At 41.5% G+C, this 288,358-nt stretch overlaps 7 protein-coding genes, 2 long non-coding RNA genes and 1 pseudogene across 15 annotated transcripts in view; 6 read left to right on the top strand and 4 right to left on the bottom strand.

Annotated features, from left to right (window-relative positions):
- The window catches only part of sugct (succinyl-CoA:glutarate-CoA transferase), a 158,314-nt gene extending 123,475 nt beyond the window's left edge, over positions 1 to 34,839 (top strand). For both annotated transcript variants that reach the window (XM_077244130.1, XM_077244131.1), the window contains 2 exons: positions 6,869 to 6,932; positions 33,885 to 34,839. In XM_077244130.1, the coding sequence (XP_077100245.1) occupies positions 6,869 to 6,932; positions 33,885 to 34,048 (228 nt within the window). In that variant the 3' untranslated portion in view covers positions 34,049 to 34,839. The remainder of the gene's footprint in view (positions 1 to 6,868; positions 6,933 to 33,884) is intronic.
- A 33,676-nt stretch (positions 34,840 to 68,515) lies between these two features.
- On the bottom strand, positions 68,516 to 235,058 carry LOC143751565 (uncharacterized). 3 transcript variants are annotated; one of them, XR_013207269.1, is made up of 4 exons: positions 233,106 to 233,360; positions 232,755 to 232,973; positions 231,561 to 232,022; positions 68,516 to 68,531 (listed from the first exon to the last, which is right to left on the bottom strand). XR_013207269.1 is itself a non-coding variant. In XM_077244142.1 (4 exons), exons 2-4 carry the CDS (start codon positions 233,242 to 233,244, stop codon positions 231,712 to 231,714), a joined length of 669 nt encoding a protein of 222 aa, XP_077100257.1. In that variant the 5' UTR covers positions 233,245 to 233,252; positions 234,801 to 235,058; the 3' UTR covers positions 231,559 to 231,711. The 3 variants fall into 3 exon arrangements, 2 of the variants coding, with proteins under 2 accessions (XP_077100257.1, XP_077100256.1); XM_077244142.1 differs by lacking the exon at positions 68,516 to 68,531 and adding an exon at positions 234,801 to 235,058 and having other exon boundaries at positions 231,559 to 232,022; positions 233,106 to 233,252; XM_077244141.1 differs by lacking the exon at positions 68,516 to 68,531 and having other exon boundaries at positions 231,559 to 232,022.
- On the bottom strand, positions 112,880 to 129,000 carry inhbaa (inhibin subunit beta Aa). The gene is made up of 2 exons (XM_077244098.1): positions 128,166 to 129,000; positions 112,880 to 115,322 (listed from the first exon to the last, which is right to left on the bottom strand). The coding sequence occupies exons 1-2, from the start codon at positions 128,554 to 128,556 to the stop codon at positions 114,550 to 114,552; spliced, it is 1,164 nt and encodes a 387-aa protein (XP_077100213.1). The 5' UTR covers positions 128,557 to 129,000; the 3' UTR covers positions 112,880 to 114,549.
- LOC143752286 (uncharacterized) lies at positions 158,119 to 159,693 on the bottom strand. Its single transcript, XR_013207365.1, has 2 exons — positions 159,386 to 159,693; positions 158,119 to 158,284 (listed from the first exon to the last, which is right to left on the bottom strand). It is a non-coding gene; the product is annotated as an uncharacterized LOC143752286 (long non-coding RNA).
- On the bottom strand, positions 169,584 to 183,385 carry eci2 (enoyl-CoA delta isomerase 2). The gene is made up of 10 exons (XM_077244133.1): positions 183,245 to 183,385; positions 182,729 to 182,891; positions 179,560 to 179,658; positions 176,380 to 176,562; positions 175,496 to 175,565; positions 175,305 to 175,407; positions 175,086 to 175,206; positions 174,893 to 174,982; positions 173,615 to 173,758; positions 169,584 to 171,096 (listed from the first exon to the last, which is right to left on the bottom strand). The coding sequence occupies exons 1-10, from the start codon at positions 183,295 to 183,297 to the stop codon at positions 170,941 to 170,943; spliced, it is 1,182 nt and encodes a 393-aa protein (XP_077100248.1). The 5' UTR covers positions 183,298 to 183,385; the 3' UTR covers positions 169,584 to 170,940.
- Positions 189,430 to 193,879, top strand: cidea (cell death inducing DFFA like effector a). Its single transcript, XM_077245421.1, has 5 exons — positions 189,430 to 189,485; positions 190,412 to 190,547; positions 191,746 to 191,901; positions 192,840 to 193,012; positions 193,749 to 193,879. The coding sequence occupies exons 1-5, from the start codon at positions 189,445 to 189,447 to the stop codon at positions 193,855 to 193,857; spliced, it is 615 nt and encodes a 204-aa protein (XP_077101536.1). The 5' UTR covers positions 189,430 to 189,444; the 3' UTR covers positions 193,858 to 193,879.
- On the top strand, positions 194,499 to 200,414 carry tubb6 (tubulin, beta 6 class V). Of its 3 annotated transcripts, XM_077244127.1 has the most exons (4): positions 194,499 to 194,752; positions 195,770 to 195,878; positions 196,236 to 196,346; positions 199,236 to 200,414. In XM_077244127.1, exons 1-4 carry the CDS (start codon positions 194,696 to 194,698, stop codon positions 200,297 to 200,299), a joined length of 1,341 nt encoding a protein of 446 aa, XP_077100242.1. In that variant the 5' UTR covers positions 194,499 to 194,695; the 3' UTR covers positions 200,300 to 200,414. The 3 variants fall into 3 exon arrangements, with proteins under 3 accessions (XP_077100242.1, XP_077100244.1, XP_077100243.1); XM_077244129.1 differs by lacking the exon at positions 194,499 to 194,752 and having other exon boundaries at positions 195,791 to 195,878; positions 196,255 to 196,346; XM_077244128.1 differs by lacking the exons at positions 194,499 to 194,752; positions 195,770 to 195,878 and adding an exon at positions 195,938 to 196,193.
- LOC143752266 (CUB and zona pellucida-like domain-containing protein 1) lies at positions 226,995 to 230,786 on the top strand (annotated as a pseudogene). The gene is made up of 8 exons (XR_013207360.1): positions 226,995 to 227,023; positions 227,258 to 227,401; positions 227,687 to 227,742; positions 227,864 to 228,045; positions 228,136 to 228,535; positions 228,769 to 228,865; positions 228,964 to 229,153; positions 230,573 to 230,786. The product of XR_013207360.1 is annotated as a CUB and zona pellucida-like domain-containing protein 1 (transcript).
- A 1,784-nt stretch (positions 235,059 to 236,842) lies between the features above and the next one.
- Positions 236,843 to 237,603, top strand: LOC143752284 (uncharacterized). Its single transcript, XR_013207364.1, has 3 exons — positions 236,843 to 236,957; positions 237,121 to 237,328; positions 237,435 to 237,603. It is a non-coding gene; the product is annotated as an uncharacterized LOC143752284 (long non-coding RNA).
- A 21,538-nt stretch (positions 237,604 to 259,141) lies between these two features.
- Positions 259,142 to 279,615, top strand: LOC143751543 (uncharacterized). The gene is made up of 13 exons (XM_077244097.1): positions 259,142 to 259,326; positions 259,807 to 260,006; positions 267,034 to 267,171; positions 267,351 to 267,465; positions 269,206 to 269,404; positions 271,481 to 271,622; positions 275,001 to 275,156; positions 275,248 to 275,303; positions 275,956 to 276,131; positions 276,754 to 277,154; positions 278,336 to 278,432; positions 278,514 to 278,694; positions 278,794 to 279,615. The coding sequence occupies exons 1-13, from the start codon at positions 259,204 to 259,206 to the stop codon at positions 278,946 to 278,948; spliced, it is 2,139 nt and encodes a 712-aa protein (XP_077100212.1). The 5' UTR covers positions 259,142 to 259,203; the 3' UTR covers positions 278,949 to 279,615.
- The last annotated feature ends 8,743 nt before the right edge of the window (positions 279,616 to 288,358 follow it).

Raw genomic sequence — 288,358 nt, 5'->3', positions numbered from 1 at the left:
CTGCCTCCCTCAGACACAAATACTTGTATACTCGTAGTCGTGGACAGGTTCTCTAAGTCCTGTAAGTCAATGTTACTCTTCGGACTTCCCACCGCATTCAAGGCTGCCGAGTTACTGTTCTCAGGGATATTCCGTTACTTTGGGATTCCGGAGACATTGTGTCAGATCGGGGACCTCAATTTATCTCTCACATTTAAACTCTTGGGAGTGTCGGTCAGTCTGACGTCGGGGTACCATCCCCAATCTAAAGGTATCTGCGAACTCACTGCCATGAAGCACAAGATCACTGGCATCAGTACCTTCCATGGGCGGAGTATGCCCAGAATTCACTTTGTCAGTCCTCGACAGGTTTAACTCCGTTCCAGGTTGTCCTGGGATATCAGCCACTTCTGTTTCCCTGGACAGGGGAACCATCTGACGTTCCGGCGGTCCAACACTGGTTCATTGAACGTGAAAGAGTCTGGGATTCAGCCCATGTCCATCTCCAAAGGGCTGTCCGAAGACATCAGCAACAAGCAGATGTTCATTGCAGAGCCACTCCCCGCTATACTCCGGGCCAGCTTGTCTGGCTTTCGACCCGGGACATACGGGACATGCAGAGGAACGCTGCTGGGTCCATCGGGATGACATTCTGGACCCCACACTCCTCCAAGAGTTTCATCAAGCTCACCGGAGCGTCTGGACCCTCGTCCACGGGGCCGTCGTCGGAGTCTACGGCCCTCAGGAGCTGGCCGTGGAGGGGGGTATACTGTCACAGGTCCTATCAGCAACGACACATCTCAACCTAACTCAACTCAGCGCACCTGGTCTCGTTCATCATCTCCGGAGTTCTGATCAGTTACACCTGCATGTCATCATCACTCACCTCTGTCGCTCACTGCTTATAAGGCCCTGTCACTTTACACTCAGCGTCCGGTCTCGTCTATACGATACCCATGACTCTCTGGTTCCTAACCCTCATGGTCTGGTTCTAGAACACTCTTCTCGCAAATTATTGTCAGTCTCATGCTAACCTCCTATCTGTGTCTCCTGAACAGCTTCAACGTGGAGATCGCCCTTGAATCTCCCAGCTCCATTCACCTGTACTTCCTTGATCTGGGAACGTCACAAATCATCTGGTGACCGATTGCTACCAAGGACTGTTCCAGTAAAAGTATATCTTGTGTGCGGAGTACCCCTTATTGGATCTTGTATCTCCTGTTGTCTTGGAGCTTGCCTTACGTGTCAAATAAATATTGCTGTAGTCAATCTTAGTGTGGGTGGGTGAAGGAAGAAGAAGACAGGGTCGGCGAATTTGGGACTCGCACTTTATTCAATAAAATAAAAGAACAAAAGAAAGGTGCGCTCGTGCGCCTTCACCGTAGTAAACCACTACAGCACATGTATAAGAAATACTCTGCCCGCTGTACCAGCTCTCGCTGTATGTCTCCAGCTCTCAAGGTTCAGTCAAACGACCACTCTTCCCATTTCATAAATAACTCAGTCCATTCAGTCCAAAACTCTTTCCACTCCTGCTGGTATCTGCTGCGGGTCGCGTGCGAGTCCCAAGCCACTCTCTCCTCGCTCACTCATTCCTGGCAGCTTATATGCGGTCTCCACGCCAATCACTGCAATCAGACACAGGTGTTCATCATCTGCACTTGACCTACTTACTCACCGCACAGCTCGCTGACTCGTCTCTCGCTATAGACTTCGCGAGACCAAGCCCCCCTCGCACAATTGCATATTCTACTTCCGTATTCACGTCCTTCAGTAGACTGTGACAGTATCATGTTTTTGTCATTTTTTTTAACATAGTAGGCTAATTGGAAGAAGAAGAAAACAATAAGCACGACGTAGCTACAGTCCGTTTTTGCATCGCCCAATCAGATGCTCGTTAGATCAAAAAATAATGTCATATGTCATAATGATTTTATGTGAATCTGCCTTTACCGGCAATAGCCTCCTCCTTTTTCAACAAATTAGTTTTCAATCAGTGTGAACTATTCGTGTGACTATGCCCCTGCGCAATACACACACATTACCGCGGTATGGCGGATGTTCATTTCATAAACTGTATACAATGGTAGCTTATTTAACTTGTAAACCAATAAATTAATGTATATGTCCAAAAAACGGATTAATGTCATACTTTTTAGTAGTGCTATCGTGGCGTAATAATCTGTTTGGTTGTAATGTATTACCTGAACGAAATGAAATCGAAATCCTGTGGAATCATTCATTCACAGACAGCTTACGAAGATGTTCAACTAATAAAGATCTTCATCGCTGGCAAAAATATGATGCATTTGCAGATTTGCTTTCACTAGACTGTAAGTCCACGGCCACTTCATCCAACGCTCTTGATGTTCTTAAATCTTCCTGTTACGAATCCGAGTCGAGTGTGATTGAACGCGCTTCAGACGATTCAGTGCGTGAGGAACTGAACAGATCATTCAGACTGATTCGCGAACCGATTTAGACAGATCTGCCAACTTGTTTGATGAAGTCTTTGAACAGAATCGACTCAAAAGAGCGATTCATTTTTAAATTGAGAATCGCTCATGCCCATAAAAAGATGCACTTGGAATAAACTCATTTAACATCATGTAATTGCATTAAAATAAAGTAACGAGAGGAACGTCGCCCAACGTAACATGTAAAAGTATACACCTTGTGTCCCTGACAGGAAAATACTCTGCTTCGCGATCTGAAAGTAGGAACGGCGTCAATTATGTCAAATATACTAGGCTACACATGGAATTGCCGGAAAATATAAAGATATTCGAAAAAGCTATTTTATGATCCCAACCCAACTTTGAGAATAGATTAACGGCAAACTTTTTTTAATCGCCCGATAAGAGTCTCACGTTAACGCAGCACGTTAAAGCCGATAACGGCCCACCACTAGTTAACACACACCTGAAACTGCCAAAACTTCTGCTTTTATTGAGTTGGTCACGCTTTCTGATGTTCTATTAGACAAAGAAGTTTGATTAGCAGAGCCTGACTGATACTAACCCTCTTCATTCCTATAAAAGCAGTGAGTGTGTATTTAGTTTGTCACACATGATGGCTTCTCCATGTTGGCCTAGTTTTTGTTAAATAAACAATGACATAGTGTAATATGTCATGTGTTGTTGTTCATCTGAGGTTATATTTACCTAAGTTTAAGACCTGCCAAGGACCAGATGATGTTTTATTATGCCATGATGCGCACAGTATATGTACATAAATACATACATACATGTCCTAATAATAGAGAGAGAATAGAGAGAGTTTCGAGAGCTTGATGCGTTCAAGCACTGTATGGTCACCTTCATCAGTTTGGCACTGTGGAGAATCTTCTTTCCTGAAAGGAGTCATTCCACCAGATCCATTACTAAGTTTTCCCTGGAAAACACATCATCATCTTGTTCTCTTCTTTTTTGACTCTATGCTTCCCCCCATTATCTCTCCTTCCAGTTGTGTAACAGAGCCGTCTGTGTCCATTCTGTGCATCATCCAAGCGCCCCACAAAATAGCTCTGCTGCCGTGTGTCTACTCCACTTCTCTTTCCTTACTTCACCAATTTGCATTTCAAAGGCAAACTGCGGATATTTTGGCTGATGCACACACACTGACTGAGGTAGATGAATGTATGGCGGGTGGCTGGACGCTCAGAGCCAAGAGCCCAATGATTCAGCTTGATTTAACTGTTCCCATATTACAGCTTTTAAACGAAAAATGAGCAAACCCTTTCTCAGAACCCAGGGCCTTTTGTGATGAATATGATCAGGCTGACTAAAGCATTATGCACACATGTTGGACTTTTTTAGTGAGTCTTGCCATCTGAGACTAAATTTGTAGATCTTTGAGATTTGTTTTCAAAAGCAAAATTGGAAGTCTTGGATTGTTTTAGGGTGGCATGCTCATCGACGGCAGGTTAACGGACTTTGAAGGACATGAAGGTCACATTGAAAGTTACTTTTTTATCATCAATAATTTTAGTAATTAAGTTTAGATTTCATTACATTATTTCCCAGTATTTCAATCTTAACTATGAAACTATGAAAATCCATCATAAAAATACGCACGTTACATTTTAAAAACTAGTGTTATATTGTCATTTCCACCACGCCGAACAAGTTTGTACTTTAATTTTGTATTTATTTTTTTGCCAAATTATGCAAAAAAATTGTGTATTTAGGATACATAAAATACTCACCATAAGACAAAAAAAATCTGCCAAAGTATCTATTAAACACAGATTTGAGATGGTGAAAATGGACAATGTGGTGGGATTTTTACTTGATTTTTGGGGAAAATTACAAAAATGAATTCTACTATAATTCATGAACAGTACTGTATATCAAGTGTTAGACATTGTTAGTGATCAAAGAAAAATAAATGCATGAAAGTGTGAAAAGTGTGTTTTAAAAGGGCTAAAAGTGCCCAATAGTGGCTGCCACAAAAGTTGGTTTATAAAAACATCTTTGCCAGGAAAATCATTTACTAAAAAAGCACAAGGACATACTTTTGTTTACAGAACACCATTTTAGTTTTATGCATACGTGCGCAAAACTGAAATCAATGCAAACATGTCCCACAGTCTGTCATGTGCTTTACCCAAACTCATTGGTGTCGTTACAATCTTGACAAGCAAAAATCATAACTGACATCAAAAAATTATTTAGTGTACAGCCGGCTCAAGAGGCATTGAAGAAAGGAAGGTTGGAGGAAAAATATGAGAGAGGAGAAGACGCTCCAATCAAAAGCCACATCATCAACATTCCCATTACCAATGAACATACACCCAAACGGCCTCTAAATAAAGCATGACATGATGCAGAGCTTCTATCTCTCACTTTCTGGAACTTTCCCCAGAAGGGTCAGAGAAGTACGCAGAGCATTGAGGGAAAACATTGTGGAGGAGAAAAGAAAAGAGTGAGGGAGGAAGAGCACAAGGGTGTCATCCACGTCTGGTGGTCTGGACATCATCTTACATAACTGTCTGGCTTCAGCTCAGTGACATGAGAACCTATAGCACTAATGACGCTAATGCGCTTTGACAGAGTACATAGAGCCTGGGATTCTGTTGGGACACATGCCACACTTTGAGTGGCATTTGGAGTCTCATGAGCGGAACCGAACAACAAAGAAAGATGCCAACTCAGGCACATCATCTGTTTTCATATACATTTCCTTTCATCTTCAACCACTCATAATTCAGTAGATTAAAAGAATAGTTTTCCAAAAATGAAATGACTGTCATCATGTACTCACCCTCGTGTCATTCCAAACCTGTATGACTTTGTTTTTCCGTGGAGCCCAAGACTGAAATTTGAGAATACCCTGGCCACTGTTTGTCTCATAATGAAAATTAAATGGGACGTCTGCAAACTGACAAAAAAAAAAAAACATGCACAACATTATCCATATGACTTGTGTACACTATTTAAAAGTATTCTGAAGCATTACGGTAGTTTCAATTGATGATGTGTGGTCACGGGACAATGACTTTTGATGGGTTTTGTTGTTGATGTTTTGACAGATACTGCAGAATTTCAGGATTATAATGGCATTATTTGTATTTTTGTATGGCTTAATAAGACTCAGTGTATTGTGTGAGTTGCATGTCTGCTTTGAAACAATCTATTTTGTTTAAAGCGCTGTACTAGAAATATGGTTGAATAAAAGCTTTGTGGCACTTTTATGGAGTTTTTTGTCCTTTGTAAGCTTGACAGCCCCAGTCCCCTTTATATTCATTATATGGAAAAGAATATTCTTCACAAATTCACTGTTTGCATTTCTCAGAAGAAAAAACATCTGCTTGGATCGATGAGAATGAGTAAATAAAGGCATACACTACTGTTCAAAAATCCCGTATGCTTACTGAGGCTGCACTTATTTGAAATATTATTGAAATAGTTTTACAACTTAAAGGGACAGTTCGCCCAAAAATAAAAATTCTCTCATCATTTACTCACCCTCATGCACCATCTATGACAAACGAAGATTTTTAGGAAAATAATCCATCTCTGTGAGTCCAATGAATTAATGATGTCTTCTAAATGTCTTCAAAATCAATACTTTCTGTCTACTGTTATCACAAGGGTGACGTTGTGGTGGAAGTGCGTTGTGAAGAAATCGCTGTCCTCTGTGCTTTCACGTTACTTCTCACTCGAACTTCACAATGTACTTGCGTCACGTGCCACATCGTCTACCTCATGATTACTCATATGAACGAGACATTGATTCATCCACTAGGGTCATGTGGACTGTAACCGTTGTCGTTGTTTGTGATTTTTCAAGCGTCAAACGAGCGGCAGCCATTCCAGGCATTATATGGACTCAAAGACATAGATTATTTTCCTGAAAATCTAATTTGTGTTCATATGAAGATAGAAAGTCATGTACTTTGGGAATGGCATGAGGGTGAAGTAAATGATGAGAGATTTTCATTTTTGGGTGAACTATCCCTATAACCATGTTCTATTGAAATATATTTTTAAAGCAGAATTTTCAGCATCATTACTCCAGTCTTCAGTGTCACATGATCCATCAGCAATCATGCTAAAATACTTATTTTCTGCTCAGGAAACATTGTTTCAATTAACTAAGCTATTCAATTAAAATAAGCTATTATCAATGTTGAAAGCAGTTGCACTGCTTCATATTTCTGTGTTTTCAAGCTTCGTAAATCTTGAGTCATCGTGTCTGTCAGTTTAACCTTGTTTTTGTTGGGTAAAGTCAAAGATGTCTCGATGTTAAAAGGAAAGTCAAAGGTACGATGGTAAATTTGTGTGGTCTTTGAGAAGACAGTAAGTTAATAGCTTCAAGAAAAGGAGTGTAAAATTATGGCTTGAGTAATTGTCTCTGGCTCACGTTCTTTTGTCTCCATTCCCAGGTTGCTCACAATGGCCTTATTCTGGAAATGGACCACCCAACATCAGGAAGGATAGCAGTGCCAGGTTTGTATAGAATTTGCTGTCGCTGAAGTTCAAAACATTCCCTGCAGTCCTTCATTCAGATCACTTTTTTAAAGCACCTATTTCCGAGGTGCAACTGGGATGTGGTATTCTTGCATATCGGGAACGCGTCCAGTTTCTGGAATAATTTGTGCAAAAATTTCAATTATTTTATCATTATTCAAAACATGTATGCAACTTCTTTACAGCAACACAAAAGGAAAATCTTTAGAAGAACCTTTAAAAAATTCAACGACTAGAAGAAAGGGTTCTATATAGAATCTTAAAGGGTTCATGGGATCATTTTATGGATTTAGTTTTAATAAATTTAGATATTTAATTTGAATTACATTTTATGAATAAAACAGCTCATAAACATACTTTATCACTAGAAAAAAAAAAGACCTGTGAAACATGAAAGTATTTTGCAATGCAAGACATTTCTCCTGACATAGAACCTTTTTGGCATAAAGCATTCTTTAAAATTGAGTCAAGAGCCCTAGAATTCTATTTAGAACCCCATTGAACCTTTTTTGTATATTCCAAGTCTTCTGAACCAAACGGGTTTAGAACAACATAAGGTTGATGTAAATAAAGGCATAATTTTCATTTTTGAGTGAACTCTTTCCTTAACCTCTTTACACTTGAACTTTCAATTGCTTTTCTATACTATTTCACCAGTCATCTCTAGACACACTCATCATCTTTGAAGACTTTGAAGAGGTCTACTTCCCTTGCGACTCTCTTGTATCGAACATTTATTTTTATGTTTTGTTTTGACTTGTATTTGTCCGTTCAATGAAGTACAGGTTTCTCTGGTGACTTAAAAATCACCCCACGCTCTTTCATTCTTCGGTGTGAGAGTCCCAGAGAGATACTTTCCGAACTCGTCTTTTCGTTTTATTGTCCACATATTTAAAACAAGCCATCATTGATCCCCAAAATGGACAGGTCTGCGGTCTGGTGAGCTTTTTGGCCCTAGAAAACAATGTTGAACGGAGAAACAACATTTTAGAAAGGTTAAATGCAGATGTTGGCTGTCGCCAAGACAATGTACAGTCATTTTTCTCTCAATGACTCGATTCCCGCTGTTTTCGTGGTGCTTCAAATGTCATATCCTGATGGACTCACTCCAGACAGGTGGTTTTACTAACAGTAAATTTAGTTGCGGTTTGCAGCTCTGTAAACACACAAGTACGTAGACACCACGACCCCTGCTAATGATCTATGCTTTGTCCCTTCAGTGACTAAAAAGCAAAAATTGGCAGGAAAGGACCGCTAATGCTTTTGTCATGGCTAGTTGTTTAATCCGTTTGTCTATGTATACAAAGAGTCCTTAAAGTTCCATCCTCACCGCCCACCCAATTCTATCTTTTTCACGTGCGCCAAAAACGTTTTTGAATGAAAAGCTCTCCAGCGAATTCTACATGCTTCCACAAAACAAATGCATTCCTCGTCAACTGTCTCTGGAGTGATACCGGGATATTCAGGCGGGTGCTTTGATGCCTCAAACGGTTGTTTACCAGTTCATTGTTAGCATGTTTGTTGTCTCCATCCGAACCAAATCAAGGATGATTGTCAAGAATTTCTCAGAAAAGAAGGGCCAGAAACCACAACAAACACCTTTTTCCATTCCGCATTCCTCGTCCCTGACCCATAAATTTGCTGTAACACCACAACGCATACTCGTGGCCTCTAATCTTGCACAGCTATTTACATAACATCACTGTCTGTCCATGTTTTCAGATGTTTTTTCTCACCAGCAGCTGCACATGTGGAGCGTTTCCCGCCTTTGGTGACTTTGTGATGTTATCAAACAGTTCGCAGTAGATAAGCTGTTCGTTTTTGAGCACAGCAGTCTGTACCTCACTATTTATTCCCTCTAAACCCCAATGTGGTTCTTCACATCAAATGTGAGGCACTAAAGAACCCAGAATGGAGCCCCGGACAACATACAGAAATTGGCCATTAGCCGCCGTCGACTGTAAGCAAGTATTATGTAATGGATGTCAGGGGTGCATGTATCAGAGCTGAATGAGACCAAAATGGCTTTTTACTAAACAATCGGACAGCAATGAGGGTTATCAGATTACATAATCGGCAAATTGCTAATGACCAGGCATTCACAGGGATGCCTGTGTGGGCGAAAATACAGGAATCCATGTTAAGAAACATCGTCCGGCTTTTTTTAAGGCACCAGAGAGCGAGAACGAAAAGGGCTCAGAGGATGTTTTTGTGCCGCTGATTACGAGAAACTGCCTCATTAGCGATTGTGCAGGACAGTGTATTGTGAGGCACTTCCCAAAATAAACCCCTTTATTTAAACCAAAGGCCCTTGGCAGAAGCTTCTTGTTAGCTGAGTTTGCGGTTCTCTGGAATCTGACCAGCTAAGGTGAACATTTGATGATGTGGGAACGTTAAGCGAGTATTTCTGCTTCTTTAGAAGAGTTAAAGCATAAATCAGTCCGATATTGCTAAAGACTCTTTGTGTGACTTCCTCCCACACTGAAAAAAAAAACATTTTAGATCAGAAGTTTTGTTTTCCAGTAAGAAATATGTAAACGTCCTTAAATAAATGTACTTATTTAACTTATATAACTTGTATAAGATGCACTTAATTCATAATATATTCTCTAAAAACAGGTCTTAATATCTGAGGCCATTGATAAATGTATTTTGTTTTCAAGGATGTTTAAGTAATAAAACAAAACATAGTAATTAGGAATATAATTTGAATCTATTCCTGTTAATGGTCATTAAAATATCCGTAGGAAAGCTATAGGAAATGTTTTTTTAAATTTCATATTAATATTTAATAAATCATTTAATTTCATAAAAGTTTGGTTACACTATATTTTGATGGTCCACTTTAGACATTCTGTTGTAACGTTGCACCTACATGTCAACTAACTCTCATTAGAGTATTAATTGAGTATTAGTAGACTGTTAGGTTTGGGTTAGTAGAATAAGTTGACATGTACTAGCAAAGTTACTTATAGTCAGTAGAATGTCTGTTGGAGAACAATGAAAATAAAGTGTTGGCAGATATTAAGCAGACAGACTCTAATGAGAGTTAGTTAACATGTAAAAGTAATGTTACTTATAGTCAACAGAATATCTAAAGAAGACCATCAAAATAAAGTTTTATAAAAGTGGTCTATGACTTGTACTATATTGCAAGTCATGCTTTAAGTGAGGAAATTTGAGTGAATCCCCCAAAGATGCAAAGAAAATGTCTAGCCCATGTTCTCATCCAGTATTAAAGAATTTAAGTAAATACATATTTGAACGGTAACACTTTATTTCGATAGTCCACTTTAGACATTCTACTAACTATAAGTAACTTTGTAGCTACATGTCAACTAACTGTTAGTGGAGGATTAGTAGACTGTCTGCTTAATATCTGCTTAGACTGTATTGTGTTGGTCCCCCAACAGATATTCTACTGACTATAAATAACTTGGCAACTACAAGTCAACTTATTCTCCTAACCCGAACCCTAACACCTAACCTAACAGTCTACTGTCAGTCTACTACAGTCTACTAATACTCTAATGAGAGTTAGTTGACATGCAGTTGAAAAGTTACTTATAGTTAGTAGAATGTCTAAATAGGATTATCGAAATAAAGTGTAACCATTTGAACTAATGCCGTTTTGCCATTAACTGCGTCTAGACATTGTTTTGGAATCTGGATGAGGGATAGAATCTGTCCTTGCTGGAGGTGTGCGATATCTTAAACTTCCACTTTACTCAGAGTTACAACGATTTTCAAGTTTATGTTCATAGTTATCATTTTAATGATCACGCTTTGAGCGAACAGGCTTTTATTGTGTTGGCCAGAGCTGTGTAACAAAATTTTCCACAAAAAACCCCCCAGACAACAGCAGCATATGGGTTTGGACTGGCATGGGCGAGTAAATAATGTCCAAAAAAGAACTATTTTGATTTAAAAAGTCTTAAGCACTTAAGCTATAGTAACAGTCAGCAAATAATACAAATGGTTAGGATTCATGACCAATTAAAGTTAACCATCTGTAATTCTATTATCAGAGTAATTGCTACAATAGTTCTTGGCGTGTGGTTTTATAGAGCGGTTCAGTGAATCACCCCGTAGAGTTTCTCACTGCTGTGAATTGTTCTTTTCCTGACGTTAGAGGGTTTGATGTGTTCCATAATAACACATTGATTTTTACCATCTTCTAGAACATTATGTAATTGTCTATGTATTCTGCAAGAACACATAAACGCTAATGTACATAATGTGCTTTTTAGGTGTCAATCCCATAGAACTACACCAGCTCTGAACGCTACATCTAAACTTTCTAAAGTTTTAAGAGACTTTGCAGTGAAACTGTTTTAGGTTCTGTTCATTTAAAAGTAATGAATTCTTAAAAAGAATAAAGTAGAGAATAATTTCAGATCAAATCAATATTCCATGTCCATTTATTTATTTATTTGGTAAATAGTTGTGTAATAAGTCTCCATAATATACAGTCAGTCATTCATTTATCACAAAATAAACCATACAATCACTCTGTTAAGAGTTTGTTTAACAAAAATGACAATCTGACTGTTCATTATTCTACTGCAGTCAATACTAACATGTATCCTTTTTAAAAAATCATTGCCATATAAAAATAGGCTTCATTAAAATAAATGTACTAAATAATACTTTCAAAAGATGGACACACAAATGAATGTGACTGTATGCATTAAAGAGTAAATTCAGAACTCCTGAAGTAAAGTAGCACATTAAGGTATAAACTCTTTTTTAAGAGATATCAGAGGTCCTGAAAGCAATACTATAAACCCCTACAGTCGTTTGCACATCTTATGCTGTGAGGTTGGTTAGTTTGGTTAAGATGTGAGCTTCAGATGATTTTTGTGGCTTATTGAAAGATATACTACATACTTGCTTCCCCCATACTTCCCCATAGTTCCCCCGTCCTCCATCTCGGAGCCGGGCAGGATGTAGGAATGTAGTCCTGAGGGAAATTTTATGAATGAGAAGGTACGGACATGAGATGGTGAGAAAGGCTGTAGGCAAAGTACATCTCCTCTGACGTCAGATTCCCAAACTCCCGCAGCAGTCTCCTCTGGTCAACACTTAAATGTGATATGAATTGACAGGTGAAGTTTTCTCCCCAGAAAGTCTCAAAAAGGAGTCGTTTTTTGTCATTGTGATGTTTACCAAACAGACATTCTTCTGACTATAACTAACTTTTCTGTCTACAGGGATTAAAGTTCTCCGTCGCTACGACGGATTTCCGTTAATTGCAGCGAGCCTATGACGGATTTCCGTCAATTGCAGGGTTCCCGTCTGTCCTTAATGTCTTAAATTCACTTTTCATAATGTTAAGGCCGTAAATAGGCTTTCATTTCTCAAATAGTGTGATAAATGTCTTAATTTTAGTTTGAATAGGTCTTAAATTAAGGCAAGACGAGGTGTATTCACCCTGCTGAGGGGGATGTGATAAAGCCTGGATCGGAGCGAAAGCACGTTCCTCTCTCCACTCTAACATTCTGTAATCACTTCGCTTATGGTCCAGTCCGGGTTTTCAATTCCCGCTCACGGAAAAACTGCTCCGTGTTCACTCAATTAATCTTAGTTTTGGAGAAGTGCATGTCAGGCTACAGCTGGTTTGCTGCGGTCCGAATCCGAGCGAGTTTGTTCCCTGCGCCCCCCGCAGCGTTGGTCTGGTTTCACGTTCAACTTAATTCTATCGAACCCTGGTGCGTTTGCGTGCATATTACGTCAACGCAAACGTGCACGGCGCATGATAGAAAACAGAACGCGGGTCAATATTGGCCGTTTCTCAATACCAATAGGCTACGCAAACCTCGGACTTGCGTCCTTGATAGTTCGGACTTGGCAAGTTCGACTCGGGAGAACGAACTCCCGAGGACGCGAGTCCGGTTATTCTGCAAACGGATCCGCGCCGATCTTGGTTTCGTCACTCATCTCGCTCTGGCTACTCCGGTTATCTCTTTATGTATATTTTAGGCAACAATAAAATGAAATATGGTATAAAATACAACTCTGCCTCTTTTCATCAACAATAAAACGAAATATATACAAAACACCTCTTTTCATTTATAAATGAACATATTATCATAAACATATTAGGCCTATATGGCCACACAAATGTGGTTCAGACAACGCACATTGATTATCTTCACTCCATATATTTATAACAACACGCAATATAAAACACAACCCTGCTTCTTTTTGTTTTCATTTTAAAAATATGAAACATTATTGATCATTAAAACTGACAAACTTAACAAACAGAGACAGGGTTGTATCATTTTATTTTATTATGCATGTACACATACAAGAGAATGCATAGTAAAATATATAAAGAATATTTTATATATTTTAGAATATATAACATTACACAACCCTGTTGCTTTTTGTTAAATGTCAGTTTTAATTATCAATAATATCCATAAAAGTATAAGTAGCCTAATATGTAGGCTATAAGAAGCTATACAATGAGAAATAAAGCAAACAATTCAGTCAAACATTAGTCAGCTCTCTAATAGGCTACACAGTTAAAGTTAAATAGCCTAAATATATAAAGTTATGAAACTTCACTTTGCCCTCGACCAAAACAATTTGCCATTAAACAAACTATATATTAATATAATTTAGCATTGTTTGGTCTTATAAGATAAATAAAAACATGCACTGAAAAGTTATGTAGATGGTTGATTATTTGTCAAGCTAAGTAATTTTTTTTCATAGATTAAAATAGCTTTTAAAATATGCAAACTGGCAATATTAAAGCGGTTTAAAACATCTCCCCTTAAAACGATATTGGTCTCGACTATTTAAATAAAGTTAAAGGAATATGACTTGGCCAGAAAAAAAATTTCAGTCAGAAGAATTTTTTTCACTTTAATCCCTGTGTCTACTAACACTAACCCTAACCTAACAGAGTTAGTTGACATGTTGTTGAAAAGTTACTTAAATGTCTAAAGTGAACTATTAAAATAAAGTATTAAGTAAACCCATAAATAAAGTAAACCCATTGTGCTTCGTGCTCTGATCAGCTATTCTGCGTTTGTTGTGAAATTGCAATCTTTATTAGTTGAAGGCAACATGAACCAGTTTACAATGTGTTTACTGGCGTGAGGGCCGAACAACCTGTCAATCACTTGAGATCGACCAATAGAAAATCACAACCATCCAGTCAATTCCATACGGACAAAATTAAGTCCTGAGAGTTTTTCTTGAAGCCATTTCACTCAGATATACGTAACAACAGACTACTGCAACTTCTGTCTCAATTACACTTTGCAATATTCCCATTTGGATGAAAAAGGTATAGTATTTATATCGGGTCTGTGACAAAATATATTGTTGTCCTTCTCCGTACGATACGAGAATCGATACATTGGCGCCAAATATCTATAATTTAATTATTAAAAGAAGGCGCTCAGATTTCCCTGCTCACAGAATCGCTACAGTACTTCATGGCTCCTCGAGGTGGCGCTCGACACATGAATGAGGGAAATGTGTAAAAAACTTTTAAAGTTAGCTAGCCTAAGTAAAAGAGTTTTTTGACGGGATCCCTAATATATCCGCTGATAGACGCCTTCTTTCAAACACTCTCGTGTGCATCTGTGTTAGTGCTCGGTGAAGAGCGTTAAAGACGTCTATTTGCAACATGTTTTTGAAGCGTTGATCATTGTAGCCAATCACAGACAAATATGTTGAGTGCATGAACACAATGGCCAATCGGAGGTGTTTACAAATCCACTCAACAGCGCTCAAATGTTATAGGGAAATGCTGTTTTTTTTTTTAAATTTTAAAATACCAAAGTCAGTATATTTGACAACACTATTCCCAGGGTTATTTTACGGAAGCTGGTAAACATTGAGATGATGTAAAAGTTGATAAGCAGTTAAATGTGTTAGTTTACACACAAAGAACTTTTAAAAAGTATAAGCTTAAAACTTTTTGTGCTGTCTTCTAACAGTTTGGGCTTGAATAAAGAGAGAAAACCTGCACTTAACATTTTCACAGGCATTGTGTTTTCATAATTAGACAGATATCGTGATTTATCATTATAAGATTGTCTAGCAATATATCGATTATATCAGAATTGCTGTATTGTGATATTATCGGTATTGTGAGCCATGTATCGTATGGTGAGGTACCCTGTGATTCCCACCCCTAATTGATATTTTAAACTTTCCATATACCCATACTTAAATGTGTGTGTGACCATGAAATAATTCATAATTTTTTTTATGAAGATAAAAGCAATCGTTTCTTCAATTTAGCGTAGCTTTATGTACATTAATGGCCTATTCGCACAGCTAGAACACACAAACTTACTCTACAGAAAGAATTCAAGAGGGAAACGCCGCTTCGGACACGAAGGCTTCCTGACAAGATGACAGGTAGATCAGTAAAGCTGCAGATGATCTTTTTCACATCAAAGATATGTTTCAGATGTCTCTGGGGCCTGAGTTTGTGTGAATGAGAGCGTTTATGTTCACAGTCTGTCAGATCCCGTTGAAACACAGAGCTGCTTTGACGTCACCCTGTGCCAGCTATCTTGGGTTGTTTAGAGCTGATATTGCCGTAATTCTCCCTGTAGACTTAGTGAAGTATGCACTATAAACATCTATGATGCAGCAGGGACTGCTCTCAAATCATAAGCCTTGGTATTTCTTTTTCAGAAGCTTAGTTTTCCCTCAGGCTGTTTTGATTTCAGGAGCATTCAGGTCACCTTCCAATTCTCATAGAGAGTGTGTGTCGTGTGGCAAGGTCTCACAGGTCTGATGATACACATTATCTTACATTTGTATTCAGTTTAGCATCTCTCTGGGCTTTTCCACAAGGTTCACATCAATGCATTTTACACAGCAATTATATTCTTTGATTTTTGGGGCTGAAATGGGTCAAAGCAGACATCATTTAGCGACTGACTTTTTTGCTGTTTTAAAACGAGCTTTGCATTTCTGTTGGCCTCATAATCTCCCCATTGTAAGTGCACTGTTGCAACCACTTTTTTTTCAAAGAAAAAGATAAATTGGGGACAAAATGCCACAAATGCTATAGATGGAGCTTAACTTGTATTGAACCTGAAACAGGGCTTAGATGTCTTCTTGTGCCAGTTTGTAGTTTTATGTCGGAAATGTGTTTTGGGACGTTAGGTTTCTCTGGATGTGGACTTGGACAGTGATGGGGCTCATAATGTTTTATGAATGATTTTACCACAGATTTTTTTTAACATATTCTCTTATTTGGTCGTTGCATACAAACCCAGCCAGAATGAGTTCAAGTTTATGTCTGCCTTTTTAAAGAAGAATCAACTGTGACTCACTGTTTCCAGGGATTTTGAATGAATTGATCAGCTTCTAACTTTACCCTCTCTTTGCCATCTCTGTGTACAAAGGCAGCACCTCTCGTACATTATTTTATTCATATTTAAGTAGGAGTACTTGCCAGCTAGTCTCAATTCCTTGCTCTTTTCCCTCATGCTATAGTATAATGAGGTTTCCCACTCTTATGTATGTTTCACATTCGGCTCTTTTATCCGACACCGCTTCTGTTTTTTTTCTTCAGTCATCATCTCTCTCCCTCGCCCATTAAAGATTCAGTGAGTAGTTAAAAAGAAGCTGAAAGGTTTAATAAAAGGACTGAGAGGTGCTACTTGTCGCGTGGGCTCAAAGCACTGGAGATGAAGATGTTCATCTCCGCTTGACAGCTCGAGCCTGCCGTTCCGGGACGCTGGAGAATTCACACTCAATCTCACCCACTCTTTTTCTGTCTTCCTCTCCCTCTCTTCATTTCAAACTAGAAACAGCATGGGAAGAGACATAAATGTGGATGTTTTAGCATGAGAGATGATTTTCATAAATAAATATTTGGATGTATTGGCTTGTTTACAGGTCACTTAGAGTGTGTGTGCTTGCATTGTGAATTATAAAATTGATTGTTTAGATCTTGGATACGGATTCAAACAATTAAGAGGGGTTTAGCAATGCTTCTTACTTTGGGATTCAAAACCCTTCTCCCAGGATAGACCTGAACTGTGATGGGAGTCGATTGTTTTATTTGTGATAATGCAATGAAACATGCCAAATTGTACATTTTGGCCAGGCTGTCATACAAAGAAATTATGAACATATGCAAAGAATAAATCTGCATAGGAAAACAAATCTGTTGCCAAATAATTTTGTCAGATTAGAACATTTTAGTTTTTTGTTCTTACCTCATATTTAACATATTTATAGTATATAACTAATTTCCTCATCTTTTGATGGTTTAATCAAACTTGTAGGGTCATTATGTACACGTGTACATAATGACCCTACAAGTTTGATCAATAGATAGATAGATAGATAGATAGATAGATAGATGATAGATAGATAGATAGATAGATAGATAGATAGATAGATAGATAGATAGATAGATAGATAGATAGATAGATAGATAGATAGATAGATAGATAGATAATAAACGCAACACATTTCTGTGGCTTATTTATATGATTTTGAGCACTTTTCTTATGCTTTTGGGTCAGTATCAACAAACCTAGCCAGTTCAGATATTTCATGTGTTCTAGCTCAAGCACACCTGATGCCACTAATGAACCCCTTGATTAGTTGCATCACGTGTACTTTAGACAACACCTGTTTTGCAGATTTGTGCGTTTGTGGGGGATTCTCTTCAGTAGAAGTCATTAAAAGTTAAAGTTTTAGTTGAATTTTGGGAAACCACTTGAAACATTTGTTGTGTTGAGCTACTTCAATTACTTTTGTTTGATTTGTCCATTGCAAACAGCTGAAAGTCTGTCAAATGTTCTAATAAACCTGATTTGCTATGGGGGCTTAATTATTTCGATTACAACTGTACATTGAAACGTATTTATTTAGTTTAAAAAAAGAAATGTAAATGCTTGACTTAAAGGAAGTACACTTAGAGAACTGTTTATGTGTTATAGCTTTGCCTGTAGAAATCCCATCACTCTTTTACAATACTCAGGATAAATGATCTGTACTCTTTCTCAAGTCCCCACTGCAGTTGAGACCTGTTTCTCTTCACTTCACTCAGCGCCGTAGATATCCACTGGGAAATTCTCTTTCTTCTCTTCCCCTCTTTTCCTCTGCTTTGTCAACCATGCAGAACGTCTCGGCTACGTATGTAACCCTCGTTCCCTGAGTAGGGAACGGAGACGTTACGTCGGATGACGACGAATGGGGTTTCGCTTAGAACACCTATCGACTTCGAGTATTACAAAACGAGCCAATGGCAAAGAAGCGCCATGGGTCTGCAGAATTTGCATGACGTAACTCCGCCCCACCTCGTCGGTATAAAAGGAGGACGCCGGCAACAGGCAGATATGTTTCTTCGCTGAGGAGCCAAGACTGAGCTCAGGCGATCCCCGCGGTACAGCGGAAATTGGCAGGCAGACGTAACGTCTCCGTTCCCTACTCAGGGAACGAGGGTTACATACGTAACCGAGACGTTCCCTTTCGTTGTCACTCCGAGTTACGTCGGATGACGACGAATGGGGTTACCAGTTTAATCACACCACCTTCTCAGCTGTCTTCCAGTGCCCTGCGTAAATCTGAGATCCCTGTCGTGAGACTGGCACAGACGAAGGACTCCTATTTAGCACAGGAATACCAAGGTACACTGGGGAGCATATCCCAAGTTCAGGGGAAATAAGCAATTACTGCCAACCCAGAGGGGGAGACTTAGAAAATACACAAGTGACCCGAAAGAGACATGGAGAACACTGGGGTGTCCAGCCGCAGGTGGAATATTTCAACCCCAGGGGTGGCAAGGTGGCTTGCCAAGGGAAAGACACATGCTCAAGAGGCTTACAGTGGAAATACGCATGTGGGGGTCGCTCAGGGGAGGGACCATGCACACGGGAGGCACCTAGCCGACGCACAGGCAATAGACACTGGCGCCAACGTCAGGAGTGCTGGAGGAACTCAGGGCTTTCGGGGAAGCTCACCTGAGGAGAATATCGCACGTATCCAGTCCGTGGAGTGGAATGGCGAGCAAGCGAAGACACCTGAGCGGGTCCAGTACTAGCCGGTTGAAGCGAGTACATGAGAGGACACTGGCTCCACTCGGAGATTGTAGAATCTGGCGAATGTGTTAGGTGTCGCCCAGCCTGCAGCTCTGCAGATGTCTGTTAGCGAGGCGCCATGCGCTAGAGCCCAAGAGGATGCCACACTCCGGGTGGAGTGGGCAGTCGCACCAAGGGGGCACGGTCGACCTTGCTGCTGGTATGCCAAAGCAATGGCGTCCACTATCCAGTGAGACAACCTTTGCTTGGAGAGAGCGTTTCCCTTCAGCTTCCCACCATAACAGACAAAGAGCTGGTCTGAGGTCCTGAAACACTGCGTCCTGTCTACATAGGCGCGGAGGGCGCGTACTGGACAGAGCAGTGCCAAGGCTGGGTCTGCCTCCTCCGGGGGCAGCGCTTGCAGGTTCACCACCTGGTCCCGGAAGGGAGTGGTAGGAACCTTGGGCACATATCCAGTCCGGGGTCTCAGGATCACGTGAGAGTAAGCCGGCCCAAATTCCAGGCACGCTTCGTCAACGGAGAATGCGTGCAGGTCCCCCACCCTCTTGATGGAGGCCAATGCAACCAGGAGCGCTGTCTTCATAGACAGGAACTTAAGCTCCACTGATTGCAACGGCTCAAAGGGAGCACTCCGCAGGGCAGTTAGGACCACTGAGAGGTCCCAAGAGGGAACGAGAGGAGGCGAGGAGGATTCAGTCTCCTCGCTCCACTCAGGAACCTGATGATCAGGTCGTGCCTTCCAACAGACTTACCTTCGACCGGGTCATGGTGTGCGGCAATAGCGGCAACATAGACTTTCAGGGTGGAGGGAGACAGCCCTCGCTCCAGCCTATCTTGAAGGAAGGAAAGCTTGACACTAATCGAACATCTCCGGGGGTCTTCTCGGTGAGAAGAGCACCAGTTGACGAAGAGGTTCCACTTCAACGCATAGACGTGTCTCGTGGACGACGCTCTAGCGGAAGTGATGGTAGCCGCCACCGCTAGTTCGAAGAACCAGGTCCGGGCGGGCCAGTATGGCGCGACCAGAATGACCTGCTCCTCGTCCTCCCTGACCTTGCGCAGGGTCTGCGCAAGAAGGCTCACTGGGGGAAACGCATATTTGCGGCCCCGCGGCCAGCTGTGCGCCAGTGCATCCGTGCCAAGCGTGCCCTCGGTCAGGGAATAATACAGGTCGCAATGGGTCGAGTCGTGAGAGGCAAACAGATCTAACTGTGCGTCCCCGAACTGGTCCCAAATCAGTTGAACCGACTGGGGATGGAGTCGCCAATCTCCCGGGAGGGGCTGAAGCCGTGAGAGCTCGTCGGCTGCACAGTTCAGGGCTCCGGGGATATAAATGGCATGAAGCGACCTCAGATGCTTCTGACTCCATATGAGGAGGTGGCGGGCGAGTTGCGACATACGGCGGGAGCGTAGACCACCTTAATGGTTGATGTACGCTACAGTGGCGGTATTGTCTGAACGGACTAGTACGTGTTGGTTCTTGAGCACGGCCCGGAAGCGGCGCAAAGCAATACGTACGGCCAGCAACTCGAGGCAATTGGCTTGCCAGAGGCGTCGGGGTCCTGTCCAGGAGCCCGCGGCAGCACGTCCATTGCACATGGCACCCCAGCCCGTGGAGGAGGCATCTGTCGTTACATCAACATGCCGCGAAGCTCGTTCCAGGGGCACTCCGGCCCGTAGAAAACTGAGGTTCGACCACGGGGTGAAGGTCTGACGGCAGGTCGGAGTAACTGGTACTCGGAGGGTGCCGTGTTGCCATGCCCACCTCGGGACTCGGCCAAAGCTGAAGCGGTCTCATATGAAGCAATCTGAGCGGCGAACCGCGGCTGCAGATGCCATATGCCCCAGGAGCCTCTGAAGAAACTTCAGTGGAACCGCACTCTTGCGCTTGATAGTCTCAGGCAAGTCAGCAATGGGTGAGTGGAGAAGGCGACCAAGTCCATACCGAGAAAAGAGCTCCTCTGCACGGGGCAAAGTTTACTCCTTCCCCGGTTGACCCGAAGGCCCAGACGAGCTAGGTGCCGGAGCACTGGGTCCCTGTATTCGCAAACCTGGTCTCAGGAGTGAGCTTAAGACAGCCAGTCACCGAGATAGTTCAGGATGCGAACCCCGTGTTCCCATGGAGGAACAAAGGCAGCCTCAACAACCTTGTGAAGGCGCGAAGAGACAGGGCTAGCCCGAATGGGAAAACAGCATACTGATATGCACGCGCCCTGACAGCAAACTGTAGGTATGTTCTGAGTCGAGGGAGAACGGAGACATAAAAGTAGGCGTCCTTCAGGTCGATCACTGCAAACCAATCCTGTGGCCGCACACATCCAGAAATGCGTTTGGCCAGGAGCATCTTGAACGGCAGCCTGTGAAGGGAGCGGTTCGGACCAGGATTGGCCGTAACCCACCAGACTTCTCCGGGACAATGAGGTAGGGGCTGTAGACCCGGACCTCCTTTCGGCTGGAGGGACAGTCTCAATCGCACCCTTCGCCAGTAGGGTAGCAACCTCCGCTCTCATGATAGGGCATAGCCATCAACCAAAGTGGACCGGACTCCCCTGAAGTGGGGAGGAGACCGTGCGAACTGAATCGCATAGCCGAGCCGATGGTTCGCGCGACCCAGCGGAACAGATAGGGAAGCTCTAGGCAGGCTCCCAACTGTGCCAGCGGCGTCGAGAACCACAGACGACCCCCCGGTGGTGCAGCGAAGCGGAATGACCGGCCCAGACGTGGACGGCATAGCGGCCCGGAGTGGGGGCAAGGTCAAAACCGCACCCTGACAGAGGAGGCCAGGGAAGGACCAGCGTTCCACGGGGGCCTGCTCTGTCAAGGGTCTGGCGACAGAGGGGGACAGGGGCGAAGCGGTCGTGGACGGCACGCCGTGTCAACCACCTCCGGGACAGAGGGGGACGAGGAGAGCACGGCATGTGGGCGGCGCTCTGTGACGTCCGAACTCTCTGTGCTCAGAGACGGGAGAGTCAGTTCTTTGGAGAATAAGGATTCTTCCCCGGCCCTCACCCGGGGAAAGGAGTGGTCCTGCTACCAGCTCCTGGAAAGAACTGAGTCCCATCTCTGAGGAGCCCATCCCAAGAGTGCCGCTTAACCCGGCGTGTAGCGGGGGGCGGGGCTGGATAGGACTGTTTTGGCGTCCGACCGCGGCCTCCAGAGCCGGCCCGGCTGAGCGGGCGGGGTGGGAGCCGCGGGGGGGCGCCTTTGGCGGTGGGCAGACCGAGGGACCTGGGCGGACGGCGGGGCCGTCGGGACAGAATCAACGTCAGTCTGCTCATGAGCGGCTGAGAGCTGTTGGTCAAGCCCTCAACCGCACCACCGGAGAGGCCGACCTGAGATATGGGAATGTCGGACAGACGGGTCCGCGCGACATCCAGCACATCAGACAGGTTCAGCCACAGAATGGTGAGCATCACCTGACCCAGGGAGCGTACGGCCACTTTCGTCGGTCGGAGAGCAAGGTCAGTGACGGCGCGCAGCTCAGTGAAGAGCCCTGGGTCAGTCCCGCCCTCGTGCAGGTCCATGAGCATCTGGGTCAGGTGGACCAGCAGAATGACCATGGCATGCAGTGAGGCGGCTGCCAATCCCGTGGCACTATAGGATCTCGCCACAAGCGTAGACGAAAAACTACAGGCCACGGGCGGGTGCTTAGGATTGCGCCGAGAAGAAGCACTCTGAGGACACATAGCATCGCAACAGAGCGTTCAGCCGGGGGAACCCCAGTGTACCCAAGGGCAGCGTCCCCATCGAGGGGAGGAAAGGCGGATGAGATCAGCGAGCGGTCCTGAGAAGACAAGGGGGTCTTCTAGGACTTCGAGATCTCATCATGCACTTCCGGGAAGAGAGGTATTGGGGTTTGCCGCGGACGAGGGTCGGCGGCCTTACCCAAAACAATCGTCCCAGGAAAGCATGGCCGTCATCTCCGGATCAGACTCAGGCACAGCCGTATGCACACCGGAAGGTGGCAGCTGTGACGAGCCCTCACTTCCAGAAGACTCAAGCCCACCTAGTGATGCTGCAACAGACATGGCATCTTCCTCTGTAGCTTCAACTGAAACACGCGGGCCACCAGAGGGTAGACTCGCGGGAATCAGCAGTTCACTAGCGGGCACCGTCATTGAAGAGGGGGGCTGGGGTCACGGACACATAGGTCACCCTGGCCACCAGCCGAAGATCGGGGGGTGGATCAGGGGACTCTCACTCTTGCGAGTTCACCGAGTCTCGACCTATATTTGACGCGATGATCACGTTCCCTTGCGAGAACATGAGTCACCCACGAGCGCTGTTCAAGCATGATCAAACACACTAGACAGCGCTCGTGCCCATCAGAGTCCGATACCAGTCCGCTGCAACCAGAAATGCACGGGCGAGCCGTCTTTAAAAAGACGTGCCGCGTGCGAGCTCTTTTATGAGAGGAGAGAAAAAACTCTGCGATGTTGAAGCGCACAGGGAGACACACACACACTGGCAGATTACTGCACAGATCAGCAGGCACTGTGAGCTCGCTGCAGATCGCCGTCACACCAACACCGGAGAGAGAAGCTCGTCTCGTAGAGCGAAGTCAGAGATGACTGTGGAGTGAAGAAATACTCTTGGCTCCGAAGCGAAAACATATCTGCCTGTTGCCGGCGTCCTCCTTTTATACCCACGAGGTGGGGCGGAGTTACGTCATGCAAATTCCGCAGACCCATGGCATTTCTTTGCCATTGGCTCGTTTTGTAATACTCGAAGTCGATAGGTGTTCTAAGCGAAACCCCATTCGTCGTCATCCGACGTAACTCGGAGTGACAACGAAAGGGAACTGGAGATGCTCTTCACATACACATTACATACAGAAAGTTAAAACAAACCTGTAGACCCTGAACACATTTGCGATAAATTGGACTGCTGTAAATTTAAGTTTCCAACACTAAGTTTTTTGAAAAGTGCGCATTTGCTAAGGTGGTTTTACTGACTGTGATTTAGTGGTTCACTTTATATTTTCTTACCTGAATATTACTGTTTACAAGGTTACATGGGTCAAAAACAGTAAAAACAATAGCTTATTTATTTATTTATTTAATTTTTAATAATAATAATAATAATAATAACTTCAATTTATATAGCGCCTTTCAAAGTACCCAAGGACGCTTAACAATCAACATGAGAAAGGGAAGGATAGAATTAAGATAGGGGCAAAGGCCAGGGGAGCTAGAGTCCATAGGCCTCATTGAAAAGGTGTGTTTTGAGCTGGCATTTAAAGGTTAAAAGTGAGGAGGCAGAGCGGATCTCATGGGGAAGCTTGTTCCAAAGTGACGGAGCACCAACACAGAAAGCTCTATCACCAAATGTCTTAAGCCTGGACTTAGGAACAGCAAGCAGATCCTTGTCAGAGGAACGCAGGGACCGTGACTGAGTGTAGGGATGGAGAAGATCAGTAATGTACTGGGGTGCAAGTCCATGAAGGGACTTGTACGTCAGGAGGAGGATTTTATATTTGATGCGGGACTTAACTGGCAGCCAATGAAGCTTCATCAGGATGGGAGTAATGTGAAGACCAAGTTTTGTGTGTGTGAGCATCCTAGCCGCAGAGTTCTGCACATACTGTAGTCTGTCAGTGGCTTTGCTGGGTAGACCGAACAGGATGCCATTGCAATAGTCAAGTCTGGAGGTGATGAATGAGTGGATGAGGGCCTCAGCTACAGAGTTGGAGAGGCACTGTCGGAGTCTGGAGATGTTCTTGAGATGATAGAAAGCAATTTTAGTGACGTTTTTGATGTGTTGTTGGAAGGAGAGAGTGGAGTCCATGATGACGCCCAGGTTGCGTACTTGAGGAGATGCAGAGATTGAGCAGCCATCCACATCCAGTATGATGTCATCAACTTTTTTAAGAAGTGACAGCGGGGCAAACACCATGAGTTCTGTTTTGTCTTTGTTCAGTTTGAGAAGGTTACTGTCCAACCAGTGCTTTATGTCCTTCAGGCAGTTGATAAGTGCCACTGGTGGAAGAGAAGTAGAAGGCTTGGTACTGATGTAGAGCTGAGTGTCGTCAGCATAGCAGTGGAAGTGTAATCCATGCTTCCGGACAATCATCCCAAGTGGCAACATGTAAATATTAAATAGCAGTGGGCCAAGTACAGATCCTTGTGGCACGCCATGCAGGACTGGCGCCAATTTAGAGCAAGTCCCCTTGAAGGTGACATATTGTTGCCTGTCGGTGAGATAGGATTTAAACCAGGAATACACTGTATCAGTAAGGCCAATGAGTTCAGAGAGACGTGTGAGAAGAATGGAATGGGAAACTGTATCGAAGGCTGCAGAGAGGTCAAGAAGTATTAGAATGCTGACATGGCCAGAGTCAGCTGCCATGTGGAGGTCATTCGTGATTTTGATGAGGGCAGTTTCTGTGCTATGATGTGTCCTGAAACCAGATTGAAAAGGCTCGTAGAGGTTGTGCTGTAACATGTGATGGTTGAGTTGGGAAGCCACAGCCCTTTCCAATAACTTAGAGATGAAAGGTAGATTTGAGATAGGGCGGTAATGGTTTAAATCGTCTTGGTTCAGGCCTGGTTTTTTAAGTGTAGGGATCACCACAGCAGTTTTAAAGCTGGTGGGGACCACCCCAGAAGACAGTGAAGTGTTAATGATGTTAACCAGTGTTGGACCCAAAGTTGGAAGACATGCCTTAACCAAGGCTGTCGGCATAGGATCCTGTTTGCTGGTTATGGCCTTTGCTTTTGATACTAGCTCAAGGACTTGAGCTGTGTTGAGCGGGGAGAAGGAGGAGAGGCAGTCCTGCGGCGCGAGAGCGGTTGAAGAGTTTGTGTCAGACAATGGTAGTACGGTTGATTGAGATAAGCTGGACAGCTGCAGTTGTTGGTGGATGGTTTCAACCTTTTCCCGGAAATGAACCAGGAATTTAGAACATAAGCCAGCAGCATCAGAAGGTTGAGGAGGGTCAGGTGGGCAGAGTAAGCGGTTGATAATGGAAAAAAGCTGTCTAGGATGGTGTTGTTGTTTGCCAATGAGTGTAGAGTAGTAGTTATTTTTCACCTTGGATAGGGCATCTTTGTAGCTCTTAACGTGGTTCTTATAGGCTAGCTGGTGGACAGTAAGGCTAGATTTTTTATAGTACCTTTCCAGCCTCCGCCCTGTAGCCTTCATTGCGCGGAGTTCAGCATTGAACCAGGGAGCAGGAGAGGAGAATGAGACAGATCGCGTAATGAGGGGGGCAACAGAGTCCAGACTATGTGACAGGGCCAAGTTGTAGTGAGTAACCAAGTCATCAACTGTACAGGATGGAGGACAGCTGATAAGATGGCCTGCAAGAGTGTATGATAATTTGTGAATGCACACTTGTTTGATGTTTCGATATGCAATGGTCCTTTTCACACACTTCTTGTGTGTGTGTACAGAAACAGAGAACATAACGGCAAGGTGATCAGAAATAGCTAGGTCGATAGTTTGTAGATGGGTTGGGGTTATACCCAAGGAGCATACCAGATCCAGTGTATGACCTTTAGCATGAGTTGGGCCGTTGACATCTTGTGAAAAATTAAAACAGTCCAGTAGTGACAAAAATTCTGCAGTGTAGACATTACTGGAGTCAACATGGATGTTAAAGTCACCAAGTAAGATCGTAGCTGGAAAGGTGGGACAGATTAGAGAAAGGAGGTCAGAGAGCTCCGGCAGGAAACTAGCAGATGCCTTAGGCGGACGATAGACAAGGACCATTTGTAGCTGCATTGGCCCGATCAAAGCAAAATGAATGCACTCAAATGAAGAGGTGTGTACTGGAAATTCTTTTATATGGAAATCTGCATGATGTATGACAGCCAGTCCCCCACCCCGTCCAGAACTACGTGGCTTTTGAATGTAACTATAGCCTTGGGGGGTAGCTTGGTTAAGCGTAAGAAAGTCCATTTGGTTCTGCCAAGTTTCAGTTAGACAAAGAAAATCCAGTTTCCTGTCAGTTATAATGTCATGTATGAGTGGTGCTTTATTATTTAGCGATCGAGTGTTCAGCAGCATGAATGAAACAGATTTCAGGACAGATGAGTTGGCATGAGAAGTGACGTCAACAGCCTGTTCAACGGGCCGTAGATTCAAAAGGTGTATACGCGGCTCATTCTGATGACGTCGTCGCTGGGAAGTGATAGACCGAACAACAGGAATAGCCTGGGATGTCTCCGTGTAAACAAGCTTATGCCGAACAGCCCTGTGCACATAGGGGGCACGACGTAAGAGATGGAGAGATTTAATCACCTCAAGGCTACCGTTGCCCGGTACGATGTGCGAGTTGAAATTCTTGAGTTCCAGAGCGCAGTATCTTAGGAATGCCATGATGCCAGAGGAAAACGTTAGTTTGCCCAACACTAGCTAGCAGCTTACAAGCCGCAGATCATCACGACCAAGCTTCAACAGAGAATACTGTGGAGGATCAAGCCGTTGACAGAGGTAATTACAATGTTCACAGTTTGGAAATCGTCCGATTGCAAAGAAGCGTAGCAGCTGGAAAAAACCACAGGTTTGAAAAAAAAAAAAATTTTTGCCAGGGTAAGGAAAAATCTAAAACCGGCTTAACAGGGTCAGTAGAAAAAAGTCTTGAGCCCTGCTTTATAGAGTGCATTAATCCCATAGGGATTTCAAAAAAGTCTTTGTAAAAGCTTTTTAAGCCATGAACCAAAGGTATATATATATATATATATATATTAAAAAATATATTTTAATATATTAATATATATTAATATATATATATTAAACAATATATTTTAGGTTTATTGCAAAATATGCATATATATATATATATATATATATTCAAATAGTTAAGTATTTTGAAAGGCCGACTCTATTATATCCAGAGCCTGACTGTTGCACTCTATTATATGGGTTAATGTGAAGTTTGGATTAAGTTCACTTAACATTAAAAGTTTTTATATTATTTAAAGCCTATTCAAAATTATGACTTTCAATTATACTGTAATGTTGAATTGCTATAATTAATAGCTAAAATTGCGGGGGGGGGGGGGGGGGGGTATATTTAATAATAACATCAAGATACTGGCTTTCATTCATAGTTCTTATTATAAAGATGCCATTAAACATATTTAAATGAAACCGTATTTATGTTGTTAATTTGGAGATATTATTAAAAATATCATATGGCATTATAAAAACATTTAATGTAAGTTGCGAATAATCGCTATTATTTATAGAAAATGTGCATTTAGTTTTTTTTGTATTGATTGACAGCACTAGTATATAAATATGCATTTTGCAATTTGCATTTTTTATTATCAATGTTAAACAGTTGCGCTGCTTAAAATATTTTCTTTTAGAACAATCACATTTATTTGAAATAGAAATTTTGTATAACATTATATATTTTCCACTGATCCATTTAATGCATCTTTGCTGAATAAAAGTGTTAGTCTTTTAAAAAAATACTGTCTGCGAGGTTTTGAACAGTTGTGTGTATATTGTGTGTTTTCCACTAAGGTTTGTAAGCTAAACTAATAAACAGTTTGCGCACCAAATGCATTAGCCTACCTGTAGGTCGTTTACAGTTGCTAAGCAACTTGCTGCATTCATTTAGTACTCATTTGATGTGTGCGGTCACAGGTGTGTGAATCTCGGCTTCGAATGTGACTCATCCCATCAGACCTTATAGCCGAAACTATCTGTGTTCTACATTTCCGTTTATTTGTCAGATAAAGTGGTGTAGATTAGATATAGATTGCTGTGACTAATCTGAACCGGACAGAAGTATCTAGTTTTAACAGGTTTGTCTTTCCTGAAGCAAGGAAACGGTTATCTGTGAGGGAATGGAAATTAGGTGACCACGACACAGTCCGATTGTCGCTGACATTTGCTGTATGAAATGAAGTTCGGCTCAGGGGAATCATCATGGAAATGCCGGAAAACGAAGTTCAATCTTTTTTCAATCAGGAAGGAAAATGCGCTTTATGGTTGGATGATGATATTTACATGCAATCAGAGGCCCACAGGATGCATGCATCATATCTCTCGGAAAACGTCAGAAGCAATTTAGCTCAGCAATACAATTGTATATTTAGCATGTCAGTGTGGTTTACCGTAATCTTTCAATCCTGTCTCCCCGAGAGAATCTGAACTGTCTAAGATCTCTCTGAACTGTGTACTGATGTTCACAACTATCTTACTTTAAGCTGTTCCAGCCAAACATGTGTCATGATGTTTACGTGCTTTACAGATTAAGAAAAGGGCATTCAAAATTAAAAGAAAAACAAAAAAATGTTTACACTCTTAAAAATAAAGGTTCCTTATTGGCATTGATAGTTCCATGAAGAGCCTTTAACAATCATAGAATCTTTCCATTGCACAAAACGTTCTTTTTAGTGGAAAACGGTTATTTTCTATTTTTAGAAATGTTATTCACACTAAGAAAAGAAGAAAAGGTTAAGAACTGTTGACTGAAAGGTCCTTCTATGGCATCACTGTGAAAACCCCCTTTTGGAAAATTTCTTTTTCAGAGTGTATATCATTGTTTATTCCCAAACACACTCTAAACATGCTGAATGCAATTTGAGTAGAAACCCAATACGAACTGAACTGAGAAGTGCTTTTACTTTCCAGTTCAGCTCCTGGTTTTGAAACAGGATCCAGAATTACTATTAAAATTTGAATCGGAAGAAGTGTACTTAAAATGAATTGAAATGGCTATGCTGTCTTGTTTTACTGTTTATAGGTCATAGATACCATTCAAAACTTTGGGGTCAGTAAGATTGTATTATAATTTGTAAAGAAGTCTCTTCTGCTCACCAAGGCGTTATAATAAAAAATACAGTAAAAACTTTAACATTGAGACATATTGATATAAAATAAAATTTTATGCAAAGCTGCATTTTCAACATCATTACTCCAGTCTTTAGTGTCATATGATCCTTCAGAAATCATTCTAATATGATGTTTGCTGATCAAGAAACATTTCTGATTATTATCATTGTTGGAAACAGTTGTGCAGCTTCAGATTTGTGTATCAATTAAATGCATCCCTGCTTAATTAAAAGTATTAAAGTCATCATGTAACAGAAGTTGCGCAAGTCTTTTTTTCTCTATTGTGACGTATATCTGAGTGAAACGTCTTCTGGAACAAGAAAAAAATGTAGGGCGGGACTTGATTTTGTCCATGTGGAATTCATTGGATGATTAAATGGTTGTGGTTTGCTATTGGCTGATCTCATGTGAGTGACAGGTTGCCCCGCCCTCGTCATCAGAGAAGAGAAGAGGGAGGGGAAATCTTTATTTTGCTGAAAGATTATGAGGCACATTTAAAAGAAAAGATCTGCACCGATTAAACATTTATAATAAACACTGCAATATTCCGTCCATTTTACTTGCTGACCCCAAATTTTTTAACAGTGTTTTGGATGAAACACTTCCTTTCTCTTCCAATTCCAATTTAAGTTCCACTGTGGTGTGGCCAATTCACTTTAAATATACACCCATTATTTAAAAGGAAACCCTGGAACAATCCATAGGTGTCACTTAATAATAACAATCAATTTAAATAAACAACTGTATTACATCATTAGATTAAATTTGTCTAAAGAACCCAGATTTCATTGTAAATGACTTGTGGCTGATTAGCGACGGGGTTTTGCCTCGAAATCCCATCCACAAAAGAGTCTAAACTGAATTGGGCCCTAAGTTTTTTGTAGGGTAGCACCAGTGTGTCTATCCGGTCAGCCCTCTGGAGTGTGCAGTAGAGAGCAGGAGTAGTGAATGGATAAAGTTCAAAATGGGAGGAAAGAACACAGCGGGCTTTGTTGCGGTAGAGCGGGAGGAAAACCTTGGACCATGCCTGCGGAGGAGAGTGTCCCGCTCCCTCGTTCGCCTCGGTACCGGCTGAGGAGAAGCAGATGTGGGAGCCTGTGGCCAGGCCATCAGAAGCGAGGGAGGGGGAAAGAGGATGTGGTGAAGGCTTTGCTGAGGCTGCGAAACCACACACACGCACACAATCGTGTTGGAGATCTGGTGTTCCCTCCTTTTTTGGATGTTTCTTTTATTTAAATGCCCGTTTGACTCTCATCTTCATGATGGCACATTTCCTGTGCAGAGTTTTCCCTACGACTGACTGGAATGTCTTTAGTTACTGTATAATGTCTTATCGCCAATACCTGTCTGCATTGTTTTTAGGGGTGGGCGATATGACAAAAAATCTTATATCATGATGTGAATAATATTATTTCACGATGACTATATATATACCACAATTCTTATTTTTGCTTCAAACAAAGTTTTTAGGATAAAGAACATTTAATTGAAATATCATAAATCTCATTACCAAAAAAAAAAAAAAAAAAACTAGTACTAGCCTAACTAACATAAGTAAAAAAAAAAAAAAAACCTCAAACTCACTGAAGACAAGTAAACAGCCAGTGATAAAATAGGAGCAAAGAAAATAATTACAATCAATAGGACAAAAAAAATACAATAGAACGAAGACACAAAAGAAATAGACCTACCATAAAAAACTTTAAGCACTAGAAATAAAAAACTATGATAGAGCAAAGCAGGTTTATTAGGCTGCTGTCACTTTAAGAGTGAATGTACTGATCTAATATACTGATACACATGCGCTTTCTTTCTCAACCATTGACGTTCACTTAAACATAAACGACTGTGTTTATGAGATACGCACAAAGACGGGCAATTTGACATATAAGTGTGTGTAGTTGACTGTTCAAGTTCAAGCTTTTTCAGTATCCTCCAATAATAATCTTATTTAATTTCAACCATTCTTAACCAAATAATCTGAGTCATCCACATTCATTTTATAACTTTCATTTGTCTTGGTTTTACCAATTATTATTTCTCCAAAAGAACTTTATTTATTATTATATTAATATTTTCCGAGACTGTGAAATACATAAAAATACAGTGGCATTTGATAACCAAGCCTTTTTAAAACAATAAACGGCAGCACAAAAACATATTTGGAGTATTAAAGTAATGCATTTTGGAATTTAAAAAAATTAGTTCTCAAAAAAGCACAAGCACACTTTTCAAGCAAAGGCTAAAAAGAAAGACGTTCATTGACTTTTAAGTTGTAAAGGAATAGATATACTGTTGAAAATGAAGAAATATTTGGACATTTGGTAGTTCCTCTGCTTGGACGTCTGTGTGAGCTTGAGGAGATCGGACTTCGTACAGTACATCCACTAAAACACTGATTCAGAAAAGTTAAGTTAGTTCATGCCGCATTTGTTTGCAAATGCCACTTTTATATATTGTTATCCATTAATAAAGTGCATCTTCAGCATTCAAATATGTATTAGGCTCACTATATTTATCGCTGACACTCCAGAAATTACACTTTTAAACATCAGGCTGTCTCGTGCTCATCTTTGTCACATCAGGAGCACACCGAAATTAAAGAGAACATATTGAAATGGTTGTGTACTGTATAGCCTGACTAGAGACAGAATCGTACAGAAAGAAAGTAATTTCGTCCCCTCACTCGGGCTTCTGTTGCCCAAGTTATCCATGCCGTCTCTTGCATGTCTTTCTCCAGTCCGTTTGAAGAACGAGACTTTCCAAAGTGCCATTAATAACAAGCGTCAGGCCTCGCCTCTGGTCGACACGCACCGTCTCTGTTTTTAAAACCGCATGTCTTTTGTGTGAGGCCCTTGAAAACATGTGAAAAAGCTCTGGATGTTGGAGGTTAAGCAATCAAGACACTTTTATGGGATGCGTTTGGCTTCGCCACTCGTGGGGAATGTGACCTGTGGCTGCGTAGGAGACGCAACGAGGAACAAACGTGTGAAGTGTGTAGGTGCGTGTCCCTTATTGCATAAAACAATGTATGAATGTTAATGTCTCTTTCCTTTTTTCATGGAACCAGCATCGGTTAAATTGTCGTAGAATCACGGGGGAGGAAAAACAATTCGTTTCAGTGAACTGTAGTTGGAAGAAGAGAACAGAAGCCAGAAAAGGGAAGGATATGCTAATACTGCCTAATGATAGCAATATCTGAGGTTTTTGAGGAAGTGACTCACCCGGATGACCTACTCATCCATTTTGACATCATCTTTCTGTAAATGCCACATTTGGATATGTAGGCTGTGTTTATATTCCACAATGATTGTAAGTCGGTAGCCTTATGGACTTTCCTGCGGGTTTGACGTATATGAGTAAAAGCTTTTAGCCGTTTCCTCAAAGGCCCCTCCTACACTTCACTTAGTTGTCTTTGTTTAAAATTCATTGTAAATGTTTTGCATTCTGACTATCATGCTGTTTCGGGGGTAAATTGGGCTAGAACGATCCGCAATGAATTTTCGCCACATTCCAGCTCCATTTCACTTATTTTATGCCAGATTGTGGCATAGGCCAGGAGTTTTCAAACTTAAAATTGAAAAAAAAACTCAAAAAGTATTTTTTAGGGCTGTCATCCCCATGTTTATTGGTATGCCGAGTTTAAAGAAATGAAAATCAAATCTTCATACAGTCTTGTATCAAATAATAATAATAATAATAATATGGACTACATATACAGTACACTTTCAATATTGATGTTTTTTTTGGGAGCAGCAAATCATATTATACTGATTTCTGAAGGATCATGTGACACTGAAGACTGGAGTAATGACGCTGATCAGCTTTGATCACAGGAATAAATATATAAACATGGAAAAGGTTTAAATTGTTATAATATTTCACAATATTACTGTTTTTACTGTACTCAAATGAATGCAGCCTTTGTGAGCAGAAGAGACTTCTTTCAAAAATGTTACACAATCTACAAACCCCCAGAACTTTTGAACAGTGGTGTCTGTTTATTGTGTTGCATTCTTGGAGATCATTATATTTGGAGGTTTTTGGTAACAAAAAGTAACCTTTTTTAATTTAATTTACTGTTCCCACACAGGCCCTGCTGTGCGCTTCAGTAGTTTTGAGTCCCGCAGCACGGATCCCCCGCCTGTGATCGGCCAGCACACGGTCCAGGTTCTCCGAGACACCCTGGGGTACAGCGATGATGTCATCAGCCAACTGCTAGCCTCACGGGCCGTCACTCAGAACAAGGTGCAGTGAGAGACGTCTCGTTGAACGGGAGAACTCCTCATGCTGGGATAAAAATCTCTGAACAATCCTGCCAGGATCAGCCAGGCAGGAAAAGAAAAATACTCCCCTTCTTCTCGGCTCAGTGGAAATAATGGTTGTGATTAAACTGATGAATGTCCATCAGAGAGGAAACTGCAAATGTAAAAATAATGACGACATGACGCATTCAGTTCACACGTAAGATTGTGCGCTGCCAAATGATTTCCTTCTTTAAATGATCAATAACGTGCTGATATCCGTATACCTACTGCTCTCGAAAACTCATGCCATATTTAACCCAAAAATGAAAAGATATTGTGTAAAATTATTGCATAAATGCAGTGTTATATAATAAAGTATATCATGGTAAGCATTTGTACAGTACAGTACAACACAGAATTTGTGAAAATGTGGTAAACTCCCATGGAAAATAACTTTGTATTCATTATGAGGTGAAATAAGACCGAGACATTTATTTGTGAGATTCACTCATATCGTTACTGTAATAATTATTCAGCCATCTTTTCATTCGCTTAACAACTTGCAATCTCAAACGTTTCATTACAGCATATTTTTTACATTTCATGAAACGGCACCTTTTCCAATTTGACGAGGTGATTCTTTTTTTTTTAACATTAGAGACAAAGACGACAACAAACAAACTAATTCTCATTGCTTTACAGCATCTTCAATCTTGGGCCTTCTGGAAAGGTTTGAATAATGCAACATATAACAAAGTACATTTTCCATGTTCAATAAAATCACAATGTGTCCATCTGAAATGATCCAGAAGTGCCATTATCGTCCATCGAGGATGTTATTCCCGTTTATTGGCCTTTGTGAGCCGTCGCAGGTGTGAGTTCAAGGCACAAGGTCACTTCACAGTCACTATTAAGGCTTTTAGCTCTGGACTCATGCGTGGTGGAGTTGTTTAGCTGAGCAGAGGAATAAGCACCCTTTCTGATGTCTAACTGCCAAATCTTTCATGTCCGATTGCCTGCGACTTGGGACACTGACTCATAGCAGAACAACGCAATGAGAGTGAACGCAGAGGAGAAGGTTCAACATAGCCATGCAAGTTTAATTTTTTAACCTTGTTTTCCCCAATCATTTAGTCCGCCTAAATCCCACCTCTTTATTACAACTGACTGCAAGCTCACATTCAGATCTACTTCCATCTAATCAACAACCGATGCATGAAACCGACACATCTTTTTTGATGATCTGTTGTCACAATATTGAAGAAATTGATCCGTCGCTACTTGAGTTTCATCGCAACTTGAATGTATATATATCTGCATTCTGAGCCTTCTGAGTATTTAGCAGTCTTAGGGCCAGGTTTACTTACAACTTGCGTCAGTGTAAACCCACTTTTGGCGTTAAAAAAAAACCTACTGTCAGGAATTACTAAAGACACAGTGAAAAATTAGTGATGAAAAGGCGCGGACAGGGTTATTTTTGCGGCTGACTTTATTGCATATGCATTTAGAGTAGTATTTAAATGAATCACACAAGGTGATTTACAAAGGTTTGCTCTAGTCAATGTACTGGTGTTTGGGCCATTATTTGTCACTCAAAAAAACATTTCTTAAACCAGACGCTAATCTGCACTGCTCTTGTTAGATTGTGTTGTTCATTATGGAAATGATCCGGCTGTGTTTGTGTTCATTAATTTGCGCATTAGACCATGTGCAAAACTTTCCACTCCCATCGGCGCTGTTTTGGAATTACGCTCTCATGCTAATTTGCCCTGTTTAGTAAATCTGGCCCTTAGACTGTAACGAACTATAACAGTCAATGCTACTAACTTAACCACACTCAGTAGCATGACAGTTGTGTTTAACTGTCTTTAAACAGTACTAGCGTCTTGTATTTTATCAGGTGTATTCAAGTTCAAAATGGTCACCCTATTTAAGACGCATTCAACAACAAAAAAATAATTTAGCCAGAAAAATAAATGACAATTGAAATGGTTATTTTTCAAGCTTTTAGAGTCTGATGGATCCCACAAGATTGTGGGATACCAAATCTGTCAGCTGGATGCGCACAAAGAATCTCAACAGATGCAGTACGTAACGTCACCTAATACTTTCTGTCTCCAGTTACATAAATCCTACTCGGGCAGGTACGCGTTTAGGGTGCAGGGAATGTGTTTTTGATGGCAATGTTTTGCTCAGGTTGGAAAGCATTGAGGTCCTGAGCCTCGTTCTGACGTCATGTTGAGAAAGCTGCCCGGCTCAGTCCAGAGTTAAAGAGAGTTTTCCTGAATGAGTCATCTGTTTATTCTGTTCCAGTTCATTTCACCCGAGACTTTTTTTAAATAAGTCCCTTGGATGATATAACGCTCAAATCATATGCACAAGGTCGTGTACTCAGCCCTAAGGTCCTTCCATTTAGTTAGAATGGACAATTAAGACTCAAACCAATAACCTTTTGCTGACATAATTATGGTGTGATCAAATCCCAGAGTGTCTATGAAGAAACAGATGTCAGCTCTCCAAGGCTTCGCTGGGGAAGACTTTCCAGCTTAAGTTGGCAGTCTTAATGACAGCCACGGAGAGTGTCGGTAATGGTAAAGGTCAGAACTTGGCAAAGGTCAGCCATCTTCCAACGGCGTCCCTGGAGAGCCCTGGAAAAACTCGAACGAGTTTGTCTTTTAGAAGTGTAGCATCACGAAGAGGCCAATTACTCCCCATGAAAGCGGGTGGAGGTGTGAAGGTTACGATAACCGTGCTCAATCTCTTCTGCTATCGCCACGAAACCATTGTTTGTTTATGTTTGACGTCGCTCTGCACGGCGAATTTCAGGATGCCCGGATATGAAGTCCAGGGAGAGCTCTGGGAAGTGCTTTCCTGTTTTCAGTTTGTGTTCCGCTGACACGTTCGGAGAAGGAAACGGGTTATCCAGCCCGGCCAGCTGCACATGACATTAGCCTCCTCCTGCATCCCACGCTGCACCTCTCTGTCCTCAGCCAATGGGAGGAACCCATGCCGCCGTCACTTCCAGTTTTGCGTGTGTAGGCCGTTGCCATGCCGACGGATGGTTTCCGGAGTAGCCGGAGAGCAATGAAATGAACTAAGCAGACCTGGAGTGAACCTGTGGTTTTAGAGATGGGAAAAAGTAAAGGAGGACAAAGAAATTGAAGTGAAGGATTGGAAAACCATCTGCACTGCAGCCTGGAGCAGGCGTGAACGTGTTCCTCGGAGCGTTGAGATTCCTTGAGCACTTGAGATCAGAGGTACCAGGTTGGGAGTCTCAGTCTGAAGTTGGTAGAACTTGCTGCCATGATATTGGATTTGACATGATTTTGTGGTGCCCAGATATGGCTGGAGTTCAGAGTCAGAAAATTGTGTAAAAAGTGTTCAGTTCACTTACTTACACAAAACACAAACTTAATGCTTAATTGAAAAAAGTAAGTTATGTGAACTTGACAATTCCACATAACAATTTTTTTTTTCGATTAAGCATGCATTTTATTGACTTAATAATTTTAAGGCAACGGGATTCCAAAAAAAAAAAAAAGTTAACTCAACTGATCACTTTTGGGGTTTCTCAAATCTGGACTTTGAGTTTAGCTCAAACCCTTGTAAATCTCACCTAGCTGTAATTACTCTAGATCAAGATTGTCCTCATGAAAGCCTTCACCTCTCATTTGCACAAATTCAGAAAGCTCTTACCTCCAATCCCCTCCCCTGACGTTGATACATACCATTGATACGTATCCTTAGAATTGGCAGAATTTATGTTTTTACTAGACTCAATAGACTATCAGCAATATTAAAACAGTATTGAGGAAGTGTGAAAGAAACAAAATCCCTACAATAATATTTTTGTTTTTAAACGTCAAATGGTCTATGAATCCTACAGCCTTTAATCTCATGAGAGAAAGTGAGTGTGAGAATGTGAGTAACCTTGAGGATCAGAAGATGATGAGTGTCTGGTGGGAGTGTGTCTGTGTGTGATTTCAAATGAAGAGTGTGGGAGTGCTGGGAGGAAATAGCTGTGGTCGAACTCTGATGACAATCTCACACACGGCAGAAGATTTTTGGAAAAGTCCATTTTTGGAAAAGTCCATTCTTTATTCAAGACTGAAGTTTTTAAAATAATTTAAATATTATATATATATATATATATATATATATATATATATATATATATATATACATATAATTTTTATCTACCCATTTATCTATCTATAGAAAAATAATATACTGTATATTTTTAAATAATTTAAGTGTGTGTGTGTGTGTGTGTGTGTGTGTGTGTGTGTGTGTGTGTGTGTGTGTGTGTGTGTGTGTGTGTGTGTGTGTGTGTGTGTGTGTGTGTGTGTGTGTGTGTGTACACACACACACACACACATATATATATTGATACATTTTTATACATATAATTATTTATAGATAGTACATAAATAATAAATGTATATTTAATATATAATTATATCATATTGTTTAATAATTTACATATTTTATTTATATAAAAAAGCCCTGACTCTTATGAAATTATTTAGCTCTTTTTCTTTTCATATTTGTGGTTGTCTACCTTCAGGTGAGCTTGTTCTCCATCTCTCACACCTGGTATTAAGATACATTTTCATCAATCGGATCACAAAGGATGACGCTAAATACAGGTGTAAATGGGATGTGAAACGTTTTGAGCTTGTCCACTTTTGACCACTTTCAGAGGTTTTTGAAAACGGATTGGACCGGATTGCTCTCATAGTGTAGAGGCGCATGTGGTCGAAAGCGTTCGAAAAGACGCCTACTGCGTAAACATTACAGGAAGAGTGCTAGCCACACGGGAGTGAAACTTTGTCGGCATTAAGACCCAAGTTTGGTTTAAAGACGAAAAATGTACCAGGCACAATGTTCTCTCATCATTCCTGATTTCTAACACACACTCACAGTTTTCGGCTGATCTTGAGACTGTTAGAGCAGAAACTAAAGCTGATGCTCTCCGTATGTTTTTCCGTTTAGGGGTGCATTCATATGTAAATTACAAGAGCTTATTTCATCCATTAGATCAAAAGATCTGAAAAAGTCCATACATTTACCCGCCCATAGCCCACACCCTCCCCTCGAAGAAATCAGGACAGAAGTGATTGAAAATGGACAAAGGAGTAATTAAAACACCAGGTGTAACGGTTATGTGTCTCTCTCGTCTACTTGTGGTCCGATCAACCATAACGCATCTTAATACCTAAACACGGCCTTGTTTTAACAGACCCTGTCACAAAAAAAGGGTAAAGCTTTAGATTACAGCCCGGAAAATACTGCGTAATTAAAACGATTTTACAGTGTAACTTTCGGTAACTATAGTGTACCTATAAAGTACTTACATGTAAGTATAAGGAAACATTATGTAACATTTTTGGAAAAAAGGGGGTAACAATCAGGAGAGTTAACAAATTATTTATACTGTAAATATTTTAGAACTAAGGGGTAGAACTATCTTATTCTACTATTATGATACAACAATCTTACATTTGGGAGCAATTTAGCAAGAACATACACTGCGTACCTTTCTGTAATAATGGTCTACCAATACATACTGTATAGGCTTTTTTATTATTATTGGGTACATATATACAGTTGTCTTTTTAACAAAAGTGCACTGAACTGAAAACTAAAACTATTGCAACTTTTGCTTTAATATTGGGGAAAGATATTCTTGTTTCATGCAGTTACAGTAGTTACAGGGTAAAAGTGACATTGCGGGCCGTAAATTAAAGTGGCCCGTATTAGAGTAACCCTCTTGTTCCGTGTAGTTACAGGGTAAATCTTATATCACTGACTCAGGAAACCTTTATTTGAAAAACAACTTGATTCAAAACTGATTTACAACACTTTTATTTAACAATTAATGTCGAATGCTTAAGTCTTCACAGAAAGTATCACGTGTTGTCCCCCTTTTTTCTCTTGCTTGGCTTCTTCCTTTTGTTCCTCTACTTCTTTTTCTTTCTTTCCACTGATGAATCTGAAGATGAAATCATGTTTCTTGCTATTCTGTATTCTGTATTAAAAGAAAATGCAGTACACACAGAAACGAGTCCTCACCATTTACTCATCTTTTACCATCATGCCATCCGAGATGTATATGACTTTGGTTCTTCAGATTATCACAAATGAAGGTTTTTAGACAAATAAAAAATATATCTCTGGGAATACATATAATGCAAGCTCATGTGTTCCTAAAAGTTGGAGGATCAAACAGCACATACTGCAATAACTACAGTAATCCATACGACCCTAATGGATGGACCCTAATGTATTCTGAAGGGAAATTAGGTATTTTTAAGAAAAATTGCAATATTTTAAACTTTTGCCTATCACTTCAGACCAACTGTTGTTTTTCAAATAAAGGTTTCTGAGTTAGTGATGTTAGATTGTGTTTATGTATTTCTATTGTACTTACCCTGTAACTAAATGGAACAAGAGTACATTTCCCAGTATTAAAAAAAAAAAAAATTGCAATTGTTTTAGCTTTACTTGCCTTGAAACATGTAAGCCCAAACTAAAACATCTGCACTTTTGCAATAAAAAATAAATAACAAAAACTGTATAAATGCACAGATATGTACCCTGTGACTTTTAAAAAGCCTATACAGTATGTATTGGTACACTATTATTACAGAAAGGTGCGCAGTGTATGTTCTTGCTAAATTGCTCTCAAATAGGATTGTTCTATCATAATAGTAGAATAATACTTTGAAAATACTTTAAAATAATTTGTTAACTCTCCTGATTGTTACCCCCTTTATTCCCCAAACTTTACAGATTGTTCCCTTATACTGACGTCTTAATTACACAGTACTTTGCGTTACCAAAAAATTACATGATTTTGTTCCTTATATTTTCATGTTGGTGGCCTGTTTCCTTTTATGAATTGCACACATTTTTTTTTTCTGACAGTTTGACTCGTTTAACCATGTTGCGATTCCTAATGTTTTGGCCGTTTCATTTGCTCACTGAAGCCAATTTTTACCTGCATTGTCCATTGGACAGGTGTAAATTTTGAACCTTGTGTACTCTTTTCCAGAAAGTTTATGGGAAGCAGCTGGAATGATTCAATTATTAGATATGGTCAGAGTCAATTCAGATATCAAGCGATTATTTGGACATTATCTACAAAGCAAAGATCCTCGCTTGTGTCATCAGTGTCAACATGTAACTTTAGAGATTCCAGGTGCTTAAAATCAGTGAAACTCTTTGTCTGTCTCGCTTAGTGGTTGTGATATTTGACATTTGAGTCAAGTTGAGTGAATTAACTCACAACAAGATTATGTCAGTCTTCATGAGGTTTCCACTTGAGCTAGTCAGATTATGTCAGCGTTACTAATGTTTCCACTTGAGCTAATCAGAGAACCGCCGGCCTTGTCTTATAAACATGTAACCTTTGACAGGTTCAAGTGCAGTTAAAATCGTTTCTCCTCTTCAAGACTACCACCCTTGCTGATGAAAAGAATTTAAAGAAACCCAAACAACCTCAATTTCGTTTTTCAAAGCATACGTGATCAATGATCGGCATGATTCATCCACTGTGACAGTTTCCATGATACCTGGCGCTTCCAAGGACTCCAACAATCATCTTCCATTTAAGTTAGTGTACTTTAAAACTATTGCCTGCCAGAGATGCGTAGCAAATAAGGATTTTGCCTTCATGGCTTGCCAGTTAAATTATGTATTTTTCATTCCCTTTCAATCCATTCCGTCCTTATTGTGGCTTCTCCCTTCATCGTGTAATGAAACAGGCATGTTGTTTTGCGCCGGCTTTTGCACGCTGTCCCAGAATGCGTATTCGCGTCCTCCCTTGCACTGGTCACTCTGAACTCAGACAAATACCACAACATTCCCCTCCAATAAAAAGGTCCCCCGTCCCCTGAGCCTCTGCGGCGAGGCTTTTTCCTGCTTGTCTGGTTATGGGGTCATCACTTGGTTTGGCAAGCAAAAGAACTTGACTTCTGACCTTTCTGTTCACCCTGGGGGGCTGTGTGTCTGGGTGAGCAAAGGAGAAAATGTTTTAGGGAAGAACACTGGCTAAACCATGCCTATTATCATTTTAAAAACTGATTTTGCAGTAAAGACCAAGCACAACCAAACTAAGGCAATAATAAAACCCAGCCTCAGAGCTTTTGGGGATCGATTAATTCGGATGGTTTGTTTTAAGTAATGAGTTCTTTCACATCGCTCATTTCAAATTAAATGACGGAAAATTCTGTCAAAGTTAAAATAACTTCTGTTCGATCACAGTAAAATCACATTCATGGAATAGAATGTAATTCACACTCATGTCCACAGCTTTGTTTATCACTCAGAAATGTATACCCTTTTGCCTTTCCCCAAAATGCATGGCACGCCAAAAGTACGCCCAAAACTCCTCTGCACACAGATCATTTGAAAGACCCTGGCATGAACATCTGGTCACAACTCTGACATATACATAAAAGACTTGAAGAAAAACAGACTCCTTGTACATTTTCCCAGCTGTACTTGATCATCCAATGCCACAATGTTGTCACACATGGAGAAAGTGGATATGACTGAATCAGTGTTATTTCAGAATGGAATTGTACACAGGTGCTCCCATGAGCTCTTGGCTGATTCTAAATGGCCCTGGGTCCCCAGAAGAGGAATTTGTCTTGCAGACAAACTTTGGTAATGCTTAACCCTTCCTTGCCAACACCTCCAAGACCTTTTCCGATATTTAACTAAAGACATAAGAGGCAAATCCAAAGCATTTGAAGAGTTCAAGCCAGGAAACATTTCCTTCCTCTTTTATACGTGAACAAATCTCATTTCAATATAATTATACTTGATATACAACAGTTTTCATTAAATGCATAGTTTTTTAAAATATACTTTTAATTTTTTTTTTATTTAACTTATCGTGTTCTTTTATTTTAGTCTTATTCTGACTAAAATTGCATCGTATATGCCAAGAAATTAAACCAATTCTCATTATTTTGTGTTATGTTGTACATATATGTTTTAATCTCATATGAATATGATGCATTTGTGTGAGTTATCCTGTTTTACTGGTTTATTCACTGTTCAGCTTTAGTTCAATTGTGTCAATCCACAACATTATTGATTCTGAGTGGATTATTTAAAACAATCACAGTCTTTCTTTAGTTTTCTTCTTTGAATAACATTGTTAGGTAATTGTTAATATCTTGCTGTTACTTTTTTGTATCATATTTTTGTGATTGTTTTAATTAAACTTGTTTATTGTCGTGATGGTCATTTTCCAACAAAATCAAGAAATCCTCTGTTAATGTTTATGTCATTAGTTTTACTAACAAGATTAACAATGGATGAAACCTTTTCAAATTTAAAAATAAATAATAGCCTTGTGATAGCCAGTTGTCACTTTGCCTATCAGATGTCTTTATTTTTGTTTTTATAGTTCTCAGTCCTCGATGTCAGCTCTTTCCCTACTCGTTTCTTAGTGTTCCTTTATATGCAGTTTGTATCTCCTAAATACCATCTAAAAATAAAACCGAGTATTTATTTTATATACATACTGAAGAGACAGATGACATGGAAAGTGTCCAGTGTAAAAGGGTAATTTATTTCTTTATTCAAAAAATGTTTGCACATGTTGGGCTGCACCTCCAGCAAGCAGGGAGTTGGCGCTGGGGCCGGGTGGGAATGACAGATTGTTTTAGGGAGTTCAAATCCACAGCCCAAAACATTGTCTGTCATGTTCTGCACTCTTCCTTAGACCCTCTCATATCCATCATGGCGTGGGCCCCTGGATGAGACACTTAACTTAGTCCACACATGTCGTGTTACCTGTATGTCATCATTCATTTAGATGACGACTGCTTGAGCTGGGTGGTCTCCGTGACTGACATGACTTACTCCACGTGTGATGTTCCTCTTAGAGGGAGTAGTTCATCAGTAGTTCATTCACCTGTCGACTTCAAGGTAGGAATTCATCACGTAGTGCAGCATGGTTCATTGGAAATGCTACACAATGGATTAGGTTTAGGGATAATTTGGATGGAACTACAGAAGGTGCTGAACACTTTCATGTGGTGTTGGGGAAAAGGCTATAAAACAAATCCTACACGTTCACCTTTCTCATCTCTCACCAACTCCCAAAGACTCTCTCTGAAGGTGGCTCCATAAAAATTCCTCTAGCATGTTCTGTAAACGTTGTAAATTCCCTACTGTCTACACTAATGGATAAGATCTCCCATACTTACATTAGTTTAAAAGTGCTGTAGCTTTGGCGGAAGATAAACTGCCCGGCACCCTAGTAGTTACTCCTTTCGGGTGCTGAGGAAAGATAGACAGTTTTTCTAGCACAATCCGTGTCCGAACAGACCTCACACTGCAGCTATCACTGTCACGTGTGTGTGTGTGTGTGTGTGTGTGTGTGTGTGTGTGTGTGTGTGTGTGTGTGTGTGTGTGTGTGTGTGTGTGTGTGTGTGTGTGTGTGTGTGTGTGTGTGTGTATATACACATGTCCTTGAGCCAGGCCTGGAAGTTCGGCTGTCTGTTCGCTGTGTCTGAAGTCCTGCCATGGGTGTGTTCTGTTTACTGGGAGCTGTGGGAAATGAGGGGTGGAACCGGAGTGGGAAATTGTTCTTGGAGGAGGGGGGAGGCTTCAGTCTAAACACCCAGTCCAGCTGCTTTGGCCTGTTGCACGGGCCAGAGAATGTAGCGCTCCCCTCGTTACATCATAGTCAGAGGTCCCAGGTCCCACCGGCGCACATGTTGACACTTCTCATTCACTTCAGTGCGTGTAAGAACAGCAGCCATTCAAATATTTGTCTACTGGGTTCGTGAATGATTGGAGGGTGCCAAGATACAGTCATGGAGTCGTTGTCTGGTTTGTTCCCGAGGCCACAAAGCCACTTTGTGGCTGGTGAGGTGATTGTCGAACTCTCGAGGTCACACCCAAAGCAGGAACTAAGAGATAAGTCTGAATTAGCTCTTCAACCTAGTCATATGAAGTCAGAGAAGAAAGGCGGAAAGCTGATACCTGAACCTCCACTGGAGTTAATGAGTAGGGCTTCCTTTGACACAACTGCAAAACACAAAGGGAGTGTGTGTTTTTCCAATCAGAGAGGAAAGACCAGATGGGAAGTATACCAGACACCCCCTGAGAACAGTAACAGAGGAAAAGGCAGCAGGGGCCTAAGTGATTCTGTCAGACACTGACACTTCCTATGAGCAATTTTATTACTTCTGGTACAACGAATGGAACCTATCTCCTGGATCTCTGTGTTTTTACCTTTGCAGTCCTAATGTGTTTGATACATACTGTCCTTGTAGTTTGTTGTCTTTCCTCGAGGTTCACATTTGGCTCCTTTTTTGTTTTCACAAAATACTAATGGTATAACTCAGCAGCAGCCTCTACAACATATATTTTTCTACGAAAACATCAAATGTCAAAGCATGATATGATTTATGGAGAGAGCTTTTTGCACTAATGCTTATTTTTCAAAATACTGACATACACCAGAATGTTTTTCAATCAAGAATAATCTCTCAAGGTTGCTTTTTCAGTTTGGATTTTGATATCTTGACTTAATATCTGAACAACAACTCACCTTGTTTTCCCGGTCGCAGAAGAAACTCAAACACCATTCATAGCTCGATCTATCAAAGCAGTGACACATTATTGACATGGTTTCCTGTGTGTGGTAAAATCCAGTTCCTCCTCGTTATATTTTTGAGAACACAGCGCTAAAAAAGGATAGTGTCGTATCCTGTAGTGGATAAAACTCAGGATCGGTAATTGGGAGTCGCAAGTTTCCCAAAGAAGAAAGCCATGAGATATCACCACTGGACCCTTGAGCAAGGCACTTAACCCCAGGTTACTCCAGTGAGATTACCCCTTGAAAGTCCACTGGAAGAAGCTTTGGATAAACACTTCTACAAAATGACTACATACTGCACAAATATATTCAGGTAAGAGGGACTCACTGGTTTGTTCTTTATCTGCTTACCCGAATATGTTGCAAACTCACCAAAAGTAAATGGCACCTTGTCATCACTGTCATCAAGAGACCAGGTTGTGGAAAATCCAAGCTGAGAAAGGATATAGCCAGGGAAACCATCCTGCTATCCTGATGAGCTGCCGTAAGTTTGGAAGATATCCAAAGTCGTTGTACAGCTATCATATGATCTCTCATCTAGGGACGGACAGTCGGACTGTCAGTGCATAAAATTCAAGGCCTTTTTGCCCAGCATTGAATCCGAAGCTGTCAAAAAGAAACTATGAGTCATCATTAACATACACTTCCATTGAAGTTAGTCCATGGCCCCATGATAAATGGTTCACGGCCCTTACTGGTCAAGGTCGAGTGGCTCCAAGTCACTGTTTGGCAAAGGGGTTAATTAGGCATGACCGCATCTATGTGTGTTATGAATGAAACCCATTTAGCTATGAGCTGCCACGCTCTCTTAGCCTACCTCATTACGCACCATCTTATACTCTTACGCTTATCAGTCACCGTGTCCACAGCGTATGGTATCTAACATACGGAAACCACGCACACAAGCTTTACAGCTCAGCTCTGCAGGATAATTTGCAGCTAGAGCACGTTCTGTGCATAGCCCTTTGTGACAGGCCTATGGAAATGATTCAAATCGGTATGTCCGACCTATGCGACTTGTTTAATTAGCTAATTACCTGGTGAATGGCTGTCATGGAAGAGCTTCCGCAGCGCTGGCTATACAATAGAAGAGAATAGGATGAGTTATGCTTCTTGTCAGTGCAACTAATATAGTGCAAGTACAGAGAGAGAGAGAGAGAGAGAGAGAGAGAGAGAGAGAGAGAGAGAGAGAGAGAGAGAGAGAGAGAGAGAGAGAGTAGGGTGAACGGGTTCATTGGCCGGTATACATCGATACTGGCACGGATGCACACAGCGGCACAGACACGCATGCGTGCGCATAGGAGATCTTTCTAGATGAGTGCATCTCACATGTACACAAAGCACAAACAAACTGCCAGAGCAAAGAGTAGGAGGTGATACTGCAAGGTTATAGGAAGTGCGAAATGTACGAGCGAAAGTGAAAGGTAGATAAAAAGAACTCCTTGATCTCGCTGACTGTAGCGAGGCACAAAGGAAAGACCAAAAAAGCGAGCTCTTCATGTATTGCTGTTCATTTTCCCCTAGTGATTAAAGTGGGCTAAGGGGGAACTGTGACTCATAAAGCTGCAGGATTCAAACCCTTTTGACCTCTCATATGAAGAGAGACCAAAGACAGCATCAAATCAGGTGTGAAGAGCTTTAGACCTTTTCGTTTATTTTGACACACTTCGTCACCAATGGTGATTTTCTTGTTATTTTTAACGAATAGAAGCCTTATTTTCTTTTTCTCTTGGCCTCTTCCTTGCCTACATTTGGCAATACAATTATTATATATTATCATTATTTTTAATACAGCATTTAATTACAGGTCAGCCGCTGGATTCCTCCATGTTTTTGCAAAGTGCACAAAGTATTATTACTTATAAATAAATATTATATGGGATTTGAGGTTATTCATGCATTCTAAAGCTATTGCACACAAGTGGGGACCACAAAGCCAAATACCAATAAACAAAAAGACAGAGTCTGCGATCCACTTCTCTGACCCCAAACCATGTCACTCAAGATTTGCGATATGTTTTATGGCAAAAGTGTTGCCCAACTGTCGACATAAAGCTTCCAGACTTTCTGTGTCTCTACGTCAAAATTCTTCAAAACCGAGACAGAGAGACAGCCAAAATATCAGCACCTGCGTTCATTCCATGGCCAAACAGGACCTGAGGGAGATCATGCCTGCCATGTTCACCATTCATCAACAATGAGACTGCGGTCTTTTGTAGAAAGTGAAAAATGTGGTGCTTGTTGACAGTGCTGCACTTCTGTGGTAGTGTTCCAAAAAAAAAAAAAAGACAGATATCAGATGCATAAAATCAGCATCAAGCAGAATTTAAGCCTACATAAAAGAGCATTATATAAAGACAATTTATTTTACCTTTGTAGGCGATGTTTTGTATAATAATTAGCATCAAAATGTTCATGATATCATCCACTGTTCTACAATAAGTAAGTGTCTTTGAAAAAAAATGTCTTTACAAGGGAAAATGCGTCACAGGATGAAAGTGTTTCTTGGCTGTTATCCTCGCACAGGAACAGGTGCAATTGACTTGTAATTAGATTTCATTGTTCAATTCCATCCAATTGCTTTTGGCTTTGTTTTGCTCATGTGCATCAGGCCGTAGGCTTTCATCTTTGATAAGACACACATTTTATGAAGTATTAAATTAGAAATTTCTTGAAGTTCTCTTGTGTATGTTTCTATGATCTGTATGTCTGTATCTGTGAAGGTGTACGCGAGTTTGCAAACCTTCCACCTGTCAGATCGAATTTTGTCCAAGCTAGAGATTCCAGGAACCGACATCTATATCCACTTTTATACATCCTGAGCTGTAAGAGCATGTGGGAGAATAGAATACTGAGAAATCGCCACAGTCATCCTTCTTCCCACCTGTCGTAACATAGACAGAATAAAAGAATAGATGTGGCTCATATGCTCATCTTGCAGAGGACATTCATCATAGTAGTTTGATATTTATTTAAAATCTACTCTATGTTTTTCTGCATGATATTTACAGAAAGTTCTTCATCTTTGTTTCCTGTACTGTATCTCACTCTATAGTCAATCCATCAATGCGATAGTTAACCTGGCTATTCATTTCTCATGACTGGACTAAAGTATTTTTTTCTGTCCATGTTTAGATCGAATTACCTGTTTCATTGGACACAGCGTTTGATGTCAACAACAAAAAAGTTTTGGGAAGCAATTTGTCTATTGAGAAGACTTTTTTTTGCCATCTTAACTATGCATGATTATACAGTTAGTTATGTTTGGACAGATTATTCTAAAGTCAACTTTAGACATTCAACTGTAAGTAACTTTGCAACTACACGTCCACTAGCAGCCATTAGAGTATTAGTAGACTGTCTGCTTAATATCTACTAACACTATTTTGATGGTCCACTAACAGATATTCTATAACTTACAACTTAACTTTGTAAAGTAACTTTACAACTACGTCAATTTATACTACTAACTAAAACCGTAAAAGTCAACTAATACTCTAATGACTGCTAGTTGACATTTAGTTGTGAAGTTACTTAAAGTTAGTAAAATATCTAAAATGGACTATTGAAATAAAGTGTAACCTTATTATTATGCCCCTCTCTGTAATCCTTTATTCTGATTGGCCAGTCATGGCCTTCTGCAATCAAATATTTTTGTACAATGACTGCCAAACTGTACAATGTTTCATGCAACTGATTTCCTGCATAACTGTGCTAGTTTCGTGTCACTTGGATCGCTCTGAATCACTCTACACTCTCTTTCTTAACACATAATGAGATAATTCCAGTTCCAATCAATATTTCATGTCCATTTAGTTTATTTATTTGGTAGGTAGCCGGGGTGATACAGTCAGGCGTTCATTATCGCAAAATTTAAAACTCTTCAGGGTGTATTTTTCAACATTTAACCCTGATAGTCTCAAGCATCAATCCGTTAATTTTAGGATAACATTACATCACTCCCTGTGAATTATTGAGCACAACAGTGACCGCTCACTTTATCAGTGGTCGTGGTTCAAGTATTTTCCCCATTCATTTTCTCCATAAGCCATGTCGTGAAGCAAAGCAACCAGCTGTGAGATGAATCACAACATTTTAAGCACAAAAAAGGGGGGACTAGATGTCTTAATGTGAACTGAATGTCCTTTATAAAGGACTTGAATTACCCATCCCATGAAGCATTGTGAATCATGTAGTCATTTAAAAAAAAAAAAAACTTACATATTAATACAGAAAACATTCATGTTTTTTAACAGCACAGTGTTATGAAGCTGGTCGCGATTGCTAATAAGAGACAGATATCACACATCAGTCACGCGGATATAAAGGAATAAGGACATTTACAGTAATTCAACCGAACTACCCGCAAGTGCTGGATTACTACTCGCACAGGTCAGTTTATTGGACGAATTAAACTTGTGAGGTAACGCAGCGCTGTTTCACTTGGTCTAACGTTACACTTATCATACTAAACAGAATATAAATGTGTGTTGAAAGTTATAACATTATTCTATGTGTTAGTTTGTTTGCTATATGAAACTAGCAGTAAGCTAGATCAACATTAGAATAACATACTGATCATACTCTAACATTTCATCATGTTGAGCTATATAACATTGATTTGTTTTATGTACATTTGCTCACCTGTCTAATAAAGTATGTGCAAGAGCAGTGTCGCCAAGTCCAAGTTAGTCGCGGACGTGGAGCTCTCGGCATCTCAAAAACGGCACGCCGATATTGATCCTCATCTTAGTTCTCCTTTTTTGTCCCAAAGTCTGTCGCCATGGTTACGTCATGGCTATGGCAGTACGGGCTGAAACCGAGGATAGCGCGGATATTGCGTCATTGACAGACGACATTTTTTTCCGGGACGGACATTTATTTAAAATTGGAATTTTTCTGAAATAAAAAATCTTTTGAGACTTTTGGGATATTGTAAGTACACAACTGCAGGAAATATATCACACTGTGCAAGTGATTTTTGGATATTTTATTACAAAATTCTTACATATTGTACTATTGACAATTTTAGAGCTCACTGGTAGTCTTAAAAAATGCATACATATTCATTTAAAAATCAGTGTCATGCATTTTTACTTCCAGTACTCTTATCTGAATAGTTTGACAGTTCAAGTTGTGCTTTCCAGAGCCACCTAAAAATTTTTTTAGCGATTTATAGCTCCCCTCCCCACCACAAAACACAACTCAACAGCGTCATCTTTTAATTACTAATAGTCTGAGAGTAAATGTACTGTTTGTTCATTCCAGCCCTCAAACAAACAAATAATTCTCTTTGGTTAAAAGATCTTGCTACCTGCCTTGTCCCACGATGTGAAGTGATAAACCATAAACTCTATCCAGACACACTGTAGACTCATACACAAACACGTTCAAGCAATGAAAGCGAAGTTGGCAGCATCATTTCTTGCATTTACTTTAACACAGCACTTGACAATACAAAACGACCCTTCGTCCCTCAGCTGAACCCATTTTATACGTTATTTGGTGAATTAAAAGGGCAATTCTTCCTGTCTGTTTCTTAGAGATGTCTAAGCAGGCTTCACCGAAAGCCTCTCTGAGTTAGCAAATCACTGAGAGACGCCTGTAAGAGACAAGCGAGATTTCAGAAACTGTGTGTTAGTATAAGGTCCGAACTTTGAAGAGGCATGGCAAAGAGTTTGTGAGCTCAAAGTGGTGAAGCAATGTAGTTAAAATAGTTGAATGATCCCTAAACATAATTGTAAATGTTTAAAGGGTTAGTTTAACCAAAAATGAAAATGATGTCATTAATGACTCACCCTCATGTCTCTCCAAGCCCGTAAGACCTCCGTTCATCTTCAGAACACAGTTTAAGATATTTTAGATTTAGTCCGAGAGCTTTCTGTCCCTCCATTGAAAATGTATGAACGGTATACTGTCCTTGTCCAGAAAAGAAATAAAGACATCATCAAAGTAGTCCATGTGACATCAGTGGGTTAGTTAGAATGTTTTGAAGCATCGGAAATACATTTTGGTCCAAAAATAACAAAAACTAGGACTTTATTCAGCATTGTATTGTCTTCCGGTTCTGTTGGGGATCCGCGTTCAGTGACGCTGCTGACGTAACACGCTGCTGACGTGTGTCTGGTGCGCCCGAGCTTCGTTTGCAGTCTGAGGGAGACGCACGCTGGAAACAAAACAATCTTCACAAACATGTCTAAGGATTTCCACACAGAAGAAGACTTGAATTTTTTTGCCCAGCCATATTTATTTGAACCCGAATACACGGACGCAACAGATACACGTCAGCAGCGTCTTACGTCATCAACGTCACTGCGGACTCGTGAACGCGTATCCCCAACAGAACCGGAAGAGAATACAATACTGAATAAAGTCGTAGTTTTTGTTATTTTTGGACCAAAATATATTTCCGATGCTTCAAAACATTCTAACTAACCCACTGATGTCACATGGACTACTTTGATGATGTCTTTATTGCCTTTCTGGACAAGGACAGTATACCGCTCATACATTTTCAATGGAGGGACAGAAAGCTCTCGGACTAAATCTAAAATATCTTAAACTGTGTTCTGAAGATGAACGGTTAACCGGTTCTTGAAACGGTACTTAAGAAAACTAAACCGCACACACTTTGTCAAAAAATAATACCCTTTTATTTACAGGGCCAAACTGGACACAATTTTAACTTAAATCTTTAAACAATATAAATACAAGTAACATATGGTAATAATAAATAATCACATTTACATAATATCAAATAAAACAATATTGTATCAAACAATGTAATAATACTGGAGATTAATAGAGATTACTATCAGGGTAATCCAATCTCGACATGGCTCCAGGTTCCCATGTTTTGTCTACTTGAACCAGTCATGTAAGTTATCTGGTCATTACTAGTTACGCAGCGCTTAGCTTGGCGAGTTTGGTATTTCGTTCCCACTTTGTCTTAGCTATGCAACGTTGAGGGAACCTATGAAAGAGAGCGTCTCTGGTTACTGGTGTAACCTATGTTCTCTGAATAGGGAACGAGATGCTGCGTTCGCTGCCAAGATCCTTGCGCTGCCGACAAGCTTCCTTTTTCGGCAGAGAAATTTGAGGAGCAGATGATGCGCACACTAATATTATATGACGAAGTAAGAGCGTCGAGGTGGCGCCCGCGCCATCATGCCGATTCAGACAATCGGCACACCCAGAGGGCGTTCTGACGCGTAATTTTTGTTCTTATTCGGTCTGGTTACTACCGTTTACGTCGGAACCGGTTCCCTATTGGCACCGCGTTTCGGTACCCAACCCTACATATTACAGTGATTGTATTTGTGATTTTTCAGTCATTTTGAATAAAATAATCTAAAAACATCTTTAATGTTGTGCAAGAACTGTAATTGCAGTTTTTCTGAAGCCCCCAGCCATGCTTGCAAGTCACACTGTCCCTTTTTGTGCTTGGCCCCGATAATTGGTGCTTGCAACTATATTTTAAATTCTGTTTGATAATATTGTTAATTTATTACAAATAATGGAAGACATCAACTAAAAAGTTACTTGCACTGACAAAAAAAATTATATGCTATTTCTGTCAAATAAAAATGGACTAATATAAATGAATATGTAATATTAATGTTTATGTATATTAACATAAACATGTGTTTAAGGGCATATGTAATATTAAACATTAATGTAATGTTAATGAGTAATCACAAGGACTATACAAGTGTGAAGCAAATTTAGGGAATTCATAGTTGGGTTACATTTTATTTTAAGGTATTTTTGCTACACTGTAATTATACATTTAAGCATTGAGTAATATTAAGTAACTACATGTACTTACTATAGGGTTAGGATTAGGGTTTGGTTTAGGGTCCGTTGCATGTAATTATGCTTAATTTATAGTTATTACTAGTAACTACATGTAACATGTGTAACAATGACACTGTAAAATAAAGTGTTACCCATAGTTGATAGTTGATATTTTGCTGTAATATTGCACACTGCATGTCATCATTGATATTTATAGCCCAAAAAGTATGACATCAATTATGTCGATTTTACAATATAGGTTCAATGTAATGTTGATTTTACAATATTGGTTCAATTTAAAGGACATTTACCAAAATCAATTTGATTTGCATGTGAATCATTCATTCCAATTCAAACCAGTTCAATACACCTAATTGGACGAGCCCTTGACAAATCAGCCCGCAACACTCACTCAAGTACTGGAAACTGATAGGGTGTGTCCTGACAACATAACCTTTGTAAATAATAACTATAGGTGTATCCAGTCACATACTACAGCTACAGATCTTTATATCCCCATTTAACTTGAGAAAGGTCGATCTCTTTATTATGAAATGCACACAACTCTTCAATCAATCAATCAATAAAACTTTATTTATAAAGCACTTTAAAACAACCAAAGTGGACCAAAGTGCTGTACATAAAAATACATAAAAGACATAAAATACATACTTTACATAAAGAATATAAAACAAATGGAGAGACATAAAATATAGGAAAAATAACCATACCATAGAAACAGTAAAATAAAAAATAAAAAACGTCAGGTGTCAAAGGCCAAGTAGAAAAGGTGGGTTTTAAGAAGCGATTTAAAAACAGACAGTGAAGAGGCTTATCTAATGGGCAGAGGCAGATCCTTCCACAGTTCAGGAGCTGCCACAGCAAAAGCTTACGCTTTGTTTTGGGCACATTCAGAAGCAGTTGATCAGCTGACCTGACAGAACGAGTGGGTGTAGTAGCTCAGAAATGTAGGGTGGGGCAAGACCGTTTAGGAATTTAAAAGCAAATAAAATCATTTTAAATTGGATCCTAAAATGTACGGGCAGCCAGTTAAGTTAGGCTAACATGGGGGAAATGTGCTTGTGTTTACGTGTTCCAGTTAAAAGATGCGCTGCAAAAAATTCAACTCTTGTCCCAGAAGGATGTGCTCATTGAAAGGACTAACAGAATGAAAACAAATCATCAGTGTGGTTTGCCGACTTCCCTTTTTAAGTCTTGTTTAAATTGTGGATCTTACAACAGCTTACACCATGGAAAGACTGGCTTTGAAGCATCACAACACAATACCATAAGATTTCTAATGAATAATTCCCATCTGACATCTGGTTAATGATAGATGTTTACTCGGATAGTGGTTGGCATGTCATCTTGACAAAGTTACCACTAATAGTTAGCCAACAGCATATTGCATTCAAATGTTGCCTCTAGCAGTTAGGAAACGATTGGTTTTTCAACAATAAAGGACCTTCGATCTGCCAAAGTCTCCCTGACATTTCACGACACTGTGAGTCTCTTTTCATCAAATGAGCTCTGTTTTGTTTACTTGACTCTGTTAGTTTGGGAGTACGAGATTTAGGAAGTCATTCAGTGTGACCAGACCCTGCGGTCTGAAGTCTGAGGAGTTTCTCAGAAGTCGACCCTCATCACAGCTCTTGGCTCCTTGTCTGTGAAGTCTAGACATTTAAAGACCTGGGATTTAGAGCGCAACAAATAAAGGGGTTACAAATGAAAAGGAAAACATCTTGGCCATATCATGTAGCTTACATGCATCACTGGACGTTTAAAGCGATCTGGAAGAGCCAGAGCATCGTAATGCCATCCACCTCATCCTGTTGGTTTACATGTTAATGGGCAAGCGAAAACAGTGGAAAACACTATAAGCAAGTGTGGAATAAGGATTTCCTCATCTATTCATCAGCCAACGGTACAGTCATCTAGAGGCTTCAGTTTTAAGTATCTTTCCAGGGGAAAAGTGTTTACAATTAGTTGTTTGAAAAGAATAATAAATGGAAGTGATTGTCTTATACTTAAAGATATTTCAAAGAACCTGTATGATAAACCTATAGTCTTTCTCTATATGGTCTCCAAAGTAGCATCAGTTATAGATTAGATAACTTTGAGTTTCTTTAGCCAAGATTTTTTACTTAAGGTGTCCTTTATTAAAGAGATCTCTTTTCACAAGAGAAACATTGTTCTGCCTTGGAATGGTGCTGTTTTCTAAACGCTGTTCCTCTTCCAAGAAGGCATCTGAGTTGAGCGTTTATGTTGAATAACTATTCAGTCAGAAGAGTTGCCAAAAACACTGGCACAAATATAAAACACATTTTATGGCCCGTAAATGACACAGTTGATCAGTTATATGTTAAAGTTGGAGCTAAAACCAATCTTGGGTTCAAATCAAGTCTTTTCGATTTTTATTGCTGGTTATTGGTGATTAACCAGAATTATTCATGATATTTGGTTACACTTTATTTCGATAGTCCACTTTAGATATTTTAGTAACTTTGCAAATACATGTCAATCAGCTCTCATTATATTATTAGTAGACTGTTAGCTTAGGGTTTGGGTTAGTAGAATAAGTTATGTACTAACAAAGTTACTTAGTCAGTAGAATGTCTGTTGGGGAGCATCAAAATAAAGTGTTAGCAGATATTAAGCACAGTCTACTAATACTCTAATGACTGATATTTGTCATGTAGTTACTTATAGTTAGTCTAAAGTGGACTATCAAAATTAAGCATTACCTGATATTTAGGGCCAGTGTGTCATAGAGACATACAGTGTGTTTCTCCCTGGACTATGTATGAATATAAAATGATGATAATAAGAAACTCCTGTGCTAGCAGCTGGATTGAGCAGGTAAAGACATGCCACACATGAGCGATCCATGGTTTTATGGTCTGACATGATTGTTTTTGTTTTTTTGCCATGACGACATTAATGATTAATAGTCCGAATCCAGATGTATCCAGTCACATCATGTATGACATTCTGGGGATTCCCTGCCATGATGACTCATCAGCATTATTTCCAACAGTCATGTTATTCATGTAAGTCATGTTATTACATATGTCTTTATAATAACCCTGATGCTGTCACTACAACAACAATTCCCTTGGCATTAGGCATGTTGACCCATGTATTTGGATAGGTTTCAACACAAGGTGGCGTTGTCTCAGAGTCGTTATGCTTTTCTTGGAGCCCAAAGTAAGAATTTGATGCTCAGGGGTTGCTCTTTTACAGGTGAGGAGACGTAATGGACCATTGTGAAAAAGAAGTACACTTTAACATTTTAAAAAGAGTATGTATTACTGAAATAATAGAATGTAAACTAATATACTAAAGTTTAACCTGAATGTAATGTTTTTGGCCACTTAATGACATTTTAATTGCAATTAAATGAAAAATTATAATACATGATTAAATATTTATATTAAATGCAATTAGCTGAACTTTTGACCCACTTAAGTAGAAAATAAGTGCATCTTTATATGTAGTTTCATAATTACTTCTATTGTCTTTGAAATATGGTTTAAGTACACTGCTTATGGCAAATATATTAAATGTAATAGTTAAAATTATCATCAAGAACTTTACATGTGCTTTAGTAGGTTAGTCAACACGTTAAAATAACACATTCAAAGTAAACCTTTTAATTTGAGATTACTAAAAAGTGTACTTAGTCAAGAAAATGTACTCTCTTTCAACTCAACTTCATCTCGGATATTTTTCTAGATAAAACTAGATAAAAATGAGACATCTGTTGACATACAATGGCACAATAAAGTTTATGTGGCTGGCATAAATCATTTATTAATTTAGTCTCTGAAGAATTTGGTGGGAAATGTTCGCATTTATTTAGAAATTTCAGACTTCCGGGTCCAGAAAATTGTGAGCATTTTTTTTTTTTCTTGGACATGTTTATTCATTGTTAGCATGTACAATATACAATGTGTCTTCACGAGGGAAATAGAAATACCTTAACAGAAAAACTTCAAAGTATTGTGACACAGGTTTGGTTTCAAATAAACTACAAAAACACCTCCAAAGCAAAAAAAAAGATAGCGCATAAGTGAGCATTTTTGAAATCTCGTTTGAAACTCTGAAGAACACATTTAAGATCGCTAAAGTAAACTCTATTCTTTCCCATTTAAGCTCATTCCTGTCTAGAGGAAACATTGAAATATTGAAAAGATGTAATTTGTGGCTTTTAGAGAATGCGTAAGTGTCTTTGTTTAAATCCTTAAATGTTATTATGGGATTATTGGGGCGTTCATAACATCAGACATGTCTTTATAGCAATATTTATACAGTGTGTAGATGAGTCATTAAGCACATTACAACAATGCCTCTCGGATGATTTCAGACGAAATGTTTGTTTACATTTGCGAGCATGACTCCATCCGTTTCGTCTATAGCGGATATTTTCATGAACTCTATCACTGCGCTCTTTCTATATTGTGACATTTTAATTTTGGGATGAACTATTCCTAACATCGCTGGCAAAAGGGTTGATTACAAACCAAAAGACATCACATTACGAAGAAATCAAGATGAATATTTGTTTCTCCTTAACTGGGCATAGCTGTGTATTCAGACAGTCGTGGGGTGAATTTTACTGAGTCACAGTGATTACACGCACATGGCGCACCAGGTCTGACGGAAGACACTCCCAAAACAGATCAACAGTATGCCCTAAACTGAGCCCAACCCCACAAACCTACAAATACCCCGTCTGTGTTGCTAAATATAGCTGAGATCAATGTCAGCCTCACTTTATGTCTGACTTCTGAACGCAGCTCAGACTTGTGGATGATTATCTCATTCGCTCCTCGCATATTCACAGCCCCAGGGTCCATGTTTTGATCAGATAGACAGGATGTTTAAGAGGCACGTATGGCTTTTTAATCATCCTATTTTGCACTCAGTCTTTCGGGTGCGGCAAGGTAATTCCAGTTCAGTGTCCAGAAGCTTTTGATTTTCATACTCAACTGATGAACTAGTTTTGATCCATGTATAACAACTCTGTCCACATTAATCAGTGCAAATGTTAACTGAGCAGGGACACCAGAGACAACACGTTCTCATTCCCAACTCGTCACATACGCTTGCCAAGGACCCTTTGTGTCCCTTTTTAGGACACAAAGTACCCCTTTAATGACATTTTTCGATGTGCAGGGTACTCCACTGCTTTCAAAGAGAAACTTTGATCACACTTTAGATAAGGGTCCAATTCTTACTTTTAACAAAGTATGACTTTTGCCTCAATAAACTCCTAATTACTGCTTATTAATAGTTAGTAAGTTTGTTAAAGTTTAGCTATTGGGTAGGATTAAGGGATGTACAGTATATGGTCATGCAGAATAAGGCATTAATATGTGCTTTATAAGTACTAATAAACAGCCAAAATCCTAGTAATATGCATGCTACTCGGAACAAAATTATAAACGCAACACTTTTGTTTTTGCCCCCATTTTTCATGAGCTGAACTCAAAGATCTAAGACTTTTTCTATTTAAATTTCAATTCACCTTTACTTGTCCCCGAGGGGCGATTAGTTTTGCTGCAGTAGCAAAGAAACTAACATACAGTATATGACAACAAAGACGACAACATTAACATCGATTAAAATACAGGGTCAGACAAATGGAAATGAAAATCACAACATTTAAAGTTTAAGTTCAAGTATGCCTTATGTACAGACTTTACCTATTCTTTACAGAGTTAAGCAGAGAGATCGCAGAGGGTACAAAGGAGAATTTAAATCTATTTGTTTTGGCTGGTGGCTAACTGAAGCGAGAACCAGAAGGCAACATCTTAAATTCTGCATGCAAGGGGTGAGAACTATCAGACATGATGGATTCTGCCTTTTTAAGTACATGTCTTTTGTATAGTTCAGTTAGTTTTATCTGCTGAAACCCAATGATTTTGCTGCTAACTTTATTTTCCATTGCTAATGTGTTTTTCCGTTTTAAACTAAGAGAAGCATACCAGAAAATACATGAAAAAGTATAGATGGACTCAATAAAAGATTTATAATTCCTATGTACACAAAATGCCTATTTCTCTCAAATATTGTTCACAAATCTGTCTAAATCTGTGTTAGTGAGCACTTCTCCTTTGCCGAGATAATCCATCCACCTCACAGGTGTGGCATATCAAGATGCTGATTAGACAGCATGATTATTGCACAGGTGTGCCTTAGGCTGGCCACAATGAAAGGCCACTCTATGGCAGTTTTATCACACAGGACAATGCCACAGATGTCACTAGGGTGACCACGCGTCCCGCTTTGCGTTGTACCGCACAGCATTTTCACCCCTTGTCCCGCACATCGTATATTTAGAAAATGTCCCGCATTTTCATCAGTCTGTTGGTAATTAATTATCATATTAAGAAAACGTGCATGCGTTCTTTTGCCTTTTTAAGAAAGCATTTTATTTATTCTTTTTGTGGCGTAGTTTTTCACCTATATTTAACAGCGCTTCGTCAGAAGTACAAATACAACAGCCGTTTTTTTAAATCCTATCCAATGGTTGAAAGGAAAGGAGTAAACACGGTCACTAGTGGGTTGTGACGGCTGTCGATCAAAATGTGGAGCGGTGATTCGTTCCATGTGTTTCCTGTCAGAAAACAAATGGATGATTGGGTAAATTAAATTTTAAATGTAACAGAATTTATCAACTTGTTGCCTGTGGTTGTTTTAATTCACATCCTTTCTAAAAAAAAAAATGAACATTTTGGTTTAATATATTCTTAATATATAAGACTGTCAGTGATCTAAATTCATGTTTTTTTTTTGTTTGTTTTTTTCATTATTTATTTTATTGGATTTTAGTTGGACTTGGTCAGAATTGTTTCAAAAATAGTGATCTGAATGATGCCTGCTGCCTTTGGGCTCAGTGATGTTCAATTTAAATGTCATGTAAAATAAAGACATGTTATGTTACATTGTGATGTAATGGAGTTTTCTGGTAGGGACTAAAGAACAAAGATTTTTTTTATCAGCTGAAAGGCAGATACACAAATGTTTTTTTTAAGTTAGATAAACATTATGTGACAGTTTCAGGATATGTTTTAGTGTTGATAACATGTCCCACACAATCGTCACACATTTTGTTTGTTTGATGCACATCCAGCATCTTCCCCTTCAAGATCGGCTGAGACTAGCCTCCCGGAAAGCTGCTAAAACAATCGATTTGCATAACCAAAGAATTTCTGCACAAACTGTCAGAAACCGTCTCAGGGAAGCTCATCTGCATGCTCGTCGTCCTCATCGGGGTCTCGTCGGAGGAGGAGTTTCCAACGAATTGGGATCACGCTAGGAAGACCAACTGCCTTCGAGTGAACTAAAACGAGCCAATAAACATTGGCATGCAAGATTTGCATTCCGCGCGCCGCCTACCAGTGCGGGTATAAAGCGGAAGCAAGCGCATAAACATTTGCTTTTTGCTTCGGAGCCAACCGGTTGAGTCCTCTGAGTGAATGAGTTTCAAGAATGTGTTTTCTTTGTGCTCAACGAGTCTGCTCTTTTTCTGGATCTCTCTGTGTTGGTGTGAGGGTGCTTCAGTGATCTTCGCGAGCTCCCGGCTGCCGGTGGTGATTCACGCTCTCTACATCTTTCAAAAGAGCTGTTTTCACAGCTGGAATTCGGTTGAGTGCACACAGCGGGCTTGCAGTTTCCCCGCTGTGTTGCCGCGTTGATCCCTGCATGCTTCAGCACAATAAGAGAGCATTCTCTAAAAGAGCAACACGGGTGAAGATCGCGTCCTTTTCAGGATGACGTTTCATCCGTGTGTTTCTGGATGCGGTCGATATCTGCCACCGGTTGATAGTCACGATCGCTGTCTCTCGTGCTTGGGCCTCGCGCACGCTGAGGCAGCGTTCGTGAACGAGTCATGTTCTCACTGCGGGAACATGACCGTTGCGATGCTTAGATCGAGACTAAGATCCCTCAAACGAGGGGGAGTCCCTTTGGAGATTCCCCGATCTAGTTCTTCTTCTGGTTCACTTCAGAAGAAGGCTACTTCGGCTAATCCCATTGGTGGTCTGAGGGTTACAGTGAGGAATGTCCAGCTGGGTGAAAGACCCCCGCAGGCTCCTCACTCCTCCACATCGCTGCCTTTGGAGCCTCCGGAGGAGCGCACTGGGCCATCTTGTGTGGTCCCAGCCGTTTCCTTCGGGGCTCCGCCGGAGGACCAGATGTCGATCGCTGCATCGGAGGGAGAGCGGTCATCTTCTGGAGATGACGACCTGACTGCGTTGCCCCCTTCTGGTGTGGTAGCGTTAGCCGAGCCGGATCCGGAAATGGCCGCTATGCTTTCCCGGGCGGCTGCGAGTGTCGGGCTCGAGTGGAACCCTCCACCGGGTCCCGAACCCTCGCGGCTCGACGATTGGTATCTCGGGGCGGCTCGTGCTGGTTCTCAGCGCCCCGCCCCGGTTCATTTCTTTCCCGGAAGTTGCAGACGAGGTGATGAGGTCGTGGATGGCCCCTCTGGCGGCCAGACACAGATCGACTCCCTCCTCCTCCCTCACCACTCTCGATGGTGGGGCAGTGAAGGGATACGTGGACATCCCCCCAGTGGAACGGTCAGTAGCGATGCAGTTGTGTCCTAAGACTGCGTCCACCTGGCGGGGTACCCCCACGCTCCCCTCCCGCGCCTGTAGGTTCTCTTCCAGTCTGACTGGAAAGGCCTACGAAGCGTGCGGAGAAGCTGCTTCTGCCCTGCATGCCATGGCGCTTCTCCAGGTCCACCAGCCCAAAGTGCTCTCTGACATGCAGGAGGGTGGTACCGAACCAGGCATGCTCCAAGAGCTGCGTACGGCGACGGACCTCGTCCTCCGGGCGACGAAAGTCACCGCACGTTACCTGGTCGAGTCTGGCAGCCAAGGTCTGCCAAGTGCCTCGCCGCTCCCAGTCTCCTCCGTCCAAGAGGGTCAGAATGAGCCTCGCCGCTCTCATTCCCCTCACCCCAGCGCTCGGACGCCAGTGACGCCGCTACGGCCTCGTCGCTCTCGTCTCCCGCTGGGCAAGGAGGTGCGGAAATCGGTATACGACGCCTCCGGGCCTCCCTCCCCGTTTCCCCGCCTTCCTTCGCCTAGGGACAGCCAGCAGCTGAACCCCTCCGGGCCTTCCCTGTTGCCTGCCCCCCGGTGGAAGCAGGTAGGTGTTGCCCCGCACACCCAGACCCCTCTCTCGGCCGCAGTAATGCCTCCGGAGTCCGGTCCCTGCCTTCCACCTCGCTGCCCCTCCGCGGGTACGCCAGTGGTTCGCGTGGGCTCGTTAGTACGGTCTCTCGAAGCCTGGCTAGCGCTTCCGAGACCGTCCCGATGGCTCATTCGTACCATTAGGCTCGGCAATGCAATTCAGTTTGCCCGCCGGCCTCCCAAGTTCAGGGGCATCCGCTTCACCAGTGTGCGGAGTGTCGATGCCCCTGTTTTGAGGAAGGAGATCGACGTCCTGCTGGCGAAGGACGCGATCGAGCCGGTCCCTCCAGCCGAGATGAGGTCTGGGTTCTACAGCCCTTACTTCATTGTACCCAAGAAAGGCGGTGGGTTACGGCCGATCCTGGACCTGCGAGTTTTGAATCGGGCCCTACACAAGCTCCAGTTCAAAATGCTCACGCAGAAAGCATTTTCGAATGCATCCGTCCCCAGGATTGGTTTGCAGCGATCGACCTGAAGGACGCTTACTTTCATGTCTCGATTCTTCCTCGTCACAGACCGTTTCTTCGGTTTGCGTTCGAGGGTCCAGCATATCAGTACAAGGTCCTACCCTTCGGCTTGGCCCTGTCACCCCGTGTCTTCACGAAAGTCGTGGAGGCGGCCATTGTTCCCTTGAGAGAACATGGCGTTCGCGTTCTCAACTATCTCGACGACTGGCTTATAATTGCTCACTTGCGAGATCTGTTGTGCGAACACAGGGACTTTGTGCTCCAGCACCTCAGCCGATTGGGACTTCAGGTCAACTGGGACAAGAGCAAACTCTGCCCGACGCAGAGGATCTCTTATCTCGGTATGGAGTTGGACTCGGTCAGTCAGACTGCGCGCCTCACCATGGAGCGCGTCCAGTGAGTGCTCAATTGCCTCAAGTCTTTTCAAGGCAAGTCTGCGGTCCCACTGAAACAGTTTCAGAGGCTCCTGGGGCATATGGCAGCCGCAGTAACGCCGCTCGGCCTGCTTCATATGAGACCGCTTCAGCGCTGGCTTCACGATCGAGTCCCGAGATGGGCGTGGCAGAGCGGCACGTTCCGGGTCAACATTACCCCGCACTGTCGCCAAACCTTCATTCCTTGGTCGGACCCTGTCAAGTCAAGTCAAGTCATCCTCATTTATATAGCGCTTTTAACAATGTAGATTGTTTCAAAGCAGCTTTACAGAGATAAACATATAATTTAAGGTAACAGAGATTGGTTTGGTTTTATAGTGGCTCTTGAAAAATGTTTTTTCCAGCTAAAGTTAGTTTTGATTGATTCACTTCCGTCTAAATGATCATTTGTTATTAGATTAGGGGCCGCTAAGACGACACCGTTCTCTCTAAACAGACTTTAAACGTGAACCTGTGATAGACGATGATGGCGTTCACATGCGCATTAAGAATTGATTCTATAGTTATGTGCGTTTGAATATATGTGCGCAGGTTTGTAATTCCTTACAAACCATGCCTAAACAAACTACTTGTCTATAAATTTTGATGCAGAATTTTTATTTTATCTTATCACTTTGGGTAGGTACGCGAACCGAAAAATTCCACAACGCTTTATCTGTAGAGTGGTATAGGGATCCTCCATAGGGAGAGGCTAGTTGGCACTTCAGCACTGCATTGTCATCAGGTCCAGGCGAAAGTCCTTCGTCAGATCTGGAAACGGCCTGGATCCACCAGGCTGCGGGAAAACCTCGGGATAAACAAAGACACTAAAATTAGTGTAGATGCCATTCTTCTTATGATGTAACGAGTACATCAGGATTTAAGGGAAGTTTCCCAGTTCCGGCTGACCTAATCTAAGCAGCCTAATATTGAATTATAGAAGTCTATAGAGTGTTATGTGAATGCTAGGTCAAAGAGATGTGTTTTTAGTCTAGCTTTGAACTGACAGACTGTGTCTGCTTCCCGGACAATGTTAGGAAGATTGTTCCAAAGTTTTGGTGCTAAATAGGAAAAGGATCTACCGCCAGCAGTCGATTTATATATTCTAGGTATTTTTACCTGTGTTTCTACGGGCCGGAGTTCCCTTAGCCCAGGTGTCCAGGCTTGCTGTGGTTTTCACAGATGCCTCTGCCAACGGGTGGGGGGCCACGTACAACGGGCATGCAGTTTCAGGTCTGTGGACGGGGCCTCAACTGCATTGGCACATCAACTGCCTAGAGTTGCAAGCAGTACGCTTAGCCTTGTGCCGCCTCAAGGGCCTGCTTCTACACAAGCATGTACTGGTCCGTACGGACAGCACTGCGACCGTTGCGTACATCAACCGTCAAGGTGGTCTACGCTCCCGTCGTATGTCGCAACTCGCCCGCCATCTCCTCCTATGGAGTCAGAAGCATCTGAGGTCGCTTCGGGCCATTCACATCCCTGGTGCGCTCAACCGTGTAGCCGACGAGCTCTCACGGCAGCCGCCTCTTCCAGGAGAATGGCGACTCCATCCCCAGGTGGTCCAGCTGATTTGGGGAATCTTCGGAGCCACTCAGATAGATCTGTTTGCCTCTCCGGACACGACCCACTGCCGGCTGTTTTATTCCCTGACCGAAGGATCCCTCGGCACGGATGCACTGGCACACAGCTGGCCCCGGGGCCTCCAGCAGTGTGATTTCCTAGCTAGCTCCCGCCAAAGACGATAAGAAACTGCCCCGGTGGGTAGCTAAGCTGGGCGCTGGAAGGGGCCAGCACCATGGCGTTTTGTTAGGGATCCCAATCAAGGTTATTATAGTTTTGCATTTTTCATTAGTTTTTATTTTTATTTCGTTTTGAATTTTTGTTTTCAAATTCAGTTTAGTTTTAATTAGTTTTTAAAGTTGGTTTGCTAGTTTAGTTTAGTTTTTATTTTTTGAAAATGCTTAGTTTTAGTTTAGTTTTTATTAGTTTTAATGTTAGTTTTAGTCTTTTTTTGGATTTTGGGTTATTTGTCAGGGGCAAGATTCAAAAAGGTCAGAAAAAGAATTGTGTAATAATAACTCAACGAAAACATCATACAATTTTAGAAATATCTATTCAACAATAAAACCAGTACATAAAATGTACATATGGGCACAAATATGTAAACAGTCTGCACAAGACTCCGCAGTAAAGTGCAAAATGTGTAAGTGACGTGTGCCAGGAAAAAAAGATAAATAGCAAATAGACTAAAGACGACATAAACTGCATTTCTAAATAAGTAAGAAATATTGTGTATTGCCTATCTTGCTAGGTAAGTCTTGCTAGTCGTTGTCCTATTTAAAGTAGGCTAATACTGAACGTGAAACAAAATCTGGAACAAAAAAGTGGATTAACAGTTTTCTAGCAATATTAATTATTAAAATTAAGCACAAAAAAGAGTTCATACCCAAACAGAGTATTAAAAACCTCCTTGCAAGGTAAGTATTGCTAGTCTTTGTCCGATTTAAAGTAATACTGAATATGAAAATAAAAATTAAAAAAATCTGGAACAAAAAAGTAGATTAAAAATGTATTAAAACAAAAATAATACTCAAGAGTATTAAAAAACTCAAAATACATGGAGAAAATCATTGAGCAAATACAGGCTATTTCTCATTAAAGAGCAGTGAATTCTTTTCTCTTTTTATTTTGTTGTTTGATTGATATTAAGTGCACAGACGGCATTAGGTTTATTACGCACTGTCACTTTAAGACCGAGTGCAGATCCAATTGCACTGATGCACATCCGATATTCTCACAACTGTATGTTCTGTAAAGACATAACTGACTGTGTTTGCATGAATACTCTCCAAAACGGACATTTATACATAATGCTGTGTATTTGTCCATTCAGACGCGAAAGAGAGCTCAATTCAGTCCTCGCGCGCTGTATAGCTGTCTATCATTTGTCATATAGTAATAACACCTTGTTTTATTTTATTTTTTATAAGTTATGAGCTATAAATAATTAAATTGTGATATTTAAATTACGCAATTGAAAGTGCGCAGCTCTGAATGCACGAGCTCTGCCTAGCACACACAAACTGACAGCTTTGCCGCTTGTTTCGCTATTTGTTGCGCTTATCAAGTTAATGGTTACATTTCGGAGATATCAAGTAGCTATATAAAGCTACATTAAACATTCCACACACATCGCACTGACGATGATAAATGTTATTTTTTATTAATTGACCCACGGATTATCCAAAGCGTCCGACTCCGCGGTATTAATATAGGCTACATATAAGGCACACTGTCTAACATTCGCACAACCTTTGAACTAAAAATAAAATAAAAAGTGCATTCATCTTTTGCATGACGCGGGCCATAAAAATTAATGTCGGACCGGCTACTCGTCTGTATTGAATAATGACATAACATTAATTAATATTTGAATCACAGCTTATATATTTGACATCGACAACCCAAGTGCATTTTACCTCAAATTTGCGACTAGTTAACTTTCTAAAGAAGGCGCAAACGCTTCTCGGGTCGACATTAACACACAGACAATAATGTATTCAGAATTAAAAATATTTTTGCACCACTTTTTAATGTGTGATTGTGTAAAGGTGTTCACGAGATACCAACCTTTCGCGAACTTGCTTTCAACGTCGAACCCTCGTTTTCATGGAGACGCGGTGTGCACGGAGGGGAGGGGCTGTGTGTGTGTGTGTGTGTGTGTGTGCGCGCGCGTGCATGTGACAGAGAGACGGAGGGAGAGCAGGGAAAGGAAATGCAGCTGAACGAATACACTGCGTGTTTTAAATAGCGTTAAAAATGAAAGACATTGACAAAGACGAAAACTAAGGACATTTACTCTATTATTTTATTTTATTTTAGTTAGTTTTGCCAAACACACATTACAGTTTTAGTTAGTTATCGTTTTTTTGTAATGCCTCGTTTTTATTTTTATTTTAGTTAACGACAATGTTTTTTCCCACCTAGTTTTCGTTTTTTCGTTCGTTTTCGTTAACGATTATAACCTTGATCCCAATTCGTTGGAAACTCCTCCGTCGAGACGTAGGAGTTCCCACGAAAGGGAACGTCTCGGTTACGTATGTAACCCTCGTTCCCTGAGTAGGGAACGGAGATCACTGAAGCGCCCTCACACCAACACAAAGAGATCCAGAAAAAGAGCAGACTTGTTGAGCACAAAGAAAACACTTTCTTGAAACTCATTCACTCAGAGGACACAACCAGTTGGCTCCGAAGCAAAAAGCAAATGTGTATGCGCTTGCTTCCGCTTTATACCCGCACTGGTAGGCGGCGCGCGGAATGCAAATCTTGCATGCCAATGTTTATTGGCTCGTTTTAGTTCACTCGAAGGCAGTTGGTCTCCCTAGCATGATCCCAATTCGTTGGAAACTCCTCCGACGAGACGTCTCCGTTCCCTACTCAGGGAACGAGGGTTACATACGTAACCGAGACGTTTTCACTGTGAAGGGCAGATGGCAGACAGTATGGCGTTGTGTGGGTGAGCGATTTGCTGATGTCAATGTTGTGGTTTGAGTGGCCCATGGTTGGGGTGGGGTTATAGTATGGGCTGGCGTATGTTATGGACACCGAACACAGGTGCTTTTTATTGATGGGATTTTGAATGCACAGAAATACCGTGACGAGATCCTGAGGCCCATTGTTGTGCCATTCATCCACGACCATCACCTCATGTATGCAGCATGATAATGCACGGCCCCATGTTGCAAGGATCTTTACACAATTCCTGGAAGCTGAAAACATCCCAGTTCTTGCATGGCCAGCATACTCACTGGACATGTCACCCATTGAGCATGTTTGGGATGGTCTGGAACAGCATAACCCAGTAACCCAGTAACAAGTGTTCGTCTATTCACAAAAGTGTATTCAAGAAAAAAAAATATTAAAAAAATATATTATTTTAGGTGTAGGCCTACATGCAGTAACTGTGCAAAAATACCAACTGAAGTGGAAAACATCTGCGGATATATAGTGATCGTTACTGACTTTATGGCACCGTTACTTTTGTATTTTTAGAATGATTGTAGCCAAATATCTGTCACCGGAACTATTAACCCAAAATGAACACTAAACATTGGCTTTACTACAGTAGCCAAATCAAACACAAAACCATGTTTAGCATGCCTGTAGATAAACAAGCATGTAGATAAACAATACATAAAAGCTCTAATCAAATAATAATTTACACTAATTCCAAGTTCGCGGTTGAGATTAAAAAAAAGTTTGTAACGTTAGGTGTTTGTCGGATAACGTTAAGTAAAAATGAGCATTTAACAAACTGGTTTGCAGAGCCAAACAGCGTTGTCATTTGTTTACTTCCTTGCTACAAAGTACAATTAACAATACAAACTATTACAGGAAAACACATAGACGAAAAATAAATCATACTTACAGGTTGTGGCCCGTAAACAACAGCTTCTATTCTTAAAGTTGGAACTGCTCCATCTTTCAGGACAAGCCGTTGTGCGAATCCTGCATTGAACTCGCGAAGATTGTGGAAGCTCTCCTCCGGTAAAATGTTCAGCACAGAGAGCGAGATTTGGGTAATAATTATGAGGGCCCGAGTTAAAAATAAATTTTAACCATTGATCCCTAACTCCCCCGACTATAGAAAGGCTGAACAAAGCGAACCTGCAATCCGGATGAAAATAACAGCGTTCTGACCATAGACTGTATGGACATAGTGTCCATGACGTCACCCGTAGGTTTCTGAAGACCGTTTTTGAAGCCTAAAGTGGGCGGAGTCAGCCGTCGCCATCTGGAAGCGCGGCACTCCCGGATAAACAAAAATGAGCAAAAAGGCGGGACGTGGGTGGAGTTTAGGTGCCTGGATGCTGAAACTACGCCCTTCTAGCTCGACGTGATCGAGTTTGCCCAGGCTAAGGAGCTAATGTGCTCCACATTAGCTAAATACAATCCAACGGCGTGGGCGAAGGTATAAGGCATGTATTAAATTGTATGAAATAATCCCGAAAAAAGTACGAACACGGCAGAGATGACAAATTCAGCAGCTGGAATCAGCTGAGGTGACATGATGGCTAACAGAGAGCAGACAAACAGCTAGTAACAGCAGCGGCAATCCACCTGTCACTCAAGTGGCCACGCCCTTGATTATGCAGCATTTTAAGGCTTAATATAATTTAAACGGATGAATTCTAAAATAATTCACCCCCCTCACAGTTGTCATGAAGGGCAAAATAAGCTGTATAGACCAAAACAACTTAAGACACCAGGCTGTAAACATATTTTTTTCTGCGGTAAAGTTGGCCATTTTAACATGGGGGAGATACAGATTTGACTCACTTTTGCTGCCAGCCTCAAGCGGCCAGGCGATGAATTAGAGTTTAATTCACTTCCGTGTTGGTTTCAAGAGAGAGACAGGGAGGTTGCCGCTTGGTTCCGACGGCATTGCGGCAACAACATTCCAGCCTACTATACTACAACAACTCTTTTCCAAAGCAATATAAAATGGCCTCGCCCCCCTTATTTAGTATTCTCGGAGGAGGGGTTTATGTAAATATTGGGGTTAGTGATGTCAGCAACCCTGGAGGAATGTTGTGTAGTCCCTACCGGCCGTTTGCTGTAGTCCTTAGAAATTGATTTCTTTAAAAGCAAATATCTCCCTTTGCTTTTAACTTTGAGCACTGTTACTTTGCATATGTTGTTTGTGCTCAAACAGCAACATTACACACTAGCTAAAGTTAGACAAGTGAAATTGTGTTTTACCACCCCTTTTAAGTTTCACTCTGTGAATTTATGCCAGCAACAAGACTGACCACAAATGAAGAAATGCAAAGGGACGCGAAGGGACATACACAAGTGTATGTGACTAATTGGGAATGAGAACGTGTTGTCTCTGATGTCCCTGCTCAGTTAACATTTGCATTGATTAATATGGACAGAGTAACTGAAAAATTACACTGAAGGTTAGGGTCACATATTACCAAGAGTCCATATGTGATCAGCTGGAAGTGAGAATGTGTTGCCAAAGAAGGTAAATATAATATTTTTTCAGTAGTTGCCATTGTTCAATAACAGGCTAGAACCTGCATGAACATCTGCCAAGTGAAGCCATAATAAATGGCATTGAAGAAACGGTTTGTAAGCTTAACAGGTGAAAATGTTTGAAGTGTTGCCAAGCGAACAGGTTTAGTGTCAGTGATTGTTACCATCTCACCGTAACGACACTTTGATTCCATTAACCCAGATTCGTATACTTCTGCCTGTATGTCACATCTGGATTATGTGATGAAGGTCTTTCATCCCTTTTTTATTTAGAATAAAGGAAAGCTTGTTCTCTTACGAGAGGTTCTCTCGTATTGAGTAAGTTTAGCTTACGCTACGGGAAAGATAAATCTTCTCGAGATACTGAAGCCAAAAAATTATCCTTAATTTTGTATACCTTGTCAACGCAGTGCAGCAGCTAGCAGACCTAGAGCAGGCCATCTCGCGTGCTCATTGGCTGCCCTGCGGGCAACTGCTGCAGCCTACCAGTGAGCCCGGCGTGAAGTCACGCCCAACGAAGGGCGCCCGCGCCTTTATAGCGTCACAGCCCGCCAGATAGGCGTGGCTTAGCGTATAAAATAGGGGCTGTAGGCTGAATTCTCAGATTTTTCGACTCTTCAGCGAGCTCTTCGCATCGCTGGATTTGAGAGAAGCCACCGCCGCCGTCGAACAGCGAACAGCCAGCCTAGGACAGCGCTGAGGAAGCCGGCCGTCTTCGCCACCTTCAGCCATCCGTGCGAGCTACGCTATCCGGCGACGTATCCTTTTTTGCTTATTATTCTAAAAGAGCAGCGAGAGTCTTTTTAAAGATGCCTCGCACTTCCTGTGGCTCGTGTAAAGCCCCGCTCAGCGCCGGAGACCGCCACCTGATCTGCGCTCTCTGCCTGGGCCTGGAACACGCAGAGCTCGCCCTCGCTCGCCTGCAGCGGTGCTCCAGCTGGGCCTACTGCGCATGCGCCCGCTCCAACGCTGGTTGAACGCTCGCGCGCCTCGCCGAGCCTGGGTGTCTGGCGGCCAGAAAATCAGAGTGACTCAGACCTGCATAACAGCTCTGCAGCCCTGGTTAGTGGCCGACTGGTACCAGCAGGGAGTAATGATGGGAACCATCTCTTATCGGAAGGTCATCTCGACAGACGCGTCCAACTCGGGTTGGGGCGCGCTGTTCGAGGGCAGACCGGCCTTTGGCCAGTGGTCAGACCAGGAGAAGGGTTTTCACATAAACTGTCTGGAAATGATAGCGGTCGAGAACGCGCTGAAGTGCTTCCTCCAGTTCATACAGGACCAGCATGTTCTTGTCCGCTCGGACAACACATCTGTGGTATCCTATGTAAACCGTCAGGGCGGTGTCAGATCCAGAAATCTCTGCAATCTGACGGAACGCCTCCTTATTTGGTCACAGATGAACCTGCGCTCGCTGAGGGCGGCGCATGTGCCTGGCCATTTGAACGACGGCCCAGACAAACTGTCCAGGGACAATGTTACCCCAGGGGAATGGTCCCTGCACCCCCAAACGGTCCAGAAACTGTGGCGCCTATTCGGCAGAGCGGAAGTCGACCTGTTTGCGTCAAAAGACAACGCTCAATGCCCGACGTTCTTCTCGAAGGACGAGGATGCGCTGGCCCAGGTTTGGCCCAGCCTCCCGCTATATGCTTTCCCTCCGGTCTCTCAGTTGCCACAGGTGATCAAGAGGATCAGGGAAACGCGCCACTCGGTGCTCCTCATAGCCCCGCGTTGGGAGAATCAGACTTGGTTCCCGGAACTGGCACGGCTGTCACATACAGCTCCGTGGCCGATTCCGGTGAGGGCAGATCTCCTCTCTCAGGCTCGCGGCACGATCTGGCATCCCCATCCAGAGCGCTGGTCTCTGCATGCATGGTTGATCAACGGGTACTCGTTGCCCTGCCAGAAGGAGTGATGAACACGATCACGCAGTCTAGAGCCCCTTCCACGAGAAGGCTCTACGCGTCTAAATGGTCGGTGTTCTCTGGATGGTGCACCGACAGAGGTCTGGACCCGCGGACATGCGGGTGGCGCAGATGCTCACCTTCCTACAAGAGCTGTTGGATAAGGGAAGGTCCCCATCCACGCTCAAAGTATACGTGGCGGCCGTGGCAGCGTTCACGGAATCGACGCACGGCCAGTCACTGGGAAGACATGAGTTGGTCATCCGCTTCCTTAGAGGAGCTAGAAGGATGAATCCGCCGCGCCCGCCGTCGGTTCCCATGTGGGATCTTTCATTGGTCCTCGAGGCCCTGAAAGCTTTTCCATTTGAACCACTAGACTCCGTTGGGTTGAAATATCTATCACTAAAAAACGTTTTTCTGACTGCACTGTCGTCAGTAAAACGTGTAGGGGATCTGCACGCGCTGTCTGTCAGCGCGTCGTGTCTTGGGTTCGGACCAAATGACTCTAAAGTCATCCTCAGACCTAGACATGGTTATGTCCCTAAAGTGATGGGCACTCCATTCAGAGCGCAAGTTATTTCGCTGTCAGCTCTCCCAGCATCTGACAGCGAAAGTGATGTGAATCTCCTCTGCCCTGTCAGAGCGCTGAGATTTTACATTACGCGCTCCGCCTCCTTCAGGCGTTCGGAACAGCTTTTCGTTTCGTTTGGTGGGCGCGCCAAGGGGCTCGCCTCCTCGAAACAGAGCCTGTCCAGATGGATAGTGGACGCTATAGCGGCAGCTTACGCGTCAAAAGGTCTGCAATGCCCTCTGGGCATCAGGGCTCATTCCACGAGAGGCGTGGCCTCGTCGTGGGCATGGTCCAGTGGAATTTCTATCCATGACATATGTGTAGCGGCGGGCTGGAGCTCCCCGTCTACCTTTGTCAGGTTTTATAACCTAGAAGTTCCTGCCTTGCAGGCTAAACTGTTGTCAGTCTGAAAAAGAGGTGTATTCTGCCCAGATCTCCTGCTCAGATCACTTTCATGACTCAGCTCTCCTGGTTGAGCTGCACTAAGTAGGGTATGTGCCATATGACTATACAGACCGGCGCGCTGCTCTGTATTCCCTATGTGTGCTTATGTACAAGTGATGGCCCGCGTGGCTGGCCACCTTATTTTTTCCACTTATGGGGTTCCCCTCAAGCTCGGGGTCTCATGTGGATGCTTGGCGCGCACGGCGTTGACAAAGTGTTCCCGTAGCGTAAGCTAAACTTACGCAATACGAGAGAACCTCTCGTAAGAGAACGATACTCGGTTACTAACGTAACCTCGGTTCTCTCTAGAGAGGGAACGAGTATTGCGTAACCGGCCGTGCTCGCGCCACGAGCGACTTCGCTTCAGTCGTCGAAAAACCAGAGAATTCAGCCTACAGCCCCTATTTTATACGCTAAGCCACGCCTATCTGGCGGGCTGTGACGCTATAAAGGCGCGGGCGCCCTTCATTGGGCGTGACGTCACGCCGGGCTCACTGGTAGACTGCAGCAGTTGCCCGCAGGGCAGCCAATGAGCACGCGAGATGGCCTGCTCTAGGTCTGCTAGCTGCTGCACTCCGTTGACAAGGTATACAAAATTAAGGATAATTTTTTGGTTTCAGTATCTCGAGAAGATGAATCTTTCCCGTAGCGTAAGCTAAACTTACGCAATACTCGTTCCCTCTCTAGAGAGAACCGAGGTTACTTTAGTAACCGAGTATCGATTTGTATGTTTTATTCCGCTATTGGATATGTATATTGGATACATTTAATGCAATGACAATCACACATTATAATTACATCATGACAATGCAATTTTTTTATAGACCATTATAAAGCTGGACACCCTTGTGTACTTTACACAGTAAAATTGTTGAATCAAAAACAATAGTAACATTTAATCTTATCAAGCAAATGTAGTTTAATTCAAGGTGCACTAATGTTTTAAAATGTTTTTTTTTACACATATGTTGTTTTAAGGTCGCCACGGTAAGATCACATGATCTATTCGAATTGTATATCTCTAAACTGTACAGTATCTGACATTTGTGAATACTTTAATCATGGCTGACAAAGACATTTTTAAATATTTGGGTCATTCTCAGAAAACTATGCCATTTGTGCTTTAAAATTTCAGATTTTTTTTTACAAATAACTTATTTTGTAAAGGTTCACAAGTTACAAAAAAGGAAAAGACGGTGTAGTTAGGATATCAACAAACAGGGGGAAACTGGAAAATGCTAACCAGACAATCAATGGGTTATTACTGTTTCATGAGAATCCCTGAGTCATTACTACACAGAGATTGGAACTTCTTTTTTGGCATGATGTTGCCTCAATGTCTCAGGGACAGTTTTTTCAGTTTGTCATTGAAAGTGATTATTTGCTGGTAAGTGTACTTATGTGTTACCGTCTTACTCCCCCCTCCAGGACAAGCATACATGCATATTACCGTATATAAACACCTTTGGACACAGCTGTTATTTCCCAGAAAGTGGTTGCATCATTCTCAAGAGTTTAGGGCCAGTCCTAAGTATGCCTGAAATTCTGTCTTTAAACAAACATGGCTACATCAATAGCAAAAGCTCAGAATCAGATGGTGTGCATGAGTTGGTATTTTTTTAAGCAAATGTTTGTGAATATTACACAGAAGCCATCATCTGTCAAGCAATCTTAAGAGTCTTGAGGCAGGAGTGTTTAGAAACGTGCATTATGCTCTTGAATCAGACTTCCTAGTTCTCCAGATGTTTTGTATGAATCGAGGACTTTTTTTTATTGCATTCCACTTACTCAAAGGTAATTTGTAAGCGCTTTGTCCTTTGGCATTGGGAAATGGCTACATAATACTAAGCTTTGCCATTTGCCAGAGGCATATAAACTGGAGCATTTTTAACATTCCACGGATTTGAACATTTATACTTAGAAGCAAACATTCCCATAAGCATGTCCAAGCATGTGTGGGAAGATGTCCAAACAATTGGTGTAGGTACATGCACTGTTGTATATTTGTTTCAAATGTCCGATTTTCCTGATTGCACACTGTTTAATACATTTGTCGTTAGTCTTGTTGCTGGGATAAACATACAGATTTCTTTATATATATATATATATATATATTAAGTGTGAAAACATACAATTTCAGGTTTCAGTTTGGTTCACTTTAAAAGAAGAGAGATTCAGTCAAAGTGCCTCTAAGCCATTCGTATGTATATCTCTCAGACCCCTGAAATTAACCAACAAAATAGACTAAAAATCCATTCCACTTTCAAGGTCATGGGCAAAGTAATTGCAAAGATAACTGGCTTTATTTCCCTCATGTCACTCCTGGGTTTGAGTTTGGTTCTTTTTAAGAGGACTGAAGTGTGGCAATTCCTTCAAAATCTCTGACTGAAATGAACCAGAGAAGGACAGTGCACTTAAAGTTACTGGGCATTTGTCTCATTAGCAGCTCTCGTTAACATTCTTTCACACACATTTTACATAAAGCAGCTTGAAATGTATATACTTTTCCCATCCTTGGCTTCCTATCTCAGTTTTTCTGACTCACTGCATACCACGTGAAGCATACTGTCACGGGTGTGGTGCGGACAGAAATAGGACAAGGTTCTGAGTTCCAATTCACACGATTTACTAAATATAATTCACACAGGTACTGACAGGCAGGCAGAACGAACACACACTCAAAATAAGACTAACTACAGACAAAGGACCGACTCATCTAAAGGAACTAAATACAAACACCGATGAACTGAAACAGGTGACACAGATGATGATAATTAAAAAGACACAGGTGATTAAGATGAACTAATGAATGGTTAACATGGTAACTGAAGAATGGCGGGAAAACAAGACATGTGACTGAGAATGTAAACAAACTGAAGATCTAAACAGACACAAACTTGACATAACTCCTCCCCTCCATAAGGCGCAACCTCGCGCCGAAGAGGGACCAGGGCGGAGCAGAAAGAGGAAGGAGCCAAGGCGGAGGCGGGGCTGACGAAACCAGGGGGCCGACTGACGGAGGTGCAGCAAGAGGTTGAGACCAGGGTGGAGCCGTAAAGCCGACTGGACAGGACTGATGTGAGGCTTGGCTGGATACAAGGGTTCAGGCAGGGTGTGGAGAATGGGTTGGTCCAGAATGTGAAGATCCTCTAAAGGGGTGGTCTCAGCAGGACGAGACACTGGATGGGCGGTCTCAATGTGACGAGAGTGTGCTCCAGATCGGGACACGACGCTCTCCAGACACCGGATGATGGTGTCTCTCCAGCCTAGACCGGTGGTGAACGAACACACAGGCAGAACGAACACACACTCAAAATAAGACTAACTACAGACAAAGGACCGACTCAACTGAAGGAACTAAATACCAACACTGATGAACTGAAACAGGTGACACAGATGATGATAATTAACAAGACACAGGTGATTAATATTAACTAATGAATGGTTAACATGGTAAATGAAGAATGGCGGAAAACAAGACATGTGACTGAGAATGTAAACAAACTGAAGATCTAAACAGACACAAACGTGACACATACATTGCAATTCACAGGTTTTAGCTCCATTAAATGATGCTTTTTTTTTGCAAGGAAAGCCTTGGTTGAGCTGAGCTGTTTCTTTGTGGTCCTCTTAAAACAAACAAACCAAGGGATTCAGATAACAGTATACTTTTCACTGACATAAACATAACTGCTCCTTAAAAGCCCCACTTGAGCTTTGTGTTATAGTTTAGTTACCTGCACCCTATTATGTTTTCAACAGTGTTTCCTGAAAGAATATTCGTAGAAGCCAAAGCCATGGAAAGCCAAGATGACATGTAAATAATTCCATGGTGACAAAGGCTGACTTTCCTCTATAGAGATGATATGACTTCCTTCACTGCAACTGTTTGTTTGATTATGTTAAAGTTATTTCTGTTGAGGTTAGAAACACAATGTTAGGTTAAAAGGCAGTTCTTGTGAAGGCAAGTGAGGATATTAATCACACACTGACCACAAATCCCATTTGTGTATTAATGTCAGGAAGCACTCCATTACGCACAGCCTTTTTTGTTGTATTTGAAAAAGTAAAACTATTTCATAACTGGATTCTAGGTCACAAACCAATATATCTTAAAAAAAAAGTAATTTTTTCAGCTTAAAGGTACAGTAAACTGTAATATTTTTGTTAAAAATGTACCAAATATATATATATATATAATGAGCGAGTGGACATGAATCCATTATCCAAACAGTGTTTTTGTCTTATCCTGAATCGCTACAGTACGCCTATAATAAGTTTTTATATTCAGACTATTTTAGACCAGGCGGGATGTCAGCTGCGGATTAGCTCAAACCTGTGTGACTCGTCATAGACATTAACAGAGAGAAGTAGCTGTGGCTACTATGTTCTTACGCAATACGCATGCAGGTCTGTGTAATAACCGCTAGAGCGCCAAAAGTTACATAGTGTACATACAGGCTCTGTAACATGCTGTCAATTACCAGATACAATTATTTTGACTCATCTCACCCTCATGTTGTTACAAACCTGAATTTCTTTCCTCTACTGAATATAAAAGTAAATTTAAAAATTATATTCTGCTTCTTTGCGTTATTATGAAGGTGAATGTTCGGGGCTTTCAAGATACAAAAACAAACAAAAAAATCCATAAAAGTCGTCCATTCAATAAAGTCTTCTGAATTTTATTGATTTCAAACTCATACAGCACGTCTGGTGCCATGCATTATTTGAAAGCAACAGATTTACAATGGGTACAATTATTAAACTATTAAAAATGTATATATATATATATATATATATATATATATATATATATATATATATATATAATGAATACTTCAGACGCAAAAGCATCTAACCCATCTAAAGATTTTGTTTAATATTAACATTTGTATCAGGCTCCTACCCACATTTCTGAATGGGCTGTGGCTGGGATTTAGTGAGTTTGAGGTAAAAGTATTTGATGAACGTATACTATGTGTGGAGAGCATACACACACACACACACACACACACACACACACACACACACACACACACACACAACACACACACACACACACACACACACACACACACACACACACACACACACACACACACACACACACACACACACACACACACACACACACACACACACACACACACACACACACACACACATATGCTTAAGACTTCAGAAGTCCTGAATCAATGCTTTAAATTTCTATCTATTTTATCTCTCCAGGCTTTTTGCTCAACTCCCACACTGTCTCTGATCCAAAGCCACCACTAACACGAAACTCCATCAATCATCTTCTCCCTCATCACTTATCTAAAAAAAAAAATAAAAAAAATACCAGAGCCTTGCAAATTGCACACATGCGGAGACCACTCTGGCTCAGCTTCCCTCAGAGTAAACTTGCAGCCATGAGAGAACTCAGTGTGCCGGGCTTGGGAATTGTCCTAAAGATTGATGATGAGGATAGATACAGTGAAGAAGTGGAGGGGAATCTGAGAAGACTGAGACAATTGGACCAGGCCTTGACTGTTGTCTCTTCAACGGCACACAAGCTCATCTCCTTCATCGACCGCTCAGACACAACCTCCTCCGCCGCTTGTGCAAGCTAGCCCACGCTTTTCATCAGCCGCTCTGGCTCTTCTCTCGGTTTTACCTTCACCTATGCTCTCGAGGCATACAGGGACCACAACAATTTAACATGTTTAGTGCCAAACAGAATAACAGTTTAACAGCTAAATCACAGGGCTGTTAGGAGAAACTGTGGAGAGTGTTTCAAAAAGAATCAAAATTTGTAACGTGAGTCAAGACATGTACCTTATCTGTGATTGTCTAGAACTGCCAGTATAGAATGGCATCACTGTATTGTGTACATGGCCTGTGCGAACAATAGCGATTGACATAATGTTACCATAAAATATGTTTCCAACTAAAAACATTCATGTTTTATCATACTTGTAAGTTAAAAACTCTCAATTTTAATAAAGCTTTGTGATTATAGTAATTCCAATGAACCCACTTTGAAAAAAAAATTCAAATCTTAATGACCTCCTACTTCTGGCAAGATTCTGAAGTATCCATTCGATGGACACTTTACTATCCCATGAGGCCACGGGAGAGGATTTGTCAATGGCAGTGACGTTGAAGAATATCATACACTCCCATCTTTGAGCTCACAGGAGAAGTGGCATGTGACTGTTAGCAACATTGTAGATTTTATGACCAAAAAATGATTTTCATGTAAGAAAGTAACATTTTTTAACAAGGTTATTTTTTGCCTACCGTTCATTGTACTGTAGATAGAATTATTTGACTTACATAACGTAAAGTAGCAGTTTCATCAAAATTGAATTTGATGATTTGCGTTCATGCCAGCTTCAAACCCACGTTAGCTATGTTATGACCGCTTGGGGTGGGGAGACTGTAGTTGTAGCAATACATAAAAAAAAATGTCACAACTCCTTATAATGATTCCAATGAGTCCAGTTATCCATCCACTGTTGAGGCAAAGTCATGTGAGTTTTTCTTGTGCATCAACAGATGTATTCAATAAATGTCTTTGTATTTTATTTTATGTGCATGTCTTCTTATCAGTTAACAAATTATCCGCCTCAATTGAGCACAAAAGTATTTTGTGCACATTATTACAATATCTTTGGATATTGGCATTGCCAACAAGAGTTTCTTTTTTTAAACGATATCTCAAAATTCACATAAAAATAAGTGGATGGAAACAGCTAGTGACGATATCTTTATGTGGCAGGAAAACAAATACTCACAAAAACACACAGAAATGGTTTTATGCTGAATTTTAAGTTTTAAACTTTAAATTGTTCAATTCATTCTTTGTACTTCAATGAAGTCCTTGCATAAATTGGATTTAGTGTACAAATGACGTTTCTCCTCTGCTTTGTTCATAAGGCACACTGATAGAAATTTCATAAAGTCTTTTATTAATTTAGTTAATACACATTTTTGGTCCTATTGTGCATGATTCACCTGAGCATGTCATTCCATTATAATGCTTTATCAGAAATGTTTTAACTTTCTCTACCTTTGAAACTACTTTGCTCTTTTGGCTGACGTCACCTAGTCCATGTGGACGAATGGTTACTATTAACAATAGCCAAATAGAAACTTGTACATTGTTTTATGCTGCTGCTGTGAGTAATATAGCCTTTTTAAACTCTTTTACTCGCATGTATTCATACGCATGTATTGCAATGTGTGGCACACAAACAAGAGCATATTTAAGGATTACCTTCAGTGTATAGTATCCTCGTCTCACTGCAGGGCCATGTAAGAGATGTAGTGTTTTACACACGAAGACTTGTGAGCGCAGGTCACGCGAGGCTGTAACAGAAATGAGAATGTGTCATTGTAAGAGGAAACTAGGTTTCTGCACTGGAATATGATTAAGTTACCAATAGCTGAGCACACTTCTCCCATTGACATCTTAATATCCTTCCCAGAACCGTGAAAAAACGCAACAAAAACATTAATATCCTTTGAGCCCTCCACTTTGTCTTCACTTTCAAAGCAGGTGTTTCACTAGTTTTCCAGAGTTTTAATATTGGCTATTCCAAATGGCTTACAGACATTGACTTAATTTTTTCTTTTTTTTCTCAACAGTCACAAATGAAATGGAGAAAACAGTTGTACAATCGCTCTACCTCTTCCTCCTTTTTAGGAACTTACGCTTCCATTTTTAACACACAGGATCAAGCTGTTCCTTTTGTCCCACCCGCAGGAGATTTCCTTTGACACCACACACATGCACACGGACTCGCTCTCTCCCTCTCTTAGATTTCTTCGGGATGTTCGGCTCATGGTTTTCCCTAATAGTCTTCTGGAGGTTAATCTCACCACCCACCTGTGGTCTCTTACAGGAACTCGCACTGTGATTCTGTGGCTCGTCTTGAGGATCTTACACTTAATTACAGCGTGGAAACTTCTTACTGACTTACTGTCAGGAGAGACAATTAAAACAGCTGGAAATGAATGAGGTTTGGACCAGCAGAGCTGCAGGAACATGCAGAGGTCAAACTGTGAATCCAATCCTGGAAGCAAATTAATGTTAGCCTACTATCAATCAGCCATTCAATAAAGTTCAACATTGATGAGTTTCCAGGAGCACAACAATAGCTGTTTTTATACAAGCATGATTACATCCTGAGCACAACAGAGTTCATACTTTTTGAAATGTCTTTTTTGATTCATCCTCCCACGTCCAGTTTGGGAACAGTCCTTAGCTACAGGTTGTTATGTTGCACTAAATATAAGGGTGGTTCCAAAACAAATTGGTCACCCACATCCCTGTTCATAGAATAAAATTTTGAAATGGAGTGAAATTACATTTGTTAGGGAACATTTTCTAAGGATGTTTTTTTTAAAGGATTTGTACTTTTTCTTTTTTTAACAAACAAGCAAAAAGTGTGCAGGATGTTGCTACTGGGTTGCTGAGATTTTTTAGTTGAAGTGACTTTTAGCATTTTGCTATGTGGTTACTTTATTACTGTCCCACGTATATAATATTCAGGTCCCTAGAAACTGAACTTATCAGTAAGTAAGGAAGTAAATGGAGAGGTTTTATTTTAATTTATTCATAAATGTATAGATTAATTTACTAATGTATTCATAAAGGTAATGATTTATTATATTTATTTATTTTACATGTATTTATTAATGTAATTATACACTGATTAATGCATTTATTCTTTTATTTACATTCCACTTATTATCATATTGTAAAAGTAAATATCAGTGGGAAATAAATATAAATATAGAAATAAATATAGAGATAAATACAGATTTAATGATTTTGATCACTTCCATACGTATGTAAGGTCCTTTACAAATACATTTTATTATTATTATATGTATGTGTCTATAATTTATTTTATGCAGTAAACATGCTTTTAATGCATCATTAACCCTTCTTTGTTTATTTATTTATTCATTTATTTATTATTTTTGCAGTTTTCCTTCATATTTCTCTATTTTAGAAAAACAACACACATAATATAAGGTTTTATTCTTGTGTGTAACACAAGCATGTGTGATCTGTATGGTTTGTTCAAGTACAGTATAAGACCAAAAGCAATAGTGAAACTTGATTTAGCAAACACCACCAATAAGTCTGAAAAGTAGCAAGACGTTTAAGAGCTTTTACAAGTCCAACAAACTTCTATTTTTATGTTTAACTTCTTTCGGTCTGTAGGTTTCAAAAATAAGCCATCTGTTGAGGATTTGGCCAAGAAAGCACACATTCGGCCGGCTAGGTAATATATGACGGAAGGCTGTTTGAGGGTCAAGGCTCTGGTCACATTTGTAACTGTGGCCAAATCTTGAATTCAAAGGGATACAATTTAAAGCCTGTCTCAAATCACTTTGCCATCTGGCAGCTTAGCATGATGGGAAGGGGAAATGTCTTGGTTTTAGGGGCAGCCATTGTTCACCGGTTCACTATACTCACTCAAATGAAGACATTTTCTTCCACGTCAAAGCTTGTAGATGACAATTGTTCCTTCTGAGGCTTCAACCAGCACTGCTTCAGAGAGATCTCTGTGGAGAAGAGTATTTCTCTGAACAAAAGGTCTTCTTGATAAAAGTGGTCCTGGAGGACTGTTATTGATTTCACTCGCTGCTTACCTCATTCCTACTGTTTACTTTGACATAAATGCCACCAAAGCTTCCTCTCAGATCATTAGAAGCTAAAACTCCATGAAAGAAATAGCATATGACGCATTTTGGCAGTAATGCTTCTATCCATTGAGAGGGTAGTTGTAGTTGTGCCCACAAATAGATGGAATTATTAAATGGAGTTCATTTGATTCCAATCATTTTTACTTGACATTTCAATAATAATTAGAGAAAGCACACAATGAACCGGGAGCTGTATGGGAGAAAATATGCCACAGTGGGCATTAAATGTCACGCTTCATCCGGATTAGATCAAGGCTGTGAAATTCCATTAAAAAAATTCCATTAAAACAGTCATTGGCACTAATGATGACAGGTGCCCTAAGTGACATATTTCAAAGTGTATAACAGTGAGAAGGCCTCATTTATGCCATTTGACGTCATTGCCGTTTCCAATTCCGTCTCGCAGAGCACATGAGCTTCATTTCAAGCTCTCACCCTACACTGGTGAATAATGGAGAGAACGGTGCTCATCAACATGCTAATGATTAAGTGTCGAACATGTATGAAATCCCATTACACCAATCAATCAGTGCCTGGCAGGAATAGGTGGTAGAGACCACAGGACGGAAGTGAAGATTGCGACTACTGCTTCAAAAGCTTCTTCAAAAGATTGGCTACATGCTGGATGCTGGGGCCGATAGAAGGAACTGTGTCTTTTCATCACCAAGGGTCATTTCCACCGGAGCTCTCACTTTTACCATTTAATTCAAATTTTCTTTGTGTCTTGCCACCTTTGGGGATAATAATGACCCTCTGTAAACTTGTGCTAAGTTATTGACTGCCACGGAAGTAGACGAAGGACATTATTATGCTGCATTATTATGATGCTGATGCTTGTTCATGTTAAAGAAAAACAGCTATTTTATATGCATTTGTATATATTTTTAGTTTTTATATCGCTTGAACCCTTGCACCATTACAAAGACACTGTGTTATAATTCATCCTGACTTTTCAGAATAAGTGAAGTCAATTCCAAGGGCCTCATTTATAAAGCATGCGTACGCACAGATTTGATCTTAAAGTGTGTGTAAAATAAAATCTATATAAAAAAAGTTCATATTTATAGAAACGGTCTTTGACTTGGAAAAGTGATTATCCAAGTCAAATAATCGTCTGTACGTCTGTACGTCGTGTACGTCTGCTGTGTACGCCAGCAGACGTGCACACTTTTTCTTGTGGTAGAGATTCAGAGAACTGCAGGTAATTGAAAATCTAAGCAATTCTTGCGGCTCGCCGTTCTCAAATAAAGGTTTTGGACATTGACTGCTGCTGTTTTATATGTTAATGACATTAATTGGGCAATGTTTACAACGCAGAGAACGGACACCATTCAGCTGCGCACAATTTCAAGATCATTTGCTATTTATAAATTTCACTCCTGGAAGAGTGGCGTACGCAAGTTTTTTGTGCGTACGTTCGTTTTCAAAATCACACGTACGCACATTTGAGAAATGATCATAAGATCAAATGTAGGACAGTTTCTACACAATATTTTATAAATAAGGCCCCAACAGTAGATTCCAGACTATTTTCTCTATTCTTAAGAAAAAAAGGAAGATGAAGTGAATAAGTTGTGCAACATACAGTATCATTCACACTATAGCGATTAGGCCTATTCTTTGTATAGTATGTGTACCCTCTGCCAGATGTAGAAGTTTCTCTAATAATTTGTGACTGGTCATCATCTTTTTCTTTGCCTTAATGGTAAATAAAGGTAAAAATAATTCATAAATGTTAAAATTTTCACTGTTTCAGTAGTGTGAGCATCCGAATCAAAAAATCAATTCCCAGTGCGTAAAAATAAGTCCCAATGTACTGTTAATATGAAGGAATTTTCTGTATGACTTTTCACAGTTGTTTTACTAGTATGTTGAATTGTGCATTGTGTTGTGTTTTAGGTTTGAAGGAAATTTCATTCAACTTAACGGAAAAGGTTGAGGTAATTATCTGCTGGGACCCTTTCTGTTTCCCCTTAAATTTACTTTTTACAATGCACTTTTCATGGTTTGTCTGGTAACCTGCTATTGTCCCCACAAGAACGTGTTGAAGGGTCTCTCATCTCCTCTCGTTCATCTGTTTGTGTCTGTGAATGCTTGAGCTATCCTGTTTCTCAGACAGCTGTTCCAGATCCCACTCTCCGATGGGCAGTGTCAGGCCCTCAATCTTTCACAATCCATAAAGGTTTCCCTATGGCTCTATAAATCTGCCTGGACTTGACATCTTTGTTTATACAGTAACCCAGGGACTCTGTGGTCAAGTTCATGTGAGGCACAGGCCACCCTAATCCATCAGCATCACCTCCTCTAAATCAAGTGCATCCACTTGGAGACGACTAGGAGATGATGTTCGGATTTAAGTCAATCCCACATCTTCTTATTTCCTCGAAAAACCAACAAACATGTCATCAAGAAAACAAGACACTATCTTGGACGTTCACAGTCTAGTGGTTATCAGTCTTTTCACACAGTAGTTCATCTATTTTCCCCAGCTTTATTTTGAATTCAGCTCAGTCAAACCCAAACAAAACTTGGCAATGCCACTCAGGGTTATGTTTATCATATCCCACGAATGTGTCTCAGGCTCGCATAATGCAATAAGCAATACTGGATCGTTTACATGTCTATTGAGCGTGGCAAGAACACACCACATGCTAATTCTTAGTCTAAAATTGGCACTGCCATTGTTTTAGTTCAACGAGAACTATTTGTGGTGGGGTTGCAATACAAACATCCAGTTCTTAGATTTGATCTTTAGAAAGTGCATTCTGTCACTGTCCTCCATGTGCGCCTGATGAAAGAACGGAGGGTAAGGGTTATGTTTTGCTAACAGTTGAAGGAGTACTCCAAACATACCACCATCAGATGGCTGTTAAACATGCTCTAATCAGACTGTGGCTCTTGAGCTTTTACTCTTCAAGGTTTATCTTTGCTCCAACTACCTTCATTTCCTTTCCTCATATTTCTCACTTGTCACACTGCCTGTCCTCTCTGCAATTGCCATTGGTGCATTGTAAATTCCTTTCAATTTCTTTTGTACATGACAAAATGTAGTACTTGTTTTTACTTTACTTACTTAACAGCTTGTGCTGCCGATAAGCTTCCTGCTTTTTTCAGCAGAGAAATATGAGGAGCAGATATTGGTGCACGTGCCAATATAATATGACGACGTAAGGGCATCGAGGCGGCGCCCGCACCATCAGCCAATTAATTGGCGTGTTTCTTTTTGGGCTTCAGACAATCGGCACAGAGAGGGCGTTCTGACGCAAAATTTTACATGTGAAATGCAGCCAAACCTTTGAGCATTTTGCCTTCGGCATCTTCATTAATCCCCTCTCTATCAGTTCAACAAGTGTGTCGAGAAGCGGCACTGACGTCACGCATGTTGACGCCGGAACACCAGGGGGCGGTAAAAAAAAGTCAGGCAATTTTCCCTCTTATTTGGTCTCGTTGCTACCGTTTACATCGGAACCGGTTCCCTATTGGACCGCGTTTCGGTACCCAACCCTAGTCATCATCAACCATCGAAGTTCAATTCCAATACGCAAGAACGCAAAAAAATCGCAGAAGACGCTGCGGGCGGTCGACGTACGGAAGCCTGTAAGCTATAAACTTCTCGTTCTCACTTATGAGATTCCAGCTACAAGCTCGAAATGCATGACAGCTCTTTAAAGTAAAAACATTTGTCCGTCTCTTTTGCCTAATTTAAATAAAGTTATATAGATCTTAAGAAAGTGGCAATACTTTTTGGGAATATTAAAAAGAATCTTAACATTGACAAAGCAGAGGTAACACATAGCTATTCATTTTCATAAATATTCACGGTAAAACAATATATAAAATTACATGAAAACAATGTCTATAATAATGTGAAAGAAAAGTTCAATATATGTGTGATTTTTGTTTGTGATGTTATATTTATTGTGCTTTGGTCTTTAATCGCTATTTGCTGAGATTGTCCTTTAAGCAGCAAGATCGCAGCACATCTCAATTCTCACAAAGATGCTTTTGTGTCCTCGCGTCCTTACGAGTTCGTTCTTTCAAGGTCGTCTAGAAAGAACAGTCAACACGAGAACACAAGTCCGTTATATACGTTCTTGGAATTGAGATACAGCCTTGGTATTGACGCTATGGGGAACGCCATCAGTGAATGGTGACCGAGGCACATGTAAACAAAAGCCAATAATCATTGAATTATTGAAAGCCAATAACCAGAAACGCTTTTTCATTCCTGGTCACGCGCTCCTCAGTTACGAACGAGAGGAATGGCTGCACTAGAGACCTGCGCAGGACTGTTTTCTTCATCCCGCTCCCGCCCGCCGAATTTCTGACCATTACCGCCGGCTCCCGCAACGTATGTGTTACACTCCCGCCCGCTCCCGCAATATGTATGTCCACTCCCGCCCGCACCCGCAAAACTGGTTAGAATTTATTCCCGCACAATAATAGAGATGCATTGATTTTGTGTCTTCTCCCGTCCCGCAGGAAAAAACACGTATTTGTATTGCTATTATTAAAGAGCTTCATGGGGTTGTTTGCTTCGTTTCCCTGGCCTGCATCTGACGCACTGATCATTAAAATATAGTCATATCTTAGGATCAAATACAACCATGTATTTGTATTTATTTAAATCTATTTATCTAAATGTATTTTTATTTAATTGATTTTTTTATTTAAATTTATTTATTTATTTTTTATTTATTTGCTGTTTTTTCTAGCTATTCTTCTACATCTTCTAATACATTTAGATACATAGATTTAAATAAATACATACAAATACATGATTGCAGATCTTTTGAGGGTCCCTCTTCAACTTCTTTCTTAAATGAATGAGCCGTCGTTTTCTGGGAAAACATCTATCTACAATAATTTTAATAATGTAAAGGACAGGTAAAAACGCACTGTTGTGGACCTGTCACAGCAAATATGATGCCGAAATGCAAAACAACACCCCGAGAGGGAAACAAATATAGCCTACCACAAGAAAATATAGTAGCCTATACAAAACATTCAAAAACATCGCTGTAATTGACAAGTCGGAATCGGTGATAATACATCAATTGTCAATGTCAATAGGCCTATATATATCCTATACATTTGTCACAATGAACAAAGTCCAGTTCCTTTCCATCTTGGTCACAAACAATTGAGAAACTTCTCCAAATGTCAGACTTGCCTTGCTTACGTTTTGTGCTGTAAATACCTGTTTGAGGTTCTTTTCCATGTCATTTATTGACATCTCATTCTCCACTAGGCTACCTCCCGATCCCGCAGGGTTTTTTTTAGCCTCCCATTCCCGCCCGCAGCAAAGTTCAAACCGCCTGCTCCCGCGAGATTTGCGTTGGTCCCGCGGGACCCGACGGGACTCAATCCCAATGCAGTCCTCTAGGCTGCACCTCGTCTACTGACCACAATTCAGCCATTTCTTTTTTCCAATTTTTTTTTCTCCAAGGAAGTCGTTTAAAAAAAAACGTGCGAACAAATGATACTGCGGTTAAATCTAGCGGGTTTGGTGTCTCGTGCTTGAAATCCATGACGGTGGTAGCAACAATTCTCTCTGCCCAAAAACGTGATCTGCAGTGTTTACGCGTCACATTTTAGCATTGGTTTAACGGCTAGATTTATTCAACACGACAACAGAACACGAAACAGTGTGCTACGCACAAACAATACCAGACAATGAGTGATTCAAACAGAGGAACTTAAATAGACAGAGATAATGAACTAAATGATAAGCAGCTGTGATGATTAATCAGTGTCCATTGAAACTAATGATTGGCAGGAAACTAACACAAAGGAGAACACGTGACTGAAAATAACAAACTAAAAGTCCATAAAAATGAAACTAAGACGAAAACAGCATCCAAACAAAACAGAAGATGGCCGTGACATCTAGATAATGCACCAATTATGATTATGATGTGTACCCCAGACACTGGAATGATGCGGTAACCGTATCCTTTTGGGCAATGAATGCCTTCACTTTGAAATTTTTAATTTATTAGAATCTTCATCTTATTTTGATTGGTTGTAAAGGGAAATGTGAAAACTGTTGACAAGTTTTGGCTTGCAGAATGGCACTTCCAACACCTGCAGGGTTTATGCAAACATGTTCGACAACTTATCACAAATTTGAAATGTATTTGCGATGTATTTTTTCCAAGGCACATTTAGTAATAACATATCAATTTTTAACATTTGAACAAGATGAAATAAAATTTACCCCAGACCAAATGCCTTTTCAATGAAACGAAGAACTTAATTCCAAGACACGTAGCAGAAGCCAAAGTCCCATTCCCCACAATAAATATTAACCACAGTGAAGTCAAATATTAGACATTAGTTATGGAAGGGAATATTATTTGACTGATTTGTTGATTTTTGACGGGTTTAAGGTTGATCATTTTGTATAAGGTTAGTCAAGGCTCTTAAAGTGCACATGAGGTCTGTAAAATGGAAGTACTTTAATTTAATTATTTGAAAACATTACATTCAGTTGCACTTTTTTAACGTATATTATCAAAGTACTCTTTTTTTAAAAGCATGCTAAAGTGCACTTTTTCATGGGAGATACAGTATGTCATGCTTTCGTGCCTTCTGTCTGTTCATATATCCTGCATGATATTTATACAATAAAAATGCTTTTATTTACTTGTCCTTGGATTGCAATACCAGAGTTGCATGCAAAAAATGCAGAAATGTTTTCATCAGACACAATGATTTTAATCAGACACTTTCTCAGCCATAAAATGTGTTTGGTTTGTGTTGGAGAGGTTGTGGTCCGGATATTTGTATGAACGTATGTACATAACTGGGATTTCTATAACTTCCTAACTGTTTAGAATGAATTATGAATTCAAACTTCATAGATAAACAGATGCATACATAAATATGCGACTGATGTATAAATGCCTTTCTCAACCTTGAAAGCGACACATCGTGTTAAGGGAGGAATCCAGAGCTTTGTGCCACTAAAAACTATCCTCTTTCTCAGCGATTCTCAGTGATGCTTCGGACAAACCTTGGGACATTCTCATATGCGACATGGATTAGCAGATCTTTTCCCAGTGTTTTGGCAAGAGTTGAAAAGACCTACTGACCTCTCTCTAATTTCCCATGATGCTTGTCTGTAGAGAAGCAATACTGCGCCAGGGTCAGGTGCTGACGTGCCTCTGTTGTTGAGTCTTTTTCTCAAACCGGGGCCATTGCCAACTACCTGATAGCAGTGTGCCGAGTGTGTGTCTGCGTGCCAGTAAAAAATGACCCATCAGTCCTGTATTTGTAGAAGACATAAATGGATGGAAAGGAGAATTACAGAGCATGCTGTATTACTGAGAGCGCTTAAAAAAAACTGGAAGAAAAAAAAAAGTGCATCTGTGTTCCCAACATTATTGGGTCCCTAATATTGATTTTTTATTTATTTATTTTGTTCTCAGTGTTGGATGAGTTGCATGGCAAAATTAAATATAGTTGAAGTGTTTGTTAAAATCACTGACACTATGGTTATTTGAGTATTATTTATATACTATTATACCATTATTCATATTTTAAATAAGCTTTTATTTTTATAATTTCATTTCAAATTAAATTTTAGTAATTTTGTTGTGCTTTTGCCATGTTTATTGTCACGGTTTGGGTTTTGTTTCTTGTCCCTGGTTCTTGTCTGTCATGTGATCCCCTGTTCTAGTCATGTGATCTTGCCTTGTGTTCCCCTGTCGGTTGTGTCATTGGTTGATTGTTTAAGTCTTCCCAGGTGTTTCCCGTTAACCACGCCCCCTTGTTATCCTGTTTAGGTCGTTTGCCCCTGTATTTAGCCCTGTGTTTCAGTCCAGTCTTTGTGAGTTCCTGTATTGTTGTAATGCTGTATGCACGCTGTCCTGTTCCTGAGTCTGGTTACCAAGTCTGTTTAGTTTTGAGTTTATTTAAATAAAACACTGCTGCACGTGGATCCTGCTTTTGCCTCTGCTTCAGCTGCATGTAACAGAAGAACTCACCGCACGAGATCCAGCAGAAGCCATGCCAACCCTGAGCCCAGATATCCAAATCTTGCGTCTCTGTCAGGGTGATCGATCCATTGAGGACTAAGTGGCAGATTTTGTCGAACTGGCACATCTCGTGCAAATAAGCACAGAATGCCTGATGATCTTTTTCCGTGGAGGATTATCAGAACCACTCTGGTCTGTGATGCCTGCCCATGATCCACACGGCTCGTTGGAAGAATATATCGACCTGGCTCTTTTGCTGAGCGGTTCTCCGTTTACTGTGGGCGTGGAGGAAAAGGAGCTCCGTGAGCCCGTAGTACCCCCTCAGCCTGTTCTTCTCATCACTTCAGCCATCAAGCTAGCCATGGCATCAGTCTATGGGCGTCCAGGACTGATGTCCACCGTGGCACAGCCACCGCTGATGTCAGTGTTGAGGGCCAAGAGGACCGTCGTTCAAGGGGCCAGTCTTCCAGAGACCGTCCAGCCAGAGACCGTCCAGCCAGAGACCGTCCAGCCAGAGACCGTCCAGCCGGAGCTTCACCGCTGGTCCCGTCCAGCACAGAGCCTTCACCGCTGGTCCCGCCCAGCACAGCGCCCTCACCGCTGGTCCCGCCCAGCACAGCGCCCTCACCGCTGGTCCCGTCCAGCACAGCGCCCTCACCGCTGGTCCCGTCCAGCACAGCGCCCTCACCGCTGGTCCCGTCCAGCACAGCGCCCTCACCGCTGGTCCCGTCCAGCACAGCGCCCTCACCGCTGGTCCCGTCCAGCACAGCGCCCTCACCGCTGGTCCCGTCCAGCACAGCGCCCTCACCGCTGGTCCCGTCCAGCACAGCGCCCTCACCGCTGGTCCCGTCCAGCACAGCGCCCTCACCGCTGGTCCCGTCCAGCACAGCGCCCTCACCGCTGGTCCCGTCCAGCACAGCGCCCTCATCGCTGGTTCCGTCCAGCCTAGCGCCCTCTCGCTCTCGGAGACGGAGGAGGAAGAGGACTTCCCGCGTCCCACAATGCCTGGAAGTCCTCCCTGTACTTTCTGTCAGCCCAGAGTCCTCGCCGCTGGTCCCGTCCGATCCAGAGACTGTTCAAGTCACGTCTGCCGATCCAGAGACTGTTCAAGTCACGTCTGCCGATCCAGAGCGTGTTCAAGTCACGTCTGCCGATCCAGAGACTGTTCAAGTCACGCCTGAACCTGATCGCTCTGTTTGTTTCTGTGTTTACGTCTGTCCTTGTGGCTGTTTCTGTTCTGGTGTCTGTTCCAGAACCGGAGCCAGTGTCTGTTCCCGAGCCAGTGTGTGTGTGGTCTGTTCCCGAGCCCAAGTGTGTGTTGCCTGTTCCCGAGCCCGAGCCAGTGTGTGTGTTGCCTGTTCCCGAGCCAGTGTGTGTGTTGCCTGTTCCCGAGCCAGTGTGTGTGTTGTCTGTTCCCGAGCCAGTGTGTGTGTTGTCTGTTCCCGAGCCAGGTGACAGCTGTTCCATCCTGGCATCGGACAGCGAGGAGTGGGTGAGCTCTCATCACTCCGCCTCCTCTTCGATCCAGGAATCCAGCAGGACTCGGGCTGGCGTGGATGCTGAGGTCATGTGCCTCCTTTCGAAGGTCGTCGACCAACTCGGCCTGGATTGGTCACCGCCTAAGGAGCCCGCGCCCAATAGGCTCAACGCCGCCCCCGCCCATTTCCAGATCTGCGCCATTTCTGCCAGAGCTTCATGCCGAGCTTTCTAAGTCGTGGAACTCACCATTCTCCGCGAGGCTCCACTCACATATCTCCTCGGCGCTCTCCCAAGTGGATGGCGCCGCCGAGAAGGGGTACAGAGCTATCCCCCCAGTGAAACAGGCGGTCGCAGCGCACCTTTGCCCGCCCTCTGCGAGATGGCGCTCAAAATCTGCCCGCCTGTTTAAAGCCTGCAGGACCCCCTCAGCCCGTGTCGGCCGGACGTTCTTTGCCGCCAGACAAGCTGCTTTCGCCCTGCACTCGATGGCTGTGCTGCAGATTCTCCAAGCTGATCTCCTCCGCGAATGGGACAAGAAAAACAAAGACCCAGCGGCCATGACGGATTTGAGGAGCGCAAAGGATCTCTCCCTTCGTTGTTTTGAGGTGTTAGAGGACCGAAACTGAGAGACCCATCGGGTGAGTCCGGGTTGAACAGAATGTACTCAGTCTTTCCTTCATTCAGATGAAGGAACTTCTGGGAAAGCCACTTTTTGATGTCCTGAAGACAGTTATGGAGAGGATCCAGCGCAGAACGATTACTCAGAATCACAGGACGGTACATCTGGAGGTCGTCAGCATAGAAATGGAAATTAACATTGTGATTGGAGATGAGGTGACCAAGTGGAAACATATACAAAGAAAACAGAATTGGACCGAGAATGGAACCTTGAGGCACACCGGAGGACAGAGAAGCAGGTGAGGAGGAAAAGTCATTAAGCATTACTGAAAATGTTCTGTTGGTGAGATATGAAGTAAACCAATTAAGCACTGCTCCCTGCAGACCGACAACATGTTGAAGATGGGAGATGAGAATTATATGATCCACGGTGTCAAATGCAGCGGTCAGGTCCAGTAACACCAAAACCACAGAGCTTTTACAGTCCAGGGCTTCGAGAATGTCATTATGGACCCTCTGTAGTGCCGATTCGGTGCTATGTCTAGATCTGAAACCGGACTGAAATTTGTCACCAATGTCGTGCTGTTGGAGATGAGACTGAAGCTGGGAGAAAACCAGCTTCTCCATCAACTTTGACAGAACGTGGACGTGGGAGCAGGAGGAACAGCACAGATGTCAAAACGTATAAGAGAGTGGGCAGAGATGGGAAAATCCAGGACCTCACAAGTTGACACAGTCACCCCACGAGTAATGATAAGGTCAAGAGTATGACCTAACCTATGAGTGGGACTAGATATGGACTGAGTCAGATCCAATGAGTCTAAAAGAGCATTAAAATCGTTAGCAGGTTTATCAGAGGGGCAACAAACATGAATGTTAAAGTCACCACAGATTAAAATATTGTCAAACGTTGCCAAAAACTCTATCAGAATCTCTGAGAACTCATTTAAGAAATCCCTATTTAATTTAGGCGGCCGATAGATTACTGCACATAAAATAGGACAGGGCAGTGTGAGTACAAATACTTGTAACTCAAAGCTGGAATACCCTCTAGTGAGCAACTGGCGGCACTTCAAGGACTGTCTGTGTGCAGTAGCTATCCCCCCGCCCCTACCTGTTTGCCGTGGAGTGTTTAAGCAAAGATAGCCAGTGGGGAGGAGTTCTGAAAAGTCACTGACGTCACCTGGGGGAAGCCAGGTTTCGGTGAGGAAAAACAAATCCAGATTGTAAGAGGAGATGACATCATTGAGAACAAATGTTTTGTTATTGAGCGATCTGATGTTATAAAGAGCCATGCTGAGCATGGTCGAGTTGACAGGCTTGGGTGTCACACGAGGAATTGAACGGAGGTTTCCTATGACGCAGCCCCGGGTGGATGTATTCAAGCGGTGGGGGCACAAAAATGGAACGCCAGTGTCGGAGCCAACCGGCCGAAGCCACCAATAGAATTCCCACGACACTGCCAAGCCTTGATCGATCTCCACTCCTTGACGATGGAGAATCCAGGTAAGTCCTCAGCCTTACACATAATCCGCCTCTCTGACCGCGTCTTCTGCGGCACTTACCGCTTGGTAGCAAGCAGACAGGGCGTCTCAAGAAAGGAGGAATTGATGTCAATAGTGGCGGCGGTTGTTTGAAGGACTGGGCATTTAGGAGGCGATTAGTTGTAATATGCAATTCCAACAGCGTAGTGCGATCATAAACAATAAACGGCGAGACGATAGCAAAAACAAACATAACAAAACAGAGGAGCAAGTGGCAGGCCAAACACAGCAGCGCCATCTTTTTTTTATATAGCCTCACAGCGGCTAAGTTATGAATGTAAGAAACGTGCCCGCTCACTTCGCCCCAGGCTCCGCACGCACCAAATATCGTCACAAAATGTTCCCCATTCCCAGTAATCGGGTCATCTCAATTGATACAGACAGTCACCGCTGTCAGTGAGCTGCCGTTCCCGAGATCCGAGTGCGTCCGCACCTCGCGCACACCTCCGGTTCAGTTCCCGAGCCCAAGAAGTGCAGCCATCTGAACCCGGAGCCCATTCTGCCGTACATGTAGAAGCATGGAAGGCTATTCCAGGCGTGTCAGAATGGGTGCTGAGCACAATAAGACAGGGCTATTCGCTTCATTTCGCTCGCCGTCCCCTTCGCTTTCGAGCACGGACCGAGACGAAAGTGAAAGCGGATGTAGCGCATCTACTCCGCTCAGAAATAGCCAAACTGCTGTGCAAAGGGGCCATAGAACCAGTACCTCCTTCTCTGAGTGAGTCAGGCTTTTACAGCCGTTATTTTCTCGTACCCAAGAAGGACGGAGCTTGAAGACCTATCTTAGATCTGAGGTATTTGAACAAAGCTCTCATAAGACGGCTGTTCAAAATGCTCACGACCAGACAAATCCTCTCGCAAATTCGCCCGAGGGACTGGTTTATCTCTCTCGATCTGAAAGATGCATACTTTCAGATTCCGATAGTCCCCCGTCACAGGCCATACTTGAGATACGCCTTCGACGGTCGGAGGTCGACAGCACGCGCGCTGTGTTCAACACCTGGCAGGGTCTTTCCAGGAGGGCAGCATCGCCTCTCTGAAGACATTCCAGAGGATGCTAGGCTGTATGGCATCAGCTGCGGCTGTGCTTCAGCTGGACCTGCTGCGCATGTGCCCGCTACAATGCTGGCTAAAGGCCCAAGTGCCTTACCAAGCTTGGGTTTCAGGCTACAGACGAATCAGAGTGACTCAGAGCTGTGTTTTGGCTCTGCAGCCCTGGTTAGCGGCCGACTGGTACCAGCGGGGAGTGACAATGGGGGCTGTCTCACACCGAAAGGTCATCTCGACTGATCCCTCCAACTTAAGTTGGGGTGCCGTTTTCGAGGGCAGACCGGTCTTTGGCCTGTGGCAGGCCAAGAGAGCCGCTTTCACATACATTTTTCTGGAAATGATAGCGGTCGAGAACGCGCTCAAGCGCTTCCTCCCGTTCATACAGGACCACCATGTGCTAGTCCGCTCGGACAACATGTCTGTGGTGTCCTACATAAACTGTTAGGGCGGTGTCAGATCCAGAAGCCTCTGCCATCTGACAGAACGCCTTCTTGTATGGTCTCAGTACCTCCTGCGCTCGCTGAGAGCTGCGCATGTGCCAGGCCACTTGAACGACGGTCCAGACAAACTATCCAGGAACTACGTTCCCCCAGGGGAATGGTCCCTACACCCCAAGACAGTCCAGTTACTGTGTCGCCTTTCGGCAAAGCGAAAGTCAACCTGTTTGTGTCAAAAGACAACGCCCATTGCCTGAGGTTCTTTTCAAAGAACGATGATGCGCTGGCCCAAAGCCACCCCCATTTTGGTGGGCTGTGACGTGTAGAGGGCGCGACGTCACGCGCGAGGCTCAGTGGTAGGCTGCAGCAGTTGCCCCACCGCAGCCAATGAGCACGCAAGATGGCCTCCTCTAGGTCTGCTGGCTGCTGCACTGCGTTGACAATAAATACAAAATTAAGGATAATTTTTGGCTTCAATATCTCAAGAAAAAATGACTTTACCCGTAGCGTAAGCAACTTACGCAATACTCGTTCCCTCTTCTAGAGAGAACCGAGGTTACGTATGTAACCGAGTACGTTTTAAGGGATAACATTTACGTTTTAGTTTTAGCAATTTAGGTAATTATCTAAAATTTATTTTAGTACTTACTTTAGTAGTTATTCTATTCCCCAGTTTCACCCAGGATTTTTTTTCACCCATTTTTTTTATTACAAGCTCTGTCACGTTCTCTTTTTTGCCACCAGACTCTCCTCTGTTCGGTGTTTGTTTAAAACGGGTGATTCTCCGGAGGTTGGAGATTTATCGGCTCCATGTCAACCTTTCTCACTCAAGTGGGTGGAGTGTGGAGGTCTGGTAACCCAAAACACGGCCAGCACCTGAGGGCGGAAAAGACCGACGATGGGGACGATCACGACCTCTTGGTGCTGGACGACTGGGATGAGCAGTGTGGAAGTCTTGAAGGAGAGTGGGATCCAGTATGTCATCCCGGTGGACCCAACACCTCTCTTCAGGATCAAAACCCTCCCAGTCTATGAGGTACTCCAGTTGGCCGCCCCGTCGCTGAGAGTCGAGAATCTCCGGGACTTGATAAATGTTCTCCTCTGCAGGATCTACAGGAGGAGGAGGAGGTATTTCATCAGCACCAGACCCTGTGAAGAAAGGAGACAGAGGGTTAGTGTAGGGTTTCAGCAGGGACACGTGAAATGACGGTGAGATGCGATAGTGTGAGGGTAGTGACAGCCGGTAGGTGACTTTGCTGATCTGCCTCTGTATCGTGAAAGGACCGATGTACCTGGGACTCAGCTTGTTACAGGGCTGTCGGAGACGGATGTCCCTGGTAGGGAGCCAGACCATTTGTCCAGGTTGGTATATGGGATTCGCTGTTCTTCTTGTGTCGGCCTGGCTCTTGTGTCTCCGAACAGCCCTTTGCAGGTGAATGTGTGCTGAGTCCCAGACCCTCTCGCTCTCCTGTAAAAAATGATGGACTGCTGGAACTTCGGACGGCTCTCCTGACCAGGGAAACAGGGGCGGCTGGAAGTTGAGTATGCACTGGAAGGGTGTGAGGCCCGTGGTGGATTGCTGGAGAGAGCTCATACTCGGCCCAGGGTAGATAGCAGTCCTGATGGTTGTGGCAATATGACCGCAGGCAATGTTCCCTCTAATTTTTTTTTTCTTGCTGAGCAAAACTTTTTTCTATTGGGCGGACATTTTTCGCCACCTGAGCAAAAATATTCTTTATACCTGACCTGTACAGCATACGTAGAAACACAATGGTTTCAACATTCAGTTGTAACTTTTAACTTGAATGTGCCATTTCTATTTTATTTGACCCTTGATGTAACTTATTGGTATTAAATCATATTTTTGAAAAACAAGCAGTTAATTAAGAAGTCACTAAATAAGTAGGCACATTTTAGGTAACCTGATTTTTTTTTTTACAGTGCTGTTAACAGTACAGTCTTTACCAAGAAATCCTATGAAAAATAATTTACAAAACATCTTCTGCAGGACTGTTCAATTCTTTACAAAACATAGAATATAGTGAAAGAAAAGTAAGCTGTTGCACTGAGATGGTTTGAGGAAAACCATAAAGTGTTTTTGTACAGTCAATTAATTGTGTACAGGAAGCATTAAACCATCCAAGTTGAATGATTGTTTATTGCTTATGGATTTCCAATATTTTCTTTAGCAGGGTGTTTTCAGACTTTTTAATGGCAATGAGCCCTAAACCATACCCTTGTCAGATTCTTTATTTAGGCTTATAATATAATAAAATATAGACTTAATATAACCTAAACAATACCCTTGTGAAATTCTTTATTTAGACTTATAATATAATAAAATATAGGCCTAATATAATATAATATAAAAAAACGAATTGAAGTATTTGAAGTGATATAATATATCAGTTTAAATGCTTCAGTTTGTTTACATATTATATTATTATAATATGAAAACAAACTGAAGCATTTAAATAGATCTAATAGCTAAATATTTTCAAGAAAAGTGATGTGAACTCTTTTATATAACCATGCCTCTCGTATTGAGATATTTGGTCCGCACACAAGACTCACTGCCAATCACACGTGCTCACATCATTCTCTTTCTATGAAACCTGTTAACTGAATTCACCATTTTTTACTCTATAGAGGTTGACCAGAGCCCTGAAATTATTTCTCACTTAAACTACAATCAAATGGATTTCACACATTTCGCGTCAGTCCTCTGCGTGGTATTTTATTCACTTCTGCATCAGAAGTGCGCGACCGCGCAAGCGCGCAGCTTAGAGGGAACATTGACCGCAGGTATCTCCCGATCTCTTGTATCTTCCTCTCAGTCTGGCCATTGGACTAGGGATGACATCCAGAGGTGAGACTTACTGAAATACTTCGGAATATTTGGGTGAATAGTGTTTCAGCAGTCTCGAAGGCAGTGGATAAACCAGGCAGAGGGATCAGTTTGCATGCTTTTGAAAATCGATCGATGACAACCAGGACACAGGTGTGGGAGTCAGAGGAAGGGAGATCTGTGATGAAGTCCACCCCAAGGTGAGACCATGGTCTTGTGGGTACTGGAAGAGGGACTAGTTTGCCTTCCGGAAGGTGTTGGGGTACCTTGGCCATGGCACAGACTGAGCAGCCTTTTACGTATCGGGAGACAACCTGGGTCATATTGGGCCACCAGTAGCGTTGTTGAATGAGCGAGACGATTTGTTGGCTGCCTGGGTGTCCAAAGCCCGGAGATGTGTGTACTGATTTCATAAGGGACAGACGCAGACGAGATGTAACATAGGTCCGTCCCTCAGGACCTCCCGGCGGAGCAGGTTCAGATCGAGTGGCATCGGCAATGTGATCATCGAGACTCCACTGGATCGGGCTGACAATCATGGCTGGAGGGAGGATGGATTCCGGGTTGGTGGAGATTGTGTCAGGTTGATACAAACGTGATAGTGAGTCGGTTTTGACGTTTTTGTCGCCGGGACGGTATGTTACTTTGAAGTTGAAGCATGTAAAGAAGAGTGACCCGCGGACTTGACGGGTGTTGAGTCGTTTGGCATCTCGAAGGTATTCTAGGTTACGGTGATCCATGATGACGTCAAAGCAGTGTTTCGCTCCCTCCAGCCAGTGTCTCCACTCTTCTAGAGCAAGTTTGATTGCTAGCAGTTCCCCGGTTTCCAATGTCATAATTCTGCTCTGCCGGGGACAGTTTATTGGAGAAAAAGGCACATGGATGGAGTCTGGGAGGCTTCCCCTGCCGTTGCGATAGGACCACTCCTACTCCGATGGTAGATGCGTCAACTTCAACAAGGAAAGGAAGATCAGGATTTGGGTGGACGAGAGTAGGAGCGGAACTGAAGGACGCATTGAGCTTCTCGAAGGCATTGGTGGCTTCTGTGGTCCAGGACAGAGACTTGGCCCCTTTACGCAGCAGTGAGGTGATGTGTGCGCTGATTTGGCTGAAGCCTTTGATGAACCTTCGGTAAAAGTTAGCGAAGCCCAGGAATCGTTGAAGTTCTTTGATGTTAGTGGGTAATGGCCAGTTGGAAACTGTTTCCACCTTTCCTCTGGTCCATGGTGATTCCATGAGGAGTGATCACATAACCCAGGAACTGAATAGACTCTTGATGGAACTCACATTTTTTCAACTTCAGGAAAAGTTGATGATCACGCAGACGTTGGAGGACTTGCTTGACGTGCTGGTGGTGCTCGGGTAAACTGGAAGAATATATCAGGATATCATCAATATAGATGATTACAAAGCGTTGAAGGAAGTCTCTGAAGATCTCGTTCATGAAGCCCTGGAAGACGGAGGGAGCGTTGGACAATCCGAAATGCATGACCTTGTATTCGTAATGGCCAGCAGGGGTGATGAATGCCGTCTTACATTCGTCACCCTTCCGGATTCGCACCAAGTTGTATGCACTACGCAGGTCCAGTTTAGAGAATACCCGAGCACCACGTAGTTGTTCCAGGGCGGCTGGGACCAGAGGAAGGGGATACCGGTATTTGACTGTTGAGTTATTTTGGGTCCGGTAATCTATACAGGGGCACAAGAATCTGTCCTTCTTGCCGACGAAAAAGAAGCTGGAAGCGGCAGGGGCGTAGATGGTCGGATATAGTCTTGACGGAGAGCCTCCTCGATGTACTCCTCCATGGCCTTCTGTTCCGGGATGGACAGTGGGTATATTTTACCGCGTTGTAGAACAGCCCCAGCCAGCAGGTCGATCGCGCAGTCCCATGGCCGATGAGGAGGAAGTTTGTTTGCAAGTTGTTTGTCGAAGACATCCTGTAACGGCCAATAGGTGGCCGGTATTTCGTGTTGTTCGCTGTTGGGTGGACTCTCAACTGAGATGGAGCAGATGGAAACTTCATGGAGCGGAGTAGATGGAGAAGGATTGATCTTCTCGACTGAATACAAACAATGATTAAAGCAATCGGTTCCCCATTGGCATATCTCACCTGTTGACCAGCAGATGTGTGGCGAGTGGAGTTCCGGCCACGGGTGTCCCAGGATGATATCTGCAGTTGAGCCCTCCTCGAGCACCAGAAAGGACAGTTCCTCTTTGTGAAAACAACCTACTCTCATTGAAATTATGGGACTGCAAAAACGGATTTGCCCACGGCCGAGCGGTTTTCCCAGATTGAAGTGGATGTGTACAGTTTGAGGAGTAGTTCTTTTAAGGGCTTGGAGTTTCTGTAAGGTGGTGAGTGAGATTAAAATTGCCACCAGAACCGGAGTCGACTAGCGCTTTCGCTGAAAGAGATCGTTGTTGGTAAGAAATCTGAACTGGAGTATATTTCATATGGGAAAAGGAGACGGAAGTTGTACTATACTCACCGCCGGTCGTGGAGGATGGACAGGACAGGTGATGAGTAGATGACTGGTTGAACCACAATATAAACAGAGATTGTTGAGAATACGGCGTTGTCGTTCGACTGCAGATAGGTGAGGGGAACTCAGATCCATGGGTTCTGGTGCTGAAGGGCAGGCTGAGAGTGCAGGACGAGGAGGAGGCAGTGCAGGTTTATCGAGCTGGCAAGCGGTGCGACGTTGGCCCACTCGGATGGAACGTTGGAGTAAGCTTTTTAGACCAATGACGTCATCGTAGATGGCGAGGTGTAAACGGATCTCATGGTTCAAACCTTGGCGAAAGGCAGTGATGAGTGCCGACTCATTCCATCCGCTGGAGGCTGCCAGTGTTCGGAACTGCAATGCATATGTTGATACAGACGTTGGACCTTGACGTAGGCGAAATAATTGGTCGTGAATGGATAGTGAGTTGGAGGCTTGTGAAAACACCTCACGGAAATGGCCGATGAAATTAATGAGGGTTTGAGCGACAGAACCATTCACGTCCCATAAAGCCCGAGCCCATAACAGGGCTCGTCCAGTAAGTAGAGAGATGATAAAGGCAACCTTAGCTCTTTCTGAAGGGAACTGTGAAGCGTGCATCTCCATATACAGCACGCACTGTAAGAGAAAACTGCTGCACTCCCCCTCCTCGCCAGAGTAGGGCGCTGGTCGGGCCATGGGACTGACAGAGGCAGAGGTAGAAGGACTGATGGCGGGTGTTGGAATGGTGCGCTGTATGTCTCGCAAGACATCGGTGACCATGACAGGGGGTGAAGCTTCCTCTTCGTCGTGAGCCGTTTGTTCTTGTATAGTTGGTCTGGTCTTCTGTCACAGATCAGAAGGACACAAACAGGTGAAGTTTCAACAGGATGTTTTTTAAATGGAATATGAAACAGTCACGGCAGGTAAATTGAAGAGATGGTGGGATTAGTAGATGTAAAGTGGATGAATGGAATATGATCGGGTCTCTTATCTGTTGCAGGCAGGATGGCGAGGTTCGAGGCAGAAGATGGCAGACTGGAATGCAGATCGATGAACTGGGTGGATGAACGGGAAACTCTGGAGAGCAGGTAAGTAGCGAAGCAGGAATTGTAGCGTGCAGGTTTGGGGATCGTCATAAAAGACGAGAGTCAGGAAGTCGATGGTAATCCGACGAGACCAGACACCGGACTGAGGGAACTGGTGGTGTATTTATGGTGAGAGTAATGTGGGTGATGATTGCAGGCAGGTGATGAAGACAGGTGCAGGTGATCAGCACTCAGGGGATGCGGAACAAGTGGGCGAAGTGTGGAGGTCTGGTGCTGACGATTGTGTGTCTGTGACACCACTAACCTCTGCTACTCTCGCACCAGACACACGCCAAAGTAACCGGAGCAACTTCTCTCTATTTACAGATATGACGAGACACACACCGATTTCCTGTGAAAGCCATCTTGACAGGAAAAATATAAACACTTATAATAGGCTTACCATAATGAATCAGGGTAAGACAAATCACATTTTGGAAGAAGGACTTTCTTCCAAACAATGATGTATTGAAATTTTGTTAATATTGAAAAATGAGTTACATTTAACTAGTTTTAGTTTTTTTTAAAAAACAACACAGCATGAGCAAACATGGCTAGCAAGTATAAATTAGCAGCCAGAGCTTCTGAAGGTTAAAGACCTCACTAACATTTATGTGGTAATAGTACTTAAAAAGGTTTGCCAACAATGCTAAAATAATGATTTTGTCTCTGTTGAGTCCCTGTTGAAAATCTCTTCAGCTGTAGCATGTGACATTTTGCTGCATTGCACATGTCGAGGATCATTTTCTAGATTAATAAGAGATGGGATAAGAGATAAGAAAGTCTGCAGTCATGTAGCCACGTGTCTCGCTGAACTGACTTTATAGCGACTGTGCCTCATTATATCTACGGTGGAGCTGAGGGAAAGGTCTGTGCGTTCTCAGCAGATACACTCTAAAAATACGTAGTGACATTTTACTTCATTTGATGTTTAGTTCTGTATCTCTTGAGATTGAGTCATTGCTCTCGAAAAGAAGGAAAAGTGTGCTAATAGAAGGTCATATTGTGAGCACAGGCTTAACTTTTATAATAGGCACTTTTCACAGCAGGGATGACGCATTTCCGCAATAAAATTAACATTGTAAATCTTCCAAGGTTTTTTCAAATTTCTATTTTTTTAATAAATAAATAAATAAATATATATATATATATATATATATATATATATAATTCACATTTGTAACATTTTGTTTTTAACATGGGATTAACTACAAAAAAGAAAACACTGCTGTGACTGAGCTATTAATGTACCTGCTAGATTTGCAATCTTTCTCTCATCTGAACAATGTAATCAATCTCTCTCTATTTTTTCCTTATTAGGAAAGTCATGGAAATGCAATAATGTATTTGTATCTTTTGCATTTAGAGCAAATGGGAATACACAAATTATTTTTGCAATGGTCTCCCATTCACCAATACAGAAGTGTACTCACCTACCATGACTTCTGAGAAGGCCGGAAAAGTTATAAGGATCCATGATGCTATATCAATGTTGTCCATGACATGATGTGACATTTCTTCTTAGCAGACACTCTTCCCAAAGAAGATTTAGATAAGAAAGATAGTTTAATAGACAGAGAGGGAAAAACATGGTCCATCATAATTTCCCCCAGATGTGGGATACATTTGAGGAGAACTATATGATGGAAGACTGTTAGATAATCAAAGACTGCTTGATGGGCTTTAACACCAAGATATATGTAAGATAGCCATGGATTATCCCACTTATACCATGGTCATTTTACACCATTGACAAGTTAAAGCTGTGATTGATGTCTGCAGTGCTAAATTTGACTGGAAGTGTTAAAATGGCGGTTATTTTAGTCAGCTGCCACTTGTTAGTTAGATCTAGTATTCTGCCCGCTTTAAATCAGACAGAGATAAAGTAGTGCGGTAAGGTTACATTTATTTAATTGAATTATAACATTTTTAATGAATTAGAGAGAGAGAGAGAGAGAGAGAGAGAGAGAGAGAGAGAGAGAGATGTGCGTATGAATTACCTGCATTCATTAAATAATAAGGTTTGTTTTTCCAAACAAAATCAAATAACAACTTGCCAAACTGTTTGGTAAATGTCTATTCAATAAAAAATAAAAAAAACGGTAGTAGCGTTTCTCTACTATCAACAAAGAGTTGAATCAAAGTCCCTTTTATTCTATAGTCTTTGGTTGAATTATTTCCTTGGTGAGTAATATTATGTAGCGATTCAGTAGCGAAGTTAATTTATTAATAACAGTCGCAGGACAGCGTTGATGGCCAGTTTCTGTGCTCCTGTTTCTGTGTGTGCTGCACGATTTCTGATCGCTGTGTGTGAGTGACGTTTGTGTGTGCGTGTGTGTGTGTGTGTGTGTGTGTGCTTCAATGAAAACAGTTGAATGAACGAAAATATTTTTTACATAAAGGTTTATAAATTAATGAATTATAAATGAATTATACATGTATAAATTAAATTGTGAATTATAGCAACATTTTAAATAAATTATATTTCTAAAAATATAATAATGAACCCTGACTCATATTTTAATTACATAATAACGGACTGTATAAAGTCAATTCAATTATTTATAAATCTGCCACAATAATGCATCGTTGAGTGATCTTAACTTGGACACTTTTCCAGCAAATATTGATGAATAATGATTTTTGTAAATAATAATATTATTATTGATTAAAATGTTTGTTTTTTTATCATTTTATGCAGAAAGTCCCAAAGACGTTGTAAACTGTTTGGTTGAAAGCTCTGCCACTGTTGCATGTTATCTCAAGTCAAAATATTTAGTATAATATGCATAGTTGTTTGATCACACTGTGTTCACAGTGTTTCAGAGAAGCGTATGTATGTAGTGGATTAGGGTATCTCTCTCACAGAGACCAGGCAGTGTGTAATGGAAAACCTGAAGTAGAGCTAAAAAATCTAATGATCACATTCTTTTGGATCTGTTCTCAGAATCAGTTTGATTGCCCTCGTCACCGAATTGTACTGAAATTCTAAGAGAATGTCGAGGTCTGATATTTTAGACTTTCCAAGAAAAGTCCTGAGATAAAATTGCACACCTATGGATACATAAAATTCCAGGCTGCATCACGTCAAAATGTTTCCTGCGAAAGCATCACTTCCGACGGATGAATGAAAAGTGTTCTTTCTCTGAAGGCTGAGGCCGGTTTCCAAACTGATAAGTGCGTATTGTCTCACGACAGAGCTGAACACAGGCCGATACTTTGTTGGTAATGATCTTAAAGAAAGTGATGCCTCTCTCGTGTTTTCTCTGAACGAAATTCATCAATTATTCAATGAAAAGAACATGTTACTGTGCTGATATCAAGTGATTGAAAAGTTACAGTAAATCTGGCAATCTGGCAAATATAGCACATATAGAAAAGATGTATAAAATATGCAATATAAAATCAATTGTGACGGTCTGTGTTTGAGTCCTAGTCCATCTGTGTGGACAGATTGCATCATCGCAGCGATGCTGTCAGGACTGTGTTGAACTGGATCAGTGAATGTATTCTTCGCATCTGTCTACTCTTCTGCAGGAGTAACATAAGAAGACATGAAAAGCTCTGCAGTGTTGAGTTGGACTGTGGGGAGGCTGATATCTGGATTGAAGATGCATTAAGTGCTTTGACAAATGTGATGTCGATTATTTACTTTTTGGCTGAGAAAACATCTTGGATGTCAAGTGAGGGGATTTCTATAGCGATCCTATTGTTTTGATAATGAATGCCTTTCTTCTATGCTTTCTACTAAATCAGTGGACTGGAAAGGTTAGTTTTAGTGTATGAGATTTATGCATCAATATCTGGGTTAGTTTTGTACCCTGTGTATTCAGCTTCTGCTTCAATTAAATCCAAGATCTCTTCCTCTTCAAAATGAAGTCATGAGTTGTATTTCCAGAGAGCAGAAGAGTCATCTTGAATTAACATAAAGGATGTTTAAAAAAGAAGCTTGTTATATCAGTGATATGCCTCACTCATAAAAACACTGGTATTTGAGCCAAACGTTAACTTCGCTTAAGCATTTCGGCCTTGGCTTGTATTTCTCTCTGAAATAAAGGAACAGTCTGTTCTCAGTCATGTTTGATCAAGGTCATGGTCAGTCCGAGGTTACTTTTGGATGCTGTCATATATTTTGTTCCATATCAAAATGTCCTTTAGATTTTCTTTTAACCTTTGACATCTTCATGAGGTCGCTGGACGGTGACGACTGAATTGTGCCTCATTTCATCAGAGTTTGAATAAAAACGGATTTATTTTGTACAAATATAACTCAAATCAAAAAAACAATCTAATGTTTATGAACACAAAAGATGATGTGTATAAACGATGATGATTTAAGAAACATTACTCAGTGGTGGATAAATAACTGCAGCCATTGTCCAATCATCTCATCCTATTTCATACTGGAAAGCGAGATCAAAAGTCAAGTCAAGTCAAGTCATCCTCATTTATAAAGCGCTTTTAACAATGTAGATTGTTTCAAAGCAGCTTTACAGAGATAAACATATAATTTAAGGTAACAGAGATTGGTTTAGTTTTATAGTAGTTCTTGAAAAATGTTTTTTCCAGCTAAAGTTAGTTTTGATTGATTCACTTCGTCTAAATGATCATTTGTTATTAAATTAGGGGCCGCTAAGACGACACCGTTCTCTCTAAACAGACTTTAAACGCGAACCTGTGATAGACGCTGATGGCGTTCACATGCGCATTAAGAATTGATTCTATAGTTATGTGCGTTTGAATATATGTGCGCAGGTTTGTAATTCCTTACAAACCATGCCTAAACAAACTACTTGTCTTGTCTATAAATTTTGATGCAGAATTTTATTTTATCTTATCAATTTGGGTAGGTACGCGAACCAAAAAAATCCACAACGCTTTATCTGTAGAGTGGTATAGGGATCCTCCATAGGGAGAGGCTAGTTGGCACTTCAGCACTGCATTGTCATCGGGTCCAGGCGAAAGTCCTTCGTTAGATCTGGAAACGGCCTGGATCCGGCAGGCTGCGGGAAAACCTCGGGATAAACAAAGACACTAAAATTAGCGTAGATGCCATTCTTCTTATGATGTAACGAGTACATCAGGATTTAAGGGAAATGTTCCCAGTTCCGGCTGACTTAATCTAAGCAGCCTATTATTGATTTATAGAATTCGATAGAGTGTTATGTGAATGCTAGGTCAAAGAGATGTGTTTTTAGTCTAGCTTTGAACTGACAGACTGTGTCTGCTTCCCGGACAATGTTAGGGAGATTGTTCCAAAGTTTTGGTGCTAAATAGGAAAAGGATCTACCACCAGCAGTCGATTTAGATATTCTAGGTATTATCAACTGGCCAGAACTTTGAGATCGCAATAGACGTGAAGAACTATAATGCTTTAAGAGCTCGCTCAAGTGGAGTTAAACCATTTAGTGCTTTGTAAGTAATCAGCAATATTTTAAAATTTATACGATGTTTAATAGGGAGCCAATGCAGTGTTGACAGAACCGGGCTAATATGGTCGTACTTCCTGGTTCTGGTAAGAACTCTAGCGGCTGCGTTTTGAACTAGCTGTAGTTTGTTTAAGCGTGCAGGGCAACCACCCAGTAGAGCATTACAATAATCTAGCCTTGATGTCATGAACGCATGAACTAGTTGTTCCGCATTTGTCAATGAGAGCATATGACGTAATTTAGATATATTTTTAAGATGGAAAAATGTGGTTTTACAGACACTAGACACGTGACTTTCAAATGAAAGATTGGTATCAAAGAGCACACCCAGGTTCCTAACTGACGACGAAGACTTAACAGAGCAGCCATCAAGTGTTAGACGGTATTCTAGGTTATTACGTGTGGAAGTTTTTTGTCCAATAATTAGAATCTCTGTTTTTTCAGAATTTAGTAGTAGGAAATTAGTAGTCATCCAATTTTTTATATCAACTATGCATTCCGATAATTTTGTGAATTGGTGAGTTTCGTTAGGTTTGGAAGAAATATAGAGCTGAGTATCATCAGCATAACAGTGAAATCTAATTCCATGTTTCCTAATGATATCTCCTAAAGGTAGCATGTACAGAGTGAACAGCAGCGGTCCTAGTACTGAGCCTTGTGGTACGCCATACTGAACTTGTGATCGATAAGACATCTCTTCATTTACTGCTACAAACTGATAGCTGTCAGATAAATATGATTTAAACCATGCTAATGCAATTCCACTAATGCCAACATAGTTTTCTAGTCTATTTAAGAGAATGTTGTGGTCAATGGTGTGAAATGCAGCACTAAGATCAAGTAACACTAATAGAGAGATACAACCACGATCTGATGATAAGAGCAAATCATTTGTGACTCTAATGAGAGCTGTCTCAGTGCTATGGTGCGGTCTAAATCCTGACTGGAAATCCTCGCAGATATCATTTCCTTCAAGAAAGGAAGTTGTGAGGATACTGCCTTTTCTAGTATCTTTGACAGAAAAGGTAGATTTGAGATCGGCCTGTAATTGACTAATTCTGTAGGATCAAGTTTTTTTAACAAGTGGTTTAATCATAGCCAGCTTAAAGGTTTTTGGTACGTATCCTAGAGACAAAGACGAATTAACGATATTGAGAAGAGGATCTATGACTTCTGGAAGCATCTCTTTCAATAGTTTAGTCGGTATAGGGTCTAACATACATGTTGTTGATTTAGATGAATTAACGAGTTTGCAAAATTCTTCCTCTCCTATGGCAGTGAATGGTACAAAAGATAATTTAATAGGCCTACATGGTAAATGCAAACTATTAATAAACAAACTAATGCAAGATTCGGACCTGAACACTATTGTGAATCCAGTCCTGCAGTTCTTGAACAACCTTAATACATATATTTTTTATTAATTATACATTTTCTTTAAATGTCTTCTAATTGAAACAATAACAAATGTTAAATAAAAGGGGAAAAATCTTTATTTTCAAGAGGAACTCACAACCTCAAAGAAGAGGACTCTAAAATAACTGATTAGAGAACATCAATCTGCATGTTAATGCAAATGCGAACTAATGAACCTATAAAGAATACAAAATGTAGGAGAGAGTGAGACAGAGAAACATATCATGTATCATAGCTAAGATTTAAAACATTTAACAAGGTATTCGGCTTCGGGCACATCGCTACTGATTGTGATTGGTCAATAAAGCTATGATGAGTTAAAATAGTTATTTGTATCCATTTAAATGTTAGAATTAATCTAAAATGTAACTTTAATATTTACTTTTAATTTAAAACATTGTTTTTCCCAAACATGCCTACTAAGTGCATGCCTTTGAGTATTTCAGTGTGTTGTACTTTAAGGGGTGGCAATGTTTGCAGATGTTTGTGACCGGCACGTTCCCCCATTAAAGTTAATTAGCACCATTGTCCCGTGTGTGTAGGAATCAGTGTTTCTGTTTGCAGAGCTCAGAAGATATCCTAATCTAGTCTTGGGTCCTAAAACACCTTGCGCAACTAGTTTCTCCCTCCCTCTCAAGCCCTGCGTACACTACACTTATCTATTTAACAAAACAAAGTCACATGCTTATAGAGAGGCCTATTACATGCTTTGTTTTGTCTTAAGCTAATCGAAGATAGTCTAGTCATTTACGCACAACCCACTAAGCACGGTTGTGTACATTATTCCTTCTTCTCATTTTAGAAATGACAATTGCGTGTACACTGACAATTTCCCCAAAATATATATTTTACACAGTTTAATGTATAGCTAAACAATTAATGGTACAATTATAAAATAGCACCATTAAAGGTTCGAATTCAGAAACCCTTGTTATTAGCGACACCGGTGGCTGTTAAGTGAACTGCAGCCAGCATTACCGCTCGTGCTTGAACTCGTGCACACGAGACTGAGCATAATTCAGTGCCCTGATATCAGCCCAGGCTCATAGGAAAAACATACCTGTGGCAACATTTCTCCAAAATCAAAAAGCAAATGTGACAATTGCTGAAGCAACCAATGCCATTTTACCTTGATTCTAGAAGTCTTTGACCTCTTTTGTCGTGACTCGTGTTTTACTGAACTCCGCATTCAAATATCAGAAAAGCCAAACACATGGAGCTGGTTAGTGATGCAAACTCCAAAATATATTCGTTTACAAATCATGCACTGTGGTAAAATGTGTTTTGAGGTTATATTACAAGGAGCCGCTTGAAAATAAATCTTTATTTATCCATAATCTGCCCCTGTAATCAAAATTGTGTGTGAAAAGGATTTAAAGTGCTTGCTGTTTTACTGCCTCCAGTGTTCATTTCTGTTTGAAACTGCAGTGATAGGCTATGTATGTATTGGTATGTATTTTGCGTTTTTCCAATGAGCCTGTGTTGCCCGATATAGCTCTTTTTCGTTCTTCGCTAAGAAGTAAAAACAAGTTGGAAATACCTTTTCTTTTCAGCAATATACTGTTAACGAACATCCTGAGTTTAGAGTTTGTGGAGCTGGAAGTAGGACTACGGTTCCCAGCATCTTCCTGTTTGTGTTTTCCTGTTTACTTTAGTTTGTAGCCAATTAAAACATTTAATAATGCATCTTAACTACGTGTCTTATGTTTTTGAGCAAAGTGGAATTAAATGAAACATCAGAAAATTAATAATTAAATAATTGCAATTAAGTTTTTGCTTAATTTGCTTAAAACAACAACAACAACCATTATTACATTTACGTCTAAATTCGTTCAACCGAATCATGTTGCACATTCCATAAATAATTTGCTTTCCTTTCATGCTAATCAGAAGCTGGACCTATAACTTTAAAACTCAAAAAATAAAAATAAATTCTTTAGTCCTGACTTGAGAAACCAGGACTGGTGCCCCCTCAAAAAAGGTGCATGATACCCCAATGCGTATGCCTTAGCGAGCACTACTATTTAAAATAAAAAAGTGCCTGTTTACAAATGAATGAGTGTCCCCTGGTCTTTTGTCCGCAGACTCTGGCTCTTCATGCGGTCGCTGAAGCTCTTTGATCGCTTGCTACTGAATTATTATCACTGCCAGCCATTCGTTGCTCTCTGTCATTAGTCAGAGACTGCTCTGTTTTAACCAGGAACTCTCTGACACTACTTTATTCTCTCATCTAAACTACCTTTTTCATTTTAGGAGAGAGGAGGTGTGTGAAATTCATCTCAAGTGTCTGAAGTTTGTGAGGCTGTTGATGTTTTCTTGCACGTGTGTTTGCATGGGTCTCAGGGGGAACTGTGGTTATGTGTCATACACCAGTAATGGTTCATGATGGCTGGATCATCTCCTCCAAAACCACCATGATTTAACTGAAACCTCTGCATGCAACATGCTTTATATAGTCGCCATCTGGTTCTCTGTCCCGATAATCATAATTTAACATGCTTTTTTCTTCTAGTCTTCTCTTAGGTTTTGGACATTTCTGAAGTGGGTGTAAGTTATTTTTGAAATGGACAAGGTATAGGCTTTTTTTCCATTTCTCTACATATTTGGTCTTGTAAATTGTTCCCTCTTTGACAATGCCTGTAATACAGTAGGGCTTGTGCTTTGTCAGTACTTTCAAGCACATTTGTATCTTATAATTTCTGCAGTATCTGGTGTGTCTATGTATGTGTATTTATTTAATTATTCTTGGGAGGGCAAAATTAATCAAAGTCTATGCAATGTCCTCACTAATATAGTGAAACAAACTTTTGTATGCCTGTGTGTGTGTGTGTGTGTGTGTGTGTGTGTGTGTGTGTGTGTGTGTGTGTGTGTGTGTGTGTGTGTGTGTGTGTGTGTGTGTGTGTGTGTGTGTGTGTGTGTGTGTGTGTGTGTGTGTGTGTGTGTGTGTGTGTGTGTGTGTGCAAGAAATCACAAACAACAATTTTCTCATCTGATTTAGTGTACAACCTTTTAACTTTAATGGTGAAGCAAAGGACAAAATACTGTAGAATAAATTAGATTAAAAAAAATAGCCACAAGCACATTTTTGATTTGTACAACAAAGCAATGCAACATATTGGTAGATTTCCATATATACAGAATAAAAAATATATTTTTTATTCTTAGTCCACTTATTTCAGTGTCAATTATTTTTTTAATAACAAACAAACAAAAACATATACAACATGTCTTTCTTTTATATTTTTTTTCTGAATTTGTATTTTTCTTTTCCATTTTAATAGTATTTTTCTTTAATGACATTTTTTTTTTTGCATTCCCACCAGGAACATACTGAAAAAAAGTAAACGTTTCTCAGTCCAAATGTAACACAACAGTTCCCTTTTTCTTTTCTTTTTCTTTTCTTTTCTTTTCTTTTTCAAATTGCTTCATTTTATTTTCTCCAACATTGCACAGAGGTAAAATATTTTATGTTGGGAAGCGGAAATATTATCATCTGCAAAACAAAAGCAGTTGTTGTTGTTTTTTTGTATCACAGAAGATCCTTTTAATATTTGGTGAAAATTTTTTTAAATGTCTAAATAATAGTAATTCATCTCCCAAGTCATTAAATATCAATGCTGCACATTCACTTGTGTAACAATTCATAATTAAAAACAAACTTTAAAAGGTTGGTTTAAGTGCTGTATTAACCATTTCGATGGCCAGTCAGGCATGAACTGTGCAGCAGTGCAAAAGCACACACAGGAGTGAGCCGCTGTGGGACACTGAGACACCGTTTTTAAGGTTTGCTAACCTGGACATCTTTGTAGGGAGAACAAAGCAACCTTCTGAAAGACATATTGGTATCTTCTGAACAACTGTTCGTAGACAGCCTAATATGGTAGGCAATGCTAAACTAAATTCTTTGGTGTTGAGTAAAAATCCAAAACACTATTTTGTAAAATGCATGTGTATACATGGTCCTCTGATGTAGTGCTTGTCATCTCTGCCTTCGCCTCAAACCTCCCTGTTTATTTTTAACAATCTCATTTATTAGACTCATGCTATGTAGGTACGCCTGTTCTGAAGTGCTTCTAGTCTTTCTCTATAAACATATTTGTATATGTGGCTACGCTGATCAAAATGTTGATATAGTGCAAAACTGTAAACGTTTTAACGTCTCATTTTAAAATAACAAAAAATGTACAGAAATCAAAACAAAATAATAACATTATCAACAATAGTCAGAATAATTAGAATAATAATATAGAGAAATGTTTGGTTCCAGCAGCCCGTCAAACTTCTTTCAAGTATCTCTCAACAACACACACGAACAGACATGCACACATACGAATACGAATACTCCCATAGGCAGACTGTACATACACACACTTTTGTACACGGACACACACGACAAACATATAACATACGTACAAGGTATAAAAAGTCAACAAATGTTAACTTTTTTTTTTAGTGTGTAAAAGTAAATAGTTAAGAAACAAAACAACACCTTGATGAAAAATATATCATAATACTTGACAAGTTGCATAGTTTTGAGATTTTCTTTTTCAGGCACCTCATCTACGTGATCTCTCTTCCTGCAGCGCATGTTCACACTGCAAAATAGGCCGCATAAATACTCTCTGACCTTGCTCCCTTTGCTTGTAACAAAAATATATTATATTTCTTTTCTCTTTTTGAAAGTGCCACAGAGATTACTCTGAGTTACAGATACCCATTGTAACGTGATACCCATTGGATTCTAAGATGACCACGCACAAGTGGTCGAGAGAAAGAGAGGCCTGTCTACGTGAGAGTTTGTCTTGAGGCAGTGAGATAGAGATAGAGGAGCCCTCCTCTCCTCCCTCTACATCTCTTCTTTTTCATTCGCTTTGGGGCTGAAGTTCTTGCCCCTACCACCCAACCTTGCTGCGCTGTCTCTCCCTTCCTACCCTTCCTCTTCTCGCAGCTGTCTTACGAGCAGCCGCATTCTTCAACAATCATGTTCTGGATGTCCTTTTTGACGATTTTCTGCTCCTCGTTGTAGTAGAGCATGGACATGGCTCGCAGACGAGTCGGGACGCAACAGGACTTGATGTTGGTGAAGGGACTGTACCCTCGCATGCGGTAGTGGTTGATGACCGTGGAGTGGAAGGACAGCGAGTTGCCGGTGATGCTCGCGACATGGCTGGGACAGTCGCCTTCGCAGTAGTTGGCATGATACCCTGAGGGTGCGATGATCCAGTCGTTCCAGCCGATGTCTTTGAAATTTACATAAAATTGCCGCTTGCAGCAGACTCGTACTTTGCCGTCACATTCAAGACCTCTTTTGCGACGTCTCCTTTGGGACAGATCGTCCATCTGTCGCACCACGGCCATGAGGAACGGTCGATGGGATTGCTCTCGTTCGCCGCCTCCCGGAGTCACGAGTACTGGTGTGGCCCGGGCATCGGCACACAGCGGGCAGGAGATGCGCAGACTCAGCGTGCTTCCCCCATTCTGCAGCAACGCCTGAACACTGGCCGACACTGGAAATGTATGCCAGCCGCTACGGCGCGTGTCCAGAGATTTCTCTGCCAGAACCTTCTCCCCCTTTCCCTGTTGCTGGAGCAGCCGGATGGTGACGTTAGCACGGGTGCGGTTGCCCTTTGGCAGTCGCAGAAAGAGCCAGACGTTGGCTTGCTCCACTAAAGACATCTCACCGCCTTCCTTGGAGATGAGAAAGTTGACAAAGCCTGGAGCTTCACCTGTGGGACAGGAAGAGAAAGAAACATCGGAGATTAGTCAAATGTGCTGATCTTTTGCTATTGTACTGGCATTTCACTCTAGCTTGAGGCTCTGGTTGACTTTGGATAAAGCCAAAGCAGACCTGACATTGGGAGTGGTGGCATCAGTGGAACAGTTTAGCTTTGTGCCAACAGTGACCAGTTTTTCAAGGTTTCCGCAAAACAATCTCCTTCTGTTTCGTGCGACTATTAATAAAGTGCAAAGAAGCATGCAGTCATGCATCCTTTTCCTGCACGTCAAATGCATATGTGAATCAGCCGTTCCTATACGCACACTCACAAACAAACACTCCCTCCCATTTGGTTCTTCCTGTACCACCTTGGAATTGAAATAATTGAGGGTTTCAACAAGACTTTAAACCAACTTCATCACCTCTCCTGGTAGTTAGCTAAGCAATTAAGAGTCTGCTCGCCTGGAACAAGATTTTGTTGAACGTAATGGCCATGACAACATACAGCATGCAGCTGGAAGCAGTGATGTGGCATGTGGCTTGCTGTCTCATTGGATTGTAAAAGACTATTCCCTCTGGCTTTGATTCCCAGTGTGTTACAGAGGCAAGGCCTCTGGAAAATTTCAGTTCATGGATCATTTGGGAGCTTCTAAACAAATCCTCTCAATTTACTGACTCAACCCGTTTTTAAGCCACTATACCTTTGTTGGGACATTATTACTGGCTGGTCTAGCTTACTGTTGCTTACTTATACTGAAGCTGAGTTCTTGTAAAAGTGGCCACCTACCAAAGGTTTAGAATACACAATGATTTTTGCATGTCATGGCTGATAATAAGTAATCCTCTTGCAACAAGTATTAAGCAATATACTCCATCTATCACCTACCACAACATATTTACAGGGCTGCGACGTAATAACAAGCTACAAGTGTCAAGCTACAAGTGTGTATGTGTGCGAGAGTGTATTTAAGGATCCCTGGCCCAAACCCATCTGTCCAAACACAGCCGAGCTTCACAAATGCAGGCTTTTTTTTCCCCAGTAGTGGCTAATGCATTGTTTCCCTTTTAATCTGCACCCAGTGAAAGAATCAAGTATCATCAGTATTTGCTAAGCTGAGTAAACCCCTTCAACTGCCCCTCCAGAGACGAGGCCCAGGTCCAAAGAAGAACGATCACTACCGGAGCTTCGCAACTCTGCATGCTTCTGAATATATTTGCCAGAAAGCAAAGAGAAATTTTGAAATTTGAAGAGAAAGACTAAAGAGCCATGCGGTAATCCCTCAACAATAAACACCAATTTTACCGCAAGGGCAGAGTTTGCACAGCTGTCCTGCACACAAAGATGGAGAATAACATTTACACATTCCTCCCCTCCCCCTTTCCCTGTCTTCAAAAGGGGCGGGTGGCTGAAGTATAGAATCACCTGGGAACTTAAGTGTATTTGTTGGGGGGACTGGGGGATGTCCACTCCTCTTTAAACATGGCTTTAGTTAATGTGTTCTGTAATCCCCTTTTCTATCTGGTTTACCTTAGGGGGAATCAGCCTCTTTCATCTCCTTGTTGGCCTCCTGTCATATTGTATAGCTTGCACTGCCCCAGTGCTTGAAGCTAAAAGAATGCTTTTGCAGCAAAGAACTCCACAACCTGAAAGGTTGTTCAAACACGCCTCTTTGGATGAAGTTGTTTTGTACTCCTCCTGGTTAACTGTTATAGAACGCACTATTTATCTTTGGCTAATTTGTTGACAATGCTGATTAAAGGCAACAGTTTTTCCGCACAGAGCACACATGCTAGTTCAAAAAGTACAGCGCTAACAGGTGCTTAATGGATCAAGTGGAACGAAGCATCCATTCACATAACAAAACAAAAGAGAGCGTGATGTATATTCTCTTGGACTTACTGACAACTTGGCAACAGTTATTGTTTCAAGGCCAGGACTCACGTTAAATATCAGAAGGGAACGATTCTAGGTGCTAACATAAAAACACTTCCCGGATCCCTTCGGGAATTAAAGATTCTTGGCCCATGTTCTTCTTTGACCCAACAAGATATTAAATTAGAAATAAAAGTCTGAGGGTGGAAATATGACTCTTTTAATGGCGTGTGGGAGTGAATGATTTGAGTTCCTCGCCTGTTATGCAACATATTTCAAACACAGTCCCGTCAGCAGCAAGAATGGATTTTACAGACTAAACTCTGCACTAGATTGAGCACACTGTGAGCTATAATATCATAAGATATTCATTTTTTTCAAACAATTGTCAGTCATCATCTGAATAATTATCGCTTGCTACTATAATGCATTTAAAGAGAGGCTTAAAACAGTTAAAAATATCAGGAATTTTACATAAGGTTGGATACTAAACCAAATAAAAATGGTCCATAATGAATGCAGCTGAGGTGTTCCAAGAGAAAATATACAACAGAGACCAATACTAAAATCATAAAACGTCTCGGTTACGTATGTAACCCTAGTTCCCTGATAGGGAACGAGACGCTGCGTCAAACGCTGCGGGAACGCCCCTGCGTTGTGCGTCATGAAGCACGTATGGAATCAGCCCAATGGAGAGATGAAACGTCATAGGCGGGTGACGTCATCGACCAGGAAACTATAAAGCACCCCAAAAACACAAGCGCATTAGCTTCTGATAGGCTTGAAGGAAGCGCTAACGGGAGTGCCGGGAGTATGGCGGAGCGACGCAGCGTCTCGTTCCCTATCAGGGAACTAGGGTTACATACGTAACCGAGACGTTCCCTTTCAAGGGAACTTCGAGCTGCGTCAAACGCTGCGGGAACGCGAATACCCACGTCGCCATAGGACCAAATGACCGTCATGTGAGACTAGCGCACAGAGGACGAGAGCACCTGTGCCCCAGGGGTAGAGCTTAAGTCTAGGTCATAGAACTTAATAAAAGTATGCGGTGAAGACCATCCAGCCGCATCACAAACATCACTCAGGGAAACCCCCGACAAAAGAGCTTTAGAAGCAGCCATACTCCTGGTAGAGTGAGCTCGGACAACCAAAGGTGAAGGCTGGCCAGCCGACTCATAAGCAAGTGAGATAGCCTCAACCACCCACTTGCTCATTCTCTGTTTAGACGCCGGACACCCTTTCCTGGGTGGCCCGAAACATACAAAAAGTTGTTCTGATTTCCTCCACAGGGCAGCTCTGTGGACATAAGCGTCTAATGCCCTAACAGGGCAGAGTGAATTAAGTTTCTCCTGGTCCGATGACATAAATGGAGGAGGACAGAAAGCCTGCAGAACCGTAGGTCTAACAATATTAGTAGGAACCTTAGGAACGTAACCTGGTCTAGGATGCAGAAAAGCTTTAACCATGCCAGGTGCAAATTCCAGGCACGAGGGTGAAACCGACAGAGCCTGCAAATCTCCGATTCTTTTTAGTGAAGAGATAGCAAGCAAAAAGATAGTCTTAAAAGTGAGAAACTTCTCGGGAACTTCTTCGATAGGTTCAAAAGGAGCTAGGGAAAGACCTTCTAATACAATGGCCAGATCCCAAGTCGGCACCCTCGTACGAACTGCTGGCCTCAGCCTCAAAGTGCCACGGAGGAAACGAGTTATAAGCGGGTGTCTCCCAAGAGAAACTCCACTGAAAGGGACGTGGTAAGCAGCTAGTGCCGCCACATACACCTTTAGTGTGGAGGGGGATAACCCTGTGGAGAAGCGCTCCTGCAGGAATTCCAGCACTGCACCCACTGGGCAGTTAACTGGGTCCTGCAGGTGTTCTCCACACCAAGAAGTGAAAAGTTTCCACTTCAAGGCATAAAGCTTCCTCGTGGATGGAGCTCTGGAGTTAAGAATGGTCTCAACAACCTCGGTTGAGAGACCGGAGTCTATGAGCTGGGCCCCCTCAGAGGCCAAGCCCACAGTTTCCACAATTCTGGGCGGGGGTGAAGTATCGTGCCCCCCGCCTGGGAGAGTAGATCCCTCCTGACCGGGAGCTCCAAAGGAGAACCGTCCAGGAGAGAAATCAGGTCCGCAAACCATACTCGGGCCGGCCAGAACGGGGCTACTAGTAGTAGACTGACCCCGTCCCGGCGGACCCTCTCCAGAACTCCTGGTAACAGAGCAATCGGGGGAAAGGCGTACAGACGTGACCTCGGCCACGGCTGCACCATAGCATCCAACCCCAGGGGGGCTGGAAGAGTGATGGAGAACCACCGATGACAATGAGTGGTCTCCTTGGAAGCGAATAGGTCCACCTCGGCGCGACCGAAACTCAACCAAAGGAGCTCCACCACCTCGGGGTGGAGTCTCCATTCCCCTGGCCTCGGCCCCTGCCTCGACAGGGAGTCTGCTACCACATTCAAATACCCAGGGAGATACATTGCTCTCAGAGATAGTAGCTTCCCTTGGGACCACAGGAGGATCTGACGGGCCAACTTGTAAAGCCGGCGAGACCGCAGGCCCCCCTGATGATTTATATAAGAGACCACCGACGTGTTGTCTGATTGAACTAACACATGATGGCCTCTCAGGTCTGTTAGGAAGTGTTTCAGAGCCTGAAACACAGCCAACATCTCTAGACAATTTATGTGCCACGAAAGATGATGATCCTGCCACAGACCTTGGGCTGGGCGACCACTCATGACCGCCCCCCACCCTGTGAGGGAAGCATCCGTCGTTAGCGTTATGCGACGACAAAGAGCCCCCAGCACAGGACCTTTGGATAGGAACCAAGTTTCTCTCCACATGACCAGAGCACGAAGGCAGCGCCGCGTGACTTTGAACGTGCGGAGCGGATTTCCCCTCGGGGAGAATCCCTTGGTCCTGAGCCACCACTGTAGCGGTCTCATGTACAACAGGCCGCAAGGTATAACGTTGGACGCTGCTGCCATCAGACCCAACAGTCTCTGAAACTGCTTGACAGTGAGTAGCTGGCCTAGCTTCACTTGTTTCACAGCTGAGAGAATCGAAGCGATGCGGGTCGGAGAGAGTCGCGCCCGCATCGATACCGAATCCCAAACGACACCCAGAAAAGTGGTCTTCTGGGAAGGAGATAATACACTTTTCTTTGCGTTCAGCCTCAACCCCAACTTTCTGATATGAGCGAGGACGACATCTCGATGCCGAACCGCCATCTGCTCGGTCTGAGCTAAAATCAACCAATCGTCGATGTAATTGAGAATACGAATGCCCTGAAGCCTCAGAGGCACTAGTGCTGCATCCATGCATTTCGTGAAAGTGCGGGGAGATAAAGCTAGGCCAAACGGAAGAACCCTGTACTGGTACGCCTCGCCCCCGAAGGCGAACCTCAGGAACTTCCTGTGTTGTGGAAGGATGGACACATGGAAGTATGCGTCCTTCAGATCTATCGTGACAAACCAGTCCTCGGACCTGATTTGAGACACGATCTGCTTGATAGTGAGCATCTTGAATTTTAGCTTCCCTACCGAGCGATTCAATATGCGCAGGTCTAAAATTGGACGCAACCCCCCATCCTTCTTTGGAACGATGAAATATCGGCTGTAATAACCTGACTCCAAACTGGGAGGAGGAACCCGTTCTATAGCCTCTTTTTGAAGGAGCGTTTTCACCTCTTGTTCCAATACCAGAGCCTGCTCGGGGCCCACCACTGTGTGCAGAACCCCTCTGAATTTTGGTGGACGACACCTGAACTGGATAGCATAACCCTTTTCTACTGTCTGCAGGACCCAATGAGATATTTTTGGAAGGCTTTTCCACTCTGCCAGAAATTCTACTAAGGGTACCAGCCTCTCGAGACTGGCCTCTGGTGTAACTTGAGCAGCAGACGCAGCGCCCTGTAACGGCGCACCGGCAGGGAACAACTGGTCTGACCGCTCTGAGACCCTCCTCAGAGGGAGCGAGCGTCCCTCGGGAAAGCGCTCGCTGGGATCGTCTGTGCCCCGGCATAAAGGCGGGGTTGGCAGAACGAGCCCCTGAGGGCACCGAGGAGGAATGGGCACCGTAAAAAGAGGTGAACACCTTTCCGCCTCGGTGGGGACCACCCTCAGCATCCTGAACGGCTTGGCGTCAGGACTTCTTCTTAGCCGAAGCCTTCTTAGCCAATATAACTGTCCTCAGATCAGTTCTACTGGGAGAAGGCTTCGGCTGAGAGTGTCGCGGCTGAGCCCACTGTCCAGCAGGGGGAGCACGAGACGCGACACTCTGCCTCTGCTGCGCTCTATGTGATGAGCTCGAAGACGGCCGGGGCTGCTCCCGCCCAGCAGCCCCAGGGACATGAACTTTAAGGGGAAGAAACTTTTTAAAAGCTGCAGTTTGTTTCTTTTCTTCTTGGAATTTATCGATAACTGAATTCACAGCATCACCAAACAACCCCATGGGAGAAAGAGGAGCATCTAAAAGAAAAGCTTTTTCTCTCTCTTTAATATTAGTCTGATTTAACCACAAATGTCTTTCTGCGGCCACCAGAGCTGCCATAGAACGACCCATTAATTTGGCCGATTCTCTGGTGGCACGCAGGGATAAATCAGCAGCCTGACGCAGTTCGCGAACTACGTCAGTACTGACCTCCTCACTCTCACTCATGTCCCTTAGCAGATCAGCCTGGTATGCCTGCAAGATTGACATAGTATGCAGACATGACGCAGCCTGACCTGCTGCCGAATATGCTTTACCCACCAAAGCCGAAGTGTTTCTTAAAGGCTTGGTGGGTAATGCCGGTGCCTTAAAAGATGATGCTGCTTCGGGGGAGAGATGGCTCGCAAGCGTCTCTTCCACACGAGGCAACGCACCATAACCATGAGCCTTGGCTCCCATAATATTAGCGTATGTTGAAGTCTGGGGACTAAACACTCTATATGACACCGGTTTTCTCCATGATTTCGACACCTCGGTGTGGAGATCATGGAAAAACGGCAGGCACCGGCGTGGAGGCTGCACACGTGACGGCAAAAATCTCTCATCCAACTTTGATTTAGAAACAGACTCCTGTCTAGTCACTGGCCATTCAATATTAAGTTTTTCAACAGCTCTTGTTAACACCTCCATAAGCTCATCACTCTCAGGAGTGTGGGGTGGCGAATCCTCCACATCTCCCTCAACACTAACAACATCAAGTTCCTCAGAACTGGATAGCATTGGTGCCTCAGCCCGAGCGGAAGAAACCGCAGCGCGTGCTTCCGAACCCGGGACTGAGGCACTGGATCTCACAGGTGAAGGGAGAGATAAGGCAGAGCCCGTCTCAAACCCCGCTGTGAGATCCATCTGCGATCCCCACGATAAGCGCCGCCGCTCTGCCTCGGCAGAAGCGGGACCCGAACCGCGGGGAGCGCGCACCGAACCGCTCTCCTCAAAGAGCGACCGGCGGGAGCGGAGCGTCCTTAACGGCAAACGCTCGCAATGCTCACAGTCTGCTCCCTCGAGAGCAAACTGGGCATGCTGAACTCCCAAACAAACAACACAAAGATCATGTGTATCCCCGCTCGTTAAATAACGCGAGCAGGGAGGAACACACTTTCTAAACTGCTGTTCGTCCGCCATAATCTCTCAATATATATATATATAGGGATAAATTGTTTGTGTGGTGCAGGGTATGTAAGACAGACAATATCACACAGGGACAGATTCACATGTAGCACGACTGAAAGCACAGAAGCTAATGCGCTTGTGTTTTTGGGGTGCTTTATAGTTTCCTGGTCGATGACGTCACCCGCCTATGACGTTTCATCTCTCCATTGGGCTGATTCCATACGTGCTTCATGACGCACAACGCAGGGGCGTTCCCGCAGCGTTTGACGCAGCTCGAAGTTCCCTTGAAAGGGAACATCCATTGACTTCATAATGTCACTAAATAGACCACAAACCACTCGAATTCCTTTTAGTGTACAGCATGTTTCTGCAACAGCATTCATGGCCTTTTCTAAATCCAGCAATGAGAAGCAAACAAACAAAAAGTGCAATTAAAGCCTATTTCCAAACCATAACACTGTAGAGTCTTGTATACATTCTCAGGCGAGGGTCCTTAACACTGGCTAGCCGTTTCATGATACCACACCTTGTGCTGTAAAGGCCAAGCATGCCTGTTATGTTCTTCCCCAAATGGCGTTGTAGCCTCTTTATCTGGCCCTCATCACCCACAGGCATTTCAGGCACCAACAGTGGGCCTGATTTACTGCCCCCATCTAAGTCAGGCACCCCATCTAGCGGCAAAGAATCACCAGCTTCAGCCAGCACAGCTCCCATGGAACCAGGAGGGTAAGAAGGAGAGTTACGACTGCCAAACCCCCCCCCCCCCCCCTGCCCCCCACCCACCCACTAACCTTTGTTGTACATGGCCTCAAGGCCATGCTGAATAACTGAAAGACATGGACTTTCAATATGAGTGGAGAGCCAGACAATCTAAGGGGACAATCTAGGTTGAAAGTTGCAATTCATATTTTACATAGTTCATAGTTCATCATTGTTTATCTGATTGATTTTTCAGTATTCAAGGTTGAGATGCTTGCTACCATTCTGCCAAGCATGCGTCTGCAAGTACTAACCCACTCTCACAAACAGGTTTGGATGATGCATCAGCTGTCAGAGTAATAAATGAGCACAGTTGGCATGATGCTGCAGCATCCTTTCTTCATTACAGTACTTTACCTTGAAGCCAAGAAAGCTTTAAGTAGCATATTAGAAAATGTCGTGAGCAGTGAAGTATCCTGCAACCTAAGAAAGTGTTTTTTTGACAACACTAATGCCAAGGGATCCTCGGCTAACAAGGAGGCTTTCTAATGTGGTACTCGAATCTGGATAGTGTTTAAAGGAGAAACTTTGTGGCTTTGTAATATGTAAGGTTTGGTGAGCTGGTCATGTAGCCCCAAAATAAGAAAAATATACTTTGGAATTAGGCTATTTTATTCCCATTGCCTTGATATGGAGATTCTTTATATTCATATTTAAGGAAAGATAACCCAGCTGTCAGGAAGTTAGCTTGTCTTTTCTGCAAATAAATCAATATTTGATCTAGCAAAAATAACTGCTTGCATGAAAAATTGTGACGTCTTCTTTTCTTTGATGTGACCATTATTGCAGCGAGTGCAGAAACTAGGGGTTTTCCAGTGATTAATTACTTTGCAAGTAGGAGGAGATCAAAACAAGGAAAATAAGTAAATATTGAGTCATTGTTTCAGAACATGTCAAGCTTTGCATATGCAACCTGCATGCCTGAATGACATCAAAAAAGGCCAAACACTGACTCAACGCCCACACACATTCACTTCATCCACAGTGATATCATCGACGTGCCTTCTGTTTGAAGATCCTGCACATGGCTTCAGAGGAATTCAACAACCACTTTAAAGAATAGTCAACAGTTTTGTATATTATATTTATAAGTCTCTGCATTAGTCAAATCATTTTATTTTGTTTGGAAGCAAAGGCTATCCTTCCTACAACTTTTAATGGAAAAGTAACTTTTGGAGAACGCTTGGCAGAATTTTATCAATGACCTCTGTTGCAATCTCAAAATTTATTAGTGACATGGTAGGAAAGAGCAAATTCTCTAGATATGGTTGCTTTAAAAAGCATTTGTTCGTCTTTTTATTAGGTAGAAATGCTGTTATTTCTCACCCTTTACTACTGCCTGAAAGTCTGCAGACTAAAAGTGTTTGCAGTCATGCACATACACAAGCACTGATTGCACATGGCTTCAGGCTACACATATAAATCGAGTGCAATCAGTCTTACCATGTAGCATTCGTTCAATCAGCATGCTGTATGTTAGAGATAATGGTTTAAGCAACTATATGTCCTACTATAGAAACAGTATGCCTCAGATTCTGTAGTCCTTGAATCTGCAAACTGATATCTTTATCAAGGTGGTTTCATAAACAGCACTTAAAAGAACAACAGCCACTTACAAAGAAGACTGGAACTATAAACTACCAAGAGACATTTAATTCTATTAAAGATTCTTAAGGTAATATTGTCATAGAACGAATTCTGTGTCTAGTTGCATTGCCAGGCACAAACACTGATTATTATTATTACATCTTATTATTATTAAAATATATTTCAACATATGATCATTAAGAAATGTATTTTCATAAAATATCCCATAGCTTTATAAGATGGCAACTATGAGAGCAGATCCTTGGAAAAGATTCCAGACAGATAGTGTAGAAGTCTAAGACGTACATCATACACATAATTACAGTTGTCTAAACAACCCACTTAACACAACATTACAATAATGCAGTGCAGCAACATGTGTCTTAAAAATCATACCAGTATGAAATAAACACCATGAAGAACTATGCATTATAGTATTTAGTAAGTCAATATAATTACAGTTATGTCTCTGCTTGTGATGCAAAGCCCAAAAATAATACCTGGTGCCACATTGCAGACTAAATGATGCTTGGACACCAACTATAAATTATATTGAAATATTTAGCTACATATATATATATATATATATATATATATATATATATATATATATATATATATATATATATATATATATATATATATATATATATATATGTGTGTGTATGTGTCCGTGTGTGTGTGTGTGTGTGTGTGTTCTAGTCTAGTTAAGCAGTGTGAGTAAGAAATGTGCAGTAACAAATTCAGTAAGAACTTTATAATTAAAGGAAAAAAAATAGCCTGTGCAAAGGGGGGGGGGGGGGGGCGGGGGGTATCACTGTAAATGTGTTCTGTTAGCCTATTTGCATGTGTCTGCAGTAATTTCCCCTTGTGGTGGATTTGGAGAACAGTTATATTTTGGAGACTTTTGAAAGCAGATCAGATGCAACCGAACGAGGTATTTCGCGCCAGACGTGAGAATGGAATTTGAGCGGGAATCCTCAGGAGCTTAACGATTATCGCGAGGTTTCTGGTCAATAACACTGTGATGGTTTGGAGGAAGAAGGTGACTAAATGTTCTGTAAACTTAGGATTTACATTTATTCGAAACCAAAGCCCGAAAGTGGCTTAAGTTAAAAGATAAGAGGAAATGACGTGTCTTTGATGCATTTTGGTTTGCTCAGGTTTTATTTGACTTATAAATATTAATTCGCACAGTCGCACACTCTAACTTCAATTATGCAAAGACTCCACCCACTACTAATAAGACCATCAAATTATCTAGTTTGTAGCCTACTATTTGCTTTCATGATGAGCATGAGGTAAATATTTATTAATGTGTGTTTCTTTAGTTCCTCTGAAATGTCAAATTTGAGTGCAAGAGGTAAACATGACATTGAAAAGTATATCCACAGAAATTGAGCTATGATGTGTTTGGCTTGTTCCATTTCAAGTCAGTAATCTGACATTTTGCAATGTGAGCAAATAAATGAGAGCTTGCGATCCTGATTTATTCATTCAGCCTGAGGGGCTGTCCGTCTCCCTCTCAGTCAATACATCAAGAGCCTATTGAAAACAAATATATGTGTCTAACATTTAGGGAAAAATACTTGCTCTAACAGTCCACATAATAAAAGTTTGATATAGTTTTGATTACTAACAGATTTAGCTCTGTTTCATAACTAGGTTTTTGTCATCACTTAAGCATGATCTGAATTTGTTTTATAATGTGACAAGCTGAAGTCTGGCACCAGAAGATTATCAGGGAATGGTTCTCATAAACAGAGTTCTCACGGTCATAAAAAAATCACGTACATATCAGGGAATTTAAAAAATGTGGATTTCCCAAATGATCTTAAAATATCACAAACATTTCCAGAGTGAATATAAATATTCTAATTGTAAACATGTCATTGATTAGAGCATTGCTCTTTGTAAATGCAGTCTCTATAAATTGATTTTGGAAAATACTTTTGCAGTATTCATGAATGGCTGGGGTGGGGGAAGTCACGCAAATTCATTGGTCAAAAATGTGAGGAACCTTGCATGAAGAATGTCCTTGTTGTGGTGGAAAAATACAGTTTTAAGACTCAAATAGAGTGCTTATTTCATGCAACATCTATATTTACTCTAGTTTACTTCATGCCAACATTTTAAAATGGAATAAAACTGAATTCACATAATATCATTCTGAATATAATCATTCTCTCCACAAGGTTGCAGCAGTGTTAAAGTCTCAGCTCTCTGAAATCATGAAACATTCATCTTTTCAGGCAAGCAATCCAAATGCTCCGTTTGCTGCTTTTTAGGTCTGACACATCTGTTGAGAGCTCCTGCAGGACGCCGTGGCTCGGTGTCACTCGTGACCCGTTTGAGCTGTATGACTCAAAGAAGAACCCAATCTTTCCTCACATCATGGGCTTGACAGCACCTTTGAACAGCTCTCACTGCTGCCGACAATACTCTTTCAACTGCCTTTGAAACCCGACACAAAGGCAGTAACTGAACAGCCTTCTATTTCTCACAATACGGAGAAGCCTTTTTTATTCCTCTGTGTTAAGATTTTTATTTATCTCTCTCAGTCACATAGGGAAGCCACGTACATATGAGTCTGTCAGTCCCGAGGGAAGAGCTCCTGTGCAGAGCTTACGGCTGAAGCCTGGGGGGCCTTTCAGATAATTACTGATTCTCTAAAGCAGCAGGAGGTTTGCAGGAACCTCGAGAGGGGGGAGTGAATTTGCCGCAGCGTAGTCCCGGCTGACTTTGTGCGTTGGCAACAGGTTCCCCTGAACTCTTCAAACTGGTGATATTAAATTGAACAGCTTTATAAAACCACATCCCATGAGGGAGGACCCCTGACCGATTTACTTCAAAGTATTAATGACTAAAGTCTCCCTCAAGACATTTGAACACTGACACTAACCCTTTCCCTGAACTCTTCAAACTGGTGATATTAAGTTGAACAGCTTTGTTCATCCCCATCCCATGAGTTGATTTACTTTAAAGTATTTAAGGACTAAAAGTCTCCCTCAAGACATTAAAAATTCGGACTCACCGGCTTCAGCAAATGTGATGATCTCGGTCTGTTCTGCCTGTTCGGTCTCTGGACGGTTGCTGGCCTCGTCCTCTATCAGAACACTGCCGTCCTTGGCCACGCGTCCCACGTGTACCTTGCGGATGGCATTGAGGAGCGCAGCGCGAGGAACCGGGTGTGTGATGTTAGGGCGTTCTTGCAGGTGCAGCATGTTAAGTATGTGTCTCTTCACAGCCTCGACCACGTCTTGCTGGGCTCCCTCGTCCTCACCTTTCCGAAGCCGTGCCAGCGCACAGGAGGGGCAGTCCGTGGCGGATGCCTGTTCAGATGTTGCCACGCTCCCTTTAGTGACCATGGCATCGGTGTGGATGAGCAGCAGGAAGATCCCGCTCAGCAAAGGGAGAATTGACATCCTTAAATGAGAGGTGTCAGGTGTCTGCTAAATGAAAAAAACTTACTTTCAAAGTTTCTTTCAAAGTGAGACAAGAATCCGTCCAGTCGCCGATAAAGCTGTAAAGTCTGTCTGCCTGTGGTTGAGATTAATCTGACAGGGACAAAAAAGTGAGCTAAACTACTAAGGGAGGAAAAAGTGAGGAAAAAGTGTAATCCTTGCTGGTGAGTTGTGAGAAGAGATGCTGGTTAAAAGGCAGGAATAGTTCTGTCAGTGGATTTCTCCCTCTCCAGGTCCTTGGGAAGTTTGTATGGGATGGGCAGTCGGCTTCTGGATGTGCCCCAGGGAAGCAGTGCGCTCGTAAGAGGTCTGGGACTGCTCACTGTGCAGGAGTTGAATGATTTTGTTGAAGTGGGCTGGACTCTCTCGCTGGCTCTTGCTCCCCTGTCTCTCTGTTTCTACTTCTTCTCCTCTCTCTTACACAGTAATTATACTTCCCTCCCTCCCTCCCCTCTTCCTTGCTCCCTCCCTCCCACTCTTTACGTTATTTTTCTAATTGTTCTATTTGTAGGGCAGAGTAACTTCCCCCTGCAGGGTTTACAAAACCACGTAGTGGAATTTGCTTCAGACAGAGACATGACAAGTGATTTGCTGTTAAGTTTCTGCTGTGATGTTTCCCTCCCCTTTAGGTTCATTCATTTGTAAGTTTTCCCAGTTTTTTAAATGTAAGACACTTCTTTATTCTAAAATATGTATATATTTTAATAGCTGGTTGAAAAAATGCAGGTCTGGCAAGTAATCAAACTGAGGTATTTTGAAGTACTTGAGAGATGTGCAGTGACATAGCAGTTCCTCGTAAAATGTAGTAGCCAATTCTGGTCAACTGGAGATTGCCAGTGGTAATTTTCAGAGAATTACATATTATTTTCTCATTCAAGCAGTTCCCTTATTCTTGAAGAAGCTATTCCATGCTTCTCCTTTACTGCCGTAACACATGTTGTTCGCAGATTCACCAGGAGGTGCCCGGAAGACTAACTTCCTGTTTAATTGGCCGAGGACAGATGTCTGGGATTCTCAGTGAGACAGCCAGCTGGGGTTGTGACATCATCAAAGCCTGGGTTGAGGGCATGCGTGGGTCGACCGTCTGCATATCAGCCAAAACATGCATGAGGGATGCCGTAGTCATGCGGGTCACAGTTTTCTGTGAGTTACGTAGACGTTTTCACCATATAAGACATGGTGATGCACTAATTTGTGATTACTCAAAGTTCTGATTCAGGAGACTCAGCTTTCTCAGTGATGCTGACTGAAGTCAGTGTCTAAAGTCTGCTTGAGAAAGACAGCCTCTGGCCATTTATTTCTCTCTAATATAAGAAAGCCTGAGATGTTTTTATATAATTAAAAATAGTGAATCAGGGTGTCTATAATTCTTTTATTAATTCAGTAAATATTATTATTATTATTATTATAAACATTATTAACATTTGATTTGTATTCCAGAATTTAGTAACTCTATTTGTGCATCTTACTTGATTCAGATAACTAGTTAGAGTAGTCTTTTCTCTGGCAAAAAACATTTGTAAGACTTTGATATTTAATATATCACGGTAAGGAGTCCCTCTTGTGGTGAAACTTGCTTATTGCAGAGAGTCAAGAATTGTTTCTTTCTTGTGGAAGGCAGGCCTGAGTAAAATTGTTTTACATTATTAATACTTTATTTTGAATATTAAAATGTCTATCTCCCCTATTTATATTGACTTAGGCATCAAGTATCCTTATTGTTATTCATGCCATCCTTAGAGAATGTTAATATTTATCATTCCATACACTGCTTGTTTTTCTATTTTTCTATGATTTTCTTTGATGTATTGCTTGACTTGGGGGTTGATATTCTAATTTTCATTTCTAGAAATATCAGAACCTTGACAATCAGCAGAAAAAACTGCTGTAAAACTATCTAGTGCATTTCAAATATGATGTAGAAAAAACAAAACAAAAAAACTATTGTTGTTAATATTGTTCCCCTTTAGTAGTTTAGACTAAAATCTGTGGACAAAAACTGTAAAAGGGAACTAACAGGTAAATCATAATGAGCATTGCATGTGATTTGACGGCAGAGAAGAGGAAGGAAGTCACTGCTGCGTAAAACCATCAAGTCATGACCACATTGAATTCTCACACGACGCTTGCGAAATCTGTCGTTATGTTTCTGTGGTCTGAGAGGCCAAAATTATTGGTTGTTGTAATGACTGTGGTAGTTCCATTTATTTTTTATTTTTTTGTAGTTTTGGTTTTCCGAAATGGCTTCCAGTTTGAAATTCAGCTAGTTGTTCTCAGAGTTAACTGAGAACCGAAACAGCAAGACATCTTTTCTTTTTTCTTCAGGCACTGAATGTTTGTGTGGAGACTAGCTTTTTATTAGGGCAGTTAAAATGAGCCATTGCAGTCTCTGCCTCATACCTAAGACAGGAGAACTGTTACTGCTTTAGTACTGCACTTCAGCCAGAAACACACTTGCAATGACATGGTGTAATACACTGTATCACACGACAATAAACACCCAGCACTTGCTGACTTGTTGAATATACAAAGTAGGGGATAAAAATATCAATGACAATTCTCCAAACATTACAAGTCAAGCAATCCCGAGAGAGTGGACAGTCCTGTCCTAGGGGAAATTATTATAGTACTTTGTAAGTCCTGTTTGAGGAAATGTTCTTGACTTTAGCTGGGCCGTGGCTGAATGTCTCGTGGCGGGACAGTCTGGATGGCTTGCAGCTTAACCGGGCCGCCAGGTGATTGATGGCTTACCTCCACCTCAGTCTTCTCATCAGGGGACACATAAGGGAGAGAGGGATGACTGGTGACACGGAGGTTACATGATTCCTCAACGACACGGCAGGGAGACAAAGTCCCATTAAAAAATGAATGGAGAATATGGAGAGGAAGAAGCAGGGAAAATGTGTTTTTCAACCCTGGAGGAAGAGATTGAGAAAGAGAGAATGAATGAGTAAATCTTTCTCCAGATGTGAGCGTCTCCAGGATTCGAAACGTTCTATCGCACACTACAGTATGTATCCCTCGCTCTCTATCTCCTCCGGGATTTGGGGTTTGGAGGGAGGCTGTAGGTCAGGCTGTCTGACCCGTGCGCTATCTGAAACCGAAATCGACTGTGCCTCCCTGTGTGAGTTTCATTGGATATCACAGGGAAAAGCTCAAATTGAGGTTAGATAGACTAACGTTGACTGCCCTAGTGTCTCTGCTGTTGGAGAAGTGCGAAGAGTCACCAACTCCTGCGAAGACTTCAGATGATGCAAACTCTGAATCAACAAACACCAATGCTATACATTTTTCTAAATGTTATAATCATTTGTTAACAAACAAGTATTCATTACTTAAATGAGCTCATTTTTCTGCATTAAATTATTATATAGTTTAAAATAATACCTTTTTCGCTAACTGTGATTTTTTATGTACATTTCTGAAATACATAACTTAGACAGTTACCTTTGATAACTGATCACTCTAAATTGTAATGTGGACTTATGCATTTTGTGTAAAGCTGCTTTGAATTGATGTGTATTGTGAAAAGCGCCATACAAATAAATGTCAATTGAATTGAATTGAAATTAGAGCCAAAACATTCTCGCACAATCGGACTAACTATTGCATTAGTCTTGTTTATTATCCTGCATTCTCCCATGTGGCCTATACTGTACTTAGCCAATGACTTGGATGCGCATAGCCCTATCTTTTGAGTTGTTTAATCAACAGTAAATCAAATGCCATCATTAAAGCTGAAACGTGCAGCTTCTGTTTCACTGGCATGGCCAGACAGAATTTAAGGTTTACAGAAAGGTTTTGCAAACACTTCCACTGTGTTTTGTTGGTCGGTCAAAAAGATCCAAGCACGCCATTGGTTGAGCTGTTATGTTTTAAAAGCAGCTACAAAAAAAAAGCAAGCTACTATGCTTGATTGTTTTCACGTTTGCTATTGGTTGGCCAAACAGATAGTCCTCTCTTAAAGGCATAGTTCACCCAAAACTGAAAATTCAGTCATCAATTACTCACCCTCAAGTTATTCCAAACCTGTATGAATTTCTTTCTTCTGCTGAACACAAAAGAACACATTTTGAAGAATTTGTGTAACCAGATAGTTGATGGCCCCTTTGACTTCCATATGGAAAAAATACTGGCAACACTTTAGTTTAGGGTCCAATTTTCACTAAGAACTAGTTGCTTATAAGCATATTACTAGGATATTGGCTGTTTATTAGTACATATTAATACCTTATTCTGCATGACCATATTCTCCATCCCTTAATCCTACCCAATACCTAAACTTAACAACCACCTTACTAACTATTGAGACAAATGTCGTAGTTAATTAGTTAGTAGTGAGAATTGGACCCTAATCTAAAGTCAATGGGTGCCATCAACTGTTTGGTTACATTCTTCAAAATATCTTCTTTTGTTTTCAGCAAAAGAAATGCATACATGTTTGGAACAACTTGAGGGTGAGCAAATTATTTAAAAATAATTTTAATTTCCCATTACTGCCTTAGTCTTGCTTTACGGAAGTAAAATAGGCTGTGAATGCCGTTTCATATTGCCTTTAGCTTTCTTTGATTTATTCGTAGAGAATAAACCCTTCTGGCCCCTAAAGCACCCTTGGCCCTTTCATTCCAGATGAAGGCCACGGCCTTGGCGGGATCCAAATCTCTGCCGTGTCAGCATTACATCTGTCATAGACTTTAGCTGAACCTTGGAAGTGAATGTAGAAATCCAGCATTTTGGTAGGTAATGTTTAATCTGACTGTGGGAAGAGGTGTTTTGAGGTGTCTTTTTTTCAATCATTTTTTCACCATCTCCAAGATCCAGATGCACCGGATGGATTCTCCCATTACGTAAATTACATCACAAACAACCTTTCTTTGCCATTGGCTCGTTTTGTTATACTCGAAGTTGATAGGGTTTCTTAGCGAAACCCCATTCGTCGTCATCCGACGTAACTCGGAGTGACAACGAAAGGGAACCAGTTTTTCTCCGATCTGATCACTTTTACAAACATGTGATTTCAATTGAATTTTCAAACCACCTAAGATTGAGGGTTGGAATGCGTTTTCAAAAAAAGATTTTTATGCATTTCATGTGGGTAAACTAAATGGACTGTTGTAGGATATGCCACAAATCAGATTTTTGCTCCCTTTAAGTTTTCAAAATTGGACCAGAGATGTTATGAAAGAATGGTCATCTGGTTCTTAAAACCCATTACGTAAATTACATCACAAACAACCTTTGGAATGAAGATGTATTTGGAATTACACAAACTTTTGATGAGTGGGAACATGACCATCGCAACACTTAGATCGAGACTCAATGATCTCGCAAGAGTGATAGTCCCCTCATCCACACCCCGATCTAGCGCCTCCTCGAGAGGCTCTACTTCGGCTGGTTGCCAGGGTGATCTGAGGGTGACTGTGTGGAACAAAGCGCCGACTATTCGTCCGTGCCCCGCAGCACCTTCTCCAGTGTTGCAACCCGCGAGCGTTCAGGGGATCCCCGCGGGACCGTCCTTTGAGGTCCTGCGGGTGTCCTTTGGCGCTCCAGAGGAAGATGCGATGTCAATCGCAGCATCACAAGGGTCTGATTCGTCTGGAAGTGACGACTCGTCACAGCTGCCACCCTCGGGTGTGAATATGGCTCAGTCCGATCCAGAGATGACGGCCATGCTTTCCCGGGCGGCCGCGAGCATTGGTTTGGAGTGGAACCTTCCACCCTGTCCTGAGCGCTCGCGGCTGGACGATTGGTTTTTGGGTGCAGCTGCGGCTTCCTGTCCTCAGCCTGCCCCAATACCTTTCTTCCCGGACGTGCATGATGAAATCTCGAAGTCCTGGAAGACTCCCATGTCTTCCCGCGACCGCTCGTTGATTTCATCCGCCTTTCCTCCCCTCGATGGGGCAGCCACTCCCCCCGGTTGAGCGCTCTGTTGCGATGCAGCTGTGTCCTCAGAGTGCTTCTTCTCGCGGCGAGCCTAAGCACCCATCCAAGGCCTGTAGGTTCACGAAGGTGACCGCACGCTCCCTGGGTCTGGTGATGTCCACAGCTGTGTTCCAGAAGAGACACTTATGGCTAAACCTGGCTGACATGCGGGATGCTGAGCGCTCTCGCCTGCTCGACTCCCCCATGTCCCAGGCCGGCCTATTCGGCGGTGCGGTGGAGGACTTCGCCCAACAGTTCTCCACCGCCCAGAAACAGACTGAGGCCATCAAGCATATTCTGCCCCGACGGCCCGCTGCTGCCTCCACCCAGCCGACCGGGCAGATCCCTCAGTCTGTTCGCCGCCGAGGGCGCCCTCCTGCGGCTCCCGCCCCTCCCGCCCGGCCCAAGCAGCAGCCTCCACCCGGGCCCGGTCGCGGAGGAAGCTGTAAGAAGGCGCCACAGCCCACTCCAGCCCCGCCCCTGCTAAACGCCGGGCCAAGCGGCGCTCCTGAGACGGGCTGCTCAGGGACGTTGAAGGTTACTTCTCAGGAGATGGTAGCAGGACCAATCCTTCCCCCGGTGGAGGGCCGGGGGAGAATCTTTTGTTCTCCACTCCCCGCTGCTCACCCACGGGTGGGCAGCACCCTAATGTGGTTAAAGAAAGAAGTAACATTTCCATCCCTGAGCACACAGAGTTCTCGGACGACACGGTGCGCCGCCCCTGAGCCGTGCACCCCTCGTCCCCCTCTGTCCCAGAGCCGGTTGACAGTGCGCGCCGTCCCCGGACCGTGCTGCTCTCTTCCGCCTCTGTCGCCAGCCCCCTGGCAGAGCACACCCCCGTGGAACGTTCTTCCTTCCCTGGTCTCCTCTGTCAGGGCGCGGTTAATGACTGTGCCCCCACTCCGGGCCGCTATGCCGTCCACGTCCAGGCCAGTCATTCCGCCCTGCTGTACCATCGGTGGGAAGTCTGTGGTCCGTATGACCCCGCTGGTACAGTTCTTGGGAGCCTGGCTAGAGCTTACCCTCCTGTCCCGATGGGTCGCACGGACGATCAGGCTCGGCTACGCGATTCAGTTCGCGCGGTCTCCTCCCCGCTTCAGGGGAGTCCGCTCCACTTTGGTCGGTGGCAACGCCCATATCATGAGAGCAGAGATCGCCACCCTGCTGGCGAAGGCAGCGATCGAGACCGTCCCTCCGGCCGAGATGAGGACCGGCTTCTACAGCCCGTACTTCATTGTTCCCAAGAAAACCGGTGGGTTACGGCCAATCCTGGACCTGCGTGTGCTGAACCGTTCCCTTCACAGGCTGCCGTTCAAGATGCTCATGTGTGCGTCCCAGGATTGGTTTGCAGCAATCGACCTGAAGGACGCCTACTTTCATGTCTCCATTCTCCCTCGACACAGACCGTTCCTTCGGTTTGCCTTCGAGGGGCAGGCATACCAGTACGCGGTTCTCCCTTTCGGGCTAGCCCTGTCTCCTCGCGTCTTCACGAAGGTCGTCGAGGCAGCCCTTGTTCCCCTTCGGGAACACTGGGTTCGCATCCTGAACTACATCGACGACTGGCTGATCCTAGCTCAGCCCCTCCCGGGAGATTGGCGACTCCATCCCCAGTCGGTTCAGCTGATTTGGGACCAGTTCGGGGACGCACAGATAGATCTGTTTGCCTCTCACGACTCGACCCATTGCGACCTGTATTATTCCCTGACCGAGGGCACGCTCGGCACGGATGCACTGGCGCACTGCTGGCCGCGGGGCCGCAAATATGCGTTTCCCCCAGTGAGCCTTCTTGCGCAGACCCTGCGCAAGGTCAGGGAGGACGAGGAGCAGGTCATTCTGGTCGCACCATACTGGCCTGCCCGGACCTGGTTCTCCGAACTAGTACTCCTCGCGAAAGCACCTCCTTGGCCGATTCCCCTGAGGAAGGACCTCCTTTCTCAGGGACGGGGCACCCTATGGCACCCTCGTCCCGATCTTTGGAACCTCCACGTGTGGCTCCTGGACGGGACGAGGCAGGTTTGAGTACCCTACCACCAGCGGTGGTGGCTACCATCACTTCCGCTAGAGCGTCGTCCACGAGACACGTCTATGCGTTGAAGTGGAACCTCTTCGTCAACTGGTGCTCTTCTCACCGAGAAGACCCCCGGAGATGTTCGATTAGTGTCGTGCTTTCCTTCCTTCAAGATAGGCTGGAGCGAAGGCTGTCTCCCTCCACCCTGAAAGTCTATGTTGCCGCTATTGCCGCACACCATGACCCGGTCGAAGGTAAGTCTGTTGGAAGGCACGACCTGATCATCAGGTTCCTGAGAGGAGCGAGGAGACTGAATCCTCCTCGCCCTCCTCTCGTTCCCTCTTGGGACCTCTCAGTGGTTCTAACTGCCCTGCGGAGTGCTCCCTTTGAGCCGTTGCAATCAGTGGAGCTTAAGTTCCTGTCTATAAAGACAGCGCTCCTGGTTGCATAGGCCTCCATCAAGAAGGTGGGGGACCTGCACGCATTCTCCGTTGACGAAGCGTGCCTGGAATTTGGGCCGGCTTACTCTCACGTGATCCTGAGACCCCGGCCTGGATATGTGCCCAAGGTTCCTACCACTCCCTTCCGGGACCAGGTGGTGAACCTGCAAGCGCTGCCCCCGGAGGAGGCAGACCCAGCCTTGGCACTGCTCTGTCCAGTACGCGCCCTCCGCGCCTATGTAGACAGGACGCAGTGTTTCAGGACCTCAGACCAGCTCTTTGTCTGTTATGGTGGGAAGCTGAAGGGAAAGGCTCTCTCCAAGCAAAGGTTGTCTCACTGGATAGTGGACGCCATTACTTTGACATACCAGCAGCAAGGTCGACCGTGCCCCCTTGGTGTGACTGCCCACTCCACCCGGAGTGTGGCATCCTCTTGGGCTCTAGCGCATGGCGCCTCGCTAACAGACATCTGCAGAGCTGCAGGCTGGGCGACACCTAACACATTCGCCAGATTCTACAATCTCCGAGTGGAGCCAGTGTCCTCTCATGTACTCGCTTCAACCAGCTAGTACTGGACCCGCTCAGGTGTCTTCGCCCGCTCAGGTGTCTTCGCTTACTCCACGGACTGGATACGTGCGATATTCTCCTCAGGTGAGCTTCCCCGAAAGCCCTGAGTTCCTCCAGCACTCCTGACGTTGGCGCCAGTGTCTATTGCCTGTGCGTCGGCTAGGTGCCTCCCGTGTGCATGGTCCCTCCCCTGAGCGACCCCCACATGTGTATTTCTACTGTAAGCCTCTTGGGCATGTGTCTTTCCCTTGGCAAGCCACCTTGCCACCCCTGGGGTTGAAATATTCCACCTGCGGCTGGACACCCCAGTGTTCTCCATGTCTCCTTCGGGTCACATGGGTATTCTCTAAGTCCCCCCCTCTGGGTTGGCAGTAATTGCATATTTCCCCTGAACTTTGGGATATGCTCCCCAGTGTACCTTGCTATTCCTGTGCTAAATAGGAGTCCTTCGTCCGTGCCAGTCTCATGACAGGGATCTCAGATTTACGCAGGGCACTGGAAGACAGCTGAGAAGGTGGTGTGATTAGAGTCGTGGGGCGGAGTTACGTCATGCAAATTCCACAGACCCATGGCATTTCTTTGCCATTGGCTCGTTTTGTAATACTCGAAGTTGATAGGCTTTCTAAGCGAAACCCCATTCGTCGTCATCCGACGTAACGTCTCCGTTCCCTACTCAGGGAACGAGGGTTACATACGTAACCGAGACGTTTTCATCATTCGGGACACGAAGTGTCTGTATCTGTGTCCGAAATTATTCTTTCATTCATATAGCAAGCAACTCGTGTTTTTTTCTTCAACTTTGGGCACTTTTATATCCAAGGGGCTGTAAAATTGGTTGAGTTGTAAATGTAGTAAATGAGTTGGCCACCAGATTGAGTTATTCCAAAAAATGTTTAAAATGTAATTTCTATCACAGGATATTATAAAAACATACATCATTCGAAATGTGGTGGGATTGTCTCAGAAAAAAAGAAAACAAGACATGTGTATATACACTGTTAGACGATGTTATAGTTTAAATTAAATTGAACAGACTAGTAAGAGTGAAAAGTGTGTTTTAAGAGACCACAGGGCCAAAAGTGCCCATAGTTGAAGAAACAACCACATATTGTATGAATCGCTTGATGCTGTTTCCCTTATTACTACAGTAAGGATACTACTAGTATAAATATACATAGACATATATTATTGTATACATCTGCAAACTTGCAAAATTAGAGTATGGACAGCTAGTCCGAAAGACCGGATTTGAGCAAAGCCTAAACCAACTTTAGCTCAACCAGGTCATTGTTCTTCAACAATAATTACTCCATAATTAATATGACTTAAGTTTTCCATATAAACCACCCTGTAGTTGTGGCAGTGACACCCGACTCTATTCACTTTCTATGAGACACCACAGCTGGACTGTCGGCTCATTCACACTTCCGGCTGCCAGACGTACTCTGAGGCGAGACGTATGACTGGACTACCGGCTGAACTGATTCATTGATCAGCTGAATCACCGACCCACCAGTTGGAAATGATCAAGGGTTGATTGGTTTTGTTGGTCGGTGATTCATGAAGACGGGTAAATAAAGAAGTATAGCTCCTGTATGAGTCTTGAGGTGCTGGCTGTACCTCCACTCTCTGTTATAATGCTTATAAAATGAAGAATATGTTTCAAAGGCACTATTTTGTTTTTCTTTCATTTTTAATTAGACCAGTGTGTGAATGTGAGGACTGATATGCTGAGTGCTTGCAGAAATTCTCCTTGCCTCATATTGGCAGGCAGATATGTGTGATGTGAAACAATATTTGGCTGGCAAGTTTGGTGGAGAGCATGGGGTATTTACTTCTTTTCTCTTCCCCAAATGCTCTTGCTGCATGGAAAGATTGTAAGAAAACAAGAGAATAAAGAATAAAATCCATCAACCACATTTCATTAAGTGCTAATTTATCATCCTCTCCTTACTTGAATGTTTTTAAGTGGCCATTCCTGTGGTGTTCTATCGTCTGTTGGTAGAAAATGAAAAACATCCTTATGGTCTGGATATGGAAAACCAAGCTTGTTGTCTAATTTCTCACGAAAAAGGAAGGTTGTCTTTTTGTGACACATTTTTTTCCATAAGACTTTAAATCTGTTTACACCATTGAATCATTATTTTTTCAGTTTTTCCCTGTAAAGCTGCTTTCAAACACTCTGTATTATATAAAGTGCTATAGAAATAAAGGTGACTTGACTTGACTTGCAGGATCTCAGTGGACGTCTTAACAAAGATTCAAACTGTTCTCTGAAATCTCAAAACTGGAAATGAAGAAAATAAGGAAATTAAAGTCTTCATACTGTACGTTCTCTTGCATATTCTGGTCCATTCTCACATTGAGGCCAAGTAATGAGGATGGCCTTCCATTGCAGATGACTTGTTTAAGGAAACAAAACACATAACCTTTGTTACGCCATCTGTGGTTAGTTGTATACACAGGAAATACTGTATAAACAGTGACATTGTGATTCTTACAGTTCAGTTTCCTTTGGAAATATAATCATCATAGATGTTAAATCCTGAGTTTGTGTGTTAAATGACAGCACAGGATTTGAGGTAATATTGAATATCACCATTTAAGGTCATGTGCTTTTGCAATGAGTAATTTGTAGTGAGTACTTCAGAAATGACTCTGATGTATTATTGTGAAACACTGGTTTTCACTGTCAGTTGGATCTGGTGGAATGACTGGTTTTTTAAAAAGCTATATGGGAAAATATTCATATTACAGAGAACACCTTTATTTATATGACTATAGATGAGTCTTAGACACCACATGCAGAATCATCTCGTTGAAAAAGGTTAGGTTTGAATAATAAAAATCTTAAAATGGTTAAGTTATCTAAAGTTGTTTATAAGAAAATTCACTGAAGAAAACCATATGCAGTGTTTGCCGAAACCCTCTAACAAGTGGACTTGCAGATCCAAACATAGGTATCCATAGACACAAGAAATGTAATAGTATATAATTTCCTTGTCCCTTTGAAAGCTGTCCATGAGTAGCATGGAAGATAGCTGTCTTTCATATTTAAAAAAGTATGCTCTTCCATAGTGTATGAGATTATGTTTTAACGGTTTGAAGAGTTCTCAGTTGTTTCACTTAATTATCACCTTTATAAGTTGAATTTTCTTAGGAGACATACAAATAAATGTATATATTTATCTTAGCAATTGTTGAGATCTCTTCTTTAGAGGAGATACGTGTGAGATTACCCGGGTCTTTTTCCCAGGAAAATAATCTGAAAATCAGTAGACTTCATTTTAATTAATTAATCGAAAGTTAACCCAAAAGATAACCCAAATATAAAGCAATATAAATGTCATGTGGTGAAACCAAGTAAAAAGTAACAACATATTTTCCTTACACTTTGAATATATGACATTTAAATGATGTTTTACAAATGATTAATTAAAGAAAAAATCTGAAGCCATGTCATTAAAAGGTCAAATTATCTGATACTTTGGGAAATGTATTTACCTTGACACAGATATTCTAAACACTCATCGGACACTTTATTAGGTACACCTGGTTGGATCCACTTTTGCCTTCAGAACTGCCTTAATTCTTCATGGCAAAGATTCAACAAGTTTCTGGAAATATTCCTCAAAGATTTTGGTACATATTGACATGATAACATCACACAGTCGCTGTAGATTTGTCGGCTGCACATCCACAATGTGAATCTCCCATTCCAGCACTTCCCAAAGCTACTCTATTGGATATAGATCTGGAGACTGTGGAGGCGGTTTGAGTTTAGTGAACTCACTGTCATGTTCAAGAAACCATTTTGAGATGATTTGTGCTTTGCAACGTGTGTGTTATCCTGCTGGAAGTATCAGAAGTTGAGTCCACTGTGGTTATAAAGGGATGGACATGGTCAGTAACAATACTCAGATAGACTGTGGTGTTTAAAAGATGCTCAGTTTGTACTAAGAGCCTCCAAGAAAAAAAAGTGTGGCAAGAAAATATATAACACACCATTACACCAGCAGCCTGAAACACTGATACAAGGCAGGATTGATCCATGCTTTCATGTTGTTTATGCCAAATCCTGACCAGACTATCTTAAAGTTGCAGCAGAAATCAGATCAGGCAACGTTTTCTCAATCCTCTACTGTCCAGTTTTGCTGAGCGCGTGTGAATCGTAGCATCAGTTTGCAGTTCTCAGCTGACAGGAGCGTCACCGGTGTGTGTCTTCTGCTGCTGAAGCCCGTGTGCTTCGAGGGTTGTGTGTTCAGAGATGCTCTTCTGCACCTCGGTTGAGACAATGCTTATTTGAGTTATGTTACCTTTCTATCAGCTAAACCAGTCTGGCCTTTCTGACCTCTGACATCAACAAGGCCTTTTCTCCCACAGAACTGCCGCTCACTGGATATTTTCTCTTTTTCAGATCATTCTCTGTAAACCTAGAGATGGTTGTGCATGAAAATCCCAGTAGATCAGCAGTTTCTTAAATACTCATACCAGCCCGTCTGGCACCAACAACAATGCCACGTTCAAACTCACTTAAATCACCTTTCTTCCTCATTCTGATGCTCAGTTTGAACTTCAGCAGATCGTCCTGACCATGTCTACATGCCTAAATGAGTTGCTGCCATGTGACTGGCTGATTAAATATTTGCATTGGTGAGCAGTTGAACAGGTGTACCTGAAAGACTGGCCGGTGAGAATATATTATTTTTATATTATATTATTCTCTGTGATGGACTGGCTGGAAAAGGAAAAGGTGCATTCAAATAATTACATATATATATATATATATATATATATATATATACACAGTATGCATTGCAGTTTTTTTTTTGTTGAATAAACCATTACATCCTTTCAAAAAATATGATCTTAAATTCTCCTGTGAGATATTGGTATGCCTTCCTGATTGTTTTGCTTTTGTAAGGAGAAAGGAAATCATGCCTGTATTTTTATTCTAAGAGTTTCGGTTATTTTTCCTCTGTCTTTTGCAATTAGATTTGTCGGGTTTTGCTTTTAGTCGTCAATTTGGGAAAAATTGGGGCTGGGAAACATCTGCGATCATGCTTTCCCATTCAGATCATCTTCAGAAAGTGTGTCTTAATCCATATCATGGGTTGGCACTGTAGCAGAAGCCATGAGTCTACAGCCGTGTTAATATCAATGAATAAGATGCTCTTCAGGAGAGATGGATGAGAAAGAATGACGCAGTGATGGAATCCCGCTTCTTTTGTTTTGATCTACACATACGTTTCTCCTTCTCTCTGGCAGACGCTTTCGTTCTCTCATTTTTAACCTGGCTGATTGTGACTCAGCTTTATGTGGCTACAGTGAAGGCACGTCACACTTTCAAAAGTTTGTACTTATGATCTAATGCAGATCCTTTTGTCCATATGACACCACTGTCCTCTGCTTGCTGCGTTTCTGCTTATTTCCTGTCATTCACAGCTGAAGAGAGAGCAGAAAGCATTATTAATCTCAGACCAACACTGTGAAAATTCATGTTGGCCTTTTCAGCAGGATTGTCACATGGCATTTATGGCTCAGATGATTGACAGTCTCTTCACATCTCACAAACAATTTACATATTTATGTTTAAATATTTTGCAATGAACATCAAATATATTGCATGCTACTTTTCAATGACTGTACATGGATAGTTTTATACTGTTTGCACTGCATAAGTAAATCTGGTACCTAGTCTTCTGTTCTGATTTTCAGATAATTTTCTTGCTTCTAAACAAATATTTATCATATATTTTATGCAGAGATTAATTTTGTAGCTGGGTGGTTTGGTAAGTACCTTTTTCAAAGATTGCCTTTCTTTCTTTTCTTTTTTGAATGCAAAAAATGCATGGAACAAAGAGTTGTCACGGTCACGGTTGCTCTCTATTTTATCACATGCTTTAGATTCCAACAAAAGAGTATGTCCATAACAATGTCAATTTCTGCAGTCTTGATTCAAAACATTACTGAAACTAATGAGACACAGCACAGGCTGCTAATTTAAGTGAATTTACCAAAAACAAAAATAGCTAATGATCATATTTTCATGATTTTGAATGTTTTTGCTTTTAATCAAACGTGTCTTTATAACCTCACATTGACCCCATAATCATATCTACAAGTTAACCAATAATAAATGGTTAACAAGTTACTCTCACGAATAGCTCATTATATCTTTCACTAAAATAGTGATTGGTATTATTTTTTTGCAGTAGTGAACTTTTTGCCAAATATTATCTATATTTCGGAAATGTTTTTTAAATATTTTTTTATGTAGACTTGATGAATGTAATGAATATAATCTCAATAATGAAGGCTTCATCAAACTTAATGGTAAATTTACAAGCACACAACTCAATTGAAGGAATAGTTCACCCAAATATTATCCCATAATTTACTCACCCTCAAGCCATCCTAGATGTATATGACTTTCTTCTTTCAAACAGTCTTCTTTCAGAGTTATATTACATTTTTTCAATCATTCCCCAAAAACCTCTACAAATGGGTTGCGATAGTCAGTTATTTATAATGCAAACTGCTTCTTTTGGCAAATGTTCACTGCAATCTGTTTTATATATATATATATATATATTTTTGCTTTAGTTTTAATATAATTCATAAGTGCGTGTAATTTCAAAATTCTCAGGTTTTTGTTGACTTTTACGTCCAAAACATTCTTAGGCCTATCCTGGGACTTATTTATCCTATCCTACTTCTTATTGGAGTTGTTAATGTCAGTTTGCCTTCAGAAATATTGGTTTCTTGCCAATACTTTGACTGATGCTTTAGCAATTGTTCTTTCTAAATATTACATTATAGCAGTGAGAATAAGGTTGCTTAATTTATGAAAATTATGTAAATAATATGGTAACCCTATACAATAAGATCTAATTTTTTAACACTAATTAATGCATTACATATTATGCTATTTAAAATGTATTTTAAAAGTTCCTAATTTTATTCTAGAGTCTCCTACAATAGATGCATTACATGCATCCAAGGTCAAAAAACACGTTATTTTTTTCTTAATATACATTGCTGCATCAACGCTTTTTTCACAGTGTCTGAAATGGTATGATAAAAGATTCGGTCTCTAAACTCCTCCTTTCCGAGAGCCTGCTCTGCTCTGATTGGTCAGATTGCCCAGTCTATTGTGATTGTTTAAATGCTAACAGTGTGTGTCAACAACCAAACAGCAGAAAACAGCGTCTTCACGACTTACCGACAACACAAATCAAACTCTTCCAGGCTTCAGCTACAATACAGTGTTTGAGGACCATAGGATGGCATTATGCAAATGGGTTACAAACCTACGCAGTTCAAGAAGTAAGACTGGAATTACTGACGACTCGTTCCAGGCAGTTTAAAATCGCTTTTTCTTTTGGGAGACAATAGCTCCATTTATACTTCACAGTGCATTAAATAACATTACATGTTGATTTAAAAAAAAAAATGTCTTTGTAAATGCTGACATTAACATTAACTAAAAATAAGAAAGGCTGTAAGTATTGTTTATTGTTATTTCAAGTTAACTAATGTTAAGTGATACTAATAATATTTAAAGGGTCACTCCACCCATTTCAACATTAATCTTTATTGAAAGTGGGTTATATATGTAGTCGAAATGTAAAAGAAATTTTGAATTTGGTGCCCTCTTGACCGAGAAAAGACAGAAAATAACTTTGGGCCGCATTTGTATGTAAGACAACAACTCCCACAATGCAGCTCCGCAAGCCACTCCCACTAATCCAGAACAGCGCAAACATCAGATAAATCACTCTTCCGTCTACAAGAAGGCTAGCTGCCAAATGAGTTTGAAATTCATTTCACAAAAAATGTCTAGTTAGTTGGCTGTGGCGAGCAGGACGAGGGCGAGGGACGTGAGAGGACGACGCGAGTGATAATGAATGACACCTGTGCAGCGGTCTCATATCTCTCACGGAGGAGCGGAAGCACAAAAGGAACAGGCCTGATTTTATGTTTTGTTTCTGTTGTGTGTGGCCAGCTGGCTTATACTTTTGTTTTGTATTTGTTTATTTTACTATTAAAACGTTCAAATGTTCGCCGGTTCCAGCCTCCTTCCCACAACAACAAACCCTGTTACATTGGCAAACTCATTAGTGAATTACTCGTTTGTATTTCTTTCAATATGGTGAATTATTGCATGATACCTGGATGTTCAGTCAGGCGAAACTAGGATGGCGATCGTTGAAATTCTCTGCAGCAGACGGACTCTATCTGTGTCCGTGGCGCACAGCGAGAGCACACGCACCAGCAGCCCGCCTCAGCTCGACCCAGTCCGGGCTCCTCGTCCGCGACAGGCAGCCGCCTCCTGATCCTCCATCAGCCTCAGCTGCTCTTCACTATATTGCGACTCGTAAAGATAGCCACGAACAGCGGATTCGAGCAGCAGAATTTCAAAATCCTCTATTCCATATCATGTTTAGTTTCTTCCGTCATTGTCGTAACTTCCTATATCCACAGCGCTTGTTAGCTTAGCTTATAAACAAGATGGCTGATATTGCTTTCAGTATCTGCAAGTGAAGTCCCACCCACTGATCTGTGATAGCTCTGTTAGCGCATTAGGCACAACCCCCTATGGGCGGGTTTGAAAGGGTGGGAATTTGTGCTTGTAGTCTATACAGAAATCCCCCCTTTTTACACTTCCTCCTACAATGACGTCAAATGACGATTTTTGCGTCATTGTAGGAGGAAGTGAAAAAGGTAAATAGTAGATTTCTCTCGTCTCAGGGGAAAATGAAAGAATGTTGCACGACCATTCAATAGTATGACTGGTTGTCTAACAATGGACCTCTTAATGCAAATGGGTGGAGTGACCCTTTAAAGAAAAATAAGGCATAATTTTCTTTATGCAAAATGCTATTTCTTTCATTCATTTCTTTTATCTCGTTATGTTACATATTTAAAGGTGCACTTTGTAAGATTTTTGCAGTAAAATATCAAAAAAACCACTAGGCCAGTGTTATATATTTTGTTCAGTTGATTACTTACAATATCCCAAATGTTTCCAACTATTTGTAAAACATGAGAAAATTTTAACGCGATTTTAACCAAGTAAAACAGCACGTGTGAGAGAGTCGCCAGTCAATGGCGTCATATCCGCGTTACTGTCGGTTTCCACTTTTCCTGCAGTAGAAACCATGGCAAAATGTGGAAGTTGTAGTTGTAGCATCTATCAAGCAACTAGCTTGTTTCGCGCAGTCGTTATGGAACACAATTATTCTTTACCGTTTGCAGCTGGTTCTGTCAACAAAGACAAGTCACAAAGGCGTCAACCAAACGACCCAAGAAGATTTTGGGACAAAAAGAGAAATAAAACTAGGATCAACATCGGTGTGGCATTTCCTAAATGGAGAGAACTTCGTGACAAACTTTAACTAGACAGAGACAGCGATCTTGCATGTGTTTTAACAGGTGAGTGATTGGTTGGATTAATTTACTGACAGAAAACTTGAAGACACAGATGATGGTGTTTGTCTTATTGTTTGAATGTCTTGATGTATATACATCAAGCTACACCATTGTTGTTGTTTTGAATGTACGCCCTCCAGCGATGGAAAAAGTTACATAGTGCACCATTAATTTGTCCGTTCAAGGGATTTCCTAAACGCCTCTCTAAACTCCTCCAGGTGTTTAGCCTCCAGGCCGTCCAGATTCTCTCCCAAATGCACATAAACAGTTCATCTTATTCTTCATCTGTGGATTCTCTGACCTGAGCTCTTTTATGACAACATTTTTCTGACCGCTGATAATGTCATCCATGACTGGTTTTAAGTAGTTTATGAGCGTGTCTATGTTGGACGTTGTATTCCAGTAAACGACTCTTCTGATAAATCTGTCACAAAGGAGCAGGGCTTCGACATCCTCCCCTGCATTTAGTCCAAGCACACGCTCTCCCAACAGGACTAAAGCACTTAAAGTGACACTCACGCCTCTTCACAAGTTATGTTTTATTGCCCGTTATAAAATGGTAATCTTTCTCTCACCAGCAGCCTTCTCGTCTCTATCATTTTCTTGGAGATTTTGGCCTGTCTGGCACGAACGGAGTACAGATCCACACATGGGTATAATTTGTGGGAGGGATGTGATGTCCCCACCACTTTTTGCCAAAGTCGATTTTTTTCCTCTCTACACGGAAAAATAGCATGTGCTAGGTCTGATCTATAAACCTGGTCACATACATATTGAGATTTATAAACAATAAACAATCTAAGTATTTATTTATACAGTATAAGGCAAGACTTTCTCACCCTTATTATGTTTATTATGGTGCGGACCCCCGTAATGATGTGACAGCACTGGATTGTAATCCAATATTTTAACGCATTCTCATCCTTTGGCGTCATATGTGACGCCATATGACAAAACGGCGAAATACTACGCACATGGCACCCTTTATCGTCAATATAACACGCACTGTGATGGGTAGGTTTAGGTGTGGGGTAGGGTCTGCGTCTCATATTCACGCTAAAGGATGCCAGTCAACTTTATGACGCCTTGGGTTCGCGTGTTATATTCACGCTAAAGGGTGCCATATGCGTAGTATTTCGCCGTTTTGTCATATGGCGTCACATATGCCGCCAAAGGATGAGAACGGGCTCAATATTTCCATAACTGTGCTGTACATTTGTCCTCTGAAACAGCAAGTAATGTCAATCTTCACCATGAAAAAAGGCCATTTTTTCTTAGGAGAAAAATTTGGAAAATTAGGTAAGGGGAATTCTGAATTTTGAGAATTAGGAGGACCTTGAGTCTGGGAAGCTGCCACGATTCAAAGATCCAGGCGAGAGATACAGAAACATGACATATTGTATAGTACAAATCCAACAAGGCCGAACTCACTGCCAGAGCCTGTATTTACTTCTTTTTTTTTCTCTGTGTTCAAGTTTGTCATGTGAATTTGTCGCCTTCACCAACAGAAAACTGCTTTGAAAGTGACTTCTGTGTGAGCTGAGCTTCGAACATCGCTGACAAACGACAACTTTTTTTGCCTGTGAAATCTTGCCAAAATTTCTCTCATATGACTGGACCTTTAGTGATATATTGCATCAACAACACAAATACATTACGACCACTAATGATTTAATCACTGTCAGTGATTAAATCACTCTCATTTCTTTTTATGGTGTATTTTAAGAATGAGGCTTTCTGTAGCTCAAACAAGTGTGGCACTATCAATGCCAAGGTCATGGAATAGATTCCCAGGGAAAACAAGAACTGATAATATGTAAATGTGTACCGTGAATGCAATGTAAGTTGCTTTAGATTCTGCCAAAATGCAGGAATGTAGATATGTTGGGTTGTCAGCCTATAAAGACGCAGAAGTATAAAGAGAAAGAAATATACTTTTTTAGGGAAAGTGCCAAGTCGGATGCAGAGCCAACAATGACAAATTTGCAGACTTTATTTTGCTGAATTCACTGCAGTATTGCCTGAACACACCAAGGCATGCTGACTGAAAAAAGGTCAGTGTCGAAGGAGCAGTCCTCATATGACTTTTCCACATACCGTAAAACTTCAAATATTAGCCCGGGCTTTTATTTTCCCAAATCGTCGAACTGCACCGGCTTGTATTTGAGACAGGCGTCTACAATTTAGTCGAACTGCACCGGCTTGTATTTGAGACAAGCGTCTACAATTTAGTGTTGAGATGTTGTTCATTGAGATGTTGTTCCTAGAGTCTCTAATCTCTAAAAATTTCCAAATTCTCCACGTGAAACTGCGGTCTTCCGACCTTTTACTATCGTGTCAATAGAGTACCGAAGTTACGACGTCACTTTGTTGGCCAAAAAGCGGAAGTTAGTTCGCATTTGATCACTTCCGGTTCCCTCGCCCTAAAGTCTATGGGTTTTTTGAATGGGTTTTTGCTAAATCGCCTGAAATAAGGTCTGTGGTTAACAAAGCCTCTAAACAAAGCCTCTAACTATGACATAAAACACACCAGTTATAACCTGCTTGTGGTTTTTTAAACTTTATTGTGTCTGCTTGTGGTTTTTTAAACGTTATCTAGGCTTCAAAATTTATAAATTTTGGATTAACTTGTAAAGATTATCTTTATAGACAAAACGTGTAAGGGTCACAACTCTTTGTTGAACACAGATCTTATTTTGTGTGATTTTCCAAAAGTCTATGGGGAAAATGCATAGCTTTTCGATCGAGGGAACCCATGCGCCGCTAACTTCCAAATTGTCCTACAAAGTGACGTCATAACTTCGGCACTCTATTGATTCTGATTAATATGCGCGAGGGAGAGAGAGCAAGACAGCGCTCTTGTTGTTTGAAGACGTGAGAGTTCGCGCGCGCGGACGGCGCTCTCTCTGCTCATTTGCGCCCTGTCATGCGCAGCAGTCATTCTATTACATCACTCACCGATCAAAAAAGGCTGGCGGGACACAAATTTGCTTTGGTGGCCCCAAAAAGTGGACGATCCGACGGGTTTTACAAGATTAAATACAACCCGAAACTAAAAAACAGACCCGGCCTCTATTTGAGACCGGCCTTTATTTACCAAACCTGTCGCCACACCAGGCGTGCAAAAGAAACAGGCGTCTATTTGGGACTCGGCTATTATTTGAAGTTTTGCGGTATGTCAAACATACATATACTATGGTTATAAACACGAGAATATTTTTAATGCCTGAAATTAACTATATAGCCCTTCAGTTGCAGTATATAAGGATCGCTACAATTTCTCATTATTTAACCATACATTTAATAATATTTAATTTTACAAACACATTTTCCAAATCTTTTGTCCAAAGTGTATGTTAGATCAAAGAAAAAGTTTCTTCACAATCTTTAAATTAAAATGTAATAACTGACCCTGTAGCTATACTTTCCTTTTCTGCTGACATCACCTTTTTGATAATGCACTGTTTAAAGCTGCAATTCATAACTTTATTTGTGTTCATAATTTACCAAATGTATATAATAAGTGAGTACATCATGAATCCATTTTCCAAACCATGTTTTTGTCTTATCTGAAATCACTAGGGTTCACCTATAATAAGTATTTATATTCAGACTATTTTAGACTGGTAATGTGCACTATGTAACGTTTGGCCATCCAGCAGTAAAACAAAAAAAGCCAAATGCATTTTTTGCAGAAGAACATTGTTTTGGTTGTGCTTCAGCTCTGTGTGTGGATGAATATGATTATCCTACTGCTCATAAAACATTTACTACTAGAGACAAAACCAGTTTGGGTGAAAAGGATCTCAAGCTGACTATCTGAAGACGTTTCTGTAGCTTTACCCATTAACTCTTCGGGGTCGCCGATCACGCCGGCGTGATCAAGTTACATGACCAGTTTAAGACGTCGAAGCATAAAAACAAAGTCACGTTGAGCGCTGCCGTCCACTTCTGTCGAAAGTGCTGGTTTGAAATTCTATTTTACTTTTTGTTTTGTGTTGATAGACCAAGTAAAAACGGAGATATGATCATTTAAACTTTATATAAAAAAATACTGACGCGTTCGTAAAAGAACGCAAGATGGGATGCGACAGGCGTTGCATTTATTCTAATAACTTCGTCGGTTTTTGTCATAAAACAAAACGGAGAAAAATGTGTGAATTTGCTGACTCTGCTCTTCAGGCTGCACATTTTAGGGAATGGAGGAGGGGCCAACTGAGCTAAGACGCAAAATTGAAAGGCAGAGGATTTTACGGAGTTGATAAAGAGAGACATATATACGTTATATATATAGAGAGAGATTATTGCTAGTTTTTGGAAGAGTTTGAGTAGATTTTGAGAGTAGTTTAGGAGTAGTGTAGATAGTTTAGGTAGTTTAGGAGTAGTTTAGGTAGTTTAGGAGTAGATTTAGATAAAATGTTTTGAGGAGAGGCACAGATAAAAAATAAAAATAAAAAACACCTGATATTTGTTGTAAATAGTTGTATGTATAATTTGATTTTGTGTTCATTTTACCTTTTGTATGGTATATTTGCACTATTGAGGAACGTCTCGGTTACGTATGTAACCCTCGTTCCCTGAGTAGGGAACGGAGACGTTACGTCGGATGACGACGAATGGGGTTTCGCTTAGAAAGCCTATCAACTTCGAGTATTACAAAACGAGCCAAAGGAAGGACGCCAGCAACAGGCAGATATGTTTCTTCGCTGAGGAGCCAAGACTGAGCTCAGGCGATCCCCGCGGTACAGTGGAAAGTGGCAGGCAGACGTAACGTCTCCGTTCCCTACTCAGGGAACGAGGGTTACATACGTAACCGAGACGTTCCCTTTCGTTGTCACTCCGAGTTACGTCGGATGACGACGAATGGGGTTACCAGTCTAATCACGCCACCTTCTCAGCTGTCTTCCAGTGCCCTGCGTAAATCTGAGATCCCTGTCGTGAGACTGGCACGGACGAAGGACTCCTATTTAGCACAGGAATACCAAGGTACACTGGGGAGCATATCCCAAAGTTTAGGGGAAATATGCAATTACTGCCAACCCAGAGGGGGGGGGACTTAGAGAATACACATATGACCCGAAGGAGACATATGGAGTACACTGGGGTGTCCAGCCGCAGGTGGAATATTTCAACCCCAGGGGAGGCAAGGTGGCTTGCCAAGGGAAAGACACATGCTCAAGAGGCTTACAGTGGAAATACACATGTGGGGGTCGCTCAGGGGAGGGACCATGCACACGGGAGGCACCTAGCCGACGCACAGGCAATAGACACTGGCGCCAACGTCAGGAGTGCTGGAGGAACTCAGGGCTTTTCGGGGAAGCTCACCTGAGGAGAATATCGCACGTATCCAGTCCGTGGAGTGGAATGGCGAGCAAGCGAAGACACCTGAGCGGGTCCAGTACTAGCTGGTTGAAGCGAGTACATGAGAGGACACTGGCTCCACTCGGAGATTGTAGAATCTGGCGAATGTGTTAGGTGTCGCCCAGCCTGCAGCTCTGTAGATGTCTGTTAGCGAGGCGCCATGCGCTAGAGCCCAAGAGGATGCCACACTCCGGGTGGAGTGGGCGGTCACACCAAGGGGGCATGGCCGACCTTGCTGCTGAAGGAAAGCACGACACTAATCGAACATCTCCGGGGGTCTTCTTGAAGAGAAGAGCACCAGTTGACGAAGAGGTTCCACTTCAACGCGTAGACGTGTCTCGTGGACGACGCTCTAGCGGAAGTGATGGTAGCCGCCACCGTAGGTGGAAGGGTACTCAAACCTGCTTTGTCCCGTCCAGGAGCCACACGTGGAGGTTCCAAAGATCGGGATGAGGGTGCCATAGGGTGCCCCGTCCCTGAGAAAGGAGGTCCTTCCTCAGGGGAATCGGCCAGGGAGGTGCTGTCGCGAGGAGTACTAGTTCGGAGAACCAGGTCCGGGCGGGCCAGTATGGCGCGACCAGAATGACCTGCTCCTCGTCCTCCCTGACCTTGCGCAGGGTCTGCGCAAGAAGGCTCACTGGGGGAAACGCATATTTGCGGCCCCGCGGCCAGCTGTGCGCCAGTGCATCCGTGCCGAGCGTGCCCTCGGTCAGGGAATAATACAGGGCGCAATGGGTCGAGTCGTGAGAGGCAAACAGATCTATCTGTGCGTCCCCGAACTGGTCCCAAATCAGCTGAACCGACTGGGGATGGAGTCGCCAATCTCCCGGGAGGGGCTGAAGCCGTGAGAGCTCGTCGGCTGCACAGTTCAGGGCTCCGGGGATGTAAATGGCATGAAGCGACCTCAGATGCTTCTGACTCCATACGAGGAGGTGGCGGGCGAGTTGCGACATACGGCGGGAGCGTAGACCACCTTGATGGTTGATGTACGCTACAGTGACGGTATTGTCTGAACGGACTAGTACGTGTTGGTTCTTGAGCACGGCCCGGAAGCGGCGCAGAGCAAGACGTACGGCCAGCAACTCGAGGCAATTGATGTGCCAGAGGCGGCGGGGTCCTGTCCAGGAGCCCGCGGCAGCACGTCCATTGCACATGGCACCCCAGCCCGTGGAGGAGGCATCTGTCGTTACAACAACATGCCGCGAAGCTCGTTCCAGGGGCACTCCGGCCCGTAGAAATCTGAGGTCCGACCACGGGGTGAAGGTCTGACGGCAGGACGGAGTAACAGTTACTCGGAAGGTGCCGTGTTGCCATGCCCACCTCGGGACTCGGTCGCGAAGCCAAAGCTGAAGCGGTCTCATATGAAGCAATCCGAGCGGTGTTGCCACGGCTGCAGATGCCATATGCCCCAGGAGCCTCTGAAAGAGTTTCAGTGGAACCGTACTCTTGCCCTCGAACTGTCTCAGGCAAGTCAGCAGTGACTGCGCGCGCTCGCTCGTAAGCTGCGCGGACATGGCGACCGAGTCGATGTCCATACCGAGAAAAGAGATCCTCTGCACGGGGCAAAGTTTGCTCTTTTCCCAGTTGACCCGAAGGCCCAGACGAGCTAGGTGCCGGAGCACTAGGTCCCTGTGTTCGCATACCTGGTCTCGAGAGTGAGCTAGGATCAGCCAGTCGTCGATGTAGTTCAGGATACGAACCCCGTGTTCCCGAAGGGGAACAAGGGCTGCCTCGACGACCTTCGTGAAGACGCGAGGAGACAGGGCTAGCCCGAAAGGGAGAACCGCGTACTGGTATGCCTGCCCCTCGAAGGCAAACCGAAGGAACGGTCTGTGTCGAGGGAGAATGGAGACATGAAAGTAGGCGTCCTTCAGGTCGATTGCTGCAAACCAATCCTGGGGCCGCACACATCCGAGAATGTGTTTGGCAGTGAGCATCTTGAACGGCAGCCTGTGAAGGGAACGGTTCAGCACACACAGGTCCAGGATTGGTCGTAACCCACCGGTTTTCTTGGGGACAATGAAGTACGGGCTGTAGAAGCCGGTCCTCATCTCGGCCGGAGGGACGGTCTCGATCGCACCCTTCGCCAGCAGGGTGGCGATCTCTGCTCTCATGATAGGGGCGTTGCCACCGACCAAAGTGGAGCGGACTCCCCTGAAGCGGGGAGGAGACCGCGCAAACTGAATCGCGTAGCCGAGCCTGATCGTCCGTGCGACCCAGCGGGACAGGAGGGGGAGCTCTAGCCAGGCTCCCAAAAACTGTACCAGGGGGTTCATACGGACCACAGACTTCCCACCGATGGTGCAGCAGGGCGGAATGACTGGCCCGGACGTGGACGGCATAGCGGCCCGGTGTGGGGGCACAGTCATTAACCGCGCCCTGACAGAGGAGACCAGGGAAGGAAGAACGTTCCACGGGGGTCTGCTCTGCCAGGGGGCTGGCGACAGAGGCGGAAGGGAGCGGCACGGTCCGGGGACGGCGCGCACTGCCAACCGGCTCTGGGACAGAGGGGGACGAGGGGTGCACGGCTCGGAGGCGGCGCACCATGTCGTCCGAGAACTCTGTGTGCTCAGGGATGGGAATGTTACTTCTTTCTTTAACCACATTAGGGTGCTGCCCACCCGTGGGTGAGCAGCGGGGAATGGAGAACAAAAGATTCTCCCCCGGCCCTCCACCGGGGGAAGGAGTGGTCCTGCTACCATCTCCTGAGAAGTAATTTTCAGCATCCCTGAGCAGCCCGTCTCAGGAGCGCTGCTTGGCCCGGCGTTTAGCGGGGGGCGGGGCTGGAGAGGGCTGGGGCGCCTTCTTACGGCTTCCTCCGCGACCGGGCCTGGGTGGAGGCTGCTGCTTGGGCCGGGCGGGAGGGGCGGGAGCCGCAGGAGGGCGCCCTCGGCGGCGAACAGACTGAGGGATCTGCCCGGTCGGCTGGGTGGAGGCAGCAGCGGGCCGTCGGGGCAGAATGTGCCTAATGGCCTCAGTCTGTTTCTGGGCGGTGGAGAACTGTTGGGCGAAGTCCTCCACCGCACCGCCGAATAGGCCGGCCTGGGACATGGGGGAGTCGAGCAGGCGAGAGCGCTCAGCGTCCCGCATGTCAGCCAGGTTCAGCCACAAGTGTCTCTCCTGGACCACAGCTGTGGACATCACCAGACCCAGGGAGCGTGCGGTCACCTTCGTCGCCCGGAGGGCGAGGTCGGTGGCGGCGCGCAGCTCATCGAAGAGCCCTGGGTCCGTCCTACCCTCGTGCATGTCCCTTAGCATCTGCGCCTGATAGACCTGCAGAGTGGCCATGGCATGCAAAGAGGCAGCCGCCTGTCCCGCCGCTCTGTAGGACTTCGCCACTAGGGTAGACGAGAACCTACAGGCCTTGGATGGGTGCTTAGGCTCGCCGCGAGAAGAGGCACTCTGAGGACACAACTGCATCGCAACAGAGCGCTCAACCGGGGGGAGCCCAGTGTACCCACGGGCGGCTGCCCCATCGAGGGGAGGAAAGGCGGATGAAATCAACGAGCGGTCGCGGGAAGACATGGGAGTCTTCCAGGACTTCGAGATTTCATCATGCACGTCCGGGAAGAAAGGTATTGGGGCAGGCTGAGGACGGGAAGCCGCAGCTGCACCCAAAAACCAATCGTCCAGCCGCGAGCGCTCAGGACAGGGTGGAGGGTTCCACTCCAAACCAATGCTCGCGGCCGCCCGGGAAAGCATGGCCGTCATCTCTGGATCAGACTGAGCCACAGCCGTATTCACACCTGAGGGTGGCAGCTGTGACGAGTCGTCACTTCCAGACGAATCAGACCCGCCTAGTGATGCTGCGATCGACATCGTCTTTAAAAAGACGTGCCGCGTGCAAGCTCTTTTTGTGAGAGAAACTCAGTGCTGAAGCGCCCGCGGAGAACACACTCGCTGGCAAACCACGCTCAGATAAGCAGGAAGTGTGCACTCGCCGGGAGATCGCCGTCACACCAACACTGGAGAGTTGCTCGTCTCGTAAGAAGCTGACAATCAGAGATAGCTTAAGGAGTGAAGAATTACACTTGGCTCCGAAGCGAAAACATATCTGCCTGTTGCTGGCGTCCTCCTTTTATACCCACGAGGTGGGGCGGAGTTACGTCATGCAAATTCCGCAGACCCATGGCATTTCTTTGCCATTGGCTCGTTTTGTAATACTCGAAGTTGATAGGCTTTCTAAGCGAAACCCCATTCGTCGTCATCCGACGTAACTCGGAGTGACAACGAAAGGGAACCCCTCTTACTCAAGGAATGAAATCCCTGTAATGTAGCTATCTGTGTAATTGTACATGAAGTGTTTTGTAGAGTTTCTAAGCAAAAAGGAAAAGAAAAAACGCCTATTGCCACACCTGCTTTTTGCTGCATATAGTTTATTTTATCTCAATTTTACATTTTTGATGTTGTATTTGCACTATTTGTGAACCCTCATACTCTGGGAACGCAAGGCCTTAAATATAGCTCTCTGAATAATTGTGTTCACAACATTTTTTTAAAAGTGGCTGAGCTAAAAAGAAAGAAAAAAAAGCCTATGGCTACACCCGCTTTTTTTTTGTAAATCATATTTTTTTTGTATATAGGTTGATTATATCTGATTTGTACCTGTATATGTTGACATTTACAACTTGTGTTTACATTTTAAACCTTTTAAAATGCTTCATTGAGCATGTTTGTGTTTTTTGTAGTAGAAAAGCTATAATTTTTCTATTCGGATTTTGTGTTTTTTGTGTTATTTTGGGTCCAGTATGTTGATAGAGTACATCAAAGTGAAAAACTAATTGTCTGATCATATAGGTGATGTTGTGCTGAAAAAAATTATACCAAACATTGGTATGCTAAACATTTGTTTATGTTGCAAAATTTAAAAAAAATAAAAGTACTCAAAAACGGCCAAAATAGCCCAAGACTCCGAAGGGTTAATAGACATGGTACTTGAAAATAAATTCCAGCACAATGTTACAACAACCTCAATGAAATGACTCCGTAAACAATAGATAATGCTTCACAATGAACGTTGTTATAGAGCTACAAATGGGCTACAAGATACAACTTATCTTTTCAAAAAAAAACCTTACTCATCTGTTTAGTAATAAAAAAGCTTTTACAACATTTCAAATCTCAGTTCTCGCCATCTCTGAAAAGCCAATGTTGAAGCTCAGCTCACATTGAATCCCTTTTAAACAAGCTTTCTGTTGGTTAGCACAGCAAACCCAATGTCACAGCAACCAAGTTTGTAGCACAAGTTACTGAAGCCATGCTAAAGCAAAACTTTGACTCCTGTCTGTCCACACAAGAGATGCTCTTGACCGATGTCTTTACAGTATAGAATGATCAAAAATTACAGGGAATTAGCTCTTTTAACTCTTTCAAGATTACACACCTCACATTTACAGATCTCAGTGGTGCAAACTAGCATTTGACATTTTAAAAGTCTTCTCAGAATAGCATCAATGCTTTCATGTTAACATTGTTGAGGTGTTAAGTTAACCTGGTTCTGTTGCCAAGTCGAATTACACGCTCTATCGTAGGGAAGGAGAAATGTGTTTATGACACCATCCTCTGTTTCAAACAGACTGTCGGACGTGTCACCACATTGATGTTTGGCCTTTTCCAAAACCACAATACCTCATTCACACAAACCCTTTGATGAGAGCATAGATCAAACATAGAGAAGTGTGTGGCGCACCTGAGAGACTTTCTCTTGAAACACTTGAAATCTCTCTCACTTATTAAACACATAAAGCTATAACAAACAGCTGGCTACATGAAAGAATGACATCACCAATGGAAGAGGTGTTTCCCGCTTTAATGGTGCTGACGGTGGGATTTGTCAGATGGGTCTTGTTCAGTGTTTCTATCATTCAGACACTTGCATTGGTCATGTTTTTACATCACCAGCCAGCTGAATCAGGAACAGCTTACTTTGGACTAGCTGGAGCTGAAACATGGAAACCTGTAAAAAGAGCTGATTCATGCAGTGAATCATGAGCAATAATGAGGGTCAGTGGAGGGTGGCTTTGTGCAGTATTTGTATTTTATTGAATGAGAGGAATAAGTGAGTTTACATAAAGTGTATAAACTCATTTACTAACTAGTCATACTCAGTCATTACCAGCCAGGGGTCTGAAGGATTTAAGAAGGCCTTTGAAAAGATTCTGATTTTGCTTTTTTTGAACCTACACTATTATTCAAAAGTTTGGGGTTGGTTTTCGAAAATCTCTTCTGCTCACCAGACTGCATTCATTTGATCCAGTAAAATCAGTAATATTGTGAAAAAATATAACAGTTCAAAATAACTGTTATGTAATATATTGTAAAATATAATTTATTCCTGTGATGCAAAGCTGAATTTTCAGCATCATTGCTTTAGTCTTCAGTGTCAAGTCAAGTCACAATTATTTTATCTAGCGCTTTTTACAATACAGATTGTTTCAAAGCAGCTTTACAGAGATAACAGGAAAATAATGCAAAAAAGAAGAACATATAGCGTCACAGCTTAAGTAAGTTGTGTATGTATGTATATGTATTTTTGTGGATACTGATACATTTTATTTGTCAGGATTCTTTGATGAATAAGGTCTTTATTGTCACTTTTGATCAGGTTAATCCATCCTTGCTGAATAACAGTAATAAACGAATTAATGTATACTTCTAAATGAATGTAAAATCTTATTGACCCCAAACGTTTGAACAGTAGTGTATGAAATTATAGCTTAATTGGATTTAATTTATAATCCAATGTAATTTATAAAAATGTATTTATTACGTTATTATATATTTTTGCTATGTATGTTTATATATATATATAGTTTTTTTATACTGTTGTTTTGTCAGAAGTCATTCAGCATTTGCAGATGTTCTCCGTGTTCTTCAGTAATCCGTTCATAATAGCAAATAATCATGTCGTTTGGTCATAAGTGACCCTGTTTAAAGGCACTGCAGATGTCTAGATCTCTCGTAAATGGCCCAGGGTTTACAATAGTTCTTAAACATTTGCAGGTTTATCTGGTGTGTCTCTAGTCTGTCTGGTGGTTGGCAAATTTGCAGGGATTACCTCAGGACACTCTCTGCCGTGCCAAATAAGCAGTATGTTAGAGAGAGTGATACTGAAGTCATCATGTGAATGGCTCAGGTCCCAAGGCTCACTAAATCCCTCTCAGGAGGAACGTGAGGAGGTCGAAAGAGTATTCGAGTTTCATCTGCTGAGATCTTCCCAAGACTGTCCTGCCACACAGTCATGTGTAAACACACACACTCATTCACAAGGTCATACACATCATAAATCATTTTAATATGCTTTGCCAGCTGGAGACTTGCTCTATTTTGATGCTTAAAAAAAAAAATTGTAAAGGGAGCAAAAAAAAAAAAAAAAAAAATAGGTGGGGTGGGGTGGGGGTGTATTTTTACAGTTATGAATGCATTCATTTGGTCTCTTTGCTGTATAGTGCTAGTGTACAAGTGTTTATCTTGACCTTAAAATTGTGTTTTTGGCTTTCATTATGTGAATCCGTCATTATTACTATTGATTGGAACAAACAACCATTAAACTTAAACATGTACTGTAGTTTGTCCTATATTGTTTGTTCTGTGAATATTAATAATACCAGGACATACAGCTTTAACTTTTCAATTTAAAAATAAATCTCATATTCGCAACACAGAGAAATGAGCTAAACTTGACATGTCTTGCCAGGTTTGACGTCAGTGACATTTGTAAGTCATCCGTAGGATTGCATCAAAAAAAATTTTCTATCCTGTTTTTGACCCTCTCTTTCGACACTCTGTTTTGGTAGGCCTGCCACATCAAGACTTGGAAGTAAACGCCCACTGCTATGATTGGGTAACAGTTTCACTTTTACAAAAAAAATGTCAATGTCCCCACCATTACACATGTGGAATTGTTTTGAAAACTTTCGGTGTTGAAAAATATCTTGTTACATTGTTGTGCAGTGTCGTATCTCACTATGGGAAACGCCCCAGGCATGATAGACTATGGAAGCATCAATTACACCACATCTGTCCCAAGGATATATAGCTGTGATCCCCGAAACGCCATTCAAAACACGATCTTCCCCCATGTTATGCGGGTAGGGAAGCTTGAGCCCCTTTCACACAGAGATTCCGGAAAATACACGGATAATGTGTCCCGGGATTTGTCTCGGGATCGTTTGATTTTGATTCATTCACACTGCCAGTGATTTTCCGGAATCTGTTAATGCATTCACACACATCCCGTAAAGATCCCGTAAAGACAAGTGACGTCACAATGTGATGTGTAACGTACGCGTCGAAAACATGTACACTAACGCATCGCGTACCGTTCCTCAAAGCTGGCATTTTTTCGTTCTTTCTTTGTTGATGACAAACACAAACTTTCTTCTGAAAGCAACAAAGTTGCGCAATGGCACGTGCATCATCACTACAACACACCCCTTACGGCACTGGTCCTGGCCTTTGTTCACACAGGGCGTGTTTTTGGGACTGATCCCAGCAATGTTACCAGGTCCCCATCCCAGCATCGATCCTGGGACGTGTTTGCGTTCAGAGAGAAGGCACTCTAGCAATTTTACGGCAATTTCCCGGGATCAATGCACTGTGTGAAAGGGGCTTTGGTGAGATGCCTCGCTCTGTTCTCGTTCTCTTTCAAACAATCACTCGGTATCTTACTATGGGAATGATATAGCCAACTCCCGTAACGCATGCTTTCTGAAGCTGCCAAACAGAAAAATAACCTTTCAATTCTCCAAAGAGCCAACTCTGAGAACTGTATGAGCCATAGACGGCGCAGTGACATATCATACATACTGTATATACAGCTGGTATTTTACACGGTTAGTTTAACCTACTGTTAGTTTAACTGCTTCTATTGTTCTCATTTGTAAGTCGCTTTGGATAAAAGTGTCTGCTAAGCTGCTCTCCTGGCTGGTCTTCCAGCTTGCTCTGGCAAACCTCTACAATTGATCCAGAATGCTGCAGCCAGAGTAGCCTTTAATGAGCCAAAGAGAGCACACGTCACTCCTCTCCTCACAAAATTGCACTGGTTGCCAGTTGCCGCTCGCATTAAATTCAAGGCACTGACGTTTGCCTACAGAACAACCACTGGCACTGCTCCCTCTTACCTAAACTTATTACTTCAGACTTACGTGCCATCCAGAAACTTGCGCTCTGCTAGCGAATGTCGTCTTGTGGTACCATCTCAAAGAGGCACAAAATCTCTTTCTCGGACCTTTACTATGACTGTTCCCTGTTGGTGGAATGATCTGCCTAACTCAACCAGAGCTTCTGAGTCAGTAGCCACTTTCAAGAAACTGCTGAAGACGTATCTTTTTCGGCAGCACTTGATTCAGTATTACTAACATTTTCTCTTCTCTTCTATTCTATTTAAAAAAAAAAACGCACTAAAGTTAAACTGAGAGGGGTTATAGCACTTACATATTGTTGTCCTACTGTTAGTTTAACTGCTTCTGTTGTTCTCATTTGTAAGACGCTTTGGATAAAAACGTCTGCTAAATGAATAAATGTAAATGTACAGCTGACATATACTGTATATAGCTGTATATATAGGGAGGGAGTGGTTTCCTTGTCATGAGCTGTGATTGGTTCGTCCTTCAGACAGACGTGGTGTAATTGGTGCTTCTATAGTCTATCATGCCTGGGGCGTTTCCCTTAGTGAGATACCAAGCGACTGTTTGAAAGAGAACCATAAATACCTAAGCAAAGGAAAGAATAGCAAATCATAGCTATCACAAATATTTTCAGCATCACTGTAGTAACGCTACAGCATAAATCCTCAGTATAAGTCAAACGATCTGTATCAGACAAAGCAATAGTGAGACATGGTAAAAAACATGGTTACTCACACTTGTATCTCCAATGTAGACGACACTGCATTATCTTTTATTTTAAGTCTCTCTGGAAAGCCTGCGTCGAACGGTGACTTGTTTCAAAACGAATCAAATTGAAGTGATCCGACAGAACTTTGTTAAAAAATACAGTTTTTTAGTGGTGGAACTTGAACAGAAAGGACTTTTCAAGACTTTTCAAGAAAAAGGGAAAGTGACAGTACCTGTAAAAAACACGAATCAACATGCATCTCTAAACCAGTTACTACTTTATTAGTCTCTTTATTAGTTTATTAGTCTAATTGCTTTGCCAAGTTACAGTTTCCACCATTTGATATGTCTAGTAATCATTTTGTCTAATGTCTAATAATTGTCTAAGTCAAAACAGCTACTTACCTTCTCATAAGTCATCTTTTTCAGATATACATTTTTCAGTATTGGGAGAGTTTTGATGTTGTTAGTGACATTCGCACTGATCAGGAGATCATCTGAGTATTAATGCAGATTAGCGTAGCGAAAGCAAAACTTAAGTAATTAAAGCAATGTTACTGCACACTTGTAGTTTTATGCTTCAATTGCTAAAAGTTACATAGTGTAGCTTTTCAACTGCTTACACACAAAATCCTTGTCACACAATTTCTGAAACCTTACACTCAAACACCAGAACCACACATCAAATCTGCAAAACCATACACTAATCCTCGGCCTTCGACTCAGTTTAATAAAACACTTTTTGCAAACCACAACGCACAATTCTCTATGTAACACACAAAAACCTAACATGAATTATCTTCATTTACTTTTTCCTATAAATTTCCTATTTCCTATAAATAGGCCAAAGGTCACGTTAAAGGTTTTTCGGACTGTGTAACACTGTATTCACAACCACAAATGCTTACAGTAAAAAAAAAAAAAAAAAATAGTTTGGATTCAGTCTTGCTTTCGTGTTTACTGTAATTTTTTCAACATATCTCTGCCAATTACTTTCAATCTTCTACATAAATATGTGTTTGTGATATTTTGAATACATTGCTTCATTTTGCATTTTGTGTGTGCAATTCTTGGATTTGTGTGTAACGTTTTAAAAAAAGAGGCAAAGTTTTGAAAATGTTTGTAAGCATTTGAAAAACAAACTGCAATATATCAACACACCCAGTTTCTGTTAGTGAAATAGATTAATTAATTAATTAATCATAATTAAAGCAGGAGATATCTATATGCCTATATGAAGAAAAAAAGTGATTTAGCACATGATTCATTCCAACTACTTTTCTGCTGTGAGATTTTGGAGTTAATTTACTTTCACTGTCTATATGGAAAAGAGAAGATAAACATTTTTCAAAACTTCTTTTTTGTTCAACAAAAGGAGGAAAATAATATGGGTTTGGAGCGACATGATGATTAAATATGGATTGTTTCCTCCAAATGATGAAGGTTTTCTCCAGTGTGTTGAAGATCTCAACCCCAGCTAGACAAACACTGGCCTAAGCCATGAGCCAGCGCTCAATCCTGCCAATACTGGAGCTCTGTGATGGATGTGTTTTGCCTTTCCACTCTCCCAGCACCTGGTGGGATTCCTGTGTTTGTACAAGGTGTATCCTATTCTTGCCCCTGGAGTTGATATTTGCAGTAGCGTGTGGAGTGAACATCCAGACAATGGATGTCGGAATACGATGGTGAAAAAGACAGAAAGCTCACAAACCAGAGAAACCCACCCTGGGTTTGGAAGAAGATTGCCTTTAAATCACAACCTGCAGCTTTACGAGACTTGGAAATCGTCTTTTTTTTACAGTCTCTGTAGGACAGCCCAAAAGATAGCTAATGTGTCCGTTTAGCTGCAAAGTAAATTATGGATTCTGCCACAGGTGACATAACTAGTCTTCAGAGAAGACATATTAGCACATAACTCGAAACATGCGTCTTTAAGAGAAGCCATGCTTTTAAAATTTGGAGAGAACTGCCTTGTGGGATTTTCAAATTGGACCGTCTCACTAAAACTCGGGCACAGGCTGAAATCCAAAGCTCAGCGTAGCTTTTCTTTGTCCTCAGCTGTGAGGTTAGAGCTTCACTCTGGAGAGTTTTTCCTTCTGCTTGAAGGCAATCATCTCCCGTTTTGCTCGAGTTTCCACAGGGTCATATGCACATTAGGGCAACTGTAGGCCTTTTCCTGTGGGTGATTCCAAACGTGAGCAGATACACTCATTCATGCATTTTTGACTGCTATTTGTCAAAAAGTGAGAGGAAAGCGGTGTGGGCTCAGTTTTGCCCAGTGTTTTACGAGCAGAGGGCCACGGTTTCAACTGGGAATGCAGTGTGAGGATCTACCCGCTGTCAGGGCTTTTTAAAAAATATATATTTATGGGCATTTACTGCCTTTTTATGGGATAGAGTGACAGGAATGTGATGCATGCCGGATTCAAACCTGTGTTCCCATGAGAGAACCACAGTTCAACACGTGTGCTAACCACAGCACCACAGCTTGGACCTGTCAGATTCTGAAGGCTTTTAGATGGGTCTCAGAGGAGGTCAGTTCTGCTATATACGGTAACAATCATATTCTTTAACTCATTAAAAATAATTGCAAGAGCAAAAAACAATGTCATGCTTCTTGCTATTGTTAGTAAAAATAGTGGTACCTAGGGATAGACATTCTCATCCTGCAGTTTTAATGAGATGAGAGCATCACTATTTCAGGTTAAAGTGATTTAAAACACACACACACACACACACACACACACACACACACACACACACACACACACACACACACACACACACACACACACACACACACACACACACACACACACACACACACACACACACACACACACACACACACACACACACACACTCACACTTTTCAAAATACTGTAGGTTCATGTGTGAACTATGCATGTCATATGTTTTTCCAGAGTTAATACCCTGATAACACTTGTTAACAAACCTTGTTGGAATTAGTCAACTACATTAGCTAACATGAACTAACATTGGCGTAGCATATCATAAGCATTTGTTAATCTTAGTAGATGTTAATTTCAACATGTACTAACTAGATAATTATGAAAGTTGTATATGTTAATATTAGCTAACATGAGCTAACAATGAAGAGTTGTATTTATTTGAGAGTTGTATTAAGAGTTGTTTTATTAACTAACTAACAATAACAAAGATTAACAAATACAGTAACAAATGTGTTGCTCATTGTATGCATTAGCTAACGTTAACTAATGAAACCTTATTGTAAAGTGTTACCAACAATGTTATTGTTTCATTAAACTGTACTTTATATCTGCTAAATGTTAATTTAATCTACTTTGAGAACCATGCACATAAATGGCCTTAAAACGAAGCTGGTCATTGTATACAGTAGATGTTGCATGAGCGATTTGTTATTAAAATGTAATTAATTTATAATTAATGCATTCGGTTAGTATTTTAGACAAGTCTATAATCTAAACAATTAAAACTATTACATTAACAATTTTTGCAATAAAAAGGGAGATGGAGAGGTAGCATCATGCATTTACTCTATCTGGTCACTTATAAATAACATCATTAGGTGTTACGAGGAAGAGTCGTTTCTAGATCAACTTTCAGATTTAGGTTTGGCCACTTTGACACCACACATCTCGCAGAAGACGATCATTGTACAGTTCAATGACAGTATGCAAATATCTTTTTCCATTGCATCAACATATTATGTAATGAACATGTCATTTCATGTCTGTTAATTTGACTATGACCAAAATACAATTGTAGGCATGCTAACTTGTGCCAACTGTTGATTCATGTGGATAAACTGTATATCAGCTGTTATTTTTTCTCAAGTAAAAAAATCTCTCTGAATGCTGTAGCCTACAGGGAACCATGTCAGCTGTACAATAATATTAAAAGTAAAAAATAATAACAGATCTGTATACAATTGCATATAAGGCAGTTTTTATAAAAATAAAAAAATATTATAATAATACATTTTTAGTGATATAAGTGAATGTACTTTTTTATTCATTTATCGAGTTCATTTATCAATCTAGCCTAATTTTTCAACATACTATGGACACTGAGTGGCTTTTCCTGAGGTAAATGTAGTTACATGACATTCTTTACAAACTGTTTTATTGATGTCTGTCTGTGGTTAAAACTGAGTGATTAGCCTACATGAGACATGAAACATTTCAATAAATGGTACTGTTTCTTTCAACATACATTCTGAAGTTCATTCATGTTTATTTTGTGCCATAGATATATACACTAGATGTCGCTACGGCAGTTCATTGGAACGAATGAGTCAATAGAGCCGCCATCATGGAACAGGGGAGCGCCTCTTTAATGCATCCGCATCAATGAAAAGGTCTAACGGAAATAAAATCGCCATAAATCATCATGAATGCGATTTTCTAGTTTTTTTAGTTTTTAGTTCTAGTTCGTTCCAACGGTCAGACATGTATTTATCATTGAGATGATATGAAAACATGTCAATGAAATATCGCTACTTACCTTAGCCTAGTGCATGCAAAATGGCTGCAATGGTGTGACTATACATGTTAATTTAATATGATACACAAAGCAATTTGCAGGTACGTTCTGCTTAACCTGGATGAACTAGGCTGCTGGAGAAAAGGGAAATTGTTTGAGCTTATAGAACACGTAATCAATTACAAAATGTAGTATTAAAAAATTTGCTGTGACAAACTTTTGAAAGATGATCAGGAAAATTAAAAATTGATCCTTGCCGTAAACGTAATCCTGTCAAAATCTTCAGGCCGAAAATGACAGCTGCACAGTAAAGTGCGGTCTTTTGGCTCGAAGCCCTCTCTCCTGAGTGCTATTGTCCATGACTGACGTCTCTGTTTATCACTTGGGAATCTACAAACAAAACAAATCCATAAGTCCATAGTATTTTTAGTGTACTTCAAGGTACATAGCCAAGTGAGAGCAGAGTAAAGGGCCTGGCTGAAAAGGTTTGTTCCCGGTTCTTTGTTGTTGTAAACCGTTTCTGTTTTTTCCCGTTACGTTGTAGCTCATCAGATACACTCGGGGTAAACAGCCAGAACCAGTATGTTTGGATAAACTTGTTCAGGTGGACGTTTTAACTTAAGACTCATCTCCGTTAGCCAAGAATGCTGACTGAAGTTAGCATAGCATGCTAGCTGGAAATGAACTCGGCCACACAGCGCCAGTCGGAGAAACTATTGAATAGAGACCAAAACAACTGTCCACATTTCCAACATCTTACGATCATATTACATTGATATAAATACATTTAGTTTATTGTCGGTTTTCCTAACTGTCAAAAACGAATGGGTAACTAGCTAGCTAACTAGCATGGATTAGCTGCGGTCGTTAACCAAGGACTGAAACAAAGCAACGTAACCGGAAATATAATTTCGTAACACTCAATATCATAAAACACATTCTCACTTGTGAATGTAATCCCTTGCTGTCTGGTTTTTAGATTTCGTTCGTGTGAACATCCATACACAGCACAAAAGTCCGGCGTCACCCATGAATTCGAAGTACAGGCGGAGATAGCAGCGTTACCTAGCTAATTCCTATGACAAGAGTCAAGACCCCTGTTCCAAGATGACGACGGTTTTGACGCATGCTTAGAACCCCAAGGCGACATCAAGTGTATATATCTATGATTTTGTGCTATACACGATTGTAAAGAGGAAGAGATGCGATATGCTGGGGCGATAAAGAGACTCTCACAAAGAGCGACAAAACCAGATTTATTGTTTGAATTTTGTAAAAAAAATTAAAGAAATTGAAATCTGAGACATAGATTTATATACAGTAAATGGTAAACTGTTCTGTCTTCTCTATCGGCTAATTGTCTGTCTTCTTTGCTCCTTATATATTTACAGTAGGACTGCTCAACATTTAAAGTGGATCAAAACCTTTCATCAAAGTTACAGCCTACATGGATTTTGAACAATACCCGCTCTTGTCTTCGGACAACTTTGATGAACTTTTTTAATCTACTTCAAATTTTGACTACTGTATTTATTTTGAATTACTCTTTCCAATTTCCATAGGCCTACAGGGGAAAAAAGGTCACTTGATAAGTTGTGAAGTAGACTATTGCCTATCGACCGACAGAATGACTTGGTGCTCTTTCCAAACACAGACGGTGTGGGACATCTGTGGAATCATGCGTTTATGCCATTCATAATCTCCAATGACATGTTGCATGAGTCAGTGAACCCTAACATGGACAAATCAATACCCACAAACTCCAGACAGAAGTTTTGCCCACTGTCTGTGATAAAGGGTTTCTAACCTTTCAGACGGGACGTTACTTTCCCTAACAAAACTAGAAAAGGGTTTTCGCTATCGGTCAGGCAAACTATGCAGGAGAAGATGCAAAGTGTGTAGGCTATCATCATTCATGTTTGACTAGCACAGCACTGGTGTTAGCTGAGAGGAACACGACGGTGTTTTCCCCGCTTTCAACCAACGTGTATAACGTGCCCAGCTGGATTAATATGAATACAGCAGCATCTAAAATGGACAAATTATGTATAATACAAAAAGAGCTTCAAAACAATATTTAAGGAATGGTTTAAAACACCAAAAATGTTGTTATTATTTACTCACCCCGAATAAGTTCCAAACCAGTTTGCGGTTGAACATAAATGAATAGGCTATATCTATATTTAACCAAGGTTGGTAATCAAACAGCTCATGGCACCATTGACTTACAGTTTTTTTTTTTCTTTCTACAATAGAAGTCAATGGGTGCTATCTGATTACCCACATTTTTAAAAAAAATGTTTGTGTTCAACAGAAGAAAGAAACTCTTACAGGGTTGGAACAACTTGAGGGTAAATAATGACAAAATATTTGGGTGAACTAATTACATTTTTTTACAATCGCTGAGACAATTTTTTCAATACTTTTAACAAATTTCCTAAACTCTTAACGCACCAACACACCTACAACACACAATTGACAAAACAGTTAATTTCATGCTCAAAATCACACATTGTAAACTAAACTCCAACACTAATTTTCAAAATACAATTATACACTATCAACAATACACTATGTCTACCAAAACACTGCAAACAAGTCTCAAAATCAAATAATGTTTCAAAACACTAACATATATATTCTCGTCCAACAAGAAGATTTAGTCAATCATAGCACAGTGTCATAAAAACACGAACATCAGATGGAATTACAGAAACGGCATTAGTTTATATGTGTCAGGTCTGCTCTTATACAACAGACAGTTTATTGTATTGATCATAGATTGTGTTTTGCACTGCAGTTTCTTTTGAAGCCTCTCTACATTTGTGTTTTGTTGGGTTTAGGTCTTTTCTGCAGAAATTCATTAAAAAAAAGAGAGTGGTTTATAGAATGTGCAGTTACTGTAATAAAAAAACGAAGACAGAGACAAAGTTGCTGCAATAAAGAAAATAAATGTATATATTTGCATAATTCAATCAGCTATTTCTCAGTAACAATAGAATAAAATATGTGGACAGGGGATATATCTGTGTATAAACAGCTGTTTACTTGACTTTAGCCTGGGTTAGGTTTAGAACATGGTGTTTTCTGTTCTGACATACAGTGTTAAAGCATTGGTAAATTTGCCAGTAAAAATCCATTGTTTTGGTCTTGTTTGAGCTTGTGTTTAAAAGAAGTTCAAGCATTTTAAATTTGTGTTAAATGTATGCATTTTGTGTTAAAGCAACAATAAATATGTTAATAGTATAGCTTAGCACAGCCGGATGTAGTGCTAACTGTCTTAAGAGTTTAGGGAATTTGTTAAAAGTATTGAAAACATTGTCATAGCGATTGTAAAAAACTGTATAAGCGATTCCCTAAAGATCAAAAACACGAGCTATAATGGGTGTGTTCTGCTCTCTGCTGGAGTTACTGTGCAATGACCGCCAGTTCGAGTACGAGTGATGCTGGTATCAGATGCTAATACTATTCTAGTTGTTGATTATAAAGGTCATATACAGTACCATTGCATCTACTTGGTATTTCAAGTTAATATGGTGCATGTCTAAAAAACGTGATATTTTATCATATTTAATTAAGTACATTTATCAAAACAAACCACAGGTTCTGTTTAAAACTATATTCAGGACAGAAATGTCACAGACTATACAAAGTATTGAATGTATTCATACATCTGAAATGTAACAGTATAGAGCAGTGAATTTTGGCCCTCAGATAATAAGAATACAGTCAAGCTTTGTAATAGGTGGCATTAACTATTATGTACTTAACTATTTAATATACTTATTATGCACATAATGTTGGTGCATTGTAATTACAATTAAAGTACCTGCATTTAATTAACATGTCAACCAAACTTACACTAAACCCTTTTCATTAGCAATAAATGTGTGAACTTTCCGAGAAAATTTCCTTTAATCTTTTACACCGTAAATCCATGGTTGTGTATTTAATGTTAGTACATAGTAGGCCACGTACGGTAATATAAAGCGTGACTATTTTATACAAATTAATTCACATTAGTAAGGCACTGACTGTTGACAACCTACTAAGTGCACATCCGGTGGTACAGTAAATGAAACAGGCGGTACTGTATATTACATGGTCTGCTAGTTAAAATGATATGACAGAATGAATAAAAATGTCTCATGATGAATACATCATCTGATAATTTTGGGCAACACACAATGTGTAGATCAGTTGGCTAGTCTTTCTGTTGTTTGGAGCATGTCAGATTAACAGTAAAAACTCCTGGATAGGCTGTATGTTCCTCATTGAGCGGCTCTCCTCAAAGTTTAGACTTGGCTTGGAAGAAGGTCATGATGGCCTGCATGCATTCATCTGAGAGCCAGCGCTCCACCAGTCTCTCCACCTCTGCGTCGTTCACTGCGTGAAGTTTCTCTTTCTCCCCTCCGCGGATCAGCTGCTTCGACAGAGCCAGAGACTGAAGGGGTGCGAGAAGATGACCGTGATGACGAGCACAGACATGTGACTAGTGTTTAAAGGGGCATTCGGCAACTATTTCAACTTAATAAAACCGTTTGGAAATCATTTGAGTGGTTTAATAACCTGTTCTGGTGAGAATGGTGACTTTCCCCGCTCCCCCGTGCGTTCCCAGGTGGAAAACCAACCTTGCAACATGAGGACTAACGTCCCGGTAAGTTGGAAATAGGAAGTCTCGTGAGAAGCGAGAACGAGCGAGAAACACAAACTGCTTTACGGCAATTCGACATAAACACACACGCCGCCCTCAATGTGTGTGATGTATTACCCACCTCGGTAGACATACTCCACATGATAAAGTTGGCCGGCTCCGATAATAACAAACACACAGGAGCAGCGGTAGAAAGGGGGAGGAGGGGCCGCAAGTGAGTTTTCATACGACATTGTTGTGAAATATACGCCTCACAGCTGTAGGGGGAGCTCGTGAGAAAACATGCGACAACAAAAGTGAAAATCAGCGAAGAAATAGCTAGAGTTGCCGAATGCCCCTTTAAGAATACAAGTGAAATGTATTGCCTTTTTGATCAAATTTTGTTTTCATCCAACATGATCCTTTTACCTGAGAATGATAATAGTCATTTTTTAAACACTAGTAAGGTACAACAGGTCTGAAGGCACACCATAAAATGTTTTGCTTTTCACTACTCCCATAGTGTATGATTGCAGAAAAAATAAATGTTTGTATTGAACAGATTTTGTGTGAATGTTTCATTGGTCTCTTGTCTAGTATTGTCCCCGTTACCACTGTTTGGTGAGTTTAAGTCAAGTCCAGGTGTATGTTTATGTTGATTTCATGTTGAAAGTTTAGTTCAGGTCAAGTTTGTATTTAATAAAACTGCACATGAGTTCAGCTGCAACTCGCCTCTGTGGACTTTTGTGACAAGTATGTTCATTTAAAAAAATATAGAAACAAAATTATTTTAAAAAGTAAAGATTCTGAAAGCATTGAAGGAGATCCTGTAACTTAATATAGATTTACAGTGGTAACAAATAAATATGTAGGGGTCAATGCCCCGACGAGGTGTCCATTGTCAGGTTTTAATGGACGACGGCGAGGTGTGAACCGGCCGACGCGCAGCGGAGCGGTTGCCTCCGTCGAAGTCCATTAAAACCTGACAATGGACGACTCGGAGGGCATTAACCCGCTTATACCATGGTCACTTGTCAAATAAAACATGTTTAAAACATTAGTTTATATTTGAATTAGGCTAAATCTAGTTTTTACAAATAATAAATAATAACTTGCCTGACGGTTTATTTAGCAACCGGAGATATTTATAGTCAGCTTGTAGAACCCTTCAGGTTCAAAAATGCATTTTTTTTTCATGAAACACAAAGGTAGGCATAGTTATTTTTTTATTACACATAAAACAATTAATCAAACAACAAAAACAGAGCAGCAGCGGTGTAATTTTCAAAGCTGGAGTCCATTTCTTTTTGAACAATAAAGTCTCTTTAGTGTATTTACTAAGAGTTATTAGTATTAAGAGTGTATTTACTGCCCATTTCGAATTTTTTTCGTGTTGATCTCATCTTTTTCGTCTTCTATTTGATTCAATTCTCCCGGTGTTATCTCTTTGTGTCGTTTCTCCGTTTTATTTAAATTTTTTCTTTCTTCAGCCGCATCCCAGTCGTCAAAGTTGTCATATTCTCCATAAATGTTAAAAGAAATAACGAAGTCGCTCATTGTTGTATTAGTAGGCTATGTAATATCTAACTAACGTTAGATGTTTGTTTTGATAGAGCAAATTGTTAACGGATACTTTGACTGCATGTTGCTATGGTTACTCACAGCTGTTGTAGGCAGCGCATTTATTTATTAATTTCGAATGGTAAACAGGCAGTTTCACCAGAACTACTTTACTAGGTGTCCTCTATCACTTTTTAACGGACACCCTGCAGCCAATCAGAATCGAGTATTCACCCAGACCATGGTATAAATTTTATTATATGATTAATATCATATTATGATTTGTGACATTTACCATCTGAATCTAACCATGTCATGTCAACAAACGGAAAGTAAGCCAGCTGTTTATTATCATGTTAATTATTGTGCCTTTTACCACAAATACCATATTTTTACATATTCTTCCATTATTGAAAAACTGTTGCTTTAACTGCCTTCAACAAAACTAAAAAATAATTAAGAAGACCTTTGCTTCTAAATATATTCAATGATTTTATTGATTCTACAAAAATCTACAACATTTTAAAAAACGTCAAATATTAGATTTAATTAGCGCAGAATTAACTTTGCACTGTTGTCCACGTTCACATCAAGGATCAGACAAATTTCCACGTGCATCTTGAAAAGCGGATGTTTTGGAAAGTGCTGGGGCAAGCTTTTGTGCCATCTAGTGATTTAAAGGAAAATCAAATCAAAGGCATCTTTTACCGCGGTGCTCCTTTAGCCCCGCTGCACCCTATATCACATATCAAGCCGTCTGAGCACTTACGTTCCTGGGCAGTTTGGCGTAGGCCTTTAGTCTGGTCCACACTTCGCTCTGGAAGGAGCTTTCAGGAAAGACCTCAGTCACTAGACCCAGTTCACAGGCCTGTGTGGCCGTCAGCTTCTTATTAAACAACAGCATCTCACTAGCCTGGAAAGAAAGGACACAGAGGACAGTCATACAGAAAACGGGAGAGAAGTAAGTAATTTCTGTTGCTGTGTCAGAAATCGCCCACTGATTCTCTAATCCCTATATAGTGCATGGCAGTTGACTGCACTTTGTAAGCAAGGAGTGAACGAAATGAAGCGAGGAATTCGGACACTGAAGTATTACATCAGAGAGCTGTTGCTGAAATATTGTCACACACATTTATCCTACATGTAGCTTACTTTAGAAACAGACAACAGTCATAGTGACTTTAGTTTGTAATTATGCATACCTCCATGCCAGCTGTATGTATAGTATTAAATTAATTTTTAGTATCTTTAACTTTCCTGTCCAAGCACCTTTTAAGACATAATGATAATGTGTGTTTAACACCATCACCTGACCATTATAATACGATGAATTCATTAAAGAATACATTTTTTCTTGTGCATTTAATTCTGACATAATATTCGACCTTGGCTCTTTTTGCGTGACTTTTCCCTCTGCAAAATTGGGTATCAGCGACAGGTAGGCAGCAACGGTGATCGCTATTCATCAAGTCATCGCTAAATTGAACAGTCACGCTAAACATTTGTTGTTTTAATAAGGCTTTGTCTCAGGGAAAAAATAAATGAATTAACGACTGCAATCTTGTATTATTCTTGACATTGTTTTGATGTAAAGTAAAAGGAGTCGAGGTGGGAGTCGGAGTCGCTTCCAAAAAACCTGGAAACACCCAATATTACTATTTTAATTTTACAGTTGATTGATAATAAAATGATTATTATTATTTTGAATTAAAACAAAATATAATTAAATGTATAAATACACAAATATTTCTTATTTTGTTTATTTTATTTAGTAATATTACAGTCATATCAATCATAAAATACATATTTTCCAAATTATGCAGCCCTACAACAGGCGCAACAAATCTGAAGCTTTTCTCTCTCCGCATTTTAAAATCGCAGATGCAGTTTTTATCAGAAAAATTGCAATCACGTTTTTCCCCAAATCGTGCCGCCCTATGTACATTAGTGCTGTCAGGTGATTAAAATAATGAAATGCAATTATCAGCACAATATTTTTAGTAGTCAACCGATGAATCTCAAGTTTTCTTTGTGTGGATATCCATACCTTTGCTGCGCCCATCATTTTGGGGAACAGATATGAAGAGCAGCCCTCCGGACTCTGACCCAACTGACTGAAGGGTGTGTGAAACGTCGCCTACACACAAAACAAATGGGGAGGTGGAGCCAAAATACAGATAGATATATAGATACAGTTAAACAGACAGACATTATTGATATACTGACGAAAATCAGCTCACCCTCTCTGTGGCATAAACAACATCAAAAAGTCCCAACAGGGTGACTGATACACCCACCGCCGGCCCGTTTATCACTCCAATCAGAGGTTTGGGGAAGTCAATGTACGCATTCACGTACCTCCTAAAACAACACAAGCACATGTGTCCATCATAACATTCCTCAAGCTAAAAAGGAGTATAAACTGGTTTCAATTTCCAATAAAGCAAAATAGACTTTACCTCAGCAACTCCCCAGATTGTTTAGCCAGCTCCTCCACTCCACCCGCAGGGATCTTTGTAAAGTTGTTCAGGTCGTTTCCACTGCAGTAATAATCCCCGTTACCTTTACAGTCAATGAGAGGAGGGTGAGAAGAATCTGCAAACGCTGAATCTCATGATGACTCTTTTAAAGGTAAAGCAGAGTACTTCACCTGTCATCACTGTAATGACAGAATCGTCTTTTCCAGCGAGATCCAAAGCTTCAATCAGCTCATTGTACATCTACAGGATGCAACAAAAAAATGTTTTTATAAAAATGTCTAAGCATCAGTGTTGTTACTGTTGACTAAAACCAGAAAAAATCATTTTGTTAATTTAAAAATGAAGCTGGAATACAAAAAATAAAAGGTAAAAAAAAAAAACTTACAAATGCTGCCTTGGCGACTAACTGAAATAAAAGTTAATACCAAAGTACTAAAATTAATACTGAAATAAAAATAAAGCTAAATAGAAATAAAAATGACAAAAGCATAACACAATTGCCAAAACTTAAACAAAAATTTTAATGAAAAAATAAAACTTAAAGTTTAATTAAAATAGTATAGTATACGGATATAGTATCAAAATAACCATCAGGGTTATTATTATAGTTAACTAAAACATTTTTTTGTGGTAAAATACTCTGAAATAAAATAAAATATTTATTTTTAGCTAGTCAACATTTGTTATTTTCATTTAGTTTAACTTGATGTACAAAAAATAATAAAAGCTACATAGACAAAATTACTAACATTTTAGTTCAAATCAAAACACCAAATATAAAAATATCAATAAAAACAAAAATAGTATCGCAATAATATTAAAACAACAGTGCTAAGATAATGACAATAGTAGATAGTAAATTTTATATTTTAGTAATGTTAAAATGTTATTATTACATGACTCTCTGGAATACTTTTGAGTGATCAATCGTTGCATTCTTCAGTCAATTATTAATGTATAATATGACCGTTGTCCCCAGACAATTGATGAATTAGTTTGAAACCCTCCAAATGTAAAAAATGAGTTTAATCCACAGCGATGGGTGTGTTGTGACCTCTACAGTGATGGCGTTTTTCTTCTCAGGTCTGTTGAGGCGTATGGTGGTGATGTGGTCCTCTGTGGTGACCAGCAGCGTCTGGAAGGCCTTGGAGCTGCCGGCCGTCTGCGCTGCCACTGCAGGAGCTTCTGATCCCACCAGAGACTCGATGAGATCCACGTACTGCTGCCTGGCCTCCTCCTGACACATCAAGCACACGGGCATCACATGATGATCACATGATGAAGCTGCTCACCTGCACAGGCTTTATTTACAGGACTCAAGGGCTATCAGGTCCAAGCCTGAACCTGGTCCCCTGACCAACATTATTAGAGGTGGGCATAGATTCATTTTTTTAATCTAGATTAATCTCACTGTGATCTTGGAATTAATCTAGATTAAAATGGCTACCGAAGGCATTCAGAATATGTGTGCTACCCAAATAATGACTAAAAGTAAGTCTTTGAGAATAGTTCGCCTCGCGTAGGGATGTGAATTTCTGCCAAAAATGCCATTCGACAATAGAGGAGCAAAAGTCGAATATCGGTCACAAAAAAAAAAAAAAAAAAAGCACACTCACAATGACAGAAAGGGAAGCCAATTTCATCTTTAGCGATTTGTCATCAAATAAACTGTTTATTAATTGAACAAGTAACATGTTTAAGTCATTTTTTTAACATAGTAGGCTAATTGGAAGAAGAAGAAAACAATAAGCACGACGTAGCTACAGTCCGTTTTTGCATCGCCAAACCAGATGCTCATTAGATCAAAAGATTATGTCATAATGTTTTTATGTGAATCTGCCTTTACCGGCAATAGCCTCTTCCTTTTTCAACAAATTAGTTTTCAATCAGTGTAAACTATTCGTGTGACTATGCCCCTGCGCAATACACACACATTACCGCGGGATGGCGGGTGTTCATTTCATAAACTGTATACAATGGTAGCTTATTATGGTAGCCTGTTAACCTTTGCCAGTGTGCCAACGCTCTGAAGCGTTTTTTTTGTAGCCTATAAATTAATGTATATGTCCAAAAAACGGATAATGTCATAGTTTTTAGTAGTGCTATCGTGGCGTAATAATCTGTTTGGTTGTAAAAATGTATTACCTGAACGAAATGAAATCGAATGTATCGCCCTGTGGAATCATTCATTCACAGACAGCTTACGGAGATGTTCAACTAATAAAGATCTTCATCGCTGGCAAAAATATGATGCATTTGCAGATTTGCTTTCACTAGACTGTAAGTCCACGGCCACTTCATCCAACGCTCTTGATGTTCTTAAATCTTCCTGTTACGAATCCGAGTCGAGTGTGATTGAACGCGCTTCAGACGATTCAGTGCGTGAGGAACTGAACAGATCATTCAGACTGATTCGCGAACCGATTTAGACAGATCTGCCAACTTGTTTGATGAAGTCTTTGAACAGAATCGACTCAAAAGAGAGATCCATTTTTAAATTGAGAATCGCTCATGCCCAAAAAAAGATGCAGCACGCTTGGAATAAACTCATTTAACATCATGTAATTGCATTTTAATAAAGTAACGAGAGGAACATCGCCCAACGTAACGTAAAAGTATACACCTTGTGTCCCTGACAGGAAAATACTCTGCTTCGCGATCTGAAAGTAGGAACGGCGTCAATTATGTCAAATATACTAGGCTACACATGGAATTGGGCGAAAATATAAAGATATTCGAAAAAGCTATTTTATGATCCCAACCCAACTTTGAGAATACCGTAGATTAACGATTTGCTTTTCTGCTGTTATCTCGGGGCGCTAGATCCCCGCTAGATTTTTATCGCCCGATAAGAGTCTCACGTTAACGCCAATAACGGCCCACCAATATATATATATATATATATATATTTTTTAATCTGATAAAAATGACCAAAATTAAAAGATAAATAGAAACATTTTTTAAAAGCTAATAAAAAGTGACCAAAATTACATTGAAATGTTTTTATAAAAAGCTAAAAAGTGACCAAAATTAAAGATAAATAGAAATATTTTACAAAAAGCTTTTTACAAATAAGCATATAAAAAAACATAAATATTTTTGACTATAGCCCTATTCGCACGGGATAAGTATTACCTGGTGACCTCTATTCATGTGTAATAATTGCGGAGATTGTCTGTAATTTGTAAAGTAAAAATTCCCCCGCATATGACCTACCATATTTCTCCGAACACCGAAGTCCTGTGATAATATTAGTCCCGTGCGAATCGGCATCTCCGTGATTTGGCAGGGTCGTTTATCATTTTTCCAAGGTTTTTGTTTCCTGTGTCCTTTTTTATCCATCTTTCGCGAAGAATAATGGAGGCTGCGTGGGAGTTTTTTGATAGTATTTTGGGTGGGTCATATCGCTATACACATACAACTATACAATTTGCAGAAAGAGAAAGCTGAAAACCATCAGAAGAGCAAAAACAAAAAGAATGGATATATGGAAATGAATGACATGTATAGCAGCGTGCGGTAAGGCACATTCTTCTGTTTATGATATATCATAGGCTACAGCTAGACCTATAATAACGACAAGACATTTCCAAGCAATAGCCTATTGACATCATATCCGGGAGATAAGTCAGTAATTCGAGTAAAATCACAGGTTTGCTTATCCCGTGTGAATGCGCCACACGAAATTCAGATGTGGGGGGGGTGATTTCTAATTCACACGAGGTCCCCAGATAATACTAATCCCGTGCCAATAGGGCTTAAGACTATTATAATATCACTGCTCCTTTTATTGACTTGTTCTTTATGAGTGTGTATGTGAGTTACATTTAAATGAATACAAAATATGTCTGATAATTCTGTTTTGATAATTGTATTACTTGTTTTGGTAAAACTTTATTTTAAGGTGACGTAGTTACACGTTACTACATGTACTTGCATAATTACAAGCAACTAACCCTAATCATAACTCTTAAAGAAGTACATGTTGATTTTAATATTAATCAGTACATATTTAAGTACAATGTAACTACATCACCATGAAATAAAGTGTAACCCTGTTTTTGTTTTTTTACATTATCAATAAAATAATTGGTTTTGTAATTAACTAGACATTTTAACCTGTAGTAATGCATGAAAAGATGATCCAAAATTGGGCCAAGTAACTTTATTTTCATCTTTAGTGAAAAATAAATGTCAGAACTCATGAATGTTGGTGTGCAGTGTTTCCTCTCACCTGTGACACGGACCCCAGACTCTTCCATGCGTCCCATTTCGCTTTGTTCACGAAGTCCAGCATGCCGGGTTTGGGGATGTTGCAGGGTCCTTGTGTGGCCTGAGCGTTTACAAAACAGAAATGAGAGATGAGGAAAAACTAGAGGATGTCAACGAAAACCTTTACTAATAGTTTAGTTCAATAAATGTATGCCTACAGCCATCAATTCAATTGATAATAGGCAGATACAGTACACTGAAAATCAACACTGATTGTGCTTAAACCTTCTGTCACAATCATGATACGTCAACAGCAAATTCAAACCATTCAAAAGTTTGGGGTCTGTAAAATTTTTAAAACATCTCTTTGGCTCACCGAGGCTGCATTTAGTTGATCAAAAATACAGTACTTTTGTGAAATAATATTACAATTTAAATTACCTGTTTTCTGTGTGAAAATATTGTCAACTGTAATTTATTCCTGTGATCAAAGCTGAATTTTCAGCATCATTACTCCAGTCTTTAGTGTCACATGATCCTTCAGAAATCATTCTAATATGATGATAATATGATGCTAGATTATTATTACGGAGTGGCATTTTACACTTAACTCCGCCCATTGACGTCTGATTGGGCCAGACAAAATTACTGGAGACGCTTGATTAACAACGGTAGCAATAGTGCAGAGGCAGAAAGTTGACACATATCGACCGGAGTTTGAAACCGCCTTTTGCCGAACTTCCTCTACTCCTAAGTCAGATTGAAAAGGCATTTATTCAGAATAAAAATAAAGAAAATATTCGAAAAGTGGAAATAAAGTGTCTAACGTACGTTTAATAATAAAGTGTGCATCAGTCAGGGTTGGTGTAGGGAGGGATTTATTGTCCAAATAAGGCAGCATCCATTCAATAATTTTAATAAATATAATCATTAAGCCTACACTCTATTATGGTATGTTATACCTTTAAAGGGGTGGTAAAACACATTTTTAAGAAAGGCTTGATTGTGTTTGTGTTAAACGACGTTTCAGAAAGGTTTGATTTTTGTTATTGTTTCTGTCTCATTTCTTTTTAGATACGCTGTAATTAAATTGTACTAATTATTATAGTATTACAAAAAATAAGCTTCATATTCATAAACAAGAATTTCATATAATCGTTCTAACAAATTATACTAATGTTCATCCTCAAAGGGATTTTTTTTGAGTAGGAAGGCTGAACAAAGTGAACCTGCAATCCGGATAAAAATAACAGCGTTTCGACTAGTGTTGTCACGACACCAAAATTATTGTTTCGATACCAAGTCAAGAATATCGATTTCGATACTTTTTCGATACTTTTCCTGAAAAGGAAAAATATTTCTTAGAAGGCGTTTCACAAATACACCTCCTTTGCGTAGGTCTGTTAATGCTGTAATAACCTTATATAAATAAATCACTGACAAACATGCACAGCATGCTCTGATTATAATCATATAGCCTATAGATCATTTTAACTGATGTTTTGCTTTATTTTAGCAGCTTGCAAATTATTAACTTTATCTATGAAAGTTGGGGGGAAAGTTGTAGCTACACCTAATACAAAAATAAATAAAACATCTCGTTAACTAGCAGAGCATTCATTTAGTTCGCTATTAAATCAGAGATATAGCGCTAAAATCTGTCGTTTTTTTTTTTAAATCAAGCTGAGCGCTCTTTTTCGCTGCTGTCAGTTGCATGGATACAGTGTCTTTTGCGGCTCGCGCACCGTCTTCACTCGGACGCGCGCTTCTATCTATCGCCGTTGCGGAGACTCTCTACTCTGCACAGTTTGACTAGCGGGCAGCGGGCGCACACCTGGCCGCCGGGTGGGGTGTTGCTAAGAACTTGCAATGTATAACTATCAGACCGGCCCTCGCGGCCTCTAAACACTAGCGGCCAACCGGGAAAAGTCCCGACTCTCCTGATTGTCACTCTGCTATTGACCGGCGGCCACAGTATCGCTTGTGCTCGCACATGCAGTCATCTCGCGGTAGTGTTTGTCGACCGCTGCAGCTTCTTCGCTGCGTGCGTGAGGAAGCGTGCGTTGCACACACCAACATGAAATACGTCTCTTACAAATTTGGAACGCGGTCATTCATAGAAGTATCGATACTAATAAATTTAGGAATCGTGACTTTTTAATTTCCGAGAATTGCAATACTTTTGAGGTATCGGTGCACCGTGCAACACTAGTTCCGACGGCATTGCGGCAACAACAGCCTACTAACGTTATACCACAACAACTCTTCTCCAAAGCAAAAATGGCCTCGCCCCCCTTATTTAGTATTCTCGGAGGAGGGGTTTATGTAAATATTGGGGTTGGTGATGTCAGCAACCCTGGAGGAATGTCGTGTAGTGAAGTCCCTACCGGCCGTTTGCTGTAGTCCTTAGAAATTGATTTCTTTAAAAGCAAATATCTCCCTTTGCTTTGAACTTTGAGCGCTGTAACTTTGCAGATGTTGTTTATGCTCAAACAGCAACATTACACACTAGCTAAAGTTAGAAAAGTGAAATCGTGTTTTACCAACCCTTTAAAATTTACATCAACACTGGGGTGCATATAGTATTTGCCACTGTTTATGAGTAAAAATAGCATCTAACTACCATTTACTCTTATTGCAAAGAAAATATTGCCATTTTTACATTTTATAAATAGAACATCTATTGCCATTTAAAACTTAGTGTAAATAGCATCTATCACTCTTAGTTCAAATAGCCTTATTCAAATAGCATATAGGAGCTTAATTATTATTAATGTTTCTTATTATTATCAATGTTGCATTTTTTGCTGCTTGAAAACCAGGATCCAGTGATCAATATAAAGTTCATAAGAACAGCATTTATTTGAAATATAAATCTTTTGTAACATTATAGCCTAAATGTCACTTTAGATAAATGTGAATAAATAATTGCTGAATAAAATAATAAGTTTCTAAAACAACAAAAACTAAAACAATCTTACGGACACCAAACTCTTGAACAGTAGTTTATGGAAACACATTTCATGAGAAATGGAAAAAGCAGGAAATTGAATAAAACAAGCACCACTGAGAATACTGAACAAATGAATCCCTGATGCATATATCCATACTTTTTTAGTAATAGCCTTTTTCTGTCCCATTACTGAAGTTATGTCAGTCAAGAGAAGGAAGTTATTGATCAGTTTTTTCACCTGTTTAAACAGTGCATAGATCTTGAGTTTGACTTGATTCCCTGGATCATTTTTCAAAGTGCCCAGTTTTTCTTTGGCCGTGTTGAAATCTTCTACTGAAGCTCCCATAACTGAAGCGGTGCTGTGCAGCTGAACACACGGTGTGAATACAGCTCTACTCGCTCTGGACATACATAATAAGCACAGTTTAAGCAAAGCACAGTCAGACCTAGACTTCAGGGTCCGATATGAATGCGCGCGCATTACGAGTTTGTGCGCGCGCCTGTGTAAAGTGTGTGAGAGGTGAAGATGTGACACCATGATGATGTAGGTAAGTTAAAAGGTCAGAGCGAACACAAGGTAAACACAAAGTACAGGACTATTTCTATGGCATGATGAACACGGTTATGTTCATAACAATAACATAAGTAACATTACATCTACAGATTATAATATAAGCGTCTAGTGTCTAAACGTTGAAGCTGTTCGACTAAACGCTCAGTTTCACACATCATATCTGTATAATAAAGCTCCTACCCGGCGAATCGGCGAAATCTCCACGGCGAGACGAGTTTGATCAGAGCAGCCATAACCCTGACGAGCACTGATCAAAGTTGATGTACACAATAACCAGCTAATGGTCGGTGCTTCTGTCAATCATCTGTCAATTCAGCTGACCCCGCCCACTAAATCGAGTATCAGCCAATCAGAAGTAATGCCTTTCTCACTCGCGGAAATGGGTCTGTTCAGAAACAGTTACTGCCGCCTCCTGGGTGGAAGGTTTACTAGATATATATCTTTATTTGACTGCATTTTAAGCTTGCAGGAAAGAATTTACAAATATCATTCATATTTAAGAGGGATTTTAACTATAGGCGTTTAAAACAAAAATACAGCACTGTTAGAGAAAACAAGCATTTGTTTGGACATTTGACTCAAATCCATGATTCAAGCCAACACTAGATGGCAGCAGAACCACACTACAAGTGGCACTGCCCTCTTGCAGGAATGAAACCTCTAGTAGTGTATGACATTAAAATGAAAGACAACTCATATATAACCAATAAATATATTTTTTGAAGGTTTTATACATTCGAGCACTAAATCATTTTATACCATGGTTTGTCTGAAGACTCGTATGATTGCCTTGAAAGAGTTCAATAAAACCGTTTAATGCACAGGTAGTTCCAGGTCAGTTTAATGTGTGCGCACACAGAAACGTATCAACGCTGCACCGCGACTTCTGATAAAATAGCTTCGCCACATTGTATTTACCAGTCGCGCACAACTATTTAGTTTGGTAAATACTGGTACGCGTAATACTGACACACACCTCGAGTTTTTAAGCATTGTTAAGGTCAAGTTAAAAGTCACTTTCGATCAGTAATGAATTTAAACAAGTGCTATAATTAATTATAACTTAAGTTAGTCTGGAGCTCTGTTATATATATTTTACATTCACACACATCTGTTCAAAAAGTTTGTGGTTGGTAAGATTTGCTTATGTTTCTGAAAGAAGTCTCTTACAGTACGCTCAGCCAAGGCTGCATTTGTGATTAAAAAAAAATACAGAAAAAAATTGATATTGTTTAATATAACGTTTCTATTTTAATATATTTTAAAAAATGTAATTTATTCCTTTGATCAAAGCTGAAGACTGGAGTAATGATGATGAAAATTCAGTGTAACATGATCCTTCAGAAATCATATTTGGACTGACGGTCTGAACGTAGCCTAAAACCCAAGAAGCCCAGAAACATCCACTGAAAAAGTTCCAGTGCAAACAAATTCCCTTTTCCCTTTAGCAGGTCTCCGCAACTAAAGTCCAGCAGCTTGATGTCATATAAAGCTGTGGAAATCAGCAGGTTCTGTGGCTTGACATCCCAGTACAGGACTCCATGTCCCTCGCAGTGTTTCAGCACCAGCACTTTCATCCAGACAGCCGTTCTCCTCACAGAAACTCTGCAGATCTTGGCAAGGAGCTGGCCGTTCCAGGATCATGTTGTAGCGAGTGGGACGTTCAATCCACTCCACGAGCTGCAGGACATTTGGGTGGTCTCTTATATGAGGTTAAGGCGTTCATCCTTTGGGTTTTGCTGGCTGCGCCTCTGACATTTTCTCTTCCTGCGAGTTTGATCTGTTGACACAGAAGCAACCGACTCAGTAGGCAGAGGTGCTAAATATCCAGCTAGCTCTTAGCTCAGCGTCTGGGTCAGGTTTGGCAGCGGTTTCAGTGTTTCCCAACCTCCTGACTGGCCATTTGGGGAAAAGCAGCACACCTGGATCTGGAGCAGCCTGATGCTGGAATATGTCATACAACAAACACTTAAACGCTCGAGCTTAGATGTTACGGGAAGAAGGAGACAGGAACCGGCGAACATTTAAACAATTTAATAACAAAATAAAACAAATACAAAATGAAAGCAAAAGACAGTAGCCACTCACGGACGACTGCTGTCACATATAACAAAACAAGCACAAATCCAGGTCTGTCCTCTCTCGATCTCCACTGTCGTCGCTCCTCAGTGAGAGATACGAGCTCATCCTGCTCGCCACACTCGATTAGTGATGTTTTATTGACAAGGTTGGGGAGAAACACGTTCTAATGATCAAACAATCAAGTCATTCCAACCAGCTGTCAGCAATCAGTAATCAACAGGTCCACTCAATCAGCATGAGTAAGGCCTATACATACGGTATATGCGGTCGACTCACCCATATTCCTCCACAGTTTTCAGCATCCCTCCAACATCCCATCTCCCCCGGACAGCACACCAAATACGCATAACCATTTACTCTCTGATCATTTGTAAGAGTGAACTCGTGAATCAATGTCGGCGCTATATTAGCCGATAATCCTCCATCCTGGAGAAGTGTCCTATCCAGTGCAGCTTCATCTTCAACAGCATGGCCTCGACGCTGGTAAACCTTGCTGTAGCGTCAATCTTTTTTGGGAAATTACGTTAGATCCTTGATGCCAGATATAGTAGACTTTATTCTCCAACAAATAAAGCCAAACTGCAGAGTATTGCTTGGTTCATACTTATATACATACATCTTCCAAAGAAAGTAACACACCCTATAATAGTTTTGGGGAAAGGTCTTGTACCATGTGACTTCTGAGAATAGATTTTTCTGCTGCATCAACATTCAAGGTCTTTTTACAGGCTTCCAAAGTCACATACACAGAGAAATAATTCACACAGCTAAATTACTTATTTTCTAAATAATAAAATCTTCTACAACCTCCGCCTGCTCAAAGTATTGGTAATGAACTCATTCCAGTGGATGTTGAGCATGGTGTGGAGACAGCACTGGTGGAAGTGGAGGTGTTGGTAGATGACCCACGATTCTGAGACGAACAGTACAATACACACTGATCTTTGTGCTTTTCTTCAGGTGCTTCTTGTTCCATAATATTTTTTTCAGTCTCACAAATGAGCTGTTAGCCTTTGCCAGTCTATCAGTCTCTTTGTAGACCTTGGTGATGTATGGAGGGTGGCAATGATCCCGAGGTGTGGACTGATGGAGAACTTCTGTCTATTTCCAGCTGACTTCTAATCCAAAGAGCTCAGCTGCATTTTTCTGCTGCCTGTCACTCAGCATCAGGAAAACACAACATGGTGAGAATGTAATGCATAAGTACAGTGTGCATCGTTTGTAATGCAACTACAGTCACAGATCGCCACAAACACTTCCTTCTGAACCAAATCAATGAGCTTATGCTGCTGCATTCAGGCCATGCCGTAATTCACCCTTTTCACATTTCCGGGTTTCTCAGAAGCGGAAGTCGTCAAAGCTGGGTAAACTTCTGAAAAAAAAAAAAAAAAATTCAGCCCTGGCACTGTAGCCACAACAGCTCACATTACACATGCACATTCAAATGTGAGGTAGCTAGGGTGGTTCGGGCGCTCCCCCGAGAAAATTTTGATTTCTCGGACCTACATATGTGCATTTTAAGGTGTTTGAAGGCCAAAAAAAATTGGATAACAATAGCGTTAAAAGCATGTCAGTGGGCAGTAGTATACATTATTTTCAAGCAGATAACAGATTCTTAAAGATGAGAATGAGGATAAATGAAATCATCCCACCATACATATACCTAAACCTACCCATCTCCGCCCCCTAATCCCTAAACCCACCCCTAATCCTGCCCATCTCCACCCCTTGGATCTTGATCCGACTCCTCCCCGTGGATTTCGTGTACTGCATTGAGGTGCTACTGGGCAAATGAACAATTTATATATTAGCAATAAAGATTGGTTTCAGCAACTTGTTTCTTTCTTGAGTTAAGCAATGTTTTTGGCACTAATCAGTTCAATTAAAGTTAAATTGTTCACTCATAAAGACAGTCACTAGTCGCCACCTACTGGCTTAATGATGCAAGTTGTGCAAACACAGACAAGCGGATTGATTCAAACGGTGAAAAGGCTGATACTGGTGAAATATTCGAACACATTCGAGGAGGACCATACAAATAAATATATATATTTATACTTATACATTTTATAAATATATATATATATATATATATATATATATATATTTATTTATACTTATACATTTTATAAATAAATCTATTTATACTTGTGAATTTTGCTTATAGTTTATATAATTAGCCAAGCACATCTGTGTTAAATAGGAATACATTGTAGGAATAATGTTAATCAAGCTGACTAAATCACACGACTGCGCAGCCTTCACACTCACAATAAAAAAATACAATATAATTTATAACAAAGACAACCTCATTATACGAAATAATATTACAGATCTAGACAAATTGGGTTGCTATAGTTAAAAGAATGCCATGAACGATAATTTAGGCTAGATGTATTTTTTCAAATTTTTGGTCACAAAATGTATATTTTTTAATGACCCAAGTCAGTTTTGATGACTTTCCAATATTGATAAAATGTTAAAATAATAATAATGAAAAATTAGTAGGGCTACGCCAAAATGTGTAACATTTATGTAGCCTACAAAGGAATACAAAAGCCCCGACATAGAGTTTTGACGCAGCTTTAATCTCCCTTTTGGTTATTTCAATACTTAATTGACGACAGAACACAACGTTACATAGGCCTACTCGTAGTTTCTTTTGCGTGATACAGGGCGCGCCGCATTTGCGCGTGATATTGAAGAGTTGCGCACCGCGAACACACGGCTGACACGACAGGAAAGTTTGTTTTTCTGAGTTTTACTTAAATAAAGCCTGACAACATCTCATCTGACAGAGGACTGTGCGGCGGTGCTGACTGCCTTATTTATTTATTTATTTATTTTAAATTGCTGTGAGATTGTTTGCTGTTGCGCGCAAATCCTGGAGATATTCTACGAAAGGCTGAACAGTGAAAACACTCACGTGGTGCGTCTGTGTGAGACAGATTTCAACAATCACCAGTCAGAGACAGCAGCAAAGCCAAAGCACAATGAAATAAGGCAACTTATGATTTCGGGGGTTTACATAACGTTAGGCTATATTGTCCGGTTTCATATCAGTCAACTTTTCAAAATACATTCGGGGCTACACTCAAAACATTCGGGGCTGAAGCCCCGGTAAAATCGGCTGACGACGCCCCTGTCCATTACCGTAATGAAATGGCAGCCCGTGACGTTTAACTCTTTGCAGTTCACATCCTCGGACGCAGACGCTATAGCTTTACATTGGTTTTACAACTTGTACCCAAACTATGTAAATGAATGTGAAGTACAAAGAGTGCTGTTGTTCCAAACAGGAGTAAGTGGGCTGGGTTGTATTACTAGAAAACAACATCTGTTTAAATTTAGTACATGCATTTTATTTTGTTAATTGAAATACTAACAATTAGGTGAACAGTGTAATCTTCAGATCATATAATGTCTGTCATTTTTTTTTTACCCTCAATGTTTTTGTTCATGCTGTAACATGATAGTGATTTCATCCCTGCATGTAATTTGTAAGGGGTTACACTGACAGTTCTACACCTGTCCTGACTGGACTGCATAAAAGAAAGGTTATTTTAATGTGTTTCTTTAAAACATTTGAATAAATAAAATGTTTGTTTGAATAAACATTCCTAGCACATTAATCAGGCTGTGGTCTCTCATCAGATCAAATATTTCAGATCCACATTTCTTCAGCACTAGTCTCATATGCTTTGCTCTGCTCCGTGAATTTCATGTCGAAAATTCACCAGTAGTGAATAGTAATAGTAATTATAGAGTAAGAATAGTAATTTTTGAAATTTAATTTATGAAATCCACCAATAAATGTAGTTATTTTATAATTATTTTGTTTTTCAGGACTACAATCCTGAAATGCAAACACAATACTGTGCAGAAAGCCTTTACTCATCTTCAACAGAGCACAAATGGCCAGCAGGTATTTTTAAACGTATCAAATTTCATAACGGTATTATAAGTCAGACTGACTCGTATCAAATTCATGGAGAACTGCATGGTTCATCCCAGCTGTGGTTTACAGACTTGCAATTCATTATACACTCACAACCTAGAACAAAACAGCCTTTATAGCGTAGTGTGAGGAAAAGACCTGAAATAGGTCACTAGTGCTCATTCATTACTACATTAATTATATGAACTTGTTTGTTTTAATTTGAGCAGTGGCCCCTGGAGTCAAGTACTGCACACTTGACCATTACATCAGTCCAGCAACACAAACTCCTCCTGTGTCCCACGTTCTTCAGATTATACTCTCTTCCGGCTACAGCTCAGTGCATGTGTTTCTGGGAGGTATGGAGTACGCTAAAACATTAGTTCCTACATCTGTAATGAGGTAAGACACTATTTGGGCTTTAAAAATTATAATGTTTAGGCTTTAATGTTGGAGAGAAACAGGATTTTTGGTCAAAAATGAAAGTTTTGTTTTATTTTAAATCTAATAGTAACACTTTAAGGTTCAATTTGCTAACATTAGTTAATACATTAGTTACAACATATATTTACAGCATGGCCATAGCTATTAACTTCGACATGGTGTTTTTAAAATGTAAATTTGTATACATTAACAATGTTTTAAAAACAAATGAACAGAATAACTATATTTCTAAATTAACATTAAGCTAAATTAATAAATGCTGTTAAATATTTATTATTCATTGTTAGTAACAATGTAACAAATTGGCGCTTGGTGTAAAATATTATATTTTTAATAGTATCAACTAACTAGCTGAATAATGTCACTATTGTCTTTTTTAGAGCTGCTTTACAGCAGAATTAGTTTGTTTGCATAAAATATCATTACTTTCCTGTTTATCTCTAAAGCTGCTTTGAAACAAACTGTATTGTAGCAATTCTTAAATGCACAAATCAAATAATTAAACGCCTATCAAATGTGACCACATTTTATATTAAGAGCTGTTTTATTTCACAATAGTTTAAGTGATCTGTACTACTATTATCTGCTGTGTTTTATCAAGCATTGCATTATTGGCACAATATCAGACAGTAAACATTTAATTTCCTGTTTATATAACCATAACTCACTCTTGACAAACCAAACTGTTTGGTCAATGGCAAATTGCCTAGGTCACTGATGTCCGTTAAATCCTCACAGAAAGCTGTTATTTCTGGAATTCAGGCAAGCTGTAGCCAGTCTGAGTCCAGAAACTATAGACTGTCCTGACGTTATAACAATGATTTCTATACCCCAAACTCTGTCATATTCAAAGTGTCAGATGTAACTGCACTAACCCTCACCAGGTCTGTGTCGTCGATGACGTCTCTTGCCCAGCGGATGCTGCCTCCTCCTCAGGCCCGTCCGTACAGGGTGTGCTCGCAGAGCCGGCGCAGGAGGACAGGCTTCACGAGCACGTCTCTAGCAGACCTCAGCGAGCAGGTCAGATTATACCAGCATTCAAGAGACCACTCTTCTGCTCCACAAGGCCACATCTTCATTTAATACACTAATATTGTGAAATATTATATTTGAAATAACTGTTTAAAAAAATTCTCTCAAAATTGTGACTTTTTTGCTTGCAATTCTGAGCTGGGGAAGGTAAGTGATTTATTATCTTACAATTCAGACTTTTTTAAGTAAGAAACTCGGAATTGCAAGAAAAAAGGTCAAAATTGTGAGATGAAAAAGTCGGTTTGGGGTGGGCTGGGACTCGCATAAACTATTATAAATAATTATTATTCATAATAATTATTTTATTATTATAAAATAATAATAAAAGTCATGGAAATTTCTGAAGTGAATACAAATTTTTCTAAATTTTGATTGTAGCATAAGACCTGCTCACCAGCAAGCCTGCATATATATAAGTCAAGTCAAGTCATCCTCATTTATAAAGCGCTTTTAACAATGTAGATTGTTTCAAAGCAGCTTTACAGAGATAAACATATCATTTAAGGTAACAGAGATTGGTTTGGTTTTATAGTGGCTCTTGAAAAATGTTTTTTCCAGCTAAAGTTAGTTTTGATTGATTCACTTCCGTCTAAATGATCATTTGTTATTAGATTAGGGGCCGCTAAGACGACACCGTTCTCTCTAAACAGACTTTAAACGTGAACCTGTGATAGACGCTGATGGCGTTCACATGCGCATTAAGAATTGATTCTATAGTTATGTGCGTTTGAATATATGTGCGCAGGTTTGTAATTCCTTACAAACCATGCCTAAACAAACTACTTGTCTTGTCTATAAATTTTGATGCAGCATTTTATTTTATCTTATCACTTTGGGTAGGTACGCGAACCAAAAAAATCCACAACGCTTTATCTGTAGAGTGGTATAGGGATCCTTCATAGGGAGAGGCTATTTGGCACTTCAGCACTGCATTGTCATCGGGTCCAGGCGAAAGTCCTTCGTTAGATCTGGACACGGCCTGGATCCGGCAGGCTGCGGGAAAACCTCGGGATAAACAAAGACACTGAAATATAAATATATATATATATATATATAAATATATAGCCTACTAACATTTGCACCATTCGTGAACTCATGATCTCTCTCTCTCTCTCTCTCTCTCTCTCTCTCTCTCTCTCTCTCTCTCTCTCTCTCTCTCTCTCTCTCTCTCTCTCTCTCTCTGCAGGTGGCCAGCTCTTTCTTGATGACGTGTCAGTTGCTCACACTGGTGCTGGAGGATGATGGGACAGTGGTGGACTCCGAGGCTTTTTTCCAGTCTCTGCCTACTAATACTCTATTCATGGTCCTGGAGAAAGGGGACGTTTGGACCCCTAGCAAACTGGTACAGCACTTACAGCACATATATTTATGTTTATCGGAACCGTGAACATGCAAATGTGTTGTTAAATTATTCAAATAATAACTTAAAAACTCAGGGGTTAAGTAAATAACAAGTACAAATTATATTTAAAGTTTGAAGTGAAGGGATTCAGAGTTTGGGAATCCCTGTTTTACATTAATAAACAGTAACATTATGATCCCAAAAGTGATGTGTTAAACATAACATTTGATTTTATTTCTATTTAACTTTCTAATTATTTATTATTTTGTTATGAAGTTATTAATTATGCCACGTTTCACGAAAAAGCTATAATTTCGATTAATTAAAATTCTTCTGTATACAGCATATCTGTAATACTGTGTGTGAATTTCAAAATATAGTGTCATCAAAATGCAATCCCTGAAAAAATCCTGAAAAATGTTTATACTTTTTTAGAGAGAATTTTAGCAAACCACATCTGACAGTTCTTACAGTAAATATAACAGGATATATATATATATATATATATATATATATATATATATATATATATATATAATTTTTTTTTTTTTACTGCATGCTTTACAAGACATTTTCCCGTTTTGTGTTTCATAAGCTGTACTTTTGCAAACAATGAAGACAGATTTGAAACTATGTCTAATCAGGATTGCGTTCCCTAGAGCCGGATAAACCAGATCCCAAGTGTTGCTTTATTTGCAGCTGTTTGTTTATCAGTTTTATTTTTTCTTAACAAGAAGATTTGAAACTATCTTCAACTTTTGTTATTTAAAGCGTATTCATTTCATTATTGCAAGAGTTATTTTAGTTGACCCATCTTTGTGTTTTGTTCCACTAGGGCGCAGGCTTGTATTTACCCAAAACTCTGATGACGTAACTGCTTTCAGTCAGTGATTTTGTCTCACAAAATATTTGTTTTGCCCTCAATCCATATTTCCCAGCCTCTGCCAAGTTTCCGACAGACGAGAAGAAGTGGAATTGCCAAATTGAGCTTTGACCTGTACAAGCTGAACCCAAAGGATTTTCTGGGCTGCCTCACTGTTAAAGCCACACTCTATGAAATATACTCACTCTCATACGACATCAAGTGTACCAGAGCCAAGTACTTTCTGATGTAAGACACACACACACACACACACACACACACACACACACACACACACACACACACACACACACACACACACACACACACACACACACACACACACACACACACACACACACACATATGAATTTCCTAATGCCAGGATTTAAATCTGCAATCTTAAAGTCAGCATGAAGCAGAAGTTGTGATAGTCTGTTCTTCCCTATTGTGACGTATAAACGAATGAAACTGCTTCTGGAACAAGAATCGTTATAAGGCGGAGCTTGATTGGATGGATGTGGTTTGCTATTGGCTGATCTCATGTGAGTGACAGGTTGCCCCGCCCTCGTCATCAGAGAAGAGAAGAGATGCTGCAAGTTATTTTGATTAAAGATTACGAGGCATGTGAGATTAGAAAAATAATGTGCAAAGACAAATAATTTATAATAAATACTGCAATATTCAATTTAAAAATAAGAATTGTCAATTTTGATTTGATGCAGGTGACTTGAATTATAAATAATTTTCTTGACACATACAGTTGGATCCAAAAGTGGGACACTAGGCTACTCGTGAACATGATTCTATAATTTTATCATCTAATTTAATACAGAACTTTTACCATTGAAAATGTACTTCTAAGAACAATCTGATTACCATGGGGCAAAATTCTACCTTGTTGTTACTGTATGAAGTCTAGTACAAAAAAGTCTGTCTTAAAGTGACCATTTATATTAATATTACTCCCTTTTTCCTTCCTCAGGTTTTTACTGCGATGTTTCATGTACGTGGCCAAACTGACGGGTCAGGTTCTGCTGTGCGGATCCTCGTATGTGTTGCGGTATATTGGGGAAGAGGAATGCTGTAGCTAAACGTCACATCAGATAGTGGGGGGGGGGGGAATAATAGTGCACTTATGTTTAGTTTGTGCTTGCATGCTTAGACAAACATCAGTATTTAATATGGTTGGTATATTATGCTTTTACATGCAGGAAAAACTGCTTATTTCGAGGGTGATAACATTAAATGTGTGTGAATCTGTACTGTGAATAAAAAAAAAAGTGTACTAAATGACAGCTTATTATCGTCACATTTTATCAAGCTTGTGCTGAAAAATGATCTCCAGTTTGACTTGTTTTGTGACTGCATTTTAAAAAGACTTTATCTGATTTACTTATCCATCAAAATGAAACTCCAAAAAGGTCCCAAAGATCCAAGATTTGTGTTTCTGGGTGACCAGATTATGTTGGTTTTGTCAGGAATACACACTTATTGTGTCACATATGCCTCAAATGTATTTTTTGAGGACATGTATCTGGTATCTAAAAAGACAATATAATGGAAAACAAAGCAGATTAACATCATGATTAAGGTAGATTTGTGCTAAATATCAAGCTGATGTCGAGACTGCTCGGAAAAGACAAGTAGGCTTCATGTATAAATGTCTAGACTTTCTTTTCAAATACAGGTTACTCTGAACATACTGATATATAATTGTTTTGTAGCCTGATATATTATTTTGCAACGTATGGCAGAATTTGTGACTAGGAGAGAAATGACAGCACACTTGTGTGATTGTGCAGCTGATGTGTCATTCAAACTCCGACCAATCGTGTGAAAGCTGCAGCTCGTGTGTCTCAGTGAACTCACAGTCACCCTGCAGTCGAGCAGAGCTCAGATTTTGAGGAGCATCTTCATACAACTACAATTATGAGGGAAATCGTTCACATTCAAGCCGGACAGTGCGGCAATCAGATTGGAACAAAGGTTAGTTACATATATTGTATTTGCCTACTACACTGTGTCGTTTCTAAACTATATTTTGCACTTTCAAAAACAATTTACTGATTAATACAGACATATGCAGAATGAAACTTAGTTTTTTTTGTTGTTTTTTTGGGAGAAACTATTTTAGGGAAACTTTAAAAAAGTACCTGAAGCTGAGGATTCAGTCATGGCAGTTCCCAAAAAAAGTTTTACAGCGCAACACCGCTATTTATTACAGACATATTGAATGCAAAACAGCTGCAGTGCAGAAAGTGTAGTTCGATTCTTAAACAAATGACTCGTATGATCCGATTCTTTTCAATGAATCATAACGTACTGCACGACCAGTGTGATTCGATTCCTGAACGTTAATTTTCAGTGATTAAAATAGGATTCCCGACTCTTATAGGGATAGTTCACCCAAAAAATGAAAATGTATATGCCCCATTAACTTCTATAGTATTTTTTTTTCTACTATGGAAGTCAATGGGTGCCGTCATTTGTTACCAAAATACTTTAAAATATCTTCTTTTGTATCCAACAGAAGAAATAAACTTATACAGGTTTGGAACAACCTGAGGATGAGTAAATGATTAGGCTACAACAGTTTCATTTTTGGGGGGTGAACTATCCTTTTAAGATCCGGTTCTTTTTCGTGCATTTCTTTATCTAGGTATTTCTTACCCTAGTCTAGTGTACTACAAACTTTACCAAACTAAACCGTTTGAAACCGTTAAAATGAATCGCATCTGGAATCTACAGTACAACTCTCTCTCTACAGCTGATTACAGTTTGTCAATGTGTGGTTTGATCATATTTAGTGTAGGCCTATTTAAATGTGTTTAATGCTTGAGTCATGGTGGGCAACAACCCGTTATATTTAAGTGCACATCAGTTGCACTGGGTGTGGCAACATGTATCCTACTGTGCACGAGTATGCAAAGAATCTCAACACTCAAAGAATCTCATGCTTTGAAATCTATCTGAACTAACGCAAAACAACTGTGTCACATCTAGTTCTGGGAAGTCATCAGCGACGAGCATGGCATTGACCCAGCCGGCAACTATGTGGGTGATTCAGGGCTGCAGCTTGACAGAATTAATGTGTACTACAACGAGGCGTCCTGTAAGTATGTGCATCAGTGTGCAAGTATGAATCAGTGCTCTTGTTTTGCTCCCCCTCAAAAACTCACAATGACCTTAAACTTTGAACAGTGTAGTCAGCTCAGAGGAATTTCCTGCTCTGACTGCACTAGCATAATGTTTTATTAAAGGATTTACATAAATTAATAATAAACAAATATGAATTAATTTATAAAATGTGCAATGTTTTATCATTTAATTCATTTATCATTTGTTTTAGTGATAAAGTTTGACAGCATATATTTTACAGCAAACAAGATTTATAGCCGTGTGTGTGTGTGTGTGTGTGTGTGTGTGTGTGTGTGTGTGTGTGTGTGTGTGTGTGTGTGTGTGTGTTTAGCTCACAAGTATGTTCCCAGATCTGTGCTGGTGGACCTGGAGCCTGGAACTATGGACAGTGTTCGTTCTGGGTCATTTGGACAGCTTTTTCGACCAGACAACTTCATCTTTGGTACTGTGTCAACATGCCAAACTCTCTCTTTTTTTTTTTTTTTTGTAGGTCTGTTAACTTCAAGCCAAAGAATGTAGGCTATAAACAACACATAATTGTAAAATTTGTTTTTATGGGTTTTTAGAACATGTGCTCTTATTTATTTATCTTATTTATTTAACTTTGAATGTTGACAAACGGTTTCTATGTTTTTCACAATCTGTCATAAGTTCTCATTATGTAAAACTGAACCAAAAATCATTATTGAGGGACAGGAAATTTTAAGGGTTCACCAAATTAAATATTTAGGAGTCATTCTTGACCCAAATTTAAATTTTAAAAAACATATTAAAAAGATTACAAACACGCTAAAACTTAATATAGCACATTTTAGATATATTAGGAACTCTTTGACCACAGAGGCATCCAATTTATATCTAAATGCGATGATAATTCCGCACTTTCGATATTGCATAACGAGTTGGTCACAGGCATGTAAAACAGCACTAAGGCTTCTGGAATCATTGTATAAAAGCTCTCTTAAGGTTCATGACAAGAAATCTCGATTATTTCACCATTGTCATATTCTTAAAAAAAATAGTAGATTAGGTTTCGAAAACATAATTATATATTCAAACATCTGTCTTTTGTTTTAAGATAATAAATGGTATCGCAGCCCCTCCGGTAAAAAAGTTTATTTCATTCAGCTCAGAAATTACAACAAGAGTCACTGGGTCGACTGTTCGGGGCGAGTGTAGGATTCCTCAGTGTAAAACAGCCCTTGGCAGCTCAGCTTTCTCATGTGTGGACATCAGAAAATGGAATAAGTTGCCAACAGAATTGACCACATGTGTAAATTTTAATTTTTTTTCACATCGGGCCAAGAAGTGGCTACTTTCAAAACAAACATGTTTACATAATGTATTATAATTGATGTGCATGTGAGAGTCTATAATGTATTTTTAATATGTGTATTTATTGACATCAGCCTGCCCAGGGACTACAGGTGAAAATTAGCACAAGTGCTAAACCTGGTAAAATGCATCTCTCCTCTCTAAGGTTAATGTATATTTTGCATTGTCCCTGTCCAGAAAAAACAACCACAAAAAATTTCCTTCAAACAAAATTTGTTACAATATTGCACTCTTAAAAATAAAGTTTCTTTATTGGCATCAATGGTTCCATGAAGAACCTTTAACATCCAGGGAAACTTTCCATTTCACAAAAGGTTATTTAAAGCTCCCATGAAATCAAAATAAAAACATTTCGGCTTTAAGTATGAATATACTTAAAAACTCTGCCAATATGGATCAGTCATTATAATGACATCATTCTGTACTTCAGCTTCTCATCAGATTTCCTGTCCAATCAATTGCTCTCTAGAATCTGAAGCCCCGCCCCCTACATTATAAATAGACGCCAAAGCTGTGGCTGAAATCAGTCACTTGTTCACACATTTACTATTTTCTACATGGTGAATGGCACATAGTGCACTATATAGGGGATAGGCAACAATTCAGACAGTGTAAATATATTTACCATTGGGGCCAATGAGGTCTGTTTCACGTTAGTGTCATGCGAACCGCCGCTGCCCCGGTCCAGAGATACGATACACAGAGCGGATCACGTGATCGAGTCGCCAGAGACCAGACAACATATCGGACATATTTGAATTCTGAGCTCAACGTCTCTGGTCGAGCTGTGATATAAATTATAACGATATCAAAAGGGGAGGATCTGATCGATATGTCCCGCCCTGTCTCCCTGTTTCAGTGGAAATTACGTCAAAACAGAATAATGCTGTGCGTTTCAAGGCACTTCATTGTGCCTTTAAAGTGGAAAAATATTATTTTGTGAATTTCTGTGACATACACTACTAGTGAAATATTTGGATACATTTACACATTCTTTGTTGTTACATGTTTCCAAATTTTTTAATAATAGTTAAACATTTTAACTACAAAATAACTCAAATTGAAGTGTTGGGAATTATGTAGTATAGTGACACATTTATGTTCCTTTCCTATAAAACTTTATATAACTTTTGCATTTGCAGAAACAATTTACTGATTTGTACAGACTACAGACAGACCTTATATGTATTGTTGGGAAATGAAACTGTGGGTAACTTTAAAATTGCACTTGAACGTATGATTTTCAGTTATGACCGTGAAAATCCAAACAAATCTAATGTTATATTTCTGTTTCTTCATAACAAAATGTTTCTTTTTGTTATGAAATTCATACATAGATCACGAGGAACTATACATTTAATGTCTATATATATGGCAGGTGGTGTATATAAAAGAGGAACAATATACTGTTCTCTCATCAATATCACTTCTCAAGACAAGTGTGGACATTTTATTTTGACATGAGGAAATAAATGACGTTCACTAATAAAAATACATCAATGCAGCTGGAATGCATCCCAAGAATGAACATAAACGTCACATAGGCTATGATGAATGCTCCACAATGGCCACACGGTTTGCTGTAGCAAGCGGCTGAGAATGTTGAATTTCATTTTCATTGCAAACCAATTGGTTCCACTTTATTTCGATAGTCCACTTTAGACATTCTACTAACTATAAGTAACTTTGCAACTTCATGTCACCTAACTCTCATTAGAGTATTAGTAAACTGTTAGGTTATGGTTAGGTGTTATGGTTCGGGTTAGTAGAATAAGTTGACATGTAGTTGCCAAGTTACTTATAGTCAGTAGAATATCTTTTGGTGGACCATCAAAATAAAGTGTTATCAGATATTAAGCAGACAGTCTACTAATACTCTAATGATAGTTAGTTGACATGTAGTTGGAAAGTTACTTGCAGTTAGTAGAAAGTCTAAAGTGGACTGTCAAAATAAAGTGTTACCAACCAAGCTTCCCTTATTGTATTGCTTTTGCAGGACAGACAGGTGCCGGAAACAACTGGGCCAAGGGCCACTACACGGAAGGAGCAGAGCTTGTGGACTCAGTCCTGGATGTGGTCAGAAAGGAGTGTGAGCATTGCGACTGCCTGCAAGGCTTCCAGCTCACACACTCCCTCGGTGGAGGAACCGGATCTGGAATGGGGACACTTCTGATCAGTAAGATCCGGGAGGAGTATCCCGACCGCATCATGAACACCTTCAGCGTCATGCCTTCACCCAAAGTGTCCGATACGGTGGTGGAGCCGTACAACGCCACGCTCTCGGTGCATCAGCTGGTGGAAAACACAGACGAAACGTACTGTATCGACAACGAGGCGCTGTACGATATCTGCTTCCGCACGCTCAAACTCACCACACCCACGTACGGGGATCTCAATCACTTAGTGTCTGCCACTATGAGTGGAGTCACCACTTCGCTACGCTTCCCTGGCCAACTGAACGCAGACCTGCGCAAGCTAGCGGTCAACATGGTGCCGTTCCCTCGCCTTCACTTCTTCATGCCCGGATTCGCGCCATTGACCGCGCGAGGAAGTCAGCAGTACCGCGCGCTCACGGTGCCTGAACTCACACAGCAGATGTTCGACGCAAAGAACATGATGGCCGCCTGCGACCCGCGGCACGGGCGATACCTCACGGTGGCTACCGTTTTCCGTGGGCCAATGTCCATGAAGGAAGTCGACGAGCAGATGTTGGCCATTCAGAACAAGAACAGCAGTTATTTCGTAGAGTGGATCCCCAACAACGTTAAAGTCGCGGTGTGCGACATTCCACCCAGAGGACTTAAGATGGCCTCCACTTTTATCGGCAACAGCACGGCCATCCAGGAGCTCTTCAAGCGCATTTCCGAGCAGTTTTCAGCCATGTTTAAACGCAAGGCCTTCCTGCATTGGTTCACCGGAGAGGGAATGGATGAGATGGAGTTCACCGAGGCCGAGAGCAATATGAACGACCTTGTGTCGGAGTATCAGCAGTACCAGGAGGCCACAGCCAATGATGGCGAGGAAGCATTTGAGGATGACGAGGAAGAAGTGAACGAGTGAACAGCAGACACTTTTTTTTGTGCTTTGAGTGTTTTTAAGCTGTGATTTTTACGTTTTGTATGTGGATGACTGAAGTCAAAGCGTGTTTGCAAATAAATGCATTTTGAGGACCATATACTGTCTCAGAGAATAATTTTGTTTTTTATAATTTACTACACTTGGACTGGAATCATTTATTAATAGTGCTTACTAAGTATTAAATGGTTTCAATCAAATTACAAATTAAATGGTTTAATCAAATTAAAATCCAGTTAATAATTTAAAATTATTGGACTCCCTATTAGGGCTCTTTCTATTATAAGTGAACAGCAAACGCTGAGGTTGGCTGGAAGGATTTTGCGAGACACTTCACATGTAATGTTCTCTGTTTTTGAGTGGCTTCTTTCACGGCGACGGCTTCGTTGTCCATGCTGTAGGACACAAAGGAGGAAGGCAACCTTTGTTCCCAAATTGGTGCAGCTTTTAAATTCTCAACCATCTCTAGCCCCCTTGTTTACCATGCCTTGATTTTAATTATTATTTTAATATTAGGTATCCATTAATATGTATTCCGTGGACATTGTGTTATTTATTTAATGTAGAATGTTTTTATGTATAATGTTTACGTGACTCTGTGGCCTCATTAATTGCCCCTTGGGGACAAATAAAGTGTTTTGAAATTGAAAAAAATTAAAATAAAATTTCCCTTGTGAAAAAAGTGCGCTTGTATTGAATGTGCACTTTTAGAGTTCTTCAAGTCCTAAAAGTATATTTTAAAAAAACTGTACTTGCAGATAATATAATATACAGTAAATGAAATAAAAGACCACTTAAGCACATTTAAAGCTGCAGTAGGGAGTTTTGAGAAAATGTTGACTTAGCCTGAAAATTTGAACAAGCACAACTTACAGGTCCGACCCCCTTTCTCTCTGCAGCGCTACAGCCCTCCCTCCACAGCTCCTCCCCCACAGCTCCTCCCTCCACAGCTCCTCCCCCACAGCTCCTCCCTCCACAGCTCCTCCCTCCACAGCTCCCCCCCCCAGAGCTCCTCCCTCCACAGCTCCCCCCCCAGAGCTCCTCCCCCACAGCTCCTCCCCCACAGCTCCTCCCTCCACAGCTCCTCCCTCCACAGCTCCTCCCTCCACAGCTCCTCCCCCACAGCTCCTCCCCCACAGCTCCTCCCTCCACAGCTCCTCCCTCCACAGCTCCTCCCCCACAGCTCCTCCCTCCACAGCTCCTCCCCCACAGCTCCTCCCCCACAGCTCCTCCCTCCACAGCTCCTCCCCCACAGCTCCTCCCCCACAGCTCCTCCCCCACAGCTCCTCCCCCACAGCGGAGCCTGCCGTGAACGCGCAGGCTAGTAAACAGGACCACCGATGACGGCGGATTATAAACAGTTATGGAACATTCACTAATAGGGACGAAACATCAACAATATGCTTTACATTGACTATGGCCTGCCCATACTTTGACTACAAACTTGGTCCTCAAATCATTATGTATTTTGCAATACATGTAACTTTATAACGTTGCACTCTTTCTATAAGTTATAAATAGCTAGTAATATAACGTTAATATAATGGTAACTAACGTTACAGTATGTAAGTAATTATTCTAGTGATATGTAATGCTAGATAACGTTTGCTAGTACATTATTTCAGCAACATGACAAGCCAGTGAATTAGCAGGTTTCAATTGTTGCTTACCACAGTGCGTGACATTTTATCTACATGTTATGCTGCTAGAGTTTTGACACCGAGTCAATGGGCTCTGTCTAATTCTTTCTTTTTCGCTTGTTTATCGTCATCGGTCTTTTTCCTTTTACCTCTTTGTTTTATGAGCAGGTGCCACTCGAGAAATTGGCAGTTTAGGTTGTTTCTCCGCCATTAGCACAGCTGGAGCACACCAGCAATATTGAGTTTGAACGATGGTACGCGCTTGCGCTGTGCAAGAGAGGGGTGATCAGCGCGTACACGAGCGTGATTGACACTGCTAAGACATTCGTCCTGGCTCTGATTGGTTGTTTCTGACCGGGAGCGGTGCATTTCTGCAAATGGCAATAGGACCACTGGGAGGAGCCAGAGGAGCTTGATTTTTTCACAGATTATCTGTCTCATATTCTACTGTCAGGATATAATGACAGTTTTAACATATATTTGTTTACAAAAGTTACCTACTGGAGCTTTAAAGAGAGCACTTTCATGATGGTCTTCAGTATATGTTGGCCTTTTTCATACAGCGGAATACAAAGGGAAACAAGAAAATAATCAGGAGGAAAATAATTCAGCGACTGAAAAGAGCTTGTTATACCATGCCACATTAAAATACCAAGCGTAACATAATTCTTCTGACGTCTGAAAATTCAGCCAAGCTTACTGAGACGGATAAGGATTATTTTTAGTGCAACCTTAAGATTTGAAATGATTTCTTTCAGTCCTTTTGAGTGGATTCTAAAGTCTTCTTTTGGTGAAATCGAAAGTGCCTCGTTAGGAAAAAGGTGGATAGTCCGAGAGATTTGATGTGTACTTGCCTCAAGTTCAAGTTGAACTGAAATCCTGTAGGATAGGTGATGTTAAAACCAGTCGTTCTGAATAACACAGGCATTCATGTCCGTAACACAAAGGCTCTTGTTCCAGCCTTGGACACAAATCCTGCTCACTCGACCTTCTATTATTCTCTACAGCTGCTGAGCAAGCCGTTCTAAACTTAGCAGCATGAGCTAACAATAGAGGAGGTCCAGACTCCAAACCACTGTTTAGAGCCACAGCATTAACAAACACAAAGGGCTTTCAGCTGGAAATCATGAATCAAATTCTGTCATAGCAGCTTTTCAAATTTCTAAATGTAAAACTAATCTCTTATGGAGGACTAGGTTCATTGCTCCAAACCATTACATATAAATGTTTTGTTCATTGGCACACTGAGCACATACTGGAAAAAGTCGGGAAGCCATATGGAAAACGCACAAAGTAATTGTTTAATAAATGAGTCCCCCATAAATAAATAAATAAAATTAACAAATGTAAATAACATAAAGGAAATGGCAAATAAAAAAAATGTAAATGTAATAAATGGCTAATTAATTTGTAACAATTTAATTATTTATTATAATTAATCATTTAATTACTTACAATTTTTACCTAATTTTGCTAAGGGCTTTATTTTTATTGATTAACATTTTTGCAATTTATGTTTGCTAAATAATTGTATAAAGTTAGCATGCCATTAAAAAAGTGTTCAATATTTTAAATACATTTTTAATAAATGAACAAAAATGCATGTTTGAGCTGTTTTAACTGAAAGCAACTTGCACTGATATAGGCTATCTTAAAATATGTCAGTGCCCTTGTTTTGTCTCAAGATGCACATCTTTTTTTTAAAAGCTACTTAAATGTCCTTATAGAACTAAGGTTTAATCCTTAATCTAAGTCTGTGATACCAGGCCTTATATATAGGGTTATGGTTTGGTTTACGGGTTAGTTGCGTGTAATTATGCATAATTTACTCTTATTACTACAGTAATTTGTGTAACATGTAGCCTAACAAGAACACTTAATTATTATTTGAATATATATTTGTATTACTTATAAGTACCATTGCACAATTTGAATTATTAAATTAAATATTTGTATTGTATACATGCATTTTTTTTGTCAGTTTGTAAAGTGATTTATTTATAGTTTAATTTTTACTTTTAACTTGCTAACGGGGCCAATAGAGTCCCGACACAAAAAAAGTACACAAAAAAGGTCCACGTGCATGATATTATGAAATATGAAATGGTTATTGTCCGGATCAGTGCAGCTGGTTTAGAGGGCTTTGGTATGTTTAACAGCTGCAGTCGACTCAGCTGAGAGGAAAGTGGGACAAAGTATCTTGGTCGCATTTCCGTAAGTATCAGAATGCCAGAACCTCCACAGTTCCAGGAGTAAGAGGATAGTATTGGTATCCCCCCCCAATTATTTATAATTACATTCATAAATATATAACTCAGTAGGCTAAATCTGCTCTGTATTCCATGATCCAACACTTTTCTAGCCACAGTATTATAACCTCACTGTCAAAGTGTGTGGGAGTCATATACCATGCCCAATAAGGCTTTGAAAATGTCTCTGGAATCAACATGTCTCATTTGTTTAAACCAACTAGTCATCCTCAGATATACTCCAAAGGCAATGCTTACCCTAGAGATGGGTGCAAAGTAACACTATATGCAAAGTTTCTGCTGTAATATAGCTCATGTCTAAATATAGCTCATGCCTAAACATTTATAAAATACAATTTTATTCCTTTACTGTCACATTAAGGTGTGGCACAGATTCATGTTTCCAAAATAACTGCTGTCTGCAGGCATATTTCACTTCAGCTCATATTCATGGCTTTATTCTAAATGTTTATACAAAAGCAAACCCCATCAGTTAGATAATTCCTTATAGTAACAAAGAGACAAACAGGACAACAAAGACACCCCAGACTAGTCTATGCATCCCAATCCCTTCCATATACCACAAAAGAGTGTATTTTGTCATTTAGGGACCGTGTTGTATATTTCAGTGAGTGTAGATACAACTTTTGCATCCAGTTATGAGAATTTGTGTCTCATGTGTATCAGATTTCTGAGATCCATATGAGTCAAGCAGTGTGTCCTTTGTGCATATTCATATCACTGTGAATACGTGTAAATAGCCTACTGTATTATAAAATGATTTATAATGTATGTGACTATGGGAAAAGTTAAAAATGATAAAATAAAGAAGGATTGTAAGTGTCATTATAAAGAATAGATTGTTCTCTACGTAAAAAAAAAAACTATCTGGACTCGATTTGCTTTATCACGTTGATCTTGTTAATCAAGTTGATCTTTCAAACGCATCTATAAAAAAAGAAGCATTACACAACATTAAGCAACACTGACATCATGTGGACAGCATGTGAAAAATGCAAAAGTCTATTATGCCTAGATGTTTTGGGTGGTTGTGCTTGGCCTATATGAATAGTACACCCCAAAGCCTCTATCCATCTCCCCCCCCGACCCCCCACCCCACCACCACCACCACCAAGAAAGTAGAATGTAAGAAAGTAGGCCTATAAAATTAGTATCGGATTCAGTATAGTTGAAGTTGTAAAAAAAAGTATAGGCATCAAAGGTTTGGTATCGTCCCACATACAGAATCCATGCTTTAAATAAAAGAATTTTACATATATTTGAAAACGCATACATTTTTTCACCTTCAATTTATGCAATTCACATGGGTCATATATGATAATGACCAGGAGTACGCATAACTGCTGTGCATGTTGTAAAAAATAAACGGTACGCAGAAGAAAACGTGAAGGCAAGCGCTTTTGAGTACCGACATTTTGGGGGACAGTGACGCATGTACCTACTGGAGTAGGATTTTTCTCCATCTCTGATAAGATGGCAATCATGATGATAAGTGTGTTCATTAATTATTAGTGGTGGAACGGATCGCAGTTGATCCGTACGGACCAGGCCCCAGGTTCGCACGCATGTGATTGCGGATTAACTGCCAAGTTTTACCATCATAGAGTGAAATGTTATCATTGGAACGTGTTTTGTCTTACCAATTTACACAATCAAATGATTTTAAGGAAGGGGAGGCAAGGAGAGGCAAAAATCGTGACTCACGCGCTGTTATCTGTGCACACATCCTCACACAGAGAGAGAGAGAGGTGCGTTTCAGAAAGTGCTCGAACACCAAATTGATTCCTCCTTCGCGACTGTCCTCTCCGTTGGGTCATCTACTTGTGGGTCTTCATGGCTGTAGAGGCCAATCCGTGATCCACATCCAGATTTTATTGCAGTGTGGGCAGGAGACCGTGGTGATTGTTGTTGGCAGTTGAGCCTTTTTGTCTTTCTCCTTGAGAAGCTGTGACTTTGTCTCTGCACCTTCCTGCATCGATTTCTTCTAGGAGCTCCTGTCCAGTGCAATGTGTTCCCAGTTGCTTGATGTGATATGGAATTTCTTCATAATGGCCTTGATATTGTCCTTGTAACATTTCTTTTGCCCACCAGTTGCTCGAGTACCTTTTTGTTGTGGCAAAAATACTTATTAAACATCATCACTGCGTAAGACACAACTCTAAATCAAATAGTCTTTTCAAAAGTATTTATTCTTGCAAGGATAGGCCCAGTCGCCAACACAGCAGTTACCCTGTGGAGTGAGTGAGACACTGTCACGATACATACATATGTGTGTTCATTTCTTGAGTTTATGTCGGGTGTGTATTGGGGTGTCGGTGTGTCAGTGCGTGTGCGTTGCATAGGTACTCAGCTGATTACTCTAATTAGAGGCTCAGCTGTGGCTAGTAAAGCTGCCTTTATCTAGCTGGCGTGTGCACTGTGTGTTGTCGGTTCATCACTCTTGTTTTTTTCTCTCACCTAGTTCCTGTTCGGAGTCTCCTTACGAAGTTAATGCTGTTACTCGTCTTGCTTCCTGGCATGACGGATTTCAGGTCGCCCCCCTGCAAACTGTGGCGTTTTGAGTGTTTTGAGTCCCCGTTTGCCTAATAAACTGTCTTTTACTTGCACTTGGATCTTGGGACTCGTTATTGTGACAGACACCAGACAAACAATGGGCAGCCTTTATACCATTTTCAAGGTCTTCAGCAGGCTTCTTTTGCCTGCCTTCCATAGATAAGAGACCCATGCTTACATAAGTTTCTGTTTATCACTTAGTTATCACTTAAGACCACCAACAAAAAGTCAGTACTAGGGTCAACGGCCCTGTCCCATATGTTCCTAAAGTGTCACACCCAGCCCCCTCCCCAGATACCCAAACAGTTACCCTGTTCACAAACATATATGTTCCCATATCTAATGATCAATTAAAATTTTGCCATTAAACTTTCTTTAGCTGGGAGTACAGGATCTGTTTGGGGAGACGTGTATTGGGCATGCAGACTACATGGCCTGTCCATCAGGTTGGTACTGCATTATTGTTGTGGTGATGCAGGTCATGTTGGCTTCCTCCAAGACGGTGATGTTGGTGCCTCTGTCCTCTCAGCTGATCCTCAGAATCTTTCGTTAGGATCTTTGATGGTTTTGTTCCTGGGCTCTCAGGTGCCCTTTGACTTGGCTCCATACAGCAAGTTCGGGAGGACAATGGCTCTGTAGACCAAGAATTTAGTTTGGGCTGTTAGGTCTCGGACTTCAAAGACTCTTTCCCTAAGTCTGGCGTAGGCTCCACTGGCACAACTCAGGCGATGGTTAACTTCAGAGTCTATGTCAGCTTTTGAGGAAAGAAGGCTGCCAAGGTAGGGGAACTGGTCCATGTTTTCAAGAGTGGTGTTGTCCACTTATGGTGGGCTGGGTAGCTGGCTGGTTGGGTGGAAATTGATATAGGACCTTCTTGATATTTAATTTTAGGCCTAGGGCTAAAGGCATTCAGGATGCCCTGGAGGTCTTCGTCGGAGTGTGCAGCTCTGTGATGGTGGCATAGTTGACTTTGGTCTTGGCCTTGAATCTGTTAAGGTTGAAGAGTCTGCCATCGGTTCTATAGCTGATGGGGATCCCCTGTGGCAGCTCTTCGTCAATGAGGTGGAGTTATGGCTGCAATGAAGATTGCAAACATGGTGCGTGCGATGATGCATCCCTGTTTGACCCCTGTTTCCACTGTGAAAGGCTCAGACTCGGAGCCACCGTTGCTGAGCACTGTGACCGACATGCCATCAAGTAGAAGCCTTAGTATTCTGATATACTTGTCATGACAGCCTGGGTGACCAGATGAGATTGACTGAAATTCGGGACCGGATGAAATTTATGGGTAGGCCTACTGTGATATTAGACTAAATAGCCTATTATAAAAGATTATGAATTTCAAACCTGAACCAAACATATTTTTATCCAGAGATCAACAGTCTGTCATTAGTCACTCACTAGTCTGTCACTAAAAAGCGGCATGTTGGGGTTCCGGTACACCAGCCATGTCAACTAAACGAATGAATGAAAACTTGCTTATCAATGCATATCTAAATTTGCGCCTACATATCTTTGTAGAACTTAAAAAAAAAAGAAAAAAAAGATGCTGCAGCCAATGAGCAGAACGACTCAACCTCCACAGACAGTTTTTAATATTTTATCAGACAATAACTACTCAAGATTTTGCTTTAGTATAGTTTTTGGGACAATTAGGCCCGGATTCGGGATTCGGGACAACAGCTTATATTTCTTAGAATTTTTCGGGACAACAGTTTATATTTCTTAGAATTTTTCGGGACGTCTGGTCACCCTATGACAGCCATACCTTGATAATATGCTCCACAAGGACTGGCGGTCCACCATGTCAAAAGCATTTGTCAGGTACATGTACAGAGGCTGCCTTTGTTCACGGCACTTTTCCTGTAGTTGTGCTGTGAATATCATGTCTGCTGTACCTCTGGATGGGCGAAAGCCACACTGTGATTCTGGGAGTACACCCTCAGACAGTGGTAGCAGTCGATTTGCAAGGACACGAGCAAGGACTTTGCAGTCGGTCTTAAAGTGACAGCAGCCTAATGTTCCTGCTGTTTTCAGAATCATCAATGTAAATAAAATAAAAAACATCATCATCTACCATGTTTGAGAGAAAAGAAGATGGTTAAAAATTTTATGGGGGAAAAAAAACATTTTTCTGAGCCTCAAAAAGTGACAATTTAAACATGCTGTAGAAAATTATCTGTTGGATATTTTGAGCTAAAACTTCACATACACACTCTGGGGACATCAGAGACTTATTTTACATCTTATGAAAAGGGGCGTAATAGGTCCCATTTAAGATCAAACCTCCCACTGTGTAAAGGGATATTGATCCCATAGTTGAAACCATCGTTAGTAAGTGAACATTCTGTTCTGCATGGATGTTGTTGGGTTTAAAAAAGAAAAAAAAAGATTTCTTTTAGCAGTAGCTAGTAAGCCAACTATTGTTGTATATGTTGTTGGAGTGGGGACCGAAAAGGGACAAACTAGAGAGTAATCACATGTGAAATGTGTGGCCCACAAGTTTATTAAAAAAGAGTCAAGTTAGTTTTGGGTGTTTTTCTTTATTAAATTGAAAAGACACATAAAACATGGTGGCAGCATGTGCACTTCTAGATTACTAGATTAAAAGTTGAGAATCAGGCTGTGGAGAGCTGCGTCTGAATAGAGCTGCACGATGGACAGACTAAAACCCCCATCACCGTTATGCATGGACACCGAAAATCTTTCCAAGTCCTGGAAATCCTGGAAGGACCAGTTTCATCTGTACTTGGAGCTAACAATGTCAGACGCGGAGGAAAAGACGAAAGTCAAATTGTTTTGGAAACTCTGGAAAAACTGGAAACTCTGATGAGTGGTGTAGTCGCGGATGCAAGAACAACAAACATTTTTGCAAAGTTTGATGAACACTGTAATCCCAGTATAAACGAGACGGTAGAGCGTTATATTCTTCACAAAAAGCAAGGGAGCAGACCCGATCGATAATTATGTCACGGAATTACGTATGCTGCTACAACATGCAACTTGGTAGAAATCAAAGATTCGCTCATACTGTACGTGACAGGATAGTATGCGGAATTAACAACACAGGCAGTAGCAGTATTGACATTAAGTTACATGGCATCTGACACACAGAAGCCAATGGCACGTCACTATGCGTATTGGCACATCCGGTGGCAGATCCGGGCTACGTTCCAGTCCAAAATTGTCATGCCCTTCTCTTGCTAACTTCCCTCCGTCTCGTTCACTCGGATGTACGTCATTGCTTACGTTGCATGTGTGCCCACTACTGGCGGAAACTGCAATGGGCTGAATTGGAACGTCCTAAGCACTTGATCACTTGGAATCAGCTATAGAGTTGATTTTTTTTTTTCCTTTTAAGAATTTGTTTAATGCAGCATCCAAATGCATATAGATATGTCTGGGTTGTTTTAAATAAATAAATAAATAAATAAATATATAATTATCATAGAGTTGTTTGTGGTGGTGGTGATTAGATGAGATATGTGGTGACGTCACAATCGTATTGCATTTCTGGTATGTGGAGCTGCCTGAAGTGTACATATGAAGTAGACTTGCTCCCTCGGTCAAAATCGAGGGAGCGAGGGTCTGTCCATATAAACTTCCCTCGTCTACTTCACGAAGTAGAACGCACTTCAAAATGGCGGCAGGGATTCCCCTGAGGGGAAATGCTTAGGGAAGTTCGCAAGTGCGTGTCTAAAAGTGGACTGGAACGCAGGCATAAATGGATCCTTTAGCAGCATATCCTACCCCATAAGTCATTGCGCTGGTAAAGACAGCATTTTTATAAAAAAAAAAAAGGGAGGCCGAGAGTTCGGTGGTGGATGGCATATTCACATTTAAATGTAAGTATTATGTTTTCATTTACCACATAAAAGTTTTTCTTTCTTATAAACTTCATCTTAACTCATTCTATGGTTTGATGCAAAACTTCTGCTAATATTAGTTTAATAATTGTTTCAGGGAGCAAGGAGCAGACAGCTCAACTTATTAAATTGCGGTCTGAAAATGACCATTACTTTACGGGATGGAAAACTCCGCCAGCGTGGCTTGGAGGTAAGGCAACAACCTATTGTAATATTCGCACTAGTCTGTCTTACTTGTGTATTATATGAAATATCCATCACCATATAAAGCCCACAACAATAAGAAAATCAGTAGATAAGTCAATGGGGTTTCACTTTTATGTGTTTTTGTAGTGCTGTCATGCAAGCAATGTCTACAAAGGTTTTAACCAAATTTGAGTATCCAGAAATATAATTTCTGATTTGTATGCATTTCCTGATGTGTCATATTTTGTAATGTTAAGGTTGCACTAATGTTAAGATTGCACTCCTGTCTTAATATTTTTCATAAGTGTTTCCCTTTTGTCTTGTTTTAGAAGAATTCTGGAGAAAATGGGCCTGCTCCATTTTTGGACCTTGCTCTGCCTTCTGATTTCAAGTGTCCTGGGACATGTGAGGTTGTGAGTGGGGAACCCACTACTGAAACTTGGCCCTGGTTTGTCCTCATGGATGAGGTGTTGGGACAGAGCCACTCCACCAACCCCTCTTTCCTAATTGCCACCATCCCTGAGGACACACCAGGGCCAAGTTCAGCAGTGTGTGACCAAGAAGAGTAGGAGCCAGCAGCACCAGCACCAGAACCACAAAGGCGAGACAGAGAGGACGAGTTTTTGGACTTGATTAGAGAAGACATGGGACTGCAGAGGCGAGGAGACTGGACGGCGCCAGCGGCGAGGGCTCTGGGCAGGACGGGATCAGCGGTGGAAGCTCTGGGTCGAACGAGACCAGCGGTGAGGGCTCTGTGCTGGATGTGACCAGCCGAGAAGGCTCTGGGCTAGACGGGACGTGAAGATCAGGTGATGACCTGGCGTGCCACGTGAGGAAGCTCTCCAGACATCTGGAGAGTGCCTCTCTCCAGTCCAGACCGGAGAAATCGGGGAGCTCCCTCGGGTCGACCTTCTTAGCCCCCAGCCGGTAACACATCTTAAATCGCCTCATCACCCAGAAAGCAGGAGGCAGCGAGGTGAACAAACCCCCAGGTGTACTGGAACATATCGAGGCTATCCAGGGCCAAGGCCGTGATCTGTCCAGCGAACTCCCGGCTCATGCTGTGAAGATCAGACGAGATCCATGCTGCTGCATTCATGATGCAATGAGTTCTTCTGTCACGTTGAAGCAGAGATGAAGAGTGAATCTAATTGCAAGAACTTTTAATTAAACAAATTCAAACAGGTAATCCAGGGAAGACTCGGAACAGGAAACTCAGAACAGGAACAAAGAGACAGCTGACAGCTAACATTACAGCAACATTACAGCAACATAAGAACTCACAAGGACTGAACTGAAACACAGGGCTTAAATACAAGTACAAACAAGCTAAACGAGATAACAAGGGGGCGTGGCTAACGAGAAACACCTGGGAACAATAGACAAGACACATGACAGAGAACCATTTGCAACACAATCTTCCTGGTGTTTGAATTGATGCCGCAACAATGCTGCAGGAGCTGCTGGACTGGAAACAGTCACATTCTTTAAATTTTAATTAATACACTAATAATACCCTCATTGCATACCTTTCACACTTGTCATGATAGCTGAGGAGATAACTGCCATATGGCGTGTAACAAATTAATTAAATTTGAATGGCATTAGATGGCATTAGCATTTATTATTTATTTCACAGGAAAGCCTTATTTGTTGAGCTCTAAATTGTTCCTAATCACCTCTAAGAAAGGGAATGTGTTGCACGTTGCATTTGTGTTGCACAAAAATACAGATCAGAGCACCCTTAGCTGAAAGAATGAAGTTAAACTGTTTTATCTGTTTTTTTCAGGAACAACTTCATTATATGAAGTTTCTAGTATCTTGGCAAGCCCAGAAAATATGGTTTGGTGGAACTTCCTTCTGAAAAATACATTGTCAATCATACATCTGTCTCTTCTGTTCTCATGTCATGACACATGATATACAGTATTATGTACTATTAAGTCCTTACACACTATACCTCAAGTTAATTTAAGTTATTAAGTGCACTTAAGTAAAGTTCATGTATATTTGTAAGTATACTTTATATAGTGAGTATACTAATATCAATGTACTAGAAGTATACTTGTAACTGTACTGTTTCAATTCTACTTGGGATTAAATTGGCCCACTTTTTAGTGTACAATAGTATACTTTTAAGTATACTTTAAGTGTAACAGTTGTAAACTTTGAGTATACAACTAGATTACAACCAAGTTTTTCGTTTGTACTGCAACTATACTACAGGTGAACTTATATGTATACTGATAGTTTACTACTCAAATACTTTTTTTTCATTAAAGTACACTTTGTAGTATACTCTCAGTTAACTACTACTTTAAGAGTTTTATACTGCAAGTATACTTGTAAGTTTTCTTGAAGTAAACATAACATCATACTTATAGTTTACTATTTAAATATTATTTTTGCACTTTATGTATACTACTATGTTCCTATTTGGTTATTAAGTGGTTATCCCTCTGGGGTCTAAGGTGTTTTTGGGGTCCTTGAGATGTTTTGACATGCCCTGACATTTGTGCTTTTTTTCAGTTGCTTATAAACATATTAATGGCAAAGGTGTAATTAAACTCTATTCAGCACAAACAGGGCTACCATAATATGTGGGCAACATGTATGTATATGTTTGTATTTTTGAGAGAATATTGTTTATGCATGGATATTGAAAAAACTCAAACTTAAAGTGTCTGAAATAAGGCCACAAAACACATACTAAATATGTGTCCACAAGACTTTTGACTAATGGATGTTGTCGCCTGGAGTTTTTGCTTCAAAATGATCTGAAAATCATCCTGCCTAATCATTCACATAAAACTATACATTGATTTAAATTTTGTATAACACTTTTTGTTTGGAAAGGCAATATGCGAGGGGGCGTAAATAATGCTAATTCACACCTGAGAAGACAATGGCCTGTATAATGAGCGCATAATGAGCTGTATAATGAGTCTTTCACACAGACACACAGGTGTGTCACTGGATATCAAAGAATGCGGGGACAAAATAAACTAATGTTAAACTAAAAACTAATGTTTTTAAAAGAAGTTACTTATGCTCACCAATGCTGTATTTATTTGATTAAAAATACAAAACAAACCCAGTAATATTGTGAAATATTATTTCAATGTAAAACAGCTGTTTTCTATGCGAATATATAGTAAAGTGTATCAATATCAAAGCTGAATTTTCAGCATCATTACTCCAGTCTTCAGTGTCACATGATCCTTCAGAAATCATTCTAATATGATGATTTGATGCTTAAGAAACATTTCTCATTATTATCAATGTTGAAAACAGTTATTTACATTTGTATTTCAGGATTCTTTGATAAATAGAAAGTTCAAAAGAACAGCATTTATCTGAAATAAAATCCTTTGTAACATTAAACACTACCGTTCAAAACTTTGGGGTCAGTAAGTATTTTTATTCTATTTTTTGGGGGAAATAATTAAAATAAATCAATACTTTTATTCATCAAGGAGGAATTAAATTGATCAAAAGTGACAGTAAAGACATTTATAATGTTATAAAAGATTATATTTTAAATAAATGCTGGTGTTTTTAACTCTGTTCATCAAAAAATCCTAAAACAAATGGTACACAACTGTTTTCAACATTGATCATAATCATAAATGTTTCTTGAGCGTCAAATCATCATATTAGAATGATTTCTGGAGGATCATGTGACACTGAAGACTGGAGTAATGATGCTGAAAATTCAGCTTTGATCCCAGATATAAATAATATATTAAAATATATTAAAATCGAAAACAGTTATTTTAAATTGTAATAATATATCTGTCAGGATACAGGCACAGAGGCGGCGGTAAGTGAAAGCAAACGTGAGTTTATTTACAGTGATATATGTGCAGAGACAAAGTTCATGTGCAGGTGCGTTGACGATCACGTCGTGCAGAGGATCCCAGGTGAGCAGACCCTTCTTCAGAGAGTTGGACGTGGGTAGACAATGTCCAGTGATACGAATACTTTTCTGTTTCAGATCCAGGGAGGAACAGGGAGATCTCGGTGGACACGTGGAGCACTTGGATTCAAATGGCAGGACTCGGGAAACAGGGAACCAGACTGGAATACTGGAGACAGCAAGACAGGGAGACAAAGGTGAGTATATTCAGGGGTGAGTATAGTTACGTGATGGATCTTCGTTGGCAGACTTGGAAACTTCGGGAAATCGTGGGTAACGGTCTTCTCCTGTTGGAGGCTTGACAATGACTGGGATGTGCGTGAGTGTTTTATAGGGCTGGGTAACAAGGTGACTGATTGTGAACAGGTGTGACTGGTTAATATTCCGGGGAGAGTGACCTTTGAGTGGTGGATGGGAATGAATCTGATTGATTCCTGACACTACCCCCTCCTCCAGCGTCCGCGCCAGCGGACCTAGGACCCCGACGTCGTGGGGGTCTACCTCGAGGTCGAGGAGCAGGTTTGTCAGGGTGTTGTTCGTGGAAGGCAGTGAGTAGCATGGGATCAAGGATGTCCTTACGAGGTATCCAACACCTCTCTTCCGGTCCATAATTTTCCCAGTCAACCAGATACTCGAGTAGACCACCCCGACGTCGGGAGTCCAGGATCTCTCTTACAGCGAAGATGGATTCTGTTTCAATGGGGAGTACCGGAGGATTTTCATCTTGTGCTAGATCTGTAGAGGGGACTGGAACAGGTGAGTGATGGGGCTTCAGGAGGGAAACATGGAATGAGGGGTGGATGCGGTAGTGACTTGGCAGACGGAGCTGGTAGGTAACTGGATTGATTTGTCTTGTTATGGGAAACGGACCGATGTATCTTGGACTTAACTTGCGACAGGGTAGTCTCAACCGGATATCTTTTGTTGAGAGCCAAACCAATTGTCCAGGTTGGTATTCGGGGGTGTTGCTTCGGTGAGCGTCTGCAAAGTGACTGTGGCGGTTTATGGCTTGTTGGAGGTGATGGTGAGCTTGGTTCCATATTCTCTCACTGTCCCGGAACCAGCCGTTAACTGCTGGGACTTCTGAGGGTTCCCCGGACCACGGGAACAGTGGAGGTTGGTAACCCAGAATGCATTGGAACGGAGTAAGGTTGGTGGAGGTTTGTCTAAGGGAATTTTGGGCATACTCTGCCCACACGAGGTAACGACTCCAGAGGTGCTGATTGGCATGGCAGAAAGTTCGGAGGAAACGGCTGACGTCCTGGATTTTTCGTTCTGCCTGACCATTAGCCTGTGGGTGATACCCTGAAGTGAGACTTACGGTGACATTCATCAGTGCAAAGAAGGCTCGCCAAACTTTTGAAATGAATTGAGGCCCCCTATCTGATACAATGTCCTCTGGGAGGCCGAAATTCCGGAAGACATGTTCCATTAAAAGTTCTGCGGTTGCAAATGCTGTGGGTAAGTTTCTCAGGGGAATCAGCTTACACGCTTTCGAAAGCGGTCGACGGCCACCAGGATGCAGGTGTTCTCTTCGGAGGGTGGAAGATCAGTCACAAAATCCACCCCAATATGCGACCAGGGTCTTTGGGGAACGGGTAGAGGCATGAGTTTTCCTGCGGGCAAATGACGAGGGTTTTTGTTCATTGCACATAGGATGCACCCCTGGATGAATGATTTGACGTCTCGGAGCATGTTGGGCCACCAGTAGCAGTTTTGGAGAGTGGAGCAGGTTTTGGTGACTCCTGGGTGACCCGTACCAACGGAGGAGTGCGCTGAGGAGATAAGTGATATACGGAATTCATCGGGTACGTAGATTTTCCCAGCTGGGCATTCCGTAGGACTGGGTTGGTTTCGAGACAATTCCATCAGTTGTTCGTTTAAGTCCCACTGAATGGGATTGACAAAGATTTTCTCTGGCAAGATGTTCTCAGGTTCTTCATGGTGAGTTTCAGGAGCATGGAGACGAGACAGAGCATCCGCTCGGACGTTCTTGGAGCCTGGACGATAGGAGATCTGGAAGTGAAATCGAGTGAAGAAAAGCGCCCATCTAGCCTGGCGTGGATTGAGTCGTTTTGCTTCTTTCAGATACTGGAGGTTCTTATGGTCGGTGAGAACCAGGAACGGGTGTTTGGCGCCCTCCAACCAGTGTCGCCATTCTTCAAGCGCAAGTTTTACCGCCAGGAGTTCCCGATTGCCGATATCATAGTTTACTTCGGCGGGTGATAACTTGTGGGAGAAGAACGCACATGGCATAGGTTTGGGTGACAAATTGGAATACTGAGACAACACTGCTCCTACTCCAGTGGTGGAGGCATCGACTTCTACGATGAACATCTCTTAGGGATTAGGATGTCGGAGTAGAGGGGCAGTGGTGAAGGCGGTTTTTAAAGACTGGAATGCGTGGTCGGCTTCCTCAGTCCAGAGCAGCGTTTTTGGCTTTCCCTTTAGGAGTGACGTTAGAGGAGCTGTTAGCAGGCTGTACTGGTGAACGAACCTCCGATAAAAGTTGGCAAAGCCAAGGAATCTTTGCAATTCTTTTACCGTCTGTGGGGTTGGCCAGGAAGTGATCGCCTTGGTCTTGCGATCGTCCATCTGTACTCCTCTTTCACTGAGTTGATAGCCTAGGAATTCGACTGAAGTTTGGTGAAATGAGCATTTTTCTGCTTTTAGGAACAAAGAGAACTCACGTAGCCGTTGGAGGACTAAGGAGACGTGTCGTTGGTGTTCCACTGGATCCTTGGAATAGATTAAAATGTCATCGATGTAGATTATTACGAATCGGTTCAGATAATCTCGGAATACCTCGTCCATAAAGCTTTGAAAGATGGAAGGAGCGTTGACCAGTCCATACGGCATAACCAAATATTCGTAGTGGCCAGCAGGGGTGATGAACGCGGTTTTCCATTCGTCGCCTTCTCGAATTCGGATGAGGTTATATGCGCTCCTCAAGTCCAGTTTAGTGAACATCTTGGCCTCACGCAGTTGCTCCAGTGAGGAAGGAACCAACGGTAGTGGATAGCTGAACTTCACGGTTATTCTGTTCAGGGTTCGATAGTCGATACAAGGACGTAGTCCGCCATCCTTCTTAGGAACAAAGAAAAAGCTGGCAGCAGCAGGTGACGTGGAGGAACGGATATACCCCTGTTTCAGAGCCTCTTCAATGTACTGTTGCATGGCTTTCTGTTCGGGAATAGACAGGGAGTAGATTCGTCCCTTAGGCATGGGTTCTCCTGGAACAAGGTCGATCGCACAATCCCAAGCTCGATGAGGGGGTAATTTAGCAGCCTCGACAGGATTGAACACATCTGCAAACGAGGAATAACAGGTAGGTATGGAAATGGACAGACTCTCAGTGGGGCTTTCGATGGAGGTTGAGTTTACTGGGACAATGTTAGGTGCATCAACGATGGATGTGGTCGCCAACTCGGCAGTTCTGGATGCACACTTACACCCCCAGTTCAGGATCTTATCAGATGACCAGTTGATATTGGGTTGATGTCGAATAAGCCATGGGCGACCCAGAATTAGATCAGTCTGACTGTTCTCTAATATGAAAGGTTCAAAAAGTTCGTGATGTGTATTTTCGACACCCAGGATGATGGGTTTAATCTGAGCTGTGACATACCCCTTATTTATGGTTTCACCCGTCACTGCATGGATGGAGTATGGTCTGGCGGTGGCTGATTTCTCGAGCTGGAGTTTTTGGCAGAGCCGTCCGGAAATGAAGTTTCCTGCCGACCCGGAGTCCACTATGGCTGTGGCAGAAACATGGAAAGTCGTGGATTTTAAGATCACTGAAATAGTTAGTGGGGCTGATACCGAATCGGCCGTAAAGACAGAACTCACAAGCATTCTGGGGGGTCGAGTCGGACATGACTGACGAAAGTGTCCTCCCATTCCACAATACAAACATAACCTGGGTTCACGGCGCCGGGCACGTTCCGCTGGGGACAGTAGGTAAGTATCCAATTGCATCTTTTCTCCATCTGCTTCGGGCGGAGCTTCCGTGGGATACTGAGAATTACTAGTGGGTCGGCAATTTTCTAGATAACAGCCCTGAGATCGTTGATGCACACGGAGAGCTTGTTGGATAAATTTTTCAACACCCAGACTGTCATCATATATCGCCATTTGCAGACGGAGAGCAGGATTCAGACCACGTCGGTAAACAGAAATGAGCGCCTTCTCGTTCCACCCACTTGCAGAGGCTAAAGTGCGAAATTCCAACGAATACTCAGAAACCGATCTTCGACCTTGGTATAGTTGCAGTAGTTTGTCACTGGTGGAAGAATCATCAACTGGTCATCCGAAAACTTCTTTAAAATGGTCTACAAACCCTTGTACCGATGAGGTTGTAGTGGACTCCTGTAACCACATGGTTTCAGCCCATCTCAAAGCAGCCCCGGATAACTGTTGGATGATAAAAGCGATTTTCGATCTTTCTGTTGGATATAACTGATTTTGCTGTTCCAGAGCGAGCGAACACTGAAGCAGGAACCCGTTGCAATCCTCCGCCCGTCCGGAGAATGGCGCTGGACGTGATGCTTGGTTAGCGAAGCATATCATCGAAGAAGTGGAGTCTGCGGAAGTGCTGAGCGTAGACTGACCGGAATTTTGAACAGCGGCTGTAGACTGTACAGGGTTATCACCATGGCGGGTAGCTTCCATCGCCCTGTTTCACTTTTCTGTTCTGGTCAAGCCTTCTGTCAGGATACAGGCACAGAGGCGGAGGTAAGTGAAAGCAAACGTGAGTTTATTTACAGTGATATATGTGCAGAGACAAAGTTCATGTGCAGGTGCGTTGACGATCACGTCGTGCAGAGGATCCCAGGTGAGCAGACCCTTCTTCAGAGAGTTGGACGTGGGTAGACAATGTCCAGTGATACGAATACTTTTCTGTTTCAGATCCAGGGAGGAACAGGGAGATCTCGGTGGACACGTGGAGCACTTGGATTCAAATGGCAGGACTCGGGAAACAGGGAACCAGACTGGAATACTGGAGACAGCAAGACAGGGAGACAAAGGTGAGTATATTCAGGGGTGAGTATAGTTACGTGATGGATCTTCGTTGGCAGACTTGGAAACTTCGGGAAATCGTGGGTAACGGTCTTCTCCTGTTGGAGGCTTGACAATGACTGCGGTGTGCGTGAGTGTTTTATAGGGCTGGGTAACGAGGTGACTGATTGTGAACAGGTGTGACTGATTAATATTCCGGGGAGAGTGACCTTTGAGTGGTGGATGGGAATGAATCTGATTGATTCCTGACAATATCACTATATTACTGTTTTGTGATGTATTTTTAATGAAATAAATTCAGCATTAGTGAGCATAAGTGACTTATTTTAAAAACATTAAAAATCGTACCGACCCCAAACTTTTGAACGGCAGTGTATATATATATATATATATATAATCCATATAAGTCAAAAGCACATTTTGAGTACATAGTCATGCCTGGAAACATATCCTGTTCAAATATGGGCCACTAAACAGAATTTGTTCAAAGTTAGAGTTGGAAACATCTTGAAAAGAAAATCGTCTTTTCCCATAAATGTCTTATAAAGTATTCTTTTTTAAAGTACCCTTACATTGGAACAAATACTATAATAACATCTTAGTTGAACACCTTTCGAGGGAACTCAACACTGCGTCGAGAATCGACTCTTTGGGGACGCTCCCTTAGCGTGCGCCTCTGAAGTATGAATGAAACTATTCCAATCCTGATTGGTGTTGCGTCATGACGTAACGTGTGACGGCATAACCGGATCCATAAAAGCGACGCCGGCACACACACACACTAGCTTTTCGCTCTTCAGCAAGCGCTCTATGTTACGACTGTCTGTCTTATTTGGTGTTGTTTGTCTATCCCTATATATATTATGGCCAGCCAGCAGTTCAGAACGTGTGTGCACCCCTGTCCTCGTTTTATTACGGATGGGGACACGCATGTTTTGTGTGTGAACTGTTTGGGAGCGCAGCACGCCCGGGCAGCTCTCGAGGGAGCTGCCTGCGTACACTGTGAAGCACTACCCATGAGGGTGCTGCGCTCCCGGCTGGCGTGCTTTGATAAGCTCGGTCAGGCTCGCGTTCCCCGCGGTTCTGGTCCCGCGTCTGTTGAGGCGGCGCGGCGACTCAGATCGTGGGGTTCGCAGCGGGATCTTGCAGATGAGAATGAGACTGCTGCGGCACTTTCTCATTCTTCATCTGAAGATCCCGAAGCCCCTGTGAGTGGTGCAGAAGCCCGCGCTGCGGCTTCTTCTGCCCACGACCAGGTCCCGGTGCTTGAGCTCTCTGCTTCCGAGGAGGCAGAGGTGATCAGCATCGAGGATGACCGTGAGTCGAGCGCGCCAGTTCACGGCCAAGCTTATGAGGAGCTGGTGGAGGTTGTGACTCGTGCCGTGGCCAGACTTAACATCAGCTGGCCACAAGATGAGCAGGGAACGCAAGTCGTAAGCAAGTTAGACGAGCGTTTCCTGCGGCACAGGTCACAGCCTCAGCGCCGGGGTTTGCCGTTTTTCCCCGATCTCCACAAAGAGATCTCGAGATCGTGGGATAAACCGCATTCGTCCCGTGTCTCCCGTCCATCTGTTGTCGATTATAGCAATGTTGTGGGGGCACGGGATATGGGTTATGGGAAGATGCCTAAAGTCGAGGAAGCTCTAGCCGGTTATCTATCTCCTGAGTCGGCATCTTCCCTTAAAACCCCTGCGCTGCCTAGTAAGCCCTGCAGAGATACATCTGCTTTAATAGGCAGGGCTTACATGGCGGCAGGTCGGGCTGGTTCATGTCTGCACTCTATGGCTATCTTGCAGGCATACCAGGCCGATCTCCTGAAAGATTTGGACGAGGGGGAGGGGCCAACTCCTGAAGATATTTCAGAGTTGCGCAAAGCCACAGATTTGCCTCTCCGGGCCACTAAAGAGACGGCCCGCGCTTTTGGCCGCTCTATGGCAGCTATGGTGGCCACGGAGAGGCATCTGTGGCTCAATTTATCTGGTCTAAAGGAGAAAGATAAATCTGTTCTGCTGGATGCGCCGCTTTCGCCTTCTGGCCTGTTCGGCGACGCCGTTACATCGGTCGTCGACAGGTTTCAGGAGGCGAAGAAGCAATCTGCGGCGTTCCAGCAGTTCCTCCCCCGAAAATCGAAGTCCAAATCGAGTAGGGTGGGGCAAGAACATCAGCCCCAGCCATCAACCAGCTCCTCACACCGGGCAGAGCAAAGGGAGAGCGTTTCCTCTAGAGCCCCTCCTCTGGGAGCTTGGCAACGGAGGAAACGCTCCCAGCAGAAGCCCCCCAGCCAGAAGGGCGATTTAAGGGATGTCCTTCAGGCTAGTAGGGCTTCAGGAAAGAGGTCCTAGCCAGAGTGGTGGGACCTCTGAGGGCTGTCCCCTCCGTTGTAGAACAACCGAGGTTGTTCTCACAGCGGAGCCCTCTAGGAAACGATGTGAGTTGCCCGCCGTCGGTGACGCTTCGGGCCGCATCATATTCCAGCGAACGCACTGTGGGTCGTTTTTCTCGAAAAATTAAAAACGAGCATCAGTTATGGTCACGAAAACCGTATCGACTACACCCTGCCGGTCTTCCGCTTCAGGGGGTCGAGAAGGGTGCTCGAAAAACACCAGAGGCCAGTCTCGAGAGGCTGGTTCCCTTAGTAGATTTTGTAGAGGCATGGTATCATCTTCCCAACATATCTGCATGGGTCCTGCATATAATAAAGTCAGGGTACAGACTGCAGTTCGGGCACCGCCCCCCCAAATGTTCTGGGGTGGTGCAGACTACAGTGGTTCCAGAGCAGGCTCAGGTGATGGAACAAGAAGTGCAATCTCTGCTGCTAAAGGAGGCCATAGAACGTGTTCCTCATTCAGACAGGGAGTCCGGATTTTACAGCCGGTACTTTATAGTTCCAAAGAAGGATGGGGGGTTGAGGCCAATTCTAGATCTCAGGGTTTTGAACCTGTCTCTTATGAAGCTCAGGTTCAAAATGCTCACTATTCCTGTCATCGTGAGTCAAATCGGATCCGAGGACTGGTTTGTCACGATAGATATAAAAGACGCCTATTTTCACGTATCCATCCTTCCATGTCACAGGAGGTTCCTGAGGTTCGCTTTCGGGGGCGAAGCTTACCAATATCGGGTTCTTCCGTTCGGACTAGCACTCTCTCCCCGCACATTCACCAAATGTATGGATGCAGCACTTGCTCCACTGAGACTTCAGGGCATCCGCATACTGAATTATATCGACGACTGGCTCATTCTGGCCCAGTCTCGAGAAATGGCAGTTCGGCATCGAGATGTCGTCCTTGGCCACATTCAAAAATTGGGGTTGAGACTCAACACAAAGAAGAGTGTGTTAGAACCGTCCCAGTCCACAACGTTTCTAGGCGTTGTGTGGAACTCGACTACGATGCAGGCACGCTTGTCTCCGGCGCGTATCGAGTCCATTCTGGCCATGGTGTCCAAGTTAAAGCTAGGCCAGGCCACTACTGTAAAGCAATTCCAAAGACTGCTGGGCCTCATGGCAGCGGCATCCAACATTATACCTTTGGGCCTTCTACACATGAGGCCCCTTCAGTGGTGGCTGAAAGCCAAGGGGTTTTCCCCCAAGGGGAATCCATTTCGTATGATCAGAGTAACGCGCAGATGCCTTCGTTCTCTAATAATATGGAAGAAACCTTGGTTCCTGTCCCAAGGGCCAGTGTTAGGAGCGTCATGTCACCGGAAAACCGTTTCGACAGACGCCTCCCTCACTGGCTGGGGCGCGGTCATGGACGGCCGCTTTGCCAGGGGTCTGTGGCAGGACCATCATCATTCTTGGCACATAAATTGTCTAGAGATGTTGGCTGTGTTCAGGGCTCTGAGGAGCTTCCTTCCAGACATCAAGGGTTACCATGTCCTAGTACGATCGGACAATACATCAGTGGTAGCTTATCTAAACCGACAAGGGGGACTCAGATCGCGCCCTCTGTGCAGACTGGCGCATCAGGTTATTCTCTGGTCCCAAGGGAAAATACTGTCTATCAGAGCTATGTATATTCCGGGGGTTCAGAATCAGGGAGCAGACATCCTGTCGAGGCAGGGGCTGAGGCCCGGGGAATGGAGACTTCATCCAGATGCGGTGAAGTTGATATGGGAGAGGTTTGGGCCCATGGAAGTGGATTTATTCGCGTCTCGAGAGACGTCCCACTGCCCACTTTGGTTCTCCCTCTCACATCCAGCCCCACTGGGGTTGGATGCCATGGTACAGGCCTGGCCGAGGCTTCGCCTGTACGCATTTCCCCCGATCGCTCTGCTTCCGGCAGTCCTGGAGAGGGTCCGTCAGGAGGGCATCAGTCTACTTCTGGTTGCCCCAATGTGGCCGACCCGAGTATGGTTTTCAAATATAATTTCGCTCCTGATAGCTCAGCCATGGCAGATTCCTCTGAGGAGGGATCTATTGTCTCAGGTGGAGGGCACAATCTTCCACCCTCAACCAGAGCTGTGGAAACTGTGGGCCTGGCCTCTGAGGGGGTTCAGTACCTAAACGCTGGTCTATCAGCCGGGGTGGTTGAAACCATACTTAGCTCTAGGGCTCTGTCTACTAAGAGATTATATGGCCTCAAGTGGAATGTTTTCGTTACTTGGTGTAGAGAACATAATTTAGACCCAGTTAACTGCCCGGTGGCTTCAGTTCTGGAGTTTCTTCAAGATCGTTTCTCTGCGGGTCTCTCCCCTTCCACGCTTAAGGTGTACGTGGCTGCCATTGCGGCTTTCCATGCGCCATTAAGTGATGGGCCTCTGGGGAGGCACCAGCTGGTCATTCGTTTTCTCTGTGGTACTTGGAGGATGAGACCGACAACCAGGTCCAGGGTTCCTGCCTGGGACCTGGCAGTGGTTCTGGAAGGGTTATCCCTGGCCCCCTTCGAACCTCTTCAGTCGGCTTCGCCTAAAGATCTTACCTACAAATTGGTCTTTCTCTTAGCCATCACCTCTCTTAAGAGGGTGGGAGATCTCCAAGCCCTGGCAGTGACACCAGCTTGCTTGGAGTTTGCCCCTGGCAAGGTTAAGGCCTTTTTGCACCCGAGACCGGGCTATGTGCCTAAAGTGCCTGCTAATACGGCTAGGTCTATGACCCTTCAGGCTTTCCATCCTCCACCTCATGTGTCGGCAGAAGAAGAGAAGCTTCATTTGCTCTGCTCCGTCAGAGCTTTGAGTATTTATCTCGAGAGGTCCTCTTCTTGGAGGAGGTCGGACCAACTGTTAGTGTGTTTCGGGTCACCTAGGAGAGGGCTCCCGGCATCCAAGCAAACCATTAGTAATTGGATTGTGCAGGCTATTGCCTTGGCTTATGAGGTGCGCAATTTGCCTTCACCTCTGGCCATAAGGGCTCATTCTACTAGAGGCATGGCGTCCTCTAGGGCCCTCCTCTCGGGAGTTCCCCTCCAGGAGATCTGTGAGGCAGCCGGTTGGGCTATCCCACACACTTTTATTAGGTTCTATAGTCTGCACCTCCCCAGTACGCCTGGCGCACGTGTGCTCTCGTCCTGCTGAGTGCCTGAATCAGTTTCACTCCTGGGCAGGCCTGTCTTCGGTGCGTGGCCTAGTGGGCATTCGTTCCCCAAAGAGTCGATTCTCGACGCAGTGTTGAGTTCCCTCGAAAGGGAACGTCTCGGGTTATGACTATAACCCTTGTTCCCTGAGAAGGGAACGAGACACTGTGTCGTCCTGCCACGCCCCTCGAGGCCTTAGAGCGTCTTGCTTCATCGCTAGGCTAGTGTGTGTGTGTGCCGGTGTCGCTTTTATGCATCCGGTTATGCCGTCACATGTTACGTCATGACGCAACACCAATGAGGATTGGAATTGTTTCATATATACTTCGGAGGCACACGCTAAGGGAGCGTCCCCAAAGAGTCGATTCTCGACGCAGTGTCTCGTTCCCTTCTCAGGGAACAAGGGTTATAGTCATAACCCGAGACGTTTTGTCAGTACGAGTGAAATGTTACATCATTATTGTGTATCAGACATTGCTACCTTGTGGAATAAAAGTGAATTGCACTTGTTCAGCAGCAACTGTTGGTTTATTTGTATAGGTTGTATAGTATTTACAGTCATTACGTTCCTGTATATATTGCGTGAATGACGGGTGGTTGGGCAGATATTGTGTTTTGTGGTAGGTGGTATGCCATACGGAACCGTTGCCACTGAAACTGCATATTAACGCACCAGTGGGGCTCGACAGCCTTAGTCAAACGGGTTGGCGCGTATGGTTGGGTTGCGGTGAGATTGTGGTTAGGTCTCAGCAGCAACTGTTGGTTAATTTGTATAGGTTGTATAGTATTTACAGTCATTACGTTCCTGTGTATATTGCGTGAATGACGGGTGGTTGGGCAGATATTGTGTTTTGTGGTAGGTGGTATGCCATACGGAACCGTTGCCACTGAAACTGCATATTAACGCACCAGTGGGGCTCGACAGCCTTAGTCAAACGGGTTGGCGCGTATGGTTGGGTTGCGAGAGATTGTGAGATTGTGGTTAGGTCTCAGCAGCAAGAGGGAAGTAGAGGTCAGTAAGCTGGGCTGAGTTGAGTGGGGGACGGAGGGGGGTGACTCTGGGACGCCAGAGTCACTGTCGAGCCCTCTTGAGGTGTCGGGGGCTAGTCGACGAAACACTGAGGACGGAAGGTGCCCACTTGAAGACCCTAGAGATGTTCCCTACTCCGCTCAATCCAAGGGGTTGTTATGGGGGACCGCACTGTGGTTGCAGCCGTTGTGTGTGCTGACGCGCAATACACTGTATTAACACCAGACAGAAGATTCACGTCACCAGATGGAAAGAAGCGTAAATGGATGGAGAAGCATAGGTTACTGTAAAGCTACGTCTTAGTTGGTGATTATCTTGGCGAAAGCCGAGTACAAATCAGCATGAAGTTTTAACATCTACTCTCGTGTAATGGAAGTCATCAAAGGTTAAATTATTGTTGTGCAGAAAAAAATATACTTACACTGTTACACACCTTAATTAATGGGAAAACTACCATTCTTTATATATATATATATATATATATATATATATATATATATATATATATATATATATATACTTACACTGTTACACACCTCCAGTCGTTAGCGACCCTACATCATTTTTACAAAAAAATAATGGAAAAACTGCCATTCTTTATATATATTGTTTATAATTAATTGATTGAGGAAAACTAAGAAGGCTGATGTTAACTTTAAAAAAAATTAATGAGGAGGAGGGTAATGAATGACATCCGGTGTCACTAAAGACTTGAGGTAAGCATTTAAGTGTTAAGCTCAAACAGCAAAAAAAAAAAAAAAACATAATAGGACCCTTTAAATCTATGGACACTAATTTCCGTAAATGCAAATGTTGTTGTAGACAGTAAAGGGCCATGGAGTCAAAAAGGTTTAGAACCACTGTAACTTCCAAAACAAGGTCATTTCAGTTCAATATTTAAACTGATACATGTGCATCTAATTGGATTTTCCTTTCTTCCGATTGTCCAGCATCACTGATGTGGTCTTTAGTGGACCTCTGAACAGCACAAAGGAGACCACCACCACTGGAGAGCATGTGATCAACTGGACACCAACATCAGATAATTTTGGCCAGCACTTTCCAATTTGCTTCATTGCAGAGGGCCAAGATGGGTATGATTACACATTTAGATTACTTAAATCAAAATGTGTGAATACACTTTATTTTAAGGTGTCCGTGTTACAGTGTAATTATGCTTTTAAGTACTGTGTAATAATAATTAACAACATGTACTTACTATAGGGTTAGGGTTCAGTTTAGGGTTTGTTGCATGTAATTAGGCATAATATACTTATTACTACTGTAACTACGTGTAACATGTGTAACAAGGACACTCTAAAGTAAAGTGTTACCAAATGTGCCATATGAAATTAAGCTAATTAATCGTAATATTTTAGGTATAGGAACTATCAGTCTGAGATGAGGTGTGTTATTGTCGTGGTCGAGGCTGAAGGTATTTACAGCCTTTATTGAAATTCTTCTTGACATCTGATTTGATGTATGAATTATTTGTGTGCCCTTGAAGCAAAAGGAAGTTTACCTACATTCTCACGATTTTTCTTTATTCGTTCAAGGTCCAAGAGCACAAGTGACTTGCTCTAGAGATACAATGTCAGTGTCAATAGAGAGAGCCACTATTTCAGGGATCCATGGAGATCACTTGTGGCTGAACAACAATGCTTCGTGTTTAGTTTCTTCCAATAGCACTCATGTGTACACAACTTTCTCTCTTACCGGATGCGGTACTCAAATCGAAGTAAAGAATTCAATGAGTTTCTATAGATATAAATAATAATAAAAAGTTTTCCACTGCATCTAAACTACTTTTAAACTTGTTTCTTTGAAGGAGACTGAGGAACATCTCCTCTTCAAGAACACAATTGTTACTTTCGATGATCCAAACCATATGATAACCAGGAAAAATGAGATTGGAATTGAAGTCATGTGCAAGTACCAGAAAAGAGCACCATCACCACAAGGTTTGATGCTCACAGGCCAGCTGTCAACTTTACTGAGAGAGGCTTCAGCTCATTCAGCTATCAGTTTGAGTTTTATCAGACTGGCAGTTTCAGAAACATGATAAATCCCAACACCTACCCACTGGAGTACAACGTGGGACAGCATATCTACATGGAGATCGAACCTGTCAATTTAGTGCAAAACACTGAGGTCTTCCTTGAGTCCTGTGTAGCTACACCCTATGATAATCCCAGTTATCCCATCTCTTATCCCATCATCACAAATGGGTAACAATCTAAAAACACTCCATTAGTGTTATTATAGTAATAGACTCTGATGTTGAATGACAAAATAACCTAATAAAATTCATATACTACATGGTTGAGTATCCCAAATGGCAAAAAAAAAAAAAAACATTATTTTTAAGATTTTAATGTAAATATGTGTCCAAAATAAATGCTTTGACAGCAGTGGCATTCTCCGACAAATTAATCAAATCCAATTTGTGAATGTATTTCAGATGCGGGGTTGATGAAACCGTTCACATCTACACAAGTCACGAGTCCAGTGTCAAGTTCAGTATGGAGGCCTTCAAGTTTATTGGACAATATGACCAGGTAAGGATGGACAAAACCCCCCAAAAAAACACTGAAGACTGACAGACATGCTCTATTGTACTGTAATAATGAATGTGTTTTTTGAATTTCCTCTCTAGGTGTTCATCAGCTGCTCCATTATCATATGTCAAGCCAACAATCCCAACACGCGCTGTGCTCAGGGCTGCACCAACGGCACGGTCATTGCATCATCCTCGCACGTTCACAAAAGAGAAGCTGCCATCCAGACCGGAAGTCACTTCATCTCCCAGGGACCCCTGCGGCTGAAGAGGTGTGCATCACTCACTGGTACGTCCTAACTTTACCATGGTAGATTATGCAGATTGTGTAAAAGATACGGAATTTTAAATGCTAATATCTATGAAGGAGAGAAATGTTTTAAGAGTTGCAAACTGTGTAGCACATTTTTGCTACAGTTGCTGCAGTGAATATGGTGCAAAATGCATTTAAACACCCGCATCAAAAAATGTGAAGTCACAGAGAAATTTTGCTCATCCGCAAATCAGTATGTGAATTCATCCAATGAGAGTTGCACACTTGTAGAATATTTTCTCACAAATATCTTGTATATTTTTCTAGCACAAACACAAGTACATAACTACAGCTGCTTGAATCGGCTGCGACGAATCTCAAACACTGTTTTCCGCTTTCAAGTGACAAGTTTCGCACGCTCTCCCTTTTGCACCATATATCTCGTTAAATGTGGAGCAAAAGTGACTTGTGCATAGTAGAAGCAGTGGGCGGAGCCTACATGAATATTCATGAGTTTCCCGTGCATGCGTGTGGAACTGCTCATTTTAGTTCACTCGCAGGTTCACAGGTTTCATGGGTTATTTCAAAAAAGGTAAATATAGTTTCAGTGCGAACTTAAAATAAAATTGTGCATCATTTCACAAACTTCATCATGTTTTTATTAGTTTGCAAATTTTTTTGCATTCGTTAATGACTGAATGATTGCAGGAATTCACATTGTGTAGGCCTATATAAAGTACAGCAAAATTCAACTCGTTCATTTCGTTGTGCTTTTCCTTTGTACATTGCAATGCTTTAAAACTGTCTTTTGTTGTCATTTGATGAATGTCACTGCAATAAAAATATTATTTTTTTAACAAACAAATATAAATTTACAAAAAAATATCACAGCTTCCACTTTTACTGTAAAACCAGAAATTCCAGAACACCTGAATGATTACAGCAACACTTATTTCCAACAGAAGAGCAGATATAGAATATTCCTAAATACATTAACCATTACCATTTAATTTATTTATTGCTAAGCTTGCTGTGAGAAAATATTCTACAAGTGTGCAACTCTCATTGGATGAATTCACATACTGATTTGCGGATGAGCAAAATTTCTCTGTGACTTCACATTTTTTGATGCGGGTGTTTAAATGCGTTTTGCACCATATTCACTGCAGCAACTGTAGCAAAAATGTGAGCGCACGAGTTTATTAATTTGTGATTTGTAGAATAGGATTTGTGCACCTGCAATGGAGAATTTGAGAAGGTGTAACTGTTGTGTTGTGTTTGTGGGAGAGAAAAAAAGTCTACAAGTTTGCAACTCTTAAAACATTTCTCTCTGTGACTTCAAATTTACTGATACACATGTGTGGCTATTCTCTACTACTAAAAATTTTACTGTCACAGGCGTTTAGTAGTTTTGCACCAAAAATACCTTCATAAATGTCCCTTTTTTGTTTCCAGAGGCCATCAGTCCAAGCTTGAACCTGAACCTTGTTTTGGTCGCTGGATGTGTTGTAGCAGTAGTTGCCATGGTGTGTGGAATGATGGTCTACAAATCCAGGGGATCAAAGATCAACTACCAACTTTTGAAAACAGATGAGATTTGATCGGATCAGTTTGATCTACGATCAAATGTTGGCAACTAGTTAATCAACATATTTTGGTGGCATGTATTTCTGTGGTTTCAAAATTTTATAATAACTGCACGCTATTAATCCTTAGTTAAGCATTAGTAAACAGTTAATTCTTCATTTATAAAGCATTAATAAACATTAATAAGCAGTTTATAAATGCAGCTATAAATGCTTTATTCTTGATTTATAAGCATATCTATAATACGTTTAATAATTGTATTTTCATACTTTATTAAAGCTCAATTTATCATTTATAAATGAAGTATTTCATTATTTACAAACCAGTTATTAGGCATTGTCAGTGGTTCATAAGATCACTTATAAATTGTAAGTAAATGATTAATAAACTATTTAAATGTACATTCATACATCTTATTATTCAGACATAGTGATGGTTACTTTGTGTGTTAATAAATGCTTTATTAACATGTATTTATACTGTAATTCATGGTTTATTCAGGTAGTTGTAAAGCATTTAGTAGTGGTCATTTAGCTATTTTTGTGAGCTCATCTAAAGTGAGGACTATTTATGCCTTTGTAAAGCATTTATAAATGAGATTTAAAGGCTAAGTTATCTTCTAAACAGAAAAAGGAAACAAACACAACACAGTGATACAGAACATAGAAACATTTATTTCACGATGCAAAAAATAAAACTGTACATTTGACATAAAATGAAAAAGAAGTCTCTGCAATGTTATAGAAAATAAAAATTCTCCAGAAAACATAAATGTGTAGTAAAATTTAACTAGGACTCTGCGGTCTCATATAAAAATACATTTCTGTAGTGTAAACAACAATTTGTGCAAAACTACAACTTTTTTAAATAAAACAACATTAATAATATATAAAAATATTTCACAGTCTAACTACCTTGGTACTAACTTTAAAACATTCGAAAACAGCAATGCAGAACGTGAACAACTTTAGTCTGAGTGTGAAACCTTCCCCAGATCCTAGATCAGATCATTTTTGTTTAAGGGGCAGCAGCTTCCCGGAAGCCTTAAAGGCTTTGATAGTATCTTCTAGCTGGATCCCCCTGAATTGCAGCGGCACATTGTGTGGTAAACACACTAAGTTTAACCTGACTGCTGAGGTTTGTAAGGAGATCTTTAAATTTGCTAGGTGCAGAGATGTACAGCTTTGCGATTGGAGCATTGACCACGACTGTGTTCCGGTCCACCCCAACATGCTTGAAAGCAGCTGACATTGTCCCTCCTCTACTGAAGTGCCGAAGAAATTTTTGTATCGGGCCACCACCTGCTGTGGTGTTTGAGCTGCAATTCAGAGAGCATAGAATTAGTGTTAGTATTTGGTTTTATTCTTATCACACACACACACACACACACACACACACACACACACACACACACACACACACACACACACACACACACACACACACACACACACACACACACACACACACACACACACACACACACACACACACATTTGACTCATATATTGTTTCAATCTACAGTATGACACATTCTACAAACTTCGATATAGAAACACAGCAGACCACCTCAGTAACACCCAGACAATCAGTTCAGTCCAATGTTAAAGTAAAACCTCTGCATTCAGAGTTGTTCGTTATACAGTCGTGTGCAAATATATATTTTTCATTTGATTTAATATTTTTCAATGAAGATCTGGTTTATTGGTTTGTTTTTTTACACAGTACTTTAGCTAACTAAATATATAAAGAATATTTCTCTTGAGGGTAGTTGCTGTAACTTCTTCCAGAGTAAAGTAACTGTTAGCTTATGAACTTATGATTTAATGCAATAAATGCAACTTATTAAGTCACACTCTCATTTTTTTAAAGTCTTTTACATGGATTTAACAAAACATTCTAAAAAAGTGTTGTTGCTGATGTAGATGGTCTAACAGGTTATTCCTCTGATTCTCCAATGCAATTATTATGGTAGGCTACACACACAATGTGACAAGCAGTGGCAAACTAAAAACCCAGTGAGTGGAAAGACTGAAAATAGCATTCTAACCTCTTTGACGTGTCTTTGTTTCCATTTTCTTTGACTTCTTCCCATACTTTTTCCCTTTCCCCTTCTTTTTCGTCCTCTTCTTCTTCTTGTCCCCCTCTGATGAGGATGTAGAGGAGGAGTCAGACATAGTGTCAGAGGAAGAGTCAACTGAGATGTCACTAGAGGATTTTGAAGACAAGGGACTCGTCTGCCTGGAACCTTTGTCCCCCTTTTTAAGAGCTGTTAAAATGGATACAAATACATACATAAGCAGCTTGCATCACATGGTACACAGGAACACAAAGCTTAACTCGCATAATAAAACTCAACTGTACTATAATTTGAATACATGTTGTGTGTTGTAAGACTTACCTGATGCCAGTTGTTCTTTTAGATAGTCTCTTTCCTTGGCCAGCTCATCATTCTTCTCTTTTTGCCACTCTACTCCCAGCTTACACATCTCCAACTCATGAGATTTTCTGTTGTCTGCCAGATGTGCATTGGGGGCCATGGAGACACCTACTTGAAAGTAACTGTGCATTATTGAATGAACTGAGAATGTTAAATTTACTTTCTTTTTGTCTAACAAACTCTCATCCTGCCCACCGCTGTACATTACACAATGAGAGTCAAACACGTCATTGCAAAAGCCATCCATATTGCCAGACAGTTGTCAGTTCCTTTATTACCAAAAATTAAAGAAGTACATTTTAAAACAATTAATGACATTTATCCAATGAATTTTTAAGAGTAAGGTTTAATTTGTATAGTAATGTATGTACATTCTGTCCAAAAAAATATATATATATTGCATCTCAGGAACATCTTTTTTTTTACAATTGTTAAGTCCTTTTGGGACAGTGGTTGAAGACAAAAAAAACAATACCTGCCTTTGACTATCACAATGTTAAACTTTTTGGACAACAAAAATATTGAATTTATGTGTAATATGTTGATTGTAGCCAAGTGTTACCTACACAAATGTAGATTTGTTAAAGTTTCGTTTTGTTTTTGTAATGTTTTGCGGCATTTAAAAGTGATTTAAATGTTTTATTTCAATCCTTAAAACAAGTAAAAAGGAGGAGTGCTTTGAAACTCTCTAAATTAATTGCAATATATATGGATAAACCCCCCTCCCCCTGAAGTGCAATTTATTTAGTTATAATTTGCTTTTCATATTATTGTGATTTCTATATTATTTATTTATTATTAGGCCTGTTATTTTTTTATTTTATTTTATTATGTTGTTTACGATATGCTGCTTGTCTTAGTGTTATGGTGTTTAACAACGATATTATGTTAATGGCTGTTTGTTATTTGAAATTATATAAAAAATTAAAAAATAAACTAGTGAGTGCAGTGCAGTCAGTGCGCGCGTCACAGCTCCCCCCCTTCCCCCCCCCCCCCCCCCCCCTGCGCGTCCCCGGTGTCAGGACCTCTAACCATAGACAGTATATAGGGACGTCCCTCTTGACGTCACGCCATTTCGAGCAGCCATCTTGACGGAATAGAAAATGCTATACCGCCGGTGATAATACAGCTCGTCGCGAAATATTCCTATCATGCCCGAACGATGCTGTGCAGTTGAATGCGATCAGATACGTGATCATACAAAAGGAATATCTTTATAACGTATCCCAAAAGAAACAAAACGGAGAAACAAGTGGTTGGCGGCAATAAACAGGCAAAACGCTGATCCCTGTGTTACTGTTTGGCTTCCAACTCAACACAGTCCAACTCAACACAGCCTGTAGTACGTTACTTGTAAATGCATTTACCTAACACACTGTAGCCCAATGTCAAAACGTTTTTATGTAATTATATTATGAGTATAATAATATACTAATAATATATATTACCCACGGCAATGGATCTATTATTATGGGTGGCCCACCCCTAATAATAGATCCATTGCCACAAAGTAGCTGAAGGATGTATTCCGTCAAAATGGCTGACACGCGGCTAGGGGTCACGTGACTGGGAGATCCCTATAAAAGCCTCTAACTACAGACTAACTTGCTAGCCATCATCTATAATGTGTGCCAGTAAACAGAGTAACCTACTCACCAGTAGCGCCACTGACGGACGTCTCATCCAATGCATCCTCTCCACGCTGGCATTCCTTTTGGACCGGGTCCGCATGCCTTTTCGACTTTTGTCGGAGTTCTCCATGTCATAAACACACATAAACACACTGCTGCACTATTCTTTTGTCCCCTGTTGATGACGTTTGAAAGTGCGAGTTTTCCTTTGTCCAATATTGATTATGTATGAAAGCGAGATTTATCCCGCCCTACAGATCATAAACTAGCTGTCACCATAAAATCACCAGATTAAAATGTGTGAGTGTTTGGATGAACACTGACACATATTGTTAACTTGTGTTTATGTAGTCCAGTGATGTTTAATAAGGAGTTTGTTTGAACATTTGGATGTTTTAGACACCATGACTCTACATAGACAAGCCCTTATTGAGAATTAACAGAGGTTTGATGTTTCATTGAATGTTTTATTTGAAGTCACCGGAATCGTGATTAATGGCTCCTTTATTTTGGGCTCTTAACCCTTTAATCTTCTTTTAGTTTTTCTCTGGCTGCTGTAACTGTATTTTAATAAAATACATCTGTTATAGCGAGAGAAAATATGATCAGATGTTTCTTGATGATGACATAATCAGCAAGAACTGAACTGATCAACTTTTTGAAAATATGGATGGAGTGCATTTACATTTTCTTAGTTATAACAGTCTTGTGAAACTATATCATGTCATCCAGCAGTGCAGAATAGTTTCTTAAAAAAATTTAAATGTTTTCAGGAAGTTTTGAGTTGCACAAGAAGTTAGTCAAATTCAGACATCAAGAATCAGCGTATGAATCTCAACAATGGTGACAAACGAAAAGCTTCATGCCACAATGCATGCTGGAAGTCATGGATGAGTTTTGTACTATAGTGACTCCCAGCATGCATTGTGACATGAAGCCTTTCGTTTGTCACCATTGTCACCAAACGAAAAGCTTCATGTCACAATGCATGCTGGGAGTCATCCATGACTCATCCATGACTTCCAGCATGCATTGTGGCATGAAGCTTTTGCGTTTGTCACCATTGTTGAGATTCATATGCTGATTCTTGATGTCTGTATTTGACCAATTTCTGCTGCAGATTGAAACTTTCTGAAAACATTTTTTTTAAAGAAATATAAGGTAGCGTATAGTGTAAGATCCTGTACGCACTGAGTATTTTAAAGCAAACGTTAAGCTAATCGCAAAACGCCAATTTTGCTCAACCTTTAGTAAGTAATCTTACAGATATAAAACTCTTGCAATGCTTATCAAAACTACTTTGTGACAATATTATCATCTGATCACATTTTGCTCATTGTAATATCTGCTGTTTCAACTGTGTAAAATAAACACACAGATGCAACAAATAGAGAAAATAATGTTAAAGAGTGAAGGGTCAAGAGCCCAAATAAAGCTAACACTGATCACAATCCTGGTGACTTCAAATGAAACATTCAATGAATCGTCAACACAAAACCTGCTAATTCTCAATAAGAGCTTCTGTAGACGTCTGACAGAAATAAATTGTTTTGTAAATTGTAAATTGTAAAAAGTAAAAGCAGCATTTGAGAATTACATTGTAAAATAGGCATGATGTGATTGGCTGCCAAAAGTTTTTATGAATTAAGATTTTATTTATTTATTGTAATGTATTGTTTTATTTATTTTAGAGCTTTTTATGGGATACCATATAAAATATACCTATAATTATTTACATAAACACAAACCTTCCCTCCACCCAATGCTATTCTATCCAGTTACATTTTAACACACATTGTGTGTTAAAAGTCTACACAACATGTGTCAAAATACCCTCAACACATGCTGTGTGTTGTTTTTTAACACTTCTCTTTTTAGAGTGTATCCAGAGTTACATTTTAACACACATTGTGTGTTAAAAATCTACACAAAATGTGTCAAAATACCATCAACACATGCTGTGTGTTGTTTTTTAACACATCTCTTTTTAGAGTGCACTGAAACATTATCATGCAATTGTATTAATACCCTTTCTAAAAACAGTATTTTATATATTTTTTTACAATAGGATTTGTCGACAAGCAGCACATAAGGGGAGGGCAAAACAAATTTCTGTCAGGCACAAATCGATCTTCAGTGGATCAAAGGTCTCCTTCAGTAAGTGGATGCAATTCATGTACAGGTAAGTAGGTAATAACAGTTGTATAAATATGTATTCATCATAAACTCACTTTGTTGCTGTTCTCTTTGTAATTTCCATAAAATGTGCAATTTTTTAAATAATGCAGACAATTATATTACATGAAGGCGTTCATAAACATTACTTGTTCTATTTGCCTTTAAAGGTTTTCTCAGGGTCTACGGTTACGGCAGATAGACATGATGGATGACAGTATTGCAGGCAGTTCAGCAACTCTTAGTAAAATGGCAAAAAAAATAAGTGATGTCTGTGTCACAGCAGTTGAAAGGATGAGAAGGCGTACAGGCCAGCAGATTGTTGGAAGAAGGGAGTTTGTTGTGATCGACGAAAGCCATTTTCGGCACAAAAGAAAGGTATGTTGTAACAATATCAACTTTAATGTTAAATATAGTTACCAAAGTTATTGTTTTTATAATGTATCAGTTTATGTCTGTGTTTGTTGTGTTTTTTCTCCATTAGTATGGTAGAGGAAGAATGGCTGGTGGGTGGAAAAGAAAGAAGTGGGTCTTTGGGATGTTGGGTGTGAGGCATCATCAGCAGCGAAGATCTGGAAAACCTATTCTACGTCTTGTGGAGAGAAGATCTCGAAGTCATCTAGTCCCCTTGATTGCGCATCATGTGAGGACTGGGTCATGATGTGATTGGCTGCCAAAAAACACCCGTTAATCTTTAAGTTTTTTATGAATTAAGATTTTATTTATTTATTGTAATGTATTGTTTTATTTATTTTAGAGCTTTTTATGGGATACCATATAAAATATACCTATAATTATTTACATAAAAAACAAACTTCCCTCCACCCAATGCTATTCTATCCAGTGTGGTAGTATGTAGATCCCCACAATGGTGCCCATACCCAGCATATTGAGAGAGCCTGGAGATCTTACAAGGAGCAGATCTGGAGGCTTAGGGGAAATCGGACTGAGAGTTTGCTTTCGGACCACCTTGCAGTGGGATGAATGGCTGGCAAAGAAACACTATGATGGTGCATTTGGCAGATTGATTCATGACATTTATAGAAAGTACAAGTAGTCATATTCAGTCACTGTAACCCGTGTAAGAGCACTGAGATGGAATTTATCGAATGTTTGGCACTACTTTGTGACTCACTGTTTGAAATGAATTTTCACTCAGCCATGAAACTGAAACAAGAAAACCTTACTACACCAACATATTTTGCTTATTTTCTTCATTTTCTTATTTTCTTACGTATATTCATTTTGTTGCTTATTTTTTATTTATATTTACTTTCTTGCTTATTTTGTTGTAGGTTTTTGTTCATTTTTTGCTTTTTATTCATTATATTGCAGAAGTTTATTTTTCATTTCATGTCAAGTGTACAGTTGTACAGTTTTATTTTTTGCATCATGAAATTAATTTCTATGTTCTGTATCACTGTGTTGTGTTTGTTTCCTTTTTCTGTTTAGAAGATAACTTAGCCTTTAAATCTCCTTTATAAATGCTTTACAAAGGCATAAATAGTCCTCACTTTAGATGAGCTCACATTAATAGTTAACTGACCACTACTAAATGCTTTACAACTACCTGAATTAACCATGAATTACAGTATAAATACATGTTAATAAAGCATTTATTAACACACAAAGTAACCATCACTATATGTCTGAATAATAAGATGTATGAATGTACATTTAAATAGTGTATTAATAATTTACTTACACTTTATACGTGATCTTATGAACCACTGACAATGCCTAAATAACTGGTTTGTAAATAATGAAATAGTTAATTTATAAATGATAAATTGATCTTTAATAAAGTATGAAAATACAAGTATTAAACACATTATGTTACACACGTTATCCCGAGGTAAATAGCGTTCGTCAGCTCCAGTTTGTATCCAGCCTCTCACGGAGATTTCAGATGCCCCAACGCCTGTGAAGAGACGACTCGACGCCTGTGAAGAGACGACTCAAAGCCGGCGATATGTTATGCCATAAATTAATACATGATTAACTAACTGTATTTTTTCTATGTACATTTCCGAAATGCACTTTCTGTAAAGCTGCTTTGAGACAATGTGTATTGTGAAAAGCGCTATACAAATAAATTTGAATTGAATTGAATAAATCAAAAATAAAGCATTTATAGCTGTATTTATAAACTGCTTGTTAATGTTTATTAATGCTTTATAAATGAAGAATTAACTGTTTACTAATGCTTAACTAATGATTAATAGCGTGCAGTTATTATAAAGTGTTACCAAAACGTCTGTTCTGTCTGCATGAATGTAACTTCTAGTCACGTGTGTGTTCTGTAGAAGAATATGGAAACCCAGCATTAGCTTTCTGTAACTGTTAAGATATAAAGTGTGGATGAGGGATGGATTTTATACTGTAATACTTCACTGTATAATAAGTATCTATTTTTGCTCCAAGTTTGTTAAAATGTTTCATGTCAGCTTCTGCTTGATGTTTACATGTATTCTACTTCTCACAATTAAATCTCCATAAAAATTACACAGCCCAAGTAGTATGACTTAAAACATAAGCCTTAGTGTACCTGTCTCTTAAAAGTGTCGCATACAATTAAACTACATGACTAATAAGTGCTAACATGGCAAAAGGTTTGTACATGTTGCAGAAGCGAATGAAAGTGTCAGTATCTGCGAACTCAGACATGTGTAAGTACCGATCTTTTATACTACAAGTATCAGAACATGATTGGATAGATGAGAAAGTGACGTAACAATTATGTCTTCCCGGCAGAACTTGCGCTAGGCAAGGCAAGGCAAGTTTATTTATATAGCACATTTCATACACAACGGTAATTCAAAGTGATTTACATAAAAATAAATTAAAATAATCAAAAGAAATCAGAATAATTAAAACAGTTTAGAATAAAAAATAAAATAAAATACATTACAAATAGTCGGACGAACAGTGGCACAGTGCTCATTCAGTAAATGCACAGGTACAGATGTGTTTTGAGTCTGGATCTGAATGTGACTACTGTAGGAGCACATCTGATCTCTTCTGGAAGCTGGTTCCAGCTGCGGCTGGCATAGTAGCTAAAAGCAGACTCGCCATGCTTAGAGTGAACCCTTGGTATTTCTAGCTGATGTGATCCTAATGATCTGAGTGATCTGTTATATTCAGTGAGCATATCTGCAATGTATTGAGGTCCTAGGCCATTGAATTCTTTATATACCAGTAATAATACTTTAAAACCAATCCTATATGTCACTGGCAGCCAGTGTAAAGACCTGAGGACTGATGTGATATGTTCATATTTTCTGGTTCTGCTCAGAATCCTAGCAGCAGCGTTCTGTATGAGCTGCAACTGTTTTATGGTCTTTTTGGGAAGGCCAGTGAGGAGCATTACAATAATCCACCCTGCTGGTGATGAAAGCATGCACAAGTTTCTCTAAGTCTTGACTGGAAACACAGCATCTAATTCTTACAATATTTTTCAGATTTAGTTATTGCTTTGACATGATTACTGAAACTAAGGTCTGACTCTAGAGACACACCCAGATTCCTGACTTGATTTTTAGTTGTTTGACGCCTAGACTGAAGGTATGCGTTCACCTTGAGAACTTCATCTTTGTTTCGAAACGCAATGACTTCAGTTTTGTCTTTGTTTAACTGAAGAAAGTTTTGGCACATCCAATTGTTTACTTCATCAATGCATTGGAACGGGAGTTAATGGGGCTGTAATCGTTAGGCGATAGGGCTAAGTAGAGCTGTGTATCATCTGCATAGCTGTGGTAAGTGATTTGGTTATTTTTCATTATTTGGCTCATTGGGAACATGTACAGGTTGAATAGGAGTGGCGCAAGAATTGAGCCTTTAGGGGCTCTGCATGTCATGGATGTTCATTCAGTCTTATGGTCTCCTATACTCAATAACCTCTCCCTCCTAAGTATGACCTGAACCATTTGAGGACTGTCCCAGAAAGCCCGACCCAGTTTTCCAGCCTGTCAAGAAGTATGTTGTTGATCGACAGTGTCAAATGCAGCACTGAGGTCGAGTAGTACCAGCACTGATAATGTGCCTGTATCAGTATTTAATCGAATATCGTTTATTATCTTTATGACCGCTGTCTCTGTGCTGTGATGCGATCGGAAACCATATTGAAAATTGTCAAAGTATCCATTTGAGCTTAAGAATTTGTTCAGCTGATTGAAGACAACTTTTTCAATGATCTTGCCTATGAAAGGAAGATTTGAGATCAGTCTATAGTTGTTTAATATGGTCTTATCCTGATTGCTCTTTTTCAGGAGGGGCTTGACAACTGCAGTTTTCAGGGAGTTTGGAAAACTCCCAGAGAGAAGTGAGGGCATTTACCAATTCTAGGAGATCTGTACTAAACAGTTTAACACATTTTTGAAAAAAGATGTGTAAAGTGCGTCAAGGGCGCAGGTTGATGTTTTAAGGTGCTGTACGGTTTCTTCCAAAATGTTGCCATCAGTTTCTTCGAAATCAGACATAGTAACTACTTTCTCAGGTTTCGGTTTGATCTGTCTGACCCCAGCGCAACCCAAGGATGAGCTGATCACCTTTCTGATATTATTGATTTTCTCAGAGAAGAAAGAAGCAAACTCCCTGCACTTGCTCTCTGAGAGCATTTCACTGGGAATCTGGCTTGGGGGGTTTGTCAGTCTCTCTACAGTACCAAAAAGAGTGTGTATGTTTTAAGTCGCTGTTTATAATATTTGAGAAGAAAGTCTGTCTAGCTTTGCCTAGTTCCTTATTGACCCCTCGGGCGGCCAGGGCGGTGAAGACCCCTCGGGCGGCCAGGGCGGTGAAGACCCCTCGGGCGGCCAGGGCGGTGAAGACCAGGGCGAGGGCGACCATGGCACAGGAACAGCAACAGACACCTGCTCATAAACAGACACCGGCTCATGCACTTGAACCGGCACTGGCTTTGGAACAGACATTGGCTCCAGCTCTGGAACAGGCACTGGCTCTGCCTCCGGCTCAGGAACAGGCATTGGCTCTGCCTCCGGCTCAGGAACAGGCATTTGGCTCTGCCTCCGGCTCAGGAACAGGCACTGGCTCTGGAACAGGCACTGGCTCTGTCTCCGGCTCTGGCTCTGGAACAGGCACTGGCTCTGTCTCCGGCTCTGGAACAGGCACTGGCTCTGCCTCTGGAGCAACAGCCACCGGCTCAGGAACTGCAAACACCGGCTCAGGAACAGTCACTAGAACAGAAATAACCACAAGGACAGACACAAACACAGAAACAAGCTCCGGCTCAGGAACAGACACTGGCTCCGGCTCAGGAACAGACACTGGCTCCGGCTCAGGAACAGACACGGGCTCCGGCTCAGGAACAGACACGGGCTCCGGCTCAGGAACAGACACGGGCTCCGGCTCAGGAACAGACACGGGCTCCGGCTCAGGAACAGACACGGGCTCCGGCTCAGGAACAGACACGGGCTCCGGCTCAGGAACAGACACGGGCTCCGGCTCAGGAACAGACACGGGCTCCGGCTCAGGAACAGACACGGGCTCCGGCTCAGGAACAGACACGGGCTCCGGCTCAGGAACAGACACGGGCTCCGGCTCAGGAACAGACACGGGCTCCGGCTCAGGAACAGACACGGGCTCCGGCTCAGGAACAGACACGGGCTCCGGCTCAGGAACAGACACGGGCTCCGGCTCAGGAACAGACACGGGCTCCGGCTCAGGAACAGACACTGGCTCCGGCTCAGGAACAGACACTAAAGGTCTGAAGGGCGTTTCCAGGATCCGAGCTAGACGCTCTAAATAGCCGATCAGTGCCCCTCCGGCCACGAGAATGGGCATCTCCTGATCCGTCTCCGACTGGGCAGAGGTGGCGTGAGCCGTCTCTGTCTGGGCAGATGTGACCTGAATAGTCTCTGACTGGGCAGACGGGACGTGAACAGTCTCTGACTGGGCAGACGGAGCGTGAACTGTCTCTGACTTGGCAGACGGAGCGTGAACTGTCTCTGACTGGGCAGACGGAGCGTGAACTGTCTCTGACTGGGCAGATGGAGCGTGAACTGTCTCTGACTGGGCAGACGGAACGTGAATGCTCTCTGGATCTGCAGACGTGACGTGAGCGGTCTCTGGATCGGCAGATGGACTGTGTCTCTTCTTCCTCCTACGTCCATGAGAGCGAGAGGGCGCTGGGCTGGACGGCGCCAGCAGTGAGAGCTCTGGGCTGGACTGCGTCCGCAGTGAGGGCTCTGGGCTGGACGGAACCCGCTGTGACGACCTCGTGCTGGGCGGAACCCGCGACGAGGGTCTTGTGCTGGACCAGACCAGCGGCTCCGGATCAGGAACATGGCAGGGCGGAGGACGGTGTCGTGGAATTTGTCGACCACCTCCTCCCCTGCAACCTCCCCTAGTTCCGGAGAACTTGGCCAGACGAGTCCCCTCAAACGATCCTCCTCTCTCGAAGGAAGAGGCCTCGGGGGACTTTCCCGCCACGGTCTCCTCCGTGATGCGAGCCCACAGTGCAAAACAATCGAAAATGTTCATTCGAGTTGGCACTTCTCCAGATTGCGACCCCCCCCCCTCGGTGGCTGGGGAAGAGGCCCGGAATCCCATACTGCTGGAACTATTCATGACGGAGTCGTTCTGTCACGGTACACACACACAAACAGGTAAGTTCCAAAAGCAGTAGTTTAATAGGGTAATCCGTACTCACAACAGTTCAGGCAGGGGGTCAAAGTCCATAATATCCATCCAAGAAGCACAAAACAGAAACAGGCAGACTACAAGGTGGTGTGACGAATAACAACGACTCCGTGACAAACACTAAAACAGACAGGGTATATATACACTCAAACTAACAAGGTGATGGGAAACAGCTGAGTGCAATGAACTGATGAGTGACAGACAGAATGCTGGGAAATGAAGTCAAACGTGAAAGACACCGTGAGAACGAGGACCTCTAGTGGCAACCCAGGGAACACAAACCAGACACTGTGACAATTACAGTAATACTTGTGGTACCTTAAAAAGCCTTCAAAATGTACTCTTACTGCTAATTAAAATAAAGTTTAAAGAAAAATGTGGTTTATCAGAAAAAAAACATAATAATATTTACACACACATACACTCACACACACACACACACACACACACACACACACACACACACACACACACACACACACACACACACACACACACACACACACACACACACACACACACACACACACACACAGTACTGCATCAAATGCAACTGCTGACTGATTATTCAATGATCAGTTTATTCAAAGTTTCACTAATCGTTTTCAGTGCATATTAATATTCAATAGCATAATAAACTTATATCTAAACTGAACTGTTTTACAGAGTTATGGCATACTTTACGGTTTAATTTTTTAATTTGTATGTTGTTAATTTCTATATGTTTGATTTTTAGCACATAGGCTAGATCTACTAGTCATATGGTTTATAGCAGGTGTGAACAGTGCGTAACAATCATTTATCTGAAGGGCAGGGTCCAGTGGGGGTGCTATAAACCATTAAAGCTCAGTTGCCCCCGCTGTCAATGTCAACAGAAAATGTCAACTTTTACTTAATCTTTACAGTTTTACAGTTGTGTCTGTTATGCCTTGCATCACGGTTGTGGGTTTTTGCCACTAGGGTTTTTGGCTCATCATTAACGTGTTGTTCCAGGCAACAGTTGTGCAGAATGTAACATGTTGAAACTAATGAACTGATGATGTTTTTGTGGAGTTCATTATGCTAAAAGTATGATCAATAAGCACATGAGCAGCATTCAGGTTTCTATTGATGCACATCTGCCTGGCAGTCGAGTGCCCATTGTCTCTTTAAGGCCAAATGCCAGGTTGACCCGCACTGAAATGCCTGAACTGGTGCTGACTCTAAACAGTCTGTCAGAAATGTCAGGGAATCATCACAGTATGGTCTTATAATTGGGATATGACAGTGTTAGCAGGGCTTCGGTAGACAGCACTGCTGTAACATATTTATGGCCATGTGAAAATGTACAAAAAAAGATGTGTAAATGTACAAAAAAAGTACAAAATCATGTCACTGTATTTTTGTTTTGTCATGCACACGGGTCCCAAGATGCACAGTCTCATACAGCTTTTCCACAAGTCTGGTTACATTATAACACAGCTAAACAAATAGGAGAATAAGAGGCATTTAAACCTGAAGCAAGAGAAGAACTTCAAAATAAAAAGCAACCATGAATGGAAAAACTACAAGCAGAAAACAAACTTAAACCATCCTCAGATCCCTTAAACTTATGAGTCTATATCTGTATCAGTGGTTCCCGAAACTTTTCTGCCAGGCCCCTTTTTTGTGAGAACATACTGTATAACATACATACAAAGCCTACATGCATCCACATTAGGACACTCTCAGACAGGACATTGCTTGTAAAATCCTAGGATTATTTGAAACATTGCAATAAAATCAGTACTACAACTTATCTTTTATGGCTTCTTTTTGTTTTGGTGATGTGAAGTCTATAAGTGGCGTCTTAACCTTCAACTTACAAGACCTGAGATTTAATCACACACATCACTCTAAACAGGTAGACAAGCCACATTAGCAAGACATACAAAGTCTTACTCTTTTCTTCCTGAACACAAATATCATATTACATGATGTGAATGGATAATGAAAATGAGGCTTTGATAATATAAACATCAGTCAATGGGTCAATCAAATGGATCTGTCGCCATCTAGTGGACATTAAGATCAAACTTCTCACTGTTTAAACTTTAAAGGGATAGTTCACCCAAAAATACATTGTGTCACCGTTTACTTTTACTTACTGTCATTCATACATTCATATTCCTCCAGGTCTTAAGTGGCCACCTCAAATGTAACTTTTGCCCCCAGTAAAATCAATCTAATATAGCCTACTTTTGTTCAATAGTAATTTAAAATATATATATTTTTTCATTTTGAGGGAACCGACGTGTGGTACTAATAATATTTATGCAATAATTATTATCCATTTGTTTCTACAATTTTTACAATACAAATTTTTTAAATCATTTTTATATTAAATAACCTCTTTATTGATTTGAGCTTTTCTTTATTGTGGCTGATTTGTATTTTTTTTTTCTTAAATGGTAGTTACGTCACTTGTTAATTGTTTTAGATTTTTTCTTTCACTTTTGTGTTACTTTCGCCTTCAGCAGGTTGACGGTGGTTTCCATTGGCTCATTTATCTGTCAATCATAGAGACGGCAACATTGTGTATCCACCAATGAGGGCAGGCCATGAATGTATAAAAGATTGTCCCTGTGTGAGGAAGGTTATTCATTTGATTCATTCTTACCATGCACCTGTTTGTTGTTGGTTACTCTGTATCACGTTGATTGATTTGATTTCGTGTTGATTGAAAGTATGTGTTTTATGTTCCATAGTGGCTCAATCGTTACTTTACTTTGTGTTAATTCGCTGTTTTCAGCTATGCGTTTGTGAAAAACCAAATATAGTAAACATGGAAAAGAAAAGGACAGATAAGTGTAGGGTCTCAGCTCAGGTGAGGGGAATGTATAATCAATAATTAATAATTCACAATTAATAACTGATTATACGGGTTATGAGTTATCACCTACAATTTTAAATTGCCCAAAAAGGGGATATATAGTCCATGTATCTGTATCTATAGCCTATATATAGACAATTAACCACAACGAATTATAATCAATTATGAATACATATAATATACAGATAGCCTATATCAATTTTTAGAATATCCTTTAAACAGAATTAACTGCACTTTGCCTGATCTGTTCGTCCACCGAACCTATACCGACGATTCTCTGATCAATTTCGTGAAAAGGATTATTCTGATCACTATTAGGAAAAGCTATCCTTCTGTTTATGAAGAATAACTTTCTGATAATATTTCTAACTAAAATAACAATATCAAGCTTGCAGCTTAAGGTCACACATTTAAGAGGCTTTGTTCGATGATCAACCGACAGAGACAATAAAGAGTATAATGGGGTTTAATAAATGAAGCTATAGCACAAATTACATTTAACAACGAATATATACAGAATAACGAATAACAGAAGTAAAGAAAGGAAGAAAGAAAGCCGATCACATAAATAGCAATCTTCACAAACAGTTTACCCTTGAGAGCCAGCAAAGAATCAAATCACCTTAAACAGGGGCAGACCATCTTAAACGCATCTAAATCTGAAAAGAAATAATACTTGCATGGATCTTTGGTGCTTAGCAAGAATGCGTGTGTGTGTTTTATTAAAATTAGCCATTGGTCATCCAGTATCATGCATTTAGATCATGATGACCACAGATAAAACCAGGCATAGCCTATAGCACCTCACTATCATGACAAAATGTAACTTTATGGTTTCTATGGTATTTGTATGAAAAACAGTAGCCTAAATGCATTATTAAATACTGCAATTGTATTCCATTAGTCATTTAATACATTGTCTACATTAATAATATAATACAATTCAATATGTATATCCCACATTTCATGTTGCAGTTATTATTACAGGCTATAACGTTACAGTAAATCCATGGTAAATGGATTCAGTAGCCCATCAATTCAGATTCTGGCTGTATCGTTTCACACAGTGTTTCTCCTGTTTGTCAGCGCGGTTTCATCTGCCTTTAAACTGGTTTAAATCACTGAGACATTAGTGTTGTTTGCTGAATTTAAGCGCTTCTCACTGGATCTCGTGAGCAAAACCGATCAGAGTAAACGCGTCTGCTCTAGTCAGAGTCCATCTATGGAGAGTCTTGGCACTTCCTATTAGCCCCGTTGTATCATATTGGTTGCAGTTCCATTAGAATTCCACTGGAGGTGATCGCGGGCAAGTGCAGAATGAATGGGAGTCTATGGAGCTAGACGGCGAAATCTATCCCTTTCTCCTGCTTGTCGTTGAATCAACGTAGATTTTATTGTTGATTCCGCAAGTTCAGTATAGATTATAGACCAAAAGTCGAATGAACGAGTACTTATGTCCTTTCGATTTCTTACAGGTTAGGTCGTTGTTGGCTGGAACACGCTAGCATTCTGCTATTATGTGACATCATCACATTTTTGAACGGATTTTTAGAACAGATAAGTGAACTTAAAAATGCAATTTTCAGCTAAGTGTATTATCTTATCCCCCCCTTTTGAATTACTCGACAAAAAATTACATCCTGAGAAAAGTGGATTTCTGGGGGTGAAACCCCATAGACTATCATTCATTCTGCACTCGCCTGCGAGCGCCCCGCATGGACAGAGACGTGTTACTGCAGCCAGTCCAGAAACCGGAAGTAACCAGACAGTGCCAATTCTCCCCTTATTAGCAAGGGGTAATCCATCAGCCGAAAACTGAAGCCTCACTGAAGCCAAGGTTTCTTCCACATGACCGAGGCACAAAGGCATAGCCACGTGACCTTGATCATGCGAAAACGGATTTCCCCTCGGAGAAAACCCCTTGGTCCCGAGCCACCACTGCAGGGGTCTCATGAATAGAAGGCCAAAAATAACTATACGTTGGACACAACTACCATGAGCCCCAACAGTCTTAGAGACTGTTTTGCAGTGAGTGACTGACCTAGTTTTACATTCTTTACAGCTGTGAGAATCGCAGAAATACGTGCAGGAGAAAGACGTGCTTGCATTGTTGTCGAATCCCATAATACACCTAGAAAAGTGGTCCTCTGAGCTGGGAGGAGTACACTCTTTTGGTGTTGAGCCGCAACCCCAACCCCCTTATGTGGGACAGAACGACATCTCGATGTTGAACTGCCAAAAGCTCGGACTGAGCTAAAATCAACCAATCGTCGATATAATTAAATACGCAAATGCCCTGGAATCTCAGAGGAGCCAGAGCTGCATCCACGCATATTGTAAAAGGTGCGGGGTGATAACCTAGGCCGAAAGGAAGAACCCGATACTGGTATGCTTCGCCCCTGAAAGCAAACCTAAGGAATCTCCTGTGATGAGGATGGATAGATAAGTAAGCGTCCTTTAAGTATATTGTGACAAACCAGTCCTCGGACTGAGTCTGTGATACAATCATATTTAGCGTAAGCATACTTTGTCCTTAAGATTCTGAAACCTGCTGTTTAATTGACACAGGTCTAGAGTAGGACGCAACCCCTCATCCTCTTTTGGAACAATGAAGTAATGGCAGTAAAACCCTGAATGTCTGCAGGGAGGAGGAACCCCTTTTACAGCTCCTTTTGTAGAAGTGTCAGTACTTCCATACAGTACTTCCATAACCAAAGCCTGCTCGGGGTCCACCACAGTGGGGAGGACCCCTAGAAATCTGGGCGGACAAGAACCGAATTCTGAACCCTTTTCTATAGTGTGCAGGACCCACCGAGAAATATGTGGCAGTAGTTTCCACGCTGCCAGAAATTCTACTAGGGGAACCAGTCTCTCAAGACTGGCCTCTGGATTTGGTTGAACAGTCACTACGGTGCCCTGAAGCGGCGAACCGGCAGGGAACAACCGAACTGACCGTTCTACGACCCTCCTCGGAGGATCGTATGGGGACGCTGACACCTCGGTGCCCTGAACGGCGAACCGGCAGGGAACAACCGAATTGGCAGCGCTGCGACCCTCCTCAGAGAGTCGCACCCCAGAGGGTGCCGAGGAGAAACGATTTCTCAAAACCGTCCCTGCCCCGGAGGAGCCCTCAGAATCCTGACAGCCTCGTTTTTACGACAGGACTTCCTGTCTAAGCTTTATTAGAGATGACGACAGTCCTAAGATCTTGCCTACCTCTAAATAACTTAGTTCCTACGACCCTCCTCGGAGGATCATATGGGGACGTTGACACCTCGGTGCCCTGAACGGCGAACCGGCAGGGAACAACCGAACTGGCAGCGCTGCGACCCTCCTCAGAGAGTCGCACCCCAGAGGGCGCTGAGGAGAAACGATTTCTCAAAACCATCCCTACCCCTGAAGGGACCACCATTTATAAGCCTGATAGCCTCGGCGTCAGGGCTTCCTATTTGTCCAAGCTTTTTTAGAGATAAAATAGTCCTCAGATCTTGCATATCTCTAACTGGCTAGACTGCTACCGCCACCCAAGTCCCCCTCGATTGCGGAGGAGCCCAAATGGCGATGCTCGTTTTGCACTCTATGCTGCGAGGAGCTTAATAGACCGAGACTGCTCCGCCCAGCAGTCTCAGGAAAATTAGATTGGTGAGGAAGAAACCTCTGGAACGCCGCTGAATGGTTTATTTCTTAGTTTTTTGAAAGCGGAGCGTCCAGAAGAACAGAAATAATTTTATCTTATTTTTCTTTATTTTTAAATCAGAAAAACGTATGTATATATATATATATATATATATATATATATATATATATATATATATAAATATATATATATATATATATATATATATATATATATATATATATATATATCACTCCGTGGCCACCAGCAGGAAAACAACCGAACTGGCCGTGCTGCGACCCTCCTCAGAGAGTCGCCCCCCAGAGGACGCAGAGGAGAAACGATTTCTCAAAACCGTCCCTCCCCAGTATAGTTTATCTGTTTTTGCACGACGCAATTCTCGAATAGCGTCAGTGCTGATTTTCTCTTATCATCCTCACATTCATCCATGTCCTTATACTTTACCCACCAGCGCTGCCTAATAAAATTTATTTATTTAAGATGGCTGGTGGGTAACGTCGGGGTTAAAAAAGATGACGCCGACTCGGGAGAGAGAAAGCTCGCAAGCGTCTATTTAACCCGAGGCACTGTCATACCATGATACTTAATACCCAAAGCATTACTATAGTTAGACGTTTGGGCATTAAACACATAAAATAAAAACCGGCTTATTCCACGATCTCGATACCTCAGTGTGGAGATAGGGAAAAACAGCAGTCCCCGACGAGGAGGCTGAGATACAGAGTTTTTCTGTTTTTAGATATATCTTTCATCTAATAAACTCTTTTTATTTTCACACTCATAATGTTCAGCTGGCCAGTAAATATTTTAACTAGCAACAGCACTAGATAAACCTCCTTGTAAAGCTCCTCTTTATTCAAAAGAGTTATGAGCTGACTTATTTATTTATTTATTGAAAACTCAAACATCTGTCTTTTTCTTAATATCTTTATTTGTTTTGTTCTCTTTTTTCTAAACAAAACACTAACGATACCAATTCCTCGGAACTGGAAATCGCCAGCACTGGATCTGACAGGTGAAAGCTGAAATAGGGCGAAGCCCGTCCCAACCCCCGCAGTCAGATCCGTCCCAAAATGCGAGTCACTGTCGTGCCTCGGCAACCGCGGGACCCGCGCGGGGAGTGAACCGAACCGTCCTCCTCGAAGAACGCCCGGCGGGAGCGGAGCGTCCTCACGGACAGCTTCTCGCAATGCTCACAGTCAGCCCACTCGAGAACTGACTGTGGCATGCTCCACTCCCAAATAGTAACAAAGAGCTGATGTGTGTGTCCCCACCCGTGATATAACGTGGGCAGGGAACAACACAAAGCTGCTTGCTCTCTTTTGCCATAATATATATATATATATATACAGTATATATATATATATATATATATATATATATATATTGCAACTTGACAGACAACAATAAATATGACAAGGACAGAATACACAGATCGCTTGCTGAAGGCACAGAAGCTGTCGCGGTCTGTTTTCAGGTGTGCTTTATAGCTTCCTGGTCTATGACGTCACACGCCTATGACGTCTCGCTCTTCCATTGGACTGATTATACACGTGCTTCACGACGCAATCACGCAGAGCGTTCACACCGGGTCTCAACGCAGCTCGAGTTCCCTTGAAAGGGAACAAATATTTCCAATCATTTTATCAAATGGATGAGCTACTGACAAAGAAATCTGGGATCTAGCTGAGTCTTTGAGAAGAGTTATCGCTCCATAAGGGATGGCATCCATTACAATAGCAAACTCTCGAGGAGTGACAGGTATATTGTACTTGTTCAAAAACTCTGAATATGAATACAGGTATCCATCAGTATTGATTAATTGAGAAGCCAAAATAAAATAATTTTTAACCCAGTTTGGGAAAAACAACGCCTTTTTTTTATAAATAATATCACAATTTAGGGTTGGGCGGTATTTCGGTAATATCGTATACCGCGGGGTCTTAAAATAGCAACGGTATCAGTTTCAATACCGTCATTACCGGCACTTATATATAATATATAAATATAATTTATTCAATGCCTAAAAATGCTAATGTAGTTGTCATCAAGTGACAGTGTGGAGGAGAAAGAGAGAGAGAGAGAGAGAGAGAGAGAGAGAGAGAGAGAGAGAGAGAGAGAGAGAGAGAGAGAGAGAGAGAGAGAGAGAGAAGGGAGAGGCGGTAAATACTGACGAGGCAATTTGTAAATGTTGCAATAAAAAAGGTGACCGCGAGAGATGGAAACACCTCTAACCTAATGTTGCATCTCCGAAACAACCACCCACTCACTGCTGCGAGGATGCATTTTGCCCCGAGTTCATTAAATAAGCGCATTAGTTTTGTCACAATTCCTGCCTTATGTTTTCCTTGTCTTGTCTGGACTTTTGTTTATTCCTGTTCTGTGCTATGTTTTGTAGTCCTTTGTAGTTTTTCTTGTTTATTAGTCTCTCCAGGTGTTTCTAATTAGCCCCGCCCCCTTGTTATCTTGTTTAGCTTGTTTGCCTGTGTATTTAAACCCCTGTGCTTCAGTTGTTGTTTGTCGGTCGTTGTTTAATGTTGCTTGTAGTCTGAGTTCTGAGTACCTTGTTCCTAGTTCTGAGTTCACCCTGGATTACCTGTTTGTTGGATTATTAAAGTGCTTGCATTTGGATTCACTCTCTGCTTTGTCCTTGCTGCGCCGTAACAAGTTTATATTTGTTAAAATGTTTTTTTTTTTTTTACGTTGATAATGAAAACTGAAAGCACGAGTAAGATGGGATGCATCGGGAGTCAGACATTGACCACTTAATTAAGTTTCATTTTGTAAAAGGCCTTTCTTTAAAGTGAATTTCGTTTTGTATAAATTGTATCTTAATTTTTAATAATTTTTTTATCAACCAGTTGCCTGGATTTAATAAATAAGAATCAAATATAGCAGACAACATAATCATGACATGATCGTGCGCTGGCACTTGCTGTCATGGGTCACCATCTATTTCTGCACTACAGTCCCCAGAATCCTCTTTGGCGCACCTGCAATCACTTTCCCCTAAATTATCACCTGCACCTGGTTACAATCAATTACCTCATCACCCAGCTCTATAAAACTCTCACGGATACCTCAGTCATGGTCAAGCCTCCAACAGGAACAGACCCAAACCCAGTCACTAAGAAACTCTCCGTGTCATTCAGCAGCAAGTAATGTAACGTATACTTACCTTTAGTATACTAACCTGTCTATCCATGTTCTGATGTCCTCAGGATCCACGCTACGGTCCCTGCCCGGTCCTGAACCCATGTATCCTTCCTGAATATCGTTCGCCTATGGATAACCTGAAAGAAAGAAAGCAAGTATCACAGAACTGAGTTAGTTTGATGTAAAGCACACTGAAGAGGACCTGCTCACCTGAAAGTCTACACGTCAGAGTATCCTCCTTCTATTCACCTTTGAGCACGCACCTTGTATGTGACGAAATAAAGTTTATGTTCATTCACTTACCTCTGTGTCCGAGCCTGTATCCTGACAGAAGGCTTGACCATACCGACAGAAGAATAAACCACACAAGATCCAGCAGTATGTTCACCAGTGTCTCTTCCCCAACCACCGAGCGGGAGAGAGGACTTCCATTTGCGGGGACCCGGTTGGCCATATTTCGCGGGACCCGTGGAGGCCGCAGTAGAGGAGGTGGTCGAGAAGAAGCCCGACACCACTCTACATTCTGGCCTCTTTTCAACCCTGGGTTGGTGATGTCCAGTCCAGGGCTCCATCCACCACCGTTTCCGTCTAGCCCAGAGCCCTCACCGCTGGTCTCGTTAGACCTAGAACTTCCACCGCTGATCCCGCCCAGCCCAGAGTTTCCTTCGCTGCTGACCCCGTCCAGTTCCGGGTCCCATGAAGTGCTGGTCCCGTCCAGTTCCGGGTCCCATGAAGTGCTGGTCCTGTCCAGTTCCGAGTCCCATGATGTGCTGGCCCCGTCCAGTTCCGAGCCTCATGATGTGCTGGCCCCGTCCAGTTCCGAGTCCCATGATGTGCTGGCCCCGTCCAGTTCCGAGTCCCATGATGTGCTGGCCCCGTCCAGTTCCGAGTCCCATGATGTGCTGGCCCCGTCCAGTTCCGAGTCCCATGATGTGCTGGCCCCGTCCAGTTCCGAGTCCCATGATGTGCTGGCCCCGTCCAGTTCCGAGTCTCATGATGTGCTGGTCCCGTCCAGTTCTGAGTCCCAGGAAGAGCCAGTCTTCGAGCAAGAGCCAGAGCCAGTCTTCGAGCAAGAGCCAGAGCCAGTCTTCGAGCAAGAGCCAGAGCCAGTCTTCGAGCAAGAGCCAGAGCCAGTCTTCGAGCAAGAGCCAGAGCCAGTCTTCGAGCAAGAGCCAGAGCCAGTCTTCGAGCAAGAGCCAGAGCCAGTCTTCGAGCAAGAGCCAGAGCCAGTCTTTGAGCAAGAGCCAGAGCCAGTCTTCGAGCAAGAGCCAGAGCCCGTCTTCGAGCAAGAGCCTGCGCCAGAGCCAGAGCCCGCTGATCCTGCGCCAGAGCCCGCTGATCCTGCGCCAGAGCCCGCTGATCCTGCGCCAGAGCCCGCTGATCCTGCGCCAGAGCCCGCTGATCCTGCGCCAGAGCCCGCTGATCCTGCGCCAGAGCCCGCTGATCCTGCGCCAGAGCCCACTGATCCTCCGCTGGTCCTGCCCAGCCCAAGACCCTCTTTGCTGCCGGATCCCCCCTTTCCTGTCAATTTCCCCATTAAAATTTTGGGGGGGCGCCCACCCGAAAGGTCCTCACCGCCATGGCCACCCGAAGGGTCCTCACCGCCATGGCCACCCGAAGGGTCCTCACCGCCATGGCCACCCGAAGGGTCCTCACCACCATGGTTACCCGAAGGGTCCTCACCGCCATGGCCACCCGAAGGGTCCTCACCGCCATGGCCACCCGAAGGGTCAGCTCCACCATGGACGCCCGAGGGTCCGACAGCTCCTCCCTGGTCGCCCGAGGGTCCGACAGCTCGGCCCTGGACGCCCGAGGGTCCCACAGCTCCGCCCTGGAAGCCCGAAGGTCCGACAGCTCCGCCTTGGTCACGCCCACAGCCTGCTCTGCCGTGGCCACGCCCACAGTCTGTTCCATCACGGCCATGCCCACAGCCTGCTCCACCGTGGCCACACCCACAGCCTGCTCCGCCGTGGCCACATCCGCAGACGTTTCCACCCTGGTCCCACGAGCTGCCAGCTCCGCCCTGGAGGCTTCCTGTCCTGTGCAACCACGCCCTCGTAAGCCTCCAGGGTGCCCACCCTCCCACCCCTTTGGATGTTATACGGCGCGAGGACGCGCGTTCGGAGAGGGGGGGGTACTGTCATGGGTCACCATCTATTTCTGCACTACAGTCCCCAGAATCCTCTTTGGCGCACCTGCAATCACTTTCCCCTAAATTATCACCTGCACCTGGTTACAATCAATTACCTCATCACCCAGCTCTATAAAACTCTCACGGATACCTCAGTCATGGTCAAGCCTCCAACAGGAACAGACCCAAACCCAGTCACTAAGAAACTCTCCGTGTCGTTCGGCAGCAAGTAATGTAACGTATACTTACCTTTAGTATACTAACCTGTCTATCCATGTTCTGATGTACTCAGGATCCACGCTACGGTCCCTGCCCGGTCCTGAACCCATGTATCCTTCCTGAATATCGTTCGCCTATGGATAACCTGAAAGAAAGAAAGCAAGTATCACAGAACTGAGTTAGTTTGATGTAAAGCACACTGAAGAGGACCTGCTCACCTGAAAGTCTACACGTCAGAGTATCCTCCTTCTATTCACCTTTGAGCACGCACCTTGTATGTGACGAAATAAAGTTTATGTTCATTCACTTACCTCTGTCTCCGAGCCTGTATCCTGACACTTGCATTGAAATCTCATCATAAATTAACCGAAACTCAGTGTATGTCTCACAGACATGACAGATATCTAAATAAAGCTTGAAATTTCATTAAACGAAACAATTCAAAACGAAAAGAAATATAGGCAGCATACTCTCTGATTAATCCAGGATGTACATTTCTCTCTATAGGCGCGTTCACTACGGAGATATCAATCGTCACTTTCTTTAAACGAAACAATTCAAAACGAAAAGAAAAAGGCTAGCCTATACCTTCTGATTATGTAATCCATGATTTGCATTTCTCTATATATGCGCGTTCACTAGGAGATGGCGATCGTCAACTTAATCTTTGCAGCACTGACAGAAAAGTTGTATTAATAAAAATCAATGGACGAGTGTCACCGGATTTACAAATGCACTTGTTGCTTGTTGCTTGTTAATTTAATTTAAATTAATTAATAAAATGAATACAATTGTCATAATTAAAATAATTAAATATTATTAATTGTCCCATTTTTGCTCATTTATAAATAGTATTTATATCTACCACCCCCTCAGCACCTGGGTTAAACAATTATTTGGCGCCACCATATTATAACGGCCCACGTTTTAAAAATAGTCGAGTCTAAATAGGGCTACGGCTCATATTACATTTAATGCCGTCAGCCGGGATCAGACACAACGTGCACGGGTTGGCCTTGATTTTTTTTTGTTTTTTTTTTGCCCGATCTGGTATTCAGTTTCTGAACGGTGTAGTCACAAGCCAACAGTTTGGTGACGCTGTCTGAGCCTTATGTCATAATTTTTAATTAGTCACGGTAATACCGTGTACCCCGGTAAAAAAGGGAGGAGGTTTGACGGTATCAAAATTTGGATACCGCCCAAGCCTATCACAATTATTCCAAATAAAGAAACGGTGAGGAGGACTAAAATTGTGTTTATAAATTAGGCACCAGGCCTAAAGCGCTTGTTTATGAAAATTTGACAATTTAAGGGGCACTTTGGTGATGTTGTAGTAACATAACAATAGGAAAGGGAGACCTCCCACCTTAGAGAAAACAAGATTAGGAAGTGACAAGTGACTCTCACTCCTCTAACCCGTGCTAGTAATGACGCAACCAGCTGAAGGCGGAGCTAATCTGAATTGATCAAATTATTTCCTTTTCTATTTTGTTACATTTGCACGTAATTTCATCAATATTTAATTTCTTAATCACTAAAATAAAAGTAATAAAATACTTATATAAATTTTACTTTTGTCTTTTTCTTCCATAGGTTTGATATGCATGTGTTTGTAACCTTGGTTACAACAGCACCTAAACCCTCTGAACTTGCATCAACAGAAAGAGTCATGTCCTTGTTGACGTCAAAGAATCTGAGAACTGGGGCATTGCTCAGTTGTGACTTCAGCATCTCAAAACTCATTTGCTGTGAAGTTTCTCAGTGCCAAGCTATACCACTTCCATGAGTTTCTTCAGCGCCACACTGATTTACGACAGGTTTGGAACAAACTTTGCAAGGTATTGGACCATGCCAAGAAACCTCATCCAAGCAGCTTTATCTTGTGGCTTAGGCATCTCCACAATTGCTTTCATTTAGTCTTGATCTGACTTCAAACCTTCTCCACTCAGTACATAGCCTATGTACTTTATATCTGACATTCAGATCTTGCATTTTTCCCAATTTCATTTCAGATTTATGCTCCTGATTTTCTCAAGAAGTCACCTGAGCCTTTCGTAATGTTGCACAACATTTTCTCCCCTCATGTTTATGTCATCCATGATATTCACGACTTCCTCCGGGTCCTTTGCCTTTGAGCTATGCACTTTTGGAAGACTTCTCGTGCTGAGGATACACCGAAAGGTAGCTTCCTGAAACACTATCTGCCAAAAGATATATTAAATGTCCAAAGCTTGAAACTTTCTCCATCCAATTGACTTTGCCAAAACCCATGGTTAGCATCCAATACAGAAAAAACTTTTGCATTTGGCATTTCAGTCACCACTTCTTCAACTGTCTTGAGTGGAAAGTGTTCTCTTTTTATAGCTTTGTTTAAATCTTTGGGGTCAATGCAGATTCAAAGTTTTTTTGGCTTCACAATTATAATATAATTACTATACAACTGTATACCCAGTCGATTGGTTTCTTTCTGTTTCTTGATCGCTCCAAGACTTTCCGTTCTATTGAGTTCTGTTTTTATTTTTGTTTTTTAGTGCGATCGGCACTTTTCTGGGCGGATATATCATCAGAGACACTGTTGGATCAATCTCGATATGATGCACTCCAGGTATGCACCCCAAACCATTGAACACTATCAAATTCCTTCAAAATGTCAGCTTTTCTTCAGTCTACCTTGTCGATTCTTTGAACCAGTCCTAACTATGTGCAGGCTGATCTTTCCAGAATAGCAGGTGAGACTATTTCTATAATCTGGAACTTAATCTCAGCTTCATTGTCTTTAAACTGGCAGATAAACTTTGCTTGTGACTTCACTCACTCTGCAGATATCCACAGCTTTGTTCAGATTAAGATCTGGTTCTCATAAGAGTCAAGCTCAGAATAACAGACACAATAACAGATACAGAATAACAACAAACAGGTGCTATCAGAAGCATATTTTTTTTGGTCATGAACCATTTTTTTTTGGTCATACGTGACTGAAGATAATCAGACGGTTAAAGCATCCCATATGGCTGTAGTTTTTCTTAAACCACACATTACCATTACTTTAACACATTTTACATGTAGTTTAGATCATATCTAATTTGGCTGCTTCAGGCAAGTGCAAATGAATTTGAATGCTTGATGATATGGTTAGTCGCGACCTTATCCAAACCTGATCTGTGATCCATTTTTCAGCTATCACCCATCGGTTGAGAAGCACTCACCTATCTGGTATATCACTAACTATGTTTCAATTTCTTGTTAGGTATGTAGAACATGTTGTCCATGTTAATCAGTATCATTTACACACACACACACAGACACACACACACACACACACACACACACACACACACACACACACACACACACACACACACACACACACACACACACACACACACACACACACACACACACACACACACACACACACACACACACAAGGAAACAACTACTGAAATCTGATATCCATGTATTTTGGATTTCACGGAAACTAACAAGTGTGATCAGAAACATTCTTCATGTGCATGATTTCAGCTGGCAGAACCAGTCAAACTGTAGTCCATGTAGTAATCTGTGTTTACCGCATTACTCACAGTTTCATTTCATCAAACACTATGGCACATGCTGCGCTACTGCTGCTGATCAGCTTGACCCTTTCTGTGGGTTCAGCCGTAAGTTTCCATGGGGGATCGATGACCTTCATGCCTGGAAACAGATATCCAGGTGGAACAGTGGAGGTAAGTCCAGGTTAATACGTATCTCTTTAATCTGTTAATTGTCACCCCCCCTTTTTGACCATAGATTTATGAACTTAAATGGTTGTAATTCATGAATGCTTTAGAATACATATTAAGGTTGGTTCTATTAAAAGAAGACACCCAGCAGACTATTGCAGAAGTGAAAGCAGCTTTGATAAATTAAAAAATTAAAAAGTTAGAAGAGATTTCACAGTTTTCGCTTCTGGAACATGTAACGACATGTTTTTTTATTTATTTATTTTTTTTACTTGAAATTAAGTACTGAGTAAACTGAGAACTCACCCTCATTTAATTCTGAACTTGTATGATTCTCTCTACTGTGAAGCATAAAATAATAATTATTTTTTTCATAAAGTGAAAGTCAATGGGATCCAGTCTTTGAAAGCATTCTTTAAAATATATAGCATGGCTTATTTGCAGGTGTTAAAAAAAAAATTCTGTTGTATGTGTTCCTGACAGATGCACTTTTACTACAGAGAGTCTGGTAAACTGCCCTGTGATCCTCAAGTCGCATGGGCCTGTGATAGTGGCGACTGTGGCATTCTCACATTCTCAGAGCCTGAGGTGACGGATCAGGACCACTCGGGTCAGATCCTGTGGTGCCAGTATGAGCGTCACATGACCACCAATGTCACTGGCGACGAGCCCTTCACTCTGAGGTAAGATCAATAAAATAATAGTAAAAAAGTAGACTTTTGCGTTTTTTTACTAAGAGTACTTCATAACTTTTAAGATAATATACTTACTGAATGTAATGTTTTCAGACATTTCAAAAAGCCCTCATGTTCTGTTTAGGGTCTATGTTACCCCAGACCCTCTTCAAGTGTTGAAAAATCATGTGTCAATTATTTTTATTCTGACATTTCAGGAATTGTCCTAATTAAATAAGATCTTTTCAGGAATTTAATTTATAATTTATGAAAATTTTTCAGTGTGGTGATCTTAAACAGTTTTGGTATCTAAAATCAACTTACAGTTAAGTATCGCTCATCAACAATTAACCAGTGGTGGAAAGAGTCCTAAAATTTGTTTTACTAAGTAGAACTACAGAAAAATAATATGACTCAAGTAAGAAAAAACACTCAATTAACAACTATGTTACAAAGTACTTCAGTATTATTTTTCTATTTTTACCCAAAATGAGGCAATGGTAGTAATATGGAGCATTAAACACTTTCATGTAACTTCATGTAGTTTCTTTCACACTGAAAGATGGAACGCCCTTGCACAAAAAGTCCACAAGTGAGATTCATAGAAGTATTAAACTTATCCCTAATATGGATATAAGATATAATATAACATGCAGACAGGGATGTTTTGACTGATGAAGCATGAAGTGTCATGGATACCCAAATAGAGAACAGGAAGCAAATGCGAGTAACAACTTTTATTCTAAATATAAGTGCACAGTAACGGGACAAATGGTGGAAACAGTACAAGCCGATGGTGGTGGGTGACGCAGGGACTACAATGGTCAGGTCCGTGAAGAAGTGCAGAGACGAGAAGACAGTGAGACGACAATAATCCACAAGACGATGAGTAATCCACAGAACAACGGGCAACAGGAACACGAGGCAGGAACACGAGGCAGGAACACGAAGACTGGATCACCAACACCGACAACATCAAACAACGATCTGACAAGGATGAGAAAACAGCGGTGAGCATATAAAGAGTGGTGAGATAGTCTGCAGCTGGTGATGTGATGATGATCAGCTGGAGCGGATTAGGTAATGACATACATTCACGCCCACTACACACGTGCACTCATACAACAACATAAACACGAGACTAGAAGGGACAGTGAATGTGTCTACCGTGACAGTACCCCTCCTCCTAAGAACGCCTCCTGGCGTTCCCAGGCTCCCCTACCTGTCGATTGTAATCATCGATAAGGGAGTGATCCAGGATGTCTCTGGCAGGCACCCAACTTCTCTCCTCCGGACCGTAACCTTCCCAGTCCACCAAGTACTGAAATCCGCGTCCCCTCCGCCTAGAGTCCAGAATGCGGTTAACCGAATATGTGGTCTCCCCATCTACGAGTCGCGGCGGGGGAGGAACCGGGGTAGGCGGATTAATGTGAGAATGAAACACGGGTTTGATCTTTGAAACATGAAAAACGGAATGGACCCTCCTGTACGCAGGGGGTAACTTGAGGCGGACTGCCACCGGACTAATGATCTTGGTGACAGGAAATGGGCCGATAAATTTGGGTGCAAGTTAATTAGAGACGGTGCGAAGAGGAATGTTCCTGGTTGAAAGCCACACTTTTTGACCAACGACGTATACGGGAGGCCTTGACCTGTGGCGATCGGCCTTGGCCTTGGTGCGCGCCCCCACCTGGAGTAGAGTCTCACGGGCTCTAGTCCAAGTGCGGTGACACCTCTGGACGAAGGCGTGAGCGGAGGGGACCGCAACCTCGGATTCCAGACTGGGAAAAATAGGTGGCTGGTAACCTACACTACATTCAAACGGGGATAGGCCCATGGCCGACACCGGTAACGTATTGTGTGCGTACTCCACCATAGACAGTTGTTGGCTCCAAGAGGAAGGGTTCTTGGAGACCAAACATCGTAACATCCTCTCCAAATCTTGGTTGGCTCTTTCGGTCTGGCCATTGCTCTGGGGATGGAACCCTGAGGACAGACTAACCGTCGCCCCCAGTAACCTACAAAACTCTCGCCAAAATTTGGACACAAACTGGGGTCCCCTGTCGGAGACCACGTCTCTAGGGAGGCCATGTAACCGAAAGACGTGGTCCACGATCGTCACCGCTGTCTCCTTGGCTGAGGGTAATTTGGGCAAGGGAATAAAATGGGCCGCCTTCGAGAATCGGTCCACCACAGTCAAAACTACTGTGTTACCCTGGGAGGGTGGGAGGGCGGTGATAAAATCTAGAGCGATATGGGACCAGGGTCTTGAAGGAACCGGCAGCGGCTGAAGTAACCCGTCTGGAGGTCGATTGGAAGTCTTACCAGTGGCACAGACCGAACAAGCCAAAACAAAATCGTGAATGTCGCGAGCCATAAGTGGCCACCAGAACCGTTGCTTGACTAAAAAGCTAGTGCGATTGACTCCTGGATGGCAAGCCACGTTGGAGCTATGACCCCACTGGATGACGTCCGACCGTAATCCCTCCGGCACAAATAAACGATTCGGTGGGCAACCGGGCGGAGGCGTTACCCCTTCTAAGGCCTTCTCGACTCTCGATTCGACCTCCCATGTGAGTGTGGAAACAAATAGGGTTTCGGGTAAAATGCACTCGGGAGTGGACGGGCGTTCGGAAAAATCAAATATACGAGATAAAGCGTCGGGCTTGATGTTCTTGGAACCCGGACGGTATGAGAGGGAAAAATCAAAACGACCGAAAAAAAGTGCCCACCGAGCCTGCCTGGAGTTCAATCTTTTGGCGGTCCTAATGTATTCTAGGTTCTTGTGATCGGTCCAGACGATAAAAGGTACCCCCGACCCTTCTAACCAGTGGCGCCATTCCTCCAACGCTAACTTGACTGCCAACAACTCCCTGTTACCAATGTCGTAATTACGTTCAGCTGGGGATAGACGATGGGACAAAAACGCGCAGGGATGCATCTTGTCGTCTGTGGAAGAGCGTTGGGATAGCACTGCACCTACTCCCACCTCTGACGCATCGACCTCCACCACGAACTGACGTGAAGAGTCAGGGGCGACAAGGATGGGGGCCGAAACGAAGCGGCCTTTAAGTTTGGCAAACACAGCCTCGGCTGTGTCTGACCACCTGAACGTAGTTCTGGGGGAGGTCAAGGCAGTCAGAGGTGCGACTAGTTGGCTGAAGTTGCGAATAAAACGCCGGTAGAAATTGGCGAACCCCAGAAACCTCTGCAGGGCCTTGCGGGAGTCTGGGCTTGGCCAATCCACCACAGCCTTAATCTTCTCAGGATCCATCCGCATTCCCTCAGACGAGACGATGTACCCTAGGAAAGGAACAGACTGTGCATGAAAATCGCATTTCTCCGCCTTGACAAAAAGCCCATTCTCTAGCAACCTCTGAAGCACTCGTCGGACGTGTTGCACATGTTCCTGGAGAGAAGAGGAAAAAATCAATATGTCATCCAGGTAGACATATATGAACTGATCGATCATATCTCGCAACATGTCATTGACCAGTGCCTGGAAAACTGCTGGGGAGTTGGACAGCCCAAACGGCATGACCAAGTATTCAAAGTGCCCCCTAGGGGTGTTAAACGCAGTTTTCCACTCATCCCCCTCCCTGATGCGGACCAAATGATAAGCATTACGCAAATCCAGTTTTGTGAAGATGGATGCTCCCTGTAACCTCTCGAAAGCTGAAGACATCAATGGCAAAGGATAAGTATTCTTTACCGTGATGTTATTCAGCCCTCGGTAATCAATGCAAGGTCGCAGAGAACCATCCTTCTTCCCCACAAAAAAGAACCCCGCCCCCGCCGGAGAAGAGGAAGGGCGAATGAACTTGGTTGCTAGAGAATCAGAAATATATTTCTCCATAGCCTCCCTCTCAGGAATAGAGAGTGAATATAACTTGCCTTTGGGCGGAGACTTACCTGGCAGTAAATCTATCGCACAGTCATAGGGACGATGCGGAGGGAGAGAAGCAGCCCGAGACTTACTGAACACCTCCTTCAGGTCCAGATACTCCGCAGGCACGTTAGACAAATCCCCCGTCTCCTCCTGAAACACAGAAACAGGCACGGACGAACAAGCAGAAACAAGACAAGACTTATGACATTCCTTGCTCCACTCCAGCACAGCTCTATGATGCCAGTCCACTCGGGGGTTGTGTTGGATGAGCCAAGGGTGACCAAGGACGACGGGTGCCAGGGGTGAGTCCAGTATATAGAATGAAATAGTTTCTGAGTGGTTGCCGGATGTGATGAGGGTGATATCTTCAGTGGAAAAGGAAATGGTGGGGAGTTCTTGGCCATTTAGTGCGTGAACAGCGATTCTGTGTGTGAGGGGTTTGAGGGGAATCATGAATTTCTGTGCAAACGTGTGGTCCATAAAATTACCTTCCGCCCCCGAGTCCAGAAGTGCTTGACAGTCGTGCTGGTGGACTGACCATCTTAGTCTTACCGGAAGGAGGGTGGAGGTAGATGTAGACGTAGGTGAGGGCTTCCTGGCGGAGATCCCACCCGATAGTAGCCTCAGATTTACTATCGGGCTTGGCCTTTTACTGGGCAGTTATATGCATAGTGTCCAGCTCCTCCGCAGTACAGGCAAAGGCCCTGGGATCTCCGCCTCTCCCTCTCCTCCCGGGAAAGCCGAGCTCGACCAACCTGCATGGGTTCATGATCGAAAACTGGGCTGACCACGTCCCTGCCGCTGGATCGTGGATCGTTGAATCCTGTGAGCGTGCGGGTGGACGGAGCTCGACGCTCGATCCTTGACAACCGAGCGTCTACCCGCAGCGCGAGATCGATAAGTCCATTCAGTGTGGTGGGAAGATCCAGGGCGTAGATCTCTTTTTGGACGCGGTCAGCCAACCCATGCAGGAACATGTCCCACTGCGCCTCCTCGTTCCATCCACACTCCGCCGCCAGGGTCCGGAACTCAATTGAGAAATCGGAAACGGATTTCTCACCTTGGCGTAACTCCGCCAACGCCCTGGCAGCTTCTCGTCCTGATACGGCCCGGTCGAAGACCTGTTTCATCTCGGCGGAGAGTGTCCGGAACGAGTTACAGCACGCGTGCTGGCTCTCCCACACCGCCGTTCCCCATAGTGCCGCCTTCCCAGTCAGCAAAGTCAACACGAAGGCTACCTTGGCTGGTTCTGTGCTGAACGTGCGCGGTTGCAGTGCGAAGTGCATGTCGCAGCGGGCCAAAAACGCTCTGCAGTGAGCCGGCTCCCCAGAGTAGGCTTCTGGGATGGGTAGGCGAGGTTCTGACTGGGAGGGGTTCTCTGGTGGTGTGGGGGGAACGGCTGGTGTGGGTGGCGCAGCGGGACCACGTAGGCGTTGGATCTGCTGGGTGAGCTCGGACACCTGCGTCACCAGGGCTTGTACTGCGCGACCCGTGTCGCCGATCTCTCTTTCTTGTGAGTCCATTCTCCGAATGCTGTGGTGAATGAACTCCTCCAGGGTCGATGAAGACGCGCTCGCTGCTTCCATTCCACGGTCAGATCGTTCTGTCATGGATACCCAAATAGAGAACAGGAAGCAAATGCGAGTAACAACTTTTATTCTAAATATAAGTGCACAGTAACGGGACAAATGGTGGAAACAGTACAAGCCGATGGTGGTGGGTGACGCAGGGACTACAATGGTCAGGTCCGTGAAGAAGTGCAGAGACGAGAAGACAGTGAGACGACAATAATCCACAAGACGATGAGTAATCCACAGAACAACGGGCAACAGGAACACGAGGCAGGAACACGAGGCAGGAACACGAAGACTGGATCACCAACACCGACAACATCAAACAACGATCTGACAAGGATGAGAAAACAGCGGTGAGCATATAAAGAGTGGTGAGATAGTCTGCAGCTGGTGATGTGATGATGATCAGCTGGAGCGGATTAGGTAATGACATACATTCACGCCCACTACACACGTGCACTCATACAACAACATAAACACGAGACTAGAAGGGACAGTGAATGTGTCTACCGTGACATGAAGACAATAAACACGATTGTGATAATATATGTGTTCTTCAAGCCATCTCAGGTATTTTAATAAGAATGATGTTTATCTATAATGCAGCGCTAATCGACAGGCTGTATCACAGTATAGTATTTTATAAATATTACATTTTCTTACTCTGTGTTAAGAAGCAACATGGGACCAGAGACATTTTTTTCAAACACTGGATTTTGGAGCAAAACATGATATTAAGATGTGGTTAAGACTACACTCTAAGAAAAGTATGCTTTCTCCAGTACAGAGGACAACTTTTCTAGGACTAGTGTAAGACTCGATTACGAGGCAGGCACAACTGTCTCCTGCTCAAATTGAGTCGATTCCTCTAGCCGTAGGCAGAATCAAGTTTGGCCAAGCTGTCACTGTGGAACAGTTTCAGAAACTGTTGGGTCTCATGGCAGCTGCGTCCGACGTGATGCCTTTTGGCCTTCTGTACATGAGGCCATTGCAGTGGTGCCTCAAGACCAAGTGGTTTTCCCTGAGAGAAAACTCTTAGCTCTTAGCCGGCCTCCGTTACACTCACCCACCGAAAGCCCACTCCCATCCAGGTCACGGCAGCAATGTAACCCGATAGGTCCTACTCGCCTCACATCAGTGCAGGCCTCGAACCCGGGTCTCCAGCATGGGAGGCGGGCACACTAACAAGAAGGCTAAAGACTGCAGCCGCTAGTATCGGTCGCTAGCGCGCCTCTTGAGCCCTCTGTTACATGAGAAAGACCCCTTTAACTGCAGATTATTTATATTTTTGTTATAATTAATTATTTTAATGAGATACAGAAGGGTCAAATAAAAAGAATGTTATTTATAATAAATACAATAAACTCCACCCATTAATTTCATTGAATTAATATTGTATCAACCTCAAAGGATTCATAAAGATTTTTACGTCTCTCAAGTTGCCATCAATATGTTAATATATGCTTATAAAAAGTATGAATGCACATGTGCTACTCTAACTTAATGTATAGTAATCACATTCTCTCTCTCTCTCTATATATATATAATGGAACATTATTAAAACTCTCTTTAGTGACTCTGGTTGCTGCTGGGCAAATAATGTTCATGATGTCCGTGAATGGACACTTCATAGTCTCGTTGACACAAGAAAACGTTCAGACACTCAGACTGCAAACAGGTCCCCTGTTTCTGCAACAATACCAAACATAAGGTTTGTGCTTTTAAAATACAATTTTTTTTAAAGCTTTCTGGAATAAGTTGATTCTGAGTGGTCCACTGCTAACCTGAAGATCAAATATGTTTGTGACCGCCAAACTGTACAATATATTTCACCGTTGTCGCTTCAACAATCAAGAAAATAGTTGCGTCTTGATAATGGTCTTTCCTTAGGGTTCCTCAGAACTGTTTTCAGCATCTTCACCTGCTGGCCCATGACCCAGATGGAGATAATGTGAGATGCATGTGCCCATCTTGCCATCAACACCCAAACATACATCTTGATGAGGTAACAGTTTTGAATGATACACTGCAATGAAAAGTTCAGATGCAGATTAAACTGGCAAATGCACTGTGGCAATTTAAATAAGCTGTTTTCAGTACTGTGGATGACAGAAATGTTGAATATAAAAATATTACAATTTCATTAAATGCTGACATGTATAGATTACAAATGTCCATTTAATTAATAACTATTTTTGCCAGTATTTCTGTATGTTACATATTAATAGACCTTAGCCAGGGTAGCGCTATATTTAACTTTTGACAGGAATATCCATCAGCCCATTAGCTGTTCTTACAACATGAACTTCTTATTAATACTGTTAATAATTGTTGCAGAGAAACGTACATTTTATAATGAAGTTTTTAAAATGTGCTTTATATATGTGTGTGTGAGTGTATTCCCTCTCAGCTTTCAACTTTACAATTGACCTATGGCTAAGCCACGACCCTCCACTCACTGGACAAACAATCAACATTCGGTGACAGGCGCTATATTTAGTTATGTTGAAGAGGAGTGAAAAGACTACATATTTTGCTATAAAAAACCCCACAAAGTTCCCCAGTTGTTTTGGTAGAAAGTTGTGTAAAATGTTGTGCTTAATATAATTAATGGTTCATGATCAAATTAAATATGTACAGGTCTAAGTTGCATACGTTTCCAGGACAAGCCTTTTTACCATCTTTACCAAGAGTAAGTTACCTCTCCGTTAGTTTGGTGCTACAGTATTTACATGAATCATTCAGCACAACACTGCTAACATTTGTTATCTCGGTTATTTACAGATGCGCTAATGAAGCTGAGTGACATGATGTGCAACGCAGCTAGAAGCTACAATTACCGTTTTCTAATGTTACGTTAGAGATGTTAAAAATAACGTTCAAATACGTTGTTGACTTAACGTTACCTTAGAACAGATGTAGACATCCTTATTTCATTTATCCACGTTTAGTTGGTGTTGAGGTCTACCGCATAACTTAATCCAGAGCAGACACTTATCTCGGTTGAGATGTGGCTTAATTTGGAAAGGGTAAAAAATACACACTGTCGCCCAGCCTCTCGGGATACCTAGTGTCGGAGTTGCATGTACTCCATGCATACCGTTTGTACATTTTAAACTTAAAAAAACATATAAAAACGAATGAAAACTGATTAACTGCAATGCATTTCAATGGATGTGGAAGCAGAGAATGTCCGAGTGTATTGGGAGCTATGCGCACTGTGATTGGCTCATCGCGTTTGGGGGCGTGGCTTAGCCATAGGTCAATTGGCGTCTCTTTTTTCGACCCGGCATTTAGTCACATTTACCTAATGCATCTATTATTAAACACATTTCTAACTATGACATTTTTATATGAAATGTATGACGAAAAATGTCTGTAAAATATCACAAACAAAACAAAACAACTTGAATGATTCTGCTTAACAAGTTAACTTGTCTTAACGAACTTGTGGAAGGGCCCTTCATTAAGGGATTCAGAATTCTTTCATTTGGAACATCCCAACAAATAGCGTCGCCTCTCACAAGAGCGCAAAAATGGCATTTAAAATTTGCCCAGTGTGTTTAATGGGTCACATTGTTGTTTAACAACATACCGATTGTTCAGCTGATGAAATGTCTTTCTGAAAAATACTTTCAGTTGCACTTTACTTTATACAGTGCGTGCCATTGTAAAGACTACATCTATCCCTAACAGCCTCATTCATCTGATTTAAATTCAATATGTTGTCTATTTTTTTTTCTAGGACTCGTGCACTCTGAGCAGTACTGGGACTTTAGACTTGGGACTGCATGTTTTTGAGTTCACAATGGAGGATTATCCTGTATCAAACATCACTTTGACAAAAGAGAATGGGATCTCCTCTGTCAGAAATCCTTATAATCCGACTGCCAACACTGACTCAACTCCACTCAGTCAAGTGCCTCTGCAGTTTGGAGTTGAAAGTGAGTGAGAATAATGTAGATCAGTGGTTCTCAACCTTTTTTAATCCCATCCTCCATTTTCCACAATACATTTCGAAAGCCAGAAAGTGACACACTCCTAGTAAATTACATATCAAGATACCAGAAGTTTTAAGAGCTGAATGTTTTTCAAATCTGCCACTCTTAAACAATGCATTTACACTTCCAGTTGTTTGTGTATATATAATTGTGTATACTTAATATCATGTTAATATATAATAAAAAATATATATATATATATATATATATATATATATATATATATATATATATATATATATATATATTTATTTTTATTATTTTTTTTACTTAACAAATAAGTATATTCTTTAAAAATGTATTTACATTACTTATCCTGTTCTAGAAACCACACGTGTAACACTTTACTTAAAGCCTTATTCCATGGTTCCTCTGAATACTCGATTCTGATTGGCTGGAAGTTGTGCATTAAAACTGTTTAATGCACAGGTAGTTTACCTGTCAGTCAGTTTAATCACTGTTCTATTATGAGATAGGCACTCGAGTTAGTGACTCGGATTTGAGTCACATTTTATAAGACTTCAGACTTGACTCAACTCGACAAAAAGGACTTGTGAATATTTTAAAAACAATTCAAGTCTTTTATTATTAACTACTGATATTATAAAGAAAGAATTTGGGTTTTATTTGAATAGTTTTATAAAATCCGCGTCACATATTTCCCTACGTGTCGTGGTATTTCGGACCCTGATCACACTGAACGGTCTGTCGAACAAGCCTATAGAATTTGATTGTAAAGGCCATTGCACACTCCGAAATTCGTCCGAAATTCGCATCCGAAATTTTCGCACGTTAAAAAAAATATTCGACCTCACCTGATGTCAATCACGCTTGCACACTGCCTACGAAACTTTCGTCCGTCATAATGAAAATTCAGATCGGGTTCGATTTTCTGCATTTTTCGCATCCACAGCCAGCATTTTGAAAGGGTTTTTTGACAATTCAGAGCCACTGTACAAGTGTATGACAAGTATTTATTATTTAAGTATTTATTATTATTATACAAAATATTTTCTGTATAGGCTACAGCTGTTCTGTCTGCCCAGCGCTTCCGCTGGCCGGTGTGTATGTAAATGGACTTCATTTATATAGCGCTTTCACAGACCCAATGGCCACCAAAGCGCTTTACATGTTGCCTCACATTCACCCAATCATTCATACACCGACAGCGGTGTCAGCCATGTAAGGCGCCATCCAGCCCGTCAGGAGCAGCTGGGGTTAGGTGTCTTGCTCACAGACACCTCGACACTTGGCCAGGTGGAACCGGGGCTCGTACCACCAACCTTTCGGTTTGTAGACAACTTACATGAACCACTGTCAAACTGTTCCACTGACATTCTGAGGTAAATTTTGAATCGCTCTGGATAATTTCGCAACTCCTTGATAAGGAGCTGAAACTCTCCTTCCTCTTGGCGCAATCTCAGGATTGGATGGACCCAATATTTCCTCTTTCTTTTTCTCTTTTTAGGAAGAGAGAGGGGAACAAAATCATCGTCACTGCTTTACGAATCCATTTAGTATTTTTTGCGTTTATTTCCGCAAAGTTTTAATAAATACGCATCGGACTCGGTGTGCAAGGTTTCTGTGCGTGACGAATTTTTAGGCTGACGAACACGAAAAAACGCACACGAAAATTTCTGACTCAGTGTGCAATGGCCTTAAGTCCGAGTATTGCGCGTAAACTCCGAAATGTCATAATGAAAGTCCCATAAAACATGACGGGAGCCACTGTGCCATATGTTTTTTTACATTTGGGTTTATTAACATGTCCAATCCCTACAGGAGATATGAATGGGAAAAAAAACTTCCAGAACCAACAAAACTATTGTAGTGGCACGGCTGCATTCTATTAGAAACAAATGTGATAAAATACAAACTAATAGAACAAGTTCCATTTGCTGTCAAAGACTAGTCCTGTATGAATAAGACTTTAGCAGTAGTTTTCATGTATTGTGTTGCTCCAACTTACTGTAGTTCTGTGCATTTAAATCATTCTACCCTGTTTCCACTGTTTTGTAGTCCTAACACCAGTCCACAGTTGTGTACCAGGGGTGAACAGGCCAAGTTTACTGACACCAACTCCCTTACATGGAGATGTACAACATGCAGCTGTGGGACGTGTTCACGTTATCTCCCTCCGTGCCCAGACCTCGGGCAACAGGTCTGAAATATGCATTGACCAAAAATTGAATCAAAAAAAATTCTGCCACAACTTTCCTTAACTGATCCACATTTCACTCTACTAACATATGCAATTTTGTATAAATTCAGAAGATCTATCAGTATGCACTGTTTTTGATACAGTTTCCACATTTTCACCGCAATGAATTAGAAAAATACTCTGTAAATAAATAAGTACAAGTAAAATAATCGGTTTGTTGATTGACATGCACTTGTTAATGCTGATGGTGAGGAATTACAGTTGCATCATCTCATAATGTACCTCAAATTGAGTAGTGTATCACTGAGAAACGTCCTGCTCGAGTCGTCTTTGCGGGCAATGGGTGTTTTTGTTTTCGACGCGCGCTGTACACACTAGACCAATCACAACAGACTGAGCTGTATGGCCAATCAGAGCAGAGTAGCTCGTGCAAAGGAGGGATTTAGAGAGATTGATTCATCTGACGAGTCGTTTGAGAATCATTGAAAATGTATATTATGAGAAAATTACAGTTTTTTTTTACCTTTGATGCATGTTGTAGGAGACTCCAAAACAACATTAGGAAACTTTAAAATAGCATAATTGGGGCACTTCAGAGGTTATGTTCAGTGTAGAGTTTTGCACACTTGCAAATTCTATTATTATAACAAACAAATGTAAACTTATGTAAATAAGATATTTACTGTGCAGTGTAGACAGCTTTTTTTTTCATGCTGCTAAGAGGACCAACGGCCACACACACATTTAAATGCGGGATTTACTCTCAAATTTGCAATTATTAACTTTTAAGTTAACTATTACAAAAATACAGCCACACTTTAGATAAGGGTCCAATTCTCACTATTAACAATGACTTTTGCCTCAATAAACTCCTAATTACTGCTTATTAATAGTTAGTAAGGTTGTTAAGTTTAGGTATTGGGGATTAAGGGATGTAAAATATTGTCATGCAGAATAAGCCATTAATATGTGCTTTATAAGATATAACAGCCAATATCCTACTAATATGGATGCAAATAGGCAACTAGTTAATAGTGGGAATTGGACCCTAAACTAAAGTGTTACCAAAAATACATAGGCCTAGATCCGCATTAAGTAATTTAAGTGCTGACTACTAGATTATTAAAAAAATTAACAAAAAAAAAATTCAAATATTTTTGAAATGTTGTTCCAACTATTTGTAAAAGTAATGACTTGTAAATCTCTCACAGTACATTACTGTTTGTGTTGTTGTGGTGCTTAGGAGTCATTGCTTACACATTATATCTGTGCTTTACTAGAGCACCCTCCCTAACTTCAGAAGCACTCTTAAAGCTCCCGTCGGCAACAATTTTTTGATCATATTCAGTGAAATCGACACTATAATCCGACAGAACAACATAAATAAAGTGGTTTTAGAAAAAAGACCGAGCTTCTAACTCCACCTGGAGCGTGTTATTTGTTTTGGAAAAATCTACCCGTCCCGGATCATCGGGTCCAATCAGCGCAGGGGGGTGTGAGATCTGACTGTCAATCACAGGTCGTGCACACGCCACCCCTCGCGCACGTTACAATCACATGCACACGCCTGAAGTTCGCGCAGTAATGAAGAGTGATGGCGGAAAATATTCCAATTCCTCGGTTAACCTCAAGAGCTAGGAGGTCAAAAACAACACAGGAAAAGAGAACACCTGCTGAAAATAAAGAAGTAAAGAAAGAAAGTGTGTAAATAAACCAGGATCAGCATCGGATCGGCATTAGAAAGGTGGAGAGATTTACGTGATTTAATTGGGTTCAAGCTGGATGCAGAGCTTGTAACATTTCTTCTCCACAGGTAATTGTGCTTTATCAACCAGTTTCTTTATTTCTTAGTGTTATAGTAATTCCACAGGTAATTGTGCTTTATCAACCAGTACCTTTATTTCTTAGTGTTATGTTAGTAATCTAAGTATGTTTGCCCTAATGTGTTGGTATGGATAGCTAACGTTAGCACCTGTTGGGCTGGTTCATTTGTTTGCACTGAAATCCGTGTGAATGTAACGTTAGGTGGATAAACATGTCCAGATGAAGGGATAAAGTTCGGCTTTTAGGAAGAATCAATGCTACTCTATCTTTCTTACGAGAGTAAGAACAGTAGTAAAGCTACTGTTATTGTATGTGATATCTTACTAGCTCTGATATATAAGCAGTAGAAAAATGTACAATGACCATGTCTGCCACATACAGCAATAATAGCATTTCAGACAGACGATGGTGTTTATTTACGTTTAATTGGTGGGTAATCCATTTCGTAACAATCTACTCCAAAATGACAAAACAACAATAACAAAATACTTAATGGTGTTGATGGATGCTGATGAGACGGGCGCGTTCACAGAAAATCTGGTGCACTGGCACTGACGAGCACGAAGCCACGAACTCGGTGGGAGGGTATTCGTTGATAGTGGGGGAGGGGCATGAGAGTTGTAAACATTCACAATTTTGCCTAAGTCCACTCAATCTGCAGGCTTGCCGACTGGAGCTTTAAGGGCCGTAAGCAATTGGGACGAATATCGGCCCGTGTTATTCACCAGCATTTTTCAACGCGTTTTTTGTGTTCACACCCAAGTGATTTCCGCTAACGATGAGCCGAGTGAACTTGCAAATTCATTCCCTGATATTAGGTGGCGCTTAATGTAAAACAGAAATATCCAGACCCCTGGATTCTGTTCCATTTTAATGTGCTCTCAAGGCTTTTTTGAACCAACAACACAAGCTGTGTGAATGACTCCTTACCAAGAGCAGTAGTAAGTGTTGTTTGATGAGTAGCGTTACCTGTATTAGCAGATGGGACTCATTTCGATGGGCAAAAACATGAAGGTGGGATGTCAAAGCTTATGTTCCAACACCAACGAGACCAGCAGCTCTACATTTATCTTGGCTTGCATCTTCCTCGTCTTCTTCACCTTTACGTATGTGTGCTCGGCAAGACCGCTTTGTGTTTGAACGCCCCAAAGTTGTGTTTACTGTAACTTCAGAAGCTCCAGACACGTGAGCAAAAGCGCCAATCTCATTGGTCGGATAGTTTTTGACGCGGCGGGTCAAACCAAAAAAACGAACTCGGGGAGTTTTTTTAAAAATTGCGCTTTTACGTGTGTTGTTTTTTGCGTCGGTGTGCACACTCACATTGGCACCCTTTGTTTAATCGCGAGGCGTTAAACGTCGGTGAATATGGCGCGCGAAATTCGTCCCGGTGTGAACGGGCCTTCAGTGATTTGATTCTGGAACCGTGCCTGATCAGATGTACAGTATGTGAAGTTGTTGAAATGCTTAATATATATAGATAAACCAACCAGCAGTTTTAGCATGTACCGGTTATGTGAGTAAATGTTATCTAATCTTTCAATCACTCTTGTGTAGTATCTTAGACTTCCAGGTCAGTGGACCATGGAATATATCAAAGAGCTTGAGGAATGCAAGTCAAGGGATTACAGAGGCAATGCTGATATGGACACCACAGGAATCTGACCTGCATCATCATGTACCCGTGTGTTTCACTGCAGAGACACTTCAGAGGTAAAATGAGGTCTGTTCTTAATCTCACTGAGATTTCAGGATTAATATGATTTTTCCTTGATCTGTCATTCGTCTTTCTCTCCATAATTAGTCAGTCAGAGATGAGGTGCATTGTGATCATTGTGGCAAAATCGAGGGTTCTCTCAGGTAAAAAATATTTCATAAATGTCTTCATGAACGATTCTGTTAACAATTGTTTTTGTATTGTAAAATATCTAGTTCAGTCATGAAACTCTAGATGGTGCAGGCTGATATGTCCTTTACATGCAGTCTCTGCACCATGTAGAGTTTCATGACTGAGCTAGATATTTCGCAATACAAAAACAAACTGTAAACTATAAAAATTAACAACTGTTAACAGTTTTTATTTTTGCTTGCAATCATATTTACTATATGGCACAAGCTGATTGGCCTCTGCTGATCTTGCAACCAATGAGATTGCTTGCTCAACATTTGAATAGTCTGGTTTAGTCTTTGGCGTAGGCTAGTCCTGCAGCGTGCGATCAGAGTACGTCTGAAACCACCTCCCCCAGCTCCACCTGCCTAGATCTGCTATGGTATTTATGTGTCTATTCATGCACCAGCAGAATAATCTTACTGTACATGCTCACAGCAGCGGGACTGTGTATCTGTATCTTTTCAAACAGAGTAATCCCCAATCCCGATACTATGATTTGGATTTAACAAATTCTTTTCACATTTTAATTACTCTAAAAGCATTGTTAGTGCATTGATAATATCTTGCAATTTTTGTTGTTGTCATTTTAGATCAATTAATAAATGTATCATATCCCTCAAGGTGAAGCAGAGGTCTTCTGTGAGGATAGCAGTATCAGCATTGCAATAAGCAAAGCCTCCATGGAGGGGATTGACCAAAATTGGCTCCAACTGAGAGACCCTACCTGCTCTCTTACTTCCAATGACACCCATATCCTGGGCATGGTGTCCCTCGACACCTGTGGTACCACGATGGAGGTAGAAATACTGCTGTCTATGTTCTCCGCTAAAAAAGATATATCTTCAAAACATTTAATGTATTATGAACATCTCTTCTTTGTTATGTGAACGTTAGAGGGACATTCCATTCTATCATTTTGAACAAGTTCTGAGAACGTTCCCTTTTAGCTGATCCTTCTAATTATTAAAGGACTATCTGAGAATAATGGCACCAAAAAAAAGTTTTCTCCTAAGATTTGATTAATCAGTTATATATAATATTCCAAGAATTTTGTTCTAGGAACATTTTATATTCACATTATAAAAACATTCATCAAAAACAAAAAACATCATATGGATGTTCCATTAATATTATTGGCACCATGTTTCTCCAAACATTACAAAAACATTCATCAACTTTTAATAACATCATAAGGATGTTCCCAGAACATTTTTCTCGAACGTTTTCTCTCAATGCATATAAAATATTAATAATGGTCCATAAAATTTTTTTAAGAATATTTTGTCCTAACATTTACAAAACCTTTGAAAAAACTCTGTTAGATTCTAAGTCATTTCAACAGTCAGCTGTATAATATTTATCTCTGTTTTTCATTTCCGCTTGATCTTTTCACACACTTGCTTCCTCATGACCAATCAGGACTCCGGAGACTTCATGGTCTTCAAAAACGAGATCAATTCTTTTGAGAATCCCAATGAAGTAATCACCAGACGCAATCAAGTTAAAATCGGCTTCTCCTGCCAGTACCCCAAAGTAGCCAGTGTTTCAAACCACTACATCAGCAAGAAGTCAGACTTCATCTTTACTGAATCCAGCTTTGGCACTTTTAGTTACTCATTTGACATTTTTACTGACAATAACTTTAGCCGTCCAGTGGATCCCAGTCTGTATCCGCTGGAGATAAATTTGATAGATATGCTCTACATGGGTATTGCAGCCCATTCTGCTCTCCCTGAGGTCCAGCTCTTTGTGGAGTCTTGCAGGGCCACTCCAGATGCCAACCCATACAGTGCCCTCTTTTATGACATCATCAAAGAAGGGTGAGACTGCTAAAATCTTTACACTAAAGTGTGGTAAAATCTCTCTTCTATATCTGTTCCACATCAATTTTATTTTGTGGGAAAAAGATTTTGTCATGAAAAGTGTCTACGGTTTCCATATCTCTTGTGTTTTGCTGTATAGCTCCGACCACAGTGAAACCTCATTATCCAAAATCAACATAGTTATATCAATCGTTAAATATGCTTTGTAATGATTGGCTGTGATTGTTGCAATGGAGAGACAACTATAACTATAATTCAGAGACTACTTTAGCTATAATTCATCAGCTGTTTCTTATTTATTTCATTGTTATCTAAGTATTTAAGTCCTGAGTTTGGCTTTGTTCCTTGTCCGTTATTGTCTTGTGTTTATTCATACAAGCAGTTACGCTGCCTTTGTTTGCTCCTGTAATTCCTGGATAATTGTATTTCATTTGATTAAAGGACTATAGCTAATCCCTTCTTCTGCTCATCCTTGCCGAGTACGTTACAAAATACCAAACCCTCGAGTATAGTTAAGTGATGGACTCACCACCATTACGTCTCATTCTCATTGAGTGGAGGACGTTGGTGGGTACAACAGCACTGTAGTTCTGCAAGATGTGACCGTATCAGTTACGGACTCTTATTTTGATGTTCTGTTTTGTTTCCCTTAGATCCTCTATCCCTGCTCTGTTTAATTACGGTTTCCTTGGTTTCTGATTATCTCCCTGTTTGTTTCTATGGTTACTCATAATTATCGGCTTTGTCTTATTTAGTTCATTGCTATCTCCTTAGTATTTAAGTACTGAGTTTGGTTCTGTTCCTCGTCCGGTATTGTCTTGTGTTTACGTATACCTTTGTTTACTCCTGTGATTCCTGGATAATTGTTTTTCATATGATTAAAGGATTATAGCTAATCGCTTATTCTGCTTATCCTTGCTGAATATGTTGCAATAGTATAGGGTTTCCTTGATAGTCAAGTTTCTCAATCACTTAATCTGCAGGAAGTTGAAGATCTAGTGTTTGAGAATTTAATTCAAGATTTCTCCATGGATTAGACAATACACATTCATGATTAAAGAATTAATGTAATCTCTTTGTGTATGATTTATTGAATATTCAGATTTAATATATTGTTTTGCCACCCTAACTGCTCTGTATCATTCTTCAGAGGACATGTGATCATTGTTTTCTTACAGGTGTATTTTGGATGGCACAGTTGAAGTTTTTCATAGTGATGCAAGAACGTATGACTTTGGGATCCAAGCGTTCAAGTTCACAGGAGGCTACAATGAGGTATTACAGAATCACATGTCAATGTTGTAAATCTTGTTGAGTATGAACATTAACTATAATGCACTCAAATTCTGTTGACAGGTATACATTACCTGCTCAGTAATTCTGTGTGCGGAAGGAAGTTCAAGCTCTAGATGCGCCCAAGGCTGCCTCGGAGAACCCCCACGCAAACGCAGACGAGATGTGAGCAAAGAAACCGATAGGCATCACATAACGCAGGGTCCCTTCCGTGTGACTAGACAAACTCAGCATTCTGCAGCAGGTAAATTAGTAAAGTCTTAAATAATAATAAATAATAGTGTTAAATAATAATGAGTTCTGCATCATGATCTTTAATATAATCGAATCTTACTTTCTTTAGCATCAGAAAATGGTGGTTCTCTTCAAATCAGTGCAAGCACCGCGGTCTTCTCAGGACTCTTTATAGTCTCCATTGTGGCGCTGGTGGGATTGTGGGTGTACAATAGCAAGAAAACAAGAGCAACTGACCGCATGGATCTAATGTCCAGCTTCTGAGGAACATTTAAACAACATTCTGTTTATGAATCCTCTCGGTTCATGTTAATTGAAAAAATTATTTAAATGTGTAAAAATCTGCATTACTTTCTGTCAGACATTGTATGCCACTAAAACTTGCACAAACATGAAAGGGTTTGTGTGTTAGAAATGATTCATAATTTGATACCGTGTGTTTCAGATTTTGTCTAAAGGTAAAGACTTGGACAGGTGTTTTACACAAGTAAATGTCTAGTTTAGAACAATAAATAGTAAATCAGCAGCATACTTGCCTTTGCCTAGTACTTTACTCTTTTTAACCCATTTTCTTCTTCTTTTAAACATTGTTTAGGGATCATCCAGTAACTTGATGTATAAGTAATCATATTGCCTATGAGGTGACAAATTACCTAATATGTAAATTTAGGACTGTTACAAACAGCTGTTAGCTTGATGGAAATATCAGAAGTATAGAAAGCAAAAGTGTTTTTTTTATGTCATAAGTCGAAAACTTTACATTGTGACATCCTGGTTTCATCACATCACAACAGGCATATGAAGAATAAAGTCAATTTAACTCTTTTTTTAAGTACTGTTTCTTTTGTGTATTCACTAATCCATGTTAATTCTGAGGACATTTACATACTGTATCTGTAATATTTTACTAAATGTTACTTCAAACCTCTGATTCAGTTGCTTTCTTTCTATAAAAGAAATTGATTTACTATTCTCAGCATGATATTTGATTAAAAAGCTAACATAAAGCTTACATTTTCCTCTAGATTCAAAGAAAGTAAACAACAGTCTATTATTCCTGCTGCCAATGTGTGTTATTAAAGAAAATCACTCATTGTCATTGCTCTTTAGTACATTTAGTAGGATTACTCTATTATTTAATTTATACAGTGAAGACTATGCAGTGTTGTTTTTACATTTGATTACTTTCTGTTTATAAAGACTGTTCTGTTTTTTATTTTTTATTATTTATTTCACAGGAAAGCATTTTTTTTGTTGAGGTCTAAATTGTTCCTAATCACCACTAAGACAGGGAAGTGAACACGCATAGGAAAAAAGAACGACAGAAAGAACGGCTCCCCTCCAGCCGCGACTCGGCTCCCATCGTTCATGTTTATGAGCCGTTCAAAAGAATCGGTTCGTTCGCCAACGTCACAACTCTACTTCACAGTCGTTAAGCTTTCCTGGGTCGACATTTCATTGGGTAACAACAGGCAATTTTGATTTATATGCTGTTTAATGTTTGTTGTTGAGGATTGCCCAACTGGTGGATAATATTATTGACCGCTGCAGAACTCTGGTCAGGAAGTCGGAGTCATCAGAGAGTTTAGCCGTTTATTGCACAAGAGTGGCCCTACACAACAGTGTATTTGAGGTAGTTTCGGAAATAAATAATATAACAGAAATAAATACTCACTGTCTCAACATATTCAACAACTTAAAGAGACTGCAAACTCAAATATAAACATCTCTGTAAAGTGCACTGATACATGAAATTTATATGGAGTAATATATTAGTATGAGTCTGCAATGACAAACTGCATAGTGCAATGAAATTGACAAAAACACCAACATATGGATTATAGAAATTGGACTGTCTCATTAATAGGCAGTAATAAATGACAACCAGTGAATGATATTATCCCACGGAGAAATGCACTTCAAGGTAATGACTAGAAAACATGAACAATATGAGCCGTGATGCTAGCGGGATAATTCGCTCGTTAAGAAGGGTCAAATTACACTTAGAAAGATCACTAAACATCAACTACCTCACAAATATGGTCTAACTCTATCCCAACTGCGCTATTAACAATATACATAGAAGGAAAACTTACTTTGTCACAAACTTTATCTTGCACATAAACACTGCAATGTGTGCACGCGATATGATCGCTCAACTCCCGTAGCTTAGTGAATGGGCAATTACACTGAGTCCGTACATGCTGGGAATCCTGCACTGCGTCATTTGCGTTCAACGCAACTTAAAACGTCACACACCTTAATACTTAAAAGGAGAGAATTCATAACAGTTTGGTGATCGCGTTATTTTACATTTGCTTAAGCAATCTTCTATCACTTGTTTCTGCTTCTTCTTCATCTGTGTTTTGACCCGGAGATTCTGTACTCTTTAAGAAGATGCGTAATAGCGCCCCCTACGTACAACAGTGAAAACATAGAAAGCTGGAAAATTCAGTCAATAGGCTCCTTGCACGTAACTACTTCCTTACCGGAAATGCGGCCTCGTCTTTTCCGGTCTAAACATGGCGCTATTCTACACTAGATGTTTACAAGAGTTGCCGAAACTTACAATAACGGACGTACATCGCCTTTGTAAGTCCTTCTCCAAATCACCTACCAGCAAATTAGAGAAGGGCTTTAAAATGTATGCCTCTTCATATATCCACGGATATGAAGGGTAAGTCTATATATCTCAAACTTTATGGCTTACGTTAGTTTGCTAGCTTACATTAGGCTAATAAACAATCCCGGTCTGACAGAATATGCGTGTTATAATGTTGTTGTGTTTTCTAGTATTAGGCGGAAAATGTCTATGTTGTGTCTGTACGCCTTCATGCATGTTCCTAACTTCTTATTGTGTTAATATGTGATTGGCATTAGTACACACAGCTGTACAGAATATGAGCAACAATGGCACAAACCCCGAACAGCAGTAAGTTTCATAGCAAAGCCTGGTTCATATGGGATAGTTTGCATAGATGTATGTCATGCAATAGTATGTACCAGTAGCTGCAGAAATAGAACCTTTGTTTAATAAATTCTCAAAATTATGAGTGTATTTTAACATGTATTTTATCACAATTTCACAGGGTGTAAAACTAGGTCCAGTTGGGAAGATGGTGGTTGTTAAGCCTGTGCAGGGTCGGATGGGTAAAGGAGGATTAAGGTAAATAAATATTAACTTAACAATTATTTTCATGAGTTGTTCCCCCCATTGTTACGTCAAATTAAGTACCTCTTTATGATATTTTTTATTAAAAGGAGCACCCTCTACAGAGGAATGACTGGCCATCTTCCTGACCTGTCGGTACTTTGTGTGGCCGATGTGTACAGTGGCCTAGATCCCATGGTGACAACAATGGGGATGAGCATTGACAAGCCCCTGGTGGATTCTGAATTTGGACTGGTACAGAGGGGTAGTGTGATCTCCTATCAGCAGCCGACACTTCTGACACAAAGCACAGAGCTACATAAGAGTGCCCCGGGTCCTCCATGTCTTCCCCTTATTACTCATCAGCTGTCACCAACAGAATGTGTGTGGGCACAGAGGAAGAACATTTGCATATACAAAGTTTGCAATTATCTAGAGAGATGGCTCACAAAACTGAATTGTCGACACGGGGTCAGAGCAAAGATCCAGAGTGGCACGTGCTGTTGTGAATGAGGATAACATCCTCAAGGTTTAGAGGAGTTTCCCATGTTAGAGGTTACAGTTGGGCTGAGCATCTTGCAGAGCGAATTATCAGGGGCACCAGACAAACTGTGGAAATGAGGAGAGGTTCAGAAACGGAGTTTCAGGCAGCAAAAGAATATGCCCAGTACAACAATGTCAATTACTCCCCTTGTGGACTTGTGGTTCACCCACAGGGTCCATGGCTAGGGGCCTCACCGGATGGCCTTGTTTATGATCCCAATGCAACACCTGCTTACGGTTTGTTGAAATTAAATGTCCAAATGCTAAAAGTTACATTGACTGCAAGTACTTGCACATGTCAAATGGTCCTTTTAAACTAATGAAAAGCCATGCCTATTTTTGGCAAATACAAGGCGAGCTTTTAATTACTGGACTTCAGTGGTGTGACCTTTTTGTCTGGGCAGAGGAAGATTTCTTTGTGCAGCGACTGCACTCAGACAAAGAAGTTCAAGAAACAATCAGACAGAAGTGTGATCATTTCTACTTCAGCATTTACATGCCAAAGTATCTCTCAATGAGACGATCACAACTGATTGGCAGGTAAAGAAATCATAATCTGATTCCCACTCGTACCTACAGTGTATATATATATATATATATATATATATATATATTTCGCCTGGAACTGATTGATGAATGATGTGGGATAAAATGTGTCTTCAAGCTTGTTGCTTTAAAAAAACAGAACAAAAAAAAACAGTTGAATAAGTAATGTCAGATTTATTCATGGACTTTATACAATATGTCATCATTCTACAATAAAAATCATTGTTTATAATGTTGTGTGAGATCACATCTGTTGTCACTGTATGAGAATTTATTCAGAGATAAATAATGATTAATACTTACATTTAAAAGTTGTAGGTTTCTATAATGTAAACTTGTCAGCACTACTTGGCCCATGCTGTCACAAGATGTTTATTTTGATAATTGCTAAGCAGGCAAGCAACGGCAAAAATTTCATTAATGCTTCCAGCAATTGACAAAGGAATAACAGAATCAAAAAGTTTATTCTCCTTTATCCTTCGGATGACACGCTCAACGTACACTCTTATACAAGCATTTTTCTGTGTTTGGAGGACACTGGGTGCTGACATCTGGCTTTTTTTGTTGAGAAAAGGTGGACAGTACACTTTACACTTCACACAGTCAGTGATCAGGAAACCTTTATCAACCATCACGGCCATGTCATCAGTTAAAAGGTCACCCAACCCTGACCGCCTATAGAGTTCTTTATCACTTATTGACCCCTCATAGAGTGAAGAGATAAAGGTCACTGGACCATGAGGGGCGATCCCGATAAGTCCTTCAATTGTACAGTGAGATTTGTACTTAGAAAACATCTCACTTTGGAGGAGAGGCGAGGATGGCGTCTGGCACTTGAGCTCTGTACAGTCAACTATTATCTGAGTATCGGAGAAGTCTTTGAAATCATCAGGATGGTGGGCTTTAACGTCTTCAGGCTCAATACAGATAGCCACCGAGCCCAAGAGTGTGTACAGGTAGTTGGTCCACGAACAGATAATGCGGGTTACAGTAGAGATGTGAATGTTGAAACGGTTTGTCAAGTCCTGCTCCTTTAAACCAACGGACAAGTACATTAGGAAAAGGACTAGCTCATCGATGGGTTGCAATGATTGTCTCTGGGGAGAAAACACACACACACAAACATCATTAAACCGAATGTAACCTCTCTAGTCTGATAGATAAAAGGATGTGCAATTATCATTACTGCTGTTGGTCTATAATTAAAAATACAACAGCAATAATACTCTACATGTTACTGGAAATTTCAAATGTGGGACTGTGACTGCAATATGCTACTCAGGCACCTTACTTATTTATTGATTTATACCTAGGGTGACCATATTCTGAGAATCCAAATGAGAGGACACCCGATCCGCAGCATGGGCGTGACTAACGACCCCCAACTCAAATCTATAAATTAATATGGATCCAAGCTAGAAAATACTCAATTACTACACTTCATCTAATTTTTAAGCAGCTTTGGCCCTCGACTCACGAACCATTTTATGCACCGATGGTTCAACCAATCTCCAAAACAGCATAAGGTTATGATAACTGGGAAATCTATGGGAACGGAACAGAAAGAGTACACAACGTTACAATATGGTCATGTATGTTCCAAGTTACTAAGGTCAGGGGTATCTTGTTCGCATCTTACCGTGTATAGAATCGAATGTCGTCGTCAGAGTGGGCGAATCTTTGTAATCCAAATTTACAGCTCCTGTATCTCTTTCTTTAATGAGTCATTTTCTTCTTTTAATTTCGTGTTTTCGTCGATTGCCGAGTCCATGAAAGCGGGTTCTGGGACAGATGAATAGTCATGATCAGCAGCAGGAGTGCAGTTCATATGTTGCCCATCTTCTGCTGATGCCAGCTCAGGCTGAAGTTTGCTTACTCTGTCCCAAACGCTCAGTCTTGGTGATGGGATGGAGTAATCATTCCACTGGAACAATACCGGGACAGCTCCTTTCTTTAGTTGCCTTTTCCCCTCCAGTGTTTTCGGCTGAATGATCTCCTCCGGTGTGAAGTGCAAACTACAGACTTTGCTGTGTCCTGTGACAATGAACTCATCATGACGAATATACATCAGCCACAGCTTTCTGAGTTCAACATCGCTGGGAAATCCGTGGTAACTTTAAACGCCGTTGAATTTAGATGATGACGTCCATGTGGGAACACGACAATGTTCATGATATTTTCTTTGTTGCCTCTGGAAAAAAACTCATTTTCCGCTGTTTACGCCGCCGCCATATTTTGCCAAACAGGAAGAGAGCGGGCCGTATTTACCCGTTGCGGATATGACGTTCGGTTGCTATGTGCAAGGACCCAATAGCGGGGATTTAATTTTCTTTATAAATCAATATTTTTAAAAAAAAAGTAAGTTTATGACCGAATGTAGAACTATGTAAATGAAAAACATTTTATTGGCTATTCCATCAAAATAGTAAACACAACTACAAGCCAAGTATACTTTGATTACTTAATTATACTTTTAAGTATATCTTGATCAAAATATTGAGTACAATATAGGCCAAATATACTTAGACTTTTCTGTCAGTAAAGCCAAGTATACTTTAGTGCAATTTTAAGTATATTTCTGAGAAGTACATAAAATATATTCATTAGAAGTACATAAAACGTATAGACTGAAAGTATACTTTCTTATTTTTAGTTTAAAAGAAGTATACTAATAGCATACTTTAATAGACTTATTTTTCGAAAGGGTACTAAAGATATATTACCTTAAAACACTATCTTACATTTTTTGTGGACTCTTGTACTGACAGAGAACAATTTGCAACACTTATGAGAACAGGAAATCTTCCTGGTGTATGAATTGATGCTGCAACAATGCTGCAGTAGCTGCTGGACTGGAAACAGTCAAAATCTTGAAACTTTAAATAATAGTGTATCTATGTCAATAGATACACTAATAACATCCTCATTGCACACCTTTCACTCTTGTCATGGCTGAGGAGTCAACAATAACGGACATGTGGCGTGTTACAAATGAATTAAATTTGGATGGCATTAGCCAGGGCCAGCCCAAGCCTTTATAGGGCCCTAAGCAGAATTTTATTTAAGGGGCCCATGGTGCCGCCGATATGATTGACTATTATCAATGTTTGATTATTTGCAGACTACAAAACACACCCACTATCAATTGTATTAGTTGTAGCTGTGTTGCTAACATCAATGTGTGTCTGGCATGTTTTTACCCTTCTACTGTTTCAAATTGTAACAGTAGCAAACCCACAAGAGTGGCAAGGTCTTATTTTGCCCTTTATTATTCAAAGTCTTACACAGTACTAAGCGGTATACTCAATGTGGTGGACTAAATAAACCAGCAAACCTGCTGTTGGTTATAAAAAATTAAAAATAAAAATGCGTGCAAATGTGCAGAACAATTAACTAAATAACTTTATATAAACAGCATCTTATATAAAAAAACATAATTTAATTACAAAACGGACAATATTAAATTAAATACTTAAATAAGACATAAAATGAACAGATCAGAATCAGATGGACCTGTACCAAGATAAAAATAATACATGCATTAACAGTGAAGGGGTATGTGGCGAACAGGACGGCCGAGGGACGTGAGAGAATGGCATGAGGCCGGTGGTGCGATTAATAATGAGCAACACCTGTGAGCACACCGGTCTCGCATCTCTCACTGAGGAGCGGAAGCATAAAGGAGGAGCGACGACGTTGATGATCGAGAGAGGAACAGGCCTGTATTTTAGTTGAGTTTTGTTTTTTGTATTTGTGTTTTATTTTAGCCAGCAGTCGTCCGCGAGTGGCTGCTGGCCGTTATGTTTATTTTGGGTAAGCCAGCAGTCGTCCACGAGGGGCTGCTGGCGGTATTTTAGTTTGTTTATTTTATTTTAAATAAAGTATGTTTAAATGTAAAAAAAAAAAAAAAAAAAAAAAACTCAACCAAAATACAGGCCTGTTCCTCTCTCGATCATCAACGTCGTCGCTCCTCCTTTATGCTTCCGCTCCTCAGTGAGAGATGCGAGACCGTTGTGCTCACAGGTGTTGCTCATTATCAATCGCATAATGAGTGGAGTACAGTTTGCTCCATACCTGTGGAGTACAGTTTAAGAGGTATTTCTCATAAAAATTGCACAACTGACATTTTGATAATTAAGTCTTATTGTGTCTTTATTGATTTTTTTTACATTTTTTACGTGGATCCATATAATTCATTTTTTCAGTTTCCTTTTTTGTTTAAAAATTTGTGTGTTGTTTGAGGTTATTTTCTGTCGGGTTAATTGCCAATATTACTATTGGAGGGTGTATAAATTTAGTTTGGGTTACAGTATTCAAATAGGGTAATTAATAATTAATAGGATATTAATATAAAGTCGGTGAAACGGTTTAATGATCTACAGCAAAATTAAGCGAGCTTTGGTGAAAACGTCTCGGGTTACGTATGTAACCCTTGTTCCCTGAGAAAGGGAACGAGACACTGCGTCGGTGACGACACTAGGGGAACGCCCTTCAGCGTAGCGCGTCTGAATTTATGAATGAAACTGAATCCAATCCTATTGGCGTTGCGTGATGACGTAGCGTGTGACGGCATAAGCGGATGTATACAAAAGCACGCCGGCACACAGAAATGTCAGCTTTTGCTATGAAGCAAGTTCTCCAGGCGGGGTGAGGTGTGGCGAACCGACGCAGTGTCTCGTTCCCTTTCTCAGGGAACAAGGGTTACATACGTAACCCGAGACGTTCCCTTTCGAGGGAACTCGAACTGCGTCGGTGACGACACTAGGGGTCGAGATACCCACTGCACCACAACGAACCCCGCTCATCCTAGTGTGAAGCTGTCTTCAGGCACAACTTAGGACGAAAGCACTAGTGCACCGGGTGTAGAGGGAAGGTCCAGACTGTAAAACCCTATGAATGTGTGCGGAGTGGCCCAGCCATCCGCCTCACATATGTCATGGATAGAAACCCCTGAAAGGAGGGCTCTAGAGGACGCCATGCCTCTGGTGGAGTGAGCCCTCACGGCCATAGGTGAAGGCAAATTGCGCACCTGATAGGCCAGGGAAATAGACTGAAAGATCCAGTTGCTGATGGTCTGCTTAGAGGCGGGAAGCGCCTTCTTGGGAGACCCAAAACACACCAGCAACTGGTCCAACTTCCGCCATGACGAGGACTTCTGGATGTAATGTCCGAAGTGCTCTGACAGGGCAGAGCAGATGAAGTCTCTCCTCATCCGCCGTCACATGAGGTGGAAGATGAAATGCCTGCAGAACCATAGGCGGTTTCACATTAGATGACACCTTGGGCAAATAGCCGGGCCTGGGATGTAAGATGGCCCTAATGTTGCCTGGAGCAAACTCCAAGCACCCATTGGAAATAGAGAGCGCCTGGAGATCTCCTACCCTCCTCAGAGAAGTAATGGCCAACAAAAAGACCACCTTAAACTAAAGGTTCT

The sequence above is a fragment of the Siphateles boraxobius genome, unplaced genomic scaffold (genome assembly GCF_051911475.1).
Source record: "Siphateles boraxobius isolate OS27281-9 unplaced genomic scaffold, OSU_SipBor_1 26, whole genome shotgun sequence".
NCBI classification, from domain to species: domain Eukaryota; kingdom Metazoa; phylum Chordata; class Actinopteri; order Cypriniformes; family Leuciscidae; genus Siphateles; species Siphateles boraxobius.
The sequence above is the reverse complement of the archived record's forward strand: the minus strand, read 5'-3'. Positions and strand labels throughout refer to the sequence as shown.

Bases quoted from the DNA above. Each gene is read 5' to 3' on its own strand.
- cidea (XM_077245421.1), top strand. From the start codon at position 189,445: ATGGAGTACGCTAAAACATTAGTTCCTACATCTGTAATGAG. The intron at 191,902-192,839 runs GTACAGCACTTA...CATATTTCCCAG, and splicing joins TTTGGACCCCTAGCAAACTG to CCTCTGCCAAGTTTCCGACA. The intron at 193,013-193,748 runs GTAAGACACACA...TTCCTTCCTCAG, and splicing joins AGAGCCAAGTACTTTCTGAT to GTTTTTACTGCGATGTTTCA.
- LOC143751543 (XM_077244097.1), top strand. From the start codon at position 259,204: ATGGCACATGCTGCGCTACTGCTGCTGATCAGCTTGACCCTTTCTGTG. The intron at 260,007-267,033 runs GTAAGATCAATA...AACTCTCTTTAG, and splicing joins GACGAGCCCTTCACTCTGAG to TGACTCTGGTTGCTGCTGGG. The intron at 275,157-275,247 runs GTAAAATGAGGT...CTCCATAATTAG, and splicing joins ACTGCAGAGACACTTCAGAG to TCAGTCAGAGATGAGGTGCA.
- LOC143751565 (XM_077244141.1), bottom strand. From the start codon at position 233,349: ATGTACAGCGGTGGGCAGGATGAGAGTTTGTTAGACAAAAAGAAAGTA. The intron at 232,974-233,105 runs GTAAGTCTTACA...CCATTTTAACAG, and splicing joins AAAAGAACAACTGGCATCAG to CTCTTAAAAAGGGGGACAAA. The intron at 232,023-232,754 runs GTTAGAATGCTA...TCTGAATTGCAG, and splicing joins AACAAAGACACGTCAAAGAG to CTCAAACACCACAGCAGGTG.
- tubb6 (XM_077244127.1), top strand. From the start codon at position 194,696: ATGAGGGAAATCGTTCACATTCAAGCCGGACAGTGCGGCAATCAGATT. The intron at 195,879-196,235 runs GTAAGTATGTGC...GTGTGTGTTTAG, and splicing joins GTACTACAACGAGGCGTCCT to CTCACAAGTATGTTCCCAGA. The intron at 196,347-199,235 runs GTACTGTGTCAA...TTGCTTTTGCAG, and splicing joins ACCAGACAACTTCATCTTTG to GACAGACAGGTGCCGGAAAC.
- inhbaa (XM_077244098.1), bottom strand. From the start codon at position 128,556: ATGTCAATTCTCCCTTTGCTGAGCGGGATCTTCCTGCTGCTCATCCAC. The intron at 115,323-128,165 runs GTGAGTCCGAAT...CCTGTCCCACAG, and splicing joins CATCACATTTGCTGAAGCCG to GTGAAGCTCCAGGCTTTGTC.
- eci2 (XM_077244133.1), bottom strand. From the start codon at position 183,297: ATGGCTGCTCTGATCAAACTCGTCTCGCCGTGGAGATTTCGCCGATTC. The intron at 175,566-176,379 runs GTCACAACACAC...TGCATCCTGTAG, and splicing joins AAAACGCCATCACTGTAGAG to ATGTACAATGAGCTGATTGA. The intron at 173,759-174,892 runs GTATGGATATCC...CTTTCTTTCCAG, and splicing joins AAATGATGGGCGCAGCAAAG to GCTAGTGAGATGCTGTTGTT.